Below are 250,946 nucleotides of genomic sequence, written 5' to 3' on the forward strand. Positions count from 1 at the left end.
AAGCTTCTTTTGAAAAAACACCAAGCAGCGAGACATTGAGAAACCCGGGTTCAAACAAAGTTTTACGAGGAGAGTTAGAGTGCACTCAGCCTGTAAAATAGACTAACAATGATGACAGGCCATAGCTTGACGTGGAGTCTAGGCAATATCATCTCATAATAGTATATAATGATCCACTGCAGTTTTTATGAGATAGTTACCATTGCCAACAGGTGATTGAATGGTGTTTCATATGGCCATCAAGTGATGAATCTTGCTAGAGAATAGTAAGGAGAAAGGCAGATAGAGGGACATTTATTTTGACATTTCTTTGACCCATGCCAACTTAATTGTGTGTGTCAAAAGAAAACGCAATGCATGGCTTTTGTCCATTTCAGATAAAAATCAGATGGATCTTTTCAGATCAGTCTTATTAAGCAGGCCCTTCCTCAAACATAAGCATGCAGAGGAGGGGGGAAATAAAGGGTTTGTAGGTAAGGTGATTGCCTAATTAAAGTGGACATGTAATACAAGCTTGCCCTTCTAAAACATGGTGCAGAGTTGATCAGACTGATTTTTTAGTTCACTCATACTGCTATCCAGTCACAGAGCACCATAATAAGGGTTAATGGGGGTCAGATTGCATGACCTTATGGGCTTTTAAATAGGTGGCTTTGAGGTGCAACAAGTCTGGTGTAGCGAGACTAGCAAATGGGTGGAATCATTTTCCCAGTTATTAATGAACATATCATCTATAAATAACAAGCAAAATGATCACCAAAGAAAATGTACTCAGGTTTGAGTATAAAAAGTTTGAGTTTCAGTACAAGATATTACCTCACCCACCTTGTCTCTCTCAACATAGCTCCAACAACACTGCAATGAGACAAGTAAACCAATTTACTACACTTGCTCAGACATGACACAGTCTCCTGATGTCACAAGTATAAATCTTGTGAGCAAAAACAGTTGTGCAAGATATGTTGGGGGGAAAACCAGGTTCCCTTGAGTATTTTATTTTGGTTCCCAATAAAAAATCTTAAGCAATTAGTATCTTTCCCTACTGCTAAGGTTGTGCTAGCCTTCCATTGTCAGATCAGTTTTACCCTGTCCTCTTAACACCCTCAAAACTAACCCAGTGTGCCATTCACAGAGCCCGAAAGCAAACACTGTTACACAGAAATTCCATGAAATGAATTAAATCCGAGTGAAGTGTGTAATACAGTGCCAGAGCAGACTCTCTCTGTGTGAGATGGGATTAGGGATAGTAAGACCAATTGGACAAAGGAAGAACCTTTGATATTTAAACCTGTTCTTCATGGGATTTTTGGAAAGTCAGACCCAAGATCATCTTGGCCAGCAAAAATCCAAGTCTGGTTAATTCTGCCATCCACAATGAGGATTTCTGCCTTTGATATTTTGCAGAGGTATTTAAGACAACTTGGGAACATTTCTGAGGTGCAACATATCTTATGCATGAACTGCGATTTCTATGGTGTTATAGTATCACAATGTCTGTGGCTGCTGCCTGTAGCTATTGTCATGTCCAGAAGTTCTGGCAGGTTACAACAGTGGATAAGAAAAGGTGCAGTTCGAACCATGAGCAGCCAGGAGGCAGGAGGGGCTGACCCAGCACAGGGGACCCACTTCGGTAAACTGAAGTTAAGCTAAACCCCTCAAAGAACATTATTATTCAAAAACCCAATAATGCTTGGAAACGCTACATGAAGATAAAAATGACCAAAAATGCATCTACATTCCAAGATCTGGCACTATTTGGCTGGACACCACTGGAATACCCTGTCCTATTCACCTCAGGAGGCAGGATCCCTTCTCCAGCATATCAGAGCCACTTCCTAGCTGCTGTGTTTCTGATGGATACCAGAGCAAGCCTCCCGTCTGAAAACCAAATCACTTATTTAGGCTCCTAAATATGGATTTAGCACCTTAACTTTAAACACCAATTTGTGAACATTTGACCTTTTCATTTGTTTTCTTGCTAAGAATGGCACATATGGCTGCTTTAAATGCATCCTGAAAATTCTGGTTACTGCAAATTGGAGGGGACCCCTACAATTGAGAAAAGAGTTTGACGGGAACAGCCGAAGGAAGGGCCTGTGACTTTTGTAAGATATGCAGGCGGGAAACTCTCTCGGATGCCCTTAGGAGCTGCACAGGTTGGGAGGGATGTGCTAGAGAGGGGCTCCCACTTGTGGACCTCCTAAAGTGCCTAGCAAAGGGTGTCTGGGTAAACGGATCCAGATTATGGAATTTACATGCATTGCTTGAAATTTTTGAAAGCCAGGTAAATGTTAAAGTCCTAGAAAAAGAAGCTCCTTTTTTCTTTACCCATCTTTCTTTACATAAAATCCTAGAGAAGCCCACAGAAAAGACAATGTTCAACTTGCATGCTGAAGTACCCAAATACTAAAGTTACAGCTGTGCATGGAATGTCAACTCTGCCCTCATGTGCAAATGCGTTATTATAGAGCTCTTAATTTACATGATTACATATAATACAGAGTATAGTACCATACAAGTCCGGTGGATGGGAATAAGATTCATATTGTCAACATTAGAGGTGTGAACAGGGCACAAGGATACCGTTGCTTCATTGTTTGCTGAAAAGTGGGCAGGAATACAGGGAGCAGAGTTAAGATTCATTTTTAGAAATTTTAGTCCAGCATCTTTATATTCCATTTTTTAAAGGTTTTACCCTTTTTCTTGGCTTTCCACATTTTTTTTTTAATTTAGGAGACTAAAATATTCAAATTCCCCCTCTTCATTATTTATTCATGGCTTTCATGTTTCTTGGCTGGGGTATTAGCAGACACACTTTTCTCTGTGCAATGTGACTTTTGTTTTCTACATTTTTTTCCGTTTTTTCCCATTGGTAGCATATTTTGCCACGTGGTTATCTTCAACATTCACTATAGACAGCTCTGAAAAACTCTGTCCTTGCTGGCGACAATGCAGTTGTTTAAGAATGTCGTATTGCCTTCTGCTGCCTGCATTGCCTAAGGGATTTTATGTGGACATGGCAAACAAAGAAAAACTGTAATCATAGCAATTCTTTTTTTCACCCCACAAAACCAAAGCAGCAAGTATCAGATTTGGAAAAATTAGTGCAGTAAACCCTGCATGCTAATTCCCTAATGCTCGTTGCTCACACATCTGTTCTAGCCTGACCCTTTTCCAAAGGGAGGGTCAAATTTGCTGGTTCCAACTTTCAGAAACTTGCTGCTCACTGCATTTTTATTCCCAGCCTAATTAGAGGTTTTGTGATTCAACCTGAAGCCCTAGGGAGCATATACAGTACCCAGATAGGATTCCAGCAAGCTACAAAGAAAAAATAAAAAAAATATCCAGGGCATTAACCTTTTCACCATCAAAGAACATGGAGTTTGTGTCACCTACACCTTGCAGTGTTCCACAGGAACTCTGAGGTATCCTTTTACCATCATGCTTTAGGCAATGAAAAAAAGAGTTAAATACAAAGTCAGTACCACTGGCCTTCATATAATCTATAATTTTTATTATTTTTTTAAATTCAAAAAAATTCAAAGCCATGATGTTTGTTCAGAATAAAGATGATGCCAGAGTTCAGAGATGTCTGAGAGGAAAGATGGCCCAGCAGTTAGGGCACTAGTCTGGGTCTCAGGACACACGTTTAATTTCCTGCTCCACCACAGACTTCCTGCGTGACCATGGGCAAGTCACACAGTCTCTCTGTTCCTGAATTCCTCATCTGTGAAAAGGGGATAAACAGCTCCGCCCTGCCTCCCAGGGATGTTGAGGATAAATACATTGAAAGGTTCTGAGGTGCTCAGCTATCATACTGGGGATCACATAAGTGTTTAAGATGGACAGATGTCCTATTCCTGGTTAATAAAGCACATACTGTATCAATATCGTCTAGAACTATACAACCTTGAAAATCAATGTTGTTTTTGACCCACAGTATTTGTTGTCAGCACCAGCAGCACTTCTGAGCAAAGTGCAGAATCCTACAGGTTGTGTTGAACCAGAAACAGGAAATGGTAGTGGTAATGAGTAGTCAGCGTTTCTCTTCTGTTAGAATGAAAAAAAGATCCAAACACTAAGCCAACTGCCACCAAGACATCTAAAGGTAGACCAGAACCTACTGCAAGCTATAAGGAAGACTGCTTACCACGTGGAAAGGCTTGCCTTAGTAGTGAACAGAAAAGCAGTCAGGGTATGAGCGCGCAGAAGGGCCAGATGTAGGAATTCATCTTCCTTCATATACATGAATTAATGTTCAAGTGTTCATCTCTAGCTAATGAATAATTGAAGGAAAGTAGCCTAAACTATGATCCATCCTTGAATTATGCTACACATGTGGTTCTAGACAAAATAGGGGTTAGGAAACATCTATTCTATCTTGAACAGCTACAAACTGTGGAAAGGATGGTGGCAGTATTCCATTATTACTAAAAACCCACATCAGATAACTCACTATGTAGTAGTAGGATTTTATGTTTGTATTTTGCAGAATTTAGAATGAAGGAAAGAATAATAATGTAGCATTCCCGAAAAGTATTGGTGTATGATTTGACCATATTCTGCCAGACACCCTTTCTGTAAGCAGAAAGGAATGGCCTAATGGGCCATTGATAAAGATGCATCAGCCAGAATTGTGTGTCTGAAGCGGATTTCATGGCAGTAACAGACTTCTTAGGGTCACCACTTTGTTGCAGGTTTAGCATTTTAAAATAAGAAAGAATGCAATGATTGTTTTCTTTTGCATTGCAATTTGATGTTCCCGTTCAAATGCTGTGTGTAAATCAATCCTGTTTTGTGTGTGAATGCGGAATGTGTGTGTTAGAAGTTAAGTGTGAATACTATCACCGGACCAGGTGTTCTAGAGAGGAATCAAGGATGGGTAAGGGCGCCAGGAAGATTGCCCTCTATTAAGATGTCAGAGGAGGGCAGATTGATGACTCTAAAAAGATGTGGCAGGCACCTATCAATGGGGACAAGATAGCTGTGATAAAAACCAGCATGGGGTAACCTGAGAGACTAAGAAAAAAACAACCTAAAGAATAAAAAGAACAATTTAAGAAAATGGGCACTCAAACGACAATTGATTACAGAATGACCGTGCAAAACTCACTGGCCCCAATGAAGGAAAATCACAATATAAACAGGGTGCTTTGCCATGAAACTTTGGGTTCGTCCTGCCAAGACTTCCCCGGAGCATCGTGTTGCAACCGACAGAACCTGGCTCCTCTCTACCCGAGATCAACCAACCTGGCCACTAGATTGATCCTGACTCTGGACTCGTAACTATAACATCAACTGGAGGGACATTGTATGTGTGTGTGTGTGTGTGAGACTGAACGCATATGCTAATTGTTGCATTTCCAAATAAACGCGGCATCTCGCCTTTTCCCCTGAAAAAGATCCCGTGTGCTTCTTACAAACAAAAACTTCACCTCCACAGCACAAGTCTGGGACAACTATTCGGTTCTTTTCTTCACCTCTGTATTCTTCACTGAAATGAGAATTTATCAAAACAAAAAATCTGAGTGGAAATCAACACAATGTTGCTAATAAAAAACCCAAACTTGTTGTCTATATTATATAGACAACAGAGATCTGGGGGAAGCCAAGGAAGGAGCAGTAAACATCTCAACACTATTCCAACAGACTTCTTACAATGTTTCATTTGTAGACATATGTTTGGATATTAGAAGATCTGGAATCTTAGAGTAGCATTTTTGTTTTTAATTGGTATGGCCAAAGTTGGTTTGAGCATTTTTTTTTCCTACTTAAAATGATGTTTCCAGAAATCCTGAGTTCTTTGAGTTTGGTTTTGTTTTTTATGGCTGTGACATCATAGGGAAGAAAGTTATTGCTCCTTGAGGTTTTGTTTGTTTGTTTTAAAGATTTGGACATAACGACAGCAGTATGGTTTCTTGATTTATGTGGAAAGAAGACGACACCTTAGGCAAAAAGTCTGGAATCAGCAGAAGCAGCACTTTGTCTTCAAAGAGTTAGATATGAGGCTCTCAAAATGATTAATTCTTCTCACTCACATTTTTTTTTGCAGATGTGATGGCAAGCAAGATCCAGAGAAAATGATAATTAAACATGAACACAGGGACCTACCAATTAGGCTCCTAAGTAGAAAATTTTGGCCTAAACTTCTAAATTTTGAAAGATAAGCAAAAGATGAAATATTGTCCCAGCCAGGTTCTCAAGTTAATCATAGTGTTTGCAAATATCTCACATCAAATCATGGACAATGAGAAAGATTACAATATACATTTATATGGCTGTGATCCCCAATGGGAGATGGAGATTCCTTCCAATAGTTTTGCACTACCTTTGCAATTGATCTGTAAGAATCCCAGCCACCTAAACTCCACGTTTGATGTCCTGGATCTGGATGAATGAAAAATTTTCTTGGGAGGGGTGATCTTTTGAGAGTTGAGGAAAGATCAATTTAGGGTAAAAGGAGAAGTAAATCCGTACCTCCTTTTGGATATTTGATCAGAAATGTTTCACACATACAAGAAAACTCATTTAAAAGACAAAATGGTTCAACCATGTAACTCTGAGAAAGAAAAGCACCACAGAGACAGACCATTTAAATGGTAAACAAAAACACCTCTTCATCCCACAAACATACTGTGTAAGGCTAATGTAGTGCCCATCTTTAAAAAAGGGAAGGAGGAGGATCCTGGGAACTACAGGCCAGTGAGTCTCACCTCAATCCCTGGAAAAATCATGGAGCAGGTCCTCAAGGAATCAATTCTGAAGCACTTTGAGGAGAGGAAAGTGATCAGGAACAGTCAGCATGGATTCACCGAGGGCAAGTCATGCCTGACTAATCTAATTGCTTTCTATGATGAGATAACTGGCTCTGTGGATGAGGGGAAAGCGGTGGACGAGTTGTTCCTTGACTTTAGCGAAGCTTTTGACACGGTCTCCCACAGTATTCTTGCGAGCAAGTTAAAGTAGTATGGGATGAATGGACTATAAGGTGGATAGAAAGTTGGCTAGATTGTCGGACTCAACGGGTAGTGATCAATGGCTTCATGTCTAATTGGCAGCCGGTATCAAGTGGAGTGCCCCAAGGGTCAGTCCTCGGGCCGCTTTTGTTCAATATCTTTATAAATGATCTGGAGGATGGTGTGGATTGCACCCTCAGCAAATTTGCAGATGACACTAAACTGGGAGGAGAGGTAGATACGCTGGAGGGTAGGGATAGGATACAGAGGGACCTAGACAAATTAGAAGATTGGGCCAAAAGAAATCTGATGAGGCTCAACAAGGACAAGTGCAGAGTCCTGCACTGAGGACAGAAGAATCCCATGCCCCGCTACAGACTAGAGACCGAATGGCTCGGCAGCAGTTCTGCAGAAAAGGACCTAGAGGTTACAGTGGACGAGAAGCTGGATATGAGTCAACAGCGTGCCCTTGTTGCCAAGAAGGCCAATGGCATTTTGGGATGTATAAGTAGGGGCATTGCCAGCAGATCGAGGGTTGTGATCGTTCCCCTCTATTCGACATTGGTGAGGCCTCATCTGGAGTAGTGTGTCCAGTTTTGGGCCCCACACTACAAGAAGGATGTGGAAAAATTGGAAAGAGTCCAGCGGAGGGCAACAAAAATGATTAGGGGACTGGAACACATGACTTATGAGGAGAGGCTGAGGGAACTGGGATTGTTTAGTCTGCGGAATAGAAGAATGAGGGGGGATTTGATAGCTGCTTTCAACTACCTGAAAGGGGGTTCCAAAGAGGATGGATCTAGACTGTTCTCAGTGGTAGCAGATGACAGAACGAGGAGTAATGGTCTAAAGTTGCAGTGGGGGGGGGGGTTAGGTTGGATATTAGGAAAAACTTTTTCACTAGGAGGGTGGTGAAACACTGGAATGCGTTACCTAGGAAGGTGGTGGAATCTCCTTCCTTAGAAGTTTTTAAGGTCAGGCTTGACAAAGCCCTGGATGGGATGATTTAATTGGGGATTGGTCCTGCTTTGAGCAGGGGGTTGGACTAGATGACCTCCTGAGGTCCCTTCCAACCCTGATATTCTATGATTCTATGGGTATGTGTAAACAGCCTGAAACAGGAGGCTCTTTCAGCCCAGGTCAATAGACTTGGTTAAACAGGGCTCATGCTAATGCTCTAAAAATTAATGTCTAGACAGCATTTTGCAGTTACAGTTCAGGCTCTGACATCGGGGGAGGGTTCAGAGCCCGATCCGCAACTTCAAAGCACTTCTACAAAGTTATTTTTAGAGCACTAGCATGACCCCCGCTAGTCCAAGTCTGTCAATCCAGGATAGGAGGCTTGGTGTCATGGGCCGTGTAGACACTCAGACCCCATAAACCTCCACTAGAGCTCAGTTGAGGCCCAGTTCTGCGACCTGTATTCTATCCTAATTAGATTCTTCCACCATGCCCATCACTCTTATAAGTGCCTCCCAGGGAGGTATAAAGTGATGTAGCTACCCAGAGTGGAAATTACATGCAGATTTAAAACCAAATTAAATTTCTATTTATGTATAACATGTTATGCACATTTACTAGCAGAGAAAGTTGAAGAAATGTGCTTTGTGCTTGGAATGGAAAGTAGTGAGGTTTGTGGTCCTTCTTAGCAGCTAATCCAAGACTATGGAGCAAACTGCCACAGGAACAAATATTGCTCTGTCTCCTGGAAAATTATCTGTACACTTTGTGGCTGAGAATTCCATTGTGCCAGAGAAGCATGGCTGGCCCCACAGCATGAGGAGAGCTTTTAGGTACAGCTGGCCCAGATCACTGAAAGCTCTGAAGACAAGGACCGAGGTCTTGAACATGATGCAATATTATAAGGGGAGCCTGTGTAGTATTCGACAACAGATGTTCAAACATGCAGTCCCACTGAAGTCTTGATAAAATAGAGAAAGATGTTGTAAGAATTGCTGACAAAGGAAAAAATGTATGAGAGACTTGAAAAATTTAGTGCTGGAATGTCACTCTTTCCATAAAGTCCATCTGATCCAAAGCATAGTATTTTGGTGATTTCACCCAGTTACCATGTGATCTGGTGAGAGTAGATTTGGCCATTTGCATGCCTACGGAATTCCATGCTATACTGCAAAATCCAGAAAAAGTACATGTAGGAAACAGTGATCTGATAGAAAGAGCAGGGCTTGGAGTGAGCTTTAACTGTATGTCAATACAGAAACCTTAGTGAGTTCAAAGTTGAGCTAAGTTCTTGGGAACCAAGTGGATAAAAGTCTTGATGCTACTGAGAGGGGATAGGCTCTCAGAAGCTATTCCAACATACTCCTGAATGGATAAGATCTCAAAGGCAACCCCAAGAGAGACTTATCTCTTTGCTTGCACTTTATCTGTGTTCATTGTATATTGGCTTCACACAAGACCACATATTTTGTGTTACACCCTGAACTAGATTACGTAACTGAAGTTGCATTCTCTTTCACTTCCCCACCCAATATTGGGTACGTTGTGACAGTCCTGACCAAGCTGGGCAATAACTTAATAAGTGTGTCAGTCATCTGAGCCATCCATCATTTTAAATTTTATTCTAAATAAAGGAAACAAAAGACTAATACTTTGTGCCAACAGACTCAACTAATGTTTATCAAGATAAATTTATAGTTTTTAAGGCTAGGAAGGACAAGTATGATCATCTTCTCTGACTCTCTTGCATAACATAGGCCATGAAATTTCACTCAGTAATTGCTGCATCAGGCTCAAAAATTCTGCTTAAGTTAGAGCATAGGAACTTCTGTACCAAATTTGCAACATTTGAGACTTCCTGGACTTACAAAAAATAAACAATGAATTCTGTTTTGTTCCCAACATAGGAAAGTGTTTTTTTCCTTTATTATTTAAAATTGATATCAGCATTAGAAATAAGAACCACGATCAAGAAACATCATTTTAACTCAGAGGACAAATTCATATCAAATTGCAGGATGTTGCAATACATATAAAGGGTGTTTGAGCAGTCTATGACTCAAATACATGCACATCAAATATTTCTTAAATATCAAAGAAATATGATCCATACAAACTACAGCCACAATTCCCAAGCTTAGTACTACTATTTTAAGATATATATATATATATATATATTACTCTATTTGGCTTGAAACTTTTATTATAGTTACTGAGACGTGTGGGTCATTCCTCATGCAGCCATATTTATATCTATTCTTATTATAAAAAGTTAATGCTCGAGTGTGCAGCAAGCCCAAGAGTGTATTATCCAGAATAAATCTTGTAAGTGTCTAGAAAATGGACAGAGTATATTTACCACAGTATTTTTCATTTGTATGGGGGATACAGTGGGTCACTATGAGAAGGTGAAAGGTCTTTAAGCCTTCATTTTTAAGCCACAGGTGTTCTTTGTGGAGATTTTTTTTTAATAAAGACTATTATTGGTCCTTTAAATTAGCTCTTATTGCAAGTTACCACATCTGTGCTATGTGGTAATGAAGCAGGGAGAGAGGTCATAGCGGGGGACTCGTACTTGAAGAAAACATCTGGACACTGCTTTGAGATTCACTAGCAGCTTATATTTTATTAAGCAATAAGGAAATTTATACTAAATTCAACTAAGATTTAGACAGGTTAACGGATTAATAAAAGTAAAATGAAAAAGCAAGAAGTGGAAAAATTTAGCACCATCTTCCCAATTAATTCCAATTCAAGAGATTAAATTATCCATAGAATGGCAGCATTAATTTTATAAGATTGCTTAGGCAATTAATACGTTGATATATTATTGTGATATTTTCTCTTTTACAGTAGAGCTCACATTAATTACTAATATACTATGTAGTGAGCTATGCGCCTCTTTTTGGGCAATAGTTATTTCCATTACTACATCGTTTGGTTCCGGAAAAGATGCCTTTAGAGGATGAACTTGCATCCTTTTACAGGCCACAGTGTGTGTGTGTCTCTCTCTCTCTCAACTTCCCATTGACTGATAAAAGGCAGAAGTCTGTATGCAACAATTGCACCTGCAAGGGTAACAAAGATCAGTTTTAATTCTGGATTTTATCTATTTATATCCATACACACACACATATATGGGGGGGAATTGGGGAAGAAGTCTACTCATCAATGCAAGAGACATAATGAACCTTCAGTAGACTCCTCAGTGGGAAGTAGCACAAATCTTAAAGGGCTGAAACGCTATGTGACACTTGGTTCTCAACTAGTAGTGCTCTGGCTAAATATTTAAGCACTATCCTATTAAGTAATCAAAGCTGGGTCAGTTGACTGACTATTCAGCTACTTGAGACGCTGCTTCATGGAGCAGAGGGGCTAGAAGTGTTTATAATACACATTTAGTAAGTCCTACATTGTAGCACTGGATAGAGTGCTCATGAGACATCTTCTCATTTGAACAGATTTGCATTTGCAGCTGCCAACACTACATTTCGATTGTATATACTACACTCATCCCCATTGTATCTGAGCACCTTCCAGCAAAGCATTAAGCAATGTGACCACCATCTCTCACACATGTTCTCTCATGCTCTCCTTATGGTGAGAGGCATGTGCATTTCAGCCCATTGCTTAAATGTCAACCTATTTCGTTCTTTCAAAACTTAATATTTTTATTACACAGAGCTTCTTTCCACTGACACTTCCATTATAACATACACCCTATATGCAGTTTATTAATTTCCAATCAGAGATTCCACTGCAGGTGATACAGGGCTATACATTTCAGTTTACTCACAGCAGTTTTAATAAAATAATCCCACGAACAAGTTATAAAAACTATTATAGATCAACCACAATGGAAACTGCTCCAGCAACAATGGCTGTAAGTGAAGTTCATTATAATGTATATTGATGCCTGCTAGAAAAGTATCAGTGCGAACGCTACATGAAAAATATTAAGACAGGACACTGGACTTTTTTTTCCCCTTCCCACTGGGTGTTTTATTTTATAGCATTTGCATCAGTAATCAACACTTCAACAACAGAAGCTGGCATGATAGCGAGGAAAACTGAGCGATTACCTCTCAAACAAATGTGACAAAATGGTTTCACACCGGGATAATATTGCACGAATGAATCAATATACGGAGAGAGAGGGAAAAAGAGCAGGAGTGAGCATCTTCAACATGGATTGTGAGGAAAAAAGGCACTATTTAGCTGTGTGTGTGTGTGTAGTTAAAAAGTAAAAGTCATGAGGCACAATCCATGTTTCTCAAAGTTACATTCAGTACTGCTTTAGAGATGCTCACAAACCTAACTCTCTTAATACAGAAGCTACAGAAAATTGCTGATCTAGGTATTAGACAGTATGAGTGTCTAAACACATTTATAATTATGTGCTATCAAAGTCTTCACAAAGAGGGCTCAATTTATAAATAGTGCTGCAAGGGTTACATAGCTGCATGGGCTTAAAGTACAGAATATATCCCGACAACTAGTCACCCATTACAATTTCTGCAAGTCTGATCTCCAGTAGTCATAAAATAAGCTCCACTTTTAAAGAGCTACACTGGCAGTGCACTTTGAAACAGGTTTTTCATCTGTCTGCCTAAGCAGCATAGTTTAGACAGCATCACAAACATCTCTTTCTATACATACCTTTTCAATACCAGTGAAATTGATGCAAAAACATAATAGCAATTGGACCTCCCTTGACGTAAACATCATTAATGTAAGGTTATAATAGGCAAATGTGTACTACTGGAACGCAGAAGCATGGAACATCTAGAAAAAGCATTCCAAAACTCCCAGGCGGACTGCTTCCCCTTTGCTACATTCTAAAAGTATAAACTGTGATTCCTGTTTTAAATAATCTAACAGGAATCCATGATCTGTGTATAATTAATAAACGGAATATTTGAACATAAATTCACGCACTGTACACAGCATTGATTTTGTGGCTTCCATTTCCTAAAATATTTTAAATATTGTGCATGGACATAAAGGGTGAAATCCTGGCAACATTCAAGTCAATGGTAGAGCTCCCATTGACTTTAAATGGGCCAGAATTTCACCCCAAATTGCTCCCATAATGCAAATCTCTTCCTGCTACTTCTGCATACAGCCCCCATTGACTTCAATGTCAGATGTGATGTTTGATGATTTAACTGGGAATTGGTCCTGCTTCGAGCAGGGGGTTGGACTAGATGACCTTCTGGGGTCCCTTCCAACCCTGATATTCTATGATTCTATGACTCTATGTGCATGCAAAAGGCTGCATAATCAAGTGCAATGATCATACAATCTGCAAGTCCCTAAATTTGACTGGACTCATTAGGGGAAAAGTATTGAGACAAATTCTCACTTATATACTGTAAATTACTTTTAACAACCAGTGATTTGGAGAATTACAGAGTACAAGAATAGAGTAGGTTATTAAAAATGTGTAAAGTTGATTATCCCCTTGAGAAGCAGAAGTTTGACTCTTTGAGGTCAAAAGATTTTAAAATACTCTCTGAATGAATTAATATGATATAAAAGTAGCCACAATCTTGATTCCTCCTCCACCCCAACATGTAATATGTTTAAATATTTTTCAATTAGTAAGTTTCTAAAGAGATGCCTATTTCTGTATCACCACTCTCAATTTTATCAATTCACAGCAAGGAGAGGACGGGAGTTGATATTATCTGAGGAAATAAAGATTTTTTCCATGATGTGAACTACAAAAGATAAATGTCTCCTTCAAAATGCAAAGATTTTTAATATATTTTTAAGATGACTATTTCATTCATTTTTCTAAATTTAAATCTTGGCAGAAGAGGAGCAGAAGTTCAAAAACTGTATTTATAGGATTATATCCTGGCAAAACTTCTACTGATTTCACCCGGGCCCGGATTTCACCCATAGTTTTCTTCTCAAACTAGGGCACTTGTTTGTATGTTTAAATGCCCTATTTCGTTAGCTAGTTGGGTACTATGTTTTCACTTCGTATCTTTGTTCAGAGATATTATTCTGAAAATTTTACAAAAGGATCAAGAAAATAAGGTGCTTTAAGCAAATAAATCCAAATTATATGGAAAAGAGACAAAATGTGATCTGCCCTAAAAATGTTCTTTTTTTAAAAGGATAAATATCCATTGTATTTCCAAAATTTACCAGTCTAACAGAAAATTTCAGAATTGCAATAGCCACTCTATGACAACTCTCCAGTACTTCAGTACTTCTTGTCCAGCTAGACAACCAGCTACTAGAAGAAACATAAATCGAGTAGCAAATCCTGTTCCCCAGTGATGTGTTGGCATCATTAATGAAGCTGATACACAGGAAAGGTATCAAGCAAAATCCTGTCTGGTGCATGCTACATAAATCAGTAATCAGAAAGAAAGATCCACCAGTACTTAATTGGGGAGAACAGTTATTTGAGAAAGTGTTTTTTTTTTTTAAAATCTCAAAAGAGGAAGGTCCAAGGGATAGTAAAGCAAATTTAACAATTAAATACTGGATAGTGTCTCAATTAATCTTTTCAATTAACCTTTTTGGCAGCAAACATCCAATGTACACATGATTTTCAACTCCCAATCATTTTCATATTACAAAAAATAAATGCATTAAAGAAACTCCATCTTAATAACTTTATAATATTGCTTTAAGCACCATCCGTAGGAATTCAGATATATGTCACATTATCTCCTCCCTCCACCCCAGGGAAACTAATTTTTATAAACTGAAGGTGAAAAAAGGGGTAATTACTGTGATTTTTTAAAAAGTTATACGTTCTTTGTAGGTATTCACTGCAGTTTGTTAAAACACAGTGTCCCCAGTACCCAAACATCTGTTCACTAATCTCAACTATACTTAATCTACCAGGTGTTTCAAGCTGCTAATAACAGCAAATCATACAAGTTTACAATAGCAACATAAGGCAGTTACATAAACACATTTATGTCAAGTTCAACATCTCTCTCAATCACACATTTGATTTTCTTTTTCCTCTTTCAAGTGTTATAAAAAGATACAGACTAATTTTAGGTAAAGAGAACTTCTGGACAATGTGCTGTGTTAGTAAAGTTGTAGAGGTCATTGAAGTGCATTTCAGTGATGTCCAACAGTTAACTAAAGTAGGAAGCAGAACAGCAGATGAGATGTTTTTTACTCCACATGTAACAAAGCTGGTGCAAAAACCACTTTCAGCTAATTACTTGTAACCTTTTGGTCCAAATACATAAAATATGCAGTATTTACAGCATTTTACTCCTTTTGTAAATGCAATGCTTTAAAACACATTATAAAGCACCTTAGTAAAAATATTCTACAGGTAAAAGTATAGAAGAAGTAGGAAAACCCAAACCATACCACAGCTCACTAATGGAGTCATAATATGGATTCATCACTATCTCAGTTTACAGTCATTACAAAGAATCCATGGATCAACTTGATACTGAATTTACAGGGTTTTTTTTATATTGATGTATAAGCATTCATTAGAACTGCAGGCAATGCCAACTTTTTTTGCAGAATTTTCCCAACTTCAGCTGGCAGTTGGGGAGAGGGAGGAAAAGGAAATACTGGCTTGATTCTCTTTTTACAATATTAATATGGAAATTATTTTTTTAAAACACTAATGATTAGTTATAACTTTTCTTTTTAATAAAACCACATTTATATATATGGGCAAATCCAGCAGCAGCATTTCTTAGCAGAACACGATTAACCATTCCAATGAAGATCATGTAACGTGACTCACAAAAACAAAGCACAGATGTCAACCAGTTATTAACACTATTCATAATTGTATACAACCAAAATCTCCATGTAGAAGCTGGGAAAACAAATGAGTTCTTGTTTGCAGAAGTTTAAATGAAAATAAATTGCTCTGAGAATCAACAGCAGCATAAATAGAAGCATTTTTTGTTTATATTTCCAACTAGAACCTCTGTGTGGTTAATATCTGTAAAGGAAAATGTAGGTTTCTTCAGGGAAAGGGTAGTAACTCCCACTGAAACTATTAGTTAGATAAAAGAACTGAAGCTTAAGTCAAGTATCCAACACCTTTGGTGTGATCCACAGCCCACTTTCCTCAGCTCTAGAAAGAAATACCAGCAATCTATTTTCCAGGGCTGGGAACTAAGATGACAAAGTGACCAAAGGTTTAGTCCATTAATCTAACAGTAAACCTTGTTCTTAGTTCGACTTAGGGTAAATCTTTTCATAGAAAAAGTTTTGCGCCAGAATATACAATTCTCCATCTTTTTCCCGAACTGCATGTGCTCTGACAAACTGAAATTGCTCCAGTGCAAATTCATAGAACTCATTCTCCATTTTCCAAATTTCCGACTGCTGCAGCTTGGCAATGGTTTCTTTTGTTGGGAGCTTTTTCTCTGTTGTTTTCCTAAGATGAGACTTTTTTCCTAAATGGAAAATGAAAACAGTTATAACTCCACTTGCACTTACAAGTTTAAATAATTCCAGAATTGTACCATACAGACTACGGTTGTTTTATTTGCACAGTTTCTTCAATCAACATGTTGATAAACTGTATAAAAGTTGATAGAACTTAAACCCAAATTTATTAATATAACCATGTGGAACTGGTAAATTGAAACCTTTGCCACTAAGCATTAATGCGTTTTGCATTAGTGTTTTCTCAAGAGAACCCGCTCCTCACTCTATGCAACGGACTCAGTTATTAAAGCTCCAAACAGGAAATGGTCACTTAGTGAACTGTATAATCAGCCTGTAAGATCTTTATTTCAAACTTGATTAATATCTACTTGGAAATTACTATGGATACTAAATACTAAGAAATTAAGAAAATTCAAAGCCAGAAGCATCTACTACCAGGAAAGCTGGTTCAGAGAACATGCTTTGTTTAAGGTGCAGCTTTACTAACTTTAATACTGATGATCACTCTTCATAAGAGCGATAGTTGAATGATTAAAAACTACATATAAAATGTTAATTTTGCATATTTAGGGGCTTCTAAACAATAATCTTGTCCCTCTTCCTGTTCAGAGGCAGAAGTCCTGCCCAGAGTCCTACCTCATCACATGCAGCAGGGCCAACTGAGGCACCAGCAGCTACCTAGAGAGGGTTCAGCTATTTCCAATGGCAGCAGTCTATGATAACCGAAGAAGAGGAGAAACATGGATCTGTATGTCCATAGCCCAAACAATCTGATGCAGGATGGGGACAACAAGCCCTTGCAAAGGTAAGACATCAGAGCAAAATAGGTAGGATCATGCTAAAAACAAACCAAAACTCAGCAGCAAGATGTCCAATTTGAAATAGACTGGGAGGCTGCAAGTCTCATGGGGTATGCCTGCACTGCGCTTTACAACCTAAAGCAGCAAGTCCCAGCTGAGTAGACACTTGGGTTCAGGATGTAGCTCAGGCTCTGAAGCCTGGGGAAAAGGGTGGGCTTCAAAGCCTGAGCTCCAGCTGAAGCATCTATTCAGCTGTTTTTAGCACCCAAGCACAAGCCCGAGTCTGTAGACCTGGACTCTGAGACTTGCTGCCACGGGTTTTAAAACACAGTGTAGACATACCCATTGAGACTTTATGGGCCTCCAAATGTACAGGTACCTTCAGACACAGGTAAACTGGGCATTCTCTATGCCTGCAAGAAGGGGATTTAGATTTAGTATAATCAAACGTTATGCTCTTTGGAGCAGTGAATATTTCTTCATCTTGGTTTGGAAAGTGCTCGCCCCGTGGGTGCTACAACAGTAGAAGTAATAAAAAACGGCTACTAACCTTTCTGTAAGTCTTGTTCTTCGAGATGTGTTGCTTATGTCCATTCCACATTAGGCGTGCGTGCACCGTTGCCAGAGATTTTTCTCTCAATGGTATCCATCAGGTTGGCTCTAGCACCCTTTGGTGCCACACATTTCTGCACTAGTATAAGGAGTGTCATCGGCCCCGCACCCTCTCAGTTCCTTCTTGCCGGCTAACTCTGACAGAGAGGAAGGAGGGTAGGTTGTGGAATGGACATGAGCAACATATCTCAAAGAACAGTAGTTATGGGAAAGTTAGTAACCGATTTTCTTCTTTGAGTGCTTGCTCATGTCCATTCCACATTAGGTGACTGACAAGCAGTACTCAAGGAGGTAGGCTTGGAGTTCATGGGCATGCTGATTGTAATCACTGCTCTCCCAAATCTGGCATCACCTCCATCCTGCTGGGTGATGGCATAGTGGGAAGGTATGCACTTGAATCAGGACCTGGGCCAGAAATGCCGCTAATGAGCCCTGAGCTCTTGTCGAATGAGTAGTCAAGATAGCAGGAGGTGGAATATCGGCCTGCTCATAGCACGCCTGAATACAGGAGATTATCCAAGATGAGATTCTCTGGGCTGAAACTGACAGGACTTTCATCCTCTCTTCTACTGCCACAAAGAGTTGCATACATCTACAGAATGGTTTAGTCCTCTCAATGTAGAAGGCTAGGGCACATCTGACATCCAATGAGTGAAGCTGCCATTCTTCTGAATTCCTGTGTGGTTTCAGGTAGAAAACTGGCAGGAAAATGGGCTGGTTACTATGGAACTGAAAAACCATTTTTGGCAGGAATGCTAGGTGGGGGCCCAGTTGAACCTGGTCCTTGATTAACACAGTGTATAGTGGTTCTGATGCAACGGCCTTGATTTCTGAGATGCTTCTGGCTGAGGTAATCACTATCATGAAGGCAACCTTCCAGGAGAGAAACAGCAGAGGGCACGATGCTAGCGGCTCAAAGGGAGGGCCTATGAGTCTTGACAGGACCAGGTTTAAATCCCACAGGGAAATCGACTCACAAATTTGAGGGTAAAGTCTCTCTAACCCTTTAAGAGAGCAGATGGACATCTTGTGCAAGAAAACTGACCTACCACTCACTGGCAGCTGGAAGGCTGAGATTGCTGCTGGGTCTACTATGATAGATGCAACGGCCAAGACCTTGCTGTTTTAGGTGGAGCAGGTATTCCAGTATAGATTGAAGGGAAGACTGAGTGAGTTGGAGATAGACCTCGTTAAGAAAACAATTTTGAAAAACGCTTCCACTTGGACATGTAGGTAGCCCTAGTAGATGGCTTCTTACTACCTAGCAAGACCTAGCGGACTTGTTCTGAACAGGCTTGTTCCTCCAGGCGCAACCATGGAGCTTCCACAAGATCAGGTGAAGGGCTCCGAGGTTTGGGTGGAGTAAACAGCCCTGGATCTTGTGAGATTAGTTGCGTTACTGACAAGTCTAGCAGTGTACTGAATCAGTGTTGGCATGGCCATACCAGGGCTATTAGAATAATGCTCGACTTGTCCTGCTTGATTTTCAGAAGGACCTTGTGTACAAAAGGAACTGGAGAAAATTCATAAAATAGGAGATCTGTCCACGGAAGCAGGAAGACATTTGAAAGGGAGTCCGGGCTATGACCGTGAAGCGAGCAAAACTGATGGTATTTCTTGTTCTGCCTGGTTGGAAACAGATCTATCTGGGGAGATCCCCACCTTTGGAAGATGAACCTGGTGGCCTGGGAGTGACCTGGTGAGAGGAGAAAGATCAGCTGAGGTGATCTGCCAGGGCCTTCTGAGCTCCCAGAAGATGGATAGCCTCAAGGTGAATGGAGTGCTGCATGCAGAAGTCCCATAGATGGACGGCCTCCTGACACAGGGCCCAGGAGCATGCTCCTCCCTGCTTGTTGATGTACAACCTGGCTGCAGGGTTGTCCATAAGTACTCATACTACTTTGCCTGTGATCTGGGGAAGAAACACTTGGCAAGCTAAGCATACCACTCTGAGCTCTCTGACATTTATGTGTAGGGAGAGCTCTTCATGGGTCCACTGACCCGGTGGTCTTAGGCGGTTGAAATGGGCTCCCAACCTAGATCGGAAGCATCCGAAATTAGGGATACTGATGGCTGGGGGATAGGGTGACCAGATGTCCCGATTTTATAGGGACAGTCCCAATTTTTGGGTCTTTTTCTTATATAGGCTTCTATTACCCCCCGGCCCCTGTCCCGATTTTTCACACTTGGTGTCGTCATCTTATTGGGGGATGACAAAGGGAATGCCCGCCATAGTTGGCTGGGGGCTCCTTCTACCAGTTGAGGGAGGCAAGGACCAGAGCTGGAACTCAAAGCACAAGAAGCTGAGAAGTGGTCAAGTTGCTGAGACCCGAAATGCCTCCTCGAAGGATCCGGTGCATAGAGGCCCAGGGACCACAGGATAGCTCTGGAGTCATTCAGGCCATGAAGCTTTGTGTCCGTTTGCTCCGAAAACAATGAGGTACCATCGAATGGGAGGTCCTGGATTGACTGTTGGACCTTTTATAGTAGCCCCAAGGATTGCAGCCAAGCATTAGTCTCATGACCACTGTGGAAGGCATTGTTCTGGCTACTGCGTCAGCTGCGTTCAGGGTCACCTGGAGTAGGGCTCTGACTATGTTCTTTTCCTCCTCTAAGAAGGCAGAGAACTCTTGCATGGAGCCCTAAGGCAGCAAATCCTTAAATTTTGTCAGAGAATCCCACATATTATAATCGTTCCTCTCCAGCAGGGCTTGCTGGTTCAAGATACAAAGTTGCAATCTACCTGTTGAATAAATTTTTCTGCCAAACAGATCTAGTTTAAGTCTTTCTGTTTGGGGATAGTGTTTCTGTTTGGGGATAGTCTGGCCCTCTCATTGGCTGCTGTTATGACTAGGGACTCAGAAGGAGGATGAGAATATAAGTACTGGTACCAATTGGCTGGCATATAGTAATTCTTCTCTGCCTTCATCCAAGTGGGAGGAAGAGAAGATGGGGTCTGCCACAGGGCTTTTATCAGACCCATAACCACCTTGCTGCTGGGAGGGCCACATCAGATGGTGATGCAGTGAGCAACTCAGTCAAGGTGGTCTTGTTTGGGAAGGAAGAGGCCTATACCGGTGGGGGAGCTTCCTCCTCTTCTTCTGCCCTGATTACATACATTGGGCCCACATCTTGTGTGTTGGTACTGGACTTGGTACTAGAGTCGGGGTCCGATGCCGAATAGAGCCATGCAGGAGCCCAACTCTTCGACGCCACTGAGTAGGACTGGTGGGACATAGGATGGATAACGGCAACAGTTCTTGGGATGCGTGTAGGGCTCCACCTCAGACTGAAGAAATGTCCTCCTGAGGTGACCACAGGGAAGCAGTACCCCTCATTTCTGCTAGTTGGTGCTGAGAGTCTAGGGACCGGTGCCGGACTGGGGATGACCTCACAGAAGAAACACGGCCTGGCTTGCCTTTGGAAGATGCCAAGGGCCCTGGTACTGGGAAAGAGCGTGGAGCCCCTTGCTCTTTTTTGCTCATGTTCATTGGAACCGGAGGTTGGGGCATTGGAGTCAGTGGTACTGGGAGAGAGAAGTCCCTGGCTGCTGCAAAGGTCTCTGGGGTAGAAGGCACTGTGAGGACTTCCTGGCATATGCGGAGTGGTGGTGGCGGTCTTGCACCGGAATCAATGGCCCTCAGGGCGGCGTCAACAGTGCTGCCATGGGACCGGGGTGGAGAAGTGGCCCAGCGTGGGTCGCACTCCACTGCCTTCCCCATTTGCCTTACCTCAGCACTGGGGAGTGTTCTCTCTCAGATCACTGCTTCTCATGTTTTTTTTCTCAGTACCAGAGATGGAGAACAGTGCCAAGAAACACGCAGTGCCGGAGATGTGCTTCACAGCAAAGCTGAAGTGCTCAGTGCAGAAACTGAGCTGTTTGGCTCTGACGTTAGTCTAAGAGCGGCTTCTGTTAGGATAGCCCTCAGTGTTGCCTGTCTCTTCGTATGAGGCTTATAGTGCCGACAGATCTGACTGTGCTCTCATACATGAACCCTTCCCAGAGGCTTTGGACAACTGGAATGTGGGTCGCTCATCGGTAGAGGCTTGCTATAGGAAGCACAAGGTTTGAAGCCTGGGGCCCAGGGCATGCCCAGCTCCAAGGGCAAAGGGAGCCCCTCTACACTAAAGGAGGGGGACTAATTACCTACACTAGTATTATTTACACTATTTACACTACTACTAATGGAAGACTAATAAACTAAGCTGAACAGAAAATACCACTAAAACACCTTGCCAAAGCAAAAGATGTTCCAGCAACAGTCATGGGTGGTAAGAAGGAACTGAGAGGATGCGGGGCTGGCAGCACCCCTTATACTGGCAGATAAGCGCGCAGCATCAGAGAGCACAAGAGCCAGCCCGACAGATACCACTGAGGGAAAAATCTCCAGCAGTGGTGCATGTGTGCACCTAACGCAGAATGGACATGAGCCAGCACTCGAAGAAGAAATAATCATGTGTTGGTGTAGCAATAACTGTATACATAATACATACATAAACACACAAATCATTTTAACACCACTTCCAGAAGGTTATATTTCTGAAAATTACACTGTGGCAAAGGAACTGGCAATTTGCTTGTTCTGCAGTGACTTTCCTTAAATAATGATTTGCTTTCCTGGGACAGTATTTCTGGAAATGTCCAGAAATACTACTAAATATTTTTTGTCTAAAATGATCCTTCTGGCTTTAAATATGTCAACATTTAAAAAATAAATCACTTAAAAACAAAAAGTATAGCCTTAAGGAATCAATCTGAAAGAAAAAGGTGCAAGCTTCCCCTTTTCTTGTTTAAGGCTGGCTCTCCCTCCTCCTTCCACCACCCCGTACTTTCCTATTGTTTTGGCCTCAGTTTTGCAAGCTGATCCACGCAGACAGACCTCAATGTTTGTATAGATTCCCACTGACATACAGGAGTTTTATACAGATTAACGGATCCTTTAGTGGGGCTCCACCTGGGTGCAGAAATCTCCCAGTTCAGAACAGTTTGCAAGATCAGGGCCCTAGCCTGTCAGTTCCTCTTTGGGGCTGGGCCCTTTTATTAGTAAAGCCTACCATGTTTACCTTCATGTATAAACAACAGTAAGTTAGTCATATTACTGCAGAACTGCTGCACAGACCAAATGCTCCACTCTGATTGTGTGTAATGAACATACGGGCTAAAGATTCTTGGCCTGCATGGTAAAACTGATAGAAGAACTCTTTTGGAATGATTCCGCCTCCTGCATAGTAACATCAGTCAACTGAGAAGCAACCCTGGCAGAGACTCAAGACTGCTCATCCAGGTCTGAAGAGGTCATGTGAAAGCATAAATGAAAAAGGGGTGAGGAAGAAATGAAAACAGCTATTCAAATACCTGTCCGGTACAGTTCTGTAGCACCCCTAAAGAATCGGGGCAAAGTTGCCTCCAATAACATAATAAAGTCTTCAAGCTCTTCAGTGACTCCCACTAGGAAGTATTCATTAATCAGGTTGTACTTGGCTTGTTCCAAAGCCCATCTGCTCCCCACATTCCTAAAATGATAAAAAGTAATTACAGCAAGGTTCTGAAGTCAGCCAAGAATTCTTGATTCCTAGATGTAGTTTTCTTCACATCATCTTTGCACAGGCAAGAGACTCATTTTAAATCACACCCACCTCTAATTTCCTTTTCCTAACTCCCCCCCCCGGGGCAATTTCTCTCACCTGTGATTCTGTCAACACCAAACCCAAATGTCATGGATTATGGCTTTACAAGGCCGCTCACAACAGTCTTTTGCTAATACTAACACCTTACCCACGAGGTTTTAGCAATTATATGGTTATTAATTTAATTAATTCAATTTCTAAAATTTTACTTTTTCTGTGTCTCAAGAATCAAATGGTCAGAACTACCATTTTTTTACCTACTCAAAAAATGAGATGTGTGTGTGGGGGTGGCACATGCCCTCCATTCTTTATCCTCTGATAAATATCATCTCATAATTCCTCTGACTTAGCAAGTATTCTTCATTACCATAGTTAAATGCCCACACAAAAGCAAAGCTGGCCTTACAAAGGAGAAAGAATAGAGCTGTCATCTCTCCCACTCTCATGGTTTCATTGCCAGGGAGGAAAGGGGGGACAGAGGGGCTCAACTTTTCTTCTTCCTCTGGTCCCACTGCCAGACTGGGGTACATGGGGCTTGCCCACATTATACAGAGTTTGCACTTGAGTAAAAGTCGCCAAGTGGCCACCTGCTTTGCTTGTGATTAAATCCAGCAAATTTAGTGATAACAGGCTTGATAATAATGCTCGGTGTCTTCACTCAGAACCTTTAAGTAGATTTGTTTCCACAGATAGCAGTTAGCAACTTCTCTATCACTGAGTGTTAAAAGGATTTGAATGGAATTGTTGTGCACAAATAAGCCATTTTCAAACTTGCATTCCCTGGAGACTAACTTAAAATACATGGCTCTTGTATAAGAAACAAAAATGCTTGATCCACATGTACAGTTAATCCTTATCAAATTTCATTTCACCTTCTAACAACTAAGCTGCATTTATTATTGAGAGCTTGGCATACAGCTTATCACAACAGCACCTCAAACCAAGCTACTTATATAATTTTCCCTCTGTATAAAACTCAAATAGCTTGAACAGGAGAACACTTAGTTCAGGCAAACATGTACACTAAGATTTAGCCTGATTCAACAAAAAATTGTCACTACTGAATCTGTAATACTGGGGTCTATAATGGAAATGCTGATTTTTAGTTAAAGAATTGTTTGCACACTTCTATAACGTCTATTACAAAACAAATGTCTTTTAAACTTATTCCTTGGAAAATAGTTTCTCAACATCTAACCCTCCACCACACATTTACTTATTAAATATAGATTATAGTGATAATATACTTGATTAGCAGCTTAAGCCAATTTTATCTCCCTACCAGCATTCTGAGCCGTGGCCACAGAAGAATGGAATTTGAAGCCAAAGTTTCTCTGGAGCACAGTCTGAGCCTCCAGCTGCTACACATTCATCAAAGGTCTGGAACAAAAGACAAAGTTGCACAGTGAGCTATAAACACCAGTCTTCATATCAAACATCTTACAGTTAGTTGTTAAACGTGCTGGGGATAGAGGAACACGAGATGTGTGGGTAAAAGAGAAAATGTATTTTTTTTCAAGTGTTGTTTTCAAAATACCTTATGAAGAGAATCTATTGGTCTTAACATTTTGTGACTGAAATTAACTGACTACTTTAAGTCCTGCTTGTATCCTCTGCAGAAAAGTGGATTCTGTCAGAACCAGCAAGACTATATATTGTTAATATTACAGTTTTTCCTTATTACAAAGGTCATAACAATGGTCCCAAATGCTGAAATAATATTACTGCAAAATGGAGTGTGGACTGGATCATAACTGTATTATACAGTGAATATTTTGTTTTTATAAATGATAGGATCAATAGTCTACCACTATTTTACCATACCAACAAATTACTGGTATCTCTTTTCAAATCTGAGTCTGTAAAAGACGGTAACTTACCTTCTTGTAACTGTTGTTCTTCGAGATGTGTTGTTCACGTCCATTCCAATCAGGTGTGCGCATGCTGCATGCACGGTCCTCGAAAACTTTTTCCCTTAGCAGCTCCTGTTGGGTCAGCCAGGAAGCCTCTTGGAGCGGTGCCTTCATGGTGCTCAATATATGACCCTGCCGACCCTACCCTCTCTTCAGTTCCTTCTTGCCGGCTACTCCGACAGAGGGGAAGGAGGGCGGATATTGGAATGGACGTGAACAACACATCTCGAAGAACAATTACAAGAAGGTAAGTAACCGTCTTTTCTTCGAGTGCTTGTTCACGTTGATTCCAATCAGGTGACTCCCAAGCTCTCCCCCGGGCATGGGGTCGGAGTTAAGGAATCACTGACTGGAGCACCACTCTACCGAGAGCATTGTCATCTCTAGCATGCTGGGTGATGGCACAGTGGGTGGTAAATGTGTGCTCCTTGCTGTGGTGCAAGGGATCTTCGGTGCTGACAGTCTCTCGCACCAGAGCCCTTCCTCGGCACCGATTCATGGACCAATGAACGGAGTACAGCTTCCATCAGTAACTGTTTTAAATGGAAGTCACGTTCCTTTCTAGTTCTAGGCTTGAAAGCCTTACAAATCTTGCAGAGCTCAGACTGCTGCGCCTCCCCTAGACAAGTCAAGCACAAGTTGTGGGGATCACTATTAGGCATAGGCTTTCGCATATACTGCAAGACAAACCCTTGGGCTTGAGGCATGCCCCAAAGTCCAAGGCGGGATGAGGGGATAGGAACAATCCCACGCACCAATTTCTATACTAACTACAAACAATAATACAGTAACTACTAAAACAAGAAACTGGGTAGAACTAGGAACTAGGCTAAGGGAACACTTGCAAGCAAGTGAAATGCAGTTCCAACGCCACCACAGATGGTAAGACGGAACTGAAGGGAGTTGAGTTGGCAGGGTCATATATTGAGTGCCATGAAGGCGCCACTCCAGGGGGCTCCCTAGCCGACCCAAGGGGAGCTGCTAAGGGAAAAAATTTCTGACGACTGTGCACGCAACGCGTGCACACCTAATTGGAATAGATGTGAACAAGCACTCGAAGGAGAACTTAAAATACTATGGCTCCAAATAAGGGTAGACATGAAAGTAAGTTTCTGCATCCAACTTCACTTTGAAGGAAAAAAACTAGACCCATGACATCATTCTACACACATGGATACCTGCAGTGAAGCACAGTGTTTCAAGCTTATAATGTCAGTTACAATAAAAGTTCTATTAACATTGGAGGGAAGTTAGTATTAAAATCATGCTACACATACAATAGTCAGAAACTCAAGTATTTATGATTTCTCTAAGCCAGGTATAGGATACATGTTTAGAGCACAGTACTGTTTTTATTCTGTGGAAGTATATTATTATGCTTATGAGGACAGCTTTTTACAATATTTCTTGTGTTCTGTGTAATTAAAAATGTTACTGTTTTGATAAGTTCAAACGTATCAAGTGAAAATAAATTGGGGAAAAGAGTAAAAAAAATATAAGACTTGCATTTGTTTAATTTTAACTGACTATAGACCTAGTAAGATTTAGGACTCTACCACTCTTGTAACTGTTGTTAGGAATCCAACCCAAAATGCAGACACTTACAAGCAGATTGCTTGAAATTGCTGCAGTTTGGTAAAATCATGGATCTCTAAATAAAGCTCTGCCCATACTTCAGTAATATATATTTGCGCATTTTCACTAGTGAAGAACTTTAAAGTGTTCAGAATTCAGCACTGATAACAATGTGGCATCTCACTGAAATGATGCTTTTCTGAAAGATAAACATGTTTTAACCTGTTTCAGAGTAGCAGCCATGTTAGCCTGTATCCGCAAAAAGAAAAGGAGTACTTGGGGAACCTTAGAGACAAACAAACAAGTTGCCTGCACTTCATCGGATGCATTCAGTGAACCCGAGTCACAAAACAACTTAAGAATCTGCTCAGCTCAGAATGAGGTGGTTAGTATCTTAAAAGTTGCCAGAGAGAAAGCTTTATGCTTGAAACAACAGAGGAAAATGATGATCTTTTTTCCTCTTTCATGAGTGCTAGCTTTCCACTCTAAGTATTTATACAGCATCAATCAACGTATCCAAGCATTGACCTGTCCTGGGCACATTTCCCGACCTGTGCAGACATATGCCAAATGTCAAATAGGAGTTGGAATTTATCAGCCGGTAAGATTTCTCCTGCAGCACAGGTCACTTTGTAGTGACCAGGGAGGGGATGACAGAGGCCAGGGAGACCATGCAGAACTTGAGTTTGACCATAAACTGGTTCAGATCCCGCAGGTCCAGGATGGGCCTGAGTCCCGCTTTGGCCTTCGGGATAAGGAAATAGCGGGAATAGAACCCCTCGCTTCTGAACGCCCCAGGGACCATTTCCACTGCTCCCAGGTCTAGGAGCCGCCCCACCTCCTGGTCTAGCAGGGCTTCGTGTGAAGGATCCCCCAGAAGGAACGGGGGTGGGAGATGGCTGGGCAGGGGCAAAACAAATTGCAGCGTATAGCCCCGGGAGACTGTGTTGAGGACCCAACGGTCTGAGGTTAGTTGCGACCGCTCCGGGAGGAAAGCAAAAAACCAATTGCATAAGGGAAGCTTTATTGAGAGGGGATCCCCTTTGGGAACTGTCAGGGTGTCCCGCGGCTTCCCATCAAAACCGCCTTTTCCCCCGCTGAGGGCGCCTCTTATAGTCTCTCGACTTTTTATAGGCAGCCTTGTACTTAGGCAGGGCAGCCGGAGCAGGGGCCTGCTGCGGCTTAAACTTAGTTTTGGCCGGAACCAGAACCTAAAGACCCAGGGTCTGCAGGGTCGTGCGGGAGTCCTTCATGCCATGCAGCTGTGTATCCGTTTATTCCGCAAACAGAGCCTTCAAACGGGAGATCCTGCATGGCCAACTGCGCCTCACTGAACAGCCAGAGCCACAATGCACTTCTCATGGACACCACCGAGGTCCTGGATCGAGCTGCCGTGTCCGCCGCATCTGACGCCGCCTGCAGTGACGCCTGGCAGCAGCTGCAAGCTCCTCCACCAGTGCCTTGAACTCTTTCTTATTGCGCTCCTGGAGGGAGTCCTTGAATTTGGGCAGTGAACCCCACTTCAAGTTGAATTCATAACTGCTCAGGAGAGCCTGGTGGTTTGCCATCCACAACTAGAAACTTGAGGATGAATAAACCTTTCTGCCAAAAGAGTCCAGCCTTCTTGAGTCTTGATTTTTCAGAGCGGGGGCTGGTTGGCCCTGCCGCTCCCTGTGGTTGACCATCTCGACCACCAGGGAGTTGGGCATTGGGTGGGTGTAGAGGTACTCGTGCCCCTTGATGGGTACAAAGTACTTGTGTTCTGCCTTCTTCGAGATGGGGGCTAGGGAAGCTGGCGTTTGCCACAGGGCATTTGAAATCCTTGCCACCCCCTCATGGAGGGGCAAATCCACCCTGCCCAGTGCCGAAGATGACAGTACATTGAACAGGGAGTCTGAGGACTCCTCCAGTTCCTCTACCTGGAAGTGAAGGCTCAATGCCACCCATTTTAAAAGTTCTTGATGGGCCCTAAAGTCCTCCTGCGGGACAGAGGAGGGCAGGGCTGCTATCGCCTCATCCGGGGAGGGTGAGGAAGCCGGTACGGTGCTCTGGGTATCTGCCGGCACCGGAAGGTCCACCACCTGGTCGGTCTCCTGGAACAGTGCCAATGACGTACGTCCCACCAACCCTCTCCTCGGGGGCCTGGAGAGAGAGGCTGATGGTGCCTCTGAGACTCTGGCTACTGAGCGGGACCCCACCAGGGGGCTGCGTTGGAGGCCATGGTGCCCACAGGTACCACTGCGCCAGCCACTGTGCCTGGTGCCACTGCACCTGCTGTGGCACCGATGGCCCCGGCTGTTCGGCATTGGGAATGTTCCCGCGACCAAGACCAGTGCTGTGCCGGGTGCAACTGTAGAGAACCCAGAGGTGGCTTGCTCTGGAGCGGAGAGCCGACACCGGCAGCGCTCCTAGTCCCGGCATGGTCATGAAGTCTCTGGCCGTCTGCAGGGTCTCTGGCGAGGACGGCATCCAGATATCTGGGGAGGCCTGGCCCGACGTGGCCGGGCTACTCCGCTCAACATGAGTCGGAGGCCTAGAGGCCTGAAGGGAATGAGGTCTAGTCTCTGCCCCTGGTTTACCTCGGTGCCACTGTGAAGAAGGCACTTTCTTAGCTTTCTTATGCCCCACAGATGGGGAGCGGTGTCGACTAGTCAAAGGCACCGGGAGGGTCGCCGTGCACTGATGCCACAGTGCTGATTCTGAGCAGTGCGCTGGAGCCAGGGTCAACCCCGACTCCATGAGAATGGCCCGGAGCCTAAAGTCTCTTTCTCTCTTAGTCCGAGGTTTAAATGACTTGCAAATTTTGCAACCATCACTGATATGGGTCTCACCCAAACAGCATAGACAGTCTGTGTGTGGATCACTCTTTGGCATAGATCGCCTGCAAGTGTCGCATGCCTTAAAACCCGGGGCGTAGGGCATGCCCCGGCCCAGGTACTCTAACTAAATGAACTAGCTAACAGCTAACTAACTATAGGTACTAGCACTGAACGAACGAAGAGTTCTGGGGATGAGCTACAGCAAAGCTGGAGCAGCACAGTTCCGATGCACCTTCACCAGCAGCAAGACTGAACTGAGAGTGGGGGGAGCACGCAGCTCCCCTTATACCGTGCCATGGAGGCACCACTCCAGGGGTCACTGGGGTGCTTCCCCTACGGGTACTGCTAGGGGAAAAACTTCCGGCACCGGTGCACGTGGCGAGCACGCACACCTATTGTGGAATACACATGAGCAATCACTCAAAGAAGAACCTTAACTAGTTGCTTATTTACTTAAGAATTTTTAAGTAACGTGATTAATGAGAGAAAAACATAACTCTTAGAAATCTTAACTGGTTTTCTAAATGTAAGTTTTTGGTTTTGGACTGTATCAAGAAAAATCATATCAAATAAGCAGCTAAACTGTCTTACTGAAAGAAACATGCAGAAGATGCTGCAGTATTGTTAATGCTTAAATTAGCGGCTCTTTGGAAGTTATCTGAAATCATATGTACAATGACACAATTCAGATGGGATTCTAAGATATAGTAAATTATTATGATGATGGATACTCCGGTTGGGTTAGTCAGTTGTTGATCGTTCTGAATTTTATATCTGATGCAAGTAAAATGGTCATCCTCTTGTTAAGTAACTTTGAAAAGGTTGCATGGGAAGCACTACCATCTGAATTATTATAGTGGAAGAAATTAAAGCTTGGTGACAAAATTTTATCTGGGTAGAATAGGGTGCTTGCGGGACAATTCAAATGTGTATGGCAACAACAGTAATATCTAAAATCAAAATACATTTATGTTAGCAAAAGTGACATGATAAAAGATTGAGAACAAGAGCCTGAAGTACAAGAACAGAGAATTATTAAGTAACACATTAGGAAGGTTTAAATTGAAACTAATGATAATAGCTCTAATCTCTGAAGGAAGTTATTTAAAGTGCATTCTATTCTGAAAAGAAATTCCATAGAAATGGCATTGTGGGATTTTGGCTTATTGGTTCTTAATAAATGCACACCAGATGTGTTCAGATTACAAATTACACGTAAAATTAGGTTTTTATTTTTTGTTTTTTTAATTAACTTCCAGTCCAGTCCACTTATCCTGGACTTGGAATCACAGTTAGTTCTCTATCTCACACATCTCCACCAGTGAAAAGTTCTGCGGGCCAATTATGCCTCCAATGACGCTGTGTAACCACACTACCTTCAGTAGTTTTGCATAAGGGAATTAGAAGTAAACAATCCACACACACAATAGAATAGAATTCAGCACATTCACTCTTGGCTGTGCTGAGTCTGCACTGCTAACAGAATTTACACCTCCACAAAACATTAGATAAGAGTTTCCAATGAACTTTAGAATCTTCAGTTGTAAGGAAGATTTATTGTTATCCCAAAGTCTATCTTAGACCTTTACTTTCAATGTCCAACTAATATATGCTACAGTAATATATGCATACTCTTTGTTTAATCTGAGTTCAATTGAATCAGTCACCCAAAAGAAAAGCCAAACATCCATGTATAAAGTGGACATTTTTCTAGATGGTCTTGAACAATGTTTTAAAAATGAAAGTCTTCATGGTGTTATGCAAGAATATAAGACTGGCCACAGTGGGTCAGACCAAAGGGTCCATCTAGCTCAGTACCCGGTCTTCTGACAGTGGCTAATGTCAGGTGCTTCAGAGGGAATGAATGAAACAGGCAATCATTGAGTGATCCATCCTGCCATCCACTCTCAGCTTCTGGCAATCAGACAAATCTATCCAGTCAATATTAATTTTTTTACTGCAAACTCAAGGGAAATAAAAAAATTGAACCGATTTAATGCCTTAACTGAATGTGATTTTTTAAAAGCAACCTTAAGAAATCAAAGTATTCCTTTCATACCAGAGTCTGATAGAAGACAAAAAGGTATACTGTAAGTGGAACAGTTTTATTATACAATGCTAGTTTTAATTCTGTCAGATACACGTCCAGTGAAATAACAATAGTTCAATATTTAATTTGCCAAATGACTTTTTTTCAAACCATTTCCAATCATTATTTGGGGCTGAAAATAAAGAAAACCCTGGATCTAATGTCTTCCTATATCACTTTGGGACAGATCATAGCAGAGAACGCACAGAAGTAGATTTAGTGCCCACAATCTGTATAAGGTGATGATTTAGTACTTTTTAACCATCAGTGGAGTAAAAGCAGCTATACACAAAGGAACAGAGAGTAGATTATAAAGTCAAGAACTATACTCCCCCCTTTTTTTTTTTTTTTTTTTTAAATCTGATATCATACATCATACCATCACTATAGCAAGTCTACAAAGGACACATTTTAAATCCTTATTTTCAGTTACTGTTCTGCTTGAAGTTTTCATGCTTTTTCTTTTACCGAGAAAAGATTTTCCCTAAGGAAATCTTACAGGAAATTAATTAGGCATATTTTGAGTTGGTTAAATGTTAAAAATGCTTAACAGTAAAAGCACCTAAACAGTTGCTTCTACTCAGAAACACAAGCAAACTTCAAGTTATCTTCAAACTTAGCACATATGTTGTTACAATCAAGGTTTTGCAACGTTTGAAGGTAACAAACTTGAAATAAAGTTCAGAATGTTCGAAAGGTTTCAGGTAAAAACCCCACACTTAACACACAAATGTCTTTATTTGGAGAATCCTCTCTCTACTCACATGGTAGAGTCTGGTGAGGGGAGGTGGGATGCAGGGGCAGCAGATGGAGCCAAAACCTTAGTAACAGAGGCAGAGCTACTTCTAACTCAGGAAGCAAGGAGGAGCAGCAGTTTCCAGATTAGTGGTCTTGCCAAAAAACCCCAAAACCAAAAACCAAACCAAAAAAATGTTAATTTTAAAAAGTAAAAACTTACTTACTATGTCATTGTTTCTTTGCATTTGGCTCAGCTTGCTTAATGAAAATAATCTATTTGGTTTGACTTTTGTTTAGTCAGTTTCACTTTCAGTTTTCCAAGGTATTACCATAACGGTGCACTATTTAGATTGCAAACATTGCAGAAAAAGTTTTTTGGTTAAAAATCCTGTGTTTCCACTGAAATTGAAAAAAAAAGAACGGAAAAATTTCAGCTCTTAAGTTTTGTAAAAAGCTTACTTTTACAAAACTTTACATTTTGGGTCAAATTCAATCTCTTTAAAAACTGTCCATTCAGCAAATATATTGCATTACTTTGCTTACTTATATGCAAGTACGATCCAAAGTGAGGCATTCCAACAGTATATATATTATAGTAGATATATAAATGCATCCTGGGATAAATAAATTATGGAATTAACAGGAAGCTGTAACAATGCTTGAGCAAGGGAGGTTTTGCTGTTTGAATATGCTAAATTGGGTCAGTCCCGGTCAGCTCTAAAGAAGGGTGGGAAAGTGCAGAATATGTATCGCTTGAACACAACAATTTTCAAATAGTGCACCTTGCATATGTTAAAGTCCTATCACAATATTAAGTGTTCAAAATCAACAGCTAGGACTGCTGCTGAAAGACAAAACACATATTCTTTTAGCATGATAGCTTTAGAGTGCAGGTTCAGTTCAACTTCTTGCAGGAATGGATTTCTGGATACCTCTAATAGAATAGTCTTTTCATTTGACGCTTGCAACCTTGAATATTTACAACAATGACATTTGGGCTGAGATTTTTCAGACTTCTGAGCCCTAAATTAATTTGTTTGCAAAGTTTCAAGAAAATTCTTTCATGTTTTTTTTTCACAATTAGTCATTCAAGTAAACAGTTGCTCACAAAAGGTCAGAATTTTGGATTTATACTTCTTCAAAGGTCTTACAGCATATGGAGTTGTACACCTTGGTTCAAAACCAACACAAAGTGAGCATGCCACCTACCAAAATCACCAGCATCGCCACTGTTGATCCAAGAACAGCTCTGATTTTCAAACTTCACACAAATTCAATGGCGTAATTTCAACCTTAAATCCACTAATATTTTGGATTTTTTTTTTTTTTAAGGAAATATGGCTTTAGCCAAACCGTATTTTAAAGCTGTTTTCAGATCAATTTTAGTACGAAGAAGACATGAAAGCAGAATCTAAAGCGCAGGTTACCTTTTTATCCCCCTGTTTTCGCCTTCGTAGCCCTGGTCTGTAATCATCTCCAAACCGCAAAAAGTAATAATAAGAAACTAGTCGTTCTATAGGATCTCTTATGACATTAATGTAAATTGGTTTCTTTTTAATACCAAATCTGAAATAGAAAATAAAGTCAAACCAATGTTTTTTTCCTGTAGTTTCTCAAAAATATATTTACTGACATTATGTAAATGTGAACATATATACATATTACAGACAGGAAATTTTAATCTTTAGTGCCAGGAAGTCAACATTTCACATTAGGGCTCTATATTATTGTTCGAAAGAACAGAAGAGTGCTGTCTGAAAAAGGACAGATGAAAAAAGTATTGAAAACAGAGATACTCTCTACCTTGTGATGGAGGGTTCCAGAGATGTTAACACAATAGATTCTTGATTACAGGAACAAGACAAACTCAAAAAACCAAGCCACACACCAGGTAAGTCAATTCTGTGTGTTTGTATAATTTTTTGTTTGTTTTTAATATAATCCAACCCTAGTCTTTGAGCTAAAACAATACTGAAATGTCAATAATTACATCCCATCTGCTTCCATACCAGGTGCAGAAAGTTTTAATATAAGTAACTTGACCTTAGAAATTCCTTCCCTCAGTCTAGTAACAAAATATTCATACCACAGAAGCCCTCAGAAGGTTCGGTCTTCCTTTTCTGCTTCCTGTTGTTGTTGCCTTTCTAACTGTGCTATGCACTAGTGAAGTAAGTGGTATTCCTGGCATGACTCCAAGGACAGAGATGGAGACTACAAGGAAGGGGAGGTGCTCAGGGACTGTCATTTGGCTATGATTATAAAATGTGGGTGTCTGATACTAGCAGAAACTTCATTTTCTATTACAGTCAGTGACTTTTCAAGATTTTTAAGGCCACTGTGCTACCTAAGGAAATTTTGATTTAGCATAGTACAAACTGGAAGCCTTGTAAAAAATAACAAGGTGCTAACTCAAATGACCAGACAAGTGATCAAAAATAGTTTTATATTATTTCCACCCCAATTGGTCTATATTTAGGGGAAATTTTCCTTATTTTTCTTCTCCTTTTGAGACTTGTCAGCCATAGTTTAGGTAAAAGATCATGATGAACTAAGCAAAAAGAAAAGAACATAAAGACCATTTAAACATTTCAGAGACCCCAGGAGGTGCATCCAATAATATCATGAGCAAGCATGACATCCTCAAGTGAAACTAGAATCTTTAAAATGTCGAATACATTTATGTTCAGCTATAACTGCTAGAATTTTGTATTGACAGAGAATCATGTGACCGTACTTGCTAAACTAGAGAAACTTTAGCAAAGCACAACTCAAGATGCAGCACAATTGGGGTAAAGACATTTGAAAAAAGTTATAAACTAAACTTACTGCTGTTGGTAGGGGAAAACTATTAGGTCTTGGGTTGAAAGAGTGAAGAGGAGAGATAACAGAAGGGCAAAAGGTTAGTAGTAGTAAACGAGGAAATAAAAACAACTGAAAAGATTATTATTTTGGGGGCAGACTGGACAGAGGCCTGAACATTTGGTCTTATAATGACCATGCTGACCAACTAATGCAAAGCTCCTTGGAGCCTGGATTGTGTCATGACATATATTTGTACATCACCTAGCATTATAGGTCTCAATCCTGATTGGTGTCTCTTGGCACTCTGTAAATATTCATGGCACAATACAAATAATAAGTAATAAAATAATAATAATGAAACAGTATTGTCCTGTGTCAAAGGAAGCTATTTTCCCATCTATTTAACGAAAAGAAAACAGCATCATAATGGAGATCAACTATTATTATGGATGACTGAAAGTGGCATCAGAATGAAAATAGGATAAAAACAAAAAACAGAGAATCAAAGGATTTTTGTTATTACTATTAGTAATAGTCTGGGGTTATGGCACCACTCCCTCAACACCAACAGTCTTGGATTGGCCCCTACTGCTGCAATGTTTTTGGTTTCAGCATAATGTAAGAGGTGTTTCTGAAATATTTTAGTGCATCCAAGTCTCATTTGGCATTTAATACACAGCCTTAATATTTTCTGAAATAGTTTACACTTGACAATTACAAGAATGCAGAACATACTCAGAGTTTCTTTAAAAGTATAGCTCAAAAGCCAAGAGCAACCATAGCACTCAATATATGATTTTAATAATGAAAACCAAAAATAAGAGAAAGGAAACTGTTGTGGGAAAAAATTAGTCATTTAGATAAAAGGGCAACAATCAGCAAACACAAGGATAACACAGCCCTGGAAGGAAATATGAACATGAATGAAATCTGTGAAATTGCTTCGATGCCTTTCTACAGGTACAATAATTATTTTAATCTGAAAAGTTCCAGTACCTGTAAGATGTTTTCAGCTTTATGCCTTGAGTAATGTAAAGAATAATATTCACCTAGCTGTTCACAAGGCTGTTATTCCATTAAGGGTTCAATTCAGAAAGTCTATTAATATAGTATTTTAACTTTTAAAAAAAGGTGGGAGGGGAGGTTGATTCAATGTGAAGCACAGAGTTTCTTCATTTTATTTCATTTTTTTTTTTTTTAAGTTTAGGTTTCTCTCCTTCTGTTTCTTTCAGCAATCTTGAAATTTCAGCTGCTGCCACTGGTAATTTTCAGCTGCTGCAGTGGCTTTTAGGACTTTCTATTAGAGATGAGCTAAATTGGGAGTTTATGATGCTCCCCCATTTTATTTTTACTTTTTTTTTTTAAATAAAAAGTTATAATTAAAAATTACTTCCAGAGAGGGCTTTAAAGGCTACAAACCAAAAGATCTTTACCCTCTGAGGTTAATTGTCTGAGTGGAAAGGAGGAGGAACACAAGTGATGGGGAATATGGGCATGATCTTGCACCAATGAAGTCAATAGGAGTTTTATTATTGACTTCAGTGGGAGCAGAATTAAGCCCTACAAAGGGGAACATCATTCAGTGTATTTCCTATGTATTTTTTTAAAAAGTAGCATGTATAGCACAAAAGTGACTGCTTTAATGTACTGCTATGTTATTAACTGTGGCATGTTAAAAACTAAATTGTAAAAAGTTTAAAATGTATGGTGAACGTGAAGAGCCACACACTTCAAAGTAACCTCACTGAACGCCAGTTATGTGGTGTTACTTATTCGATGCGCTGTGTTTGGGAACAGACTGCGTCTAAACAACTCAGCCTGTGAAGCATATCACCAGGATGATACTCTCAGTATCCAGAAGAGCAAGCTGAAATTCTCAGGCAAAGGCACTCCTGTTGCTCAGCCAAGGAATAATATTGCTAACTTGTGGAATCAGGCCTAAACGAGGAGTTAATTCTTTTTTATCATGCAATAAACAGGTCAAAGTTGTATTAAAAATCTAAAGGGAATATTGCTCATTTGAAGGACACTCAATGTTTGCATTTTTTTTTAAACAGTTGACAGATTCTGAACACTAGAGGGCAGTAATATTTAAGATGGATCAACATAATCTACTTGAACTACTGGACTCCACAACTGAAAACTGGCAAAATTAACACGTTTCGGAAGGAAATATTTTATCTACTGTGTAGTTTTAAGAATATAAATAGTATTAACCATTGCAGATGAAACAAATCATGAGGTAACTTACTTTGCAAAATCCAAGTAAGATATATGTCCATGATAAAATCCTGGTTTCATTTCCTTCCAGGAAGTTACATTCTTCACAAATCGCACCTACAAAAGTAGAAAACAGTCAATATTCCAATACCATTTGGAATGGCTGATGCTCAGCCTACACTAATATGTTCCATTCAATAAGTAAAACCGAACAATGCATTATGATAAAAATCTATCACCATGAATATTACCAAAAGACATATGACTAACTGAAAAGGATACTTTATTTAGAAGCACATGGCAATTGACTCACTGTAGAGGGCCACAATTTAAAGTTAAAAAAATATGAAGTAGAATATAGCAATCAGAAAGGCAAATAAAGCAAAGTCAGAAATATGACCAATACAAACAACATTTTAATTAGTATTTTTTGTTAGCCTTAAACATAGTTTGACGGCAATATAGAGTGCCCTCAGCAGTGAGCAACAGGGACCAAATCCATCAATCTGTATACAGATTCCAACAGATTTTCCACAAGAAGGGAATGATTTTTTCTTCAAATGTGTTAGGTGAAACTCTGGTTTTTTATTGGATCTATTTTACAGGGACAGGAAGGCATCGAACCAGGTGGACCATTTGCTCAAAAGGAGCAGAATTTTAATTTTTGGATGGACCATCAGCCAGACTGCATTTCAGCACTATGTTTAGTTTAAGGTACATCTTCATTCTTCTCTGGAGCTTATAACTAGGAAAAATTAATTTAAGCCCAAAAGCTCAACACAACAATCTAAATCTAAACAGGAATGGTATCCCTAGCCTCTGTTTGACAGAAACTGGGAATGGGCAATAGGGGATGGATAACTTGATGATTACCTGTTCTGTTCATTCCCTCTGGGGTGCCTGGCATTGGTCACTGTTGGAAGACAGGTTACTGGGCTAGGTGGACCTTAGGTCTGACCCAGTATGGCCATTCTTATGTTCTTAGATAATACCAAGGCATGAACTAGCCCTTAGACAAGAGCTGATCAAGATCTAAGTAGACCCTGGCAAAACTCCACAATGGATAGAAACAGACCTCACATTTGGAAGATGATTATGCAGTAGAAAATAAGATACACGGTCAAAATTGCGAAGTATGATCAATTTAAGAAAGTAAGACAGCCAAATGCTGGTAGCTTCGTTTTATTAGATGAAAATAGTCTTAACACCCAGAACAATAAAACTATGAAAATTATTTAATAGCTGGTGCATTGGTTAATAAAGAAAAGTTGATAAATTTGAATCTCACTAGCTGTAGGGTAGTGATATGCCATTTCTGAAGCTGAAAAGCAGAGGGTAGATCACTCACATAATTAAAGGAAATAGTTAAGAATCACACTTGGATATTAACTAAAGCACCAGGAATTTGCCCTGTACTAAACTCAGACAGAGTGATGGCCTATACAGCTAAACCACAGAAATATCAACTGCAAAATTCTCAGTGCAGCTGTTCTCTGTTAAACAGAACTCATTTTTTGTAGCAGTGTAAATGTAAAAAGTATCACAGAACACTTCACAGATACACGGAGTACATATATACAAATACAAATAAAGTAGGGAGACTGCAAAATATTGTACATTAAGCATTTATAGATGTGCAACAGAACGGTGAAGACCCGTTACTTAACCAAGTTTCAAAATCAGTAAAATTGAGAAGCACAGGGAGAAGAGAATTGCTTGCAAATCCCCTCCTAAGGCCAACCACTTCTCACTAGGCCTGGTGACTGCTCTCTCCAGTGTGTCAGTGAGGCAGACAGATGCAGAGGTACTGAGGAGAGACAAAGATTCAGTAAAGAAAAGTCTGGTGTCTACAGATAACCTTAGATAATAATCTGAACAGGATAATGAGCCACTGAGGAACATGTGCTGAATTCAGAAATGAAACAAAGCCAGTGAAGATTCTGTAAGGCGGATATGTTATTTCTTGGAATGGATGAGATCAGTTGTCCATTGTCTTGAGGTTCCTTTGAACCACTGGCTCTTAAAATTCCCATGTGGAAGTGGCTCATGCTACTTTGTCATATGCAGCTTTTCCTCCTTTGATGCAGAGCTTATGTATGGCATCTCCTAAACGGATTGAAATAATGTGCTCTGCTTAATGCTAGCCTTGAAGTTAACTTTCATCAAGTCTGGTTGAGGACCACATGATGTTATTATAATGTTGCAAAGCAAACTGCACTGACTTCCCATCTGTTTCAGGATGCAATTCAAAGTTTTGATTCCTATCTATAAAACCCTATATTATTTAGAACCTGGCTAACTCAAGATACACCAGTTCCACAGTTTCACTGACTCTGTGCATAGAGAGGGTGTGATCTGGCTGCTCCCTGGCGGTTGATAGAATACATGTAGGCTATGTTGTCTGTCAGGATGTTTATATGTGATCCTGTTATCAGTGGGAGGAAACTGGCACAGGTGTTCCTCACCGCTCTCAACTCAAGGAGATGATATGCAGGGATGTCTCTGCAGGTGACCATTTGCCTTCTGTCGTAATATCTTTTAAATGCATGCCTCATCCTATGAGGGATCTGTCAGTGGTAAGGAGTTACGAAGGTGGCACCTGTAAGAAGGGGATCCCTTTGCATGCATTGGCCGGTTCTTCCACCAGTCCATGGAGTTCTTGACCCTGGTGGGCAATGACAGAGCTTTATCCAGATTGTCCCTGTTCAGTCTGTAAACCGAGCTGAACCACAGCTGTAGGCACCGCATGTGAAGTCTGGCATGTGGAATCACTGCTGTGCCAGCTGCCATATGCCCCAGGAGCTGAAGGCAGATTCTCGCTGGCACTTGAGGGCTGCATTGAGCCGTGTCTATAAGCGATACCAAGGACAGAAATCTGGCCTGATAATAGGAAGGCTTTGGCCTATAGCTCATCTAGGTCGGCCCGTATGAATTCTAGGCATTGCCCTGGTGTGGGGGTCAACTTTTGGAATTGGTCTGCAAGCCCAGCTCTGTGAACAAGCATATCGTGTCTTCATTGGCTCGATGAGCCTCCTGAAGCGACCGGGTTCTGAGGAGGCAATCACACAGGTAAGGATAGATCATTATCCCTGGAGATCGTAGATAGGTGGCCACCACTGAGCGAACTTTGGAAAATACTCTGGGTGCCGATGGAAATCCGAAGGGGAGGAGTGAAACTGATGAAACATCTGTGAGCCAGTAGTACTGAGATGTGAAAGTAGGCATCTTGCAGATTGAGAGCCAAAAACCAGCCTCCCTGTTCCTGTGATGGAATGAGCGTCAACAGGGTGACCATCTTGAACTTTTGAGCTTTGACAAACTTTTTGAGAGCTCTGAAATCTTTTCCTGATGCAAATTAGAAAGTAACAAGAGCAGAACCCCTTGCCTTGTAGGTACTGGTTCCATGCTGGGGCGGCGAGCTATATGGGCCTGTGGTGCCCGGGCTCCAGCAATATTCAGGGCCCGGGGACCCAGCTCCACCAATGTTTGGGGCCCAGTCTCTCCTCTGGCCCTGCCTGCGGCCCCTCTGCACCTCTCCTGAGTGTCCCCCGGCCCCCACTTGCTGCCCCCGTGCACCTCCCCTGGGTCCCAGAGCATCCCTGCCTCTCCCCTGCAGCTCCACGCTGACTCCGCTCTTCTGGCTCCCAGCATGAACTGCCGCCACAGGATCCTAGTGCCCCCGATCCAGCCTGCCCTGCCCCGACCCTGCTCTTCTGCCTCGGACCCTTCCTTTTTCCAGTGGGACCCTCCACCAGCACACCCCCCCTCCCCCCGGCCTGCAGTCACTGCTCCTGCCCCACACTGGGCAAGGGGCAGCCCCGTTCCCCACCCCCAGTGAGGCTACAGTGAGGAGCAGCAGTGGGGGAGGAAGGTCAAGATGCTTCCAATCTCTGTCATAGGGCGCGGTCCTAAAGCAGTGTTGTGGGCCATTAGAGTTCACAGCATCCACCACAATGGAACTGGGCAATAGGTGAGTAAATAGGAACTCTGATTTCTTTGCAGGGACATAATTTTTTTTTGTCTACCCGCTTGCATGTCGGGGCCACCGAAGCTGGGATTTGCCACATCATCTTAGCTAGGTCTAGGGTGGCCTCGTTCATTGGAAGGGTGATTTTGGAGGTAGATGAAGCATGGAAGATATCGATAAGCTAGTGGTACATACCTTTAACCTCTTCCAATGTGGAGGATGTCCACTGCTATCTTCGCCAGCTTGAAACATGTGGAAGTCATCCGCCATGGATGGTGGAGACACCATGACTGCTTCGTCCAGTGAAGAAGAGGATATGGCCTTGAGTGTGACCTCCTCTGTGTCCACCTCTCACTCCTCCAGATGCCTGGGAAGCTCTTGGGCAGTGCTCGGTGCCCTCGAGAGAGGTTGGCGGTGCGCTGCCCAGGGGTCCCAGTATGGCCACTGAGGGGGCATATGGCCTGGTGGAGGTGCCCAAGGGTGACCAAACCAAGATGGTGGCAGTGATATCTGGTGATTCATTCCCAGACCCTATTCATATCAGGTCCCATATAAAGCTTGGGAGGAAGAGAGAGAAACCCTGGCCGGCTCACTGTCGAATCCCTCACTTGACATCGGAGAGGCATGGCATGATTGTGCAGAAATACCCTTTGGTTGGCCATGGCGCAGTGCAATGATCTCAATACTGAGGGGCAGAGAGTCAGGAGCTTCCTACATAGCCAGGTCACCGGCCTGGTGAAATTTTGCTGGTACTGAGCATCCCAGCATCAGTAGTGGTGCTGGGAGAGATGAGGACCTCACCCGTACTCATCTTTCCAATGGCAGATGGGCTGCTGCTGCTGGTGGAACAGATGACAGCTTGCATTCCATGAACATCTTAGGGCATTTGCCCTTGTCTCTCTGTACCGAAGATTCAATGCCGATGCCCAAAGGATCCATGGGCTTGTCAACAGTACCAGACACCAACAGAGATGGTGATCACTTTTGGCTATCCCTTGGGGTTAATGACGGGACTTGAGTTTTTGACTTATGGGAGGAGTCCCCAGACTGTTTCTTTGACCCACTGTCCTTCAAAGTTGAAGGTTATGGGGAAGACTCTCACCCGCCAGAGGGCTAGGGGCTGCCTCCATACAGATGATTTTCTGGCAGAGTTCTCTGTCCTTGCGGGAATCTCAGTCGGAGCTGCTGGAAGAGGGAACACTTTTGTTAGATGTGGCCCTTGCCAAGGCAGCAAATGCATTTGGAGTGCACCGGGATTGCTTCGCTGCAAGTGCGACACTTCTTGAAGCCTAGAGAGCTGGGCATACCCTTCTCAGGGGGTCTCCTTCCACCCACGAGGGATCAAACAAGAACAGAATCTTTTCTCTCTTTCTTTCTTTAAATAAATAAATAAATAAAAATTTTGCCAAATAAAAGTCAAAAGAAGGCTAAAGGGTTTCTAAAAGCTAAAGAAAAGGCTCCATCTCTAACAAGGGGTGGGTGAGAAACAACTGAGGATGGCTAGCCCACACACACTGGCTAGCCTCGTGAAACAGCACGAGGAAACAGTGCATGTGCGGGCCCAATGGACACTGCTATCAAAGTTCTCTGATCAGCAGCGCAGAAATACAGACACACTTAGAGTGGAGCACCCATAGGGGCACTACTCGAAGAAGAACCATTAACTTATTCTTTGTTTCATGCTGGTCCAGGCAAAACCTATGGCTAAGAAGGTAATATCAATGATAGTATACAGTCATCATGTATATCAGAGGCCTGCTCAGCTGATTTAGCCAGGACTTGTCTTAGCTCATCTTTCAACAGACAATACTCAGTCCAGCACAAGCCAAGAGAGGGTAAGTGAGCTGCTATACAGCAGCTGTGACAACTGTAGTACAAGTCCACGTTTTAAGCCAGATGCAAAGAACTTCTGAAGTTTTATGACAACCATACCCATGCTAGGGTAAATGATTTTTTTTTTCCCCCTCACTGGATCACTGATGACTATTTCTTGCAATTCTCTCTCTCTCTCCTGTTGAGCATGGGTTGGCTTTTGTTTGCTTATTTGTTTTATTTTATTTTAAAGGGCCTTGTAGCTACTGGGGCTCACATGAGAGTGAGTGATTAAAGTTTGTGTCCAAACTAAGTAAGATCTTTGAGGTTATTTTGGAAAATACAGGTAAGTGTGAATGACTTTTATGAAATTGTGTTTCAGGCATTTTTAGAAAATAACTGAAAGGCTATTTCAGAGCTCCTAATAGGTGTTAGCTCAGCTGAGCTTCACTGAATTGAAAACTGGATCAAATGTAATCAGAGGAGCTAAGAAGTACTGCAAGGAAAATAGGAATGAATGAAGAAGTTCAGTTTTCTAGGTAACTGGAAGCTTAAAATGCTTCCAGTGATCAAAAAGGAGGTGCCAGAAGGTCCTATATCAACTCAGCAAAATAAGCTGGGAATATTTACATTAAAGAAAAGTGCATACAGCACAAAACTGGTGTCCTACTATACAATTCGCCCCCAATCACCTCTCCTTGTCCCCTAAATCCATCCTTCTTCCTCCCTGCAGTACTGACCATATATCTAGTTTTTCCCTAAGACTTTGTGTCCCAGGAACTTCTTTTGAGACCTGAAACATTCCAGCTTTTCATTATGATGTTGGTTTTGTTTATAACATCTAACTATTTGTTCAAGACATATTGCTATACGGAGTAGAATTAGTTCTGTGTTCACCAGGAACAAACAGTCCAATAGAATGAGTGCAGTATGGGGTGAAGAGAAAATTCTAAAGAAACTGTCAAAACTGTCCTTTTGCTCAAGGTGAATGATAATGACATTTGTTAAGTGTTTCATGCTGAACTTATTCAGAGCACTAAGTTAGTGGAAAATATCCACTTTGAGAAATATAGTTTCCTTAGTCTGAGGCCCCTTATTTCCCTGGCTCCATGCTCCTCTTGTCAACAGCAGCAGCTACTCCACTGCTATGGTCCTTTTCTCCCAATAGGCAGGGCTAAGCATTTTGCTGTTGCATTGCTGCTTCTTCCCACTGCCTTGCTGTTATACACCTCTCTTTCTCTGGCTGTATTTTTCCTGTTGGCTATTTTTGAATTCCTTGTTCTGGAGATAATTTCCTCCCACGCAGCTCCAGCTGAGTTGCTTTTTGGAGTACTGGTGGAACAGATGACCATGTAGCAGCCTTACTGGGTGGTTCTAACAGGAATGGAGTTACAGAAACTAGCCCTTGACTGGCTGTCAAAAAATCCAGAAATTTGCAGGAGAGGCAACATGGGCTGGACAGAAAACCTGAGATTCCCCAGGTCTGGGAAGGACTTGAGGAAATCATGCTAACTGACCACTCTAAATTTAGGAACACAGATTGCTACATTGAAGCAGACCAGTGATCCATCTAGTTTGGTACCGTGTTCAGGATCAAGAGGTAGAAATCCTACATAGGCAGCAATGGCTTAACCTGTCATCAAGGAAAGTTTCATCACCACAAAAAGTTAGGGCTTATCTACACAACCTCATAGTTTGGGCTCCTGGGGTGTGAACTGCAGTGCACACCAAAATAGTCCAGCTCCCTCGTGGGGATGTTGCTAGTGTGAATTAAAAGGTATCTAGTTTGTATTAACATAGACCTGTATGAAGAGGACTACATTAATGTGAACTAGGTACCTTTTAGTTTGTGCTAGGAATAGCCATATGGTAGAGTTAAGCCCAAAGAGGTTGACTTATGCCCTGAAGCTTAAAGGCATTACATCCTTTCCAGAGTTTTTGCTTATTTAAAAAAAAAAAAAAAAAGGACTATTATCAAATACTTACTACACAGTTCGCCTTGTACCAGAAGCCTTGGTACGAAAACCACTTCAATTTCTTTAAGTCACTGATTCATATTGTCCATTGAAACACTGCTTTCTGAATTAAAATTATCAAAAATTCTGAAATAAAACCACTCTCTCAGAAACAGACACACACAGTTCAATTGCAGGTTCTCTCTCTCAGAGACAGACACACACAGTTCAATTACTTGTTAAGAAAACAGCTCATTATCCCCTGCCAATGATTATTCTTACTTTATTTTACCTATAACTAAAGGCTATTGAGGTGAAACAACCAGCCAGAATCTTGATCTTGACAATACGCCACAAGCAGTTATAGTATTACCGCTAATGCTATATTTAGTTGATCCATGTTCACTTACATTACAGAAAAAATAGACTAATAGAGATTTGGGATCTGATTTTCAAAGTCAGGAATGTGCATTTGTGAGACTAATTCAGGCACATGATTTCTTGTGCAAATTGGACAACTGTATACTTTAATAGGACATTATGCATCTAATTGGTCACTTGCATATGCAATTACCTCATTTGTGAATTTACTAACAGTAACTGCATTGGAAATTAGATCCACAATTGTGCACAACCTATTTTGCAAGTAATGCTTTTCTGTTAAGCTAAACACCGCAAGCAGAGCAACATTATGTAGTGCTGAATTTTTAAAGAATAGGGTTTAAAAAAGAACTAAGAAATATTCAGGGACACAGAAGTGGACTCAAAACTTGCTGAACATTACATAATACCAAACACTTCCTAATACAATTGAACTTGAGATGTTCATTGTATTATGTTATTTCCTCTCTAGTAATTTATAACTCACCTAGCTGAAAGAGCTTTTTTAGTCTTCTCATTTAAAATATATTTTGGAGAGTTAACTTTGATTCACATGGAAGTAGTGAACTGGAAGCACTATGTACAGCCAAGCATAAAATGAGTAAACTATACACTAGACAAGCATTACACATTGCTACGCCAATGCAGGTCAGTCCTGACCCACTGTATCCCTTTTTATTCTTGTCTTAGACCTTTAAGCAGAGACTTCTATCATGCCAAGTAGTGTGGTAAATTAATCTTGTTACATTATAATGGCACCCAATTCCATCTGTTCCTCCAGTTATATTTACAATAGCAAATTACTATTCTCTGTGGATGTATGTACACACTCAAAATGGTTCTTCCTGAATAGTGCTGAACACACAATAAAATACCTAATATATTAAAAATGCTCAAGTGGCTAAAAACCCATACTATCATCTCCATAAATGTAACTTACCTGATCTTGCAGTGACATAACAGGATTATTTTTGGTTGTATTAATATGCAGAACATGATATTTGTTCTTTGCACAAAGGTCATAGGCAATATTTGTGAAGGATGTGCTTGCAGTTTTAGGTACTCTGTTGTAAATGATCACCACATCATCATCTTCATCCAGAGTTGCATCTTGTCGGGGACCATCTATTGTATGACGTTGTTCTATCTCTCTGACTTCATGTCTTGCAATAGCTCTTTCTGTAAAGAGTAACAGAAAAACTAAGCTTTTAGTGATAATGAAGTAGATAGTGCGATCTTGAAACTCAGTCCTTAGCATTAAAGTGACAAAAAAGGTTAAAAACCATCTATAAAGTAAACAACTACTAATTGTTAGTTTTTTTAACATCTGGATTTAAAATTTTCCTTTCCTGCTCAATGCATTTTTATAGATTTAACTAAATTATGCTTGGAGACCGAATATGTTGTCTGGAAACTGATAAACAGTGAGGAATATTCTTTCCTTTAACTTATGTAAGCATTAAAAGAAGCTTCACTCTTTTCTTTAAAAAGTTCTCTATGATGCTGTATCAAAACGGTAACCCTTCTCACAAGTCCCCCCAAAAATCCTATAAAATACCCAGTACTAAGAAATACTAGGTAAAAGGAATAATTAGTTCAAATATCAAAGTATAAAATATGTATTTTAAAAAACAATAAAAGTCACTGACCATAGATGGTTTAGTCAATTAATGGTGAAGAGGCACTGGAGTTTAAATAAAACTACTATTCTTATTCCAATTAACACCACTCCCCATGTGTAAATACTACAACACATGGCTTTGTAAGAATCTAATTAGATGTATTAGACTCAAATTTGATAAGAAAAGAAACAGGAGAAGCTTATGAAATGATTTACATTAAGGGGCGGGCAAAATTATTGCACTGAATACAAAACTATCATATATACTCATTCATCAGCTGAATATTTTTGGTAAAAAAAGGGATGCATCAAAGAGCGGGGGTCGGGTTATAAACAGGTCTACACCAAAATTTGATGACTTTAAGCTCTATGAAATCATTGAATTGAATATCTAAAATATTGTCGTTATGTTTACCTGGAGTGTCTGCAGGCATGGAGCCCCTCAGCTCCCTGTGGCCGCAGTTCACCACTTCCCACAGCTCCCATTGGCTGGGAACAGTGAACCGCGGCCACAGGGAGCTGAGGGGCTCCATGCCTCCAGACTCTCCAGGTAAACAAAATGTCCCGACCGCCAGCGGCTTACCCTGATGGGCTAGGAGCCAAAGTTGGCCAACCTCTGAAATATAAGATCGGCTTATGAAAGGGTCATACAGTTTTTATTATTTTTACCTATCCATCTTGGGGGATCGGCTTATAAACGAATGGGCTAATGAACGAGTATATACGGGTACATCAAACACAAGGAAGGAAAAAAAAGAGAAAAGCAACCCCTGAACAAGACACGTTTTGGAGAGGTGGGTAAGCTACAAATAAAAATAAAAATTCCTTTTACAAGAAGGACAACGCTCTGGGCAATTGGTCTCCTTTTCAAATATAAAGCTACTTGGAAAATGAGAAGCAAATCGTTACGGCTCTACAGTATGCCAAACATACTTTGTGCTGACCCAGACAAAATTCAAAAGCTTTGTTCTATTCTGGCTAAGTAGAGCACCCACCACTATTTACAATTTAATGTCCAAGCATTTTTTTTAGAATTATGCATTTTGATACTATCCTTAATGGTGTACCTTTTTTCCACATGGGTCAACAACAAGGTTTGACCTCAGGATCCAGAGGTTTATAGGACAAACCTTTTCTGTTTGAACTAAAGGAGCAATTGTTAGTAAAAATAAGCTGCTGTCCTTTATATGGAGTACTTCCTAGAGCAGTAGTCCCCAAACTTTTTCTGTCATGCCACCCCTTACCAGTAGTGGAATCTGTCCATGCCCCTGAAAGCCATTGTCAGAGGTGGGGCCAGGAGCAGGGCCACGGTCAAAGCCAGGGGTGGGGCTGAGGCCAGGAGTGGGGCCGGAGCTGCAGCCAGAGACTGGGGGCCTGAGATCAGGAGCGGGGCCTGAGGCCAGGAGCTGTGGCTGGGGCTGGGTGGTGTTCCCTTCCTGCCCCCTGTAGGGGCTGGCCTGGTCCCTTGCCGAAAGTTCCTACACGCACACCCCAGGAGGGTGTGCCCCACAGTTTGGGGACCACTGTTCTAGAAGGAGGTTATGACACATACTCAGCGAGGCACAGCTATGTGAGACAACAGGGGAATGTTAGTTATGATCCTGGCTTCTCTTCCTGGCTCAAGGGCAGTGTGGTCTAGTATTTTGAGCAGTGGTTACAGACCGCATAGCTACATATACAGATTTGGCACATTCATTCTGAAAGTCAGTGTTTCAGAATGGGTGAGTTTGCTTTGTCATATTAGAGACCTGAGTTATAATTCCAGGTCTGCTTGAAGTGACCATGGGCAACATCTCAGTTACCTTATTTTAGCTCGGTTACCGTTTAGCTTACGTATATGAAGCTTTGATATGTAGTAAAGGTTATGAACCAATGAGACAAGAACCTAATGTTCTCTCCTGGCTCTAAACCCAATGCACTTTCCCTCTAGGCCAAATGGAGTTCAGAGAAAGTTTCTCGCTCCCCACTCTCATATATACACAAGATTTTACCTGCAATGCAGGTAGGTGTGACAGGACTGCCACATATGAGATTGTAATGAAGGATGCATGACACTTGGTAGAGCTGCATCCTCCCCTCTTGTCTCCCATTCCTTATCTCCTCTTCCATCACCTTTGGTCTTCACTTTTCTTCCTCTTCTTGTGCTCCTAACTCACCCCCTCATACTGTTCTCCTTCACCCTACCTCTATACCACAGTTTAAATGTGAAATATTAAAAAAAAACAACAAAATTTAGAACTATCAAGCTGTGCATACAAGTAGTCTATGAAACCACATATTATCACTGCCCTCAGCTACAGTAACTCCTCACTTAAAGTCGTCCCGGTTAACGTTGTTTCATTGCTGATCAATTAGGGAACATGCTCATTTAAAGTTGTGCAATGCTCCCTTTTAATGTCGGTTGGCAGCTGCCTGCTGTGTCCACTGCATGCAGGAAGCACAGTCTGTTGCAGCTAGCTGGAGGGGGGCTTGGAACCAGGGTGGACCGGCAGCTTCCCTATCAGCTCCCCGCTCCCCTAAATTCCCTGTGCAGCAGCCGCCCCAGCAGGCTATCAATCCTACAGTTGAGCTGTCCTTCCCCACACTGCCATGTGCTGCTCCTGCCCTCTGCCTTGGAGCGCTCCCCGAGCATCCTACTTGCTGGGGGGGGGAGAGAAAAGGGGGGCTAATGTCAGGGTGTCCCCCTCCCCCTTGCTCCTGCACCCTGCTTACCCCATCTCCATAGAGCAGGGGGACACACAACAGGGCTCAGGATGGAGGGAGCTTCCTGGCAGCAGCTGTGTACAGTATTAAATTGTTTGTTTAAAACTTATACTTTGTGTGTGTGTGTGTGTATACACACACACAGTATAAGTTTTTTATATATATAGTGTGTCTTTTGTCTGGCAAAAAAATTTTTCCCTGGAACCTAACCTGCCCCCGCCCCCCATTTACATTAATTCTTATGGGGAAATTGGATTTGCTTAATATTGTTTCGCTTAAAGTCGCATTTTCAGGAACGTTCAGTGAGGAGTTACTGTACACTCCTACAACTTCTCTCCTACTGTTTGTTACACTCATTTCCCAAGTCTTGTTTTAGACTGCAAAACTTTTCAGGCAGTACCATCTCTTCCTATGTACCTGTACAACTCCTAATACAAAGCCCCACTCCTGAATGGGGCCATTGGGTGTTACCACAATAATAATATCAAGAAGAAAGAAGTACAAATGTATGCATCTCTTCCTGCTGTGCACACAGTCTTGAACCAAGTAGTGCTGGCAGCACAGTCACCAATGACAGACAAGGTTTCCTCTAGCAGCCCAAATGGGTGTGAAATTTCCTGTAAATGATTCATGTATTTCTCAGTTGAAAGCCTAGTCTTACCCATTTGCCTGAAAAGTAGGCAGATCTAGAAGGAAAAGAAGAATTTTATGTTTTTAACTAATATTATTTGTTAGTCTCTAAGGTGCCAAAAGTACTCCTGTTCTTTTTGCGAATACAGACTAACACGGCTGCTACTCTGAAACCTGTCACTTAATTCAGCAAATAGCAGATGAAAGGAAACCAAGATTAATTTTTTTAAAAATTGCAACTTCACCTAGTTGTGGAATGATGTGGATCATTAGCACATCTTGAATATCATTAAGTTAAAACTCCAGAAAGCTGGCATGCTCCCTGTGTGATGTCAATTTGTGAAATAGTCTGCCTGGGAAGAATATGTCTGGAGAACCAGTGAAATGACAACATCACAATGACACAAGGCAGTGGAAGGATCTGTGGCTGAGCTGTTGACAACTCTTTTTGTTAACATATTAGATAAATGATGTCTTTGTTAAGAACTCAAAATCCTGGCACATTCAATTAAGAAGTTGGAACTCACAACAAAATGCTTCGTAACACCAAAGAAGTCTTCCCGTAAAACTGGGAAAGACCAGGTTTAACATTCCTATGGTCTTGTCTAGCCAAAGAACTTGTACCACTTAACTTTACCAGCACAATTAAAGCAGGGCAGCTCCTCTAGTACTGACGCAACAGTGCCAATATAGAAGTGCTTATACTAGTATAATGCACCCATGGCAAGTGTTGTGCTGGTATAACTATTTCAGTTAAAAAAGAAAAAAAAAATCACACTCCTAACCAAATTAGTAATACTAGTATAAAAACTGTGTGTAGATCAGGCTGAGGGCATACTACTCAGCATTCAAACCTGTGACAAATAACCAAGATTGCTTGACTCCTGGTTGCTTCCCTCTTGTTCTCTTTCATATCCCCTCTTATCTTCTCCCTCTTTGTTTTCTCCTTCTTTGCCCCTCATCACCTCACTGACAAACCCCTCAACTCTTGTGGAAAGTGGTGTGGCAACAGTTCACGTTTCATCAAGGTGAAGATGGAGGTTGCAGCAGGCAGTTAATAATCCCTTCCGCACATGCAAATATCCAGAGTAGACCACCATACACCTGCAGCAGGGGGCATGACACACACAGGTTGATCTTCCCCACTTCCCACAAGACAGATACTGCTCTGTTGCCCATACGGGCACAAAAAATATGGAACAGCATCTCAGATGGCAGAAATTAAACAGATAATCTGCACTTCTTACCACAGTGCAGCATGTCTATAGCAGGGTTTGCACCAGTGTAGCTACACCAATGCAAAGAACTCCAATGCAGACAAGGTTAGAGCATGCTGAAGGAGGAGCTCTGTATATATGTGGCAGTACATAGACAGACAGCTTCCCTGGAAGCAAATTCTATACAGAGGAAGGGGGAAGGAAACAAACAGCAAAAAACCAACACATCCACACACTCCTTTGAAGAAACTGCCAGAAGTAGAAGAAAGAAAGAACTTTGAGCACTCAAACGTACCATTTTGCACAAAAGTGTTTTAAGAATTTAACAAGCTTGAAAAACTGCTAAATCGTACTTTTCAACCAGAAGAGCCAGGAGTCAGCTAAAGACATAGGCTCTGACTACACTACGAGGCTTTTAGTGAATGTTTAGCATATCCTTGCAATGCCGGCTACAAAAGTGCCATGCAAATGCCTGTTCTCACTTTCTGGTGACATTGTAAATAAGAGGGCAGCATTAGCTCCTGTAAATGTAAACAAACTTGTTTGTGTTAGCGACTGGCTGAAAAAGAAGTAGGACGGAGTGGACTTGTAGGCTCTAAAGTTTGACATTGTTTTGTTTTTGAGTGCAGTTATGTAACAAAAAAAGTCTACATTTGTAAATTGCTCTTTTATGACAAAGATTACACTACAGTATTTGTTTGAGGGGAATTGAAAAAATATTTTTAGAGTGCAAAAATTTATAATAAAAATAATATACTTTGTATTCTGTTGTAATTGAAATTAATATATGTGAAAATGTAGAAAAAAATCCAAAATATTTAATAAATTTCAATTGATATCCTATTGTTTAACAGTGCAATTAAAACTGCAATTAATCGTGATTAATTTTTTTAATCACGATTAATATTTTTTGAGTTAATTGCATGAGTTAACTGCCCCTAGTGCCCCAACTCTACTTGTGCTACATTGATCTGGACTGATGGGAAGGAAGCCCTGGAGGAATTCCACCAGGATTTCAACAATTTCCACCCCACCATCAACCTCACCCTGGATCAATCCACACAAGAGATCCACTTCCTGGACACTACAGTGCAAATAAGCGATGGTCAAATAACCACCACCCTATACCAGAAACCTACTGACTGCTATCCTTACCTACATGACTCCAGCTTTAATCCAGACCACATCACACGATCCATGGTCTACAGCCAAGCCCTAAGATACAACCGCATTTACTCTAATCCCTCAGACAGAGGCAAACATCTACAGGATTTCTATCAAGCATTCTTACAACTACAATACCCACCTGGTGAAGTGCAGAAACAGACTGATCGAGCCAGAAGCGTACCCAGAAGTTACCTACTACAGGACAGGACTACTTACCAACAAAAAAAAGTAACAGAACACCACTAGCCATCACCTACAGCTCCCAATTAAAACCTCTCCAGCGCAGCATCAAGGATCTGCAACCTATCCTGAAGGATGATCCCTCACTCTCACAGACCTTGGGAGACAGGCCAGTCCTCACTTACAAACAGCCCCCCAACCTGAAGCAAATACTCACCAGCAACTACACGCCACACAACAAAACCACTAACTCAGGAACCAATCCCTGCAACATACCCCGTAGCCAACTCTGTCCACATATCTATTCAAAGGACACTATCATAGGACCTAACCACAGCAGCCACACCATTAGGGGATCATTCACCTGCACATCTACCAATGTGACATATGCCATCATGTGCCAGCAATGCCCCTCTGCCATGTACATTGGCCAAACTGGACAGTCTCTACGTAAAAGAATAAATGGACACAAATCAGACGTCAAGAATAACAACATTCAAAAACCAGTCGGAGAACACTTCAGTCTCTCTGGTCACTCGATTACTGACCTAAAAGTTACAAGATTACAACAAAAAAACTTCAGAAACAGACTCCAGAGAGAGACTGCTGAATTGGAATTAATTTGTAAACTGGACACCATTAACTTAGGCTTGAATAAAGGCTGGGAGTGGATGGGTCATTACACAAAGTAAAACTATTTCCCCATGTTTATTTTTCTCCCTACTGTTCCTCACACATTCTTGTCAACTGCTGGAAATGGCCCATCTTGATTATCACTACAAAAGGATTTTCTCTCTCTCCTGCTGGTAATAGCTCACCTTACCTGATCACTCTCGTTATAGTGTGTATGATAACACCCATTGTTTCATGTTCTCTGTGTGTATATATATCTTCCTACTGTATTTTCCATTGCATACATCCGATGAAGTGGGTTTTAGCCCAAGAAAGCTTATGCTCTAATAAATTTGTTAGTCTCTAAGGTGCCACAAGTACTCCTCTTCTTTTTACGGTTGAAAAGGCAGCCCCCAATGAGAGAGACATCAGTATGTATAGTTTTGAAGGAAACAGAACAGTGACAGGTTCTTCTAGACAGATTAGAAAACCCAGTTTAAGAAATTATTTTTTAATAAATAACTTAAAACTAATTACTGTAATTTTCTTTAATTCTTGTTCGCATCCTTTCCTGTCTCAAAAAGCTAATGCCTTTTTAGTTATTAAAAACTAAGTTGACAGTAATATTTATTTCACATAGGTAAGTGATAACTATGAATGAAGTATTATACACCCAAGCTAAATTTAAAGTTATACACGCTACTTAAAGAGTAGTAAACTAAATTTTACAAATCTTACATTTACTGTATAGAGCAATATTTATCTCTAAGGCTCCAGAAGAACCAGGATTTAAGTTTATTTTTGTTGAGACTCTCCCCTTTCCCACAGCCTAACACTATCAGAGTATTTGAGAGTAAAATTAAATTTTTTGAAGGAGATTATATGAGCTTCTTTGGTCTCCCAATACAATTAGTTATTGAAGTCAACTGAATAATTAGCAGAACCCAAATACACATCCCACTCCATAAACTACGCTAAACAGACGTTATTCTTAAAATTGGATTAAGGAAACTGAAGTGGACATATTTACCAGCCTTCAGATCTTGCAGAATCTTATTCAATCTACTTTTATTTTTAAGAACAATCTGATCTGAGATATTCTAATGCCATAAGCTTTTAATTTAATGTCCATGCTGAAGTGCTTGTTGATTTGAAAGAGCTTGCTTTTATCCATTTCATCTTGGCTATGATGATGGAAACAGAGAAGTTTTCTATAAAGCTCAGATTTCTAGAGACACTGTACGTAGCTAACAAAAAAAAGAAAAAAAGTAAGGCTCATAGTCAAGCATATAAAAATTGAACTCCAAAATTATGATTTTGGGAAGAAAAGACCACCTGTTCTGAAAAAGTTAGACTATGTAACAGGGCCCCCTTTGCTCCTATCTATTCTATCTCATAGAACTGGAAGGGACCTTGAAAGGTCATCGAGTCCAGTCCCCTGCCTTCACAGCAGGACCAAGTACCGTCCCTTATTTTTGTCCCAGATCCCTAAATGGCCCCCTCAAAGATTGAATTCACAACCCCAGGTTTAGCAGGTCAATGATCAAACCACTGAACTATCCCTCCCCTCCTGCCTCTGTGCTGCTCCAAAAACCCCTCCAAGAGCTTCTGGCTCAGCAATCTCTGGTGCAGTTTATTTACAGTGTGCAATTCCCCCCACCTTCTCACCACAGCCAGCTTGCAGGATTCAGCCTCAGAGACTTCTCCATCTCTGCAGCCAGGAGAGAAGAGATCTCACTGTCCATTCCCTGCCCAACCCCCCAGCTTCCTTCCTCTGAGGCTTTTATGCAGCCCCAGGCTAATTAGGTTGGCAGCTGTTTCCCCTTTGTCAATCAGGTACAGGTGTCTCTAGCCAGTTCCAATTTATCTCCCCTAATTGGAGTTGATGTGACAAACGGTTGGCTCAGGAATCCCAGCCCAGCAACCTGTCATACTCTAACCCCTCCTTTCACACAGATTTTGTGTTTAAAAAAAATGCTGTTCAAAGTTGAGCTTCTGAGTTCCAAAAATATAAGAGAGAAGTTATACGCATCTGTCTGTAAAACAGGAACTGTCCCTCACTGGGCACAGCTGAGTGAATGTATGACTGGTGTATTCCTATAATTTCAGTTCCAACTTTTTGCTAACCTTGCATTTCTAAAGGTATTTTTGAGCTGGGACTTTTTGAGATTGAGATAATGCCTGTGGATTGACCCATAACTTCAAGGTGCCTGAAAATACCTACAAACCTGATGAATGACACTCTGGGTAGGTTTCTGATCCAAAGACTTTGTGAGCCACGGAATAGGAGGTTCTTTATTTGCATAAAAGTGACCCCATTTGGTGACGCTAGCAACCTCAGAAGCTCCTGGGAAAAGTTCCAAATGGAGGGAGGAGAAGAACCAGCCTAGGCAAAATCTGAAGAAAAGGAAGAAGCCTTACTGCTCTTGCTGGCTGGCTTGGTTGCCTGCAGTGATTGCTGCTGTGGACAATGAGTATGCAATCCTACCATGCCTGTCAAAGACTCTTGCGATTTCTCTACCCTCCCAGCCAGCCACCAAGGAGTAGGAGTCCAGCAACATCTACAAGCAAGTAACCTCTAGTCAGCCATCAAGTTAATCAATGTTTGACAACTGAGCAGATAAGACCACTAGGTAATCTTTTCAGCTACATGCCAGCTTCCTGAAGTTCAATGAAACCAAGAAAGTTGCAACAACCATCCTGCCAAAGTATCAGCCTTTTCAGTTTGGTTTTGTTTTCGAATCTTTATAAAGTAGAGGGATGTATCAATCTCTGCATTCTTGCGCTTGCTTTTAAACTCTTAACAGATGGCTGGTAGTGAATGTGGGTGTATATGAGGGAGTGCGGCACCTGTAGAACAGTTTCTCAAATACACAAAACAGACCTTGAATAATCTCGTTGTCTAAAAGATCACAAATACATATTTTTGAGATGTTAGGAAATGTATGTTTAATTCTGAGAAATATTATTTTCACCTAAATTTGTCATGGAATATTAAATGTAATAAGTCTTTTCATCATGTATTTTACTATAATGTTTCGTTGTAACCCTATGTTAAGGGGTGAGGGAAAGAAGTTATTGGCTATTGACTATTACTTAGCTATCAATAATTTGAGCAGGCTGCTGTAGTAGGAAGAGGGCTTGAAACAAGTCCATGTATCAGAGGCCTGCTCTGAGGCCTAAGCTAAAGTAGTGGTCAAAACTTTGCTGATATAAAGCAAAATCAGGCTGTAAGCTAGAGACAGACCCTGATCACAGAACAGGGCTGATATTGCAAAAATGCACATTCCCAAGAAGTGCTAGGCACACAGCATTCACGCAAACACATTCCAGAAGCGTGGTATCAGAACACCTCGATACTGACACATTCCCCAAAGATAACAGGAACACACTGACCCATCCTAAAGGTGGTCAGGATGACAGTGTGATGGCCAGAGATGTACAGGGTGATGGGTAGTAACTGGCTAAGGCAGAGGGTGTAAACTAACTACGCCAGAGGGGCAGTACATAACTTGTTTGTACTGATGTATAAAATGGGGTCACAAAGGCAGTGTCTCTGGCCAGCCTACAGAGGAATGGAAAGTCCCGCCATTCACTGTGCTGCGTCCATTACCACGGGCACACATGTGTTAGTGTAACTGTAGACATTGATTGGGGGAGCTACGACTGTGCTTCGTCGACAATAAACCTGGCCGGGTGCCTTCGTACTGTAACGGGGATGGGGCGGTCTGCTGTGCCAGCTGTCTGCACAGAGCTGGGAAGGCACACAGAGAGAATACATACACACACAGCTGAACATCTGACAACAGCTGCCTTAACTGGTATCAGAGCTTTAGTCTCAACATTAGCTTCAAACTGGGAGTGATCTGACCCTACCTGTATCAGTGCTGTCTACATATATTTTACTTCTGGGTGTGCATTTTCCCCATTCACTTGAGATAAGAAGTTTCTGGCTAGCAGCCACTGGGATCATGAACGCATCCTGTGTGTCTTGTGCTTGTGGGTATAAAGGACTGAGCTGGCCGAATTACACCTCAGTTCCTTTGCCAATACCAAATCCAGGTTTTATAAGCCCCTGTAATAGCAGGGAAGGAGAGCAAGTTGTTGGACACATACAGATAAGGTTAAGATTTTGTCACGGTTATTTTTAGTAAAGTCACAGACAGGTCACGGGCAATAAACAAAAATTCACTGGAGCCTGTGACCTGCCCGTGACTTTACTAAAAATAATCGGGGGGGGGGGGAGAGGGGGCAGGGCTAATTAGGGGGGATGGAGTCCCGTGGGGGGGTGGGACTGAGAGGCCGAGCCCCCGTCATGGCAGGGGGCACAGCTCCGGCTCCAGTGACCACAGCGAGGGCTGCACAGCCACCACTCCGGAGCTTGCCACAGCTGCAGAACAAGGATGCGCAGCCCCAGAAGCAGACCCCACCGAGCCCCAGCTAGAGCCAGGCAGGGGGCGCATGGCCCTGGGATGCTGCAAGGTGGGTGCCAAGTGAACTCCAGTGAAACTGCTAACCCTGAGCTCTTTAAGATCAACAAATAATCCAGGATAGCTGGAATTTGGGTGCCAGTAGCAGATGAGTGGTGCTGCTCAGCTCAAACAACTAATTTCTTCCACTTGGCTGCACATGTTAGTCAGGTAGAGTATTTTCAACTTTGAACTAATGTATCTTAGACCTCCAGTGAGCAGGATTTTTCTATGTCAGGCATACATGCAAAATCCTGATAGAGCATCCAAGCTGTGAGGTTGACGGAGGACAGATTTAGATGCAGGATGTTTCCACTGGAGGCTGTGTGGGCAAGTTCATGAGGTCCAGACACCAAAACTGTCTGGGCCAAGCTGATACTATCAAAATCATTATTGCTGAATACTGTACGAGTTTCCTAAAGACCACTGATATGAATGGGATGGGAGAGTAAGCATATATTTTGCTTGGCATGCATGCAAGCAGGAAGGCATTTAACTGACCCTTGGCTTACACCTCCTCTCAAATAAAACCTAAGGCACTTGTGTTTGTGTCTTTAGTGAAGAGATCTATAGATGTTTGTCCTCATTTGTGAAAGATTTCCTGAATAATGGAGTCTTTGACTGTCCATTTGTGGTCCTTGAAGAAGTGCCTGCTCAGGTGCTCTGCCAAGGCTTTTTATAGACCTGGAAGGCACAGAGCTATCAGGGATACTTTGCGTCAGATGCATCAATTCCAAACAAACACTCCTTGGCATGGGTGGGTGGAGGAGACAACCAGGCTCCTCCCTATCTGTTTATAGGGAACGTAAGTGTCATGCTGTCAGTCATGATTTGTACGGTCTTTCCTTGAATCACTGGTAGAAAAGCTGCATGGGCTCGGCAACTCATTCTGAGTGCAACACATTTATACACTATCAAGTTTCCTTGTGGGCCCATAGTCCCTTGGTTTGATGGTCTACTCTCTACCTGAGTAGGGAGGCATCTGTGACTAAGGTCTTGGTGGGAAGAGAATGGGAGAATGGTACTCCTTTGCAATCCTGATCAGGATCTTTCCACCAATTCAATAATTGGACTTTGGAGGGGATAAACTACTGTATCATGTCTATATGGTGTCTGTTTGGAAGGTACACAGACTTCCGCCATCCTTGGTGAATGAAGGTGAAGTCAGGAATGCTTTGTGATGGATGTTCAGGAAAGCATGTGACCGAGCGGACTTAAGCAAGCTCTCCTAATGGTGTGTGGCTGAGTTTGTAATTAGTTGATAAGGTTCACCATGATGCTGAATCTGTCCTAAAGCAGGCAGGCCCTAGTTGTAGTAGAAACCAAAACTGCCTTATGAACTCTATTCTCTGTGTCAATACTAGGGATGACTTCTCTTTATTGATTCTAAGACTTATTGTGATGAAAAGCTGGAGAATTTGATTAACTGAATTTTCTATTTATTGTGCTGACTTCTCTCAAACCAATATATTGTTAAGGTATGAATACACTATTGTTTCCTTTTTCACAGGTGAGCTGCTACAACTTCCAAACATTTGGTGAAGACTCTTGGTGCTACTGACAGCCCAAAGGGCAAGACCCTGTACTGACAATGGGCCTATCCCAGCTGAAATCTTAGATACTTTCTTTGTGCAGGCTGAATAGAGATGTAAAAATAAGCATTTACCACTGCAACAAGCTGAGGTGTAAGGCTCCAATGTGCCGGGCACTGAGGACATATCTACATGAGCACTTACTGCGTGGCAAGCTGGGGTATAACTCTACAGCACTTCAGCAGGGCGTACCCTGGTGTGGACCCTGCTGCTGCGGAACACGTTTCCCAGTCACACATCAAAAAGCACTAGGGAATTTTCAGTCCACAGCAGCTGGGTCCACAGGGATACTTAGTGTGCAGCACACTGGAGCACTGTAGATTTATATCTTGGCCTGCAGCACAGTTAGGGCGCATGTAGACATTCCCTTAACGTCTATTTACTTTACAAAGCAAAGTCAGGCTAAGAATGATACAGTATGCAAACCGAAGGGTATAGTTGTTCCTTTTCCAGTTAATGCAATCTGTACCAAAAAAAAAAAAAAGAAATGAGCAAGATACAAAAAACAACAGCTTGGAGGTTGACAATGTGGTCCCAGTTTTACCATAGTTGTACTAGTCACCAGGAAATGTTTTGTATTGTAACGTACTCCTGAAATAGGGAACAAATTGCATTACCGAATCCTCTCAGGTGAGTGGAAGTCAACCGAGGTCAGCAAGAGAGGTCTCCAAGCATTTTGACTTCCAAAATCAGTCACTTTGGGAAGTTGGACATGGAGTCTGTGGAATTCACTGTTAATGAGATCAGGAATGCCCTTAATTTACTCTTAGTATTTAAATAAGACATTTGCTCTCCACGAAAAGAAAAGGAGTACTTGTGGCACCTTAGAGACTAACAAATTTATCTGAGCATAAGCTTTCATGAGCTACAGCTCACTTCATCGGATGCATGCAGTGGAAAATACAGTGGGGAGATTTTATATACACAGAGAACATGAAACAATGGGTATTAACATGTACACTGTAACGAGAGTGATCAGGTAAGGTGAGCTATTACCAGCAGGAGAGAGAGAAAAACCTTCTGTAGTGATAATCAGGGTGGGCCATTTCCAGCAGTTGACAAGAATGTGTGAGGAACAGTAGGGAGAAAAATAAACATGGGGAAATAGTTTTACTTTGTGTAATGACCCATCCACTCTCAGCCTTTATTCAAGCCTAAGTTAATGGTGTCCAGTTTGCAAATTAATTCCAATTCAGCAGTCTCTCGCTGGAGTCTGTTTCTGAAGTTTTTTTGTTGTAATTTTGCCACTTTTAGGTCAGTAATCGAGTGACCAGAGAGACTGAAGTGTTCTCCGACTGGTTTTTGAATGTTATAATTCTTGACGTCTGATTTGTATCCATTTATTCTTTTACGTAGAGACTGTCCAGTTTGGCCAACGTACGTGGCAGAGGGGCATTGTTGGCACATGATGGCATATATCACATTGGAAGATGTGCAGGTGAACAAGCCTCTGATAGTTTGGCTGATGTGATTAGGCCCTATGATGGTATCCCCTGAATAGATATGTGGGCACAGTTGGCAATGGACTTTGTTGCAAGGACAGGTTCCTGGGTTAGTGGATTTGTTGTGTGGTTGCTGGTGAGTATTTGCTTCAAGTTGGGGGGCTGTCTGTAGGCAAGGACTGGCCTGTCTCCCAAGATTTGTGAGAGTCGTCCTTCAGGATAGGTTGTTGATCCTTGATGATGTGCTGGAGAGGTTTTAGTTGGGGGCTAAACGTGATGGCTAGTGGCGTTCTGTTATTTTCTTTGGTGGGCCTGTCCTGTAGTAGGTGACTTCTGGGTACTCTTCTGGCTCTGTCAATCTGTTTCTTCACTTCAGCAGGTGGGTATTGTAGTTGTAAGAACGCTTGATAGAGATCTTGTAGGTGTTTGTCTCTGTCTGAGGGGTTGGAGCTTTTTGCGGATACAGACTAACACGGCTGCTACTCTGAAACCTTGCTTTCCTCTGTTTATCAATATCTATCTCTCTAGGGTGGAATAACTCTACTTAACTGTATATTAAATTAAGATGTCTTGATGATTCTCAACCTTACAGAAGAAGTTTTAAGATGTTTAACTGTTAGACAAAAAAATTATATGTTGAGACCAATATACATTCTTTTATTAAAAGCCTAATCATCCCACAAAACATCTAGTAAACAACTTAATTTAAAATTTGTCTTTTAAAAAAAAGGAAATCCCCAAACCACCTAGGATTTAATTGCATTCACAGAGCCAAAGGACCAGATCCTCAGCTTGTGTAGGGCCAGTGCCACTACAATGACTTACAACCAGGTGAAGATCTGGCTCAAAGCATTTACAAACACACGGGAATTAGGTACTTATAATTTTTGTAATATTAAATAAAATAATTTAAAAGAACTATACACCAGAAAAAAATAAACAAACGCAAAAGTCACGTGATTGTGTTCTCGGACTATGAGACACTAGTTAACCATTTTAAATATTAAATTCCATTCCATATTTCTCTATTATAAACATTTATGGAAAAATTTACAAAGGACTTTTGGAGTCATTTTCTTCCATAAATAGTAATTGTCTAGTGAACAACTAAAAGTCACTAAAATGTCCAAAATATTTCTTTTCTTTAATACTGGATAAAGCATCTTTAGAATAAAGGGGGAAAATAATGGTGTTGATGACAATCTATAAAAAACAATTATTTTCACACTCTTAACAATTGCACCTGGCGTTCATGTTACTGGTGGGTGAAAAACACAAGGAGCAAATAGGACTCAGCTCTAGCTGGGCTTTGAGATCATTAACTAAAATATAATGCAGCAGCTGTCTGAAATTTAGAACTACTGATGCTGAAAACCTGCAACTGTTTCATAGAAGTGTTTGATACTCATTTAATTTCAAGATAGCGTTTTTGTCTGAGCTTTATTTGGAACAAGAATATCAAGCCATAATGTATTCTATACAAATATGCACATTGAAACGTGTTATAAAACAGTTAAAGGTTTGGCTTAATCTAACTAGAAAAGTCTGTCCTAAAGCTGAAATCCTCTCATTATTCTGCATATGTATTATATCTAAACTAATCTCAACATCAGATTCTACATTGCCCACTGTTCCATAGATATTTGACAGAAGACTTGTCAGCTGCAATTTTATGCAACACTGAGTTCAGGATTAAGTTTTGGTCATAATTTTGTATTTCTTGGTGAGCAGTGAACACTTTATTATATAGTAGAACCTCAGAGTTAGGAACACCTTGGGAATGGAGGTTGTTAACTCTGAACAAAATGTTATGGTTGATCTTTCAAAAGTTTACAACTGAACATTGACTTAACACAACTTTTGAAATTTTACTATGAAAAAAACGCTGCTTCCCCCCCCCCCCCTTTTTTTTTTTTTTTTTAATGTTTAACGCAGTACCGTACTGTACTTGCTTTTTTGTTTTTTGTCTCTGCTGCTGCCTGATTCAGTATTTCTGATTCCAAATGAGGTGTGTGGTTGACTGGTCAGTTCGTAAGTCTGTTGTTTGTAACTCTGGGTTGCACTGTAGTTTGTGTGTTCATTTTTGTTAGGCCTTCAACTAAATTTTTAACTTACAAACTCCTATTAAATATACAATTTGAAAGATGAAACTTGAATTTGAATTTTATACCAATCCAAAGTACTGATTTCTTCCCCCAACACACATTTTGTTTTTCCATATAGAACCATGTTGGCTTGTGTTCTCTATTATTTATTCATAAGACCCAGGAATGATGTTAACAGAGCTCTGGAAACAAAATTGGTTATAGTTACCTTGCACTTTCTCGTCCAGCTTTGCATCAGCACCAGTTGGTCATACACAGTAGGGTATTTTGTTTAGTTTATGTAATTTTTCAGCAAGTATAGGTTTAAAAAAATACCACAGATATCTAGAATCCCGAAGTCGGGTCAAATTTAGGGACCAAATTACTTAATTGTGTTCCCTCAAATAAACAATCAGAAATCAGGAAAGGTTACATACAATCTTTACTATGGAATTACATTTATTTGTAAGAAACTTGTCAGTATGGGTGACCATACAAAGTAAACTGGGGGGAAAAAACAAACAAACGTGAACTGAAGCCCCAAAATCTTGTACGTACTTGAAAAAATTGTACGTACTTGAAAAAAAACGGTTACTTTCTCGTAACTGTTGTTCTTCGAGATGTGCTGTTCACGTCCATTCCACATTAGGTGTCCACGTGCCATGTGCACGAGTATCAGAAACCTTTTCCCTTAGTGGCTCCCGTCAGGCCGGCGGGCTCCCCGAGTGGAGCCACTACGCCCTGCATATATACCCCTGCCGGCCCAACCCCCTCCAGTTCCGTCTTGCCAGCGACTCTGACAGAGGGGTAGGAGGGTGGGTGGTGGAATGGACATGAACACCACATCTCGAAGAACAACAGTTATGAGAAAATAAGTAACTTTTTTCTTCGAGTGCTTTTTCACGTCCATTCCACATTAGGTGGATTACAAACTTATCTCTGAGGAGGACAGGAGCCACAGAACAACTGCTCGGAGGACCGCTCTGCCAACTGCCATGTCCTCTCTGGCCTGCTGGTTGACTGCATAGTGGGTCGTGAAGGTGTGCACCGAGGACCAGGTGGCTGCTCTGCAGACCTCCTGGATGAGGACCTGTGACAGGAACGCCATGGAAGTCGCCTGCGCCCTGGTCGATTAGGCCATAACTACTGGGGCCGGAACACCTGCGAGCTCATAGCACACCCGGATGCAGCTTGTAATCCAAGATGAAATCCACTGTGACACTGGGAGGCCTTTTACCCTCTCAGCTACAGCCACAAACAGCTGCGCGGATTTGCAAAAGGGCTTGGTGAACTCCAAACAGAACGCCAGCACTTGACATACATCCAAGGTGTGCAAGCTGTGGCGACTCGGGTCCGTATGGGGTTTCAGGAAGAACACCGGCAAACAAATGTCCTGGCCCACACGGAATTGGGAGACCACCTTAGGGAGGAAGAGGAACTTGGGGTGCGGCCAGAGCTGCACCTTGTCCTTGTGAAATACTGTGTATGGTGGCTCAGAGGTGAAGGCCACCCTTCTGGCTGAGGTAATGGCAACCAGAAATGCCACCTTCCAGGAAAGGTGGAGGAGATAACAGGTAGCAAGGGGCTCGAAAGGGGGTCCCATGAGTTTAGAAAGGACCAGGTTAAGGTTCCATGGATGGACTGGTGGGCGGGAGTATGGGAACACCCTCTGCAACCCTTTAAGGAACCACCCCACCATTGGCTGGAAAAACACCGAGCCCCCCGACAACCGCGGATGGAAGGCAGAGATGGCCACCAGGTGCACTCTGAGTGAGGACGGGGCTAGCCCTTACTGCTTGAGGTGCAGGAGGTACTCCAGAATGGCCTGCACCAGGGCCTGGCCTGGCCGCACCTGTTGGGGTTCACATCAACACAAGAACCTTTTCCACTTGGTCATATAGGCCGTCCTGGTAGAGGGCTTCCTGTGCAGCAGATTCTGCTTGGCAGTAGAGAGGGAGCACTGGCTCGCCAGGGCGTTTAGCCACAGAGCCTCGACGCAGTCAGGTGCGGTGACCGCAGGTCGGGGTGGAGAAGCCATCCACCGTCTGTGTAATGAGGTCCCGGTGTAGGGGAAGGACTACTGGGGCCTCCACCGACAGCTCTAAGAGCAATGTGTACCAGTGTTGGCAGGCCCAGGCTGGGGCGATGAGGATCACCGCCGCCGTGTCCCTGCACACCTTGAGAAGAGGGGTGGGAAGGGGGGAGAGAGGTGAACTGCAGCGAGTACCCATTTCATACTGTGCGTAAGACCCAATGGTCTGACGTAATGGTGGACCACGCACGGGAGGAACGGGACAGGCGGTTCAGGAAACAAAGGGACAGATCTGGTGACTGGTCTGGTACGCCGTCCTCGAGCACACCTTCAAAAGCCTGGCTTAGTGCCTAGCTGGGCTTTGTGTTGGCCTTGGTCGGGCCCAGTGCATTATTGTTATTATTGTTGTTGCACCGTCTCCTGTTATCCCTGCCTCGCCTACAGTAAGGCTCATGCCTATGGTGAGGCTGGTACTGGCGTTAAGTGGGAGGCTGTGGCTTAAAGGGCTTCCTCTGGGTCGCAAGGGTGTGTATACCCAGTGACTTGAGCGTAGCTCACAAGTCCTTGAGGCTATGAAACCTTGCGTCTGTCTGGTCTGAGAAGAGCCCGGACACTCCGAAGAGGAGGTCCTGGAGCATATTCTGGACCTCGGGGGGCAGGCTTGACTCCTGGAGCCATGCCGAGCGCCTCATGACCACCCCTGACGTGATTGTTCTAGCCGCCGTGTCTGCCGAATCCAGGCAGGCCTGGAGAGAGGTCTTGGCTACTAGCTTGCCCTCGTCCACCAGGGCCGTGAACTCCTGTTGGGAACCTTCGGGAGGTTGTCCTGAAACTTCTCCACTGCCGCCCAGGAGTTGAAATTTGTGCCTGTGGAGGACAGCCTACTGGTTAGCAATCCTCAAATGCAGACCCCCAGATGAGCATACCTTTCTACCAAAAAGGTCCAGGCGTTTCGCCTCCTTGGCCTTAGGGGCTGGGGCAAGCTGTCCATGGCGCTCCCTTTCGTTCACCGCCGAAACCAGTAGGGAGCATGGACTCGGGTGGCAGAATAGGAACTCATAGCCCTTAGATGGGGCAAAGTATTTACAGTCCACTCCTTTAGCCGTTGGAGCGCTGGAGGCCGGGGTCTGCCATATAGTCTTATAGTTAGACTGAATGGTCTTAATGACCGGGAGCGCTATTCTGGATGGATCTTCGGGGCTCAAAATGTACACCATGGGGTCCTCCTGCTCAACCGTCTCCTCGGCCTGCAACTCCAAATTTTGGGCAACTCTTCACAGCAGTTCCTGGTGGGCTCTGTGGTCTATTAGCGGAGGGCCGGACACCTCTGTACCCGCCACCGCCTCATCAGGGAAGACAAGGAGGTTAGCTGCTGCTCGACTCCCTCTGGTTGGTCCTCCTGCTCCCCATCTCCCTTGGAAGCGGCCCCTGGCTCAGGCCAGGGCGGGAGTCCATGGGACGGCACCGGGCTCGGTGCCGGACTCTCCGGTCTATTCTGGGGGGATGCTGGAGGCCTGGATACTGTTGCCTCCGGCACCTTCTGGCGTCGGTGCGGGAACCGGGACCGCTGCACCGAGTAACTTGCCCTGGACAGGGCCCCTTGGCGCTCCTGATAGGCCCAGGGGGTCCAAAAGGGCCAATGGCCTGGCGGCCCCCATTGCAATTGCAAGCTCCCCTGAGGACCCCTGCTGTCTGGGCCCCGATGCAGGTAGCTACAGCGGCCGGTGCCAGACTGTGGCGACGCCGATCATGAAGGCTAGGGGGTGCCAACGATCTGTGCCAGCGGGAGAACGAGCATCTCCTGGCTGAGCGGGACCGGTACCATCGTCCCCGGGACCGTCTGCGGGAGACCTCTGGCGAGGGCTGTCTCAACTCCTCCCAGTGCCAGTCTCTGGGTGGAGAGCGGTGTGCCCTTTCTGGTGCTTCTTCGCGTCGATCCCCTGCCGGTGCCGCAACCTCCTTCTGGGCCGCTGGCAAGTGCGAGTCTGCGGAGCCGGAGCTTGACCGGAACCAACTCCGGGAGTGGTGCAGGGACGGTGTCTTCAAGCGGCACACCATTGCTGGCTTACCCCTTGATGGCACCCGAGGCATGGGTGCTGGAGAGTTCTCCCTATACGGGAGGGGGCTCGCTGCCGACAGCTTGATGAGGTCCCTTGCAGCCTCAAAGGTACTGGGCGTAGAGGGCTGATCCGTTATGCCCTCGAGCCCATCGTACGCACTGAGCTCACTTAGGTCTGGGCTCGGTGGGGCTTGTGCTGCCGCGACTGCCTGTGCCAGAACCGGTACCACGGCCTTCCCGCTCGGTGCCTTGGGAGGCGCCAGCCTCCTGTGTGGGGAATGGCCACGCCTTCCTTTACACTGCGCCGGGGGCCGCACAGGGGAGGATGATTGGTGCCGGGGCCTAGCCTGGCGTTGCGGGGCCGACAGTTTACGGTGCTTCGCCGGTGCCGGGTCTCCCAACGGCTCCGGGGCACTACGCACTGAAGAAGGCTGAGCTGGCGTCGGGCGCTCCGGGCCCAGCGACGACAATGCGGCCTCCATCAGCAGTTGCTTTAGGTGAAAGTCTCTTTCTTTCCTTGTTCTTGGCTTGAACGCCTTGCAAATCCTACACCATTCAGTTTGACGTCCATCCCCCAGGCAACATGGACACAAGTTGTGGGGGTCACTAACTGGCATAGGTTTGCGGCACGTGGCGCAAGCCTTGAAGCCATGGGCCTGCAGCATGCCCCGCAGCCCAAGGCAGGTGTTGGAGGCCTCCAAGCACCTAATCACTGAAGTGTTCACAATCTATATGTAAAACGAACTGATAACAGCTACTCTAAAGGCTAAGGGACTGCTCTTCTAGGAGAGACAGAGAGAGGTTGTTCCAGCGCCACCAGGGACGGTAAGAAGGAACTGGAGAGGGTGGGGCCGGCGGGGTATATATGTGGGGTGCAGTAGCACCACTCAGGGGGCCCGACGGGAGCCGCTAAGGGAAAACGTTTCCGACACTCGTGCACGCAACGTGCACACACCTAAAGTGGAATGGACGTGAACAAGCACTCGAAGAAGAATAAAGGCTTACACTAAAAGTGCCTCTTCAACCAGAACTACAGTATCCTGTATGCTATAATGATGTAGTTAACATTCATTACAAATTTACATAATGAAATCATTACAGAAACATTTCAGACAGCATAACAGAGTGGCAAGATTTACTGCTTTTGCATAAACCAGATGCCAAATGGCTCTGCAAACTCTCCTACTTCAAACTGACCTTACTCACAGCATCACATGTGGTATACATGAAATACACGATAAGGAAGGAACGCTGAAGCAGATAGAATAGACACCATTCAGCTCCCTTTTTCATCTCTGTAATTTCAGCTTTAAAAAAAAAAAAAAAAAAAAAAAAGAAAACAAGCCTTGTGTGATATTTAGTCAGAAACAGAAATAACTGATCATGGAGAGAGGCAGCTTGATGATTCTGGCATTTGCCAAATGCTTTTCATGGCAAATTGTTACAAAGTATTGTAACTACAAGAGCTACAGTGAAAAATTCTGACAAGTCGGGGTAGGACTTGTTCTGTATATACAAAACTGTAGTGTATTATTTAACAGTGGGGCTTGTTCTTTCTTATTACTGTGTCTTCACCTTGCAATGAAGTTTTTAGCTGTTAACAGGAAAAGTTAATGGAACTGTTTTATATATGGATAAAATTGTCACAAGTGTTCCAGTATACAAATGTGCTTGTCATTCCCTCAAGCAAAATCCAATTTCAAAGAATGAAAAAAAAGCAAGATCAATATAGATCGTCTGACTCCATTTAGTAAGAAAGGCCGGAGACAGCTTTTATACAAGCTTTCACCAGACACGCAGTCATTTACTTTTTCCAGTAGGGTACCCAGCTAGCATGGAAGGGAAAGGGATTATTTAAAAAAAAAAATTTTTTTTTTAAATCACTTAAATATCACTTTAAGGAAAAATATATGGACAGTACTATGCTAGGATAAATCACCAATTGTATCCTACAAAACTATGATTGCAAAGACATACAGCTACTCCAATCTGTTACAGTTACATTCTTGACAGTCTTTTCCCTTCTTGGCTAAATTAATTTAGGTTAGAAAAAAAATACAGCCAGTTTGTCCCCACAAGCATCAGACAATACTGGAAACTGCATCTCCTGCTAATTTAGCACAGCAGTTGACACACCTTGACAAAAGATCGAAAGACTTTAGAGATCTAAGAATCTGTGCTTAACAATGATAATTTTACCACAATTATATCTCTGGTACCTGTAGATGGGATATGCTATCGCCATAACTAATACTATTGACTATGGAAGGGCTAAGTATTTATTATGATAAACACTATTTCTGGTTACAATAATATTATAAATTGCTTATATAACAGCCCTTTGCAAAAACATTAAGAAGTCTATAGTTGGAAATAGCATCAGCTATTGGAAATCATAATATAATTAAAAATAATTTCAGTTCCTAAATGGATGCCCTATATGCCCTTGATCATACAGCTCTAGTTTCATTTTCTTTGTTGAAATCTGTTAGATATTCATGGGACCCTTCAGAGTTTAGGTCTGAGGACTTCATATTATGGTATACCCTGGTTACTTTATATTCAAATCATCAGTAATCAAGTATTTATGTTCAATACTTTTCAATGTAATACCTGTTCAAACTGATTCATAAGCAAAAAATTCACTGACTTCAGTAACTTAAATAGCAATAGATGTAAATTCTTCTTATTTTCCTCTTGAAAATACATTGAGAGCCTATCTAAACTGAAGTGGAGCAGAAAAAGGTAGCAAGGGCAGCAAAAAACAGAATGATTGTTAATTTGTGCAGCAAGCTTGTTTTGTTCAATTTTACATTTGTCCATATTAATCACTCCTGTGTTCAAAAATTACATTTTATAGCATTCAGTTAAAGCTACTGCATAGTAAATGAAAGAGTGGAAAGCTTTTGAATGTGTCTTTTATGCAGTAAATACACTGAATATTAAGAAAATAAACTGGTTCTTTAAACCTGCTCTAAGTCATAGAATCATAGAATATCAGGGTTGGAAGGGACCTCAGGAGGTCATCTAGTCCAACCCCCTGCTCAAAGCAGGGCCAATCCCCAACTAAATCATCTCAGCCAGGGCTTTGTCAAGCCTGACCTTAAAAACTTCTAAGGAAGGAGATTCCACCACCTCCCTCGGTAACGCATTCCAATGTTTCACCACCCTCCTCGTGAAAAAGTTTTTCCTAATATCCAACCTAAACCTCCCCCACTGCAACTTGAGACCATTACTCCTCGTTCGGTCATCTGCTGCCACTGAGAACAGTCTTGATCCATTCTCTTTGGAACCCCCTTTCAGGTAGTTGAAAGCAGCTATCAAATCCCCCCCTCATTCTTCTCTTCCGCAGACTAAACAATCCCAGTTCCCTCAGCCTCTCCTCATCACTCATGTGTTCCAGTCCCCTAATAATTTTTGTTGCCCTCCGCTGGACTCTTTCCAATTTTTCCACATCCTTCTTGTAGTGTGGGGCCCAAAACTGGGCACAGTACTCCAGGAGAGGCCTCACCTATGTCGAATAGAGGGGAACGATCATGTTTCTTGATCTGCTGGCAATGCCCCTGCTTATACATCCCAAAATGCCATTGGCCTTCTTAGCAACAAGGGCACACTGTTGACTCATATCCAGCTTCTCGTCCACTGTAACCCCAGGTCCTTTTCTGCAGAACTGCTGCCGAGCCATTCGGTCCCTAGTCTGTAGCGGTGCATAGGATTCTTCCGTCCTAAGTGCAGGACTCTGCACTTGTCCTTGTTGAACCTCAGATTTCTTTTGGCCTAATCCTCTAATTTATCTAGGTCCCTTTGTATCCTATCCCTACCCTCCAGCGTATCTACCTCTCCTCCCAGTTTAGTGTCACCTGCAAACTTGCTGAGGGTGCAATCCACGCCATCCTCCAGATCATTAATGAAGATATTGAACAAAACCGGCCCGAGGACCGACCCTTGGGGCACTCCATTTGATACCGGCTGCAACTAAACATGGAGCCATTGACCACTACCCGTTGAGCCAGACAATCTAGCCAACTTTCTATCCACCTTATTGTCCATTTATCCAGCCCCATACTTCTTTAACTTGCTGGCAAGAATACTGTGGGAGACCGTGTCAAAAGCTTTGCTAAAGTCAAGGAACAACACGTCCACTGCTTTCCCCTCATACACAGAACCAGTTGTCTCATCATAGAAGGCAATTAGATTAGTCAGGCATGACTTGCCCTTGGTGAATCCATGCTGACTGTTCCTGATCACTTTTCTCTCCTCTAAGTGCTTCAGAATTGATTCCTTGAGGACCTGCTCCATGATTTTTCCAGGGACTGAGGTGAGGCTGACTGGCCTGTAGTTCCTAGGATCCTCCTCCTTCCCTTTTTTAAAGATGGGCACTACGTTAGCCTTTTTCCAGTCGTCCGGGACCTCCCCCGATTGCCATGAGTTTTCAAAGATAACGGCCAATGGCTCTGCAATCACATCCGCCAACTCCTTTAGCACTCTCGGATGCAGCGCATCTGGCTCCATGGATTTGTGCTCATCCAGCTTTTCTAAATAGTCCTGAACCACTTCTTTTTTCACAGAGGGCTGGTCACCTCCTCCCCATGCTGTGCTGCCCAGTGCAGCAGTCTGGGAGCTGACCTTGTTTGTGAAGACAGAGGCAAAAAAAAGCATTGAGTACATTAGTTTTTTCCACATCCTGTCACTAGGTTGCCTCCCTCATTCAGTAAGGGGCCCACACTAATGAAGTCACACAAATGAGGGTCATTCTTGTCAGTTGCCAGCTTGTGCAGATCAAGGAGTGACTGGTTCACATTCTTTTCCAGGTGCAAGGCACACTCCATTGCTGTCAACCCATTCTCCCAATCATCACGATCTGGTTTCTTGATATCCTGCAAAAAGATGCGACCGCCCCTCTGGTTCTGCAGCTTCATGAGTTTTTCATATATATACCTGAAGAAACCCTTTTTGTTATTCTTAACTTCTCTTGCTAGCTACACCTCCAGGTGTGATTTGGCCTTCCTGATTTCACTCCTGCATCCCCGAGCAATATTTTTATACTCTTCCCTGGTCATTTGTCCAATCTTCCACTTCTTGTGAGCTTCTTTTTTGTGTTTAAGATCAGCAAGGATTTCACAGTTAAGCCAAGCTGGTCGCCTACCATATTTACTATTCTTTCTACACATCGGGATGGTTTGTCCCTGTAACCTCAATAAGGATTCTTTAAAATACAGCCCGCTCTCCTGCACTCCTTTCCCCCTCATGTTATTCTTCCAGAGTGTCCTGCCCATCAGATCCCATCAGTCTGCTTTTCTGAAGTCTAGGGTCCATATTCTGCTGCTCTCCTTTCTTCCTTGTGTCAGGATCCTGAACTTGACCATTTCATGGTCACTGCCTCCCAGGTTCCCATCCACTTTTGCTTCCCCTACTAATTCTTCCCGGTTTGTGAGCAGCAGGTCAAGAGCTCTGCCCCTAGTTGGTTTCTCCAGCACTTGCACCAGGAAATTGTCCCCTACCCTTTCCAAAAACTTCCTGGATTGTCTGTGCACCACTGTATCGCTCTCCCAGCAGATATCAGGGTGATTGAAGTCTCCCATGAGAATGAGGGCCGGCAATCTAGTAACTTACGCTTGCTATATCACAGCATGACACTGCACCTTTGGATCATAACTCAACTAAGCAGAATGGGACAAAGGTATGCAGGCTGCCAATGACCTGTTTCCTCTCTGAAAAACAAGATTTCTTCACAAGCAAGTCAAATGGATATCTCCTCACTGGTTTGTGAATGAAGACAGCGCTACTGCTCAGCTGAGGCAATAAGAGGAAAGATAAAAAGGAACGTTTGCAAGTTTTAGAATATTCTAAGACTATGCACAGTTTCCTTACACTGCATAATTCCCTATTGATTTGAAATAACCATTAATTCCTCCACATTTGCCATGACAACAAATGGGAGCTAAGCCTAACCCACAGGGTCGCCAGGGGCCTGGTTTTTGACCAGAAAGTCCAGCTGAGAAGGGGACCTGACTGTATTCAGTGAGATCTACTGACCAGACACTCAAAGTCTGGTTAGTGAGAGTGGGGGAGGTGCCGGGTCATCACCTGCTCCAGCCCCATCTCCGTTGGGGCTGCCTATTACCTTTGTTGGGCAGCTGCAGCTCCAGCTCTGCACCTCAGGCGAGTCCCTTCTGATCTGGGATAGGGTCAGTGGGAAGAGCAGTGGATGTGCTGGGGAAGAAGTGGAGCAGGAGCATGGCTCTGGAAGGCAGGGAGAGGGCAGGGGAGGTTCCTGCACTCCTGCTGGAGTGTCTCTTTTTTAAATACACCTCTACTCCGATACAACGCGGTCCTCAGGAACCAAAAAATCTTACCGCATTATAGGTGAAACCACATTACATCAAACTGGCTTTGGTCTCGAGAATTTCCATTAATAGTCACTTCCCACCCTGACTGTCCCCTCAGAACCCCTGACCTATCCAACCCCCCCCCCCGGCTCCTTGTCCCCTGACTACCCCCTCCAGAGACACCCCCCCATCCCTAATCACCCCCAGGACCCCACCCCCTACTCAACCCTCCTATTCCCTGACTGCCCCAACCCCTATCCACACCCCCACCCCCTGACAGGCCTCCCGGGGACTCCCACACCCCCGTTCCTCGTCCCCTTACCACCCCGCCCCCAGAACCTCTGAACCATCCAACTCCCCTGGCTCCCTGTCCCGACTGCCCCCTGAGACCCTCTGCCCCTTTTTCAACCCCTCAGCCCCCGGTCCGGCACCCTTAACATGCTGCTTCGAGCGGCGTGTCGGAGCCAGACACGCTGACGCACTGATCCGCGGGAGAGCACAGACCTGCCCCCCAGAGCACTGCTTTACCATGTTACATCTGAATTCATGTTATATCGGGTCACGTTATATCGAGGTATAGGTGTATTACCAAGCTGGCAACCCTACTCACTCAGAGTTATGTTTTTTGGTAGAAAATATTTTCCCATGGTCTTAGTCATAAAGTTCCTGTTTGGCTTTCCTGACTCAGACCAGGTGGAACCACCAATATTGAATCTTCTTCTAAAAGTTGTGTTTTGAACAGCACAGAGGCATAAACGGACTGTACTACAGCAAGCCCTAAGTGCTCATCCTCTCTGTGCTGATAAATAGTAGCAGTCATAAAAGATAAAAATTTAATCAGCCAAACAAGCTCAAACACCACATCAACTCAATGGAGAAAGCTCTCAGACACTAAGCATTGACAAATCTTAAAACCATATAGAGACAGTGTATATCAAGGGTCGTAGCTATCTGATAAAGGCACAGAACCATTCGAGCAACAGGTTAGGTATGCAAATAAAATTATTTGCACAGAGAAGTATTCCAGCTGGTAGCAGTGAACTGGCTGCTCTTCCAGAAATTCTGGGAGCTAATCCAGCTTTGGGTTGGATTAAGCTTTTAATTAAAATAGTCTTCCATGTCTGCATAAAATAATTCTTTTGATCTAAAAATAAGTCTTTTCTAACAGCAAGAAATATCATTTGAAAAGTCACTATTTGCTCATAATTTTTATACATATAAAAAAAGAGAACACAACGCATGTTGGACTGATGCTGCATGAGGGAAGAAACCTCAGGTGCCAGGCTTAGAAACTTTACTCTCTGAGCCAACAAGAGCTAAGAGTGGGGTAATTTCCACCAGTCTCCAACAATTCATTCTGACTATGACATGCAGAAGCGTTGACTTTCACAGCCTGATGTAAACCAGGGGTTAAAGGTTGCAATTAAACTCAATGCAGGTGAAATGAAGATAAAAAGGGGGATAAGAGGAATCTCTGAGAAACCCCTCAAAAATATTAGGACACAAATAAGAACTAAAAATATAAAAAATGTAAATTAAATTAATTCAGAAATGTCAATTTTACTAAACTCTCTAGAACAGCCAAAAAGCTCATCTAGTTTTAAAAAACACCTTTTTGGACCTTAATATGGAGTTAACAGAGAAAACGGTACTGAGGGTACAAATACAGCTAAGTGATTTTGGGGGGGGTTAGCTGCTCATATTACCTTATTCAACCATTTAGATGTTTAAATTAAATTGTTAGATTTTACTTAATACAAGTAAATTAATCAGCTTCCCACAATAGTTAACAGTATGAAATCCAGCATTAGCACTTATCTAATACAGCTGGGATCTTCAACCTCCTTCTTGCTGCCATTTATAAAGACAATGATTTGTATTGATAACACTACGTCATTTAGGAACATATTTTCTTAAATTGATTTCAATTAATATTAGCATGTTGGATAAGGATGTGGGTAATATATTGCCAAAGCTTTTTGTTATAATGTGCAGGGAGGGGTACAGGGAAGGTGAGTAATTACAATGTTTATTAAAGTAATACCTAATGACACACATGTTCTAAAGAAGGAGAAAACCGGTGTCCTTCTGGACACTGAAGTCCTAAAGGGCTGTAGATGCTGGTTTCACAGCAAGTCCCAAAGGCCAGCCTTTCCCCTGAAAGGACACATGTCCCCTGAACTCTTCCATCTCTGTGCCAGCATAGGTGAGTTGCAGCACGCCTTGCCTCCTGACCTTCACAGCTCCTTATGCTAGATCAACAATTCATAATTTTCTATTGGAATTAGAAGAAGTTAATAAATGTTGCCATTAAACTGTCCTTAAAATTAGAAATCGAATATTCTCTTCCCTTTATCATTTAATTCACTACTTTTTCCTTTGCTTTGATTCAGCTGATTTAGTCTTGCAATCTGTTTTCTCTGGGTCCATTTATCTAATAATGCTGTTAATTATTTTTGGCTAACACTCTTCATACGTTATTTCTTTACTCTTTATGCTTTTCTCATCTTTTCCAATTGCACTTTAGGACACAATGTATCAGTTACAGCAGTGGCTCTCACTTGGGGGTCTATGTCAGGGGGTCCGCCAAGCAGTGCCAGTATTAGACTCACTGGGGCCCAAGGCAGAAAGCTGAAGCTAGAGCCCCCATCGCAGTGGGGCTGAAGCTGCAGCAGGGCTGAAGCCCAAGCCTCGCTGCTGAAGCCTAAATGATTTAGCTTTGCAGGGCCCCCTGTGGCGTGGGGCCCAAGGCAATTGCTCTGCTTGCTACCCCCTAATACCGCCTTTGGCTTTTATATGCAGAAAAAAAAGTTGTGGCAGGTGGGCCTGGAGTTTTTATAGCACATTGGGGGGAGGGAGAGGGAGCTCCAAAGGAAAAAGGTTGAGAACCCCTGAGTAACAGGAGGGTGGAATACTAGATTTACTATTGTGCAGCGTTAGGGTAGTTTCTCCAAGCTTCACTAAGAATTTACCCCTATAAATTACAAAGTTATAAATCTTGGGTGAAGCTTAGCCAAAGCACTCATTTTCTACTGTGATGTTTACATATCACACAGTGTACAAATGTACAAATACCAAAGCTGGGGGGCGGGTGGGACTCTTGCCGCTACCATGAAAAAATTTGTTTGGACATAATTCACTAATGTTGGACTATTAAAAGCAAACCTGACCAAATAAAAATTTACGAGAACATGTTCAAGATAAATAAAATAGTTGAGCTGTGAATAGACCTGTTCAAGGAGAACAGAATAAGTTTGATAGTTATTTAAAAAATTTTTAAAAAAATCAATAAATACTACCAAAAGGTTGATCTCTCAGAACACTGAATTTTTTAAATTAATTTAAAAACATTCGAGTTGGCAATGCCTTTAAACTTAAGCAGGTCAATTATGGAAGTGATCCAGTGTATACTGTTGCATAAAAAAAAGTGAACCCAGTGTACGTTATTATTAGTAGCAGAAGTACCACCGTAATGTCCAAAGAACGCAATCAGGATCATAGGTCAATTGTGCCAAGTACTATGTAAACACATGGGAAGACATTATCCCGACCCCAAACACCTTAAAATCTAATTTAAGAGGTAACAATGGCATGAAACAAACAGATGGGAAGGATAAGGGAGGACAAGATTAATGGTAATAAGATCACATGGTTACACAAATTATTATGTACAACTTGAGGGTTCTAAAACAGAACAATGGAAAGTTGCCGCCGCTGCCTCCTCTACTTTCATAAATAAAAAAAGGAGAACATTGCCCAACTCAAACATTAAAAAAATCCAGTGTCAGACCCTCCCCTCTTCCCCATTCAACATAATCACTGGTTTAAAATCTTAAGACTAAAAGAATAATAATACATCTGGGGTTCTTTTAATTTACTTTTTGTGTTTTCATCCTTTAAGCTATACTTTTTTCAAAACATTTTCAGAATGTTCTCCACAACCATAAGGAGCAGAAACTCCCCCCCCCCCCCCTCGGCCGCCTTTTTCTCTCACTCAAACGAAAACTGGGATTCTCAAGTAATCACTTGGATCCAGGAATTAGGATTTAAAGAATACCACCAAAATTTGCAAAATTCATGATGAAATCATGAGTTGGTAATACTGTCACTGTAACCAAGAGGGCTTTTAACAGCATAAAGAAAATCAACAGAAGCAACTTAATACGTTCAGTAAAATGGGAAAATGTTAATAGGAGTAATACATTTCCAGATCATGATCTTATAATTGGATCCATGCAGGCAGATCTCGGAACACTAATAAAGCTCAGCTGCCTGCCTGCATGGATCTGACTGAAGGATCAGGACTTCAGAAGTGTCTAACTTTTAGTGCAACTGAATTGCATTTTCATTTGAAACTCTGCCCCCTTTAGATAGTTACTTGTTTTTAATACAATAATCAATTCTCAGAAGTGAACACATAGTCTCTATTTTATGAATGTCATCCCTTCAAAATCACACACATAGAATGCCTTGCTGTCATATTTCTGTGTATGACATTTACATGCCTGCATTGCACTAGCATTATTTGTTTTGATTTTGGTTAGTTGAGAATGGCCCTCTCACTTTGTTTGCAAAGTATGTGACAGCGAATCTGTAATTAAATATGATTTTATGATTTCCATCTGTTCATGTGTAATAGTGTTTTATAGTGAAGTCCAGACTGCAGTCTGATAGAAATGCCCTATTACAAGAGAGAGAATTTTAAGTGGTCATTGTACATACTAATTATTTTTTTAATGAGTGCTGTATTAAATTCCTAAGCACGGTGAGAAAGTTGTCCACAAAATGGATTAACTCATTAACTGCAAAAAATGCAGCTTCGACTAATTAAAATAGTGCTTCACTTCTCTTTTCAATCTTTTAAAAAGATTCAGAGTATCCTGATAGTTACAAAAACACTGCAGTAAAACTGTTTGTTAGCTTCAGAAGTTAGGAAAAAGTAATATACATTCTTCCATATCTCTCCTCAGAGTTGACTTCTGCTGTGATGCCTATCAGCTATCAGCCAATCAAGGGTGGCTAGATTAAAAAGCAGTTGGAGGTGGTAGATTTTTCTTGTTCATGGGCTGAATTCAATGGGAATTGAAGTCCCCTTACTTTGGGACAGACACTTTAAAAACAAGTATTACAAGTTTATATGCCATGATAAAAGGAATCAACACAAAAAATTACTTTAAAGACTCAGGGTTTAAAAATGACTGGTGTTGTGCACTGGAGTTGCCACTTGTCCAGGTTTTATTTGGCTTCTGTGTCTGGGTGCCAGTCCAGTCAAAAAGGGGACCTGGCAATGTCTGGCCATAAGTACCGATCAGACACCAGAAGTCTGGTTACCACGGGGCGAGGGGAGTGGTCAGGTCATTAACCAGCACCAGCCCCTGCTCAGCCGGGGCCACCTCCTATCTGCAGGTAGGCTCCTTGTCAGGCTGCAGCAGTACAGCCTCGGAGCAGAGGGAGCCCAGCTGGGGGGGGAGAGGTGCGAGGGAGGTGGAGATGACCCAGCATGCAACAGGGGCAGGTCTGGGGTGGCAGGAACGAGTGATGGCGGTAAAGCCTGGGGGAAGAGGCAGAGAAGGGGCAGAGTCTCGAGGGTCCGGTTACCAGCAATTAGAAAGGTGGTAACCCTATTGTGCATGCTTTAAGGGGGGGAAAAACATACCCCAAATTGCTTATCATACAATAATCAATGAATTGTGTTTAAGTTGAATTATAACTTCTTGTGTAAATCACTCAGCTCTCTGGACGGATGACTGTTATAATCTGAAATAATAAATAATTAAAGCTGCCCGAGTACAAACATTTCTCCAAGAATATAACAAAATATTTGTATTTCCAAAGAAATTAAAATCCAAATTAAATATTCATAAGTACTGTATTAAGGATTATGCTTGCACTGTTATGCAGTCCTCTTAGGCTAAGTCATTAAAAGAATAATTTTAGTCTAAAATTATCATCTTAATTTTACTGCTTTTCTCTCAAGTTTAGCCATCACACAAAATGCCTTCCAATGTCACTTCTTCCCACTCTCTATCCTGATCCGCTCCATGACTTGGTGTCTGCTGCATGATAACCAGCAGTGAGACAGCGCACACAGAGCGGCATATAAACCATTTTTCATTTAGATCATCTTATATTAAAAACAAAACAAAAAAATCTTTCACTCAAGATGAAAAAGTCTTATGCCCTGCTGGTGACCTGCACTGGGTTTCAAATATAGTATTATATAATAAAATAATAGGTTTTAAGATAATTATTATTCTAAATTAAATTAGCAACACTTTGAACTTAGAGCACTTTTTGTACAAGACCTTTACAATCATGAACTGATGAAGATTACCATTCCTGTGAATTCAATTGGTCAATATATGTTAAACACCTTCAAATAGTCATGGGAATAAAAATTTAGAAGATATGTCATTTCCAACTTGTCACCAGCAGTGAACACGCTGCAATGTTGCATATCACATGCATTGGAGAATGGAGCCAGGGTAGGGTTACCAACCCTCCTGGATTGGCCAGGAGTCTATCAGAATCAGCCTCAATCTCCAAGTGACTACTAAAAGCAACCTGGGAGATTTTAATAGGCCAAAAGTCTAGTCAGTGGTACAGCGGGGCTAAGGCAGGCTCCCTGCGGCTCCCGGAAGCAGTCGGCATGTCTGGCTCCTAGGCGCAGGAGAGGCCGGGGGAAGGGGGGTGCATACGCTGCCTCCACATCCCGCCCCGAGCACTGACTCCGCAGCTCCCATTGGCTGGGAACTGCAGTCAGTGGGAGCTGCAGGGGCAGCGCCTCCAGACAGGGGCAGCTCACAGAGCCACCTGGCCACCCCTGAGTCTAGGAGCAGGAGATGCTGGTTGCTTCCAGGAGCCACTCGAGGTAAGCGCCGCCCAGAGCCTGCACCCCTCCTCCCCTTCCACTCAGATCCCCTACCTCAGCAGTCCTGGATGATGACCCAACACATGTTGTTCTAAGAACACTTTCACTGCAGATTTGACAAAATGCAAAGAAGTTACCAAAGTGAAATTTCGAAAGATACAGCACTTAACCCAAGTTTTAAGAATCTGAAGTGCCTTCCAAAATCTGAGGGGACAAGGTGTGGAGCATGTTTTCAGAAGTCTTAGAAGAGCAACACTCTGATGCAGAAACTACAGAACCTGAACGACCAAAAAAGAAAATTCATCTGACTCTCATGATGAAAATGAACATGCATCGGTCTGTACAGCTTTGGATCATTATCGAGCAGAACCCATCATCAGCAGAGACACATGTCCTCTGGAATGGTGGCTGAAGCATGAAGGCACATGTGAATCTTTAACACATCTTGCATGTAAATATCTTGCGATGCCAGCTACAAGAGTGCTATGTGAACGCCTATTATGATTTTCAGGTGACATTGTAAGCAAGAACTACGCATCATTATCTCCCACAAATGTGAACACACTTGTTTGTCTGAGCGACAGGCTGAACAAGAAGTAGGACTGAGTGGATTTATAGACTGTTTTGTTTTTGAACACAGTTATTTTTGTACATAATTCTACATTTGTAAGTTCAACTTTCATGATAAAAAGAGATTGCACTACAGTACAGTTGTAATAAGGAAATTGAAAAATACTATTTTTTTTGTTTTTTACAGTGCAAATGTGTGTCAAAAGTAAAAGTAAAGTGAGCACTGTACACTTTGTTTTCTACGTTGTAATTAAAATCAATATATCTGAAAATGTAGAAAACATCCAAAATATTTAAATCAATAGTATTCTATTATTGTTTAACAGCACAATTATTCATGCAATTAATTGCAATTAATTTTTTTAATCACGCTGACATAGCTTGGGACCCTGCCTCCCAGTCTGGGATGCCACCTGTACTGGGTTTTCACTGAGCCTCTCCTGCTCTACCAACCTGGGTTCTCACTCCCTGTTTTGCTGAATTAGGCTCTCCAGCCTTTTGCAGCACACACACCCAGCTGCAGCCACAGGCTGAAGTCAGCTCTGTGCAAGAGGACTCCCCAGCACTCACGTGCACACCCCTTTTGGGAAACAAACCCGAATTACTACGGTCTTACACAGTATAGAAATATCTGTAAAGCACAACCTCATAAAATGTGCCTTCTTCCTCAATGTTAAGAGAGAGATGCATGACTTCTTGTCCCCCAAGTTAGACACTGCATAAACTGGGTTTAATAATAAATATTAACTAAAAAAGGCAGATTTTAAGCCGTTCAAGGAATAGCAAACAGAACAAAGCAGATTACCAAGCAAATGAAACAAAACACGCAAACTAAGCTTGACACACTAGATACGTACGACACAGATTAGCAAATTCTCACACTGAGGAATAAACAGGCTGGCAGATTCTTAAGGCAAAAGTTGCCTTGGCTTTCCCAGGTTTTCATACACAGGCTAAAGATCTTAGCCTGGGACCATCACTTCTCATAGTTCAGTCTTTTTTCCTCAGGTGTTTTCAGGTGTATTGTTGTAGGGAGGGTGAGGACCCCTCAGCTATCTCTGAGAGGTTTCTGAGCAACAGCCGTGTTAGTCTGTATTTGCAAAAAGAAAAGGAGTACTTGTGGCACCTTAGAGACTAACCAATTTATTTGAGCATAAGCTTTCGTGAACTACAGCTCACTTCATCGGATGCATACTGTGGAAAGTGTAGAAGGTGGGGGGAGGTATTTTTTCATGCTTTGTGTGTATAAAAGATCTTCTACACTTTCCACAGTATGCATCCGATGAAGTGAGCTGTAGCTCACGAAAGCTTATGCTCAAATAAATTGGTTAGTCTCTAAGGTGCCACAAGTACTCCTTTTCTTTTTGAGAGGTTTCTATTGCACACAGTTCCTGGGTTAATTCTTATGCTTGTGTGCACTTCTTCAATAAGCCACTAACATTGTCTGGCCTCATCCAACGTAGCACATTTGAAATACAGAGACATGGTCAATATTCCCAGCTTCAGATACAAAAATAATACATGCATATAAAAATTGCATAAACACATTCAGTAAATTATAACCTTTCCAATGATTCTTATAAAACCCATCTTGCACAAAGTATATCTTAGTTATACCATATTCATAACATAACCATATTTCTAGGACGAATATGGGGTGTAACATCACAGACGGTATTAATCACAATTTTTTTAATAGCTTGACAGCCCTAATTATTTTCTATTTCAAAGAAAAGTCAACAATGAATGAGGAAATAAAAGTATTCTAGAGGCCACTAAAATATTCCTGGTAACTTGGTGTATTACAAACCACAAAAAAGAGGTGCAGTCCTTCAGTTCAGAATGAGTGCACTGGAGGTCCAGAAACACTGCTAAATCCATCAAGCTGGAAGCTTTTAGATAGCTTTTAATAGATTTGAATGAGATCAGTAAGAAGTCAGAGGCCTGAAAATCCAATCTCTCAACCATCAGCATTATGCCATCCCTTGTCTCAGCCTGTTTTTGTTTTTGATGACTGTTTTGTCAAAGGATGAGGGAAAATTCTCGTCTGAAAAGCCTAAGGAATGTTGGGAGAATGGACACATTGCTATTTGGCTTCCTGTGTACAAAATTACAGATTAGGACCATCTTTTTCAATTTGGGGTGCTAAGCCTTGTCCTAATGGATTTTATTTCAGTACTTTACAACTCAAAGGTAACATAAGATAGACATACAGAAGGCTAGTGGCAGTCTGAAAATATTAGAGACTTTTCACCTGAGCTCCCCTTATACTTCCTCCTGCCACAATTTTCCTCACTACAAAAACCTGTTTCTGTAAAAAAACAAAAACAAACACAAAATAGGCTACCCCTCTGCTTGTACAGTATTAGAGACTGGAAAAAAGGTACGTGCACAAAGAACTACTGTTCTCTCCAGAGAGGCAGCACAGGTGGTGGAGAGAGATACAAAAAATGAGAGAGGAACTAAGATGACACTAAACTTTATGCTGGTATTCGGGCTGGCAAGGCAAGCAAGTACTTGGGATTCCATGCAGGCTTGCAAATCCCACAACTAAAAGGGAGAAAATTCATCATCCTATTCCTCTTGAAGCAATAGTGGTGTGGAGGCAATGCATGTTATCACAGGTTGGAACAATTCAAGCTGTTACACTTGAATTGGGTTCATTTCTGTTGACGGCAGGCGAAGAGGAGTGAATGCACTCCGAGAGTGATGATCTGAAGGTGCAGAACTACCCAAAAAAAGAACCGTAACTTGACAGCGAAATCAGTCTCTGCTTATTATCTAGACTCATCCCTCCCCTCCTGTCAATATTTTATTTTTAAAACTCAAGGTTTCTTCCTTCCAGCCCCCACTAAGATCTATTCTTCTTTAAACCAGTTTTGTAGCACTCATCACCATGCTGCTTTAGTGTAAGTCTACACTTAAATCGCTACAGTGCACCACTGCTGCGCTTCTGTATAGACACTAACTGTGCCAACAGGAGGGGTTCTCCCGTCAGTGTAGGTAATCCACCTCCAGGAGGCAGGAGCTAAGTTGATGGAAGAATTCTTCTGCTGACCTAGTACTGTCCACATGGGACTTAGGTTGACTAAACAACGCTGTTCAGAGGTGTGGATTTTTCACATCCCTGACTAACAGTTAAACTGACCCAATTTACTAGTGCAAACCAAGCCTTAGGCTACATCTACACTAGAGATCTTACAGCGGTATAGCTATACTGATGTAGCTGCACTACTGTAAGATATCCCGTGTAGCCGCTCTATGCTGATGAAAAAGAGCTTTCCTGTTAACATAAATTAAACCACCCCTAACAAGTGGCGGTAGCTATGTCAGGGGAGAGTGTCTCCTGCCGACACAGAAGCGTCAGTGTGGACAGCACTGTCAGTGTAACTTAGGTCGATCAGGGGTGCATTTTTTCACACCCTGAGTGACATACATTTTACTGACAAAAGTGGTAGTGTAGACATTGCTTTAGTGACTTAAGAATCGTTCTGTAAAGAGAGGACTGCTGCACTCCAGGAGCTACCTAACAGGCTGGTTTTCCAGTTCTAATGGCCTTACCCTCCTTCCACTCCTATATAAATAGCTTCTCAAATCCACCACAAGCCCCGTGTTAGCTCCTTACTACCTCTTCGGCTCCTGAAGTCAGATCCCCCTGCTTCAACATCTGCTGGTATTCCTCTTCAGCTTCCAAAAGCTTCTCTCCTCCTCCATGTAACTGCACCTCCTTTAATAAAATTCTGTTTCCCTTTTTCCCAATCTACTGAATGCTACTCCCCCCGAAGAAACAAACACCCACCCTGCTTCCAAGCTGTTGCCACCTAACCAGTCCCCCCCCCCCTTTTTTTTTAAATGTAAAGGGCAAAAATAAAACAAAGCAAACAAAAACCAGGAGTGAAGTTATCAGCATCATGCATGGACATGGTTTCTGCACTATTTTTCTTATTATCCCACACTTTATTCATGAATGCTGAAATTGTCTGTAGTTTAAGTTCAGGATAGTTGCAATATAGCCTCCATGAGGAATACACCTATACAAAAGTGAGCCTAAATATAAGCATTTTTGTTGATTAAGGAAGCAACTTAGCTTAAATAGTGCGCTTGATACATTAGCCCAATTCTTTCCTGCAACTATTTGAATAATACTTGCAGCACATATTTTCATTTTGGAATGCTGAATTTGTCTTTTCACTTTTGTAAATGGATGCTTCCTGTAGACACTGAGGTTCACACCCAACTGAGGGTGGACAATGACTAAAGGTATATCTTCACTAGCAACATTAAAGCGCTGCCGTGGCAGCACTTTAACATGGCTGTGTAGTTGCAGCATGAGTGCCGGGAGAGTTCCAGTGCTATAAAAAACCCACCTTCATGAGGGGAGTAGCTCCCAGCGCTGGTGCACGGTCTACACTGCCACTTTACAGCACTGAAACTTGCAGCGCTCAGGGGTATGTTTTTTCATACCCCTGAGCAAGAAAGTTGCAGCGCTGTAAAGTGGCAGTGTAGACAGGCCTAAACATCTAACAGCTCTTTTACAAAAGTCTCTTGTGTACTTCAGGAACTGAGATAATCATTGTACTGCAAGAAAAAGCTATTCTTTTTCATTTGTTTGTTTTCAGCTGTGAGCTTTGTTATACTACATTATTGTAGGAGATTTGTCTCCCAATGATAATCAGCCATACACAGCTTTGTATTTGTGCATTTCACACAAAAAAAATCTATTAAAATGAATGCCAAAAACCTGCATTTCAATACAGAATGAAACACTAATATACTAAGCATGTTTATGGCTAATATGCCAATTAAATATGCCAAACCAAGTCCCCTAATCACAGCTCCCTACTCAAATGCTTTTAGCTGTATAAAATGAAGCCAACCTTTGACACCGAAAAATAAAAATACAAAAACCCCAGAATTAAAACAATATTTCAAGTTGAAGACACGTAATACACAGCTGCTGGCAGTGGTGGTATATAATTATGCAGTAGAGATATAGCATTTATGCAAATAAAATTGTTATGCTAAGTGATCAATTTCTTCATCTTCAAAGTGCAGAGAGGCACAATACAATATGTCTGACACCAGAATCAGAACTTCCTATGAGCATGAAAGGATTTTTGCCAGGGGGAAAAAATATAAAACCACCAATACATATTAGAATGAATGAGTCAAAAGCTACCAACCTTCTGATGTCAAGTTGGGAATCGTAAGTCACACAAACAAAAACCTCAAATTTATGCCTATGAATTCACACAGTCTAATGCCCAGATCCCAGTCACCTGTGGACCCCTAACTTCACTCCTATCCCAAGGGACACTAGGTTTCTGCGCACACATGCTTCCACACCACCAGCCGAAACAAAGCATCCTCTTTACACGCTATCATGTCCCTGAATATATACAACTCCAACTTGTATGTTCTGCTATAACACCGTCAGACTTTCTATTAAAAATATAGTAATTGCATTTATAGTGTCACTCAGACTCAATATTTTATATACACCAAAGCTTTTATACTTTCAGCACAGACGTCACAATAAAGGTAATGTTTCTTCTGACATGTTTTCACCTGTCATGTCAGGGAACCACAGGAAAACACCAGATGTTAGTGCGATATTCACTGTTTCATACCCAAGCATTAAAAGGCAAACAATAGATTAAACGTACTAGATACCTTCTGTGATTTCTTCCACATACTCCTGCCACAGACTGTCCCTTTCACAGCACATACCTAAATTGCAATGAGCAATTGCATGACAACTCTGTATAAATACCAGCAGTATGCACACCGACTTCCTTGTCGGAGCCTTTCAGCACTTTGAAGCAACAACTCTCAGGAGTTTTCAATGTTCACATGGGTACAAAGTTTATGTAAGTCATTAAAATTTTGCTGTATATGCATCTACTTACGTAAGCCCTATCACCATAGAATATGAGCACTATCCTTAATTGGACTCTATGATCTTTCAAATGTTTTGGATAACGCGGTTTTGAGGAAAAAAGATTTAAATATTTCATCCACAGTCTCTGATTCTAGTGAACGTCCCAATGGTTTGGACCAAGAAATAACAGCAACCAGCCTGAAGACCCATGCATGCACTGAGGCATTTGAATATGCCTTCATACAAAGGAGTCAAAGCAGAAGTTGGGCACACCAGTATTTCACAGGCAATCTGTGAGCTCTGAACCCTTTGATTTATTAGGATCAAAGCCACCATTCCTGGGTGGCTATGGTTAAGAGAAAGTAAAGGTACATCTACACTTAAAAAACAAAAACAAAACATACCTACGTCAATGAATCTCAGAGCCAGGTCAATTGACCTGGCCTTGGTCTTCCTACTCAAGCAAGAGCCTGGGCTGAGACACCCAATTACCTTGCTGGGTTTTACAGCCCAAGCGGGAACATCTATACAGTTGTTTTTAGTCCCTTATCGCAAGCCCAAGTCAGCTGACCTGGCCTCTGAGACTCACAGATAGAGGGGTGGGATTTTTTTTTGGTAGTGTTCACTACTGTTATTTAGAGCTTTGCTCAATGTTAGCTTCTCCTTTTTCTGCTGTTGGCCCACTCTTGCAGTCCTTACACAAGCAAAATTTACCATGTGAATCAATTTCTGCATGATCTTACAAAAGTAAAGATGCACCCTCAGGCCCTGTAATTCATCACTGCTAATGGATTATTTCTCATATGTTTTCTCCCATTAGGAAGTTAACAGAGGACTGGGGTCTATACCTGGGAGAAAGTCCCCCTAAGGAAGGTTGCATGAAATAGCTAAATGACTTAACCCTCTTTGCATTTTTGTGACAACTATAATTAGGGAGCTGGAGTGGCACACTCAGTATCATCCAATTATAACTGATAAAATTTAACTGGTGTTTGGAGTAGACACACCAAAAGGAAATTTAGGTACAGTTGGGCCTGCTGGATAACAGATTTAATCACAGCAACCCAAACATGGGGGTGTGCCTACATTAATTGTCAAGCTGCTCGGGAACATAGGGGCCCATCTGCACAAAGCATACTCGAGTGCATAGGTCAGGTACTTTGACAGTCCTGTCCATACCATAAGCCAAAAGTCCTTGACACAAGTTTCTCTGCTTTATTCTTTATTTGCCCCAAGATGATGATAAAAGTACATTTTAACTGCTTCTCCTTTGGATTCGTTCTTTCCATGTTTCTTTCTACTGTGTATCTTTTCTTCTTTCTTTTTCAGAGTTGGCTTTCTCACGCTGTAATTCTTTGTAATAAGTTTAATAATTTAAAAAAGAAAGTCTAATCTCCTCTGGACACTTCTCTACAACCACGTATTATAGAGTCCTCATCACCACAGTATCTGACCACCTCAAAATCATGTATTTATCCTCACAACTCCCCTGTGAGGTAGATCAGTACTATCCCCACTTTACAGATAGGAAAACTGAGACACGTCATAGATTTGGTGATATGTCCAAAGTTGCACACAATTTCTGTGGCTAGGTGGAAACTGAACCCAAGTCTAGAGTCCCAGTCCAGTGTCCTATCCACTAGACAACCATCCTTCTTATACTGATTTTGATTTACTCTATCCCCTCTCTTCTTAACTGGGTTTACTGCAAAAATTCCTCAGCTCTGGTCTGGTAATTAGCCTTTCCTTCTCGTTTCATTCACCTCTGCTCTTGCGGGTTTTTTCAACTTCTCTCCATTGTTTTCTTTTTTCTACATACCTTCTTCTATCTGGATTTTCCACCTCTCAAATCTCTTGTTCTCCCTTTCACACATCATGGTACCTATCTTCAGGTACCCCAGGAACCACTCCTGCTCTTTCCTGATTATGGAAGGCAAAATTCCCTGCTTGCTCCTATGGCTGGGGGTCCATTTGCTGTCACTCTCTTCACTGACTGAGCAAAGAAGGAGCACACCTGCCTGGCCTGGGATTGACCACTCCTCTCCCATGTGGCCACTCCTCTCCCATGAAGAGGAAGCGGAGGATCAATTATACACAGAATAATTTCTGTCTTGCTCAGTCAAAATAGGGATCGCTCTTCTGATGGCGGCTCTGCCAGAACTCAGGCACAGTGATCAAAGCTCCTATTGCGCTTCTCCTGCAGACTAAGGGCTTGTCTACACTTACTGGGGGATTGACATGCGGCAATGGACGTATCAGCAGTCGATTTAGCAGGTCTTCTCTCCCATCGACTCCTGTACCCCACCGGATTGAGAAGAGTAAGGGGAGTCGACGGAAGAGCATCTCTCATCAACATTGTATAGTACGGACCCCGTGGTAAGTAGACCTAAGCTACGTTGATTTGAGTTACGCTATTCACGTAACTCAAATTGCGTAGCTTAGATTGACTTTTCCCTGTAGTGTAGACAAGGCCTAAGCTGTGCAAGCAACTCCTGCAGTGAGGCAGCTGTTGTTCAGGCCCCTTTTGAAGTGCAGGCCTTGGATACATAGATTGGTCACTGCTGTCAGTATACAGTCCAATTTGATTTTGGTTTTAAAAAACGACTTCTGCATCAGCCACAGCTACCTTCTGGTTTGCTTTTCAACAACCAATAGGGGCCAAACTTTCTGAGTTAAAAAGCACACTTGAGAACTTCATTCGTCAAACATTTATAATGTGATTTTGAATTCTGGAAGTGCAGATTCATAAGCTTATCCTTCACTGTCAATTCTATATAGTTATTTCTTCCAGAAAGAAAATATTTCAATGAGGGAGAATGTAACAAGCAACATTTTCTGCTTGACTCAGTGGAAGGCAACAGAAAAAGAACCTCTTAGTCACATCTTTCAATTCATGGAATTTTAGACAAAACACAAGTGAAATTTTTTAAAACAAGCACATAGTCAGTTGGACAGATGTGGCTTAAATACTTCAATGTTTTCTATATATATTCTGTGCCTTGATAAGATTTTTCTGTTGAACTTAAAAAACTTCATTAAAATTTGAATGTTACCATTTTCGATTTCCACAGGAAAAACTGGCAAAAACACAACAAAACATTAGTGGATAACAGTTTCCTGACTCCTACTTGACAGAGGACGATTATAATGTATTCACAGGTTTCAGAGTAACAGCCGTGTTAGTCTGTATTCACAAAAAGAAAAGGAGTACTTGTGGCACCTTAGAGACTAACCAATTTATTAGAGCATAAGCTTTCGTGAGCTACAGCTCACTTCCTCAGATGCATATCGTGGAAACTGCAGCAGGCTTTATGAAAGCTTATGCTCTAATAAATTGGTTAGTCTCTAAGGTGCCACAAGTACTCCTTAATGTATTCACAGAATCATAGAATATCAGGGTTGGAAGGGACCTCAGGAGGTCATCTAGTCCAACCCCCTGCTCAAAGCAGGACCAGTCCACAACTAAATCATCTCAGCCAGGGCTTTGTCAAGCCTGACCTTAAAAACTTCTAAGGAAGGAGATTCCACCACCTCCCTCGGTAACGCATTCCAGTGTTTCACCACCCTCTTAGTGAAAAAGTTTTTCCTAATATCCAACCTAAACCTCCCCCACTGCAACTTGAGACCATTACTCCTCATTCTGTCATCTGCTACCACTGAGAACAGTCTTGATCCATCCTCTTTGGAACCCCCTTTCAGGTAGTTGAAAGCAGCTATCAAATCCCCCCTCATTCTTCTCTTCCGTAGACTAAACAATCCCAGTTCCCTCAGCCTCTCCTCATCACTCATGTGTTCCAGTCCCCTAATCATTTTTGTTGCCCTCCGCTGGACTCTTTCCAATTTTTCCACATCCTTCTTGTAGTGTGGGGCCCAAAACTGGACACAGTACTCCAGGCGAGGCCTCACCAATGTCGAATAGAGGGGAATGATCACGTCCCTCGATCTGCTGGCAATGCTCCTACTTATACATCCCAAAACGCCACTGCCCTTCTTGGCGATAAGGGCACACTGACTCATATCCAGCTTCTCGTCCACTGTCACTCCTAGGTCCTTTTCTGCAGAACTGCTGCTGAGCCATTCGGTCCCTAGTCTGCAGTGGTGCATGCAATTCTTCCATCCTAAATGCAGGACTCTGCACTTGTCCTTGTTGAACCTCATCAGATTTCTTTTGGCCCAATCCTCTAATTCATCTAGGGCTAATTTGTATTGTGCTATCACTCTGCAGAAAACTGGACAATCTTTAAAAGACACAAATGAGCTATTCCAAGAAAAGACAATGGGATGGTCTCTTGAATATACCCATTAAAAGAACCCTCTCATATTGCAACGTCTCACGGTTGCCAAAGCATCCATTTTTCTTTTTTCTACTAAGAAACAGTAAATTTAATCACCAAAGTACTCTTTCATGTGCCCCCATTTGCTATATGGGACACAAACCATTTATACTGAGAAAGTACAATACTGTTGGCTAAAAGTGGCCTACTCTTCTAAATTCCAAGTTGGTTCAATTTTATATTTAAATTTAGAACAAACAAAAATTCCCATTGTTTTTCAAGAGGCAAGACCTGAAGTAATTTTTAAGGTTGGTTCTGACAGAGCTTAGTCCTCACCAGTTGCCTGCCAACACCACCACACTATCAGAAGAGCCATTGTTATATGGACAATGAAAAAACTTGAAGCTTTATGAAATCTAAAATGTACACAGAAAAGGGTCTTAAAATTCATCCCACCCTCCCCAATGAATGATCAACATTTAAATATTTTTATAACTGAATATTATAAAATATAATCTAGAAAAAGACATTTTTAAAGAGGTATCTTCAAATATATGGCATGTAGGATAGACAGTGTTACCAGTTTCTACTTGTATAAGTAATTTGTAGTTTAAGCAACTAGTTGCTGAATACGTGTATTAGATACAATAGAACCTCAGAGTTACGAACACCTTGGGAATGGAGATTGTTCGTAACTCTGAACAAACATTATGGCTGTTCTTCCAAAGTTTATAACTGCACGTTGACTTAATACAGCTTTGAAACTTCAAAAGCAGCATTTTTCTTCTGCATAGTAACAATCTTAATTTAAAAGAAACAAGCACAGTTTCCTTAACTTTTCAAAAAAAATTAAACGTTCCCTTTTTTTTAGTAGTTTACATTTAACAAAGTATTGTACTGCATTTACTCTTTTTTTTTGGGGGGGGGGGTCTCTGCTGCTGCCTGATTGCGTACTTTTGGTTCCAAATGAGGTGTGTGGTTGACCAGTCAGTTTGTAACTCTGGTGTTTGTAACTGAGGTTCTACTGTACATGTACAGACTACAAATAAATGTAAAGTCTTCTCCCAAATGCTCAGAACAAGAGCTTGATTAGCATTATGTAAATATATTCCCATCTGGATCATGACCAAGCAGAAAATGTTCATTAAGATGCAAACACAAAGTGCCAAGAAAGTGGCAGTCCACATCTTTGCAAATTATTCATTGGAGTAAGACACTATATTAAGACAATTAAATTTCTACAGTAATAAATACATATAGATAAGAAACAATGCAGGATGAAAGAATCAGAAAATCAGAACTTTAAGACCACCTTTAATATACCAAAACAAAGCTTCGAGGTTGGTGATGGTTAGATTTAAGTTTTGTGAAATAGCAAAATAAATGGATAGAATACTTGGTTCTCTCACACAGATGTTGTATGTTTACCCTGAAATCTACTCTGCAGTTGTAAAAGGACAACCACTAATTCCTCTTTATCTATCAAGATAGGACGAACATACTAGCACTCCCTCATGTTGGATGCAATACTTTTTGAGTTAAGGAATCTATTGTTTTTAGAAATTCCATGATGTTTTAATAATAGCAACATAAGACCTCCAGCAGATTTAAGTCCTCCCATGATAAAGCAGCTTTTCCTCCCTGCACATTAGATAGGTGCTTAAGTAGCCAGTCATCCTGTTCTCAGAAGGAGAGTGTAGATTTGTGGAATAGGGAAGAGATGTGCCTTATACATAGGGCCCTACCAAATTCACGGTCATGAAAAATGTGTCACAGACCATGAAATCAGACCTCCCCCTCAGCTCTGAAGGCAACTCAGAAGTGATGGTGGCAATCCCATGACACCCCCACAAACCCCTTTTGGATCAGGACTCACACAGTTACAACACCATGAAATTTCAGATGTCAGCATCTGAAAATGTGAAATTGACTAATTTTAATACCCTATGACTGTGAAATTGACCAAAATGGACCGTGAATTTGGTAGGGTCCTACTTATAAACACCATAAAACGCAAGGCAGGGCACAGTCCTGAATATCCTGGATGAACCTTAGCAGATGGCTTTTCCTTTGCATTTCCCTTTTGCGCTGCTGCTTACTTAGCAGCTGAGCTGCCACTGGCTACTCCCCATTACACTTTCCCTCCCAAATCTCAAGTGGAGTATACACTGTGCAGGGGAATTAATTTTGCTTCTTACAAAATTAATTCTTGTCTGGATTTCTGACACTACATCCTGGCTGGTAGCCCTGCACAGGCCCTGTGCCTGAATTCCAAACTTACAGAGGGTCTTTCTTAGCTCTCAGGAAGGACAGGAGTGTGCAGTGGAGCTGCTACTTCCTCTCTGAAATCTGCACCAGTTTCCTCCCTTCCACCTCTCTAAGGGGACGGAAACCATCCAACAAATCAAATTCAAATAAAGTAGATCTACCATGTGAAAATAGCCTTTATAATTTATATTTCTAGCACAAAGAGTATTTTAGTGTTCAATAGGGATGGTAATAAGAACAATGAGAAAGAGTAATAGGGATGATAGCAAACATATAGTAACTTTTTTGTGGCCTCAGAGTGTGTTCTATAATTATTGGGATAAATGCTGGCAAGCTTACAAAAGTGAAATATTTCCTTTATAAAGTATGCTTTTTAAAAAAATGGTAACTATTAAAAATACATTCCTTTGTGAAAGCTAAATATGATACAGTATTCCCTACCATGGGCGATAACACATTCATAAGGCAGTGGTCTCCAAGACCTCAGATTATAATTACACGAGTCCTTTTTTCACTTGTTCGCCACACTTTTTTTTTCTTCTTTCTATGTACTCATGGGGCCCTCAGTGCCATAGTATCTGTACCACAGTATTCCAAGAGTTTATGGATTTGATCTCACAACACCCCCTTTTACAAACGAAGAAATGAAACGCAAACAGGTTAAACAACTTGCCCAAAGTCAGACATAAAATCTTTGGCAGGATTTTAACCCAGATCTTCCAAGACCCAGCACAATGTCCTAATCACAAGACCATCTTTTCTCTGCTACAATTTCTTACAAAATAAAGTTATAGAAATCACTGTAGTCCAGTGGCTAGGGAACTGTGCTGGGAATCAGGTGACCTGAATTCTATTCCCATCTCTACTACTGATAGCCTGTGATCTTGGATATGTTTATTCTCTTCTCTATCTCAGTGTCCCCATCTGTAAAACAGGAACTCTTCCCATCCTTTGTAAAGCACTTGGAAATCTATTAATGAAAATTACTATCCAAGCTAGGTGTCATTTATTAAGCAGAAGCAAATGGGTTCACAACATTTTTGCCTTAATGAACAGAAGAGGCTACACAAAACCAAAACTGTGTCAACTTTTCCCTGTATGCTCTGACCAAAACGCTGTACAGGCCACTTCTAAAGCTTTCATTTCCCACATGGATTAGAGTTTTAGGCATTCAGTATAAATTACTTAACTTAAATATGACTAATTTACTTGACTTGGGATTCCACCAATAGACATATCTGTAATTTATTAAATTAGCCAGCTCACTGTATCACTTAGATCCCCTGTCCACATACTCATTTAAAAATATATTAAGCAATAGAGTAACATTAGGTAAGACTAGTTCACACGAGCAGAGATTCTCAACTAAGACTAAAAGTCCACTTTTCAAACTTCATCTAAGTCTACCCATTTTTCCTTGTGTTGGTGCAGCACAAAGAATGTACAATACACTGATCACAGATACCACCAATACTTATTTAAAATATACATTAAGAGGAACTGCTCTTTTTGGTGGCTTTGAAACAGACCTAATTATTTTTGTGGCTGAATACATTTTTTTTTTTACAAATCCTGTAACTTCAGCATTCACAGTAAATTAGGTTTCCTTAAATTAAATACTTCATTAAAAATGTATTAATTCTGACATACACATTCTAGCTCTGATTGTGTAGAACCTAAAAATAGCAACGTGGTTGCAGCAGCGTAGATGACAACTAGGGATAATTGCCCAACTTCAACCCTGCCCATCCCCCTGGGTATGTACTTGGATGGCTAGCCTGAACCACTGCCCACGCATCCACAGCCACACTGTTATTTTTAGGCACAAGAATGAGAAGAACTAGCATGTGTAGATTTACCTGAGCTAGGAATTACATCTCTCAGCTGATGTGTAGATGCTGCTAAATCAGGCATGCTCCCTAGGGACAAGTACTAGAATACCTGGATTTGGCAAGTTGAAACCTGCCTACATGTTTGCTAGCTGGGCCTTCAATGCCTTGTTAAAAACATAATCACTGGTCACTGCCATATTTTGGGTGTCACATAAACAAAGACTGTTTCCAAATGAAGCAGATATTGAAGAACTGTTAGAAGACCTAGACCACAAATTTAAATCATCACTGCTAAATTCTGATAATGAAAATGGCATTGATATGTCCCACTTGCAGGGGGAAGTTCAGTGTGTTTTGCTCTTCCACTTGGACGTATTTTTCAATTTGCTCATTTGTTCTCGAAAAACTCAAACCAAGCAATTTTCTACATTTTTGGAGAAAGCATCCTTTACATACTGCTACTTAATTTGTGACATTCTTACATTTTACTTTAGAAGAATTATCTGTTTTAATTACCTCAGTCAGTTATATCCTTGTTTCTTAGCATCTCCCTCCATGTTAGGCACATGGAGTCAAATAAATCCAGACACTGACACAGAGCTTGTTGAAAAGGTAAACAAAATTGTGCAATTTTTCACAGAAATTCCATTTACATTTTTCATAGTTTCAAGCTCCAATATTCATTTGTTAAATCAATCTGCAGCGCTCACATTTCCTACAGTTAGAATGAGAAACCGATTGTGAAGACTAGAAAAGAATATAAGCCAGTCAGATTTTTACATAACCATGTTGTAAGAAGTTTCTACATTCTTGCAAAGCAAACCTCCTGCAAACACTGAGTTTGCAACCCTATCCACCTCTCCTCTCTAACACCTAATGGTGACTGATTCCATGAACTACTAATAACTCCACCCCATTCCCCTTCAGGCCTCTAGACAGTTTACATTTTATTTTTTCCTAGTAGACTGAATAGGCCTTGATGTTCTAATCACTTCCCTTGAAACTTTATGCTAACAATTTAAAATCACAAATAAAGTTAGACCCTGATTTTTGCAGTATCAAAAATGTTTCAAGTTCAGGTTATGTTCCCAAAAATATTCCATAGTAGTATAGAAGTTTTTAAAATTTTGTAATAAACCAATGAAAAGACACAACCACAGAGAAAACATACTGGATTGTTCTCCCTGAAACCTTCACCCCAGTGTTTTCCACAACCCTGACAATACACATTTACAGGTAGTAGTCCATAATCCCAAAGTAGACTAAATCAATAAGACCATGAACTAAAATTCATCTAATAGAGAATTACCATCAATACCTCTGATAGTATGAACCAACTAATACTTATTAATCATTAGACTAGGCACATAATTACTGATTCTTTATCTAAAACTAATACAATCTTGATGTAATGGATATGATCAATCAGAAAGTCCATCTCTGTCTAGGCAAATCAGCCCCAATTGACTACTAAATGCTATGTGTGCATTATTTACTTTAATGCCCTTTTATTAAGAATTCCCAGTGTATATATGCTGAATTATAATAGTAAACTAATATAGCAACTAATACGGCTCAAACCATTGCTATATCTCTTATTGAATTTTTTGGCAGTAAAAATGAGCTGAGCTGGTAATGTCAATGCTAAAACGCTGCCTTAATTCACCACTATTCCCAAGTGAAACAATTGTTATGACTAATTTGCTGCACATATTAAGGTAATGGAAGATACTCCTAGGAAAACAAGAAACACGTTACCATAGCCTTATTGATGCACTATAGAGCCTGTCACAGTCTTTCCAGAATTTCATTAAAATTTATAGTAAAACAAAAGATCTACCCTTCTTCAAATTTAGAAGAATGATAGCTCGATGATATAATCACAAAACCCTAAGAATTTTTTAAATGGCATATGCACCAAATACATGAAATGAATGCTCAGTATGTGTCTTTTTTTCCCTCAAGTTTATGGTACTGTAGCTGTAAAGCTTAGAAGTAAATATTTTCATCTATATTTTTATAATGAACATCTTTAATAAAAATCCTTTTCTTTGCTGTTTCCTCAACTAAGCTTATTGCAAATGCACTAATAGGGGGAGCTTATATTACATCTACTCAAATGGAGAACAGTCCTGGAGTTAAAAAACAGACGTTTGGATAATTAAAAGAAAGCTGCTACTGGGTAGGGGGGAAATGATTACTCAACCATTGTCAGCAAAATTAAATTTTCTGGCATCTCCATCCAACTTACAAGAGGACTTCAATCACAAGCACATATGCACTCACTTAATATGATGTTTCTGGTCACAGATGTCACAAGCATCAGCACTCACATAAGGTACTGAGGGGCTAGAAGTGTCATTAATAAAGTAGTCATATTTTAATTGGTTCAGGAAGTCAGTTTGCTTCTCTTTTTATGCCACTCCCTTTCTCTAGATGTTAGTCCCCTTCTTTGTTTTCATTTTAGTCAAATGACAAAACTTGATTCCTCCAGAACAACTCCATCTATTTGAAAATTACATTTCTTCTGTGAAAATGTTACACCTATTAATTGTTACAGGTAATACTTGAGATTATTATAATTGAAAAATTAGAGAAAGATTTATCTATCCCCATTTAATTTGTTGCATTTGGTGTAGAGTCAATTCCATTGACTGTGCATTGATGGTCCATTGCACTTTTCTTCTGGAGTAGCACGAAGTCATCACTCTAGCACTACTTTGGAGGTAGTTTACATGCATATTCTTATCCATGTTATGCAAAAATATGATTAACAGCACAAGCAAGAATGAAAATTGAGGGGTAGCAGGACAGGATAAAAAGACAAAGGAGGCATGAGTCTATTTGATGCTGTAGTCCTCTGACCTGGTCCAAAACACCTTTCTAAACTGTAGTTGGGGAGCAGAAAAACATATTTTTTATTCTTTTTAAGGAACTTACAGTGGTACTCTATCAAAACTTGAATGTTTTAAAAATAAATGGTGAAATATTTAAGTATCAGAAATATAGAGCTTCAGATATCTGAACTCTAGTCAATTTCACAATGCTGCCAACATAATGATCATATTGGAAACTTAAGTCTTGCTCTCCTCCACATGAAAAAGTACCAGTATCTTGTTAGGTTATATGTGGAAATACTGTAACCTTCCTTACAAGAGATACTCATATACTCCCACATTTTGAAAGGGAAGACAGAATTACAATGAAAAGTGGTCATATTTAGTCAAAAGATAATCACTTTGGGGAATATGCTATCAATTGTCCAGTTTAGTGCACACAGACTTCAATGGGAGTTATGTATGTGGATTAAATACAGAATCTGGCCCATAAAACTGTTCATTTATTTTTTCTGGACATTGAAGGAGGTAAAATATTTTTAGGTCAAGGACATTCCCATTGCTAACCATAATAAAAAACTCAGACAAAAGCTTATTTTTCTTCAAATGCAAACACCAGTCACAGCTGGTTTCTTTCATAATCTTTATGTCTGGTTACTTTTGTAAACTAAACCTTGAGGCTCATTCTCTGCTAGAGTTATTCAATTTGTTTTCATATAACTGATTGTAAGTGCTGAGGAAAACAGAGTTCTTTCAAAGTGATGAATGCATTAAAATATCTTCAGGATCAGTAGCACCATTAGTGAATAATCAAATACATTCACCATCCAGATGGACATACTGCACTCAGCAGCACACTTTTACAGGTCAGTGGGTTTTCCATAGAGCTACTGCTGAGAACTACTTCTAAAGTACCTTCTCAAATACGCTTGTCTAAGTCAATATGTCTATTTCACAAGCAAGCTGCCAGGCAATAAATAAAGCAGAATATTAGACAAGCTATTTATTTATTTCTCAGACACGTTATGGCTCCGTATTTCCTTTCACGTATAGTCTGCAATACTTTTACCATATACAGTACTATTCCAAACACAAACAACAAGGTCAGTTTTCTTTTAATGGATGTCAGAAAATTATGAAACCCATTATGGTTTAATCATTTAATCCCTGCAAAAGGTCCTTTTTTTGCGCAAATATTAGCAAGTGTATTTTGAAGAGCCTACAAAATCAGCCCTAATGTCTAAGTTCCAATAAAATCCTAAAGCACTATTAAAACTTGTTACTAGCTTGTTGTAACTAAAACCTAACCAACACACTAAAAAATCCTTACGATTTTTAAAAGTGCAATAAAGCAACTTTCTGATCAGAGAAAGTTGCAAAACAAAACAACTCTGATCAAATCCTAGATTTAAAAAGGAAAAGTGTCCCTAATACTGCAACAACCACATTTAATGCAATCTCAGTAAAACAAACTTAAAAAAATCCAACTCAGCTCGAACACTAATTTAGCAAAAACATCAGCACAGTAAGATTCACCAGCTATAAAAATTTTGCTTGGACACTGAAACGTGCTGCTTTGTAGCATACCCACTCTATTACAAAAGGATTGCATTATGTCTGGTTTTCACTGAAGGTTGCTTTTTTCAGAGTCCAAATCAATTTAAAGTAGGTTTTCCTCAAGCTAGGTTAATAGGTCCTGAAGCAACTTTACCCTTAAATTACTTACTTTATAATCAGCACCCAAATGGTTTCAAAAGCCATACTACTAAAAAACGCTGTTATGTATTGAGATACCAGTTAAATGTATTCATCCTATTCAAGCATCTTGGTTTCTGTCAAGCAGCTCAAGAAGTGAGAATTTCAAGGAGCAACTTGACTCAGTAGATGTGTTCCTGAACAAAAAAGCCCCTTCTTGCCCTAACACAATTAGTCAAGTAACACTTAGACTTTGCAAAATTTGTTACACTTGCTTCTTGGACAACAAGTAGGAGAAGTGATGAAAACTAAAGGGGAAAATGTTCCCACTGGCATCAATCACATCATTCCACACTTTGTGAAGAGCTGCTTATTAGCAGTAAGGCAAAATACTAACTTACTAAATTAGTTGCTGTTTTAGTTTCAGAAAAGGTTGTTTTTTTTTTAAAATACAGTCTTTTGTAAAGAAGTTATCTCAATGCATCTTATTCACAAACATGTAAGGACACCCATGCACCTGAACAGTTTATTTAGGCTGTAACTTCCTTGGGTGGGAAGAACTGCCTTTCTGTTCTGTTTATACAGTACCTAGCACAATGGGCTCCTGATCCATGATTAGGGATCCTATGAACCATGGTAGCACAAATAAATAATAGTTTCAGTTTGTACCATTAATATATGATATTTACCTAAAGCCTGGATCAGGTACTTTACAAATATCTGTTCTGTGCAAAAAAAAATAATAATAAAAAATTGTTACCTCTCTCCAAACAAAAGAAAAGCCCTACATGCAAGCCATAGGAATACAAACTAAAAGGATCTCAGTGGACTAAAAGGATAGGGGAAATTACCAACCCACAAAGACGACCTTGATCAGAGAGATGCATATTGTAACTAGCCCTGGAAACAGCAAGATTCAGGTTCTGATGGAGGACTAGGCAAAATGAACTCTAAGAACACCCTATTGCTTGTTCCCACAAGTTCCAAAAGATGCATCAGCCAAAGCTGATCTCAACTGTCATGCTGGAGCACAGCAAGGATATGTCATAACACATGACCCATAATTGAGTCCTTGACTATTTGAAACTCTAGGTAATCAATATCTCAGAAGTTATACCAAGAACAAATTGGGAAATAGTGCAAAATACAGAACCTAAGTGTGAGCAGTTGCATTTTGCAATATTTGGAGCTTCTAAGTGGTAGCCATTAACATACATTCATGTAATGTGCATTATGGGAATCAAACCTGAAGGTGACAATGTGTGGATGCTTATTTTGGTTAAAATAAAGGGAGTACTTGTGGCACCTTAGAGAGACTAACCAATTTATTTGAGCTCAAATAAACTGGTTAGTCTCTAAGGTGCCACAAGTACTCCCTTTTATTTTTGCGAATACAGACTAACACGGCTGCTACTCTGAAACCTGCTATTTTGGTTAAGAGTTTCTTATATCCATTTATCTTAAATTAGATTCCTCACTACTTTAAGTTAAATCAATAAAGTTATCTTAACCAAAATAAGAGCATCCAAACAACTAAATTGCACCTATTTCACTAAGTCAATTTCTAAACTGTTTTAGCCAAATTAGTACAATTTTTAAAATAAACTGCCATGGTACCTAGTGTAGACAGGTTTAAACACCGTAAAACATACTAGCAAATCATGAGCCACATTAGTGGAGAGTCTCAATATGGATTTAAACACCCAAGTTTGAAAGATTTTGTCAAGGTACAATAGTTGAGTATTTGGAGTACTACGAGCAGTAATAAACTATTACTACATAAGTTATGGCAAGATCCAATCTAGCAATGAATTCACTAAATGCATTTCCTTTATGTTAAATCCTTCAATATAATTGTCTATTATTTGCTAATAATAAAAGGCTATTTTCTAAGCTGTTTGCATTGTGGGGAAAATACTTTCTTCATGATGCATTAAATTGAGAAATAATTGAAATAAAATCTCTTTTGCAATCACTCAACTAAAATTGACTGTCAGATCTCACAAACGTCCCTCATTTTACCCATGTATGTCTTCTTCCTGCAAAGACCTGCTAGAATGTCAGCTACTACTGTACATTTACATTAAAAATGCTGAATGGAACTGAGGAAATGGAAAAGCTTTACACTGAGGAAATGAATCCTATATTATTTCCAGCTTCAAAGATTAGTGTCTGTGTGTCCCAGATTTAAACAGAGACAAATTGTAAGTTATTCCCAAAGAAAGCCATCTGGTGCCATCAGAAAGGGGCATGAGGCAAATGCATTTTGAATCCTAGAAAGAAACATTAACTTAAAAGAAAATGTATCTGATTCCCATTTCTACAAAAATATCACTGAAAACTACACAAATTACATTAACTGAGAAACATTACTACCCATTTACACCAACTCCCGTTTACTAAATTGCATCAAGAGAAAATATAATCACAGTCAACTGATCATACAATTATGATATTGCATTTTCCTTCTTGGTGCAATTTAGTAAAGGTGAGTTTATGTAAATGTGAAGAGATGTTCCACAGGTAATGTAATTTACACTTAATTTTCTATGCCTTTAGTAGAAGCATCACAAAGAAAGTGGGGAAGAGGCACATATTTAAGTGCAAGGACAGCATGTTAATAAGCACAAATGTTAGCATAGAAATGCTCTTCTGACTCCTGCTATTAGATTTAAATAAAGTTATTTTTATTTTAACTGGAGTACATGCTATATATTAAAAACCAGAACAGCTTATTAGCCATTTGTTAAAAATGCAGTAATTAACAGCTCTACAGTGAAGGAGGGAAACAAAATGGGGGGAAGGCTGTTTAATACACACCTTACAAAATATCTTAGACTCATCAATGATAGAAATTGTGCTGACAGATTTAGATAATCTATTCTCCTTTCCTTATGTTGCTTGCCGCCAATGAGCACACATCCCTAATGTAATAAAATATAAATGGAGATATTGCATGTTTGTATCCACTAAGGTTGACATAAAATATAATAAAGCCTTCTTAGAAAGTTAAGTAAACACTTAATATTTCCAGCTTCTGCTAGAACAAGGTTCTTACCAGAAAAGAGAAATATTCTACTTCGTTGGCATTCTCAAAGCAAAACTGTGCTGCTGCAGAGGTGTACAACAAATCAAAGAGGATTCTTTGGGGCCTCTACAGTCCTTGAATAACTGTAAATCCCCGTAGCTTGTTTTGGTTTGGTTTTGTTTTTAAACAATTACTCAAAGAAAAGTATGCACAGAACGTTAAGTTTAGCTTCGTCTTTGAGAGTGCGCAGAAATTCAAGATTTATTTTTTTTGCTTCCCCTCCGGAAGCAGCTTCTAAGAGCTGAACTAAATAAAATGTACATTCTGCAGCCCTGTGGAGACAACCAAATATACAATATTACATCTCAAAGTAAACCCTCACTTGTAACAAAGAACTCTTATAAATGTTAAAGTCTAAAAGCTCAGTGCTTTTATTGAAAACATACAAAAGTGAAAAAATAAGTGTTCTCAATAAACAAGAGGTTCAATTAAAAAGATGATTCCCAGGAGTATTTGTAAGCCAAAATCTGCACAACTGTGCTAGTGCATAAGAATGAGAAAGTGAGATGAATTAGTCTTTTCACTATCCTGTTAAGATGTGTACACAATGATTTCTTTTTTAAGGGGGGGGTTAAGTAATTAAGCTCTTTTGTTATGCTCATGGATTTGAAAATTAGACACTTAACAGTCTTGTTTAGCAGTTCCTTGCTATTAGGCCAATTCTTTCTTCCAAAATGCATGGGTGTCAATATTACAAGATTCCAAGTAGCAGCCGGGTTAGTCTGTATTCGCAAAAAGAAAAGGAGTACTAGAGGCACCTTAGAGTCTCTAAGGTGCCACTAGTACTCCTAATATTACAAGACTAAATGCATCTCGGTCCCCCTTCTGGTCTCTGAGTGCACCCTCTTGCCAGGTCTCTTGCCTTTACCTAACCTGGGCTGCTATTCTGCTATTCTCTCCCTAAGCACACTACCCTGGATTTTAACTAAGCTTACCCAGAAGGTCTGAATGAACATAGGTATCTGCGCTGTGACCAGTGAGCATTTCTAAAACCAATGTGTTGTTTATTTTGCAGTAAGAACAAAGCATACAGAAAAAAAGAATTTTAGACATGCATGTAGACTATTTTATCTTATCTAAAGGCCTGCCACCACGATAGGAACCGAGGCAATCATACAGCATCTTTTTTAAAACCCTATTGTAGTCTGCATTCTTTTGTTTTCATAGGCCTTTTCTTGTCCTCGATGAAATCGGTTTTGTAGGCTGGCTGGCTGAAGAGGCAGAATCTTCAAAGCTAATATTTTGCACATTGCCTCTTCACAACCCTTAAACGTTTACCAAGCAGTAGCTTATCTTGAGACATTCTTTGCCTTCCTGCCTGTTTTTCTAGATAGCCCACCTATTAAAATAAACCAATACATTCCTACCCGAAACATCCCAACAACAAGGTAAACATACAGGATTCCTAAATTGAGCAGTTCTGTAATCACAGCAGTCACATTAGGAGGATTGCTGAAAAATGCAAGCTAATGGGGTACTGGTGAACACCAAAGCATGGAGGGTCACAGGGTACTATCCCACCATGGCCAGGAAGGGTCACAGTTTGATAGCTCAGCTTGAGAGATGCCTGCATTATATTGAGAAACAGAAAATACAAGACTGAATTATTACTATTCTTTGTTGTGTTAATTACTGATACTGGGCTCTGTAAATGACTGGCAACTTGTTACAGCAGATATCTGTTCCCTACAGGTATTTTTAGTCAGAACTACTTAGCTGACAAATACAAGTTTATACGACTGCTTGCATTCTCTGCACAGCCACTGTAACTATGGCAAAGAAAGCTGTATTCTACTTTCTCATGTGGATTATAAATAAAAATGTAAGCTAAATTTGGATTCAAGACTTCTTATAATTCCTAATTATGAACAAGCAGAAATACAGCTTGTTTTCCAATATGTTCAGATTTCAGTGATTGTAGATTGATTAAACATATGTCTAATAATAATGTTCTGAACTGGCATGCATGAAGCCCAAGTTCCATGCCTCATCTCATTTTCCCTGCGTGTGTGGCTACTTGGAGAGTATCCCCAGTTACTTTAATTGAACACAAGTTATTTTTAAACAGTGTTGCTGCCAGGATTCAAAAAGAAAAATGGAGTGTTGGGGGGAACGAAAAGGAGAGATCCTTAAGTATTTATTAGGGGGGAAACTGAATGTGTTGGTGGAAGAACAGCAGTTACCTGAAAAAAAAGTGACTTGAGAAGTGCTCTTGAATTTTTTTTAAGATAATCTTTCAGTTTGTATATGCTCCAACTTGCATTTAAGGACCTTTCAGGGTAGGAGATTTCTCTGGAGCAATAATACATCCCCATTAGGGATTTAAATCTTCTGTACTCAGACACCACTGACAGTTTTGTAAATGGCAATTATTTCTCTCACATACACAAACCACCCTCCTCCTGCAGAGAGAACTGAATTTTTAAAGTTCTCTCTGTTACACAGAGCCTGTTATGCATCCGATGAAGTGAGCCGTAGCTCATGAAAGCTTATGCTCAGATAAATTGGTTAGTCTCTAAGGTGTCACAAGCACTCCTTTTCTTTTTGCGAATACAGACTAACACGGCTGCTACTCTGAAACCTGTCATTTTACAATACAGTAGCTATTTTAACAAAGTTTATTTTGAAAAGGAAGTTAGCTATGTTTCATTACTCACACAGGGGAGGAGAACATGTGCTTTGTCACAGGGCACCTTGGTTTACAATGAGGCATCTAGGGAACCAATGATGAAAATTACATCCTGCATTGACAAACTGCAGCACAGATTTTTTTTATTTATTTAAAACCTTGTGCCAGGGCAGGTGAGGAAGAAAAGAGGGTTCTTTGCCTCCACCACACGGTCTGCATAGTTCTGATTAGCTGAAAATTGTGTCAGGCAGCAAAGAACATGGACATTCCAGGTCAGATTGCACAGAAACATACTTGAGTGTTTCTTGCTGTGTTTCCAATTTACTTTGTGAAAAATCAATCTAGGCCAGCACCATGTTAGCACATCTATGATAGAAAGGATTTGAAGTGTAGAGTAAAATTTTCTGAAGCATCTATGTGCTTCTGAACATTTTACCTGAAGTTCTTTCTTCTTCAGTCCCATCCACTTCCACTCATTAATGCTCCCGAAACACTTAAGCAGCCATATGCTGCACTTGTGATTTCCTTCCATTCACCTCTTCAGGCTGGTGAATCTTAGAGACACTAAGCCATTACTGATGGATTAGTCAATGCCTCCCTTAAAGGAGAAGACAAAGTGACAGTATCTCTTAAACAGGTGACTGTTAGTTTGAGCCAGGGCCTCTCTCAGCAATTGCCATCTGGTTTTGCTTTATGGGATTGAGAAATTTGTGGCAACCGTATTTGGAGTCTGATTTCCTTGATCCTTTTCAGTCTGGATATACTACACACTAGGATATTTATATTGGTTGACTATCATTTTGTAGCAGGACACAAAGATCAGCCACCCATGCCAACTTATTTTGTGTATATATATTATTTACTCCTAGGGGAATTCTGTATCACTTCACATGTGCAGAATTCATGTCCCCCGCAGATTTCTTTGCTTCCCCACAGAAAACGGACTTCTGCCAGGGAAGCAAAGGGAAGCTGCAAAAGCAGACATACGCCCCTCCCCAGTAGCATAGGCAGGATGGTTCGGGTGCCTGAAGCAGCTGGTAGAGACATAAATCATCACTGAGGGGGAGGAGGAGCTGGACAGTCATGCGAGTGAGAGACTTCACTGTCTCATGAGCATGTCTATTCTCCTCAAAGTGAGCTGGTGTACGGTGTGGTGCTACTGTGTTCTGTTCCACACCAAGTCTTCCCAGTTTGTTGGGTTGATTCCTCCCTTTTCAAGGTGTAATTTCAGTACGTCTTTGAAGCACTCCCGCTGCCCTCCGCGAGAGCTTCTTCCCTGACGTAACTGAGAGAAGAGTACTTGTTTCAGGAGGCAAGTGTCAGGCACATGGACACAGTCTCCAGCCCAGCGGAGTTGGTGTTTCATGATATGCGCTTCTACACTGCTAATGTTGGCTGTAGAGAGAACACTGATGTTAGCGCATCAGTCTTCCCAGCTGATCCTGAGAATCCTCCTGAGGTAGTGCCTCTCGAACCACTCCAGCAGCTTGAGATGCCATCTGTAGGTTATTCAGATCTCACACCTATAGAGAAGGGTGGGGATGACAACTGCCTTGTAAAAAAGACATTGGTGCCTGTTTGCAGATCCCTATCATTGAAGACTTGTTTGAGTAGTCTTCTAAAGGATGGGCTGGCACAGCGGATTCTGTATTCTATTTGTGTGTCAATGCTGCCTGTTTGAGAGAGGTGGTTGCCAAATTATGGAAAATGGTCCACATTTTCCAGGGGTTCTAATGCTATTTCAGACACGCTACTCCTGTGCACCAGAGATTGCACTGCCATTAGCTACCAAGTTCATTCAAGGTGTTTATATGGCCTTTTGACCTTTACGGCTTAGACCTTGACTGACCGTCCCTAGTTTAGCATATTGAGGAGGAGAGTATTTTCAGGAAAATGTTCTACTTTGAGTGAGTGAGCGGATTCCTATCTGACAGCTTGAATAATATAGATCTTCCAGGCTTGCTGCAAGACACATCTGTTCACACAGACTTTCAGCAGAGCTGGAGTTTTTACCAACATTATTATTAAATATACCTCTACCCCCATATAATGTGGTCCTCGGGAGACAAAAAAAAATCTCACCGCATTATATCAAACTTGATTTGGCCCCCTCCTTTCCTTGTTTCCTGACCGGTCCCTCCAGACATCCCCATCCCTAATCACCCTCAGGCCCCCATCCCCTACCCAACCCCCCTGCTCCCTGTCCCCTGACTACTCCAACCCCTATCCACCCCCCCCCCCACCCCCTGACAGGCACTCACCAGCAGCGGCGGGAAGCAGAGCAACGCAGCCCCAGCCCGCTCCAGTCTGCCACCTCCCAGCCACTGTACTCTGCTTCCCATCACCAGTGAGTGTGGGAAGGTTGGGGAAAGGACCCCCCCCCCATACTCACTGGCAGCGGGAGGTGGAGCGCCGTGGCTGGGAGGTGGCTGAGTGGAGCGGGCTGGGCTACTCTGCTTCCCGCTGCCGGTGAGTGCGGGGAGGTTGGGGAAAGGATGTCCTCTGCACTCACCGGCGGCGGGAAGCGAAGCAGCCCAGCCCTAGCCCACTCCGCTTTCCTTGTCCCGGCCCCAGTCATGTCATGGGGGGGGTGTTGAGGAAAGGAAGTGCGGCAGGCACAGATAATGCCAACTCAGTAAGAACAAATGGGGAAACAAAACAGGGAACTGGAGAAAAGAACAATGGATTGTGAAAAGATGAAAGATGACAAAGATAAATTAGACCATCAAGTTATGGGAATGAAACAGTTAATTCGAGATTTGACTAAGGAAAAGGAAGAGGAGATCGCAAGTGTTTCTCACAGTTGGTGTCAGAAAACTATAGCAGCATTGAAAAAGCAAGTGAAAATACAGGAGCTGCAAGTTATGGTTGTGTGTCAGAGAGAGATTTGGATTCCAATGATATTTGGTATAGAGAGGACCTGCGAGCGGGGTCAAGAGAAAAGGGAATTTCACCAACCTCAAGAGGAGCTTTATACTAAGTTGAGGGAAGAGATAAGAAACTGGACAGGAAAGCCTAAGCCAGAAAAGCCTGTAGCAGTGACAGACCGGAGATCAACCATTAAGGATACAATGAGGGAGATACAGTGAGAGCAGACAAGCAATTCCTGCAAATTCATCAGATTTACAGTTGATAGTAAAGTCATTAAGCCCAGTGAATATGAAAAATTTACCTACATGGTTACTACAGTGGGCAGAATTAGGAGGATCAGAGAATTTAAATATGAGTGAATCTTATAGGTTAATCAGGCCAGCTAACACTGGAGAGATTAGACAGGCAGTAGATAGAGTGAAATATGCTTTAGACAGGCAGCCAGAAGCACACCAGCTGATACCACGATTTATTATGCTGTTAGGAAAAGAGATACTATAGGTCAAAAACCCATGATGGTCCTATCCAGTGCAGATTACATGAAGCCTGGAGATTCACCCAGGAACTACCTGTTAAGGAGAACAACAATGGGATTATTAGCTAGAGAAATACAACTGGTGACTAATCCCAGGGCGGAGGTCACCAGACATGTCACAGCTGATTCTTTGATGGCAGTTGATTTGAATCAGAGGGGAATTTTGGAATGATGTGTTTGAAGGATTGGACAGAAATTTATTAGTGATGGCTACTAATTTGGTGAACAAAGCAGCCCAGGATGAGGGGTTAACTGTTATGGATGCACTGGAACACTGAATACTATGCCAACAAATGATGAAAGGGAGAAGCAAGGTAGAAGGATTGAAACCCAGAGTATCTTTTGTTGAAGCAATAACAATCAAATAAGAGTGCTTATAGATCAAGATACCGTGAGAGAGGAAGGTGTGTGGTAGAGGACAAAACACCCCACCCTAAGGAGGTAGAGGGTGGAATAATCAAAATGAGCTCCAGAAAGGAGTAGATGTGATTTGGAATATCGCTTGGAGGTATTTGAAATTGAGGGGAGTAGATATGGATACATGGAATGGGAGACATACTGATGAACTGATCGAAGAAATGCAAAGGATAGAAGAAGAAAATGTTTAAGGAGCAGAAAAGGGTTGCAGCTATGCAAGCTAAGTGTTCAGAGAAACCTGTTCTATAGGGAAGCCCCAATGACAAATTGCTCCCACTGGAAATGGGTCCTCAGGAATGGGAGATGGTAACTAGAGTAAGATGGGATTCAAATGGGAGGCCTAGGACAACTGTCATTGTGGACCCAAAGATGCCCTATTGGATAGTGGGGCTACTGTAAATATTGTAAATAGAAGTTGTGATTTGACTCTATATATGTCAGAGATTATTACAGCAGCCTCCTTTATTAGGAAAGGAGTGGCAGGAAAAAAAATATAATTCAGTAGAAATAGCTATACCCAGATAGAGAGTGGGGGATTTTTGTTGTAAAGAACAAATGTTTCAGATAGATCAGGCGGCTGAGCCAGTAATATTGGGGGCTTCTTTTTGAAGAGGAATCAGTTGGTTTTGGATTTAACTAATGGAGTTAAGTGGCATGTGTACTTATATAAAAGAATTCCCCAAGGCCTACACTGTGCTCCGGCTATTGTGCACCAACATGTGGTGCGAATGCTGGATCAATTATCCAAAGAGAATTGGGAGGATGTCACTGCATATCTAGAGGACATATTAGTGGGGGGGGGGACACTGAAGGGGAGGTGACTGAGCGGACTATAAAAGTGTTGAGACTCATCCAGGAAACAGGTTTCAAGGCCAATAAAGAGAAAGCCCAACTAGTGCACAGGAAAGTGCATTATTTGGGGGTGACCCTAGGGGAATAAGGAATTCAGGTAGATCAACAAAATGTGAAATCATTAATGAATTTACCAAGCCCAAAGGATTCTCATGCGTTGAGGGTGATGTTAGGAGGTAACTATTTAAGGAAACAAATCTGGAATTTTGCCACTATAACTGGACCCTTGTGGCATTTACTAAAAAAGAAAGTAGAATGGGAGTGGGGGCCTGAACAAGAAAAAGCTTTCTGTTATTTAAAACAAGCCTTGATGTAAGCTCCAGCATGGATAGCATTATCCAGGAATAAAAAAGTAGTTTGTGATTAAGTTGGAAGCAACTCAACGAAATCTAGTGGCAGTATTGATGCAAGAAATTGATACAAAGTTAATACCAGTAGTATACAAGTCCTGAAGATTAACCCCTATGGAGCAGCAGTTTGGGATCTGTGAAAGAGAATGTTTAGCTGCTGTGTGGGCTATAGAAGCTTTTGCTTTGACTACTGGCACAGCCTCTACTATAATACAAACACCTCACTCTCTCCTGAAGTATATTTTATCAGGGAAACTACAGGGGAAAGGAGTATTGAATAGCAGGATGGCCCAATGGACCTTGATGTTAACTAACAGATGTTACTTATGAGAATAACGAACAACCAATGATGTTACCATATGCCCTCCTGACGGAAGGAGAGGAGCATGAATGCCCAATTCCAGAAACTGAACCGAAATTAGTTGAAGCAGCATCCCTGGTAGACAAAGTTTTAAGCCTCGGAGAAAAAGAGGTTTGGTTTACAGATGGTAGTTCATACACTGAGAACTCTAAGAAACATACAGGATATGCGGCTGTACAAATTGATGGGGAAACTATTTCTGGTTCTGTGAGTATGACTTCAGCTCAGGGAGCAGAGGTCAGAGCTCTTAGTGATCTGCTTAAACAGAAACAATGTTGCAGAATGTCTTTATGTCTATATGGATTCAGACTTTGTGGTATGAGGACTGTTGTACTGGACTGGGATTTGGAAAAAATCATTGGGAAACAGCTAAGGGGAAAAATTTGGTCCAAAAGGAGGATTGGAAATCTATGAATGATTGGTTGAAAAAAAAAAAAAAACCACACCCAAGAAAATTAAGAGTAAGACATATTAAAGGTCATCAAAAGTGAGAAGGGAATGAAAAATATTGGAATGATAAAGTGGATGCTTTAGCTAAATTAGCAGCAACGAAACCCTTGGGCGTTATGGTAGTTACTAGAGCTCAAGCCATAAAACAGGAGGTTAAACCTGAGGAAAGATGGGGAAAGTGGAATCTACAAGGTGGCTATGCAGTGAATAAGAAAACAGGAGAGGTAAAGTGGATACCTGACAAACTTCAAAGACAAGAGATTATTAACCTGTGTCACTCTATGGCCTACCAAGAAATAAAGAATACTCTCTTTAAGGTAAAAAAAATTGGAATATGGCCTAAGGTGTGAGAGAACATAGAAAACTTTGTTAAAGACTGCATAAAGTATGCAGCAGATGGGAATAGATCACTGAATTCGGGACCCTTGTTGCACCAAAGAATTGTGGGACAATGGAGTAGAATACAGTTTGATTATACTGATAAATTGCCTAAGACCCAAAGGGGGAAAATCAGTATTTATTAGTTATACTAGATTCCTTTTCTGGATGGGTGGAGGCGATTCCCCACCAGAAATCATACTGCAGAGACCACTGCCAAAAAGTTGTGGGAAGTCGTGTTTAGCGGATATGGAATTCCAAAAGTAACTGATTCAGATAATGGGCCACATTTTGTAGGAGGAGTTATTAAAAGTGTATTAAAAGCTTTAAGAATAGAGCAACAGCTACATATCCCCTATCATCCTCAATCACCAGGGACAGTAGAAAGGATGAATCAAGCTATTAAACAGTAGCAGTGCAAGAAAGTGGCAAAGATTGGGACGATAAATTGCCAATGGTGTTGGTGGCAATCTGAAGTAGTGGTTGATTGGGTACTGGCTACCAGCCTTATCAAATTCTCTTTGGAAGGCCTATGAGATTGTGGATCCCTTTATTGTACCCAGAAGAAGAAGAGGAGGCATCAGTTACCCAATGGGTAAGGGAGTTACCAATAGAACTTAAGAAAATGGAATTTAAACTAACGCCACTGAAAAAGCAAGAAACTATATGGATTCTCGTGTGGCTCAGGACAGTAAATTATGGAAAATCGGAGATAGAGTAATGTATTTGAAATTAACAAAAAAAAGTCATGTTCTGGAGTCTAATTGGGTTGGACCATTTTCCCCATTAATAAAATTTCACCTACTGTAGTGCAGATTAACAAGGGGGAAAAGGGAAAGTGGGTCCACACATTACATTTAAAGTTATGGCCTAAAAATTAAACAATGTTCCTTTCTTTTTCTTTTAGTTTCTTACAGAGGGAAAGGAATGCCCAACTGCACTGGAGATTATCCTATGCGGACCTTGGATTTGGAGTGTGGATATGGTGCTACAATTTTTGTAATTAGTTTATTGCTTAAGCTTTCTTTGCATTTTGTGCTTAGTAGAAGAACTGTGTTGTGTGCGTTATATTTTAGGAAGAAAAAAATACCACCGGAGCTCGAATGATGATAGAAGAGGTTAGTGTAAGTATCTAAAATAATACGGCCGGAAGCATCAGACATTATTCCGATGGAATAACGGCCACAGCATCAATGACAGGTTTCAGAGTAACAGCCATGTTAGTCTGTATTTGCAAAAAGAAAAGGAGTACTTGTGGCACCTTAGAGACTAACCAATTTATTTGAGCATAAGCTTTCGTGAACTACAGCTCACTTCATCGGATGCATACTGTGGAAAGTGTAGAAGGTGGGGGGAGGTATTTTTTCATGCTGTGTGTGTATAAAAGATCTTCTACACTTTCCACAGTATGCATCCGATGAAGTGAGCTGTAGCTCACGAAAGCTTATGCTCAAATAAATTGGTTAGTCTCTAAGGTGCCACAAGTACTCCTTTTCTTTTCACAGCATCAATGTTGAGGATCCTCATAATTCAACAGGGGTAGAAATATGGTTTTTGGCTTTTATGTTTTTTGAATATTTGGTTAAATTTACAGGTACATGGATATACATATGGGACCTCTAGGATGGAGGTATGGATCAAAGGGAATAATACATTTGACTATTCGTGGGACAGAATGGGAAAAACAGGACCAAACAAAACCCTATGTAAATAAAAACCTTTTGAGGTAAACTTTGAAATATGGTGGGAAGATGGCAAAATGTGACATGGGAATATCTAAAGCCAAAAGATTTGGAAGAGCAATGGAGATTTGTAAATACTAAGGGGTGGGGGGAGGAGGTCACCTAAGGTTTAGATTTAGTTACAATGAGAACAATCTGAATACGAGTTCTCTGAATTGTACATTTTGGAGTTTGGGATTTGATGTAGTCATCCTAGATGTGACTAATGAATAGGAATTGGCTAATACTCATGTGGGATGGAACGAGTCAGTGGCTCTTAAATTATGGGAATATGGTGTAATAGTAAATCCTTCCATAATAATCAGATTGAGTTGCTTTAGAAAAACTAATGGGGGAATATATTTCCGGGGATATGATTGGTTTTTTTATGTTTATTAATCAGACACCAGTAAAAAAGACTGCACCAATAGGGAAGAAGTAATCGAAGCCCCAAACGTTGCGGATAAAACAATCTGGTTGGAAGGAGCACATGCCATATGCCTTGCCTCTATTACAAGCATGGCAACCATGAGGAGATGGGACTATACGAAAAAAGAGGTATACAGGAATAAAATCGCAGGTATTGTTGGAGCTGGAGCTTTAAACTCATTTGATATTGAGGCGTTACAAGGGAAAATGTTAGCTTTGGGTAAGATTTTGGGGGCTAGATGGACATGTGACGCAAAACTCTGGTGCATTATCGGAACAAGGAATAAGAAGTGTGGAACTCCAACTGAAACAAGCCCAAGCCTTGAAAACATCTCTAAATGTAAATCTATTCGGTGTATCTGAAATAAACAATAAAACTGTACTAGCAATACGACGTGTACAGGTGCAAATTTATGGGATACAATACATAGAGAGAATGATTAATCTGTTAAGTAATGGGAACGGCCTTTTGAATGGTTCAAAGATCCTCATATACAGAATCAATGAATTACAGGATGAAGGAAATATATGGAGTTTAACTAGGATCAAGCCACTCAGACGAGAGTGGAAAGACAGAATGCTGTTACACAACACAGGGAAGCAAAGAAAAGCAACAATGGCCTGGGTGTTGCCAAAAATTATTAATGGAGAGTTATGGCAAATAGAAATAAGTGGGACACACTTGATCCAAGAAGAAGGGAATTACAAAATGAGTAGAATTCACAAAACATTGTGAAGAGTGGGGACGAAGCAAATGGGTGTGCCCACAACTAACTTGGTCCCTAGAGGGATGTCATTTGAACTATTCAAGCAGAGAATGTACCATACAATATTTAGCTTCTAATAGCACAAGAGTGTTTGATTTGGGCAATGGGTGTATTTGTGTGGTAACCACCAAAAAACATGTATTTTAGGGAAGTATGACAGAAAAAGGCCCAATTGAGTCATGTAAATGTAATGTAACAGAGATAAATATTAATGGAATTATTTACCAAGGTCCTCTTTTTAAAAAAGGAAATTGTTTGGGAACCAAAAGATGTGGACTGGTCCTTTGATTTGGGGATACATTGGGAACAATGGGAAAAATTGATTGATGAAAGCAAAAAAAAAATCAGGCAATATGCAAAAGATGTATGTAAGTCTGCTCAGCTGAGAAAAATAAACATTTTGGTACACAATGGTCAAATATTAAAATTGGGGAAAAAAGGAGAATTGGTAATTTCTCATTGTTACAATGTTTTTAAAGGATGGTCCCCCAGTTCTTCTAAATTTAATGCTACATCCTACTGTGATATTATTTCCATTAATGATTTTGTTAACTTTTTATTATGCTATGTTTATACCGCCAAATAAGAAAGCAACAAGAAGTTTTGGAGAAAGTGATATATAAAATTGAATTGCTTACGAAATTATAAAGTGATACAATAATTAATGGTATTAATCATGTATCAAGAGTGGAGAATGTTGGGAAAAATACGGAAAATCATCAGAAAAGGAAATATCAGCTAGACTGATATAAAATTGTATAAGAATTGGAGGAAATGGCACACCTTAGATCATGGCAGCCTGCCGCCCAGGATTGTCTCTTTGGAATTGTGTGGGTAGAAGGCCTAGTAAACAAAGGCAAAGAACCGATGACGCAATGGAATGGACTATAAATGGATGACTATGATTTCTGCAAATTGGAGTTGTTTATGGATCCAGAGTCCTATGTGGATATAGATGTGGTTTTTCCCGGCTCCCCGCATGTTATGATCTTATCCTGACAGAAGGAACCTCAACTGGCCATCAGGACCATTCTGACCTTTGGACTCTGGTGTAGTATGCTTGGGGTGCGAATGTGGAGTGAGTAAGGTTTGTTTTGTAATCAATAAAGAGCATTTAGAGTATTATATACCAACACCGTGTCCGGTATCCACTTGCTCCCCATCCCGTAGGGAGAGCTCTATTACGGGGTCTAACACTCTTCATGAGCTGCTGCCCATCCAAAATTCCTGTCCTCTGCTCCCACATGTGCACAGAGGCACTAAGGGATCCTCTCTCTCTCTCTCTCCTTACCTCTAACTAATGGGAAAAGGGACTAAAAACGAAGTGATGGCATAGCCACTAATAGTCCCAGTCTGTTTCCAAGCACTGGCTGAAGGACTTAGCAGGGGCAGGAGCAGTTTCCTTCCACTCAGCTGTAGGCATCCGGCTTCACTGCCCTGCAACTGCCTCTAGAGCTGTACTTGCTTCAACAGGACACGGATACAAGATGGATGCAGCAAAGTGAAGCAAGCATTAAAAGTAGCAACAATAATACATTTGGAGCTCTTTTTATTTGCCTTCTGGGTTTTGAGACTCAAGCGCACTTGGTTCACATTTTTAAGCTTTTCACTGCAACCACGAGGAGGAAATTTATTTTTAAAAAATGAAACCTGAAATTCTCACCTCACCACTTGAGTCCAACAGCTGGGATTTTACAAAAAAAACACACAAAATATTGCAAGATTAATGATAAAGTCTCAAGTACTAGCAACATTGCTTTCGTAAGCACCAAATTCACACTCTGTAACAGGGCACTAAGCCTTGAGACAGATGTTTGCCTGCCAATGTGCCTGCTATGGTCCTTGGGACCTTTAAAGCAAGAATCTGTAGTCAAAGGGCACATGATTAGGAGCAAGTGTGATATACAAGAAGTCAAATATAGGCCTCCTGCCTTAGACAAGGGTAGCAGCAAGGAAAGGCCCAGTTAAGGACCTGGGAGGGTGATTTCCATTCCCCCAGAATATAAGTATTTAAACAATATAAACACACTCAAATGAAGGTATATTCTCTTTTGTGCAGCAGAACCAACCCCATGCTGTGTACACCTGTGATGTTCCTTCAGCCAAAGAGAACTGCAAGAGATTTACCTCACTGTTTCTTGATTGGCCAAAGGGTTCATTGTGAGAGATTTCCCCTTTCCACAGGGAAGTGCATTTCTTTTCAAGGATCATCAGTTCAGGGAAAGTGAAACCAGACCCAGGTTCTTCACAGGACTGAACAGAATACAAACCAGAAAACTAAAGTAGGGCCATACTGTACAAGAGGCACAAAGAGCCAGTAAGTCTGTCCACCTGCATTCACCATATAGCATTTACATCATCACCAGTGTAGTCCTCTAATGCAATTACATGTGGAAAAGCTCAACTTACATCACCAAAGGGTTTATCCTCCTTTAAATTAGCATTCTAGAATATGATGTGCAAGCTCTATTACCACCATTGTGGCCTGTCAGCATGAGGGAGCCAAAGCTGAAAAAGCAACTATTTCGTTATTACACAGGAAAAAAGGCATGAACTCTTCAAACCAAAGTAACACCAACCAGTTACAATAATGGGGTTACTGAAAGGTGAGCTCCATTTTTAAGGGTTTCATGAATTATAAGAGTGCTGGTACTTAATTGGAAAAGAATGAGTGTGGTTTCTATTTCCTCCCTCTCTCAAATAACAGGCCTCTGTTCCTAAAAATTAAAATGTCTACATTCTTATTTTAAAAATAAAAATTGGGTAATGTCCTGATGGGCTTGGAAAATAGCCAAAAAAAAGAAACCAGTTGAAATACATGTTTCCACGGGGTGAAATAAAGATTCTCTGTTGGGCAGTCTGAATGAAAGAAAATGACTTACAGATGGATGCAGTTAATCCATGCTTGGTTTATCTGTATGCTTGGGAATTCAAAAAATGTAAGTAGTAGCTAATCTTCTAAAATTCATGTTCTAGTAGCACTTTAATCTAAAATCCAAATTTAAATAGAATTAAGTGCAAGAAATACCTTAATGCAACTCTGTGATTCCATCGGACCTACCATACTATTGGTTCATCAAGTGTGATGTCTTGACTAACATATGCAGCTGTATGAAGATATACACAAGCGTGTCACAAAAGGAGGAAGCAGCAGTTTGGAGAAGGAAAAGAACGAATTTTCTCCAAATGTAGTTACAATTTTATAGCACTAAAGTCAGGAATCTCAAAGCTCTGGTTCCCAGAGCAATCAAAAACACTGTCCCCTTGATGGTAGGAAAGTATTATATATTACTAAGCGTAGACCTGCACAAAGAGCAGACTAAGCACATGCTCTTTTCCTTTCCAACTCTCAGAACCAAAGTTCATCAAGAACTCTCTCAACTGTTTACCACTGAAAACTCTATTTTCTGATTGTAGCCTTATCCCTCACTTGATATTCCACTCTGTCAGACACAGCTGCTCTGGATACCACAATTTCACTCCCAGGCAACCTGTACTTTTCAAGAAGAGGTAAGGAGAGAATGACAATCCCCCCTCCCACCAGGTAGGATGTGATTGCAAAATACTATATATGGCACTTCCCTGTAGACCCATGTGTAAAGCCCAAAGGATCCTAGAAATCATGCCACGAGACTCTGGACTTTTGCATAGCTACTGTCTTAGGACCTTCTACATGATTCTTTAGTCTAGTGGTTCTCAACCAGGGGTCTGAGGCTCCCTGTGGGGCCACGAGCAGGTTTTAGGGGCTCTGCCAAGCAGGGCCAGTGTTAGACTCACTAGGCTCCAGGGCAGAAAGCCAAAGCCCCACCACAGGGGGCTGAAGACCAGGGCCCTGAGCCCCACCACTCAGGGCTAAAGCCTCAGCAATGTAACTTCACAGGGAGCCCTGTGACATGGGTCCCCAGGCAACTGCCCCATTTGCTATCCCCTAAGGCTGGCCCTGGCTTTTATATGCAGAAAACCAGTTGTTGTGGCACAGGTGGGCCATGGAGTTTTTATAGCATGGGGGGTGGGGGGGGGCGGCTTCAGTAAGAAAAAGGTAGAGAACCCTGCTTTAGTCTGCACCAGAGTAATGTAATTTTAGTCTGCACGAGCACGCTGCACAGTAAGAGATCTGTGTGGACCTTGCTGCCGTGCACTAAAAGTTCTCTAGTGTGCATTAATGTATTCCTGTTTCAAATAGTACTACGTTAACACATGGTAGGGATCTTTGAGTGTATGCCTGCAGGGTCCATATAGGGCAGTTAGTGCATGACACACTAGTTAAGCACTGGAATTTACACCTCTCTGGTGCACACTAAAGCACTGTGTAGATAAGCCCTCTGTGAATATGAGCTGTTTAGCTCAGTTACAGTTGTGGAAATGGTAACTGAATTTTCTGTTTTTAGTATTATGATATTTCAGCCATATGTTGCATTAATGTAGGTTTTCCAACTTTAGTTTCCTTAGAAAAAGAAGAAAGGGAAGTTAAGGGAAAAGCTAAATGATTCCAATATCCAAATACACCCATCACCCATATTTCAGTGCATGGACAGACTGGCAAATACATCCTTCAGGATTACCAGATTCTTAACCTCATATCTGTGAGGGAAATACAGTACACCAGACCCTCGCTATAACATGGGATTTGGAATCCAGGCATGGTACTGTGTTAACGCGGAGACCGCGTTAAAATGAATTACAATTAAAGTAATTACATTTGGGATCCATGGACGCAACCGCGTTATATGTGAATTCACAGTATCTAGGCGCGCGTTCTAGTGAGGGTCTGGTGTACTGTGCATATGCAGTACATTATTTTTACTTGCTCGTAAGTTCTTGGTTCCTCAGTAGTTTTCTGAGGAACTTGGCACAACATATGAAGAATATGGAGCATAATATCACATATAAAAATATTGTGAGTTATGCCATATTCATATTATAAAATACGTTTTATCCAAGATGGGTCATGTGAGGTATCACTGGAAAGGTTACGATTTACTGAATGTGATTATCCAATTTATATGCATGTATCATTTCTGTATCTGAAGTTAGGGATACTGACTATGTAACAATTACAAAGGTGTGTGTACATGGGGAACACCCACCGGACAGTATGCAATCAGCCTGGATGGGCCATTAGGAAGGACAATAGGACTTTGAAGACACTAATCTTCCTGAGAAGTTTCCTGGGATGCTGCTTTGACACTGCAGGGTCATGCGATCATGTCACCTGGTACAGGATACCACCTTAAAATGGTGGTATTTTTCCACAAGATGGGAAACAAAGGATTCTGAGCATACGCAGGTCCTATTTAAGGTGCAGAGTGAGTTAATCTTGACTCTTCTTCACTGCCTCTCCACCCAAGAAGGAAGACTGCTGAAAACACCTGAAGAAACAAAAGGAACTAAGCTGGGGGAGGCAGGGGCTGAGCCCAGGTGAGATAGATCAGTCTGTAAAAGGAATACCTGGAGATTTAAGCTGCAAATGCACCAACAGACCCCAGTCGTCAGCGAGTGGGATTGAACCTGGGACCTCTGGAACTTAGTGCATGAGCTTCTATTGCATGAGCTAAAAGCCATGTGGCCGTTAGCTAAGGTTGTAGAGCAGAATCATTAATCTCTTTGTGACTTTGTCCTCACCCACAACTATTTCACATTTTGGGACAATATATACCTTCAAGTCAGCGGCACTGATATGGGTACCTGCATGGCTCCACAGTATGCTAACATTTTTACGGCTGACTTAGAACAACGCTTCCTTAACTCTCGTCCCCTAACACCCCTACTCTACTTGCACTACATTGATGACATCATCATCTGGACCCATGGAAAAGAAGCCCTTGAGGAATTCCACCATGATTTCAACAATTTCTATCCCACCATCAACCTCACCCTAGACCAATCCACACAAGCAGTCCATTTCCTGGACACTACTGTGCTAATAAGCGATGGTCACATAAACACCACCCTATACCGGAAACCTACTGACCGCTATTCCTACCTACGTGCCTCCAGCTTTCACCCTGACCACACCACACGAGCCATCGTCTATAGCCAAGCTCTACGATACAACCGCATTTGCTCCAACCCCTCAGACAGAGACAAACACCCACAAGATCTCTATCAAGCGTTCTTACAACTACAATACCCACCTGCTGAAGTGAAGAAACAGATAGAGCCAGAAGAGTATCCAGAAGTCACCTACTACAGGACAGGCCTAACAAAGAAAATAATAGAATGCCACTAGCATTCACCTTCAGCCCCCAACTAAAACCTCTCCAATGCATCATCAAGGATCTACAACCTATCCTGAAGGATGATCCATCACTCTCACAAATCTTGGGAGACAGGCCAGTCCTTGCCTACAGACAGCCCCCCAACCTGAAGCAAATACTCACCAGTAACCACACACACCACACAACAGAACCACTAACCCAGGAACCTATCCTTGCAACGAAGCCCGTTGCCAACTGTGCCCACATATCTATTCAGGGGACACCATCACAGGGCCTAATCACATCAGCCAAACTATCAGAGGCTCGTTCACCTACACATCTACCAATGTGATGTATGCCATTATGTGCCAGCAATGCCCCTTTGCCACGTACATTGGGCAAACTGGACAGTCTCTACGTAAAAGACTAAACGGACACAAATCAGATGTCAAGAATTATAACATTCATAAACCAATCGGAGGTCTGAGGCATCCAAAACCAACTTGACTGAGTGAGGAGTGCTGATGAAGGAAACTCCTTCCAGGACCTTCCCGGGGTCGGTCCACCATCACAGCATGGTAAGTACCATCACGAGGATGAAAACAAGTTTTTCCAGATGGTCTCTGGACTGGGAGTAGACCATCGCCAGCCATTGCTGCAGGGGTCGCATCCGGAGCCTGGCATGGCACACCACATATGTACATGCTGCTATGTGACCTAGTAGACGCAGGCAACCCCAGCCGTGGTCAGGAGAAAACTTCTGCGGAGACTTCTGCGATTGATATCAGTCAGTACCCTGAATCTCTCCAGCGCCAGGAAAGCCCTGGCGCAGGTCGCGTCGAGCATTGCTCCGATGAACTCTATCCTCTGTACTGGAACTAATGTGGATTTTTTTTCGTTTACCAACAGGCCGAGGCAATGGCAGGTGGCTAACAGCACTGTGACATCCCTTTGGACCTGGAGCTGCCCTTGACTAGCCAGTCATCGAGGTACACGTAGATATGGACACCCCGACGTCTGAGGTAAGCAGCCACCACCGAAATACACTTGGTAAATACCTGCGGTGCTGTTGGTAGGCCAAACGGGAGGACCACAAACTGATAGTGGTTGGGACCTACCGTCAACTAGAGGAAGCGTCTGTGTCCCTCGAAGATGTTAATGTGAAAGTATGCATCCTTCAGATAGAGGGTGGGCATAGCAGTCTCCCAGATCCAGGGACGGGATGATGGGGCCAGGGAGACCATGAGGAACTTCAACATTGCTAGGAAGCAGTTCAAGTCTCGCAGGTCCAAGATAGGTCACAGACCGCCCTTGGCCTTTGGGATTGTTCCTGTATTCTGGAGGAATGACCTCCACAGCACCTAGCTGTAGTAACCCTCCATCTCCAGTGCCAGGAAACTCTAGTGAGAAGGGTCCCTGAAGAGGGATGGGGAGGGGGTGTTGGAAGGAGGGGTAGAGAGTAACTCAAGAGTGTAACCCCGCGCCACCATACTGAGGACCCACCACATATTAGAAAAAATTTAAATAGTTAAAAACAACAACAAAAAACACAGAACTAATTACAGTACGACACTTCAAATTAATGGTAAAATTGACTGATAACTTTGCTCTCATTTCTCACGGTCACAGTTCAGGGCAACTGCTCCTGTATTTCCCCTTATTAGTACAGGCAGGACACCCATCCTTAGGCTTCCGGCTCCCCTGACAGTCACCTCTCTTGGGTGGAGAGAGAGAGATCTCTCTCTCTCCCTTCTGACCAGGGTATCTCCAGGCTGAACAGTTTCTTGCCTTCACTGTGTTACTCCCAACAAAAGACAGGCAACCTAAGCTGGCTTCTCTTGCCTTCTCTTCAGAGACTAACAACAGAGTAATTGCCAACAGTTATACAATACTCCCCAGCACTTCCTATGCACACCTATTTATTCTTTGGGTAAAATACTGCAGAGAAAACATTAAAAACACTAAAATGCATGCATTCTAATAAGCTTAGACTGTCTCCAACATTGGCTCTGGCAAGTGAGTCCTTTAGCCGTCCCGTCCCCCCCCCCGACCCCAAGGGGTTTCTTTAGTTGTCACGAATTTGTAACAGCCCCATATCAGAACCAGCACATCATGAACAGTTTAGTCCATTCTTTATATAATTTGGGTGTCTCTGAATCTGAAGTTTCCAGAAGTCATCAGTAGACAGTGGGTCTCTGTTTCAAGGGCACAGCTTCAAAAGCCTAGCTCAAAGGTAGATCATTTGCATTTCCCTCATTCTGAAGTATTTCCCAGGAAATCCATTTCACACATATTGGCCCAAAAAGTCCTATGCAGTTCTTAATCCCTCCCAATTTAGTCAGTCTCTTAGAAAAGTTACATACAATTCCACAATAACACATACGCAGTTACCTTTTAATATGCCGGATCCTAAGTATTAATTCAATAGTTTACCTTAACTCCATGAAGTTTGTTCAGGATATTGTTATATTTTTCATACTCACAATGCACCCAAAGAGTGTATTCAAATTAACACTACCACATGGCCCGGAGTCTTCTTATTTAAAAGCTAACAGTACGATCGGAAGGCTAGTGTCAAAAGACTAAATGCACTGATGTTTCATACATGAAGGAACACTAACTGGTTACCCACTGTGCTCTTAGAAAAATGAACAGGGGTCATTCAGTGCTGAAATTTTACTATGGAGTCACTACATATCTGTATGATTGCTGTGGATAACAGGTCTGTTTTAGGCTTTTTATTACCTTTGGTTGTGATCTCGTGAATGGTGGAATTATCAAAAAAGAGTCCATATTACACCTTGAGAGTGTTATTCTGAATTTACTTTGTTTCCAACCACATGTGATAACTAACTTGGGTACTACCTGGTTTTCTTGGGCATTGTCAAAAATACGCTGTGGCTTCTCAGCCATTACAAAACAGTACGTCAGCCATATTCATTCATAGTTTAAACAAATTTCTGACATTTTAACTTCTTGTACTAGAAGTAAACCTCATTTCATTTATGATTTGGGAACACAGTTCACCCAAACACCTACAGATTAATTATATCTACATTCCAGTTATTTGCATGCTCAATTTGATTGTGGGTTGTCGGACTCAGAAAATTCGCGAACACACTGCAAAAGGTGTTTGTCTATCAAGGGTTACGGGTTCCCATACCTTTTCATAGTGTGTACCTCAGCTTGAGAGAGAAATTAGTGGGCCAACTTTCCTGTCAGCCTTGATTGCACAACAACCAAATGGCAACTACAGCAATTGCTCATATGGAAAATAATATTTGGGTAGTAGATTCCGCTTAATAGCAATTCTGATATTAACAACTTCTGGTTAAAAGTAACTTTTTCCACGAACCTATCCAATCCATTGACTTTAATGGATTTGGATATAGGCAACAGAATGCCATTTATCGAGAACTGGAGGTTGGGGGGGTTGGAAGAACCCAGACACAGGCAGGTATGCAGAACCATAGCCAGGGAAATACTTGGACATATCCTTCCCTGCTGCAGCAGCGCAAACCTCCCTGCACCTGGGAATCTGCTGCCCACCCAAGAAGTAATGGGGTGGGGCATCTGTAGCCCTGTCCCGCAGAGATGTCCCTGCCAGCGACCCAGCACTCCAGACTGTGAGGGGAGGCTGTGGGCAGGGCAGCAGCAAGAAGGGGGGCTGCAGGCCAGATAATGGGGCTTTCCATGAGGAAAGGTGGTGCTGGAGGCCTGTAGAGCAGCACAGTACCTCTCCCTGCACTCTCCAGGCTGCATGCTGATCTAGCATGAGGGGGCTACAGCCAGTGAAAGAAGCATTGGGGTGTGCTGAGCCTGGGCCTCTGGTGCCAGTCTAGGGCATAGCCCTGAGTGTGCAAGGAGGAGTACAGTGCAGCTCTGCGGGCCCCGGTGTCTCTACTCACCATGGAAAGTCCTTGTATCTGGGCTGCAGACCCCTCCATCCTGCTGCCCTTCCCCGCAAGCAAGTCTATGGGGCTACAACCAGGAAAGGCACATCCCAGCCTTTCCTTCCCTGGCTCCAGCCCCACAAACCTGCCTTCTACTTATTGGCAACTCTGGTAGGAACAAAGACATTGTTAATAAGTGCAATCCATTGCACTTTAAGTGATGTGTTATGTCCAGAATAAAGTAAATCACACTATCTACTTGATGCTCTTCATTTCATCACCACCTACCATTTGTTCTCCTTCTACTTGAAACAAGGTGGTGAGTCAGCACTTGGGAGTAGCCAGTTCTCTTCAGATTACTGGCAAGTGTGCCACAGTTCACAGTCCATGACTGAGGTTCTCAAACTGGGGGTTGGGACCCCTGCAGGAGGTCTTATGGTTATTACATGGGGTGTCAGTTTCCACCCCAAACCCCACTTTGCCTCCAGCATTTATAATGGTGTTAAATATATAAAAAAGTGTTTTAAATTTATAAGGGGGGTCTCACTCAGAGGCTTGCTGTGTGAAAGGGGTCACCAGTACAAAAGTTTGAGAACCACTGGTCTGAGACTTTCAAATGCAGAGCAAGGGTAAAATTTGCTTGTACTTGCTTGATACTTGAATTAACAGATTTTTTTTCTCGAGATTTGGAGGAAGTGAGTTTGTATACAATCCCAATGAAGGAGATTAAGAAAGAAAATGTTTTTTAATCAGAATAGATCTATGACATATGTAAACAAGTCCTGCATTCTTCAACCCTCTCTGGTCCAATATTTCAAAGACAGAATCTTGAATACAAGGGAAAAGGGTCAGTGTGTGAGTGAGCGAGCAAGCATGTGCATGAGAGAAAAGGATTTCTGAGTAGATATGTGATGGTAGTAATAAAAATCAGCTTTACCACTCTACATTTTCAGGACAGCAAACTTCAAATAATCTAATTTTTTCTGCAATTTTAGATTTCTGCTAGAATTAAGTACTTCTAAGAACTAAATTGCAAAATGGCCACTTTAAAAGTTTATTTTCTTGTTTCTTCATTGCAATGTTACCTTGTTAATAAAATCTACTTTTATAGAAATATTGCACCTAACTAAGATATCTGGGTAATTTTGAGAAGTACTGTCAGTCTGATTCCCAACAGAAACCCCCAAAAGTGAAGTTCACAACAGTTCATTTACTGGGTCTTAAAGAGATGATCATTTTGGGTGCTCTCTAAAAGGTGTTAAAAATATACATAGGTTTACAGATTATATACTTTAAATATAACATGTAAAATGAGGTCTGATAAATATGGACAGATGCTCATTTCAGCATAGAAATACTGAAGACTAAAGTCAACCTCAGGCCCACTTCTGACACCTCTCTCCCTTCATAAACCTAATTTATCTATACATGAGATCAGACTGAAGTTTTCCTATGTGCAATCTGATTCAATAGTTGAACATTTTTGGAGTTTTAGGAAAATCAGAGACGTCATTTCAGAGGGGAGAGTAAAAAGTTAGAGATTTCACTTCTAGGAAAGTTTTATACCTTTTATTGGCTTAGCATTTCAGATTGACATAGAAACTCTAGATTTATTTTGTTTTATATTGTTTGTCCCAATAAGATCTTCTGGTACATTTGGTGGGTTAATAATTAGATATTACATTCAGTTATCTTATACATCAGGGATCCTTGCAGGAATTATAATCCTGTAGATGATGATCTGCAAGCTAAGGGCTTTCTGAAGTCAGGACTGGAGACACCTCACTCTGTGAGAGTACTACATAGAAATACAGAGAGAAGACCATGAGGATAGTAATAAAGTAGTTGTATACATATCCATCTAAGCTAGGGGTAGATAATTATTTTTTGTCAAAGTTCGAATTTCTTAGTCAAGGTACTATGAAGTGCAGATTCCAGAAGAAAAATAATTTTAATAAATAATGATGATAATAAGTAAATAAAAATATTTTGGAGTCCATTCAAAAGTGTCTGGTGGTCCAGATTTAGCCTGCAGTCCACCCATTGACTACCCTTGATCTAAGCTATACGTAGATGGTGCCTCAAGTTACTATCCAGGCTCCTTACCTCAATGACAGGATTTCCAACAGTTTGCACCGCTAGTCTGCTCTGTAAAAGTATAACCAAACAGATTCAGAAAGTTCATGCTGTAGTCACAATATGAATACATTTACCTTAATAAACTATATCCAGTTAGTGTATACCTTTGAAAGCAACACATGGATAGGCTGTGAAATAAATGAAATAGCTGGCTGTGAAGACTAGAAGCCAATATCACACTCTAAAATTATATATGTACATATACATGCATTACTGTCTTATAGGGTACAATGTGTACTTAGAAAAGCTCTTCATAAACATGTCCACTTTGTTAAATGTCAATTTTATACTTTGCCTACATTAACATACATATGTAAAGGCAATGCTGAAAAAAGTTGAATACTTGGATGCAGTACATCTAAGGGTATCCCTCAATGTGAGATGCAAAGGACGAAACGAAGTAGGAATAAGTGAAGAAAGAAGGGTTGCCAGGTGTCAAGTTTCTGGTCGGAAAGGGACCATGGCAGCTCTGGTCAGCACCACTGACCACGCTGTTAAAGTCTGGTCAGCGACGCAGTAAGGCTAAGGCAGGTTCCCTGCCTGCCATGGCTCCGCGCAACTCCCAGAAGCAGCAGCATGTCCCCTCTCCGGCTCCTAGGCATAGGAGTAGACAGGAGGCTCCAGACGATGCTGCCCCTGCCCCAAGCGCTGGCTCTGCAGCTCCCATTGGCCAGGAACTGTGGCCAACAGGAGCTGCAGGGATGGCACCTGCGGAAGGGGTGGCACCTGCGGAAGGGGCCTGGCTGCACCTCCATGTAGGAGCCAGAGGGGGGACATGCCACTGCTTCCGGGAGCTGCATGCCCAGACACCAACTACATGTTTGTATAGTGCCAAACACAAACAGGCCCTAACATCGTATTATTTTTTAAGTGACACTAATATAAATAATAAATGGTTAGAAACAGAACAACCCAGTCTCAAAAAATTGAAAGAAGAGATACAGATTTGCTGCTCTTGACAACAGTCTTCAGTAGTCTTTAGCCTTTTGGGCATTTACAAAACTATAATGTCTACTCTTGATATTTCTAGTATCATCGTGTGTCATGAAGGATATATATACACACAACAGCTAACAGACTGCACCACCTCTGTACTAAGGCATTCGTATCTCAACCATTTTCTAACTATTTTTCCTTCTGAAGTAGCAAGGAGCTTCCAAGTTATTTATGGGAGATGAAGACAGACATTTGTGGGACTCAAAATGGAAAAGCAGAGAACCATTTTGAGGCTTCCAGTCTCCTAGATTCAGTTTAATCAATTTGTTGTGCATTGTAGCAAGGACCACCAGGCGAGTAGCAAAACCTTAAACACATACTAGTTCCTATTACCTCTATGAATAATCATGACCAACTATTCGCAATAGCTTACCCTGTATCCAAGTATGGACTGCTAAAAACCACCCTTCCTACCAGAGTCTTGACCAATTTTGATATTATAAGACTGACTTTGTCGTTTAGCAAAAGGTTTCTGTTCCATCAGCAGTTCACAGACTAATCTGCAAAATGGCTCAATATGTGTTCTTCAGTCCTACATCGTGGGCAGAGATCTATTAAGGATGCAAAAATTCTGCTGCACTCTTGACTACAGCAGCCAAGATATAAGTCAAAACTTCTGGTGTGCTGTTATGAAATTCCATTCCAGCAGATGGTACTGAACACTGCATGAGCAGCAAACCTGCCTCGGTCTACACTTTCATCCTAGACAAGAATCAGTTATTGGAAAGGCCTCAGGAAAATTACAGACACTAACTTTGTGGGCAAGTTATTCTTACAGTTTTCCACCTACTGGAAGTAATTGGCATAACTTTCCCAGTCCAGGCCAGCATGAGAAGAACATACTCTGAAAAAAATTTTTCATAGTTCATAACATAAATAAACCATATTGCAGTCAAAATTACTCTTATAGGTATTATTTATTATAGGTTTGACAGTTTTCAGTCTTTGGAGGGAGTTAAAGATAAATAAAAACATCTATTTCAATTTTTCTTATAATCCCCCAAAAAGCAAGTCTTCATATAGAAAAAAGTTAAAAATAAATATTCCCATTGTGCTGCTAGATAGTTACAACTCCTCCCCCACTCCCCCCACCCCTAAAGAACTTTAATTAAAGCAATGGAACAATTAGTGTCCTCAGATTAAGGCTAGAAGCCTGAACACTGAAGTCAATAGGTGCTGCCAGGTGCTCAGAACTTCTGAAAATATGGCCACTTATTTAGATGTTAAATATTGATTTAGCAGTCTTACTTTGAGTAAGTAAACTTGGAGAGTGGTCAGTTTGGATAAGCTATTACCAGCAGGAGAGTGAGTTTGTGTGTGTATGGGGGTGGGGGGGGTGTGAGAAAACCTGGATTTGTGCAGGAAATAGCCAGACTTGATTATCATGCACATTGTGTAAAGAGTTGTCACTTTGGATGGGCTATCACCAGCAGGAGAGTGAATTTGTGTGGGGGGGTGGAGGGTGAGAAAACCTGGATTTGTGCTAGAAATGGCCCACCTGATGATCACTTTAGATAAGCTATTACCAGCAGGACAGTGGGGTGGGAGGAGGTATTGTTTCATATTCTCTGTATATATATATATAAAGTCTGCTGCAGTTTCCACGGTATGCATCTGATGAAGTGAGCTGTAGCTCACGAAAGCTCATGCTCAAATAAATTGGTTAGTCTCTAAGGTGCCACAAGTACTCCTTTTCTTTTTGCAGTCTTACTTTATTATCCAACTATTGTAAATCTTAGCAGAGATGTTACACAATTGTAAATGGGAGGTGTCAAGGTTCCTCCCCCACTCTGAACTCTAGGGTACAGATGTGGGGACCTGCATGAAAAACCTCCTAAGCTTATCTTTACCAGCTTAGGTCAAAAACTTCCCCAAGGTACAAAATATTACACCCGTTATCCTTGGACTGGCCGCTACCACCACCAAACTAATACTGGTTACTGGGGAAGAGCTGTTTGGATGCGTCCTTCCCCCCAAAATACTTCCCAAAACCTTGCACCCCACTTCCTGGACAAGGTTTGGTAAAAAGCCTCACCAATTTGCCTAGTGACTACAGACCCAGACCCTTGGATCTTAAGAACAATGAACAATCCTCCCAACACTTGCACCTCCCCTTTCCTGGGAAATGTTGGATAAAAAGCCTCACCAATTTGCATAGGTGACCACAGACCCAAACCCTTGGATCTGAGAACAATGAAAAAGCATTCAGTGTTTTACAAGAAGACTTTTAATAAAAAATAGAAGTAAATAGAAATAAAGAAATCCCCCCTGTAAAATCAGGATGGTAGATATCTTACAGGGTAATTAGATTCAAAAACATAGAGAACCCCTCTAGGCAAAACCTTAAGTTACAAAAAAGATACACAGACAGAAATAGTTATTCTATTCAGCACAATTCTTTTCTCAGCCATTTAAAGAAATCATAATCTAACACATACCTAGCTAGATTACTTACTAAAAGTTCTAAGGCTCCATTCCTGGTCTAGCCCTGGCAGAAACCAGCATACAGACACAGACCCTTTGTTTCTCTCCCTCCTCCCAGCTTTTGAAAGTATCTTGTCTCCTCATTGGTCATTTTGGTCAGGTGCCAGCGAGGTTACCTTTAGCTTCTTAACCCTTTACAGGTGAGAGGAGCTTTCCCCTGGCCAGGAGGGATTTCAAAGGGGTTTACCCTTCCCTTTATATTTATGACAGGAGGTAAGTCAGTCTGGACAAGACGACTGGGAATCATAGAAGGTTAGGGTTGGAAGGGACCTCAGGAGGTCATCTAGTCCAACCCCCTGCTTGAAGCAGGACCAATCCCCAATTTTTGTCCCAGATCCCTAAATGGCCCCTCAAGGATTGAACTCACAACCCTGGGTTTAGCAGACCAATGCTCAAACCACTGAGGATCTCTCCAAAAATATATGATCTATACTATGAAAAAGTTTGAGAACCCTGATATAAAACCACTGTTTCTCTTACACAAAGGCTATTTATACACTAAAAGAAAAGGAGTACTTGTGGCACCTTAGAGACTAACCAATTTATCTGAGCATGAGCTTTCGCGAGCTACAGCTCACTTTGCATCCGATGAAGTGAATTGTAGCTCACGAAAGCTCATGCTCAAATAAATTGGTTAGTCTCTAAGGTGCCACAAGTACTCCTTTTCTTTTTGCGAATACAGACTAACACGGCTGTTACTCTGAAACCTGTATTTATACACTGCAACTCTACAAACACTGCTTCCGTTTAATCTTTATTTTAAAAGACCATACAATTACACATTAAGTTAATATCAGGGTTCTTTTCACGCACACGCTCTCTCATTTGTTTGATGCTGCAAGCCTTGAGAAGTTTGACCAAAGAAAGATGATTTAGTTGACTAAAAATTTTAGAATAACCACAAGAGTATGTTAAACTACAACCCATCGGTGATCTTCCTGATAACACCATCCTGGCCACTATGGATGTAGAAGCCCTCTACACCAACATTCCACACAAAGATGGACTACAAGCCGTCAGGAACCCTATCCCCGATAATGTCACGGCTAACCTGGTGGCTGAACTTTGTGAACTTTGCTGAACTATTTTACATTTGGGGACAATGTATACCTTCAAATCAGCGGCACTGCTATGGGTACCTGCATGGCCCCACAGTATGCCAACATTTTTATGGCTAACTTAGAACAACGCTTCCTCAGCTCTCGTCCCCTAATGCCCCTACTCTACTTGCGCTATATTGATGACATCTTCATCATCTGGACCCATGGAAAAGAAGCCCTTGAGGAATTCCACCATGATTTCAACAATTTCCATCCCACCATCAACCTCAGCCTGGTCCAGTCCACACAAGAGATCCACTTCCTGGACAATACAGTGCTAATAAACGATGGTCACATAAACACCACCCTATACCGGAAACCTACTGAACGCTATTCCTACCTACGTGCCTCCAGCTTTCACCCTGACCACACCACACAAGCCATCGTCTACAGCCAAGCTCTGCGATACAACCGCATTTGCTCCAACCCCTCAGACAGAGACAAACACCTACAAGAGCTCTATCAAGCATTCTTACAACTACAATACCCACCTGCGGAAGTAAAGAAACAGATTGATAGAGCCAGAAGAGTTCCCAGAAGTCACCTACTACAGGACAGGCCTAACAAAGAAAATAACAGAATGCCACTAGCATTCACCTTCAGCCCCCAACTAAAACCCCTCCACCGCATTATTAAGGATCTACAACCTATCCTGAAGGAGAACAAAAACACTCTCACAAATCTTGGGAGACAGGCCAGTCCTTGCCTACAGACAGCCCCCCAACCTGAAGCAAATACTCACCAGTAACCACCCACCACACAACAGAACCACTAACCCAGGAACCTATCCTTGCAACGAAGCCCGTTGCCAACTGTGCCCACATATCTATTCAGGGGACACCATCACAGGGCCTAATCACATCAGCCACACTATCAGAGGCTCGTTCACCTGCACATCCACCAATGTGATATATGCCATCATGTGCCAGCAATGCCCCTCTGCCATGTACGTTGGGCAAACTGGATGTCTCTACGTAAAAGACTAAATGGACACAAATCAGATGTCAAGAATGATAACATTCATAAACCAGTTGGAGAACACTTCAATCTCTCTGGTCACGCGATTACAGACATGAAAGTTGCGATATTACAACAAAAAAACTTCAAAACCAGACTCCAGCGAGAGACTGTTGAATTGGAATTCATTTGCAAATTGGATACAATTAACTTAGGCTTGAATAGAGACTGGGAGTGGCTAAGTCATTATGCAAGGTAACCTATTTCCCCTTGTTTTTTCCTACCCTCCCCCTCCCCCCCAAGACGTTCTTGTTAAACCCTGGATTTGTGCTGGAAATGTCCCACCTTGATTATCATACACATTGTAAGGAGAGTGATCACTTTAGATAAGCGATTACCAGCAGGAGAGTGGGGTGGTGGGAGGTATTTTTTCATGCTTTGTGTGTATAAAAAGATCTTCTACACTTTCCACAGTATGCATCCGATGAAGTGAGCTGTAGCTCACGAAAGCTTATGCTCAAATAAATTGGTTAGTCTCTAAGGTGCCACAAGTACTCCTTTTCTTTTTGTTAAAACCATGTACATCTAAATTCCACTGACCACCTCATTAGTCCTACTTATTAACCTTATTTAAAATATCTTAAAAGTCACAAATAGTATAGCTTGGTATCACAGACAGAACTAGTAGCACCACATATTAAGGTAGCCCAACACTTCCCATTATAACAGCCTATTTACAGTTGTTTACAACTTGGCTAATGTTTATCATTTGGGCTGAATTTTCCAGCCAAAACAGTTCAGATAGTTCTGAGAACAAAGCTAGGGAAAACCAATGTCCCGCTCCCCGCCATGTTAAAAAATGCTGGCATTCTTTTCTTTGGAAAACCTCTAGCACCCTATTACAACTAGAGCAGGGAGTTGGCCCTTGTGTCAGGAATATGACTTTTGTCATCCCCATGAAAATCCATCCTAATTTGATCGAGTTAAGCTTTTGAACAAAAGAAAAAACAACAAACACACCCTGCAGTTTTCATGTGCTCAGGAAAGACTTGTTTGATTTTCATCCGCTAAACTCTCTGAAGATTCTTTTCATACCAAGAAAGCTCAAGCCTCTCAACTCAACAGTGCTGACCAGACTGAGCATGTACCATTACAACAGAGTAAAAGGGCATGGTCCATCCCATCACAGCTCCTACGTGTGACCAAACTGTATATGCACCAGTCCCATAAAGTGACTCTAACCCTAGAGCCATAGAGGCTCATAAAGTCTTTCCCTATGACGGCTGTTCCAGGCCAGAATGGGCCCAGACACTGAAAATGAGAGCAGGGAGCCTGTCTCTCTTGCACTCCCAATGACCCCTCCTGCTCTCCTCCACTGGCAGCCAAGCAGCGTGGAAGAAGCAGCTGTGTGTGGAGAGAACTGGATCTGGCTGGCAAAGAGCTGGGAAACAGAGCTGGGGGGGAAGAACTGCAATTGGCTGGGCAAGGAGACTGCAAGTGGGGAGGGAACGAGAGGGCTGGGATTCGGACAACAAGCCTGAAGGACAATGGACTGGGAAAAGGAGCAAGTGGTGGGAAAGACACCAGACTGGAAACGGGACAAGGCACAAGGGTTCAAGCTTTGGTGGAAGGAGATGTTACAGGGAAAAAAAGTCTATTCCTCCTTGAGCATGGAAGGGAACCCAAGATTCTTGAGTCTCACCTATTCCTCTATCGCCACCAAATAGCTGTGAAACCCACTCTAAGTGTTTCTCATTCTCCTCTAGGGTTGATCCACACAGAAAATGACAACCTGCTACTGCTATCAATTACTCCATTAGCTCCAGAGGTCTGTGCAGTTGAACTAAAGGGTGCAACCCTTCTGATAACTCATGTGGGTGTCATTATGTCACCATGATTGAATTTTTGCTTTTTCAGTTTTTAAAAACCCAGGGAATTACACACACAAAAAGTACATTACTAAGACTGCAAAGTCAAGCACTCAAAACATAGTAAATGCCAGAATTAAGATGGCCTGTGCCTGTGTATTGAGACACTAAGGTCTGATTTGCAGAAGTACTGAACACTCATATCTGCAACTGAACTCAATGGGAGCTGTTCCTTGAACATATAAAGTGCTTATAAAATGCTAAGTTCCGTGAAAAATCAGGTCCTAGTCATCTCAAATTGGACATCCAAAATTCACAAAAACTTTTTACCTTAATCTGTCCCTCAGATCCTCATCTTTAACATGGGGATAATACAACCTCTTTACATCAAAGGAGTGTTTGAAGATTGTTTGTGATACACTTCAATACTATAGTGATGGCACAATAAAGCCAGTGAGAAAATTAATAATTCTGTCATCAGAGCAGGATTTTAATAGGGTACAGGGTTTGAACAGAGTTTAAATAAGGTCTGGGGCCATACACTGACCAATGAGGATAAAACAAAATATTGAATAATTTAACTACCCCTTAAGTGAGCACATTACATTCCATGCATCCATGCACCCATGAGGCCTGGGTCCCATGGCAAAAATTGTATGTGATCATGTAATTAGAGACTACACCATAATGCATATGCATAAGGGACCCAAATTAAGGTGACAGAAGTGTAGTAAATGCTGGAATTAAGGTTGCCTGAGTGCTTGACTTTGCTACCTTAATAATGTTCTTTTAAAACAACTGTGTGTGTGCACGCAATAGTTTATAAATTTCTTCACTGGGGCCAATACACAAAAGAGTATAGTAATTTAGCAGTTACTGGGGCTACTCTGCTAATTTGCCAAACTGGTTTTAATTTGTTCTGTTGATTGTGAGCTATTTGAGACTGTGAATATTTATATGAATTGATACTGTAATTTAACATCTTGAAAGCAAGGTTCAGAGTGTTACAGTAGATTAAGTGTGATTTCAAATTAAGTCAAGTTTACATTGGTTCGTTATTAGGTAAAATCATATTATCGGACCTAATTAACTCTTCAAAGTTCTTCAACTCAATTTTAAACATACTTTTGAACAGCAATTTTACTAATTTTAAGCAAATCTACTCAACTGATTACACTTTTAAAGTAAGTAAATCAGCTTTTTAATAACCAATTCATAAAAAGACAGTAAGAAGTACAGCACAGTTTTATTCCAATTACTGTGAAACCAGTGCAGCAGACCACCCAACTCTTACTAAGTTCTATTCTACTACACTCTTACAACACCACCAGTATAGTTTAAATACAATCAACTTGCTTTTTGGTTCCTGAAATGGTCACTTAAGAGAGGAATTACTGCATTAGGGCTAGGCAGTCCAGTGAAACATCCCGGGGCATCAGCCATATGAAATTGACATTTAGTTCCATACCTTATTTTCTGCAGAAGAAACCACAGCCACTACCAAGAAAATAATAATTGATTTTAGGGCCAAAAGGCACCACTGAGATCATCTACTACTAGTTCCTTCTGCATAAACACAACTCTAGAATTTCTCACAGTAGTTCCTACATCAAGCCCATAATTTCTGGTTGCACTGAAGTGTACCTTTTGGAAATTCATTTAGTCTTTAGCTGAAGACTTCAAGTGATGGAGAATCTAATTACATCAGCCACACTATCAGAGGCTCATTCACCTGCACATCCACCAATGTGATATATGCCATCATGTGCCAGCAATGCCCCTCTGCCATGTACATTGGGCAAACTGGACAGTCTCTACGTAAAAGAATAAATGGACACAAATCAGATGTCAAGAATTATAACATTCATAAACCTGTCGGAGAACACTTCAATCTCTCTGGTCACTCGATTTCTGACCTCAAAGTGACTATTCTTCAACAAAAAAACTTCAAAAACAGACTCCAAGGAGACTGCTGAATTGGAATTCATTTGCAAATTGAATACAATTAACTTAGGCTTGAATAGAGACTGGGAGTGGTTGAGTCATTATACAAAGTAAAACTATCTCCCCTTGTTTATTCCTCTCCTTGATGTTCTTGTTAACTCCTGGAAATGTGCTGGAAATGGCCCACCTTGATTATCACTTCAAAAGGTTCTCCCCCCCCCCTTACAATGTGTATGATAAACACCCATTTTTTCATGGTCTGTGTGTATATAAATCTCCTCACTGTATTTTCCACTTTATGCATCCGATGAAGTGAGCTGTAGCTCACGAAAGCTTATGCTCAAATAAATTGGTTAGTCTCTAAGATGTCACAAGTACTCCTTTTCTTTTCACCACTTTCCTAGTAAGTTTTTCCAATGACGAATTACCCTCACTCAGTGAGGTTGTTTAAAAAATGGAGCATATTACTAATCTGATTTTACTTAGCTTCAGCTTCTGGATCTTGATAAGCTTTTTGTCTTCTATCTTAAAGAGCCCTCTACTATCAGAAATCTTTTCTCCTTGTATTACACAGATCAAGGTCCCTCTTAACCTTTTCTTTAATAAACTAAGTAGATTGGCAGATTTCAGAGTGGTAGCCGTGTTAGTCTGTATCAGCGAAAACAACGAGGAGTCCTTGTGGCACCTTAGAAACTAACAAATTTATTTGGACATAAGCTTTTGTGGACTAGAATCCACTGATTCCTCTTTTTTTTTTTTTTTTTTTTTTTTTAAGAAGATCGAGTTTTTTAAAAGACATGCTCTGTAAAACAGATTTTCCAGATCTTCATTTTTATGGCTATTTTCTGAACCCTTTACAAAGATTACAATTTTTCAATATCCTTTCTAAGGGCATGGCTACACTTGCAGATGTAGAGCACTGTGAGTTAAACCCACCTTCAGAGAGCGCAGTAGGGAAAGTGCTGCAGTCCGTCCACACTGACAGCTGCAAGCACACTGGCGTGGCCATGTTTGTGGCACTTTCAACGGCTTTGGGAGCGGTGCATTATGGGCAGCTATCCCATAGAGCACCTCTTCCCATTCTAGTGCTGTGGCTTATGCAAAGAGGGTGGGGAGTGTGGGGCATTCTGGGTCCTGTCCCAACACCCCATGATGCACTGGTTCGCATCCCAGCATCCCCTTTGCTTCTATTCACATTTTGCGCCATCTTTCAACGTTTTTTGTACTGTGCGCTTTGTCTTCCCTTTTGGTCTGCAGGAATGGAACCCGAACTGCTGACGAGTATGCTGACGAGTCTCACCAGCGCACCACGTCTGGCAGTCAAGTTATTCCTTATGATCCAAAGTGACAGTGAGGGCTCCGAGGACGGTATCAACTCGAGTAACGCATATGACACAAGTTTGCTTGTGGCATTCATGGACATGCTTACCACCATGGAATGTCGCTTTTGGGCTTGGGAAACAAGCACTGAGTGGTGGGATCACATTGTCATGCAAGTCCAGGATGACGAGCAGTGGCTGCAGAACTTTCAGATGAGAAAAGCCACTTTCATGGGATTGTGTGAGAGCCTGTCCCCACCCTGCGGCGCAAGGACCCAAGATTGAGAGCTGCCCTGATGGTGGAGAAGCGGGTGGCTCTTGCAATCTGGCAGCTGGCAACTCCACACAGGTTCCGATCAATCGCTAACCAGTTTGGAGTGGGGAAGTTGATTGTTGGAATTGTGTTGATGCAAGTTTGCAGGGCCATTAATCGCATCCTACTCAGAAGAACTGTGACTCTGGGTAATGTGCATGACTTTGTGGCTGGCTTTGTACAAATCGGTTTCCCTAACTGCGGAGGGGCGATGGATGGCACGCATATTCCAATTCCGGCGCCACCTAGCCTCCGAGTATGTTAATCAGAAGGGGTATTTCTCAACGGTTCTCCAGGCACTTGTGGATCACCATGGGCGTTTCATTGACATTAACGCAGGCTGGCCCGGAAAGGTGCATGATGCACACAACTTTTGGAACACTGGCCTGTTCAGGAAGCTGCAAGCCGGGACTTTTTCCCCCAGATCACAAAATCACCATAGGGGAAGTCAAAATGCCCACTGTGATCCTTGGAGACCCCGCTTACACCTTAATGCCATGGTTCATGAAACCCTACACAGGGAGCCTTGACAGCAGCAAAGAGCCGGTACAGAATGACTGTGGAGTGTGCTTCTGGCTGTTTAAAGGGAAGTTGGCGCTCTCTGTATGAGAAAGCTGGACCTGGTCGATGACAGGACCCCCGGGGTTATATCTGCATGCTGTACCCTCCATAAATTTGTGAAGGGAAGGGTAAAAGATTCACTCAGGCATGGAACTCAGAGGTTCAACACCTGGAGGCTGAATCTGAACAGCCAGAGAGCAGGGCTATTAGAGGGGCTGCTAGGATTAGGGATGCCTTGAGGGAGCAATTTGAGGCTGAAAGCCACCAGTAACGTCTGGTGCCCTGCAGGGGAGTGAATTGCAGTGGTTCCAATGTTAGTTGGAATCTGTGTTTGCTACGCTGACTTGCAGTCCCTGTTTCTTTCCTGGGCTAAGGTATCTTTTACTTTATGCAATAATAAAGAATTTTTTCAAAGCCAAAAAATCCATTTATTGAAAAGAAACAACTGTTTGGGAAACAGAAAGGGCAAGGGAGTGGGGTAGGGAACGGTATAATTACAGATTTGCGTATGTCCTGTTATCATACTCCGCCTTCCTGTCTGGAGTGCTGTGCACTTCAGGATGACTATACTGCATGGTGATGGGGGTTGAGTGCAGAGGGTAAGGGTCGTAGTTTTCAAGGCTGGGTGGTGAAGCTACACATGTTCGAGGCAGCTGGTGGCGGTAAGAACCCAGACGTTGGGGAAAGTGGGCTGGAGGTGACATGGGGGCACAAGGGAAAGAGTTTTGAGACAAGGGCTGCAGGGGGGATGGGCGGAGTAGTGGTCCGCCTGCATGGCTACGAGCGCCTGGATCGAGTCCGCTTGGTGCTTCATTATGCTTATCAGCCGATCCATGCTTTGCTGCCAGAGCACCGCTCCTCATTCTGCTGGCGGATCCTCCTTTTACTGTCCCACCACTCCTGCACTTTTCAATTTTCATTACTTGAATGCTGCATTACTTCATGCAACATGTCTTCCTTGCCTCTACATGGCCTCTTTCTGATTCTTTGGAGTCTTTCGGTTGGTGATAACATGGACGGCTGAGATCTCAAGGTTGCATCTGTAAAGGCAAAATGCAACACTTAACAGAGGCAGCATTGTTCACACCAGACAGAGCAGTGAATCCCCAGTACGTAAGGGAAAGCACAGTCTACACAATAGCATAATTTGCCCGTCCCAAAGCGAGGGCACATAACCCATAGGAGCCTCAAAAGGGTGAGTAAGCACAGGGTCAAGCATGACTGATTGTTCCATGGCTGTACTGTCCTCTAGGTTTCTGTGCCTTTGGGAGAGCCAACAGTGGCAGGGGACCCCTATACTGAACACTGTCCCCACATTTTCCACAGGAGTTCATCCTGGAAGATATCTCGCTGCTGAGGGTGACCTGGGAAGCAAGGGAGGGTCTTCTACTGCAATGCGGATTCTGCCCTGGCCCATATGCAGCTTGCCTGTGTGCAGCAATGGTTCCCCCACCCCTCACAGTGGCGTGGACAAGTTAGCCTTACTGGGCAAGGACCACAGTGGTTCTCCCAAGAAACCTGCACAAGCGCATTGCCCAAGTTCTGGATGAGACCTTTGAAGAAATCACTGAGGCCAATTACCACGATGTGCAAGAGCACATCAACGCCCTATTACACATCTAGGCAGGCATGCAGCCCTAACCCTCCTCTCCCTAAGAGCCCACACTGAATAACTTCCTTCCCAAAATAAAAGCTGCTTACCGGGAATCTCCTCTGGTGTTTGTCCTTCCCCAAGCACCAGCCACTGCGACTGGCCACCTTCCTCTTGACTTGAGAGCAGCTCCTGGCTGCATGCATCTAGGGATTCTGGGGTGTCTTCCTCCACCTCAGCACCCTCGCTCCCGCTTCACTCCTGCTCCTGCCTTGTTAAACTGGGCTCTGAAGCGTCCACAGTGGTACTCTGAGTGGAGGTGGGGTTGCCCCTAAGTATCGCATCCAGCTCCTCCTAGAAACGGCAGGTCGCAGGGGCAGCACCGGAACGGCTGTTTGCCTCATGGGCTTTGCAGTAGGCATTCTGGAGCTCCTTCACTTTAATCCTGCACTGCAGTGTGTCCCAGTCATGGCCCCTTTCCATCAGGTTCCTTGATATCTGCCCAAAGGTATTGTAATTCCTACAGCTGGAGCGCAGCTGGGACTGGACAGCTTCCTCCCCCCAAGCACCTCCATTGCTCCATACTGGGGCTTGCCTGGCACATGGAGGCATGGTCACCTGGAAAGATTGGTTGAGAGCACTCCTCGCCCGGCTGAGCAAACAGGAAGGGGATTTTCAAAATTCCCAGAGAATTTAAAGGGCGGGTCTGACGGTTGGTCACCTGAGGGCAGGGCAGTAGAATTCAAAGTGATGACCAGAGTGGCTAGCACAGGCATTATGGGACATTTCTGGAGGCTGATCAGAGCGCACTATAGGACCAGGATGTCCACATTGCTGTGTCCCGCTGGAGCGCTGCAGCACCAAACGTTATTCCACTCGCCGAGGTGGAGTACCAGGAGGGCTGTAGCCACAGAATCAGAGCGCTCTGTGTGTCTTGCCACTGTGGACGGGTAGTGAGCTCCTTTATTGCGCTGTAACTCGCAAATGTAGGCGAGCCCTAAGTGTTAATGCCAGCAGTGAACACAGTATTCCCATACTGATCTCACCAATGCTCTATTCAGATATCCTACTTGATATTGCCCTGGTCATTCAAAAGATCAAGTTATCCCTCTTAGCTACACTTGTGCATTTGGAATGCATGTTCAACTGGTTATCCACCACAACCCCTATGTCCTTCTCAAAGTCACAGCTCTACAGTATACAGTCTGATCCAGTAAGAGAGCACATTAAATCCAAGCTCCAGTTGTTCTACTGACTGTCAGCCAACTTCTGCTGCAAGTTCAAGGCTTTTTTTCTGATCCACAAGCCATTAATGGAGCAGATTCCAGCTATGTGACAGAGTAAGGCCCAGACCCTCACAAGCTTTTAAGCTCCTAACTTCTATTGAAATCAATGGGCATTAGCTGCCAAACACCTTTGAGAATCTGGGCCTAAAGTTCCATCTATGAACTTCCAGGAAAGTTGCACTCCTTTCGCAAGCAGCAGTTCAAAAACAGAGACTGAAGAGCCTCAGAGCTATAGATAAAGCATTTTTAGTCAGAGGGGGTCTTTTGTTCTTGGAACAAAACTCCAAAAGGGATGAGACAATCCAGAGTCTGAGTATCTGTAGGTAGTGTTGCATGATCAAAGCAACATATTTGATCAAACCTTTCCATTCCATACAGAATGAAAAAGCAACAATTGCGGTCTTCTACTGTTCCACACCACCACCAAGAATAAAAACAAAACAAAACCCCAGAACTTCCCATCATCAGAGAAGGGAGAAGAAATAAAGACTTTATGAAATCCACTAAAGACCTTATTTGCTCATTTTCTATGGAAGATGCTTAGATTATGGGATGGGGTCCAGTACAAAGTCCTAAATTTAAACACTGGACACTAACTTTGGAACTATTGTTGTTGCCTCATATTCCATTGTTGGGCAGTTTCCATACTTCTGCTTTCCTACTTCTTCCCACATTTTCTCCAGCTTCCTTCCTCCCCTTTTTTTACTTTAAAAAAAAAATCCCTCTTTTTAAACTTGCAACCTGCATAAATGTTTAACTGTAAAGTAGAACTGACTAGAAGGTTAGTCAAGGCATTCCTACCCCTTAGCAGCACGCTATTCTGAAGCCAGTTGCTTTCAGTACTTTGCTGCCCTAGCTGTACCTCAGACGGGAAACAGACTAAAATATGTGCCTAAGAACATGACAGGGGGTCTTATAAACGGGGAGCCCACCACATTTTGATCTAATAACAGACATTCTAATGGTAGTATACTCTCACCAGTTTTAAATAAGCTTAAGAACAGAAGTATCTGAAGCAAGACAAATCTAGATAAGCAAACAGGTAAAAAAAATAAATATGGCACTGAAAGGGTACGATCTGCTTGAAATGAAGATCTCATTTCTCAATTGGCTCCATTTGAAAACCATGCATTTAGACAAATGTACAAATAGCAAGTCAAACAACCCCCCACAACACACCATGGAGTAATCTGAGGAAGGTCTTCATTCCTATTCCCAGAAGCAGTACTTAAATTTTTAAAAAATTTCCTTTTCCCCTTTAAATTGCACGCTTACTGTTCATACTTCCTTGAAAGCCTGAAATGAACCTTAAAGGATTCTTATTATCCATATATCCACCGGTTGATATTATTAGGCTGTTCATAGTTGCTAGCCTTACCAATTAAAAAAAAAAAAAGATGAAACAGTGAAGAAATTTTACCAGTATGCAGATTTGTAAACTGACAGGAGGGAGATAACTGTGCGAATATAAAGCCTGTCAATCATGAAAACTGCCCCTTAATCAAAGTTGAAATATCCACTCCTCTTATTACTGATGAGGACAAACGTGCCCTGATTAGTACAGGGACCCATTAATTTTTGAAAAATTTAAGCTCTTTTTAAGAAGTTTCTAGTACTCAGTTGTAAAACCAACCTTCCAAATGATAAAGAATGCAGTGCTATCCTTCTGAAACAGAAAGACAGCTCCAGTGCTTCTGCAGTACCTCTGAGCTCTCCCAAGTAGCAAATGTGTGAAATTAACAATACTCCGGTCTGTTTAACAACCAGTATTCTTAACCCCTGGGCCAGCAACAAAGCGAATAAGAATCATATCAATCTTACTGTGAGGACAATAATAGAATATTAACAGAAGCAGAGAGAGAGAGAGAGGCACTGGTATCTTTACAGTCAGATGTTAAAAAAACCAGACCACAGCACCCAGATATCAAGTGCTTACTATATCTGAAACCCAAGATTTCCCATGCCAACACATAGCTACATGTTGGCTTAACAACTTGAGCAAGATTCAACCACAAAAGTCTTCTTGTCCTTCCTCCTCCCCCACCTGGCTGAAGATTTCTCCTTGACAGACTTAAAAAAAACAACCAACCAAAAAACAACCTATTATGTCTCAGATTTCTTCAATTAAGCACCCGTTAAATCATCCCCCTGAAGAAATCTGCAGTATTTAAGATACTATTAACTAGCATATGAAAATATTTGAGAGTTACTTTTCCCCACTCAATGCCAAGTCTAGTTTTGGTAACTCAAATAACTTTTCATTTATCAAATACTCTGTGATGACTCCATTGGTTCAGTCTCAGAGTAATTTATAGAGAAGCATGTATTAATTAGAAAGTATTTTTATAATTAAAAAAAGAACCAAAGCATAACTAATTCTTACATTTGTAACACCAGTACTGCTGCCAAGTTAAGACTATAACAAAAACAACAGCACTAGAATGTATAGTTCTCAGTACACCTTAGCAGTCATTTGGCAAAGCCCCAACTGTCATTTGTTTGTTACAGAAAATGATTAGAGAAATAGTCTCAATTACCAAAAAATATTTTTGACAGCTAATTTATCTGCTCTTTGGCACATATGCCATTCAGAAATTTTTTGCTGCTCTTCAAAACTATTATAAAAAATAAATGCTAGAATGCATCATTTATAAGGAATATTAGATAAGAATAAATGTTCACCTTTTGTCTGAACAAGAAGCAATAGTAAAATTAGAAAATATGTGATTTGAGCACAATATTTTGTCTGCAAAGCACTCAGATTTTTTTAAATCATTCAGTCAAACCAAACAAATTAACCTTTTTTCTGTACAATTAATGTAGAAAACTCATAATAATTTCACTCAAGGATATGGGGAGCAGAAATATCTCACAACCAACCAGCACAGAGCATGTTAATATATTCAATCTTGTATTGCATGTAGTTACTACACATTTTCATGTCAGTTATCAAGTACAGTAATACTACCGCAAGTTTTGACAAGATCAATGGATGTTATAACAAAGATGAGTAGTTTTAGAAATCAACCTTCAGGATCCTTTGTATCCAATTCTAAACTCTGATTTGCTTGCGGTGACATTAGTAATCACAAATTGAGAAAATATTTTTAAGTAGTAGGGAAAAAGCTATGTCACGTTATCACCATTAGACTATTCACTGTCTAGGTCACAAAATGTGAAACATTTTTCTTATGTGTTTCTCTTATTGCATTATGGTTGTATAAAACATGCTATTTAAATGTCAAAACAGCCCTTTTTCCCCCCAGTAGTTTTAATCTAGCCAAATAACTGAGTTTGTTAAAGTAAAATACAACAGGAAACAACCAAAACCTTAAGTATTTTATCCTAGCTGTTCTTATATTTGTGGGATTATCTTCTTCCAGATTAAGCCTGACAGTGTGCAAGACTGAACATGTTTAAAACTTATCCCAGAAACTGTCAACAGATCTGACAAAAATGTGGCCTCTATTATGATGAACACCTTCAGTTTCATTAAGAAAACTAGAATCATTTACATATTATTGTAATTTTATACCTCTAGCTTTCTGGAAATAAAATGTATTCTAGACATTAAAGAACAAAGCACAGCAACATACTGTACACTCACTTCTTTAGGCAAGCAGCTTTGATGATGCCACACCTGAACGTAAGGGGGAACATTTTATTCAGTTAACAATATTAACCTAAGTTCTCTTTTTATGTTACCAAAATTAATAACAAACTAAAGTAATTCAGTTTCATATGGAATAATAAGGGCACAACATCTTAACTGCTATAATCAAATCCTAATCAAACTCCTACTGCTAATTATAATTTACAGTGGATAAGTTTTAATAAATTAAGCGGTACTACTGTAACCTTAACTATGGTATACTGGAATGCTGAGGGAAACTAGTGGGACCACTTATTAAATCTTTGCTACATATAAAGTTTGCTTGTACAGTCTAGCCAGAAAAGAAAAAACCCACCTCCACCCTACATGCTTGTCCTGTCAAAAAATAATAAAAAAGGAATCTGATGATCAAAGTTCCACTCAAACAATTCACATGCACAGCCATGTATCTTCTTCTAAGCACCATGCATTTAACACAGTATTTGCTGCAACAGGAAAGCTCCCTCAGGAAGCACCTGTATCCAGCATGGGGCAGGGAGGAAGCTCTCGGGTTCTTAATACTGCTCCTATATATGGAGAGAGGCCTCTCCATTCCCATGCCACTAGCCAATCCTGGCAAGGGAGAAGGGACTCATATTGAGCCCTTTATGGACGAGATTTCTGTGACTCCCTTTTCCCCTTGATGTTCTTCTCCCTGAGTAGAGATGACAGAAGTAAAAGATTTCAGAGTTCCTCTTCTCCAGATGAAGGGACTTAAGGGGCTCCCTTTTTCCATCTGCTCAAGAAAATATGCTCCAAACATCCTATAACTGGTTTCAGAGTAGCAGCCGTAACTGGTGTAATTTCTCCTTCTCCCCTTCTGCTCTTGTCACCAGCCAGGCAAGAAAACAGGTTAGAGGGATGGGAGGGAAAACAACAGTTGATGGACTCAGAGGGGAAGGTGGGAAAAGGCACTGAGAAACTGGGTGATGGAATTTGTAGGGAATGGGGTGATGCTGGAAGGAAAAAAAAAGTACTATACAAGTCAGGATAAGGGTCTAAAGAAAAAGCAGCGCTCTCACACACACACACAAAAATTAATACCACTATGGCTTTAACAACATTCATCTTGAATAACTGACCAGACAAGAGAGATCCCTTAATCTGACCAAAAGTGAATAGGGTCTGTCTACTCTACGAAATTAGGTCCATATTATAGAAGTTGATTTTTAGAAATCGATTTTATACAGTCGATTGCGTATGTCCACACTAAGCACATTAAGTTGGTGGAGTGCGTCCTCACTACTATGGCTAGCATCGACTTACGGAGTGGTGCACTCTCACAGTTCCTGCAGTCTCCGTTGCCCATTGGAATTCTGGGTTGAGCTCCCAATGCCTAATGGGGCAAAATCATTGTTGTGGATGGTTTTGGGTACATGTGGTCAGTCGCCCCTCCCTCCGTGAAAGCAATGGCAGACAATCCTTTCACACCTTTTTTCTGTGCAGACACCATACTGCTTTCAGCAGATGGTGCAGTAGGACTGCTGACCATCGTCATCCACTGCAACTCTGCTTTGCTGCCATTGTCTGAATAGCGAATTTCTCCATATCGTCTGTCATGGGCTCCCGGTAGTGTGTTCTTCCTCGGGAAATGTGCGTCTTTTGGAATGGAGTTCTGATAGCACAGATTCGTCTCTCCATACAGCGATCATATCCAGTACCTCCCATTCGGACCATGCTGGAGCTCTTTTCTGGGACTGCATGGTCACCTCTGCTGATGAGCTCGCCATGCTGGCCAAACAGGAAATGAAATTCAAAAGTTCCCGGAGCTTTTCCTGTGTACCTGGCTAGTGCATCTGAGTTGAAAGAGATGTCCAGAGCGGTCATAATGGAGCACTCTGGGATACCTCCCGGAGGCCAATATGGTTGAATTGCATCCACACTACCCCAAATTCTACCCAGCGATGTCGATTTCAGTGCTAATCCCCTCGTCGGGGAGGAGTTCAGAAATTGATTTTAAGAGCCCTGTAAGTCGACAAAAATGGCTTCGTTGTGTGGATGGGTGCAGGGTTAAATCGATCTAACGCTGCTAAATTTGACTTAAACTCGTAGTGTAGACCAGGGCTATGTACACTTATCTGCTTTAATTTTTCCAAACAATTCCAGAAATGCTTTCCTCACAACCAAGGAGAAAAGCAACAGCCCTGGGAAAAGTGCCCTTTTGCTATAAGTCATTTTACTTTAATCGTAAACAGTATGTTGACTATTCTTAATTCTCGACAGTATAGCAGTATTTTATTTGTGAAAACTGAAACAAAGGAGGGGAGAGGAACAGACCTTGTTAAGAGTGCAAGGTTCTCATTCCTCATCTAGTTTTTGAAGGTACTAGTCATTTACAGCAATTTTATCTACTCCAAAAGCAAAATATCTGCTTTTGTAAAGTCTTTTTATGAACCACAATGATAAATTATCTGTAGCAGGATATTTTAGTCGTAGCTACACAAGGAGAAATTCTATCGGGGCCTGAAAATAGTCCCAACTTTTCCTTAATTCTGTAACAGCATGTTAAGGGGTTACCTGTAAGCACCCTCTAGAAAAATCACTTTATGTTTTATATTTACATACATGAAGTCTATATTCTAACTGGGTTCTTTCCATGTTCATTACATCTATCTAAAAAACAGAAGCAACAATAATCACTATGTATGCTTGACATTGCTTTATGCACAGTGGTTTCCCCTAGTATGCAAATTGTGCTCACAGGAGTGAAACTTACTCTACACACAGGAAAAAAAGTTAGGTAGAACACTGGTGATGAACCTAGAGAACATCATGGAAGAAATGAATTATTCCATCACTGTTGAGTCTAACTCTATTCTGTCCTTCAAGTAATTTTTGCTTGATATCTCACCAAAGATGCATCTTTGACAGACCTGGATATTTTGTAACAAATAATTTGGAGTTCAATATTTCTGTTCATAAATTTTCTGTAGATATAATGCGATTTTCTTAAAATGTGTTTTTTAAATTACTTTAATAATTTTTTACTAATAATGGTCTGTAGATTGCTCATGTATTTGATATTCAAAACTTTAGCTGCTTTGAATGGATCATGCAATCCCATGGTACTATTTCTGCTCAGACTCAATGAGTACTACTTTGAAATCAGGTTTTCAGTGAAAAAAAAGAAGTCTCAGTTCAAAAAAACATTTTTATTCAATTTGGGAATATTCCCTGAAACTTGTTTTGGCAAACATTTCCACTAGTGAACTTGTTTGCTAAGCTATGAACAGAAAGCACAGACATTAACGCAAGCCCAGGTCAGGGGAATTTGTGTAGAACTTTTATATTTTTTCCCCCAGTATTCACCCAGTTGTAAATTACTGACATTCAAAAAGTCAATGTGATATAACTATGTGGAAGTTGGTTACTTGATATATTAAGTGCTTTAAAAAGCTATTTTACCACAAACTTGGTGGGCGTTATATCCAATAATTTCTAATACTTTTATTTTACATGAATAATCTCCTATTTAAAAAATAATGACTGTATTATGGCTAAAAAGGGTTTTGTTTCTTTTAACAGATATGTTCTGTGTCAAGGTAAATGCATTGCAAGGTAACTGCATACAGACCTACAGAACATTTTGACAACCCACATGCATAACTAAGTATCCCATGAAGAGGTGTCTCCCCGTGAATTGTCCTATCCATCTTTTTAATATAGAAGCCACTGGTGGCAGATGACAAATTAGCCACATTAACAGAAGAGATTTCTTCTAAAATCTGAGAATTTAGAGTAAGTATTGTACCAATTCAACTAACTATGAAAAACTGTTTTGCCTCCTACTAGCTAGTATCTGCACACCAGAAAAAATTCTTCCTTTAGTTAACTTGATAACTTCCATTATTTGTAATCTATAAAAAAATCACAGGTCATAAAACTCTGCTACATGTTAAATGCAAGCCTGAGTGGCTCCTCCTCCTTTATTCACCCTTTGGCTTTAAGCTCAGCAGGCTTGTTGGTAATGCAACTCAAAGCTTTAGAAATAATTTTCTAGCCTACAGGAAGGAAAGATTTCTCAGGCTTGTTCTACACTGGGAGGGAGGGGAAGGGGGGAGAAATCGATCTAAGGTACGAAACTTCAGCTATGTTAATAACATAGCCAAAGTCGACGTACTTAGATCTACTCACCACAGTGAGTCGACAGCTGACACTCCCGTGTCGACTCCGCCAACGCCTCACTCTGGTGGAGTACCGGAGTCGATAGGGGAGTGCTCAGTGGTAGATTTATCATGTCTACACTAGACACAATAAATCGAACCCCGCTGATCGATCGCTGCCCGTTGATCCTGCGGTAACGTAGACAAGCCCTCAGTATTTCCAATGCCAGCCACTGCAACTTAAAATTTTTCTTAAAAGCATTTACCATCATCTCATCTAAAAATCTGAAAAAAGCATTCTCCACATATTATTTACCAGAAGAACTTTGCGTTTTGTGTTGTTTTAAGTTTGATCAATATCTGAATTTATATACCAAATGTGTCCTAATGTCAAATGAGGACTTTGAACCTTATACAATTTCCATGGAAAAGGGAAGTTGATGCTCTCAGCTCCAGCACCACATGAGCCAAGCAATAGTTCCGTAAATATGTATGGATTAAGGATTTATGAGAAAGACCTGAAACAAGCTTTAGTTTTTAAAGCACTAAAATTAGCACTAAGGAGAATGTAACTATAAAATATTTTGACCCACGTAGAAGGTTATGGATTGCAAAGTTGAGGATCTATGTAAGGAAATTCTCAAAGAAGAAAGCAGAAATAATTTACAGAGAGCCACTCTTGAAATATCTTGGTAAACTGAATGAAGGTTAAAAAAAACAAAAACAAACAAAAAAAACAAAGCAAAAAAATGGTCCATCCATCTTCCATATACTCTGAAATAATCAAATATTCAAATAATCAAAAGGGACAGAAAAATCTAATTCTTTCCTCAAAGGGTAGCAAGCCACTTATTGAGTATTTACCTAAGGATTGCTTTACTGGCAGTCAAATTAACACAGCAAAGCTCATTTGCCCAAAAACCTATTAAAAAGACTAAACCCGTTTAAAATAAGACAGACATTTTAGTGCATTTAGCAAGTTTAAAAAACAAAGCATGGATATGCTTTGTGGGCTGGAAGATGTTTAGTACTCAAAGGGCACAAGTTAAGACTAAGGGCTTATCTACACTGAAAATGCTGCAGCTGCACTGCTGTAGTGCTTCTAGGAAGAGACTACGTAATAACACCAACAGGAAGGATTCTCCCAATGGCATAAGTAATCCACATTCCTTACAGGCAATAGCTTGGTCAATGGAAGAATTCTTCAAACTGATCTAGCAGCTCTCATCTACAGCAGGGGTTAGGTTGGCATCGCTACATCTGATCATAGAATATCAGGGTTGGAAGGGACCTCAGGAGATCATCTAGTCCAACCCCCTGCTCAAAGCAGGGCCAATCTCCAATTTTTGGCCCAGATCCCTAAATGGTCCCCTCAAGGATTGAACTCACAACCCTGGGTTTAGCAGGCCAATGCTCAAACCACTGAGCTATCTATCTTATTTACATAAGAAATAAAAATACTGGTGATGTTTGAGTAATTTCAACTGTTGCAGAAAACAAAAAATCTTAACTCAGATCTTACCAAGTACAGATACATATTTTCGACTGCTGAATTTAATATATTGCTCATGTTAACCTGGGATCTTATAAATAGTTCTTTTGGAAAAAAAAGTGTTTCTATTCATTTTAACTATCAGCTTCAAAATTCGTTAAAAACATTGTTTTTCATCCCCTTTCACTTTGCAAATCCTTGTCAGAATCACTTAAACACTTCCATCTAAACCTACACAACCTAATCTTGATGGGACAATCAATGGAAAGTCATTTCCATTGTGTTTTGTAAGTCCAAGTGAATCCTATTCATTACTTGGAATTTGAGAGATTGATTTTTTTATTGGACCAAGTATTTGCTACTGATTAAAGAGTTGGCCCGTTTGAGTGATAAATGCTGTGGTGGTTCAGCTTGCCAAAAATTATTCCTGTAAGCAAAACAGACTATTATTCAATCAACAGCGTCATGTCAACAAGTAGTAACTGCACTTTAAGACACATTAGCAGATTTCAAGAGGATAGAATTACTCTTTTGTGTTCCCTCACCACTTAGACTCACAACTTTTAAAAAAATTTCAACTGAAATATTCAATGGTTAACTAAATATTTAACATTTCACATGCTGAATTCCTTGATTAAGGTAAAAATACATTATGTGTGGCCAAACTACTGCCAGTAAGGTTCCTAAGATGCAGCTTGTATGCTGGATGTAGCACAAGCAACTTTTCTGCCACTTAAACGCTTTCCACCACATACACTAAAGTAAACCAGAGTGGATTTTTTTTTATTTAAATCAGCTTTTATTCAAATAAAATGCATTTTCGTTTTTAAAATTAAACCTATTGAAAATTAAATTTGAAACGAAAACTTACATTAAAGCAAAACTTACTAAAATCATTACAGTAAATAAAAACAACATTAAGCAATACATGTTTGCTGCCCAGTTTTAAAAAAAGTCAAAGCACTAAACTGATGGAAGTCTCTGGCTATGCACACAGTACCAGAGTCTGCTGAAGTGCTTCATGAGCTTATGTCAGCAGTAGCAAGTGCAGATAGAATATTTTCTTCATTTCAGTTTACTTAACTCATTCAGTTCAATGACTAGGTAATTCAAAATTAAACAACTGATTGAAAAAAAGAGGAAAATAAGCGTTCATGCTTTTTCACATTCCAGTTTTTCAATTAAAACTAGGTGGGAGAGGATGACACCTACAAGTTCTAAAATCTTAAAGGACATAACCAGAAACAATCACTTCAATTCACTAACTATAGACAATATTCTTTTGTTAAAGCAGTTTGTTTTAAAAGCACATCAGGTTTTGATAAGTTTACTCTTCTTATGTATCTAGTGCATTTAAGGTAGATTTATTTAAAAAAAAAACAAACACTGTTTTTGCACATTTTTTATTGAATTCCAATTTTTCATCCAAATACAGCTTGATACAAATGACAAAGTAAAAACTAATCATCCAGTAAATTAGAAATGCATCATTCACCATTTTCTAATATAATTTAAAAAAAAGAGCAATCTGAATAAATGTATGTTAAGTAATTTCTTAAGTAAATATATATAGATATAATGTATTGTCCTGGTTAGCAAAAAGTATCAAATTTAGTGTAAAAGATATTTGCAAATCAACATGTTTTAATGGTTACCAACCACAGGAATCAACTTTTCTTTAGACAGTTAATTAGAAAGTACAAATGCAAAACAAGATTAAAATTATTTAAATCAAGGTTTCTAGCTTACTGATTTAAATCATGATTAAAACTGGAGTTCAAAAAAATCAGTCAACCCTAATGACAATGCACTCAAAGTACATGGGAAGAAATGAGAGGGTTTTTTTTTTTTTTTTAAAGTGCTTTTCCCACAATTGCATTTGCATTCCCTCTTCATCTTCAGCAAAAGTGTATAAGAAGAGGGGATAAAATATCAAGAGTGTGGAGACTTCTGGAAGAGGAAATTTTTTTTTTAAAGTAACAGACAAAATGAACATAGTAGGCATAGTTTCTCTCCACTTTTCAAAAGCTTAGTGGAATACAAGTAATCCCTGTTTCTGTGCTCCCATGTGTCCAAGTTCTTTATTTTCTCTGCTGCTTCTGTTATCAGCTTCCCTCCAACAGTCTTTTATCCTTATCTCCAGGTAAATAAGATGTTCTTCAATCTTTTTTTCCCTCAGACAAAAATAGTACTCTACTGCATATTGAAGTAGAAGAGATATTCCAGACAAAAAAGTTCACAGATAAAATTAATGATTTATATTAAAACAAAGAACAGAAATAAAATAAGGTCCTTTGGGGGGGGGAGGGGAGAGAGGTTACTCATCTAAGTCAATGGAAAAAGACCTAAATTTTAATTAAAGAAACCAAGATCTCCCTTCCCCCAACACAGATTTTGCAATTTTAAGGTAATTAAGCAGGTATGAACAAACACTTCACAACCATATTTTAATCAATCAAAAGACCACTTCTACATGTTTCTACACAAATTGGTAAATCACATTGACATATTTCCGAGTAGCAGCCGTATTAGTCTGTATCCGCAAAAAGAAAAGGAGGATTGTGGCACCTTAGAACTAAAATTTATCTGAGCATAAGCTTTCGTGAGCTACACATTTGTCATCATCATCTTCACTTCAAAGGTGAAGGGGGTGGAGAAAGAACAAACAAGTTTGTTCTAAAGCGAAAATAAATTTCTCCTTTTCCAAGCACTTATTTTTTTTAAACCATTCCAATAAATCAGAGAATAAATTTTAATAACTGTTTGGTGAATAATAAAATTAGCCATGAATGATTAAGAATGTCATGTATAATAATAAAACTTTGTTTATATATCAAGCAACATACAAAAATTTCAAAGCACTCTGCAGACACTACTGAATTAAGTCTAAATCATACCTCAAAAGTAAGACGGTATCCCCACTTTACAGATGGGGAAAGCTGAGGCACAGAACAGTAAAGTGATTTGCTTAAGATCAGTGCAACTAGTCTATGGCAAAATCAGGAACAGAAACCCTGGAATAGGAGCAGCACAGAAGTCTCAGCCCAGGGCAGGAGGGACTCTGGTGGCTTATCCTTCATGCCCTTATGTAAGTGAAACTTAAAATCAAATGCTAGTCTCGATTTTTGCAACAAAATTAATTTCTTAAATACACATCTTCACCTTATTACAGCAAACTCAAGATTACTACTTCAAAGCAAATAAGAGTGGGGGAGAGCAGCAGTTTATTACAATATCCAACTGCAGTGGCAGGGTACTTCTATGCTTGACTTGGAAGGAATACACTAATTAATAAGAGGGCAGTTCAGTCTCTGTGCCAATTCACATCCTCAGCAGAAACTGCCAACATGGGTAAGAATCAGTATCAGTTGTAGTGGTTTTGGGACACGGACATCCACACATCAGAAACTGAACTGATACTGCCAACTTATTGTACATAAGATGCCAAACATTTGTGAATAAAGTTCAGCCACTACTGAATTGGGCCACTCAGGTGTATCTTACAGAGATCAACAACCAAGCTTTTATATTTATCTGCAATTCTTACGCACACCATTAAGATATGACCTTATTAAGGAATAAAGCCATGCAATCAACTTCAGTTTTATGTTACTTTCATATATTGTATTATCCTAAGGTGGGAGGGTATCAAAACCCATTCAGTGTTCACAACGAAATACACGCTTCTCCTTTTCTGTACAACAATTATCTAAAACACCCTTTTGCAACTGTTGTCAGATGCCACCGGTCTGAGTCTGAGTTCCCCAAACTCCTCTCTTATTGTTTATGCATTGCTCTTATAAGACATTTATTCTGTTTCTACTCTGCTCCAGTCAGAGTACAAACCTCTTATTCAGATATCACTAAGCCAAAATGTATAGCCATTCAAATCTGTTCTTTGTATTTATGAATATGTTTTCTTTCAAATAACCTTCATTCTCATGAAACCTGAGTAGGCTATTTCCAACACTGAAGATCTATTTCATAGAAACACAAAAATCACAAAAATATCTGTCTGGAAGGGATCTCGAGAAGTCATCAAGTCCACCCTTCTGTGCTGATGCAGGCACAAGTAAATTTAGTCCATCCCATGTTCTTAAAAACCTCCCATGGTGGGTATTCCACAACATCCATTGGAAGCCTATTCCACAGAACTACCCTTACAGTACAGAAGATTTTCCTAATATCAAACCTAAATTTCCCTTGCTGTACATTACAAGCATTACTTCTTGTCCTATCTTTAGTAGGCATGGAGAACAATTGACCACTCTCCTCTCTATAACAACCCTTAACATATATGGAGACTGATACAAGGTCCCCCTCAAGTCTTCTTTTCTCAAAACTAAACGTGCCCAGTTTTTTTTATCCTTTCTTCATAGGTCAGGTTTTCTACACCTTTTATCAATTTTGTTGCTCTCCTCCTCTCCAATTTATCCACATTTTTCCTTAAGTGTGGTGTCCACAACTGGGCATAGTACTCCAGCTGAGATTTCATCAGTGCTGAGTAGAGTAGGACAATTATCTCCCATGATTTACATATGGCACTCCTATGAATATGCTCCAGAATGACAGACTCTTTTGGAACTGCATCTCATTCAATTTGCGATCCACTATAATCACCAAATCCTTTTCAGCAGTACTACCACCTAGCCAATTATTCCCCATTTTGTAGATGTGCATTTATTTCTTCCTTCCTAAGTGAAGTACTCTGAATTTATCTTTATTGAATTTCATCTTGTTAAATTCTGATCAATTCTCCAATTTGTCAAGGTTGTTTTGAATTCTATTCCTACCCTTGAAAGTGCCTGCAACCCCGTCCAACTTGGTGTCACCTGCAAATTTTATGAGCATACTCTCCACTCCATTATCCATGTCATTGATTAAAATATTGACTAGTACCAAATCCAGTTTTGACTCCTGTGGGACCCCATGAGATATGCACTCCTAGTTTAACAATGAACCATTGACGACTACTCTGAGTATGGTCTTTCAACCAGCTGTGCACCCACCTTATAGTAATTTCATCGAGACTGCATGTTCGTACTTCGCTTATGAGAATGTCAGGGGGATTGTATCAAAAGTCTTACTAAAATCAACTACTTTTGCTCTTCTACAGCTACCCCTCTATCCACCAGAAAAATAACCCTAGGAAAGGAGGTCATTAGGTTGGTTTGGTGTGATTTGCTCTTGACAAACCCATGCTGGTTATTCTTTATAACTAGGGATGTCAACTGGCTAAAAAACTTAATCATGGTTAATCACACGATTTAAACAATTAATCGTGATTAATCACACGATTAATCGCACTGTTAATAGAATACCGTTTATTTAAATAGTTTTGGATATTTTCAACATTGTCAAAAATATTGCTTTCAATTACAATGCAGAATATAAAGTATATAATACTCACTTTATTTTTGATTACAAATATTTTCACTGTAAAAAACAAGATAGTATTTTTCAATTCACTTAATAAGTACTGTAGTGCAATCTCTATCATGAAAGCTGAACTTACAAAATGTAGAATTATGTACAAAAAATAACTGCATTCAAAAATAAAACAATGTAAAACTTTAGAGCCTACAACTCTACTCAGTCCTACTTCTTGTTCAGCCAATCGCTCAAACAAGTTTGTTTACATTTCTATTGTCAACAAGAAGAGGGCAGCATTATTACTAAAGATTCATATATCCCTTCATGCTTCAGCCACCATTCCAGAGGACATGCGTCCATACTGATAGAGGGTTCTGCTCAATAACTGTTCAAAGCAGTTCGGACCACGCATGTTTATTTTCACTCATCTGAGTTAGATGCCACCAGCTGAAAGGTTGATTTCTTTTTTGGTGGTTCGGGTTCTGTAGATGCCGCATTGGAGTGTTGCTCTTTTAAGATTTCTGAAAGCATGCTCCACACCTCATCCCTCTCAGATTATGGAAGGCACTTCAGATTCTTAAACTCTGGGTCGAGTAATATAGCTATCTTTAAAAAGCTCATTGGAATTTGGTACCTTCTTTGTGTTTTGCCAAATCTGCAGTGAAAGTGTTCTTAAAAATGAACAACATGTGCTGGGTCATCATCTGAGACTGCTGTATCACAAAATATATGGCAAAATGCGGGGTGAAACCAAGTTAGAGACATACAATTCTCCCCCAAGGAGTTCAGTCACAGATTTAATTCATGCATTTTTTTTTTTAAATGAGTGTCATCAGCATGGAAGCATGTCCTCTGGAATAGTGGCCAAAGCATGAAGGTGTATACGAATTGTTTAGCATACCTGGCACATAGATACCTTGTGATGCCAGCTACAAAAGTGCCATGCAAACGCCTGTTCTCACTTTCAGGTGACATTGTAAATAAGAAGCACGCAGCATTATCTCCCATAAATGTAAACAAACTTGTCTGTCTTATCAATTGGCTGAACAAGAAGTAGGACTGAGTGGACTTGTAGGCGTTAAAGTTTTACACTGTGTCTTCTGTGTGCAGTTAGATAGTAAAAAGAAATCTACATTTGTAAGTTGCACTTACACAATGAAGAGATTACACTACAGTACTTGTATCAGGCGAATTGAAAAATACTATTTCTTTTGTTTGCCATTTTTACAATGCAAATATTTGTAATAAAAAATATAAAGTGACTGCTGTCAACTTGGTATGCTGTGTTGTAATTGCAATCAATATATTTTAAAATGTAGAAAAAAATCCAAAAATATTTAATAAGTTTCAATTGGTATTCTATCCTTTAAGGGTGCAATTAAATACATCTAATTTGCCTAAGTATTCTGTAACCTGTTCTTTCCCTATTTTGGCTTGTATTCCTTCCCTCTTGTTAATATTAATTCTGTTGAGTATCTGGTCACCATTAACCCTTATAGCCCTGGTCTTCATTGGGGGGTGGGGAATAGATCTAAGTTATGCAACTTCAGCTAGGTGAACATCATAGCTGAAGTCGACATACTTAGATCGACTTACTGTGGTGTCTTCACCGCAGTGAGTCAACTGCTGCCACTCCCCCGTGAACTCTGCCTGCGCCTCTCGCGGTGGTAGAGTACAGGAGTCGATGGGAGAGCTCTTGGGGGTCAATTTATCACATCTAGACTAGACGCGATAAATCGATCCCCACTGGTTCGATTGCTGCCCACCGATCCGGCGACTAGTGTAGACATACCCTTCGTGAAGGCTAGAAGCAAAATAGACAAACATCTCAGCCTTCTTGATGTCATCAGTTATTAGCTCTCTTTCCCACTAACTAGAGGGCCTACAATTTCCTTCATGTTTCTCCTGTTCCTAACATAGTTAAAGATCTGCTTCTTATTGCCTTTTATGTCCCTTGTTAGGTGTAACTTTTGTGCTTACCCTTTCTGATTTGTCGCTACATGCTTATGCTATTCTTTTGTATTCTTCGTTAGCTATCTGTCCATGTTTAGACTTTCTGTAGGATTCTTTTTTTATTTTCAAGTCATAAAAGAACTCCTGCTGTAGTCATATTAGCTTCCTACTATTCTTCCTATCTTTCCTTTGCAGCAGGAGAGTCTGCAGTTATGCCTTTACTATTATCTCCTTGACAAACTGCCAGCTCTCCTGAATTCCGCTTTCCCTTAAACTTTCACTCCTGGGACTTTACCTACCAATTCTCTGAGTTTGTTAAAATTTTCCTTCTTGAAGTCCATTATCGTTATTCTGCTGCTTTCATTCCTTCCTATCTTCACAATCATTAAATCTATTATTTTATGATCATTTTGCCTTACAGCTTCAGACTGGAAACCAATTCCTCCATATTGTTCAGAATCTACTCTAAAATGGCTGTGCCCCTGGATACTACCTCCACTTTCTGAAACAAGAACTTACTGGAAATTTTGTGTTTTGCCATATTATTCTTCCAACAAATATCTGGGCACCTAAAGCCCCCCACTACTATCAGGTCTTGCAATTTGGATAGTTCCATTATTTCTTCTAAAAGAATGCCTCATCCACCTCTTCTTCCTGATTTTGTAGTCTGTAGTAGACTTCCTACCATGACATCACCCCTATTTTTTACCCCTTTAATCTACACCCAGAGACTTAATTGGTCTGCCTCTCACCTCTTTCTGAGCCTCAGAACAAGTGTCTATCTCTTTGACACATAATGCAACACATCTTCCCTTTTAATCCTGCTTGACCTTCCTGAACAAGCTATACTCTTCTATACCACAGCTGAGAAAGGAAAAATGGTCTATTGGTAAAAATGCTGAGAAAGGAAAAATGGTCTATTGGTAATAATGCTAGCCTGGAACTCAGGAGAGCCAGGTTTAATTTTCTGCAGGGTGGATAAAAATCAATGATTTAAAAAAAAAATAAAAATAAATAAATCAGATTTTTTAAATTAAAACCGGATTTTTTTGATAAAATGCTTTTTGAGGAAAAAACTTATCTAAAGATAAAAATACATTGTAGCTCAAAGATATCATCATGGAATAGGGATTATTAATTCTAATTCTATAGTATGAGACAATACTTTCATGTAATGTTTAAAAAAAGTTTTGTAAATAAATTCCAATAGTTCATGGATTAGGGACCCTAATCTTATGGGGTTCCACAGGCTTCTGTGTTGATTGTTTAGGTTAATCTTTCTATCTACCCAAAGGGACTCAGTGCTCAGTCTAGAAGATACCATCAGAGATGCTTAGTTTTGCAGTTCTCAAATTGGATTTGTGTCTCCAGAGCTAACATGCTTGTTAACAGCAAAAATGTTTTAAATAAATAAATAATATATAGAGGTGAGAAATCAGACCTCAACTCTATTGTTCCTCTGCAAATTAGTGTAGACAGAGTCAATCCCCGACCTCTCTCTAAAAGTGCAAAGTTTCAAAATGTTCAATGAATAGAAGATTGTTGGGGGCGGAACAGATCTGGACAAGGAGAAGACGTCTGGAGATAAAAGCATATGTTCCTCGCTTCTTACCTTTTTGTTAAAATATTGTATGTTTGCTGTTGAAGAAAAACATCCAGAATACTTAACGTTGTTGTTTTAGTTAAATAAAACAAGGTAAATGTCTGTCTGGTGATGTTCTCCTCCTAATACAGCATGGCAAGAAAATCCTCCAAATATTAATGATTAACCTACTGAATTGGAGATATTTATGAAGTCATTGGGAGGAGAACTATCTGCTTCAATTACTTTTGGTAAATGAAATAACCAATCATTCATTTTCTGATATAGCTGTAAAATTAATCTGAAAAGTTTTCAAAATAAATCACTGTTTAAAAATGTATAGTGGGTATCTTCTAAAAATGAAACCTACATCTATCTCTGAGTTGTGAAGAATATGTATTAAGGTTATAACAACCAACAAGAATGCACTTTTATGATTAAATAGTCTTTCTGCCTAATGATTTAAATCATGAAATCCACCCTGATTTTCTGCTCTACCACAGACTTCCTGGTGTCTTTGGGTAAGTTACTGAGTTTCTCCTTACCTCAACTCATCTTCTGCAAAATGGGGATCCAGGGTATTCCAATAAATAAAGATTGTGAAGTTCTGAACACTATGATAGTGGGGGCCGTAAGTATTTTAGATACCTTGTTTTCATACACTCCTACAATACACCATAAAAACCCAAAACTAAAAAAAATGAAAAAAAGTTTTGCAATATCCCTATCACTTGATATTTGTGCGCGTCCAGTCGATACTCCAAGAACGAAGTCAGACTTAAAATCTAATTTAATTTCTGATTCTACAGGCAAAACTAATCCATAAACCCAATTATTCATGAGTAGAAAAGCACAACATGGTGCGAGCCTTCTATAAAGGTGCTTTTAAGTAGCTATGATATTTTTATGATATAGTTTATGACCACTATCAATGGAATTTGAATCAGAAACATGTAGCATCATAAGTAAAGCCATTTATTTGGGGAATAAAAGATAGGTTTAAACTGGTATGAAATGTGAGAATGTCCATAAGCAATAGTGTTTTGTCCACATTCAGGCAGTAATTTGCTTATATAATGTAAATTAAGTCATCTGAAAAATGGTCCCCATACTTAAACGATCATACATATTAAATAGTCCCAATATTGCTATAAAGAAGTTATATATTCTAAAACTGAACAATGTAGGAGAACAAAGTCTGAACCTAAATCTGGATGAAAATATTGGACTTAAGATTCTTCAGACCATGCTGCCAGCATACACATGTGGGTTCAGGCCCTAGACATATACAAGCCAAAAGGACAGAACTTCTAAAATGTGTCAGGATTGGTTCAGGGGCAGTGTCTTCCACAAAAGGATGGCCTGGAAGCAGATCTCTTCCTGTTCTGCCCAACCACCATCACTTTGCAGTTCAGCAGTTCGTAAGAGCTTCCCACTCCTCCTTCCTTCCTCTGGACAAAAACAGATACCACCTACCCTCACCCTTTGTATTTACTCTTGTAGTTTCTTTTTCTACATTCACCTGATAAGATCAACCAGATGTTCCCTCCCTATGGATCACTGGCCATGATATCCTTTGGAATCATGTGCTGCCTCAATGGTTTGGTCAGCAAATCATATGGTGGGATCAGCTGATGCCTTGGAGCTATGAGCTGCAGTGGCTGATTCTCCTACCCCAGTGTCTCATCATCCACCTTCGGGATTGAATCCACCCTGATTGAATCAGTATGATTAACACTAGTGCTTCTCCTCCACCTGAAACAGGATTGGGCAATTCTGAACCCTTTCTTTCAACTGATTGTGCTGTGTGGTCTGAGCTGCTGCCATGCAGATGACTGAGGACACGTATCCAGCAGGCAGTAAGGACATTAGCTGATTAAGCTGGAAGCCAGACCTTGAAGCCCAAAAGTATTTCCTTTGACAACACTGAACTCTTTCATCATGATGGTGGGCAGCTCTCTAACACAAGAATGTATACGTTTAACGTAAATATTGTCACAGTTCAATATTCAGGTCAATAGCACCCGTATTCCCTATTTATGGTTCAGCAATGGCACCCACTCCAAGCTGCTCAGCCATCACCTCTCTTGGATGGAGGTGCATCTCTGCATTCTAACCAGACTACACAGTTCCCTGACTACACTGTGATATCCCCAGAAAAAGACAACCTACCTAACAAGGCCTACTTCGCTCCTCTTTTCAGAGACAGTACACAGTGTAATTGCCGCAGTTAAGTTACCGCACTATTCTTTCTAAGCAAGCACTTTTATCTTTAAGGTAAAAGCATTACAGTGAAAACATACTAAATACAATAAAATAACCCACATGCATGCTAGTATGCTTACCAAATCTCTTGCACAGCCCCATCTCCACAAAAACCACTGGTTAGCACCAATCCTTCCAACCCTTCCCTAAGGACTGAGGCCCTCCCCTGGGTCAGAAGATCCTGTCTGTATGCTGGATCAGAAAGAAGGCCCCCGAGTCAGTTGAAGCTCAGGTTATTTATCCAAAAGTCCTTTCTTTGTGTGTAGGTCTCAGGAGAATCCAGTTTGAACCAGTGAACCTCTCTCCAGGGGGCGGTAGCTTTCTGGAATTGTTACAACTGAGTTTATTTGCCTAACTACCCACCACTGTACTTAGTTCTTGGAGGCCTGTGGTCCATCTCCCCCATAAAATTACATACAATCCCTTAGTAGCAAAACAATCAACTCCTAAAAAAATTCAATAAAATTTTACTCAATTCCATAAGATTTGTCCAGGACACTGTCATACCTGTCACAAACATTTCCGCATGTATTGAGAAGTGGTAGGCTAGTGTAGATCCATTTTATCAAGGTAGTGACGGGGGCGTGAGGGCTGATTCAATGCAAAAGATCAGGAGGCTGTGGTCAAGCACTTTCACTAGGATTTAAGCATCAACTGTGTCTGAGAAAAAGGGTTGGATTCACTATACTAACAGGTTAAATGATTTCTTTGGGAAGATGCCTGCCCAGGATTCTGGGTTGTGAGCAGAAGCTCTAATACAGCCTTGATTTTAATTAGATGGTTTAAGTCAATAGGATTGTATGATGTTTGGGATTTCAGCATCAAAAGGCAGGCAAGTTATGACAGCCTGAAGCAGATGTTACTTGCCCTTCCCCCATTTCACTGTTGCAAGGACAAGTTGCGCTCAGAAGTTATCCTGTTTAAGTTTGTATGTTTAAATAAAGTTGCAGCCATTTGGCCAAATTCCAGGTGTACCTGTCTTTATTGGCCCCTTGCCATTCACAATGCTTTATCTTTCATTTATGACTGAAAAATAAGGGTAAGCATTTCACTTCCCAGAAATGTTAAACTACGCCAACACCATCCTATTGAAAAATACTTTTTTTGCCAAGTTAAACATTAAAATGTACACAAATAAATAGCACCACTTCTCAAACAAGCTGACTACCAGCACTTTAACAGCATTCTGACAAGGTTTTTGTACACCTGACAGAAATGACAACATTAATTACAAGTTACACATATTTTCAAACAGATAGCTGATCCAAAAAACTAAGTGGCAGCACGTGGAAGCTTTGATATTTAGAAGTCTTCTACTTTCTAAAGTGGTGCCAGAATTATCAGACAAGTCATGCAATACCAGAAGGCAGGATAAGCCTAGCCAGAGTAATTCTAAGTGTGATTCATGGTTGCCAGTCGGTAGATATGGAAATGACTGGCTCATGAACCATTCAACTGTCCAGTTAGCTTCAACAGCGAGGGGCTGAAACCTACTCAACACTCCCAACTCCTTGATGTAATAAATACTCTTTCGCTATGAGCCCAAATTAATATATTATGCTATTTCTACAGCAAACAACAAGCACCCTTTTTAATAATTTTTACATTTTTATATAATTAAACTAGTACATTTTAGTTTAAGTATAAGTAACTTATCTTTCTAAATAAAGTCCAATTATAAGTAGTGTACTAAGGCACAGTACTTGCTACACTGTCAAGGACAATTAAACAAGATTCCTGACATTGTTCTGAGTGTTTGGTTTAAGAACCACATGCTAAACTGGCAGCACACAACTGAAAAGTAGGCTGCATCTGATTAAAGGAAATAAAGGGATCTAAAAAATACATCTAAGAACAATAAAATACCTCAGATTTTTATACAACACTACAGTAGGAACAGTTCAATTGCCCCGACCTTAAATAAATAATTTAAGCTTCAAAAGGGGTTTTTTGTTATATATTTGTATGGTGCTTAGTATAATAAGGTCCTGATTGATGATTGGGGCCCAAGATGTTGCAACACCACAAATTACAAAATAATAATTGCAGCACCTAAAGTTAGATTTAAAATAGTTGATTATCCTCAAGCTTTCACTTGCAACATACCTTTTCAACATTATTGAACCCCCTTTTTTGACAGAGTTCTTTGAAGTGTTGTAAACTGTCCATTTGATGAAAGATGCTCAATTAGCAGCCCCAAGGAAACAAGTCTTCTATTTGTCCATGTAACAGATCCCGCACAAACGGCAGACGTACAAGTTCCTTACTCTATCTAGCCAACATGTCTCAACCTTGACATGGAGAGATCACCTTCAAAAGGTAAGATGATAATTTAATCCTTGGCTTCTCTGCTGAGTCTGAAAATCTGGTGGTGAATTTTGCAATTTGGAACCTGGACTGTGAACAAGCTTATTTCACATAGGCTACAAAATAATCAGATGGTAACAACTTTAAGTCACTACTATCCTGAGCAAGATTAAGCCTTCTCTTTTCTACCTTTCCCTGCATTTTGTCTGATCTTTTCCTCTCTTCTTCCCTTCAGGCATTCCCTTCTTTCCTCCTCCTCTTCATGCTCCCCAACTCCTAAAGTGCTTCTAACATTTGCATTTTGAGTGTCCAATGAATTTCTTATATCTAAGAACAGAAGAGACAAGGCAGGCAAGTTAGTGATATTCAATTATGATTGTATGACCAGGTTCAGTATCATTGGAAATAAACTCTGTTTATGAAACAGATTCCATTAGTGTCTTCTGATCTAAGAGGCCCCAAGACTACAATCTAGACCAGTGGTGGGCAACCTGCGGCCCGTCAGGGTAATCCACTGGCAGGCCACCAGACAACTTGTTTCAATTAACCATCTGTAGGCACAGCCACCAGCAGCTCCCCGTGGCCACGGTTCGCTGTTCCAACAGCGAGCTGCAGGCGGCCATGCCTGCAGATGGTCAATGGAAACAAACTGTTTCCCGCCAGCAGACTACCCTGATGGGCTGCAAGTTGCCCACCCCTGATCTAGACCATAAAAAAAGAGACCCTTTACATAGTCCCTGGAAGAACTGAAAAAATATTGGGAACAATTCCAGTTCAGATCAAATTCTGCTTTTCATATCAAGCAGCAAAATGCACTCACTTGTACAAACAGGGTTTTTTCGTACATCACTGATGTCTTAATATTTTCTTATATATAGTCTTTATTTCCCAATTCCCACCTCCAGTCAGGGTCTACTGATTTAAATCAAAGAAATTAAATCAACAAGCAGGAAACCCTAATTTAAATAATAAATTTTAATAGTGTTTTGCATGTGAACTTTAGTTATTTTCCCCAAAAAAAGTTGATTAGCTGATAACCATTAAAACATGTTATTTGTAACAAAATAAAGCCTATTAAATTTGGTGCTTCTATTTGCTAATCAAGAGGATAAGTATGTATATATAGTAACTATATAGTTTAAATTACGTTTATTCAGATTCTTAATTTTTACACTGTTAGAAAATGGTGAATGATGCCTCTCTTATTTAAGAAATGATATTTTACTTGTGGGTTTGTGTCAAGCTCTATTTGGACAGAAATTCAATTCAATTAAAATGCACTAACAGCATTTTATTTTTTGTTAAATAAAACTACCTCAAAAATGCTAATACATAAGGAAAAGAGTTTATTAAAACATGTTTTGCATTTAAAACTGATTTCTTCAACAAAAGGAAGTAGTATCTGTAGCTAGTGAATTTAAATTATTGTTTCAAGTCCCAATGTCGTTTAAGATTTTAGAACTAGTAGCTCCCATCCTTTCATACACAGTTGCTATTCTTAGATTGAAAGTCGAAAACAAGCTGGTTTAGCACTTCAACAGATTCTGGTGCCAGGTGCTTAGCCAGTAACTGCCACTAGTTCAGTGGTCTGATTTTCTTTAAATCTTGGCACCAAACATGCACTGTTTAATATTTTTAATTAAATTAAAATTATCTTAATAGATTATAATAAATTTAGGCCTTAATATAGGTTGTCTCATTCAAATTTAATTTTAAAGAGATTTGGTTTTAAAAAATAAACTAGGTCTTTAATTGATTAAAAAACTAATTAAAAAAAACCTGATTTTTCTAAAAAATAAACTATTTTAATCCATCCTGCCTCCAATGCTATCTTGAAGCATTAGTCTTGTTACATTGAAGTGAAAAAGGAAGCCTAGCAGTCAAGCTTCAGCTGATCAAGGAAGTCTTTACCAAACACTGTTAAAGTAGGCTTCAATCTAAATTGCTGATTCAGTGAGAAGTTAACCTGCACTGAAGCACCTAGAGGAGCCTCCAACTTGCCTGAAGTGTATGAAGAACAGAACTTTCAACAAAACACAAACATGGGAATATTACAATACCCTTTTCTGTAACTATCATCATCATCACCACCAGAATTTTCATGAATACAGCCTTAAAGAAAACCAAGCTTCACAGGCGAGGTGGTTGTTCTGTTTTAAGTTCAACAAAAAAATATGAAATGATTTCTGTAAATACTTCTGCATCTGCACTCACATGACTCTAAGCTCCTGAAAAGGTCTAAAATGGTAGCTGTAAGAGATGTTTAAGGACCCACCATTCATAGCGATGTGGGTGTACACTACCGAAAATATTAACTATGTAAGTAATGTTGTTAACTTGAAATACCAATACTTTTAGCAGAAACATTAAACAAATGTGCTTATGCCACAATTTCAGTCTCCCATACCTTCCCTGGTGCCAAAAACATAAATGGCCTCCATCCAAACACCACAACCTACAGCTTTCTCCTAACAAATTCTAAGTTATCAATACAAAACTCTACAATACATTGTACATACAACATTTCACATTGACAACTGAAAATTATGGGGCAGATGGAAATTTTAATATAGAAATAAACAAATTGTGTGTTGATTTTTCATATTTAATTCCATAAACCTCCATTTTTAATTCTGCTAGATCTGCCACAGAATTTTGAGTCTGATGAACAAAAGTGTCATACAGTTTATGTCCTGTTAAGCCAGAGTACAAAAAGCTTTTAACTAAGGCTATTCTTGAGCTCAAAATAATATGAGTCAGCGGAGACTTACTACAGTAGTTTGGAGCTTAAAATGACAGAATGGAGAAGCACTGTTTTGTTTTTCAGCTTGAAGAATCAGTAGGATGTATTTTACATCCCCTTCAAAAGGAAAGGGCATGGAATACTGTGCCACTCCTACTGACCCATTCAGTAAGAATTCAACACAGGTAATTTTTTCAGCCCATTTCATAAGATCCTTGCTGCAAATGGGTGGAGATGCCACAAGGATGTCTTACCAATGTCTGTAGGTCACAAATCCAGCAATGCCATAAACAGAATCCGTTACAGAAAAAATATGTTTAGAAATAAATCCAAGCAAGAACTGCATATGTAATGGCATAGCTGTTGGATCATATTAAAGAAGTTCTGTATTAAAATCACAAATGAGTTTGATTCCCCAGAGTTTAAATTCCAGGGTATTACTAATTAAGAGGTCTCTTGGTTTTTGGTACTGTTTCTCTCCCTCTATGTGTGAAACCTGCAAGCTGCTAATTGTGTTAGTACATTCTAAGACAGAGTCTGTTCTCAAAGCAATTCACAGAGAGAGAGACTCAAAGCAATACTCTGTAACAACAGAAACAGCACCCAGAGACTTTCATGCCCTTTTGTTGTATTAACAATTGTGATTAAAATAGAGATAGAGGATGTATGTGGATGGATGCTTGGTGTGGATAATAACTGAATGATCAGGGAGGTGCCAGCCTAAGAATCCAGTGTCCATCGGCTGAAGAAGGCATCAAGTGGAAATAACTAGAGGACCCCCCCCCCCCCCGAGGGCAGACTGGAATCCACCCAACAGCCTCAAGAATGGGAGAACCAAAGAACAAGATAACATCTTGGAGCCGTCAGGAATGTGCTATCTGCTGATTGATTCAGCAACAGCATGATGAAGCAATTCCCATAGACTGGCATAGGAAGAAATTCCCATAAAAATAGACTCTAAAAAGTGAGAACTTTGGGGTCTGATTCTGCAAACCAACTTCCAGGAGCATCAGATGAGCATCTGACAAGGCCCTGCTCCCTCCTCATGTCCAGGCCACCTGGCCAGTGGCTTGGCATGAGCAACTCTAAGGCTGGTAACTATGATAACAACCTTGCAGAACCTGTGTGTGTGGCTGTGTATGTGTGTGTTTGTATGAATGAATGTGTGAATAAATATGAGATTGAATGGAATGTTATAGCTATAACTAACTGTTTACTATGATTCTTTCTGTATTCACAATAAATGTGGTATTTTGCCTTTTTCCCTTTAATAAGATCCTGCTGGTTTTTATTTTATTGGTATAACATAGCCATGTATTCAATAACTCAGAATAGACTCTTTTGGATGGTCAGTGGAGCTCTTACCCTCAACAAAACACATCACTGCTCACACTTGATCTCACTGGTGCCTAAAATGTATGCCCATATATACAACAGGGCAATCTGTTCCTAGTTCAGTCACTATATCTCAGCAGAATTACACAGATGGGTATGAACCACATGACCCAATTCCTGCTGGAATGCAGGAAACTGTGGGTGATCAAATAAAAGGGGCACTATCGGTCAGTCAATATTAAAGTGAAAATCAACTCTGTTAATAAATGGTTTTATGTACTTGTTGGAGTCAGCTGGTAGCACCATCATTATGTAATGTAGGTACAGAGTGAGAAACCTAACAATATTATGGGATAGCGCAGGGAATAAATCCAGTTATAAACTCTCAGAGTTCATTTTGACAGAAAGTAAAGAGAGGCTTACTTCAAAGTCATGTTTTACCTTCACAGAACAAAGTTAGAATTCAATCTTCTTACTAAATAGTTAATAAATATTTAGATATGCTTAGTTAGAAAATTGCAGCAACACAAATTAAGATTTGTCACATATTTTAGAGAATAAATACATTTTTAAAATGTTTTCTACAAAATTACAGATTATAATCAGGATTACTGGTTATATGTTAAACACCCCACCCAAAGAGGTACCTGAACCTGGGTTTTGACACTAGAAATACTCTGAAAGACAATAAATTAAGTATTAAGAACTGCTTGCAAAAGGCCAGCAGGCCTTTTGATCAGTCACTTTCTGGGACCATCAGCCTTTGGAAATAGCCAATATTCCACACACTACAAGAAAGTAATTTAGATTAATATATACCCAAGAAGTAAACCATAAACAAAAAAGAAAATCAGGAGAAAAAAAACAAAAAAAAACAAACACTTTTTTTTCCTCTTTATTATCTACTTTATCTGCTCAATTAGCAAAAAGAAAAACTATTTTCTCAACAACTAACTAAATTTCACAAGAAAAAACAAGTTTTCCCAGGGTAGTTTGGGGTAGGAGGCAATAATAAACCATTTTCATATTCAAATATTCTCTTAATAAATATGGAACTCTAATAAAGTATTGCTTTAATATCAGAGAAGTTGGTCTCAAGATTCTTATTTCTCAAGGGGCTTCTGTCTTATTGTTTCATGTGGACAGAATTTTTTTTAAACTGAAAAGGATTTCCCTTAAGACACAAGCGTTACCCATGGTGGGCTCATCAGTTATTCAAAAACAAACAAACAAACAAACAAAAAAACCAAAAACCCACCATCAAACCAAGCTCACAACAGCACTATTTAAACATTTTTAAAGGCAACAAGCTTATGCTCAAATACATTTGTTAGTCTCTAAAGGTGCCACAAGCCCTCCTTTTATTAGGAGCATACCAATCTGAATAATAAAGGGGGAATTTAGCCACAATGTGACAAAAGCAAATGCCCATTGCAAATTAACTTCTGCAGTCCTTAAAGAAAGAGGTAAAAATTATACATAATAGTGACTTTGGAATTTAGCTGCAAAAATGAATGAATTATACTTGCAAAAAACCAAAACCTTCCCTCTTTCTCTGTCTCCCATAAAGATGCACCTATTTCTCATTTAATGGGAGTTATTTTATATTAGTCTTGAATCAGAGTGAAAATCTTTTTGCAATATGGAAACCAATGTGGCTTGCATGTCAGGGAATCCTGTTCCATCAGAAAGTGTCAGGAAATGCTGTTCTGAGTTTTACTCATAAGACTCTGGTAGAACTATTTTTTGCTAAACTGTTCCATTTAAAGTGACATACTGTAGTTTTCTGAGTCAGAACGTAAGTCATGCAGTTATTCATGTTTACATCCCATCAAGAATGGTTTCTCATGTGATATATTAGGTACATATAATTCAATAATATGGGACTTAAACCAAATTACACATTGTACCATGTTAAGAGCAATATTTAATGTCACGCAGACTATTTTCACAGGCCTTTCAACTAAATTGCAATAATTATTGTAAGCAGTCCATGGAATCACTAGTCTGTTTTCCCCCTTCTTTTTCTTTATCTTCACTCCTCTAAACCAAGTGCATCGGGCCAAAATTGATTAGTTTAATTTAGTGAAACTACATTCTCTGTATCACAGTTGGATGGAAATTCTACTAACAGATACAGAACGCTTCTAAAATTTATCACTTTTAATTTATTTCTTTAAACATACACAAAAAATAAGGGGAGCCTTTTGGTGGACATCATTGTAGCAACAGGCCTTTCATACTAAGGGATCAAGATGAAAAACACACACGATCTAACAGGTTGTTAAACCCATATAGAATAATTCAACACTAAAAATAAAAAGCCCTTACTTCTCCTCCCACACAAACTTTGACAGCCACTAACAAGTTCGTTATAAGGCAGTATTTCCCATTATATTTTAATATCAAAGCTCAGAAACAGAGTTTAAGCATTTTTAAAAAATAAAAAGAGCATCAGCAAAACAGAGTGATATGATTCTTTTCTTGAGGCAGACTGAGTTGTATATTTCAATCCTCGAAATATGTAACTTAATCATGTCCAGTGCATATATATTAAGGAGGAGCAAAGGGTTGGGAAATCTTACCAGCACTACTCTTCACTCTCGCATTGCATTACATTAATCCTTTTGTGCCAGGAGTTGGATTTTCCTGCATGACATCCATTGCCAGCATTAGATGCACTGAAACCACTGGCACCGAACAATTAAAAATAGACTTGCACAAAACTAAACCTCGACTGCTCTATCAACAATATCTGCTCAAAATATTCTCTGATTCCATAACAAGTATTTCCCTTTTTCACTGAACACCATTGCTTAAAATATTTAAACTATGAAAAAAACAAAATCATCCTTCAAATATTAATAACTTTTAGTTGAGTAAGTTTCAGACCGCTCATCCAGTCAATCACTGCCTTCTCACAGGACACTAAACTTCCATTACCTAATCCAGATAACAAACCATGTCTAATATGTGTTCATCATTTTGACTTGAATACTTTAAGTTACTCTGATTTCACCTCTTTCATAGGCTTGCAACATTAAACTTCTCATTGCACTCAAAATACATTTCTAGCCTTATTGCTAGAAAGAACATTGTATAGTCATTCCCTTTTTTCTTGGATTAACTCATAAACATTCAAATATTAAGAATTTTACCACAAACTACTAATATTGAGCAGATTAGGGAATCAGAAACATGCACTGAACTTGTTTTCTGCCCACCACACCATGCCTAGGTATTTCTGGGGGTCCCACTGCTCTCCAGTTACAACTCTTGCATAAATAAACTGTATTGTCTTAGAAACAGCATTTCCTCATTTTGATCAGGTTTAATCCCGATGCTTGTTGGTTCTGCAGTCTGACATTTAATGTACACATGAAGTAGTAAAGTGTTATTTTAGCAGAAAAATTATAACTGAAGAGTGAAACTTTTTTTAACAGGAAAAAACAATTTTATATGACAGTTATTAGGACCTAGTTTTATACTGTTTAACAACTGTTTCATAACAGAGCATATGAGGCTAGTAACACCACCACCGCCTGCTAAATAGCGGTATTTAAAACCTGTGTTCAGTAAGAGTAAAACAAATCACACTAATTTATAATTACAATAATTTAAGACGATTTTCACCAAACATGCATGTTTTAACTATAATTATCTTCTGTATTTTTCTTTGTTATTATGTCAAAATAAAGGCGATTAGGCAAAAATATGTGCAGCAGCACACGGAGGAGGAGGAACCAGAGCTGGGCTTCCTTCAGGTATCACTGCTGCTCCTCAATCTCCAACTGCATCTCGCACAATACACACAGAGGCCAGCAGCTGCTAATAGCACAATACTGATCTTTAACTTTCCTTTCCCTTTCCGAGAAAGAATGTGCATTTAGATTCTTTATAACTATACATTTTCCCAAAACACCAATCTCTCGTTGGTTTCACGATTCTGCATAATGTGCATACAAACTTAAAGGTCACGGCTGCTTCCTCTACTGTTTACAACCTCTTTTGCAGGGTCCCCCAAATCATATCGCTCAAGTTACTTAGAATTTCCAGACTTGTAAATACAAGGGCCACATGGGAGAAGAAGAGTTATGTTCCCACATCAGTGGGTTCAATATAAGAAAGGGAGGGGGTTACGCTTTGCAATTCCTCATCCTCCAGATACTCCAGATTTGTGCACTGCCCTCTCTCCCCTTCCCCGCCAGCTCCACCTTTGCTCACGGTACCCTTCCCTCTCAGCTCTGTGTAGTATCCACCCCACACGTGTATAGTCCCCGTACCTCACCTATGCCCCCATCCCGCCTCAGAGCTTCTGGTCCTTGGGCCTCGTCCCTCCTCTGAGCTTGTGGCCCCGGCTCTCCCCAGCCCTGTCCCTCAACCACAGCAATAGCCCCAGCCCCTCGGCTCCCCTCCACCGCCCCTCTCCCCCTAAGTGCCCCCTGGCCCTGGCCCGCTCGCACTTACCGAGCTTGCCGCGGGACTCCTCCAGCTTCTGGATCTGGTTCTCCAGGAAGAGCACGGCCACCCCGAACGTCAGCACCGCCAGCAGCTGCAACTTGGGCGGCAGCATAATCCTGAGCAGCCCCATGAGCAGCAGCAGCAGCGCCGCCCGCCCGGGATCACGACATAACGTGGGGCCCGGCCGGGGAGGCCGAGGGGAGCCTCAGCCGGGCGCAGGGACGCAGCGCGCGAGGGTAGCAGTGAGGCGCACGAAGGGACACACACGGCTCTCACATCCCTCGAGAGCCACCCCCCGCCAGGACTGTCCCAGCCGCCCCCCGCGCCAGCCAGCCAGCCCGCCCCTAACTAGCCTCACTCCCCGCCCGCCGCCTGCGTGCGCTGCTCAGCAACCGAACGCCCAACCGCGCACACCCCCACCTAACCCCACCATTGACTAGCAAAACACACGCTCTACCCACGGCCCCTCCACCATTGGGCGGCATCTCCTGCGCCCCACCCTCTCCCCTATCCCACTGGCCGGTCAGTCCAATACACCGCCCACAAATGCTCCACCCCAATAAAATGGATGTACGGACGTGACGCCCCTCCCACACGCGTTCCTTCTCCATTGGATACCTGCTCTGAAGTCCGGCCCACATATCTATATATTATTGGGCATTGGCACCGCGGCAATCAGCAAATTCGCAGCGCCATTGGTTAATCTGGTTGCCAATCTTCAGGATGAGAGGTCTGTTCGCTGTAGGTTATAAAAAGAAAAAGGACCCCAGTGGGCTTACTACGTTGATGCCTGAGTAAATTTCCGAAATGATATCTCCAGCTACATTATAAAGCCCTTCCCTTGATGGGGCCAGGTAGTTCCTCTGCAGATTCTCTACGTATAGAGCCCTGGGATAATCTTTTTCCTCGGCGGTGTAAGGGCCCTACTCGTGCATTTTGTTTCTTTCGCCGTAGGCAGCGAAAAGTCACCCTACGAGGGCGGGGTCTTGAGAGTAACCTCCCGGCGGCGGTACTGACAGCGCAGACCCGCACTGAAATGGCGGCAGTTACAGGATTAACGGCTCCGGGGTGCTGGCCCCTTTGGTTCCTGGCGGTGCTGCAGGCGGTGAGGGCGGTTTCCAATCTGGCTGGGCTCGAGGGAGAGGGCTGCTGTGGGTACCTTCCTCCCTAGGGAGACTAAAGCCCACAGGGCCTGGCGGGCAGAGAGATGCCGGCTGAGGCGGGGGCAGCGAGTGACAGAGAGAGACGTGGCCTAGCGGCCGGGGTGGCTCTTTTCATGCTCGTTTCTTCTTCCGTAACTGACAGCGGCCCATTCTTTCCCCCTGCTCCCGCCTGCGCCGTTCTCCCTCCTTGCGCCTTCTAGAAAGCGGCGGCGCTGATTGTCCCGCCCGAAGGGAGGGCTTGGTCCTGCACTGGCTGACGCCCGTGGTGGATACGGTTTAGGAGGGTGGGTTGCTCTGATTTGGTTGTGAGAGGTAGAGTCTCTCCTCCCCGGGTTACCCTCTCGGCTCTAACCTGGGTTGACTATCACTAAAGAGTTGTTGTTCTCGGGGCTGGGCGGTAACTCGGGAAACGAGTTTGCTGATCTTCTCCTTCCAACTGGATGTTGTCCATATGCATCCCTGACCCGACACCGTACCGTAGTATTGGTTAGAGCTTGGCCTTCTCAGTACCAAGAGCAGGGAGTGGTTTGGATTTTGTAAAAGGGCTGTGTGGCTGCCCCCTTCGGCTCATGGTTTATGGAGGTTGTATTGTGAGGAGAATATTGTGTTATTGCTGCCCTTGCTATATCTGATCTGCAAGACTTCTCCCTTTCTGTAGTGTTGATGAGCAGTGGTCGCTTACATTTTTTTTAAATACCCTTATTTTCCCCATCCTCCCAAAAAATGTAGGATTGTATTAAATACAATATTTATCCCTTTTCACTGAGTTGCAAAACACACAGCTACTGAAAGTACCATAGGAAGAAAATTAAAGGAAATGTTATAGAATCATAGAACTAGAAGGGACCTCCAGAGGTTATCTACTTCAGTCCCCTGTGCTCATGGCAGGACTAAGTATTATCTAGACCAGAGGTTCCCAAGCTATGACAAGGAGGAACTTTCGGGGACCACTGATCTAACCTGCTCTTAAAAATCTCCAATGATGGAGATTCCACAGCCTTCCTAGGCAATTTATACCTTTTAACACAGGAGTTCTCAAATTGGGGGTCGGGACCCCGCTTTGCCTCCAGCATTTATAGTGGTGTTAAATTAAAAATACCTTTTTTTTATATGTTTACAAGGGGGGGTTGCACTCAGCGGTTTGCTATGTGAAAGGCCTCACCAGTAAAAAAAAGTTTAAGAGCCAGTTTTAACATGTTCATTCTCCCATTGAAAGATGAAAATAATAATAAATTATTTAGGAGTAATAATACTTAATATATTGATGATTGCCAAGTTTCATTTTGGGTTCATTACATTCTCTGCCTTTTTTTCTTCTAAGCATTCATGTTTTATTTCTCTTCCTGTTGCTCCCTTCACTCATGAATGCTGTAATCATACGGTAATGGGCTGAACTGTCCAGGGTGAAAGCTGTGTGGGGCCAGAATGTTTTTTCATAGCTGAAGTGTGTTGTTAGACCATGCACACACACACAACTAGGCCTGCTGAGCTATTTCCTGAACTTGTATGCAAGAACAGCTGTACCAGGGGCTGTTTTGAAGCAGGAAAGCATAGTAGGCTTCAAGAAACTGCCCACTGCTACATCCTCAGGAGCACATATGCTACAACTCTCCACTGCAGATGTACAATGCTACACGAGTTTAAGTGATTTACCTAAACTGAAAAAGCCAATTAGTTGTAGAGTCAAGAGTAGAACCCAAGAGTCCAGACTAGCTATCAAACAGCATTCCTTTCCCACAACTGCAAATAATTATTTTAAATGCTAAAATATGTAATGATTGTTTGTTCGCTTTCAGATATCTGTGTATGGGGCGCAGTTATCATCAGAAGCATGCAGAGAACTAGGTTTTTCCAGTAACTTGCTATGTAATTCTTGCGACCTTCTGGGACAATTTAGCTTGAATCAACTAGATCCATTCTGCAGAGAGTGTTGCCAAGAAGAAGCTCAGTTTGAAACCAGAAAGGTAAGTTTAAAGCAAACCTTCAAAACACTTTCTGAAACTTTTTAAATTAAGTAATAAGTTTCCTAGACTTGTATAAATACTCTAATTAGAACCTCATTTAAGTCATGGGGAAATACAGCTATTACATGACAGTCCAATATAGAGATTATCTGAATTTGAAAGTTTGGCACAGTTCAGCTTCTGAGACAATGCTCAGGTATGAGTACAAGCACCTTTCGTTTTTCTACAGTCGCCCTTCTGGTCACTTGGGTACTACTAACTAGCTTTGGTGGGAACCCTGTTCAACTTTGGTTGATTGGAAGAATGACAGGGATTTGAGGGGAGAAGGGAAGAAATGAAGGATAGGAATAACTGTTCGTTTGTTTTTGGCAGCAGCCATTATTGCCCTAATGACCCAAGTATTAAAGGACACTGAAGAATTTTTTTCATTTTATTTTAATCTCCATAGTTTTCAAAATAGAGCAGTTTGAAAATAACTATCAATAATTATAGCCAAAAATCTATAGATAAAGTATACATCACAATAGTAAGCCTAATTATTTCGATGTTACTAAATTCCAATAACTACTTCAGGTTTCCTTTCTATGGTTCTGATGGAGCAAGAAATTAACTGGCTTTATTTTTTACTTTGTGCTCATATATTCAAAAATGTCAGCACATTTCTGGAAATTACTATAGCTAGTAAGCCAACAGAGAGAGCGTGAGTATAAAACACTTCCTGGACTCGGTCCATACAGAAAAAGCTCTTATTTCAGTCTGACAGATTAGTGAATTTTAAACTTATGTAACAGAATGGCATAAATGGTTGACCTGAATTTTGAATTTTCTAGCTCTTTCGTAACATACATTGTATATTGGTTTTAATCATTCTTTATATATTTTTTTTTTAAATGGTAACAGATCTGTGTGTAACTTCACCCTACTGGTGCAGTGAAAGGTTTAACGTTTGTAAATCCAGTAGGAGATCCTTAGACGTGTGCTACCATAAACAAGGTATCTTACATGAAGAATGATCTGTTACAATAGATAGCAAACTCCAGGGGACCACTCACTATGTGTAAGCTTTAAGGATTCCAGCCTCTCTACATGCTTTATTTTTGTGTGAATTCCTTGCCATTCTGCTCTTGCTCTCACTTTATATGAAGGAAGACTTGCTGACAGTCAGTTGCAATTCACTAAAATCCAGGTGTCAGCACTTGACAAGATAATTCTAGTAAGTTTTACTTGACTGGAAACAGACACACAATATTAAATGGAATAGGAATATAGACCTGGCAGCTGACCTAGGAAAAACTGCACAAGTATGTGGTGATGGTATAGGCACAAATTGCATGATAAAACCAGGGCCGGCCAAACTTACTGACCCTCCAAGCCGTATACGACAATCTTCAGAAGTTCAAGAGCCGGGGCACACCTCCTGGGACTCAGGGCTTCAACCCCACAGGATGCTCCTGGCGAGGCTTGGGGCTTCAGCCCTGCCCTGCTGCTGCCCTGAACCCCAGCAGGCACATCCCGCAGGCTGAAGCCACGAGACCCACCTCTCTGTTGGGCAGAAGATTCTATCCCACTACTCTGCTGCAAGGCAGAGGTCCCGAGCTCTCTCCCCACTCCCCAAAATCTGGTAGTTGGAGAAATGGGGATGGGAGATTGTGAGGGGCTCTGCCAGCCACACTTTAACTGTAAAAGAGCATACAAAGCTGGACTTCATTTTTTTTGTTAAGGTTGTGGGAGAGGGAGAATAGATGTGAAAACACTGAGTTAACAGGAATCAGTTATAATAGGTGACTGGTGCAATGCACCCCTGTATTCACATCCTACACACTACTCTAATAATCTTTGTACAAAATATGCCTTGTGAGTTATGTTTTTGGCAGGCTTCAAAGGTGCTTGATATTAAATCCAAAAACTTTAATGTTGTGTTGTGTTTCCAGTCCCTTGAATGCTTCCCTTTTCAACCATAGCATTACATTGATACAGGTTTTAGCTTAATTTTGTATGTACTAGTGGAAAAAGATCATAGAAGGAGGAAGGAAAACTATATATGCAAATATTCTCCTCTTCTACCCAGTACTAGCTTAAAGTTCTGTCATGGTGCCCCATCCATCTGATGTATATGAAGTGAAGGTCTAAAGTGGCAACTGATGCTAGTAGTAGGAATAACTAAAATGGGGTGAGAAGATTTTCCTATCTGAAGTGTTGGAACAGAGAGGTACAATTTGTGAAGTAATTAAAGAGGTGGCAGTATGCTAGTGCCATACCAATTATCAACTTGGTACTAGTGAGGTTGTGCTAGAGGAGAAGCTGCTGCCTTCCAGCTGTGTTAAAGGAGAATTAATAGAAAAATTTCTGGATTGACACTCAGTGTTTAAGATCTTCCTGGACACTTCACTTTAGACATTGCAAGACCTTGGATTTGAAGATAATTTGCCTTGACACCAGGTTCATTAGTCCTGAATCTAAAGTTTTGACAGTATGGCGAGCTGCTTAAGATGATAGTTTGATTTTAGTACAGTGGATTCTTCTATTCAATGCTTTAGAAAGGTTGCACCTCTGTCTCCAATTCCCAAACTGAGTATTAAATACATGAGCCTCTTTAAAGGCCTATCCTGTGTCAGGGACAACTGTAAGGTCCCTCCATTTTGTGCTGAGTTTACTTGTTCTGTGATTGTATTTTAGCCTTCTCTACAATATGTAAATGTCTTTGGTTATTTTTTCCTGTCATAAAAATGAAAAACCTTCACATAGCTACTAAGTGGATCCCCTTTAATTAAATATATTTGACATGTGTTTTAAAGACTTGTAAAGGACAAAGTAACTATCTAGACAGGGAATTGAAAGTGGGGAAAATACTGGATTCCCTTCCTATGGATAGGGAACACTTGAGTGAGAACATGAAAATAAGGAGGAGACCTAGCAGTCATCAGCAACTAGTTAATTTCAGCGTAATGTGAGAGAGGGTTTGGAGAATGCAGTAGTAGAAGTATATTAGATTTCAAAAAGTCTAAGTGTGGGGACTTGAAAAAAATCTGATGAATATTATATAGTTAGAGAAATTAGTGAAGTGCCTTAGTATGAGGGCTGGAAAATCTGAAGACCGTTAAGATGAAAGACTGGTTCCTTTGGGGGATGAAAGAATGCCAATAAAAGAGGCTATTGTAGTTGAAAAAGGACTGCTCGAAGATGAAGTTAAAATACAATGCGTAATGTTTACTCTACAACAAATTCAAAATACACAAGCTATGCTACTTGATATCTGAACAGATCTTATTCATAATAACGTGTTTCAGTATTAGAGGTGGGATGGAATAAAAAAAACCTATAGCACACACCCAGAGATAGCACCTGAAGAAATACAAGAATCCTGCAGTGGGGAGAGGAAGCAGTCCTTGATTGGTACTAAGGATCTGTATTTAAAACATTGTATTACCTTTTCTCCATGAGTGAGATTTTCAAAAACTGTACCATGGACTTCACTATAAGCAGAAGTTAGACCTATGAGGAAAGGTTGGGGGGAAAAAAATATGGGCATGTTTAGTTCCGAGAGAACATGACCAAGTCGGGGGGGGGGGGGGAGAGGGACCTGATAAGTCTTCAAATATGCTAAGGGCAGTTTTGCAGAGGACTGTGATCAATTGTTCTCCATTTCTACTGAAGGTAGGGTGAGTAGTAAAGGGCCTAATGTGCAGCAAGAGAGATTTAGGTTGGATATTAAAGAAAACTTACTAACTATATAAAAATAAGCACTCAAATAGGCTTCCCTGGGAGGTTGTGAAATCACTGTTGTTGGAAGTCTTTAAGAACAGGTTAGACACCTGTCAGGATTGTATTATTTTAACTGGCTGAGTAGATACAATTTTACCAGTGGGAGTAATTTATGATCAATCTGACCACATACAGTGGAGTTCAGATAGTTATTATCAGATGAATTCTTAATATTCATGATGCTGAGAGTGGGCCTTTTCATACATCCTGCAGCGGTCTTCCAGAGCCATAAGATTGTGTGTTCAATGTTTTGACAACTCTCCACTTCAGGAAACAAAACTTGCTATCCTGGACTACTTTACTGAGATTTAAAGGTTAAATTAACTGAAAATGGAAACTTGTAGACTTCAGGCAGTGTTGCCGGCCCTCTTCATTGCTATTTATCATAGTTGAACCCCTGGCCGCTATCAGACTGTATACGTGGAGTTGGGGTGGGGAGTGTCAAGAAAATTGTTCTTTGCAGATGCTGCTGCTGCTTTTATGCAAATACTATATATTTTTCTGAGTTTCCTTAGACCATGTTCAGGTCTCAATTTAAAATGATTATGAATAATTAAGATGTCCCCCTACTTGCAGGCTTTCCAAAAAATAAATTAACTGAAGGCTGCGGAACTAATTGGTATTCCCCTCTCTTTAGCACTTTCCTTTTGGCTCATGCTGTAGCCACTCAGCCTTCTCCCTTTGATGCCTGTACAATGGGATAAGGATTTATGGTTTGTCACACAGATTAACAATATTTTCTCTGAGAAAATACTTGAAGAAATATTGCAGTTCAATCATTGTCTGACTTAATGAAAGGTCATGCACATTTTCATCTGACAGTGTTTAAATTGAGTTTAATGAGATTAGTTTAACATAAATTCTGGAAAATGCCTATATTTGCTTTATACTAATGGGAAAGTTTTGTGCATTTTTTTTTTTTGAAACAGGTGGGAAATATTACAAGTGGGAAGAGAAAAGAATAAGATCGTTACCAGTATATGTTGTGAAAACTAGTAGGAGATACAGGATCCCTGTCAATGTGATTACTTTTCAGCTGCAACATTTGAACTTTTCAGCTCTGACCCTAACCCATCCTATATACTAAATGAGATAATGTTTGGGTTATTTTCCAAAGATATGTCTTATAGATGTCAGACCTTGGACACTATTGCACTAGTAAAATCTGGAGCCAAGATTTGAGTTAGCTGTTGAAGATCAGTGCACTCTAGTACTCATTTGAAGCTTAATTGTGTAACAAATCAGTTCTTTGCGCTACATAGTCTGTTGACCAACTATGATCAGACTCTGCAAAACCATTTCTCAGGTGTTATAAATGTCACTCCTCTGGCTTATTGTCATTCCAGTTTGAGAATGCTTTGTTGTACATAACCACCAAGTTGGATATTGTAGGCATAAGCGTCTAGATGTCACTTTCCCAGGGAATGACTAAGCTATAACTATAATTTCTAACAGTTAGGGGTGATGAGAGATGCCACCCTACTTGAAGTTAAAGAAATCTTAATTTTTACATTCAAGTGTCCAGAGAATCATCTTAACTTTCTTATACTAAAAGGCATATGTTTAAGAAAATTCTCCAATCTACACAATACTAGTATTTTGTATAGCATTTTATTAACGCATTTCACACACAAACTTCTGTTCTATCATCTTGACTTAATGTTTCTAGATATATGCAAAAATAAAACATTTTACACTGATAGATTCTTAATTACATCTAACAAGCTAACAGTGTAAAAACCTATGTTTCAATATTTATAGTCATGTATTCCGCAATAATTGCCCTATAGACACACAGTGGAGGTTAATTTGGGCACCGTTTAGAAGTTCTTCATTTAGAATGCAGTGTTTAAGAAAATCACAAATTTTATTGTATAACTATTCTTAAGATTAATGAAATTTTATACTGGGACATGCTGAAAATGTGTGTTGTGGAATTAGAGGGATTTCTGAAGCTGTGGTAGCTTTGTGGTAGTTCATTTCTTAGGCCTCCCAGTTTTTGGCTCTGATGTTGCAAAGGCTTATGTATGTATTTAAACTTACAGCTGGTGAAATTCTGGCTCCATCTCAGACATTGGAAGTTTGGGGAATGGAGTAGATAAGATTTCAGCATGTGAGTAGTCAGTGACTTCATAGAGACTACAGTGTGTAAAGTTAAGCATGTTAATAAGTCTTTGCAGGCTCAAGGCTTTACAGTGTACATCGAGTTTCCATTTCAGTAAGGCTATTCAACAGGATATGCTGTATATTTAAAGGGAAACAGAAATGATATGAGGTAATACTTGATTTCCTGGTGAAAGAAAGCTATGTCTTTATATTGCTTTACTCTGCCGCAGTGCTCTTGCTTGGATTTTGTGGCAAGTGCATTAAAGAAATGACCCTAGTAGGGTTCAGTACTTATTTTGATTATCCTTCTGTCCTTTCTTACTCAGTCTGCTGCCTTGTTGGAGAAACTATCAAGTCACGTTTGTGATTTGAAGCTGGCTCATTGAGTACCAATTTGATAAAGCCAGTGAGACTAGGTCAGAATTGCCAAAGTGATTGATTAAGGAAGCACTAGTACTAGTTGCATTTACAAATTGGATAAAAAAAATAAAGATTGACTTTTCAGTTATTTCATATCAAATATTGGATTCTTTTACCATGGTTGTCGTAAGATACAACATCATGTTGTAGTGATCTTTTAAAGAATATTTCAGATTTTTTATCCTATTAAACTCATGTGTAAAACCATTGCTTGGAACTGCACAGCCTGGATTTGCCAGGTTTTTAAAACTCAAACTCTGAAGAGTAACTTCCCCTGTAGACTAACCCAATTTGATAGTGGTGGAAGGAGGAGTGAAGAGTGTCTCTTCTTCTGATTTTTAAATCTGTCACATTTTAAACTGAGTGGCATAGTATCATAAAAAGACTATCTTCAAAATAACTACAGCATTTGCTTTGTCAATGAACTCCCAATAAAAGCATCAGTTCACAAAGATTTAGTAGAACTATGAAAAGTTCTTTAACAGTGGTGCAGTTAGTAATATAGTTTTCAACCCAGAAGCAAATATTTAATTTATGGTCTTGTAAAAATCATTCAATTAATTTTCATTTGACAGCACCAAAAAGTGAGTGTGTCAGTGATTTCTTATGACTTGCTCACTGCAGCAAAAAGACTTCTAAAACAAAAATGTTTGCTTGCTTGTATATACTTATCTTTTATTTAAGACAGCCTTACTAATATTTACTCACAGTGAGCTTCCATTGCCAAAGCCAGGACAATAACTGAACTTTTCAAGAAATCCCAACCTGAACTACCATTGAGGAAATACTCAAGATCCTTGATAAATTCATAATGTATGGAGGGTCTTAACTGGGCTTTGTGTGTGGGTGTAACAGGGTGCTGGCTAGGAAACCCTGAGCCAGACCTCTGTCATGCCAGCTCCAATCAGGATGGGGAATTGGAGTAAGCCCAGGCCTAAGAGACAAATAGGGAACAGCTGCAGGCCTTGTTAGCAGTCCTTGAGGCTGTGAGCCTGATGCTATATGTAGCTACAAGATGGTGGGAATTTATACTGTAAATAAAAAGCAAGGGTGATTGCACCAAAGCAGAGGTCTCTGGCTGGTTTGTGGGCGCAGAAGATAGAGGGGCCTGCCTGGGTCCTGTTACAGTGGGACTCTGCAAAGATGGGGCAGCAGTCATGACCATAAAGAACAATGAGGTTGCAGCATGAGTAAAGATAGTGGTACTAGCAGCAATTTGGACATTGGATGATTCATTACCGAGTCTTGATGTTGAAGTTGCAACCTGAAGTACAAAGTCTTCATCCATTCTTATTAAAATTGTTTATAAAATCTCAAGCAGTTATCTTTTTCATTTGCCGTACAAACAGATGGGCCCTGACCACACTGAGCTTCTGTTTCACAGACAAGTCAGGTGGTTGTCACATGGGAAAGTGTTACAGTGGTCTTTGAATTTTGTTACATCAGAACTTTCCTCTGGAAAAGAGGCCTTGCAGATTACATGTATAATGTGGACTTCTTGACTAAATTAGCTTACCTGATGGACACATTTGATAAACTGAATGGTCTGAACCTATCACTTCAAGGTAGGAATACAAATAAATGTCAGACTTCTTTAAAAAATGGAGTGAAAGTGATCAGAATGCTATTAAAGACCAAATATAAACTGGATTGTATTCCCATTTTGATGAATATTTTCCTGGAGTCCAATGCAAATCTCTAGATTGATTTGAAACCCATTCTCACTGTTTACTCCATTCCAACCTTAAGTAACTTGCTCAAGAAACTATCAAAATTGTCAAGTGATTACATGCTAAAGACCAATTTTTCAAATATAAATCTAGGAGTTCTGTTACATCAGTATGAAGAACTCGGAGACGAAGCTGTAAAAGTGCTGTTTCCATTTGCTTCCAGTTACCTCTGAGAGATTAGGTTTTCAGCCATGATTTCTGTGAAAACTAAATATAGAAAAAAAATTAAACTCTGAAAACAACTTACATCTGGCACTATCAGATTCAACCAAATGTACAACTATGCAGTTTGGAACAGGCACATTCTCACTGAAATCTTAGGCTGTCCCCAAACATGCCAAAAAATTCATGTTTTCAGTTTGTAATTTTTAAAACCCAGATTGGATAATTAAACTATATGTAGCTGAATAAAAGTTGCAGTGGGTTGGTTTAAAAACATAATTGTGGGGAGCCACAAATGTCTAAAATATCTGTAAGGGAAATGCAGTACTAAAGTTTGGGAACCATGGTTCTAAATAAAGCAGGAATGTGTTCTTGTGTGGAGCAGCGCTTTCATTATTCTAAATCATCAAATATGAATGACTGCAAGTTGTGGCACAAGAACAATAAAAGTTTCAAAAAGCAGGAAATTTCTTCACAATAGGGAGTTCATAAGCTTACAACTCAGCACCTGGATTTTTAAGTTACCTCGTATGGCACTTGGACTGTGCACTCTGAGCTGCCAATAATATGGGCAAAAGAATAGTCAGAAAAATATAGGTTAGTGATGTGTTAGTATATTTAGCCATTTGCACTGAGAATATAAAGAGAAATTCAGCATCAGCTTTTTCACCCCCCTAATGCTTAATGTAATAGTGCACAAGGTTAAAAATGTGTAAATTTGGCACTTGGCCTGTTTTTATGTTAGCTAAGAAATTTTAAACTTCGCATGCTGTAATGCTTGAAAATTTGTTTTCTCCATCTTTAAATTCACCAGTTTGGACTAATAGTTCAATGTTGCTACAAAGTTTTGAAGAAATAAAACACCAGAAGTATTACTAAAATTGCCTTCTTTGATATGTTAGTCGGCAATCGAGGCTAAAGCATTTCTGAAGTCCTACTTGAGTTAGCTTCCTCCTCATATCCGGTTCCAGGTTCTGCTAGACACTAAAATAATTGTAGCATTTGTGATTCTGTCATTTGGCTGTTAATTCAGTTCCTTGTACCAAAACGCTTAAAATTGCTGATAAGCAGAAGGAAACCAGAACAAGATTCAAAAGTACTTCAGATTTAGTGACATTTAGCAAGATGATGCCAGCCTTCTCTGTTTGTTTCCCACATTTTTGAGATTGAAGAAACAGAAATTGAAGCCTTCTTCCCAGTCCATATATAGTACAGCAAGAGATCCCTCACTGGAGTATTTTGCTTTTTCCTTCCATCTTCTGCTCTGTGTCCCCGTCAGGTTCCCTTTGTTTGACCCTTTGACAGCACTCCTGTTCCTGTGGTTTTATTAGTTGTCCCCCGAAATAACTTGGCTTCCAGGTCCTGTGGATCCCCCGCTTAGGCTTTAACAGGGGGCAGGTTTCCGCTCACCCACTTCCTGGATCCCAATAGGATCAGATGGTTTCCCCTGATTAACAGAAACCTCTTCAGGGTATATCTTCACCAGAATTAGTAGGACTAACTGGTGCCCAGATGTGAACAGCCACACTGCAAAACCATATCCAAGTTACTGTTTCCTCACTAGTAATTTAGAAGTTGCAGCAAAACTGAGATTGCATTAAAAAGTGTTTTGTTTGAATGCAGTTGAATTACTTAGTGTATTTGTCAATATGGCAATGGGTGGTGAAATAGGGAGCTGCAGAAAGATAGTAGCAATCCAGTATACAGAGAAGACAAGTTTTGTTATTTAAATAGTACATTTTTCTATTTAACAAAGGGCATTTACAAAAATACTAACTAGTTAAGGTTGCACTCATGTATAAATTTTAAAAAAAAAAAGGAAATATAAAGTTAAGGATGAAAAGGTTGCAAAGTGAAACATGCTAAGTTTGGAAATGCCAGAATGAATATTGCCCAGGAAACCTTAATTCAGACCCTTTGTGCATGCACTTTATGATACTGCCTTTAATTACATGCAGAAGTGACGATCTGGGGTGAATTTTATGTGAGGGCATATCTGCACTGTAATTAGACACCTGTGGCTGACTCATGCCAGCTGATTCAGGCTAAAGGTCTGTTTAATTGCAGTATAGACATTTGGGCTCTGGCTACAGCTACCATTTCGCAGAGTCTTGGAGCCTGAGCTGCAGCCTGAGCCCAAATGTCTACAGTGTAATTAAACAGCCCCTTAGCTTAAGTCCCACAAGTCAGCTGATATGGGCGACCATGGGTTTTTAATTGCAGCATTGACATGCTCTAAGTGATGTGCCTAGCATCACATAGGAACTTGGTGGCAGGGACAGAATCCAAATCTCCAAGATGACATTCAGCTGCCCTTACAAAGACCATCTTTTCTCTTCCTACAGTCCCCTGCCAACTTCTGCAACAAATGAGGTCCCTACAGACAAGCCCCTTCACTGCACAACCTCAGTTCACTGCCAAAGCAGATTTGAGCATATTGGGAGTCCTGTGAAGTTAAAACAATCATATAATTAGACTATCATAATGCATACTCACAAGGGGGTCAAATTAAGGTTGTGTGGGCAACATTTATTCTAGCATTTCCTAATTTGAGAGACTTGACTTTAGAACCTAACTTTATATTTCCTAATTTTTGATTTTGTTTATTGATTAGAGCAACCTTAACTAATGTAAAACCAAGTTTTGTTTGTGAATATTAAAGATGTTTAGTATTAACATAAGATTCAGTTATAGAATAGCCTCTTAAAGCCCCAGCTTTCTGTAACTGTTCACTTTCTAAGTAGTCTGTTATGGGTGATGGAAGAAGTAAGGGAGAAGAATTTGAAAAAAAACTTAGAACACTTTATCTGAGTTGCCTAAAGAATCTACAGTAGAGTAATTGAGTGATTATAGAAGGCATTTTATGCTTTGAGCTAATTCTACATTTGAGTGACCTGATTTCATTTCATTTTTAAGTCGGGTTCATTCTGTTTTATTAAGTGCTACAACAATATAAGGCTTATTGTTGTCTAAGTCTAAGCAGCCTGAGTTCTGTTCTTGTCAGTATGCTGGATATTCTAAACACATGGTTTCTAGTGAGACAGTCTCATCTGGCTTATGATGGTATAAATTGAGGAATTGTAATTGCAGTGAACTCTTAACACTAGTGTAAAATGGGTGTAAAAATCAGGTCCCCTAAATTGTGCTAGTGCGTGGCAGTATTAGTTTATTTCCTGCCCATCACAAAAAAATCCTTTGTATATCCTATATCTTGATGCACATTAGTGAGATCCTTGCTTAACTTTAGAGAGGATAAAATTGTGGCTTTACGAAGCTTTACCCCTCACTTCTGATATATTGCATGAGTGGGGGTTTTCACATTTTACTTCCATGTAAAAGGAGTTGGATATTGTTCGGTACCCCCATTAATAAGTTATCCTACTTTTATTACAAATGCAATTTTGAAATTGCAGAATGAGAAATAGTTAAATGGTGAAATACAATGCTGAGTCATGACCTTAATTCCTTAGTTAAGGCTGAAAGGTCAAAATAATTCAACTTTCCAACTTTTTTTTTTAAACACATAGTTTCCATGTGCAGTCCATATATGGGATAAATGGTTTTTGTTTTTAGGGGAGTGCAGGTCAAATTGGGGACAGTCAGGTAGTTATGATCTTCTGTCATCTGTCCACTTGAGATGATAAAGGAGATGCCTTTCTTAATAAATATATTGTGCAGATGTTTAAACTGTGATTAGGCACACAAAGTTCTTTGGCTTTGGTTCCCATTAAGTGAAGTTCAAATACACCCTTGATCTTCTGGGCTCATTAATGGGATTTGGGTGCCTCACTAGGCTCTGTTAGTCTGTGTCCGCAAAAAGAAAAGGAATACTTGTGGCACCTTAGAGACTAACAAATTTATTTGAGCATAAGCTTTTGTGAGCTACAGCTCACTTCATTGGCTCTGTTGGCATGGCTCCTAAATTGGAATGGAGGGAAGATGTTAAATAAATGGTACTCTTCCCAAGCCCACCCACTGACAGTAATTCTTAGTAATATGATCCTCTCTCTGTGCTTTAATGCTTTATTCAGTAGTGGAATAGTCAAAGTTGACAAAATATGTATCTAGGAAGAGAGATTGGGGCTAGGTAATGTGTTCTTAGGGCAGACAAGCTTACCACCTTTTAGGTGGACGAGATCAACCAAGGTGGATCTCAGTTAGCTAAATCAGAGATGCTAATCTGTGTCTGTAGTAGGTAGAAGATGGTGACTAGCCTTGACCTCTTTGTCTAATCTAGACATAGCCATGGAACATTTGTCTACATTAGGAAACAGAGGTTGAAGAGCTGAGAGAATCAAGGGTAGAAAGCAAGGTTAAAAAAAATTGTGAATCTGCATCTACAGTAGAATAGGATGTAGTCAGCTAACTCTTAACCTAACCTTGTCTTTTCCTAATCCAGACATATTCCTAAAGTATTACTGTTAAAATCTGAATGAATACCCAGTGAAATGAATGTGGACAGTCATACCTCAACATTATTATTTGACTCTGCAAACAAGTACACAATTGCTTGTTTACATTTGTTAACGTTTTCAAAGTTCTTAGCAGTCATGCTAGACTCTGCTTTCATTTTAAAAAAAAATGATCCTGGAGAATAAGGAGGTAGTTTGTAAGAGATCATTATGCTGTGCTGGCCCTCCTGAGACATTAAAAAATTATTTAGACAATGGATTCTAAAGTTGAGACTCAAAAATTGCTAGTTTTCCCATACTTTGCCACTTTTTTACTTCAGTTACATACACTAACTGAACTTGGTATAAAATAATAAAACTGGTTCTGTTCACTAATTTTCAGAGATGACTAGCACAGAGTCCTTTTCTGGGGTGGTGGTGTGCCAACATCTGTTAGTTACATAGATATCTGTATTTTTTTTGTTTTGACTAGTAATGTTTACCAGACATCCATCTATATCCTCTAGTTTTCTACTTTAAGAAAATCTAGCTCTTAATTGCAACATAGCTACTTCACATTTGTCTTTCACTATAACTCTCAAACATCCACAGAGGTAGGCAAGTCTCACTAGCCCCATTTTTACCACTAGAGAAAGGTTGTGACTCCTAACACTGAGTCAGTAGTAGAGGTGCTAGGTTCCAGTATGATTTCCTATCCACTTAGCCATGCTTCCCTTTGGCTCTCGCCTCCAACAGGTGCCCAGTCTTTCAGGAAACATTGACGTGGACATCATCCCTATTCTTTTAGTAATGAATAGGGCCCTACCAAATTCATGGTCCATTCTGGTCAATTTCACAGCCAGAAAGTTTTAAAATTGGTCCATTTCATTATTTCAGATGTTTACCCCTGAAATTTCATGGTCTTGTAGCCATGGGAGTACTGACCCAAAATGGGACTATGTGGGGTTACAAAGTTGTTGTAGAAAGCGTCCCAAGATTTCCACCCTCACTTCTGTGCTGCCTTCAGAGCTCCCTGCAGTTAGAGGAGATTCCTGGAGATGGAGGTGGGTAGGATCTCCCCCATGCTGCTGGGAGTGCCCCAGCCATGGGTTCCTAGCTGCTAGTCCACACCAGGGACAGATTAAGGCAGGTGCCCCCAGCCCCTTTGGGGCTCCCCTGGGAAAATGGGCACCCAAGCCCTAGGGTGGAAGCCCTAACGGGGTCACTCCGAGCCCAGGCTGCCCTGGGTGGGGGGCGGAAGCCTCAAGCTCAGTGCCTAGAGCCACAGCAGTGAGAAAAGTGTGTGTGCGGGGTGGGCAATGGAAGACCAGAGCCCAGCTCCTGGGCTGGTGCAGTGCAAAAGTGAGGATGTACCACCCTCATTTCTGTGCTGCCTCCAGAGGGGGGTCTAATCTCCCTACAAGGAGCAGCCATAGAAGGGAAGGACAACTCCTGTCCTGCCCCAGTGTGTCCAGACTAGCAGCTGGGAGCCCTTGGCTCCAAGCAGCAGGGGAGATCAGATTTCATGGGGAAGGGTTGATTTCAGTCTGTGACATTTTTTTCACGGCTGTGAAATTGGTAGTGCTCTAGTAATTAATGGTTTTCGCTTCTGGGACAATGAGACCCTTCATTCTATCTGAGAACTATGAAATTTAATTTTTTGTTCTCTTGAAAGTCAGAGGTGGTGCTTTGGGAAGGGGCTGGTCTAGGGACCTTCAAGACCACCATAATCCAATGGAATTTCTGGTCTTGTAGCATAGGGTCTTTCACCTGTTTCATGAATAAGACCTCAGTCCAAAGCTGTTGCTAACTCTCTGCCAGAATTGTGTAAGGCAGGCGGTTGGTCTTTCATGTACACAATTTTGAAATATTACAGATAAGATGAATCTAAACTCTGCAGCAAGGCCCACCAGTTCTTTAGTAAGTCAAGAAATGCGTTGATTAAATATGAACGTGTGTTAACACTGTCCTGATTGTAATATTCAATTTTACACTGTCACTAAACTTTCAGTATGCTTCAAACTTTTGTAGTGACGAGGCATAACTACACTGCATAAGTTGTTAGACAAGTTGAAGGTTTTGGCAACTGGTTAGCAAAGAGGCGAGTGTTTGGACACTCACAAACTAGATGTTTCTGCTAAAATGAGGAGCAGTGTTTGTCTGATAGTAGTCATTAGCTCAGAGAAAAATTGCCCTCATTTATCTTAAGTATTGTTAACTGGTATTCGTTTTCTGTGTTTGGGAGGCTCTTTCAAAAATCAAAGGCTAGAATTTAAGCTTAAAATAAAGTAAAGCTTAGATTCTGCAGCAGAATTCTGCTACAAGGGTTGTTTGGCAAATTCCTCTGATACACATGGCTACGAACACAGGAACACCACCAGACAACAGTGCCTTTTGACCATCTGACCTTTACATTCTTAGCTCTCATTGAGACCCTGACTTCTCCCCCCTCTGCCCCACATCCCTGGGTGAGGTTTGAATGAGAGGGGTTTTTGTAACCAGATTTAGTCTGATGCCATGTTAGGAATTATGCAGAAATGGACTTTTGGTGGCTCTCTTTTACAGAGCAATAATTCATAATGCCCCTTGGAACAAGGTTCTCCTACTGCTTCCTTGTATTCTACTGATTCCTGTGAATTTTGTGTCTCCCGGGAAGATTAGGGTCACTTTGGCAACATGCATAACCTATAATCTGTTTTAATGACCTGCTCCGAAAAGAGTACAATGTATGATTGTTAAATCAATTACCTTAGTTTTGTCTGTATGTTATAATATCCTCAAATTAAGACTAATTATTGCTGTCATACAAAAAAGGATTTCAAATGTAAGTGTGGAAAAAAAAATGTAAAAAATGAATTAGAAAAAGAACCTGATTTAGAATTCCAGTTTCATATAAGGCAATGTCAGTCAAATTTGGTTGTGAAGAGATGGTTTGATGATGAATTATTTTACCAGCTTATACAGTTTGTAACTGAGGTAACTGGAAATTCTCAACGCACGCTCTCTCACACACACGCTCTCTCTCTCTCGTATTATTTGTTGGTGACTTCTCTTTTGTTAGAGTTCAGAATTCTTATTCCCGCTACTTTAAAAAAAATTTGTCAAGGTCTTTAAACCAGTGGGTGCAATAGATAGGCAAATGCCACAACAATTTTTGATTTCAGAAGTCTTTTTTTTTATTTTACAAAATGTTGCTATCAGAGTATCTGAATACTTAAAGATTGTTTATTAGTTGAGTATCGTATCTCAATCCATTTTATGTTTTTAAAAATAGCTTATAATTTTATGGCTATGTTCAAGTTAGATGTCAGTCTAAACAAGATCATGCCAAGTCAGCAGCGGAATAGAAAACTTGCAGTGAAATCGTAGGTTCAATAGAAAGTAATGTTGACTATTCATTAGCTGGCAATGCAAAACTCTCCTAAGTTAGCACTGATCTAAACCCCTAGCAAGATGATGGGGGTGATCTGTGCTAATTGAGGTGCTATATTTCATTTGAGAAAGCAGAGGTTATGTTCAGTTCACTACAGAATCTGATAGTTTTTCTCATTTAGATGTAAGCTCTGTCAGAGGCCCTGTCTACACTGGCAAGTTTCTTTGTAGTAAAGCAGCTTTCTACACTGTTACTCCTGTAACACTGTTGCTGCACACAGGCAATCCGCATGGGGCCATGGCAGAAGCCAGTCTTGGAGAAGACCCTCCCTTGATTCCCTGCTCACCCTCAACAGTGAGGTAGCTTCCATAATCACATCCTGTGGGAAGGAATGATTATCAGGGCTCCCCCCCACCCTCCCCATAGTACTGTCTCTCCACAAGAGCCAAATGGCCAGTGTACAGCAGGGTCCAGGAAGAATGATTTGCCCTGCCCCTGGGGCTACTCACCATTTTGGGGCTCATCTGCGCTTGCCTGGGGTCAGACAGTTAGTGACAAGTGTGAGTACGGGCTGTGTTTTAAATCACTGAATCAGTGTTGTGCGTGTTGCAGACAATACTGCTTCTGTAAAATACTGCATTTAAACTTCAGAGATGACCTTGGGAGCCAGCCTCCCTCTTTAATCAGCATCTGAACAGCTGTGCAGAATTAGAAAGCGACCAAGAAGAACTAAGGAGGACATTCTACATTATGTTGTGCTCCACAGCTGAGAAACAGAAATCGGAGTGGCAGGACAAGAAGGGGGACTGAAAGGAGAACGCAGCACGCCAGAACGAAGCCACGGCACGGCTCTTAAATGTTATGGAGCACGAAGCAGACACGCTCCAGGCAAAACTAGCACTGCAAACCAAGCAGCTCCATGCCCGCCTGCCCCTGCAGCCACTGTTACAAAACTCTTTCCCATGCTCCCCCCAGCCACTGCCAACACACACTTATCAACCTCTTGGCTCCAGTCTATACCCATGGCATTCCACTCTTTCCCCCCCACTTCACAGTCCAGCACTGTGGACTCCCAGTACCCACTGCCCTCAACACCCATCCCTCTGCCGTTTGGCCCTGCTGAACTACAGTACCTGCTGCATTGTACTCCAAAGGAGAAGGTTGGATATGATCCCTGTACATACACATCTTTAGCTGTTCCGGGACCCCATCTCCTCCAGAGACCTCTTCTCCCATTCCCCTCATGGCTGATTTTTTTGGTTGTTTGACTCTCTCCTTTGGTTGTTCTTTTTTAATAAGACTTGTATTGGTTTGAAAGCAATCTTTATTCTATTAATTGATAGCAAATGGAGCCCTGCAAAGCAACAGTTCTGTTAAACCTTTATATTGCATCGTCTGCACCAATCACAACCACCTCCTAGCATTACAAGCACTGCACTCCTGAGCATAGCAACAAATGTTAGTGGCTTTCAGCTTCAAATTGCTGCCTCAAGGCATCCCTAATCCTTATGGCCCTGCATCCCTCTATTAACCTTGGTCTCTGGCTGTTCAAACTCAGCCTCCAGGCACTGAGCCTCTGAGGTCCAGCCCTGGGTGAAGCTTTCACCCTTCCCTTCACAATTATTATGGAGCGTAAAGCACACGCTTATAAGCATAAGAATATTGTCATCTGCCAGGTCCAGCTTGCCATAGAGACAGCACCAGCTAAAAGCACGCTAAGTCATTCTGCACTTGCTCAGCCTGTTGTTGAACCGCTCCTTGCTGCTGTCAAGTTGCCCCTTGTATGGTTTCATAAGCCATGGCATTATGACGTAAGCAGGGTCTCCCAGGATTACAATGGGCATTTCAGCTTCCCCTACAGTGATCTTCTGGTCTGGGAAGAAAGTCCCTGCTTGCAGCTTCCTGAACATGCCAGTGTTCCAAAAGATGCATGTGTCATGCACCTTTCCGGACCAGCCTGTGTTAAGGTCTGTGAAACACCCATGGTGATCCACAAGCTCCTGGAGAACCATTGAGAAATACCCCTTGCGATTAATGTAGGCAGGGGCTAGATGGCCTGGTACCAGAATTGGAATATGCGTGCCATCTATCACCCCTCCGCAGTTAGGGAAGCCCATTTTTTCAAAGCCATCCACAGTGTCACTCACATTGCTGAGTGTCACAGTCTTTCAGAGCAGGATGCAGTTAATGGCCCTGCACGCTTCCATCAACATGAGTCCAATGGTCGACTTTCCCACTCCCAACTGGTTAGTGACCAATCGGTAGCATTCTGGAGTAGCCAGCTTCCACAGTCCAGTTGCCACATGCTTCTCCAATGGCAGGGCAGCTCTCATTCTCATGTTCTTGTACCACAGGGCTAGGGCAAGCTCATCTCCCAGTCACATGAATGTGGCTTTCCTCATCCAAAAGTTCTGCAGCCACTGCTAGCCATCCCAGACTTGTATCACTATATGATCCCCACCACTCAGTGCTTGTTTTCCGAGCCCAAATGCAGTGTTCCACTGTGGTCAGCACCTCTGTGAATGCTGCAAACAATCTCATGTCGTAGGCACCGTTTCCTCTAAGCTGTACGCACACACACAGATCCTAACCCCCACGCACATGGTGAATTACCGTGCGCACAAAAATTTGCACAGAAATTTTTTGCACATGTGGCCTGTCAAAAATTAGAGGGAACATTGGTTGTAAGTAGTACACGTGGCAAGATCAATGTCGCACCCCTCTTGCCTTTGTAGTTTAAGGAATAACTCCACTGCCACTCCATGACGTGTAGCGAGCAGCATACTGGTCAACAATTCGGGATCCATTCCTGCAGAAGAGGCAGACTGTACAGTACACAAACCATTGAAAGATGGTGCCAAATGCAGACAGAAGCATAGGGATTGCTGGGATACGAAGAAATGCATCACAGGGCATTGGGACAGGACTCAGGAAGCCCGAGGACCCCCTTCGTCTTCTCACAACTCTTAGTGGCAGAAGAGGAAGAAATGCTCTGTGGAATAGCTCCCAGAGTGCAACACTCAGAATACAGCTGCAAGTGCCACAAGTATGAATACACTATTGTGCAGGCAGCTGACAGTATGAACATACAACAGCGGTTTCCCTTCAGTGCTCTCTGAGTGGTGCTGTAACTCCACCCGTGTAGACATGCTCTTACTCAAACTGGAAACTGGCTAATTGGATTATGTCCACTGAACTTATTTACAAGTGACTGGGAACTTCACTGGAAGAAATTACTACTCAGTTCACCTCCAGAAAAACTCTTATGTTGGCTTCTTTGCATTTCAGGGTGAATGATTTGTACCAGTGTAAAACCCTTTGGTATCTTCCTGTGAGTGACATTCTATATATAATGTGCACTGTTTTTGCTTATGTCATAATGACATTGTCTCTTTAAATTTAAAGGGCCATGATTTCTACATTAGCATTTAAGTGCTTTAAAAAAAAAAGCTTTTGAGTGAAATCTTAACTGAAATTGGTGCCCTGTAAAACCAGAGAGAGAACTTCAAATTTTAATGTCATGATAACCCTTAGTGGGGGAAGAGAGATTGAGAATGTTTAAATAACTTCTGCTTGCAAGGTATACGTAAGTCAGCCTAGAAACCATAACAGCAATCCATTTCAAATTTTAAAATGGACACTATAGTGGGTTTCAGAGTAACAGCCGTGTTAGTCTGTATTCACAAAAAGAAAAGGAGTACTTGTGGCACCTTAGAGACTAACCAATTTATTTGAGCATGAGCTTTCGTGAGCTACAGCTCACTTCATCGGATGCATACCGTGGAAACTGCAGCAGATATTATATACACACAGATCATGAAACAATACCTCCTCCCACCCCACTGTCCTGCTGGTAATAGCTTATCTAAAGTGATCATCAAGTTGGGCCATTTCCAGCACAAATCCAGGTTTTCTCACCCTCCACCCCCCTACACACAAACTCACTCTCCTGCTGGTAATAGCCCATCCAAAGTGACAACTCTCTTCACAGTGACAGGTTTCAGAGTAACAGCAGTGTTAGTCTGTATTTGCAAAAAGAAAAGGAGTACTTGTGGCACCTTAGAGACTAACCAATTTATTAGAGCATAAGCTTTGCTCTAATAAATTGGTTAGTCTCTAAGGTGCCACAAGTACTCCTTTTCTCTTCACAATGTGCATGATAATCAAGGTGGGCCATTTCTAGCAGAAATCCAGGCTCTCACCCCCCCCCCTTCTACCTCCCCTCCCATCCGGGACACACACACAAACTCACTCTCTTGCTGGCAATAGCTCATCCAAACTGACCACTCTCCAAGTTTAAATCCAAGTTTAACCAGAACGTTGGGGGGGGGTAGGAAAAAACGGGGAAATAGGCTACCTTGCATAATGACTTGGCCACTCCCAGTCTCTATTTAAGCCTAAATTAATAGTGTCCAATTTGCAAATGAATAGTGGGTTGTGGGAAGTCCTTTATTATATTCTGTGACATTAAAATGACTTTCATAAAGACTAAAAGCAAGTGAAGCATTCTTTTTAAAATGAGCCAACACATTTTAAAAACTAAGCATTGTGTAACGAACAAAGGAGTCAAATTAAATGTGTATACTTCTGCTATAATATAGAGTGGTGTATCATTCCCTTATGTTCTTTCTGAATAATACTTTAACACAGGGAATTTGTTCACAAACAAGTGTGGTGGATTTCATTCCTCTAGTCTGGTTATGATGTGATGGCAGATGTTAACAAGTACAGCACTGTGTGCTTTTAAATGGTGCAAAGGATCTATATCTCACAAAAGTAACTTTTGTCCTGAGTTGTAAATGAAGTTGATTGACTTTGTCTAATCATCTCATGAAAAATGGCACAGAGCAGTTGTTTGTCTCTACATGACTCAACTTTTCTGTAGCACAGTTGGACTTCAATTATGGCAGATTTAACCTCAAATATATACATGCAGTATTTAGTATTTGCTATGTAAATTGAGGGGAGTGGTTAACTTTAAAAAGTTAGTTTACACATTATGTGGATTACACACGTGATTACAACTAATTCCTCTTTTCCCAAGGAAGGAGTTAATTATATTGTTTGTAACAACCAGATCTAGAAGCTGTTGACAGAAGTTGTCCATGATACTTGACTTTGCTATGTGCAAATGTAAAGATGTGGATATAGTCAGAAAGTGATTAGAGAGGCATCTTGTTACTTCCCAAATCTGTTTCATAATCCCATCCATTTACTCTAAACTTGTTTAACAGGAAAAACAAGTTTATTGCTGTCAAACTTAAAGCCAAGATAAGGATGGCAAAGCACTTCACAATCTATTTTGCCTCATGCATCAATATACATGCTATCTGAAGTCTAAATCCAGAATTATTGTTGATGTACCAGGTAAAAAAGAACAGCTTGATTCAGATACTGCTCATGCAAGCCGAGCAGTATTTGATTTGTAATGACATTTATTGGGAATATGGAACACCAAGATTTAAGTTTGTGGACTTCATTTTTCTAATATTATATAAACTGTATTTATACAATGTTTAATCAATGAAGTTATTTTTACTTAAATCAGTGTCACTCCATGATTTAAAACTGAAGTTAGAAGGCACCCAGCACTGCTAATAGCAAATGCTGCTCTACAGAGGTGTAGACTGTAGAGGTCTTCAGCAGGAGGCAAAATGCTAATTTTAAGAACTTCATTTCCAGATTCAACTTAAAATTTAAATATGGTCAAAAGTGCTTTTATCAAAGCAAACTTTCAGGATGCAGTACTGAGCAGATAATGTAGATTTATTTTAACATTTTTGGTTCAGTTTCCTGTTGAAATGACTGCTGATTAATACAGATCATACAAAATCTCTCGGTCTCTATGAATGCTAATAGTAACGTACTTTGAGATTTGTTAATCTACAAAATTATGAAAGAAATGTTGTTTGACCTATATTCAAGAAAGAGGTTCAGAAGCTAAGCTGCAAATCCATCCTTAAGTCAACCTTGTAATGCTCATTGTAGGTAATGAAGCCTAAATAGTCGCTGTTCATTATTTTGAGACATCTGTAACACTATGCACAAATTTACTTTGTGGCCAGTCATTGTTAATTCAGCAGAAGTAGTAATAAATTAAAATTGAATATCATACAGTGGTGACTAAGTTAATTACAAGCTCAGAATCAAGCCAGCAAATGTTAAATATATAACCTGTGCACTTTATATCAAACCTTATGCAATTCTGCTGTGAAAGCTGGATTGTATGGGTCCTTCATTGTCACACTCACATTTTTTACTTAGAAAATAACATTCTCTGTTTACAACTGCCAGCCTTCAGTAGGTTAGCCCAGGTGTAACATGTTTGAACTTGAACTGAAAAGCAGTTGTGTTTCAGAGTTATCACTGAGGGGCATCATTTGGCCTACAGGACCTTTAGTTATGATGAATGAGATTTAAAGATGGAAGGCAGACAGCTTGACTGATCCCAAAGAGCTCTAGAAATGTGTATTAGCAACAGAATTGTTTATATTCAAGATGCAACAGAATCTGTAGTTCGTTGTATCTTAGTGTTGTGAAAACAGAAAGCGGTAAAAGCTTTTTTGTCATTGGAGAGAAGATCTTTTTCAAAGTAAAAATCTACTTGGTTTCAAATATTTTTTTAGATTCTTAAACCTACTGAGGGCTTGTCTTCATTACTATGCTACATGGGTGCAGTACTTTTCCATCAACATAATTACTCCATCTCAACGAGAGATGGAAGCTATGTCAGCGGGAAAGCATCTCCGGCTGACACAGCACAGTTTAGACACTACTTTAAGTTGATGTAACTTACATCGCTTGGGGTTGTTTTTCACACCCCTGAGCGACATAAGTTACATCGACTTAAGCGGGAGTGTAGACAAGCCCTGAGTTGCAAGGAGGATTCCAGTGGCTTAAGAGAAAGATGACTAGTTCTAAATCTAGAAAATGTTTCACTGAAGTCTTCAGAATTGATTTATTTATAGCATTGAAAACTTTCTTCTAGGTTTACTAGCTCTATGGATACTCAGGCCATGTCTACACTACAGACTAATATTAGGATAACTACGTTGCTCAGGAGCGTGAAAAATCCCAGTGTAGACAGTTTCTCCCATGGACACATCCTCCTATCCTCTCTTGGGCAGCTGGTTTAACTATGCTGATGGGAGAAGCTCTCCCGTTATCATAGTAGCATCTTCACTAAAGTGCTACAGTGGCGCAGCTGCTGTACATGAAGACAAGCCCTAAGTAAAATGCACAACAAAACATTCCTGCATTTCAGGAACTAAGACTTGTTTGAGTCAGGATTGTTCCTAATTTGAGTTATAGCTTCTTCCTTTTTGACATAGTGGAGCTTAGCATTTAGCCAGTCTTCATGCAGTGGCTGTGACCCCTTAATTATCTATTTTAATAAAATATTCTAATACCATTTTAATAGAACATTTGAGAAGTAGATTTGTTCCCATTCTAAAATTAATAGTAAATTAATCTTACTGTGGAGGAATTTTCTTTTGTTGCATTTCCTTCCCTCCCCACCCCCCCATTCATATTCAGTGGTTCTCAACAAGAGGTACATGTGCCCCTGTAGGTATGCAGAGGTATTTCCAAGGGGCACATCAACTCATCTAAATATTTGTCGAGTTTTAAAACAGGCTACAGAAAAAGCACTAGCAAAGTCAGTACAAACTAAAATTTCATACAGACAAAGACTTGTTTATACTGCTCTATATACTATACACTGAAATGTAAGTACAATATTTATATTCCAATTGATTTTATAATTATGGTAAAAATAAGTAAGTAATTTTTCAGTAACTGTGCCCTGTGACACTTTTTTTTTGTATTTTTGTCTGATTTTGTAAGCAAGTAGTTTTTAAAGTGAAGTGAAACTTGGGGGTATGCAAGACAAATTGGACTCCTGAAAGGGGTTCAGTAGTCTGGAAAGGTTGAGACCCACTGTTCTAGATGCTACAGTAATGGCTATATCCATGTAGATATTAACAGATTACAGCATTGCAACTGGAATTACTCTATCCCATTTTAAACAAGTATGATGAAAGGAATGTGTTAAAAAGGACAAAGGAGTGATCTTTCTGGAAAAGAAACTATTTTAATAATTAACCTGTTAAGTAATTAAAAATGGGTTATTAGTAAGATGACTTGTGCTTAAAGTATCATTTAAATTATCCGTGTAACACTGAATTTTCCCAAAGATAATTATGTAGATGTAAAAATAAGTAAACTAGTAGTCTGAACTTAATAAATAGAAAATATTTCTTTCTATTGCAGCTCTATGCAGGTGCTATTCTTGAAGTGTGTGGATGAAAATTGGGAAGGTTCCCTCAAGTTCAGGGTAAGTGAAGGTACCACTAAATTTTCTGTCAAATATATATAAAAATTTGATCATTCAGCTGTGACACTATATTTAAATAGTATTTTTTCTTAAAACAAGTTGTGAATTTAATAGGAAAGTGATAAAAACTGAGAGTCCCATAGACTCTAGACTACTGGAACTAAGGCACAATAACTTTCTGTATTGTTACATGAAGCTTGCTGGCCATTTTATAGACTATTCTTAGCTCAAATCCTGATGTAACTGCCTGTTCTCTCAGTGGATAAGCTGACTAGCATGGCTGGAATACAGTAGTGTAAAAGGTAAACCGTGTCAATGTGAACGTGTTTCAGGGTTAAATCTATAAAGAACTTCAATATGGAAATATGTTTATAAAGGGGAGAGGATTTAAATGGCAGCAGCCCTTTCATCTATTTAGTAAGTTCTTAATTTGTTTGATTTAGATATATTTTTGAAGTACCTATCCTAAGCTTTCATCTTTCTGCTATGGACTTTTATCCTGATGGACCTATCTTTTCTAATCAGTCTTCCGAAAACATCTATTATAGGCAGGGCTGATAGCATTGTCCATTAAGTTTGCCCTATATTTCATTTGCTGTTTATAATGTGAAGATGTTATATAACTGTGTCAAACTTGGAGTGACATTTTTCATGCCAAAAAACAGGTCAGCCGTTTTAGAGAATGCGACCTGGCCAAAATAAATTTCGCCCATGTTAAAATTTTTCTTTGAAATGCTCTAGCACCATCCTACTTTGGAGAGGAACTTGAAACTTGCAGATCCTCACTGCACAAGCTTGAAGACTCTTGCAGTTCCTACATGTGACTGTACTGTACTTGTACCATCCCTACACACCAACAGTGCATGCGCCAGACTCTCTCAGGTCCTAGTGCTGACCAAACTGTACATGCACAAACCCCACAGAGTAACTCAGCTCCCGGGTTGCAGAAGCTCACTAGGACTTGCCCTATAAATGCTGCTCCCAGCTGGGATGCCTGGGCATTGGAACTGGGAGCAAGGAGCATTTGAGGTACTAAAAAGGGGTCTAAAGAGCACAGGCAATGTGGAGGAGGAAGATGCCTGGCTTAAATAAAAGCTTGAACAAAAGCCTGACAGGAGGTAGATTATTGGGAAGGGGAGATGGAGACTGGGACAGCGTGGAATGAGGGAGGGAATGTAAGAGGAGACAGATTTCATAAGCAGCGAGAGGCGGGGGACTGGGAGTCTGTGGAGATAGGATGGAGAGGCAGATCAGGTGGGAGGGGAGGTACCAGCTGGGCTAGGAGGCTGGGACAGGTTGGAGGGGATGTGTTTGAAGACTCTGTCCCTACTAGAACACACACCTGCTCCAAAAGCCTAGAATAGAACCCGGTGGTGGAAGTTTCACAGATATTTACTGACAGCAGAGGAATAGTGAAACTACTGGCAAAGTGGGTATCTCATCCCCCTTCTAGTGCTGGTCCACATGTAGGATGTTGCTATCAGTTACTCACTTTACAGTCCCAAATGTTTGAGGCGGATCTAAAGGTTCCAGCCCTGCTAATGACCTCATGTTGGTGTCAATATAATGACATGTTGGAATTGTGTTGTCAATTGACTTTCTTAAAAAGCTAGGAAATTACACACAAACTACATTAAAAGAACATCAAGGTTGCTAAGTCAAGCACTCAGGTTAGGAAATACCAGAACTAACATTGCATTAATGCCTGAGCAGTATTAACTCAGTCCCTTGTATATATGCATTATGATCTAATTGTATGATCAAATCCGAATATTTTCCAAAGGACCCCTGCCTGATTCAGTGCACAAGATGGTCCAGCTCAGGGGATGAATCAGGGTTGTGTGGTGAAAGAGGTAGTAGAACCTCTGCTTTATTTGCAATGTTAGAAAAGTGTGTAGTGACTCAGAAAAGGGGATTGCAGCAAGAGAAAGGAAGATCTTATGGTTAAGGCAGTTGAATGCTGTCATGGACAACTGGATCCTATCCCTGCTTCTGCTGTAGGGTTCCTATATCACTTAATCTAGACTTTTCACAGGTGGTAACTAATTGTGTTCCTCACTTTTTCGGTGTCGGATGTAAGTCCCTAAGATCTAATTTGCACAAGTGCTGATCACTGAAGATGCAACTGATGTTGATAGGAGCTGTTCTTTGAAGTGCTGTGTAAGGCTAAGTATTCTGAAAAATCAGGTTCTTGGTATCTAAAATGGGCAACCAGAATTGGACACTTTTTTGTTCTGCTTCAGCGCCTTCTCATCAGTAAAATGAGAATCTTCCCCCTTGTCCCATTACAGGTGAGCTGCACTTCAGACTGTTTTTAGTCCTTCAGGTGCACCTGTCTGGTGATATGTTTCACTACTTTAACTCCTCTCTGGACAGAACCATGTGATCCTACCAATTTTAGACTGCATCTCTGGGATGCACCCATTTACAAATTGTTATAAATAGACAGGCCTGACAGTATTTGGCACCTGCATGCCCTCTTTTTCCAGGAGTCTGTGGCTGATTAAAGTCCTAGTTTCTTTAAAACAAAGCACTACTTACTCAGTAAGCAAAGCTATACAAACGAAAAGCCTGTCTGCCTGGGTCTTAGCTCCATTCTTTCCTTGCAAGGTTTGGGGAAGTAAGTTCCACTAAGCCCAGACCCCTTGCTCCTGGCCTGGAGGAGACTGTGGCTTACTCTGTCAGACTTCTGTCCAGCTGCTACTGCCTGTTCACCCCCTTTCCTCACTAGGCTGGGTTTTTACTAGCTTAGTGCCCCTTTGATGCTAGCCTTGGGCCAGGGAAAAACTAACCTCCTAGCCTGGTTGGTGCACTTTTCCCAATTAGTAGATTGCTCATTGTTTCCCCTGGTGACCTTCCTTGATATGATTGTGCCTGAATAATGACATGAAGTGCATAGGATTATTAAATACTGGTAACTCCATTCTCCACATATCCCCATTTAACAAGAATGTCGAAGATAAATATAGTATGAGTGCTTCACAAGCTAAGTGATGAGCACCATAGAAAAGCTCCAGATGAAATCATTCTGTCTTCAGAGCAGGGTTTGAATAGTGTGCAATAAATAAGGCATGGAGCCACACACTAAACAATGAGGATAAAAGAAAATCTTAGAAATGAAGGGCTAGAAGGAATCTTGAAGTTATCAAGTCCAGCTGCTCATTAACTGAGCACTATCCATCAAAGCGCATATGCACCAGGGGGCCAAATTAAGCCTGCACAGATATAAAATGACCTTTGTTCTATCAACCTATCTTAAAATAGCAGTGTACATACTGTTCCAAACACTCTTCTTCCTCACTCCACCCTCTAATGAAAAGCCCAGGCTCCTTCTTTTGAGTCTTTATCTTCAGTTAAAACCAACTTCAACATCCTGTTTCTTTAGTCCCCTACAATTTATACCCATTTTGGGAAATAATGGTGAACATACAGGAAGACATTCCATAGAGGAGCTGGAGATAATTATTCTGAAAGAGAGCTAATTAAAGTCAGCTTTCAAAGTGGTAGCCATGTTAGTCTATATTAAAATCAGTTTTTCATTCAGGATCTCTAGAATCTAATTTCCTGGAAGCTGGCTCACATTAGTAATCAAGAATCCTCTCTCTTAATCTTTGTTTTTTCAAAACAAGTTTGTAAGTTTCTTTAATTCTACTAAATTTAGCTTGCTTTTTAAAATGATTGAAGGTATGCCTACATTGCAATCACCGGGTGTGATTGCGCCTTCATGGAGGTATACCAGAGTCAGCTTTAATCTAGCTAGCTCCAGTACTAGAGCAGTGAAGCCATGGCAAAACATGCTTCAGCATGAGCTAGTCATGCAAGTAATCACCCAGGGTTCCAGGTTGGTTTGTACAGCCCACGCAGGAGTATACCCTCTTGTAGCTTCAGTGTTCCGGGTACACAAGCTAGGTAAATTTTCTCTTGGTCATGAACTTCCATATAGTTACGAGATCTAAAGGCATCATAACTGGTGTCTTCAAACCAGTTTTGATACAACCAGCGATCAGCTTGTTCCCCCATACTGTAAAATATTTAGAAGCACAGTGGAGCAATTTACTTAATTTGAATTTATTCTCAGATTCTCAATTATTGGTACCTTAAGTTTTTTACTATACTTGCCCATTTGTTTTGGCAGGAAGTAAAGATGATCATTTTTATCTTGAGATTCCACCTTAAATTTTAACATTTTGGGAACCTTAAATTTATCTAAGGGTTCTATATATTTCCAGTTGTGACTTGACTGTTACAGAAGTGAGGTTGACTGAAGGTCATACTGCTGCTTCTGAAGCTTCAGGAGTGCTGGTATTTTTAGGTTATATTGAACTGTATAACCTGTCATTGCCAATGCTCTCATTACAAATGCTTACTTCAGTTTGATGGCTCCCTCTAGGATTTTTTCTTGCAGAGTGTACACAAGATGGCAGCACTAATTGGTGGATTGTGAATGTATTAGAATTACAAAAATTACTGTGTTTAATTCTGTAGATGACCAAAGTTCTTTATTTTTAAGAAATATAAAGAATATTAAATATAAAACATTAAAATTTTATCACTTGGCTTACAATTAAATCTGATGGCACAGTACCTCTGTCTTAAGAAAAAGGAGTACTTGTGGCACCTTAGACTAACCGATTTATTTGAGCATCCGATGAAGTGAGCTGTAGCTCACGAAAGCTTATGCTCAGATAGATTGGTTAGGCTCTAAGGTGCCACAAGTACTCCTTTTCTTTTTGCGAATACAGACTAACACGGCTGCTACTCTGAAATCTACCTCTCTCTTGTTTTTCTGTTTGGCCAGAGATGATGATCACCATACAGAGATCTAGTTTTAAAGTTTTTGTTTGTGAAATAAAGTTAATCATATGAAAATAAAGTTATACAATAAGGAGAGGAACCATTATTTAACCACTGGTACAAAATAGATTATCTGGTACTAATACATCAAATGGAACTCTTATTAGTACAGTAGTAATTTCAATTGCTGTTTTTAATTTAGGAAAAGGTCAATATTCAAGAAATGTTTTTTAAAATCTGTCGCGCTAGATTAAGCTCAAAATGTAGTCACTGGCTATTAAGCACCTAAGAGTATGAGAGACTCTGAAATACCTTTAGTCCCAGCAAGTTATTCAGTTTGGAAAACTTGTTGCTTTCTGACTAGACCACACTATATTTAAAAAAAAAAACTTCCAGAAACATTTTAAATAAGTGTCTTTGTACATACATCCAGAGTCACCCATTATCTGTCATATAAACAGCTTTAGATATAGAGAAAAATATTTTTCTGCCAATATTTGTTCAGTGGTACTAGCAAAAATGCTGGTGAACATTCCTCAAATTGTTCCGTTATGGACACACGCACACTACTCAATTTGTACTAAGTGAGATTGGACAAAATTCTACTCTAAATATTAAACCTTTTCTGTAAGATCATTTAAATGTATTAATTCACAGTAGAAAGCCAGAAAATGTATTCCCATTTGACTGACTAGTCTAATTATTCTTACATCTGCACACAAACTTTCAAATTAACCAATCGCTGTAGGTAATCAGTTTACCTTAAGGTACAACTTCAGTGGTAGCCCTGTTTTGTTCATGAAGGAGATAAAATTGTGATATTTAATGTATTAACATTGTTTCCATTGTTCTAATAAAGACATTCATTGAATGGTGCTGCTTTCCCAATGCATTCAGTTGATCAGCAGGAGAACAGCCAGCTCACCTCCTTATGAGACTGGTTTTAATCAGGCCATTGGTATACTCCCAGCAAATCTGTTACACAGAAATCTTAACCCAATTCTTAAATACTGGAAATGTCTAATTTTTCACAAAATCCCATTGATTAAGACTTGTATCTTGCAGTTATTTACTAAAATGCCTTCTATTTTCAGTGTGGCCTTTGTTCCAAAAACTGCCCCTAAATACTCACTGCCCTTTATCACAGTCTTCCTTAGCCAGGTTATTCAGATAAAATAAACATCTGCAGTAGGAACAGTCAAAAACAGTGCTCTCCAAATCAGAAATGTAACCGATTAGTCATGCCGAGTGGGAAACTACAAATGCACAACCTGCATCATTTTTGTGATCACATTCCTCATTCCAGATATCTTGAATTGGTTTTTGAAAACTTTAATTCTTTGTAATCTATCAAATTGCTATTGTGAAGTACTTGTTCTTCATAGAAATGTATAGTCCTCAATATGCAATCCACATTAATAAATTACTACTTTTTTCTCCAGAGTTGAGGTCTCACAAGGAAAATGACTGAGCCTGTTAAAGTCTAGATGTGCACTTCATCTTTTGTAATTTAGTCTCTTCATAAAATTATATGGGTCATCATGGAGGTTTTGAAGCAGGACTATGTTATGTTCGCTCCTGCCCCCCAAAATTATATTTTTACAGAAGTGTCCTTGCTGGAGGAAATTAATTCTGCATACTTTCCTATTCAGAATGATTTATACATATTACTAGCCAACACTTTTTTGCCATTTACTCAACAATTCATTGTATCTTACCTTTATAAATGAGGCTCAAATGTCCAAACATAATAGGATGAAGTTTTATTTTTACTCTTCTGTGCAATAGATCACTTCTTGAATGTTCCCTTTGAAAACTAAAGGCTTAAAATGTTCCTTATGTGATAAGTTGAATAAAATCTTGAGTAGTTCGTTAGTCTTGGTAGATCCCTTTACTTCTGCACTGATTTTCTGTCTTTTGTGACCTTGCTGACTAGAAAATTAAGTTCTTGTTTCTCGTAATGTTGTTCATCTGAATGTTTTTATTCTGCTGTCAAACTGACTGCCACTAGTACTAATTTCATGCCCAATTCTGCCCTCCCCCCATGTTAAGTAGTATCGCTGATTTCAGTCCAGTGTTGTGTTTGCACTCATTTTATTTGAAAATAATTCCTATTTCCTGTATTTACCACAATATATACGGTACAGTTGTTGCTAGTAGCCAGTCTGTTAGGTGTACTTGAGGGTATATGGAGTCCTCTTATATATTAGGATACTCTAAATAAATTATTCTTGTACATAGTTTGAAGTTGCACAAATCCTGATGCTACTACTTGAATGAAGCTTAACCTCTCAAGGGAAAGCTGTAGTGAATATATACCACTGTAGTTATTATCTGAGTGATTTAGAAATGTTGCTTTTTCACTATTCCCATGGTAAAACAGTACTGTTGTCTCAATGAAAGCTGTTGCATCACAGATACCAGATTTCCTAGCAGGAAATCCTGTCTTGTAACACTTAAATAGGAATTGTATTTAAGTCAATTTAAGTGCATTAGCAATTTTTAAATTTTTTTTAATTACCTTATACCAACATTGAAAGATCTTCCTCCTTTTTCATGTATGTAAATCCAGAGTTTTCATGATGTTGCTTTCAGAAGATGTCAAGAGATGCTGGGATTAAAACATGTAGAGCTCTGGCACCTCTCCTATAATGGTCAACTGCAGTGGAGACAAGATCCCATAATTTATTTTCCTGTAAAGGGAAAGATTAGCTGTAGATGGTCTCAATTATGGCTTCATGCTCAGACTGAAGAGAGACCCCTGGTATCTTGGAAGAAAATGGGCCAGATGATTTCTAAAGGATAGAACAGAAAGGGGAGGATCTGAATTTGACTGAGTTGGGAGTCCTGGGAAATGCTCAAACCTGCTGCCTCAAAAAAGTCAGACTGAACAGAAGGATTTCTGCCTTTTCGGTAGAAGTTTAGGGTCTCCCTGGCTGCCTGTGTGTGCATGAGAGAGAGAGAGGGGATGACTAGGAGACATCCCTTCCCCTTCCACTCACAAAACTGAATGCACTGTCAACTAGGTTGAAACTATTGTTCTTGCACATTCGCACCTTGTAGTAGCACTAGACTGCCCTCAACAATACAATATAAATCTCCTTAAGATTATCCTCCTTCATACATGAAAACCATGACTGGCATGAGATGTGCTTCCAAGTTTTTGGGGGGAAAAGACGAGATGTATTCAAAGTAAAAATGTGGCTTTTTTCAAGTACAATTAATTCCACAACTGTTATTGCTTACGGATGAGGATTTTAATGCTTGTAGCAGTATAGTTTGGAGCCTGAAGCATGTATTCAAAATCAAAAAGTATATCTGGAAAAATTAAATCTCCCAATATCTATGAGAGACCACATAGGAGAAAATTACCTAGTTTGTGTTCTTTTCGAATAATAGTAATTTTCAGTTGGTTTTCTTTGTTCTTTCCTCCAAACTTCAGCTTTTGTCAGGAGTGACAAGCCCAAACTATTCAGGGGACTGCAAATCAAGGTGAGTAGCATTTTTTTAACCACATTTTAAATTCTGGCTTTTAAGAGGAATTAAACCCACTTGAAACCTGTCCTTTCACACAGTGTTTAGTACTTGCTTATCAAATAAACCTGTATCCTATACAAACTGTTTAAGAATAAGAATCCAGTTCAGGATGGATGCTAGGCACTGTTTTCAGTGTTGGAGCAAATGCTGATAAAAAGCATCAAGGTTTTTTAAACTTAAAACTTTTACAATCTTACTTAAGCCCTAGCAGGAATGACTATATTTTCCTAAATTAAGATTGGATTTTTAAATTAGCATAACCTCCTCCCACCCCAAAAAAACACACACACACACACACACAACTATGCTTAGATTTTCCAATACAATTTGCATGGCCCAAATTAGATAAACTTTGCACTTTAGTGCTTTATGGTATTAAATGTCATTGTTTTTTTGGTTTAATTTTAATTGATTTTTATACCTGCATATAAAAAGTAATTCAATTTGAAATTGGTATTTCTGCAATTAAGGCATTTAATTTAAAGCTGATTTGTGGGGGGAGGGGGGAAGAGGTAGGAATGTGATTTCCAAACAGAAGATAACTAACCTTCTCTTTGTGCAGTATGTGCGTGGTTCTGATCCTGTACTAAAGTTGCTGGATGACAGTGGGAACATTGCTGAAGAACTGAGCATCCTCAAATGGAATACAGATAGTGTAGAAGAATTCCTAAGTGAAAAACTAGAACGCATATAAAATCTTGCTGTCAGTCCTTTCCTCACATTTGATCCTGATTATCTTCTGAGATAAAGTGTGCTACACCCAGCAAATCATTCCAGCTTCTATATTAATTTTAAAAAGATCATATTGTATGGTACTAAATAATTAGAAATTGAAGCTTCAGCACAGCATACATCTGACAAGTTGGCAAGCTGAACAAATAGTTTGTGCTAGTACATATCCGCTCTGTGTTTGTAGCAATGCATTTCATTAATGATAAACTCAGTTAATTATGCAAATTCCTGAGTTTGTTGTAATTTGACCAGTTTTTACAAACTTTTAAAACTAGCTGGCAGTTCTAAATAATTGAGATAATTACCATGCTTTTTGTATGTTGCTTTTCTGTGTACAGGAAGTCATAATCAAATGTGAGATGTACTCTGCCTCCAGAAAGATTAGTCTGCTAGTCCTCTCTCGCATTTTGTATTTCTCAGCTGTCCTTTTTATAGACATGTTATTTACAGTTTATAACAAATGCCTGGTTCTGAAAGTTTTGGGAGTTTGGTTATGATGGAAGAACTCGTGATTTGGAGTGATTGTAGAACATGAAGTAGGTGCACTTTAGTGAAGACTACATAGAAAACCTCTAAGGCATGTGTAAGTCTGATGTTAGGTGTACTTTACACCAAGTGTTTTACTTTACTACTGTAGATCTGAGTTCTTAGAATATAAAGTGTTTTGAGATGGCAATAAATTACTTTCACAAATCTCTTGGATATGCTTTTTATTTATTGAATTTATAAAGCTTGTTTCCTTTTTAAAGCATCTATTTTCCCTTTTTAATCAACTCATTACTGTGAACAGAGAACAGATACCTGTACACACAGTATACTAAGACTGAGACCCAGTGTGAATTGTCAGTTTTGCTAGTTGAGTGAATACATACAATAAAATAAGGATAACTTATGAAACATGGACTTAATTTATATTGAAGCTGAAGTTTAAGTAACAAACAAATCTCTCCTCTTACCTCATCCATCCAAAAACCTTAAAAATCTAAAAATAAGTTATGTCCTCATGCAACCTTAACTACTACTCGACATAATTAAAAGAAAAAACAACTTCCTAGTTTTTTAAATACCACTTTGTATCTCAGTGGATAGCTCAGAGTAAGAGAGAGAGCACTGCACCTACCTGGAAATCAAAAGGAGAAATTGTGCAAAATGCTGTATTAATCTTGTATGGTGGTGGTGGATGGAATAGAAAGTTTGCTATCTGCTAAAATGAAGCATTTTTCAAATCAAGAGGCCTGGATAACTTGCATCCAACAGTCTTAAAGGAACTAGCTGTGAAGCACACTGAACCACTGACATTTATTTTGAACAATTGTGAAAAACTGGGGAAATTGTAAAGGCTTGGATTACTGCCAGCAGTTCAAATATTTGAAAAAGTTAAAAGGGATGACAGGAGGACCTATAGATTGGTTAAGTAATGGAATGGTTAATTCAGGACTCAAAAAATTAAAGGCTAAAATTATACAAATCATCCAATAGAAGCATTCATACTATATGATCACAGTGGTCCCTTCTAGCCTTATAATTAAGACTAAGATTTTGTCACCGGTATCTTTAGTTAAAGCCCTGGAAGCCTGAGCTTTGCCACCTGGGGCTAAAGTCAGAGGTAATGTAAAATCACAGAATCAGTGACCTGCATGACAGAATGTTTGCCTTAATTTTAAGGAAGGCTAAGATTTTGTCAGATATTTTTAGTAAAAGTTAGGGACAGGTCATGGGCAATAACGAAGAATTCATAGAAGCCTGTGACCTGTCTGTGACTTTTCCTAAAAATATCTGACTAAATTGGGATCTACGGGTCCCCACACTACCTGCAGTGGGGCAGCTGTGCTGCAGCTAGGAGCTCTGGGGGCTCCCCCTCAGGTTCAGTGTTGGAGCTCCAGGGTCTCCTGCAGCCCATAGCTGGGAGCTGCAGGGTGCCCCTGCTGCCCACTGCAGTTGGGAGCTCTGGGGGCTGCCAGAGGTGGCAAGAGTACCCCACAGGTCCCAGCACCTGTGGGTGCCAGGGGGACCCTGCAGCTCCCCAGCACCGCAGGCTGAAGTCAGGAAGGTCACTGGAAGTCAGATTTCATTACTGCTGTGACCTCCATGACTAAATCATAGTCGGTTTCATGGAAGGTAGGTCTTGTCAATCAAATCTGTCTTTTTACAAGATTATGGTACTGTTGATTTTTTTCCAAGCATTTAATCTAGTACCACATGACACTGATTAAAAACAAATAAACTTGCATTAGATGAAACTAACAGCACACATTAGATGGACTAAAAGCTGGCTCATATTAACAGATCTCCACCTATAATTGTTAGCAGGGTGACAAATGAGTTGGGTTATTTCTAGGAGTCAGTTCTTGGTCCAAACACTGTTCTGTTGAAAAGTTACTATATAAATGATATGCAAAGTTTGCAGATGAGAAAGATTGGTGGGGTAGCCTATAATGACAGGTCACTGTTAGTAATCTGGAGGTCCTGGTTAAGTGGTTACAATTCAACAAGATGCATTTTAATAGCCAAATGCAAGGTCATATCTCACAACAAAGAATGCAGCCTATACCTCTACATGTCTCTGAAGGACATAAGGCTCTTCACAGGTTAACTGTCAGTGTGAACTTTCAGTGCAATTCTGTGGTAAAAAGGGGTAGAGTAATCCTTGGCTACATAGACAAGGGAATATCAAATAGTAATAGGGAGTTACCTTGCCTCTGTACACAGCATTGATAAGCCTGCTTTTAGAATACTGTGTCCAGTTCTGGTATCCACACTTCAAGAAGTATGTGGAAATACTGGAGAGTTCAGAGGACTACAAAAATGATTCAAAGACTGGAAAACAAGCTTTGACATAAGGTTTAAGGAGCACAACCTATTCAGCTTTAAAGAAGTTTGAAAGGTGACTCAATCACTGCATGTAAGTACATACACATTGAAAAGAAGAGATGGTGGGTAAGGGGGGGTGCTTTTCAGCCTTCCTGATAAAGGCATAAGAAGAACCAGTGGCTAGAAGTTGAAGTTAGACAAATTCAACCTTGACGTTGTAATTTCCTGGCAGTGAGGGAGGGTAATTAAATATTGAAATTGTTCGCCGGAGAAGGTAGTAGATTCACCATTGCATGCAGTCTTTAAGAAAAGCTTAGACCTGTTTCTAAAAGGTACACTTTAATCCAACATCTGAAGGAGTTGGAGACTTCTAGATCTTGGAAGAAGCGTACTACTATTTGAAAGGATTTCCAGGGCTCTTATTGTAGGATCTAAGCACTAACTACAGTAGTTAGAATTTCTCTAGATACCCATAACAAACTCTGCTTCACATCCTCTTATTTGCAGTTTTAAGGAAACTATTTAATAAACATATTAGAATTGTGACAAGCCACAAGAATCATTCATCGCAGAGCAAGTGTTGCTACTGACTTGCCATTCAGATAAGTACATAATTAAACTATATATACAGTTTAGTAGCCTAGTACTGTACCATCAGTGGGACGTACAAGCTGGGCCAAAAGTCACAGATTATGTATGACTGCTGAGAAGTCTGTATTCTCCCTGCACATGGCCTATTTCTGACTCTTCTGTTCAGGCAAGGCAAGCTCAGTGTAGGTCTAGGGAGTTGGGAATGAGCAGGACAGAAGTAGTTTTGTTACTGTGGCACTTCCTTGAGGGTGGGGCCAACCCGGTTCCAGGCCAGTCCCAAGCATAAATTAGAGCATCTGAAAGGCTGCTGTACTCCATAGCGGCTCCTATGATGCTAAAAGGCCCATTTCACTGGCCTGAAATAATCCAAGACTCAGGGGAGCTCAGTACCCAAGGATTTCCCTCATAGTCCTGCAGCTAGCTAAGTAGGATTTAAGGCTGTCTTACACCACTAGAGTGGAACAAAATAGCCCTAATGAAGCAGTAAATCAAGTCTAAAATTTAACATTTTGGTTGCGGCAAGCCATGACTATACCCGGCTTCTTGCGCCTACAATACATGACAACATGGATACAAGCCAGGTCAAAGGGGGACAAGGGCTGAAATAGTTACCCCTACATAGTTTCAAGGGTGGACAACAAGTAGGAACTTAAATCTGGTGGCTGTTTGCACAGTTTGGATGATGTGTGGGAAAAGTTAGACAATTGTGAAGAGACTTGCCTTGTTATGGAGGCTATTTTAGCTGCCTGAGAATATAGGATATTTCTTTCCTCCTATAAAAGGGGGAGGCATGTCTGTAGAGGAGAATTCAGAGACTAAAAACAAAATCGCTTCTCTGTTAACAACCACAGGGACTTAACTCATGGAAGCTCAGTATCTCTTGTAGCTGACCTGCTGCTCTTCAAATCATAGGAAGCCATAAAATGCTTATGGTTTATTCCAATATATTGAAAAAGATCATTTAGTGACTGGTTATTAGACTCACCAACACATTTTTCCTTCAAGAAAAGCTGTGACTAGAAGACAAAAGATAGTTCAGCATATTGCCTTACTACATTATTGATCTGCTATTGATCAGTAGGCTGTCTTCCCTACCAAATGCACTTTTATATTAGAGTTCTGTAGTCTATGTATATTGTCACTAGGGCATTAATTAGATATTGGCAAGTGATGATAATCAAATGTAAAAATAGCATGCTAGAGAATGGACAGAGAACAGGTTTGGCTAATTAGTTATTAAGATCACAGTTACAGAAAGTGGGGTGGAGGCTTAGTAAAACTATGCTTCCATTAGGAACTATGGTGCTAGGCACCTAAATTTAGATACAGGCTTAGATAAAGTATATCTAATTGATGTTGAAATATGTTCCTAAGAGTAAGTGAGGCCTACTAGCCAATGTCCTTTATAAGGCTGATCTACTGTCTGAGGGAAAAGGGGCGGGGGAGGGGAAGAGAACCTATTTAGGTGCTTCTTGATGCATTGAAACCCCTAAAAGTTAAGTGATGCTTAGGTCTATCCCCAACTATTTGAGGTCCTAACTGAAGTGGAGTAAAATGCATCTCTTCTTGCTTCCCACCACACCAACAATTTGAGTATAAAAGGAGTTGAACAGATTTGAAAAGAAGCAGAATTTGTACTGTCATAATCTTCCTGGTATCGTCTTAACACTTGTTATCAGAGTCACATGCATGGCAAGGGGCAACTGAGTCATTGGGTGGTAATTCAGTGGGAGTTGCAGATACTGAGCACCAGACTAGATTAGGCCTGCACAGAACATGTGTTGAACAGTGAAGAGTGATTGATAGAAGAACTTTATCTCACTCTTCTGCCCCAGGCAGGACTGAATGCTACTTCTGATTTCAGAGTGAGCTATAAGAGAAATGGAGGTCAGATCAGCTGAATGGACATGAAGGCCACAGCATCTAGTTATCTACTTGGCCCTGTACAAGACACAAAGATAAACAGTCCCTGCACTAAAAGAAGACTGGCCGAGAAGATGGGACACACTTGGAAAGCCAGAGAATATTTTTATATTTAGTGACAGTATATTTATATGTAGTAGTAACATGAGCATGAACTATGGACACTGAGACAGAGAATTTAGGAGGGGTTTGAATGAGGGGTTTGAATGGCCCGATAGCATAATTAGATAATGGTTACAAAGCTAGGGCACAGGCTAATTTTCTTCATATAGAATCTGTACAAATACTTTCTTTTTTAAGTAATAAAATAGACACGCTCTTGCTATTTTTTAAGTCTCTGTTAAGACTTAGCTTAATTACTATTTGCAGTAATAATATAATTAGTACACAGTCAAGCTCAGATCCTCATTGTACTGGGGAGACAAGTCCCAGTCTAGACTCTAGACTGTCTTTTAGAGACAAGTACTTGTTACTTTTTTCTTCTGATTTATAAAGTTTTCCCTTCCATAGCAAACTACAAAGTTAAAGATCAAACTGCGAGAATAATCCCATTAGCCCAAAAAAAGAAGTTAGCCTCATTTCAATTTAAGTGATTTATAATATAGCTTTGATCAACTCATCATCAGCAGGAAGGAAGTCACTCCCAAGAGTCAAACCCTCAGTGCTGTGCTTTGAGGCATTATCTTGTAACTGTTCTTCTGAAGATTTACATTCATGTAATCTCCTTATAAAAGTCACTATTGGAAGGGATAGAACGAATCAATCGCATTGCAAAGCCACAATTTCATCTCAGAAAATATTTGCTCATTTATTTTTATTTTTTTAATATATGAAGAAATTCCTCATAGAGGGAGGGCCTGGCAACTGACTTACTGGAATAAGTGAACAAAAGATTCTCAGTGTAGAACTGAACGTTTGCAGAATTATTCACGAAGCAATTTCCTTGCCAGGAGTCTTTTGGCCAGTATTCACTATTGCAATACAGCAGTGCATGCTGGAGCTGAGATACACACCACCCTTCCCACTTGGGCTGAAGCTCATCAACTAAGTCACTTGCATACCTAAAAACTACACAAAGAAGTGATTCTGTACCATAAGTAAAAAGAAAAGGAGTACTTGTGGCACCTTAGAGACTAAGCAATTTATTTGAGCATAAGCTTTCGTGAGCCACAGCTCACTTCATCGGATGCATACTGTGGAATGCAGAAGACGTTATATACACAGAGACCATGAAACAATACCTCCTCCCATCCCACTCTCCTGCTGGTAATAGCTTATCTAAAGTGATCACTCTCCTTACAATGTGTATGATAATCAAGGTGGGCCATTTCCAGCACAAATCCAGGTTCTCTCACACACACCCCCAAAAAAAACCACACACACAAACTCACTCTCCTCCTGTGGTTTTTTTTTATAACTATTTCTGTCTGTGTATCTTTTTTGTAACTTAAGGTTTTGCCTAGAGGGGTTCTCTATGTTTTGAATCTAATTACCCTGTAAGGTATCTACCATCCTGATTTTACAGGGGGGATTTCTTTATTTCTATTTACTTCTATTTCTATTAAAAGTCTTCTTGTAAGAAAACTGAATGCTTTTTCATTGTTCTCAGATCCGAGGGTTTGGGTCTGTGGTCACCTATGCAAATTGGTGAGGCTTTTTATCCAACATTTCCCTGGAAAGGGGGGGTGCAAGTGTTGGGAGGATTGTTCATTGTTCTTAAAATCCAAGGGTCTGGGTCTGTAGTCACCTAGGCAAATTGGTGAGGCTTTACACCAAACCTTGTCCAGAAAGTGGGGTGCAAGGTTTTGGGAAGTATTTTGGGGGGGGAAGGCGTGTCCAAACAGCTCTTCCCCAGTAACCAGTATTTGTTTGGTGGTGGTAGCGGCCAATCCAAGGACAAAAGGGTGGAATATTTTGTACTTTGGGGAAGTTTTGACCTAAGCTGGTAAAGATAAGCTTAGGAGGTTTTTCATGCAGGTCCCCACATCTGTACCCTAGCGTTCAGAGTGGGGAAGGAACCTTGACAGAGGGAATGGAGATCAAGCAGATACCCAGGCAGGAAAGGTAAAGAAGAGCATCCATCCCTTACAAACTGGGCCAAAGATCTATGCATAGGGAGGTAAAATACCTGTGATGTCCCAGTACTCAGAGCATGGTTTCACAGAAGAGTTAATAGTGACAGAATCCTCATATATATATGGCCTCGGAACTCATTACACGTGTCTTTTTGGGACAGACAATCTCACATGCAAACATTTTGGAACAAGTATGGCTGCTTGTCAGTCATGCCTGCTGTGCTGGTGATGTTGTACACTAAGATGGTACAAAAGAAAGCTAGCTGTCAAATGGTAAGATGGCTAGGATTTGAAGTGAAAAATCGCTGGTCTGTGGTGATTTGAGAGCGAGATGCCAGAAGAAGAAATCAGACAGTTTTCAGAGTAACAGCCGTGTTAGTCTGTATTCGCAAAAAGAAAAGGAGTACTTGTGGCACCTTAGAGACTAACCAATTTATTTGAGCATGAGCTTTCGTGAGCTACAGCTCACTTCATCGGATGCATACCGTGGAAACTGCAGCAGACTTTATATACATACAGAGATCATGAAACAATACCTCCTCCCACCCCACTGTCCTGCTGGTAATAGCTTATCTAAAGTGATCATCAAGTTGGGCCATTTCCAGCACAAATCCAGGTTTTCTCACCCTCCACCCCCCCACATACAAACACACTCTCCTGCTGGTAATAGCCCATCCAAAGTGACAACTCTCTACACAATGTGCATGATAATTAAGGTGGGCCATTTCCTGCACAAATCCAGGTTCTCTCACCCCCCTCCAAACACACACACACACACACACACTATCCTGCTGGTAATAGCTCATCCAAAAAGTGATCACTCTCCCTACAATGTGCATGGTAATCAAGGTGGGCCATGTCCAGCACAAATCCAGGCTTAAGTTTGTGTGTGTGTGTGTGTGTGTGTCCCGGGAAAAAAGGGGGTGGGGGTGAGAGAGCCTGGATTTGTGCTGGACATGGCCCACTTTGATTACCATGCACATTGTAGGGAGAATGGTCACTTTGGATGAGCTATTACCAGCAGGATAGTGAGTTTGTGTGTGTGGTTTTTGGGAGGGGGGTGAGGGGGTGAGAGAACCTGGATTTGTGCAGGAAATGGCCCACCTTGATTATCATGCACATTGTGTAGAGAGTTGTCACTTTGGATGGGCTATTACCAGCAGGAGAGTGAGTTTGTGGGGGGGGGGGGGGTGGAGGGTGAGAAAACCTGGATTTGTGCTGGAAATCACTTTAGATAAGCTATTACCAGCAGGACAGTGGGGTGGGAATAGGTATTGTTTCATATTCTCTGTGTATATATAAAGCCTGCTGCAGTCTCCACGATATGCATCTGAGGAAGTGAGCTGTAGCTCACGAAAGCTTATGCTCTAATAAATTGGTTAGACAATCAAGGTAGAGTGGCCCATTAACACCTCTGCAGTCTTTTGTCCCTATATTTCCAGGGGTAGAGGCACCACAAATTGCTGGTTTGGAAAGATCAAGCTAATTAGGTTGTCTGGTCAACAAAGAGTTCCTTCTACAGATGATCTGTGATAAGCAAATACCCCTTGTTAGATACTAAAGCACATGCAGAACTAGTGGAGGTTGATAGGAGCAGAAGTCTTTCCCTTTCAAGGCTTTGACAGAAGCTTTAAGCCATACATGCTGCTGGCTTTCTATATTTGGAGAACAGAGATAATTAATCCTCAATACCCTGTAAAACATCCCTGAAAACCCATCTCTCTTTTCTCCACCCCTGTGGTTAAAACCCCCAGCCCAACATGGGTCATCTCCCTCCCTCTGGGTTCCCTAACCTAGTCTAAAAGGTAGGGGTAGTCAATAGGCTTGCTGCAGGCCAAATATGGACCACCAGATGCTTTTGAATGGACCCCAAAATCTTTTTATTTACTTACATAAGAACAGCCATACTGGGACAGACCAAAGATCCATCTAGCCCAGTATCCTGTCTTCCGACAGTGGCCAATGCCAGGTGCCCCAGATGAACAGAACAGGTAATCATCAAGTGATCCATCCCCTGTTGCCTATTCCCATCATTATTATTTTTTCCATTATTTTCTCTGGAGTCTGGACCTGGACTATATCTTGACCAAGAAATCTGGACGTTGACAAAAAATAATTGGCTAACCCTACTGAAAGGACTTCCTTGCTTACTGTCTTAGCTATGTCGTCCTTCTCTACTGGATTCCTATGGTCTCTTACATTATGCTCGGTCTCCTTGTTCTAACCTTCAGAGCTCTACATAACTCCACTCCAGCCTCTCTTTTCTTCTCCTGCACCTTCTTTCACTGGTTCTTCAAGATAAATATTTGTAAGTGCATTTCTCATCTTGATAGATGGGGATTTTCTCGTGAGCCTACTAAATCTCCATCCATGAAGGTGAGACTGCATCCCTTATGCTGAAATGCTATGCTTAGTCCTTGATGCTGTACACAAAATTATTTGTCAAATGTGCTGGTGTACACTGAATAAATCAGAGTTCCACGGCACTAGTACAATTCATCAGAATCTTACAGTCCCAGAAAATACGGCTATAGAACAATGTGGTGCTTCTCTAATTGCCTATTATACTATAGCACAAGACTCCCACACACACACTTCTTCAGGCCAAATGTTTGGTGCCATCTGCCGGTCACATTATGTTACAAAAAGAAGATTGTTGTTAACTGTCTTGGGCATTTCTCTGATGATGTAAAGGTGATGCTCACCCATTTGCTTTCCTTTAAAAAGCTTAGGTCAGATTTTTACTCTTTTAAACTTCCCCAAGGGGACATTTAATGCAGTTTTCTAGCTTGACTTACAACCTGTGCACAAACCCACTAAAGTTGATGAGCTGCATCCTAAATCTGGTCAGAATTTGGTCATTAGATCTTCAGTTACACAGTTCCAGAGACAATGTTACTTAATCATTGCCCTAAATAAAAAAAAAACTATGATAGTCTAGCACAGGAAAGGAAAAAATAGACACCTTGGCTATGAATTTATAATATCACATGTATACATAACATAGAAACAATGTCATTGTTGAAACTTCCTGTTCATGCCCTTATTCCATCATCAGGTTAGCTGTTAGAATGTAAAGGTTACTATACAAAACACCAACACCACTATAGTGTAACTCCACTGTCTTCAATGAAATTGCACCAAGAACAAATTCTTCTGCTTAATTTGGTTATTAAAAACACAACAGTGAAAGGCTTCACCCAAGACCTAATGCTTGCAAAAGGATTTTTTTTAAACCAAGTATATCTTAACACTTCAAATATGACAAAAGGATCTAAAACTTTTAAAGTTTCTCCCAGACTCTAGAATTAAGAACTAGGTTCACTAGATTATAACATGTTGAACCAATTTCATCCCCAGGTGACTCTTAGCTTCAATTGAGTACCATCAGGAATAGATTTAGCGGATTTATTATAGTAGTGTCAAGAAGCTCCAGTTGAGTTTGAGATCCTGTTGTGCTAGACAACGGTACAAACACACTGCCCTGAAGAGTTTACAATCTAATAGGCAAGATGGGGGGGGGGGGGGGAAAGAGGAGAGAGAGGGGGACCAGTGCATGTAGAGAGACTGGTTTATCCAAGGTCACATTGTAAGTCACAGCAGAAACACCAATGGTTCCTCAGTTATGGCAGTGTTGCTATAATAAGCAGTGATCATATTTAGGTATGTACTCTAATTTCCAAGATGAATGCAGGTGCCACCAAATCTATGCTACTGCTATGTTAGTTCTGAGGGATTTTGTAGAAGCAGCGCTTATCTTTTGTTAACACACTCAATCCAGTGAATGTCTAGCTCACTAGGAAATCTGGCATACAGATTATATATTGTACAGACATGTATGTATGCATGTGACTGACTTCAAAGGGAAGTGACCGTGAGCTCTCACATTCTATGCTTTCTATTACATGCTTTATCTTGTGTAGATAAATACCTAGAATCCTTAGCTGAGCCACCTCTGCCATGAAGGGGAAGACTCCTTATAAAAAAACAAAGGGATACAAGCCATTGTTTCTATTGTTAAAACTCATGGCTATTAGAGATGAAAACCACTCATCAAGTCACCTAGATCAATCCCTCTGTCAGCACAATGGAAAGGTTGACATTTCAGCAGACTCTTTGCAGTGTGTTTATACCAGATATATTTGCTTCTGCCTTTTCAGTCAGGGAAAAGGGAGGATGTCAGCTTCTTAAATTACACTTGCTTTAAATCAAATCTATTGTGTGTGCCTCATGAGCACTGGCATTTAGCACAACCCATGAACTCAGAAAAACTGTTCCTCCCAGAGCTTCTATTTGTCACTCTTGCTACAACATGCAATAAAAATCACAAGTGCAGTTACCGTGCCTACCAGTCCCTGTTCTCCCCTAGAGGTAAGGGATATAGAGTCAGCGGGGAGTGGGTTTGAACCCAAGACTGGACAGCAGTCACTTAACTTGGGAGCCGTTGATTCTCCATCCTGATGTCTTACAGATACCACCCAATGCTTTTTACACTCAGATGTACTGCAAGAGATAAGCAGATAAATGTACTTTGATGTGATGGTAAACAGCTAACAAAGACCCTCCATACAGCAGTCACCATTAAAGAAAGTCAACATTTCCCAATGTTAACACACAGTGGTCTCTACAATACCTCAGAAATTTCCTATTTGAAACATAAGGAAATATCTGCCTCTCTCCAATACCATTGCATGGCTACCGCTGTCAAGCATTGACTTTTTAATGACAACCACAGCAGCTGCAATGGTCTGTGGGGGAGGCTAGTGAAGAGGAGAAAGAGCAAAGTCACCAAGGAACAGGCTCCCCAGAGAGACCCTGAAGTTATCCAAGAGGTTCTTCCTGCTTTTACGTCCAAAGTGTGGTGGGGGGAATCTCTAATCGGGAGAGTCAGGTTGGGTTGACAAGCATTACTCTTTTCAAATTGTTAAGGAACTACTCAGTCCTGGAACTTAAGGTGCTGAGCAATCTGGCCCCAATCCAGACCCAATCAATTAGGCATATGAAATTAACATACATGCTTAAAGGCTTTGCTGGATCAGGGTGGGCAACACTCAACACCACAGGATTAAAACGAAAGAAGATATTTACCATTATTTGCCCTAGCACAGAAAAAATATAGGTTATGTGAGTAATTAGAAGTGTCCAGGACTTAAATATTGCTTTCACCACATTTCCATACATGTTCCCTTTTTACCCTAACTCCCCTGGCATATTTCCTAACCATCACATATTCCTAACAAAGCTTATTAAAAAGCAGACAACATCAAATTTAGCTTAACATTCCAATTAACCCATTGCAAACTCAATTGTGCAGACTCCTTGCCTTCTTTAAGAACTGTCTATACCCCACTCTAGTTTAGGAACAATGCCACAATGTTAATGAAATGAAAGCAAGTCCCTTTGGAACGTGAACCGCAAGTTACATACATCAGGTAAAATCTAAGTATTTCTAAGTTGACTAGCCATCTTTTGCAAAAATATCAGAGCTTTCCTAGTTGATCCACTCCGACAGAACATGTAGCAGATATTTTTAGTCAGTAATGTTTATGAAAACACAGAAGTATTTGACTAACTGAGCTAGACAATCTCAGGACAAACATTTCTCCTTCTGTACCATCTGAAGAAAGAAGTCTCTTTCAAGGAAAGATTAATCTGCTGGTTGTCTTTGTGACTGTCAGTGGTTGTTTGCTCAGCTTTTCCCACAACATCTACCCTGTTTATTAAGTTGTTCCCTCTGTTGGCACAGAGTCACCCAGATTTTAAAGAAATGGATCTTCTTATAGTACAAAGGTGCATAAAACAGGAATACAAACATTGTGGCTTCACATTGTGTCCATATAGCAACAGCATGTCCATACTAGTGCTGAAGTGAACATTACTACATGAATGTATTAGAGACCATCATTATTGGACATGATTACAGAACTTACCCAAAAAGAAAAGGAGTACTTGTGGCACCTTAGAGACTAACCAATTTATTTGAGCATAAGCTTTTGTGAGCTACAGCTCACTTCATCGGATGCATACTGTGGAAAGTGTAGAAAATCTTTTTATATACACACAAAGCATGAAAAAATACCTCCTCCCACCCCACTCTCCTGCTGCTAATAGCTTATCTAAAGTGATCACTCTCCTTACAATGTGTATGATAATCAAGGTGGGCCATTTCCAGCATAAATCCAGGGTTTAACAAGAATGTCTGGGGGGGGGGGGGTAGGAAAAAACAAGGGGAAATAGGTTACCTTGCATAATGACTTAGCCACTCCCAGTCTCTATTCAAGCCTAAGTTAATTGTATCCAATTTGCAAATGAATTCCAATTCAAGAGTTTCTCGCTGGAGTCTGGATTTGAAGGGTTTTTTTGTTGTAATATCGCAACTTTCATGTCTGTAATCGCATGACCAGAGAGATTGAAGTGTTCTCCGACTGGTTTATGAATGTTATCATTCTTGACATCTGATTTGTGTCCATTTATTCTTTTATGTAGAGACTGTCCAGTTTGACCAATGTACATGGCAGAGGGGCATTGCTGGCACATGATGGCATATATCACATTGGTGGATGTGCAGGTGAACGAGCTTCTGATAGTGTGGCTGATGTTATTAGGCCCTGTGATGGTGTCCCCTGAATAGATATGTGGGCACAGTTGGCAACGGGCTTTGTTGCAAGGATAGCTTCCTGGGTTAGTGGTTCTGTTGTGTGGTATGTGGTTGCTGGTGAGTATTTGCTTCAGGTTGGGGGGCTGTCTGTAGGCAAGGACTGGCCTGTCTCCCAAGATTTGTGAGAGTGTTGGGTCATCCTTCAGGATAGATTGTAGATCCTTAATAATGCGGTGGAGGGGTTTTAGTTGGGAGCTGAAGGTGACGGCTAGTGGCGTTGTTTTTTCCACTGAATGCATCCGATGAAGTGAGCTGTAGCTCACGAAAGCTTATGCTCAAATAAATTTGTTAGTCTTTAAGGTGCCACAAGTACTCCTTTTCTTTTTAAGATGTAATGAGTATATTTTAAAAGTAACAACAAACATCAAGAGACTCCTCGCTTGCCCCTGCCCCCAAACGTGTCAAAGTCAGTGAGAACCTGTTCTGACCAAAACCTTGAAACCATTAGAGTCTGGTTATGACTATTATCTCAACACTAAAAAAAGTCTTATATAAGTAAAAGTAAAGAATGTACAATATACAGCCATTTGATAGACTCTCTAAAAAGCTGCCATTTTGGTGTAACTCCACATTAACCAAGTCAGTGTTTGATACCACACCCATCATGAGGTGGTATCCAAGCACTCCCATGGTATTTCAGCTCTTCCAGCTGCTCTGCTCCAGGATTTAACTGCCACACACAATTCCAAGCAGGGCTCTGTGCTGGGGATCTACAGGAACCCAAATAGCTCCCTTTTACTATTCATGGTCAGTCACCAAGGGCTGTTGTTGTGCCTCAAACTGTTTGTGCGACTGAAATAACACAAGAGCTCATCTTTAGGATATTACCACCATTCAAACAGTTAATACAAATATTAAATCTCATGCACGCCCCTAATTCCCAGAGTCTGCATCACCCCACTTAGGTGATGTTGACTTAGGTTTTAAAACTAAGGACTATGTGGATTCAGAATCTCTTCTATACAGGTTTTTATACCACACATCACTGTAGTATCAGAACGCCTTCCAATAATGCATTAAGCAATGTGACTACACATCTGTCACATGTAGCTTATTCTCCCATCCCTTGGCCTTGCTCAGTGCCTATGTGTGTTATAAGGAAGACTGTGTCCCTAGTGATGAGTTCAAGACCAGTTCAATGGAGTGGAACAATCAACCACTGTGAATTTTGTCTACTAGTCTCAAGAAAGGCTCTAGCCAGAGAGGAATTTTGTCTGGGAATTTCTGGAATATTTTCTCCTTTCAAACTAGGAAAAACTACCATCCCCTCAAGGCCTAAATGCCAAAACACCACTAAGCAAACTCCAGCTTCTCTCTGAGACCTGCCCTGTTAGTATTAGTGTCCATTCAACCTGTCTTAGTCCATTGTGCTAATTTCCAGGGACACTCAGGCTGCACCAGAAAGCTTAAATACTTCTCAGCCACCACAGCTGTTTCAAGCCAGGCATAGCTCTACAGGCAGATACTTTACACCTAGAAATGCAGCGATCAACTTTAGAGAGCTAAGAGGGATGAGATAGATCTCTTTTATTGAACCAACTTCTGTTAGTGAGAGAGACAAGACAACCTTGTCTTAATTTGGAAAATAAGTTAGATTCCTCCCCCACACTTTTTTTTTCTTTTTTTCCCCAGGATACAGAACAATCAGTTAATGGAAAGCTGAATGCGTCTCCACCCAGGATACTACCCCATATAACTGCCCCAAGCCTTTCAGGGCGTTAGCAACCCTGTGACAAACATCAGACCAGAATAGGAATTAGAGCCCTGGGTGAGATGTGTTTAGCAATTACCAAGCAGGGCAATGCATTCCTCTTCTTTCTTTCCAGCTCCCTACTGTGAGAATTTCCCCTTGGTTTCCTCACAGATTTTTCATAGCTTCTCCCTTTTCTACCCTACAAAATCTGACCTTGTCTCCAGGCTGGCTTCTGGGCTTGAAGAGGAGGCTAGAAGATGGAAAAGGACTAAGCCTTCTCCGAAGCAGTTTCCCACTAAAGTGCAGCAAAACTGGAGGCAGAAGAAACCATTGCAGAGAAAGGCAGAAGAGGAAAGCAACAAATCTCTAGAGGGATTGAACTCTCCTATTGGTTTCCTGTCTCTCTTAACATCAAATTCAAGTGATGTCAGCTGAGCCACACACCATTGGGAATAGTGCCTTGGTTGTTGAGGGAGCCATAAGATCTTGATCTGATCTGCTAGAATTATTATCTACATGACTTCACAAGGAACCAAGAACAATCAGCCTGTAGATGTAAAGGGCTATAGGTGCAAGATGGTATTTATTTCTGTAATAATAAGAAAAAACATTCAAGTTACATTCACACCAGGTTTGGTTCCTGTGTCACCACTTCCCCACAGCCCTAGCCAATTAAGGGTCTGTCTGCACAGGGCTTAAAAACCATGCTCAAGCATAGCTGAGACTTGGTTGGGACAAAACAAAAGCTGTTTTCTAGCCTATGTCCCTACTTATGTTATGCTAAAATGTGGCTGGTTTTATACAGTTTGGGTTTTGTGTATATATCATTGATTCATTTGGCATTTGGGCTGGCTGATCAGGCCATGTTAGAACCTTGTTAGGTCACAACCAAGTTTAAACCATGCTTAAGTGCCTTTTAAACCCACACTTGGTTAGCCAGTGCAGGTGGGGTACTAATGGGCTCTCCAAGAATTACAACCAGAGAAAGCAACAAGGAGGGTGTAGGAGAGGAGTAAAGAACAAGAAGTATCAACCTTCCATCCATTGGAGTTTCCATACTTAGGGCACCAAAAACATGACATTCCAATCTCAGGCCCCCTTTCCCTTTGATATTGAGGCAAAAGGCCTCCAAAGTTTCCCCTTTAACTCCCATTTCCAAAACTGCATTTTTTAGGGGAGGTAATGAGATCTAGTAGATAGGGTACTGCATTAGGCGTCAGGAGGCCGTAGCTCTATTCAACTCTACCGCCAATTACCTTGGACAAGGAACCTCATCACTCTATGCCTCACTGTCCCCATTGGTAAATAGGGATAATGATACTTACCCACCTTTATGAAGTGCTTGGAGATTTCTGACTGCATGCTAATAGCTATTATTATTTTAACTCTGGATGCAGTTAACAGACTGGAAAGCACCTATAGTGTCTTTGTGGGAAATATAAGCATGCCATAGGAGTCTGTACCCACCCGATGAAATTCCCAGTAAACCTTCCTATGCATCTGTTTCCTCTCCCACCATAATTCCTTATTTGGTGTGCTCTTTGTGTTAGCATCCAAACAACCAGAAACCATTAAGAGGGCTTTCTAGTCCCTTTACAGCAGCTGAGCTCTCATAAAGGGGCCTCAGAAGAGACTGGAATCAGGACCATTGTGACCAGTAGAAGGTTTATGAAGTCTTTACCTAGTAATTTCCTCATTTTAAATGCTTGGGCTTTATAAATGATGTGTCAGCAAGGCCAATATAGCAACTTTAACTGGCTTTTGAAACAAAGTTTTACATTATTGGCATGTTACAGGTAGGGTATGGTGGTGTCTATTATTTTTGTTTTTGTAAATCTTTACTTTTTTTCTGTTGTGTAAATACCTGAAAATAAAAATTGGGGAATGGATTGATCATCAGATTATGAAATTAAGGGAATAATTATCAAGGGTAGAGCTAATGACAGCTCTTGTAGAGTCCAGCCTCAATGTGGCCTGATATACTCATTCTTACTGCACAGCTAAATTAGCCATATATGCATATGGGTATATATATATACCCAGCCTGCCTTCACTGTAAAGGCAAATTTTCACATTGCTGGGTTCCATGATCAATACCCAAACCACTAGGCCATAGTGCCTTCCAGCTACAGCCCTGATTCAGCACATGCTTACATTAATTTAGGCAAGTGCCTAAGTACCACTGTGAGAGCTTTGCTGAATAGGGATGGATTTGGACATGTGTTTAAATGATTTGCTGAATTGGACCAAGTTGTTGGTTTTTTTTAATCTTAGTTATATCATCTGAAAATTGGGTTAGCAACAATGCTTTGCATTTAGATATGTAACATTAGAAGAATATGACAAAAGTACATATTAATTGCCTAATTTTATAGTGTCATGAAAACAGAGATTTGAAAAATCTGTATGAGAACCACTGGCATCTAATGGATAAGATATGAGCTTGACATTCCAGAGAGTGGCTTTTGGTACCAGCTTTGTCACCAATTTCCTATGTAGCCTTTGAAAATTGCTCTTTCTTCCTTAATTCCTACAGCTCTCTCTTCCTTAATTACCAACTCTAGAACATGGCCTAGGAGAATGTAAACAGGTTCATTTTCCAGAGGGGGCAATTGAGGAAGAGAGAGTTGTAATTTTCAAAGGCTAGCTAGGAAATAATTCTCCTAGGCCAGGGCCCATTTTGGTAAAGAAAGCCCCTAGAGGCATTTCTTCTCACTTTGGAGAAGACTGTGTCTGAAGAAGACTTTTTCCACTGCCATGTTTTTATTCTCTGTTGGTCTAGATTTTACAATAAATTAATTTTCTTAAACATATGTCTAGTTCATTCCTTTAGATGTGTTTCCTGCACACAGCTACTATGTTTCAAGAAAGTAATTGTATAATGTGATTGCACTGGCCAGAAACACACAGAATTATGGTTTCAGAGTAACAGCCGTGTTAGTCTGTATTCGCAAAAAGAAAAGGAGTACTTGTGGCACCTTAGAGACTAACCAATTTATTTGAGCATAAGCTTTCATGAGCTACAGCTCACTTCATCGGATGCATACTGTGAAAAGTACACAAGATCTTTTTATATACACAAAGCATGAAAAAATGGGTGTTTACCACTACAAAAGGTTTTCTCTCCGCCCACCCCTCTCTCCTGTTGGTAATAGCTTATTTAAAGTGATCACTCTCCTTACAATGTGTATGATAATCAAGGTGGGCCACTTCCAGCACAAATCCAGGGTTTAACAAGAACGTCTGGGGGGAGGGGGCGTAGGAAAAAACAAGGGGAAATAGGTTACCTTGCATAATGACTTAGCCACTCCCAGTCTCTATTCAAGCCTAAGTTAATTGTATCCAATTTGCAAATGAATTCCAATTCAACAGTCTCTCGCTGGAGTCTGGTTTTGAAGTTTTTTTGTTGTAATATCGCAACTTTCATGTCTGTAATCGCGTGACCAGAGAGATTGAAGTGTTCTCCAACTGGTTTATGAATGTTATCATTCTTGACATCTGATTTGTGTCCATTTATTCTTTTACGTAGAGACTGTCCAGTTTGACTAATGTACATGGCAGAGGGGCATTGCTGGCACATGATGGCATATATCACATTGGTGGATGTGCAGGTGAACGAGCCTCTGATAGTGTGGCTGATGTTATTAGGCCCTGTGATGGTGTCCCCTGAATAGATATGTGGGTTTGAATACAGACTGGGAGTGGCTAAGTCATTATGCAAGGTAACCTATGTCCCCTTATTTTTTCCTACCGTCTTCCCCCTCAGACGTTCTTGTTAAACCCTGGATTTGTGCTGGAAATGGCCCACCTTGATTATCATGCACATTGTAAGGAGTGTGATCACTTTAGATAAGCTATTACCAACAGGAGAGTGGGTTTGGGGGGGAGAGGGGAGAAAACCTGGATTTGTGCTGGAAATGGCCCACCTTGATTATCATACACATTGTAAGGAGAAAAGGAGTACTTGTGGCACCTTAGAGACTAACCAATTTATACGAAAGCTTATGCTCAAATAAATTGGTTAGTCTCTAAGGTGCCACAAGTACTCCTTTTCTTTTTGCGAATATAGACTAACACGGATGTTACTCTGAAACCTGTCATTGTAAGGAGAGTGATCACTTTAGATAAGCTATTACCAGCAGGAGAGTGGGGTGGGAGGAGAGAAAACCTTTTGTAGTGGTAAACACCCATTTTTTCATGCTTTGTGTATATAAAAAGATCTTGTGTACTTTCCACAGTATGCATCCGATGAAGTGAGCTGTAGCTCACAAAAGCTTATGCTCAAATAAATTGGTTAGTCTCTAAGGTGCCACAAGTACTCCTTTTCTTTTTACAGAATTATGGGACACTGCAAAAATTGCAAAAAGCAGTCTTCAAATGGGGACTTTGGTTGCAACCATAACTTTGGAGAGTCTGTTACCTCTCCATAATAAAATACACATATTTGCAGAATGGGAACTAGAACCCTGCCTCTAGAGGTTCAAAACCAGAAGCCTTTAACCCCTGAACTAGAGAAGCAGCTCTATTAACTGTAGAACATCACATTGCTTTTCATTGGTTGCTGCTTCGAAAAAACAAACTTGCTCACAACACACATCCTGGTTCCACTGAAGTCAATGGCAAAAAACTTCTTCCATTGACTTCCATAGGAGCAGCGCAGGGGCCTAAAGCCTCCACACACATTGTGAGTAACTTTGCTTAAATATAGTCTCTTTTCTTCAAACATAGCCAGTGCATGAGTTTTCAATTATATGGAAGATTATGGAATGTTTGAAGGGATAGCTGTGTGGCATTTTTGCGCTAAAATAAGAAAGAAACATTAGACAAAAATCAACATTTCAAATTAGGGTGACATTTTTATTCAGCTGTAATTCAAAACACATTTTGATTAATTTTCTTCAAATTTTATAGAAAACTTTTCTTTCCCCACACAGTAAATCTGACATTTTTCTACACAAATGAATTTTCCAAGCTAAAATTACATAGGGACTAAAAGAAACCATTGTAATGGACATAGAAGACAACCTTAACCATGAAGACGCTAGTACCTCTCCATAATAATGGTCTGGGAGGACAACATTCTTTAATAGGACCTTTTTTTTTTTTTTTTAACTCATTCATCATAAAATGAAAGCATTTAATGATACTAGCGGGCTAACAAGTTAGGGCTAGATCCTTCTTTTTCCTCAAATTACCACCTTTTACACATTATACTCTTAGAAATGGAATTGATGCCACTCAACTGAAAATGCTGAGGCAAAGATTTGGCAGTGCACTTTAAACATATACCTAAGTAATCTTTACTTCAAGGGAATTACATGCTTATAGTACTTTGCTGAATCTGGGTTTTCACATTTTCAGTGAAGTGGCACCCCAATCCCAATTGCATAGCATGTAAAAGGTAGAAATTTGGGGAAAAATGAGATTAAACACACAATGGGGGAAGCGTTCTTCCTTTCCTGCATGTATGTACACAGACCAGTCCATCAAATCTCCGTTCGGATATTTTCAAGATTTCTAACCAAAATACTTTTAACTTCTAAATGTACAGAAAATATTTTGCATGTTTCCAGATTCCTGCTCCATTTCCACATTGCTGTTGAGTCTCAAGAATTAAAATAAATTGCACTCATAGGACCTGCACTGGAAGGAGTTTGTTTCTGGAAAGGTAGTTTTCAGCTGATTCTCCTTTTGAAACAGCAATTTCCTAGCTCATTATTCCAATTTCAGTAGTTTTGCTTCTGCCCATAACTGTGTAAAGACATTTTAAAGCTTTAATTCATTTTGCAATTCTAAATAGCTTCCCTTAATCGTTCATGTCAGATTCCTATTTCACATTTTTAAAAAATGTATAAAACAATTCTGAGCTGTCAGAAAAAAAAACCCTCTTTAACATTCAGATTAATAACTTGATGCATGTTCCCCATGTTAATGTGTTTTTCCATCAATCACGGGTGTCAGGAAACTATTTGGAAAAGATTTAATATTCATAAAGTAATTCTGTATTTTCACTCTGTCCACAGCTGAATTATACTATGCATCAAACTGTCTTATTTATTTGGAGGTTTTCCTCCTGCCAGATGCCTTACCTATTGCTCCACATCATTGAACAGCAGTTTGGTTGGTAATACAGAACAGGACATGTTTAGAGGGTCAACGAGGACCAATGTGTTTCAGCGGGCAGAAATATTCACGGCTAAGTGAAACTAACAGGCTGGTGGTGTACAATTCCATGTGCCCAGAGTAATAAATTTGGCTACAACCATTGTATTAGAACATCCCCATTGTTAATTTAACTTAAAGAAGGAAGTGGATATAGACTAGGCTGTAAATCTGGTTTAGTAAGGAATTCTGGCTCTCTGCTACTTCCAAGGGTAAAAAAAAGATGACGCACAAACTAAAGGGGATTTGTATGTGAAAAGGATGTGTGTTTCCAGTGAGGCTGAGCCAGGAAGATCCACTTACAGTCTCACTGTATACAACAGACACCCTGGCTCCAAATTCATAGATACTCTATGCTCAGGGTTTAGCTGATCCCCATATTTGGGGTCGGGAAGGAATTTTCCTCCAGGGCAGATTGGAAGAGGCCCTGGAGGTTTTTTGCCTTCCTAGGTAACATGGGGCACGGGTCACTTGCTGGAGGATTCTCTGCTTCTTGAAGTCTTTAAACCACGATTTGAGGACTTCAATAGCTCAGAAATAGGTGAGAGGTTTTTCACAGGAGTGGGTGGGTGAGTGAGATTCTGTGGCCTGCATTGTGCAGGAGGTCAGACTAGATGATCATAATGGTCTCTTCTGACCTTAGTATCTATGAATCTATGAGATCAAATGATCTAATCCTGCAGTCCTTCTCTGGGTGAAATGCTGATCCCACTGAAATTAATGGTAAAACTCCCTTTGGCTTCAATGGGGACAAGATATCACCTCTTTTATTTCTAGTAGGTGGCTCTTTTGAAGAAAGTCTACATGATTAAGCCTGGTTTTATTTGGGGTTGCTGGGCCTTTGGTTTAGGTGCTCCTTCTTCTCTTCCCCCATTAAAGCTTCTTCCAAGCTGAATGATCTCTTGCTCCTCCAAAAGTCTCCAGCTGATGGAGGTAAAAGAAGGCATAAGCCAAATGATCTGCACCAGCTTTTCTTTTTAATTAAAATGCTTCAGTCACAAATGAACTCCTTTCTGTTCAATATTTAATATTGGTTTAGTTCCCTGGCAAATGGAGACATTCTAGGCACACTGAAATGTGGATTAAAGGGTCATCTAGTTGCACTGAACAATTTCAAATTTTCTACTGCTATTCTATTTCGAACCCCTTTTCAGAAAAGCACTTTTGCTTGTGCTTAAAGTTACGCATGTGCCTAAATGTTGTACCTTGAATGGGGATGAGAATACCCGCATGCTCAAAGTTCATCATATTTTTTAATACTTTGCTGCACTGGGAGCCTAGCAACTTTGAGCATCACTCCACAGCAAAGGTAATAAAATTCCTCATTGCTAATCAGCAATTGGACACTAAGGAGCACAATTCTGAAGTTCTCCTTCACTTTTGGGACCACTCTCAGGATGCAAGATTGTGCAACAGTGATGAACACCACTATCCAAATGCTTTATCAGTCAGGGTATTGGTCCTTTCATTTAAAGTCCCACATTGCCCTAAAAATTCGAAGGTTTGGGTGCCGGTGACTTAAATGAAAATTCTGGAAATATTCAGTTTTCCTTTGGACTGACTCATGATTAGGTGCTATGTTTATTTAATGGCAAGGAAAACAGCAGATTTCAGGGGGTCCTCCAAAAATAGAATTTCAGAGAACTGCAGCTCCAGCAATCTCATGATACTTTCAAAAATGTTAACTGCTAAACTAAAGATGCTGTTCCCATATTTGATTCAACATAGTCAGCTGGTTTACTCTCAGGAATGTATTCTCTATACATAATAGGAGTCACAGGATCATAGATAGTAGAGCCAGAAAAGATCATTGGATGATGTGGTCAGTAACACTGCAGCTTTACAAGTCATCTCACTAATCATCCCTACTGTTATTAAAAGGCTATTGAGATAAATTGTATGCTTATCATGATAAGGAAGACAAAGCTGAAACAGCTCAGTTTTTAAAAATCCCTGGCAGCTCACCTTTAATAACCCTTAAAGTCCTTGCTCTCTTTTCAGGTGAAAGGAAATGATGTAACTGACATGATTTTTACTAGCACTTTGATTCAAGGAGGTAACCTGGCATCTTTTGAATGAGTGACCACAAAGTTTAATTTGCCTCATAAACATTTATTTCTTCCTGGCAGGTAAGCCGTGAGTTCTTTACTGTGCCTCGGCCTTATGATCATGGATTCTTCCTTTGTTTTTCAGGCAAATACTAGAAATAGACCAGATGCCTAGACCCCACATACAAACAACCTCAAAGTGTTGATGCACGTGGCCGTTTAGAACTCAGGCCCCAGTCTATTGTTCTTATATAGTTCCTACATGATGAGCTAAACCACAACCCCAGCTTAGAACATCCCCAAGAGCTGGGTTGTTCAAAATATGAAACAATTCTGCTGTTTGCTCAATTCTAATATATATTAAGAGGCCAACTGTCCCAACAGTCTCTATACTGGATAACAGTTTCACAGCGTAAATTTTAAACAGCCTGCATGGCCATAACATGGACTCACTGCAGCTGAATTCTTTCAAGATTTATTTCTGGTTCTTTATGTTTTGTCAGCTTTAATAAGTTCTCAATATGTTCAGGCATTCAGAAATTCCACTTTCAGTTGCTTAGCAGAATAGATAGGTCTCCAAGCGTCTCCCACAATGTATACATAGCGGCCCCACATCTTGCAATGCTTACTTTCATGAGTAGTCCTAAACAGGTCAATAGGGCAACCTGTGTGAGAAAGGACCATTACTTGCATGGGTAAAGGTTTACAGGATAAGGCCCATGTCATCAGTTTGTCAATTAACTAAGAGCCCCAATCCAACTCACACTGAATCAATGGGAGTTTCCCCCTTTATCTTACTGAGAGCTGGATCAAGCTTTAAGTCTCCCCCCAGCTCTGGTTACTGCATCTAATGCCTTAGCCGCATGTGGCCACTCTGAGCTGGGAGCATGTCTCCCAGTCTGCACAGTCAGCAACAGACAGACACGAGCCCCACTTGAAATAGCAGTGTGGGCACTATGGTGGCACAGGCGAGCCATCCAAGCTTGGACCTAGGGGAGTGCGTGGGCTTGTACTCGGGTGGCTGGTGTGGGCCACTGCCCAGGCCACTACAACAACACTGCTATTTTTAATGTGCTAACTTGAGAAGAGCTACGGCATGTCTTTTGACCCAAGCAGAGAAGCATACTCCCAGCTGCAGGGTAGTCAGAACTTCACACTGCATTTCTGACTCAGCCAAATTTCTGCCTTCCATGGAAAGCTTGCCTCAGTGGGCCCTAACTTCTGGAAGGAAATCTATGACTTGGATATTGGGATGAATGATGCATAATCTTGTTCCTTGCGGTTCTGTCTGTTACATTCACGACAGAAGTTGGTTGGGCTTTCTTCCACTTATGCAAACCTCAAGGAATTAGCAAATGTGTTCTGCTCGAGTTCCTTATTCACTCCCAGATTTTTTTTCTTTTTAAGAAGAAAAGGAGTACTTGTGGCACCTTAGAGACTAACCAATTTATTTGAGCATAAGCTTTCGTGAGCTACAGCTCACTTCATCGGATGCATACTGTGGAAACTGCAGAAGACATTATATACACAGAGACCATGAAACAATACCTCCTCCCCTGCTGGTAATAGCTTATCTAAAGTGATCACTCTCCTTACAATGTGTATGATAATCAAGGTGGGCCATTTCCAGCACAAATCCAGGTTCTCTCACCCCTCCCCCCCCCCCCCAAAAAAAAAAAAAAAAAACCACACACACAAACTCACTCTCCTGCTGGTAATAGCTTATCCAAAGTGACCACTCTCCTTACAACGTGTATGAAAATCAAGGTGGGCCATTTATTGGTCTAATGCATGCCAAGAGCCAAAAAGGTGGAATAAGCTAACAAGGGAAAGACAACTGAAGCAAAAGAAATGAGTGCATTCAAGAAAGCCCTAGACTTAGTTTCATGAGGAGGGAATGGAGGGGCGTACTGGAAAGGCAGGAAGTAAAATTAACCAAAGATAGGTAGTTATGGTGGGCCAGATGAACTTTTCTGCTCATACCAGTTCAGATCCTCAGCTACAGTGGCCCCAAATCTCTTAACATGCTGATCACATTTAATAAGAACAGTTTGTTTATGGCTTGTGTAAGTGAGTGCTCAAGTTATCGGTTACAAAAGTTGAATATGTACAAACTTTTTGATCAAAAGACAGCTCAAGACTGGACAGTGACTTCTTGATTTTTAAAGTTATACTAAGTAACTGTAAGTAAGCTCTAAATAAGTGCTTAGCATTTCTGCAAAGCAGACCTCCAGGTATCAAGTTGGGCACCCAGAACATGAAGAACACACAGTTAGTGACCACCTGTGAAGAATTTGATTTAAGTGATTGACTTAGCATCACACACAACCTCTGCATCAGGGGCAGAGTTAGAACTGCAAGCTCAAGGGCATCAGACCCTTTACTGTGAGACCATCCTTTTAATTCCTGCAGTACCCTGACTCAAACACAACACACCATCCATCTTCTGCAGCAAATGAGGCAGGGGTCCTACAATCAGCCTGCCTTACTACACACCCTTGATTCATCCCCAGAGCAGGTCCATCCTGTGCACTGAATGAGCCAGAGGATTCTGTGGAAAAATTAGTATGTGATCATATAATTAAAGACTATTACAAAGCATATGCACAAGGAGGCTGGAGTAAAGTTAATTCTGGCATTTCCTAACTTGTGCCACACTAATGTTCTTTTAAAATAGATTACACACAAACTACAAGGGCCCAGTTCCTCGAAGGTATTTAGGTGCCTAACTTCCATTGAAATGAATGGAGGTTAGGAGCCTAAATGCCTCTAAGAATCTGGGTCTCGGTATTTTTAAAAAAGCAAACTGATAAAAACAAATCCCATCATTTGGAATCATTCTGACACCTAAATGGTTTATCAGCAAGAATGGAACCTTTAGCTCCACCACAAACCCTTTGAGCTAATGGAGTAACTGAGAGCAGATACTTTTGTTTTGGTGACCCTTTTCACATAGCAAGCCTCTGAGTGCGATCTCCCCTTATAATTTTTTTTTTATATATTTAACACTATTATAAATGCTGGAGGCAAAGCAGGGTTTGGGGGTAGAGGCTGACAGCTTGCAACCTTTCCCCCTCCCCCCGCATAACAACCTCGCAACCCCCTCAGGGGTCACAACCCCCAGTTTGAGAACCCCAGTGATAGAAGATAACCTACTATTGCTATGTGGACCAGCACTAGAGGAGATTGGACAAACACTTTGCCAGTGGGCTTCACAGCTGTTTGCTGACAGAAGAGGAACGGCACGACTCAGGCATCCTAGGTTCCATTCCGGCTTCTGAAATGAATGAGCCTAGTGGTCACAGACCCTTCTACCCATAACCCTCAAGCCTGAACCATTCTACTCCATCCCTTTCAGCATGTCCTGGTGCTGTCTCTTCTCCCATACCTGGCTTCTGGGCCCATTCTTTTCCTCACATCTCTGCCACTCCCCCCTTCCCACAAAACTTCTGATCCCAGTCGCCACCTCTTGGAGTCCTTGTCCCAGTCCCCGCCCCCCCACCTCTTAATTTCCCATCCTTCCCCGCATCTGAGACTCCTTGTCTCAATCTACTTCCTCTACCACCCCGGTTCAGTTCTTGTCCCTTCTGCATTCAAGACTAGCACCTTCTTCCTCCTCCTCGCCTGAGAGCCACCAGGGTGAGCACTGAAAACCACAGGAAAGTGTTCCCCTGCTCTCAGTTCTTGAGTGCCCGCCACTGCAGCTAGGAGCAGGTATTGCAGGGAAAGTCCTGCTCAGCACATGCAGCCCTAGGCTGGAGCATGCTCAATGCAGATTGAAACAGAATTTAGCTGTCAAAGTCCCTACATGCAAACAGATTTTTCAAGGGCTTGTAACTTGGCCACATTTGGGGTCTCCCTCACCCCGAAAGCAACAGCAAGAGAGACATCCATGGTAGCAGAGCAACCCTTCCTGCCAAATTGCCAGTTCCTGCTCCAATTGTGTTCCCTTTTTGCCCTAACAATATGTTAATTACTACTGGTGTAAGAGTAAGTTCAGGAATGGCTCACGTGAGACATCTGTGTCTACTGATTCCAGAGAACTGTGAATCGGATTGTTTGGTCCAATGCAGTGTTGACAAAAACCTGTTTGTCAGTCTGTAAAACTGTTATAGCAGCACCTCACAGGGGGCAGGATTTGAGGCTTGTTTGTAAAACACTAACAGAGTCAGAGGATCAGCACCAAGTATTTTTACAGGAGGTTTCTAGTCTCAAACCTATGGTTATCCTGATCTTTTTTCAAATTGCAGATAAAACCTATTTTCCTGAATGGACCTGTATTCTGCTCCCCCTGCTGCAGGGTCTTTTGCATGGGCAAAGAGCAAATCACCAAGCACAATCAAGCATACCCATTCTCCCTGCCTCTTTGTAGCTGAATGCTGCACCTCTTCAGTTTCAGCTTAGCTGCTGTTAATGGCATACACCTTCTTGCAGGGCTCATGTAAGTGGGTGTGTGCACATTATGAGTTTAATCACTCTAGCTAGGCATGAATGATGTAAACCCCCATCAACACAACAGGGAAGTTGACTATAGACATCAGACTAATACCAGAAGCAATATATTGGGGGGAAATATTTTCTTTAATAAGAACATAAGAACGGCCATAGTGGGTCAGACCAAAGGTCCATCTAGCCCAGTATCCTGTCTTCCAACAGTGGCCAATGTCAGGTGCTTTCAGGTACTGCAATTTTGGTTGCTACCTTTGACAGTAGTAGGGCCCTTTAAAGTTCATGGTTTCCAATCTAATTCCTGGTTTTCGTCATTTTTAAATTTTCTGAAACTTGCATCTTTTAAAAACTAAAGTTTGGAATCAAAAAAGTCCTCACTGAGGAACAGCAAATGGCCTTACTCTGGAGGAATTAGGTTCATAAATCAAATCTTAAGCCAAGAGCATTTGAAAATCACATTCTGAGCATGTGCAGGGTTGTTTTTGTTTTTTTTTTGGTTTTGTTAAATTCATTAAGGCCCTAATCCTGCGATGGGTTCCATGGGATCCAAGCCCCAGTGAAGTCAAAAAGGCTCTGTGCAGACTGCATTGAAGGATCAGGACTTGTGTGTACATTCTCAGAACAACATGCTGTGTGTGTGTGTATGGGGTTAAGTTAGCTTTCAGTGAGCCAGTCAGTCACCTAGGGCCATATTTCTTCTCTCTCTTTCTCTCTCTCTCTCTTTTGTAGTGTAGGAAATGCCATAATAGAAAGTGTTTAATTATGTCCCTTGAACATTATTTTAACACATCAGGAAATTTTAAAGTCAGGTGTGTACATACAACCATAACTCTTGCCTGTATGTATGTGTGCATTCTGATACTGTCGAATGACATGAACACATCCTATTTCTCAAATACAATGTATTCTCCAATTTTTATTCAAAGCCTTAAGATTCAGATTTTCATGTCAGAAGGGACCATCACAATCATCTAGTCTGACCTCCTGCACATTGCAGACCACAGAACCTCACCCACTCTTGCAACAGATCCCTAATGAGTTAAAGACTTCAAGTTACAGAGAATCCACCACTCACACTACTTTAAACTTTCAAGTGTGCCCCATGCTGCAGCAGGAAGCAAAAAACTCCTAGTGTCTCTGCCAATCAGATTTACGGGGAAATTCCTTCCCGACTCCAAATATGCGTTGTCTTACAGTACAGTAGTACACAATGCCCCATGATACTGAGAAGAGTCAGTACATATCAATTATATGAAAACAGTACACTACACTTATCTAGGACTTTTCCAAATACAAACAGAGTAATACTTAAGGTTCTCCAGCACCTCTAGGGGTTTGGAATCAAATTAAAATTCTTCCAGTGATTACAATGTTCTCAATGGTGCTTCATTAATATGTATTTGAATAATATAAAGGCATGTAATTGAAGGCTATCATCTCCCAGAAGGGAACAGAATTAAGCACAGCCTTAACTTTCATTGTTCATGTCAGCAAATGCCATTCTCTGGAGACTGCATGGTTAACTCAGGCCCTAATCCTGCAATCATTTCCCTGTGAGCAGAGCCTCAGCTTCACAGGGGCTGAGCACAACTACACTGGGGCTGAGTTAACAGCTTACATGCAATTATTAATAGCTCTTGCGTCCAGCATGACAGAGGGAAATAGTGTTTAAATTACAGTTCACACCAAATTTATTCTTATTTATCTGTACAGTCCACCAGGCTCATTTCCCTACAAGAAACAGAACGTAGAAAAATGAAAATAAGGTGTATAAATTGTCAAAACAAAAACAACCAACATCGTCTCATAGTACCGCAGTGTCCCAATTCTCTTTCACGGTACCAGGCACTAACATTCGGTCATGCGATGTCCCATCTGAAATATCTGAAAGAGAGAGAGATTTTCCCTCCATCACACTCAGGGGTTTGCTTAACTGAAGATCTGGAGAATGTGTTCATGGGACCACACTGGAGCCAAACTGTGGTACTGCACATGCTGGATTTCTTGTTTTGTACAGACTGCCTGGCTCTCTTTTCTACATCACTATGTATCAGCCAGTTTGCTATGGGAAGTACTTTTTAAACCAATACTATAAAGGACCCTCCCAGAAACATACCCTGTTGCCAGTCCTGAAGGCTTCTCTTTCCAGAGCTGACAGCAAAAGCCATCCAGACAATCTGAATTGCCTGGCATGAGTCAGCTTCTTGTGTAACTGGGTTCCACACAATCTGAAATTACACCCTGAACTGCTAACCACTGCAGAGCACAGAGCATTAGCGTTATGTGGAGTACTTGGTGTCTCCACGCATTTGGAAGAAGGGGAGCTGAACTCTGCAGCTTCCAGAACAGTTCCAATAATGTACCTTGTAATAATCCAACCTGAAAATAAAGACATGCAGAACTGTGGCGAGGTCCATATTAGAGTGGAAAGCTCAAAGCCCAGTGACAAACTCTAGATGAAAAAGGCACTTAGCTTCTTTCAAAAATGTGCCTTAATAGATTTAGGAGCCAAGTACCAACTGACTCTCAGTGGGACTTGTGATCCTAAATCCTTTAGGGGCTTTTTGAAAATGTCCCCTGTAACTGAGAAACCAAGAGCAGCAATGGATCCAATATGACCCTGATGCAAGGACCTCTTTTTGCAAATGGAAGAGAACCCCTACCCCAAAAAGGAGCTAACATAGCCTTTCCCCATGTCTCCAAATGTTTTCCTTTACAGGCATCACTTCAGCCTGATCTGGAATGAGTCTCACCACACACCTTATCTCAGCTAGGCAATGAGAAACAGACACTGCTACAGAATCTTAATTCTGTGAAAAGCTGGGGAAGAGCTAAATATCAGCAACCTAATGACTCTGCAGCTCAGAATCTGTCTGCAACAGCTCAGTGCACCACTAAACAGGACAGGTGACAAGACAGAATTGAGTTGGAACCCACATGTGAGTCTGGAGAGCAGAGGAGCAGTTAATCATAAGTAGGGCCCTATCAAATTCCCGGCCATGAAAAATGCATCACAGACCATGAAATCTCCCACCAAGAAATCTGTTCTTTTGTGTGCTTTTACCCTATACTATACAGATTTCATGGGGGAGACCAGTGTTTCTCAAATTTGGGGGTCCTGAAGAAAAGGGAGTTGCAGGGGGGTCATAAGGTTATTTTAAGGGGGTCTAGTAGAGCAGGCTTCTTCTATACCTGCCCCACCAGGTAGTAGGTGTTTCTGGTTGCTGTACCTGCATTACAGTAGCAGCCCTCAAGGACATAAGAACAGCCATACTGGGTCAGAACAATGGTTCATCTAGCCCAGTAACCAGTGGCCAATGCCAGGTGCCCCAGAGGGAATTAACAGAACAGATATCATCAAGTGACCCATCCCCTGTTGCCCATTCGCAGCTTCTGGCAAACAAAGGCTAGAGACACTTCAGAGGATGATTTTGCATCCCTGCCCATCCTGGCTAATAGTCATTGATGGACCTATCCTCCATGAACCTATCTAGTTCTTTTTTGAACCCTATTATAGTCTTGGTCTTCACAACATCTTCTGGCAAAGAGTTCCACAGGTTGACTGTGTGTTGTTTATTTTCTTTTGTTTATTTTAAATCTGCTTCCTCTTAATTAATTAAGGATATGTCTACACTGCAATTAGACACTCAGGGCTGGCCTGTGCCAGCTGACTTGGTCTTGTGGGGCTTGGGCTAAGGGGCTGTTTAATTGCAATGTAGATGTTCATGTTTGGGCTGCAGTCTGAACTCTGGAATCCTCCCATCTCCCGAGAGACCAGTGGATAGCAATATGCACCAATTGTTCATATACTGCCTATCCAGAATAAGGCCCCTCGGAAACAAAGTCCTTGCCTTCAACTTCAGAGCTTTCTTATGCTATAATGCACACAAGCTTCTGAGGGAGCTTTGTAATTTTACATAGGTCAACTAACTCCCACTGCAAAACCCAGCATGGAGACATCATGTGGATATAAGACTCTCCCTGAAATTTTATATCCCTAAACCAGTACATGGATGCACTCAACTCTATATATAGATTTTTAATATGTGACAGATTTAAATGATATTCTCTTTTAATTAATCCATCATCATACAATTTGGTAGCATTCATTTGTATTAACTGTTTCAGAAGGCCTTATGAGTAAGAACAAAAATGGGACTAAATACAAATTGTGACTTGGGACTGCAAATAAAGTCACCAAAAGCTGCAACCCTACTAGGTTCCCTACAGGCTAGTTTAGTGCATTGCTGAGGCAGAGGTAGCTATTTTTCCTGTAAGAGCAGAATGATGAGCAAATTAACCAATATTTTTTATTTCTTGGTCATACAATTGTTGGTAAAATCAGAAGTGTGATCATAATTGTTCTGTTTGTCTTGCATTCAGCAGAGAAACAGTTAAATAGTCTTCCAAGTGGGACAGCTAGAAGAGAACAGTATAGAAAACTACTGAATGCCCTAACACTTAAACACAATGGGCATGTTTGCCAAAAGCATCATTATGGAAACCACCTCCCTCTCACTATGGAGAAGTCTGCTTCAGTGACCCACTCCAAAAGAAATGTAGGTTTGGCAAATATATCGATGCATGAACTATTATTTTAGCTAGTTATGTGTTTCCAGGAGAAGCCAAGGTTGGGCCTGATCACTTCAATAGGATTGTACCTTTTCTCCAAGGCAGGATATAACTTATATTAAAATTTTAGGATCAGGTTTTAAAATTAGTTATTTTAACAGTTTGAAAGATAGCTTCAGGCCAAAAACCATCATGGAAGAACAAGAGCTTGGGGGAAGAAGTGAATTTTTCCCCTCTGAAATAAATCATACAACCCTCTCCAAAAATCTTAGTTTATTGCAGCGTAGGCAGTAGCCGAATATTGTGACAGACACAGCATGTGCCTACAGCCTTTGAACCGTAAGAAAGGAAATGCCCATTCTGATCCTCTTACTCTGATGTGGTACATCATCATGAGCCAGGATGACAACCCAGACACATGATCCCTCTACAGTTTTTTTCCTCTCCCCTGGTGTGACTGTAGTCAGGGCTCTATATATTCCATGATTCTGTGGCTGTGAAGCATTTGCCAAAGATTTGTGCTCCAGAATCAAAACACTTAAATTAAAAAGAAAAACAAGGGAGGGGGTGGTAGAGGTGTTCAGCTGAATGGCTGTAAAAATCTAAAGATACTAATTGAATGCAAATGAACGCAATGTCATGTGCCTGATTCTGCAGAGAGCCTGAAACAATAGCTCAGGTCAGAATCAAATGGGGGTGGGGGTTTGAAACCTAAATGCAACAAATGAAGCATTAAAAATAATTACTTCAGGACATTCAAGTTGGTGCTTCGTTTAACCTCTTTTCTTAAATATAAATGAAGCTTCATATTTTCCAGTCTGCTACAGAATCTGATAACCCTGCTCCAGAATCTCGGTTCGGCTTGCTGCAGAGTACACAGCACTATGACTATGTTGATTGATATGGTACAAGCCCCCTGATAGTATTAATCCAAATACAACTATTAAACAGGCCACTATGTATGTATTATTCAGTGGCGGAAGTATGCACACCCACATAGGCCAGCACACAAAGTACTGATCCCTAAGTACCTATGCCCCTTGTATAGAGTAAATGCAGAATGCATTCTGCATCGCCACCAAAATTAAATTAACCAATCAGAGAATTAACAAAAGTAGTAAAACTAAATTGCTCTACCGAGTCAGAAATACAGCCTCAGTCAGAGTTTCTCCCTCCTCACCCCCAGTAGCGTTCTCAAGTTTGGTTGCTAGAATTTAACTAGTATCCAAAATACCAAAAGTTGTTAGTGTTCCGAGACAGAGCTTTACAAGGCAGTGGTAATGCTGCTACTGGACCCTACCAGTAAAGTAGTATCCTTTGTTCTGTGACCGTGGTTTTCAACCTGGGGTCCACAGACTACATCTAAGGGGTCTGAGAAAGGCGACTATGAAAATAGTTTCAGATCCCAGAAAAGGCATTCAAAAGTATGTGAATACCCCCACCTACAGGTCAAAACCCAGAAGTGTTGTCTTTACCATAGAAGCCCACAGTTCAGCGCTCTTTCTCATGCTGCATTAAATGCCATGAGAAACATGTGCAACATTTATAGTTGAATTCTGTTTAGACAGTTTTCAGTCTGACTTCCATGGTAGGGGCCTGCAGACCACAGGTTGAATTTCCAAAAGGGTCCACACCATTTGAAATTTTTTAAGGGTCTGCAAATGAAAAAAGGTTGAAAACCACTGTCCTATGAAGTAGAACATTAATGGAGGACCAACAGATTTCTAACGTAAAGGACAGTGCGAACAAGGCTTACCTTGGAAGGAGGAAAAGTGAACAATGAGAGCCACATAGAAGTATCAGGGAAACAAAATGGAAGTTGCAATGGAAAACAAGGTTTTGTACCCATAGGTACATGGTCCAAGATAAGCTAGTCCTTAAACAAAAGTTGTCTCTCTAAAGTGCTTACCAGACATAGGGTAATCCACTGTTTAGCAACAGGCTTCCAAAAGAAGATGCCAGTTATTTAAAAATAGATGATGTGTTTCCACATTACAATACTGGTCCCAAATGTTTGGAAATTTTCAGTGAGTTTGATTTTTGCCTGGTTATGGCCAAGAGTATGGCCTCAATTTACTGAAGCATCTCAGAAGCACATCCCACATAGAACTTCTGCTCAGAAAGCCTGGTGGGGTGCATTTACTTAGGACTAATGTACAGCTGAAGTGTTTAGACAGTGTTTTCCTGTGGCACAGGTCTATTGTACCTACATCCTAATTAGAATGCATAGCATAAAAAACTAATATAATTGGCTGAGAGATGAATAATGCTTCATAAAATACCTCAATAGTACAAGTTTGTGTGTGTTCTATAATTCATGTGAAAATAAAGAAAGAACGAACTACAAAATTATTTCAGCTTCCTCACATATCAGTCTGGCATTAAATACTGCTTATACATTATTATAGAAATATATATGGTCCTCATGGTTCATTTCAGTATTGAATTATTCATTTGGGTCATTGCTAATCACACCTTAGTTTGACAATTCATTTATTATGCCTTTATTACATCAAATGTGTCAAACCAAGAACGTGAAGGAAGATGGAAACGCACAACTAAATTTAGAAACCTGATAGATCTCCGGCTCTTCCTCCACTAACCTCAACTAGTGGGGCTTTACTGTCAGACACCCCACCCCTGCATCCCATGGGAATGTTCATACTGAGGCTACTTCTGACTGAGCACATTTTTCTCAGGATGATCAAATGGTCAGAAGGTCAAAGATAATGGACTACTGTGAAATGAAGCTATAGGATTCAGCAAGACTTCTAGAGAACAAGAAGGTAGCAATCTTTTCAGAACTGGTGTTTATGCAGCATATAGGCTCTGTCTACACTGGCGTCTGGATACACGTCCACACATCTGTATATTCCCCCTGACAAGTGTCCAAACATGCTGTGCTAGCCACGGCTATACACTTTGTACCTGGGTATATCCACATCCACGCTGTCTTCTTTGGTACACAAGGTTAGCGTTAGCATTTCAGGGGTGGTATCCCCAGGTTCAGTGAGTCACAGGAGACGTCCTAGGATCTGCCTTGCTGGGTATTGCAGGAGCCTTCACAAATCTGGCAATGGCAGCTCCCACTAACCCCTCTCTCCTGTCCAACTTGGAAGACATGAAACAAGTAATCAATTATGTGGTTCTGCTCCTGCCCTTCTTGCTGGACAAATGTGTGTATATTGCAGTCTGCGACAATTGAGAATCCTGCGTCAAATCTCTCTCACAAGCCAGAGGCAGGTGACTGGGACGGTGACTGACCCACCAATGCCCTATGACACAGAGATGCAAGGAGAGGGCCCATGTTGTGACTGTAAGTGAGCTGTAGCTCACGAAAGCTTATGCTCAAATAAATTTGTTAGTTTCTAAGGTGCCACAAGTACTCCTTTTCTTTTTTGGTACATCCATGATGGACTGCTGCTTCTGGACCACAAAAACCAGCAGAGTGTGGTGGGGCCACATAGTCTTCAAAACCTGGAATGACCACCAGTGACTCCGGAACTTCAGAATGAAGCAGCAGACATTCCTGGACCTCTGTGAGGAGCCAGCCCCAACCCTAGAGCAGCAGAACACATGGTTCCAGAGATGCATACTGGTGCAGCAGCAGGTGGTTATTGCCCTCTGGAAGCTGGCAATGCCAGACAGCTACCAGTCAGTCACAAAACACTTTGGGATAGGGAAATCCACTGTCAGGCTCATGGTAATGCAGATTTGCGAAACTATCAACACTCATCTACCCATGGGTAGCTGCCAAAGTTATGGAAATTATTGCTGGTTTCCAGACAATGGTGTTTCTCTGAAAACATCCACTCAATGTGCAGTGGCAATCAAAAAAGCAAACAGAATGCCAGGAATTATTAAGAAAGGGAAAGATAATAAGATAGAAAATATCATATTGCCTCTATATAAATCCATGGTACACTCACATCTTGAATACTGCGTGCAGATGTGGTCGCCCCATCTCAAAAACAGATATATTTGATTTGGAAAAGGTTCAGAAAAGGACAAAAAAATTATTAGGGATATGGAATGGCTTCCATACGAGGAGAGAGTAATAAAACTGAACTGTTCACCTTGGAAAAGAGATGACTAAGGGGGATGTGATAGGGGTCTATAAAGTCCTGACTGGTGTGGAGAAAGTAAATAAGGAAGTGTTATTTACTCCTTCTCATAACACAAGAACTAGGGGCCACCAAATGAAGTTAATAAGCAGCAGCTTTAAAACAAACAAAAGGAAATATTTCTTCACACAACACAGAGTCAACCTGTGGAACTCCTTGCCAGAGGATGTTGTGAAGGCCAAGACTATAACAGGGTTCAAAAAAAAAAAAACTAGATAAAATTCATGGAGGATAGGTCCATCAATGGCTATTAGCCAGGATGGGCAGGGCTGGTGTCCCTAACCTGTTTGCCAGAAGCTGGGAATGGGCCACAGGGGTGGATCACTTGATGATAACCTGTTCTGTTCATTCCCTCTGGGGCACCTGGCATTGGCCACTGTCGGAAGATAGGATACTGGGCTAGATGGACTTTTGGTCTAATCCAGTATGGCTGTTCTTATGTTCTTAAGATGCATGGAGGCTATCAATGGCACTCCCCCCCCCCGTACTTTGTCCACCAAAAGTGAGGGAGTACATCAGTCAGAAAGGGTCCTCATTCAAGCTCTAGTGGACCACAAAGACAGGTTCATGAACAGTAACAGACACACAGGCAGGGTTCATGACACCAGGGTGCTGAGGAGATTGGAACTGTACTTGAAGTGGAAGGAAAGGACTTTATTTCCCCAGAAATTATATGTTTCTGTACCCAGGATCATGCTGTGGGACCCCGTCTAACCACTCCTATCCTGGCTAACGAAACCCTACCCCGACATCAACAACCTGGCAAAAATTAGAATACAACTTCACACTAAGCAGCTTCAGGATAGGAGTGGAACTCATCTTGGGATGGCAGAAGGCTCATTGGTGATCCTGACACACCTGATTGGATTCCAGTGTGGCCAATGCCATTCCCATTATTGTGGCATGCTGTGCATTTTGTAACATGAGAGACTGAAGGTGAATACTTTGGGACAGAGTGGGCACAGGACAGGACATGTGCACGATGGCACAGTTACATCACTGTTTTTCCTGTTCTGTTTTGTCAAATGCAGAGGGAAGTTTATCCACCCTTTCTTCTCCCAGACTCCCGTTAACAAAGTTAACTTATTTCCATGCACATTGTACTTTCAGCACGTCTCCAGCTTATTTATATTCACATATCTAGATGGGGGTCAGGGTGGACTGACTGGAAGTTCTGGGAGGGACAGATAGGACCTTGCACTTCTCTGTCCTGGGCAATTACACCACTTAAGGCACAGACTGGTGGGGCCCAAACCAAAGCGGGAGACGGGACAAAAATGTACCCTCTTATAGCCCAAATGAAGGGTCTGCACACAAGTAAAGGAAACAGACTTCTATTGAAACTAGTGCATGTAGCATAACTCTGAACATTAAAAAGAAACAAACAAATCAGACTCCCTGAAGTACATTAAAACTTCACTGCCTATGACCCAGTCTCCTTGGCCTTGACCTCCCTTCCCCCTGGACAAGGAGGGGGTGGGGAACAGCTGTGGAAAACATTTGAGGTGGGGGGCAGGGGACATAAAGAAGGGCATCTCCAGCATGGCATTCGGGGGGACAGACGTGTGTCCGTCAGGCACAGTCTCAGGCTCATCCCTCTGCTGCACTGTCACAGATCTCCCCCATGAGGGGTTCTGGGTACTTGTGCAGGGTGTTGTGCCTGGAGTCCTGAGGCCACGCCTCCATCATGGAGGTTGGGGAGGGGAGTCCTCCACCGTAGCAGCACAGTGGGCAGCAGATGCAGGAGGTGGTGCCAGCTCTCAGATACTGGCAGCAGCTATTGTGGCAAGCAGGACCCAAATCTGTTCCACCACCACTTGTAACAGGGACTACAACAGGACATGCTCCTGGGTCCTTTGGGGCAAGCTCCCATTCCTTGAACCACAAGTCCTGCTCCAGGAACTGGACCATTAATCCCTCCTGCCTTTGAAAAAACATTCCTCCCACTCTACAGTCTGTTGCTTCCACTCCATAGCTCTTCGCTCCCATTCCCTCAAACTGCTCTGAGCTTTCCCTGTCGAGCCCAGGGAGCAGGTCCTCAAGTAACTTTCTCCATCTGGCCCTACTGTCCCTGCACAGAACAGGTGCAGTCTCCTCAGCCAAACGTCCTGCAACTACAATCTCAGGAGCAGCGCTATACTTTATCTTTCCTCTGAAAGCGGGTATGAAACCCTCCCACAACTTTGCGGTGGAAGGCCAAGATATGGGCACTTTACAGCATCTGAGGAATGCCATTGTTTCATTCAGATGTCTTTTACAGACCGAGAAAGGAGCACCTTCTGAAAATGGTAGGTAGCATGAACTAATGGTTTTTAAAAGTGTAATGCCTTGAAAGTGTGTGATTGGGTTGGTGGGGGGCATTTATTTCAGGGACAACATTAAGAGTTCTCCATTTTTTCCTCTTCAGACTGGCTAGCTGTTGGAGAACATAGTTTTGGAAGTACCAGTCTGGAGGGTTTGTGGGGGGTGGGGCATGGGGGAAAAGAGAGAAGGTGGCTTAACTGTTCTGAGTTGGGGATCCAGCAATCTATGCGAAAGAGAAGTTTGTACAACTTTTCAACTCTTTACATAATTGCTTAATAGAGAGGCTTTGGAAGCCAAGAAGGTAGACCAAGCCCAATTACACTGCTGTTGAATCTTAAGAACTAGCTGGAGTTTCTGCTGCACCAAACGTTTGCCAACATATGCTCACAGAACTGGGAGATAATTCAAATGGAAAGAGACTATAGTCTAAGCTAGCAGACAGAACTTGCATAGAAGCGAGAGTGAACCACTTCAAGTGCTCACCTGTTCCCAAACTAGTCCCTGCAACACCAGGAAATGCAACCCCTGCGTCCAGAGAACAGCAGTTGTCTCTTGGTTGGCGACCACTGGGAGCTGTGGGGTGGGGGAACATACCCCTTGGACATATATCCATATAGACACTGGCTTCTGTACACAGGTCACTCACATGTTTATGCCAGAACTCCCCTACCGTCTGCATCTAAACCCCAGAAACACAGACTTCAAGGCATGTACAGGGAGGGGGGAGGATTCCAATCATGCATGGAGTCCCAGAGAAAGAGGAAGCATGTTGCCCAGGAGAGCCAGGTTTTAACTTACCAGAGTTGGGTTCTGGATCCTACTGAGTCTCAGGGTCCTTCTCCGACTCCTCAGGAGAGGCTTGCTGAACTGGCTCCTCCAGGTAGAGGTGTGGAATAACATGCTCCTCTCCTTCTCCATAGTTCCTGCTGCCTCCACGACCTTGCCTCCATTAGCATCCCACCAGATGACAAAGCCAGCAGGGTTGAGGAGGGGGTCATCCATCACCTCCAGCTCAGTACTTGGAGCTTGGGAGAGCACCTGGTTCAGCTCCTTGAAGAAGGGATATGTTGCAGGACCCCTTCCACAGTAACTGCCGGAGTTTTTTGACCTCTATTACTGGAGCCTCGAGTGCTTTATCCAGTCCTGGCCCTGGGCCACGGTGCAGTGAATGCCCACTTGCACTAACTCTCCAGAACTTCCCGGTACAGGTGTAAGTTCCTGGTGTTGTGGGAGAGGCCGTGGAGGATGGTGAACTTCAATCACAGATTTAGCAGCATCCGAGCATGCTCAGCTGACCAGGCAGCTGCTCTTGCATATTCTGTGTGTGTGTATATGTGTGTGCGTGTGATGAACCTTTGTAGATTTGGTTAGAGAGTCAGGCAAGAAAGTGCAATGCATTGTGGGAAAGGGGCTAGAAGACTAATTAATTCAGTGCATATACCTTACCCTCATCCACACTACATAGTGGCATGGGTAGGGGGCCATGCCACACCACACTCCAAGGCATGATCATACCCACACCCCTCAGGAGTGCTAGCGTTCTTGCCTTGTACATGCCTGGAAGCCTGTGTTTCCGCGGTTTAGGTGCAGATGGAAGCAGGGTTCTGCCACAAACACGTAAGGGGACATGTGTCCAGAAGCCAGTGTAGACATAAATTATAGGTATGTCTAAGAAACATATTCCACACAATATTGAGTGTTTTATTCAAAGGAAGGTCTAAATGGTAACTCTAGTTCCGAACTGTAACACTGAAAGAGCTGTTCATTGTGGCTCCCCTTGGCCACAGTAATAACATTCTAGGAAGTAAGAGTGGGCAGGAGCAGGAAAAGCTGATGCCACCAGAAGGTATACGTATAAGACACAGCAGGTGGCAAGATGCAAGAAGGTTGAGCCCTTCAATGTGACTGGGGCACTTTTCACCTTTGTTGGGTCAACTGTCAGTCACAAGCCCACTCCAAAGGAGTTCAGCATAAAAATCAAGGAGATCAGTGGTCAAGAAAATTAAGGGGGCACCAGGGGCTGTTTCTGCAAATTAATTCTTAGCTTAATTGCAGTGAAGTTGTGTTCTGCTTCTGAACAAGCGTTAATGTCTGTGCAATCCTCCCAACCTCCCCTTCTGTTCAGAGTGCACCAAGTCACCTTTAGTGATACAATGGTAACAGTTTGGCAGAGTCTTATTACCTAGAAAAACAAAACAGATGCAGCTCCGTTTTTACCTCTGCTCTTAAAAATAAAATAAATAATAAGATGGAGTTCAACTGTTTGGCTATCTATTCTAGCCCATCACAGTTGTGTTAGGCCCTCAG

At 40.9% G+C, this 250,946-nt stretch overlaps 2 protein-coding genes across 2 annotated transcripts; one reads left to right on the forward strand and one right to left on the reverse strand.

Moving 5' to 3' along the window:
- Positions 1–10,102: 10,102 nt before the first annotated feature.
- On the reverse strand, positions 10,103–173,087 carry HS2ST1 (heparan sulfate 2-O-sulfotransferase 1). Its single transcript, XM_084636706.1, has 7 exons — positions 172,767–173,087; positions 46,574–46,812; positions 37,550–37,635; positions 33,924–34,062; positions 24,645–24,742; positions 23,091–23,248; positions 10,103–16,327 (listed from the first exon to the last, which is right to left on the reverse strand). The coding sequence occupies exons 1-7, from the start codon at positions 172,888–172,890 to the stop codon at positions 16,101–16,103; spliced, it is 1,071 nt and encodes a 356-aa protein (XP_084492832.1). The 5' UTR covers positions 172,891–173,087; the 3' UTR covers positions 10,103–16,100.
- Positions 173,088–173,589: 502 nt separating this feature from the next.
- Positions 173,590–209,922, forward strand: SELENOF (selenoprotein F). Its single transcript, XM_084636312.1, has 5 exons — positions 173,590–173,865; positions 175,720–175,887; positions 200,103–200,166; positions 208,403–208,452; positions 209,060–209,922. The coding sequence occupies exons 1-5, from the start codon at positions 173,605–173,607 to the stop codon at positions 209,189–209,191; spliced, it is 675 nt and encodes a 224-aa protein (XP_084492438.1). The 5' UTR covers positions 173,590–173,604; the 3' UTR covers positions 209,192–209,922.
- The last annotated feature ends 41,024 nt before the right edge of the window (positions 209,923–250,946 follow it).

The sequence above is a fragment of the Lepidochelys olivacea genome (assembly GCF_965140295.1).
Source record: "Lepidochelys olivacea isolate rLepOli2 genome assembly, chromosome: 8".
Lineage (NCBI taxonomy): Eukaryota > Metazoa > Chordata > Testudines > Cheloniidae > Lepidochelys > Lepidochelys olivacea.

Excerpts from the sequence above, each read along its gene's own strand:
- HS2ST1 (XM_084636706.1), bottom strand. The coding sequence starts at position 172,890 with ATGGGGCTGCTCAGGATTATGCTGCCGCCCAAGTTGCAGCTGCTGGCG. Across the intron at positions 37,636-46,573 it reads TTATGTCACTGCAAGATCAG|GTGCGATTTGTGAAGAATGT; the intron begins GTAAGTTACATT and ends CTACTTTTGTAG. Across the intron at positions 23,249-24,644 it reads GGCCACGGCTCAGAATGCTG|GAATGTGGGGAGCAGATGGG; the intron begins GTAGGGAGATAA and ends TTATCATTTTAG.